Source organism: Zalophus californianus, chromosome 6 (genome assembly GCF_009762305.2).
Source record: "Zalophus californianus isolate mZalCal1 chromosome 6, mZalCal1.pri.v2, whole genome shotgun sequence".
NCBI classification, from domain to species: domain Eukaryota; kingdom Metazoa; phylum Chordata; class Mammalia; order Carnivora; family Otariidae; genus Zalophus; species Zalophus californianus.
Window position 1 is genome coordinate 22003103 of NC_045600.1, and position 288358 is coordinate 22291460.

Here is a 288358-nt window from a genome sequence, read left to right on the forward strand (position 1 = left end):
TGCCAGGCGTCTGTGGATAGGTCTGTTGCCAATCTAATGTTTCTACCACTGTAGGTTACAGACCTCTTGTCCCAGGCTGCTTTCAGGATTTTCTCTTTGTCTGTGAGACTCGTAAGGTTTACTATTAGATGTTGGGGTGTTGACCTATTTTTATTGATTTTGAGGGAGATTCTCTGTGCCTCCTGGATTTTGATGCTTGTTTCCTTCCCCAAATTAGGGAAGTTCTCTGCTATAATTTGTTCCAATATACGTTCTGCCCCTCTCTATCTTTCTTCTTCTTCTGGGATCCCAATTATTCTGATATTGTTTCATCTTATGATATCACTTATCTCTCAAATTCTGCCCTCATGATCCAGTAGTTGTTTATCTCTCTTTTTCTCAGCTTCTTTGTTCTCCATCATTTGGTCTTCTATATCAATAATTCTCTCTTCTGCCTCATTTATCCTAGCAGTTAGAGTGTCCAGTTTTTTTTTAATTTTTTATTGTTATGTTAATCACCATACATTACATCATTAGTTTTTGATGTCGTGTTCCGTGATTCATTTTTTGTGCATAACACCCAGTGCTCCATGCAGAATGTGCCCTCTTTAATACCCATCCCCAGGCTAACCCATCCTCCCACCCCCTTCCCCTCTAGAACCCTCAGTTTGTTTTTCAGAGTCCATCGTCTCTCATGGTTCGTCTCCCCCTCCAATTTCCCCCCCCTTTATTCTTCCCCCTCCTGGGAGTCTCCAGTTTTGATTGCACCTCATTTAATAGCCTTTTTGGCTATTGGTTAGATCTTAGCTATTTTATTTCTTCAGAAAGGGTTTCTCTAGTATCTTCTATGCCTTTTTCAAGCCCAGCTAGTATCTTTATAATCATCATTCTGAACTCTAGTTCTGACATCTTACTAATGTCCATATTGATTAAGTCCCTGGCAGTCGGTACTGCCTCTTGTTCTTTTCTTTGAGGTCAGTTTTTCCATCTTGTCATTTTGTCCAGAGGAGAATAGATGAATGAGAGAACAAAATGCTAACAGGGTAACAGTGACCCCAGAAAAACATACGCTAAACAAATCAGAAGAGATCTGAAACCAGGGGAAAGGAAAGGGAATGAAAGAAAAAAGAAGGAAAAAAAAAAAGAATATGATCAAATATGATCAGGCTGATGAACAGATCAGTGCCACACACTAGATTTTGGGTGTATTTTGGTCTGTTAGAAGAAACTGCCTCCCAAAATTTTAAAGAAAGAAAAACTTATATATGTACAAAAATAAGGGTAAATATGATGAAGGGATGGAATATGACTGTAAAGATGAAAAATAGAAAAGATTTTTTAAAAAGGGATTGATAAGATGTTGGTTGAAAAAGGGAAAAAGAAAAATTCAAAAACAAAAATAGGAAAAGAAAAAGAAAAAAAAGAAAATTAAAAAAATTAACTTTGAAAGACTAAAGAATTATGGGAAAAAAGCCATGAATTCTATGTGCTGTATTCCCTTACTGCTGGAGTTCTGCCGTTCTCATTGATCAGTAAAGTTGGTCTTGGCTGGCTGTTCTTGCTGATTTTCTGGGGGAGGGGCCTGTTGCCGTGGTTCTCAAATGTCTTTGCTGGAGGTGGAATTGCCCCACCTTTGCCGGGATGAGCTAAGTCATCTGCTTGGGTTTGCTCTCGTAGCTTTTGTTCCCTGCAAGCTTTCCATACAGCTTTGGAGGACGAGAGTGAAAATGGTGGCCTCCTAATCTCTGTCCTGGAGGAGCCGAGAACTCAGGGCCCCACTCCTCAGTGCACCCCCAGAGAAAAGCAGTCAGTCACTCCCGTGTCCCCGGTCTCTGGCCACACTCCATGCTCACCTGGCCTGTGACTGAACTTTTCTATCTTTGGCACATGACCCCGTTTGGAGTCTCCAATCCCAGCAGATTCTTGCAGTGCACTCCCATGCCACTCCTCCCAGGGGAGGAAGGGGAATCTACCCAGATCTGCCGCTTGTTGGGTCCCTGCTGAAAAAGCAGTGGCCCGACTGTTCCGTGGATCATGGTTTATGGCAACCCCGAGCTGGGAGCCCACTCCTTGGCTCTGTCTTTGCAGCCGGTTTCTCTGCTCTGGTACTTGGGAGCTCTGCCCCACTCAGGCACCCCCGGTCTTTCTGTGACCCTGAGGGTCCTGAGACCACACTGTCCCACGAGGGTTCCACCCCCTGCTTAGCCACTGGAGCGACGTCCCTCAGTGGAGCAGACTTCTAAAAGTTCTGATTTTGTGCTCTGCCTCTCTATCACTTGCGGGTAGCTGGCTGACGGAGGCCCCCTCCCCCACCATCTGTCTTCCCATATATCACCTCAGATTCACTTCTCTGCAGGTCCCACCTTCCAGAAAGTGGTCGTTTTTCTGTTCAGAGAGTTGCTTCTATTCTTTTCTTCAATCTCCTGTTGAGTTCGTAGGTGTTCAGAATGGTTTGATCCCTATCTGGCTGAATTCCTGGGACCAGATGAAATTTAGGTCTCCTACTCCCCCGCCATCTTGCTCCTCCAATATCACCTATTTTTATATTTGGTAGACTTTATTCTTCCTCAGTTTTCTAGTACAAAATTTCAAGTATGGATTTTTTTGAAAGTGACCTTCATTTATTTATTAAATCTGTAAAAACCTTAGGAGATCAAAGCCATGTCAGATATAGTTTTAATAAATCAATTTGCATATATGTTTTCCTACACACATACACTGCTGTGATCGTCTTAGCAAATGTGGCATCAATGGTGACCAGCCTCATGTGTTGGGTAGAAGACTTGCTTTATCAATACACAGACACATGCCTATATTTTAAGGCTTGCTTGCTTGCTTGCTTGCTTGCTTGCTTCCTTCCTTCCTTCCTTCCTTCCTTCCTTCCTTCCTTCCTTTAGCAGTTTTAGGCTCACAGCAAAACTGGGAAGAAAGTACGAAGACTTCCCATATATTCCCGCTCTCACACACACATAGATAGCCTCATGTCAACCTCCCTCCCTACCAGAGAAACATATCTAGGTTTAAAATACTCTCTTTTCACAGTGTCTATATTAAACCCTACTTGAGTACTCAAAGAATCCAATTTGTACTTAAATGTATCACAGCTGGCACACTTTAGAGTTCTTAAGACCAAAAACTCCATTCTTTTCTCACACTGGACATAGAAATATCTGGATCTGCCAAGCTCTATCTTTTAAAGTCAAGAAAGAAAGTTCCATCAGTTATTTTAATAATTTGCCTTGTGGTTGTTCTGTTCTAATTAGGGATTAATCCTGTCTAATAAACCTGATAAGCAGGTTAATTATTAATAAACGCTGAAAAATTAAACTCCTCATATACATTCACCTTGTCTGTATGATAGGTAATATCATTGTTATACAGAAACATGTGTGGCTCTGCTCTAGTTTCTGCTTTTAAAACAGAGGAGATTTTTAAATTTTTGTCAGTGTGACTACTCTAAACAAAATTATTTTACCTGGTTTTTGTCTCACCAAGAGCAGAGTATCTTTTTTCTATGCTTGCTATTCTTTATTGCAGAATTCTTTCTCTGTGGCTCTTTGCAGTGGTGTCACATAAACCCACAACACTCCTTAGATATTCACTTATCGGTCACAAAGGCAATGCATCTTACTTTCTATCAGACCATCCCTTTTCCCTTCACTCCTTTTCCATGCCTCCTTTAGCGACTTTGACCTTAAGGAGTCTTGCTCAAAGTCAAGGGTGATATCTCTAGCAACTTATACATTACTTTTTCAGGCCCTGAAGAATGTGCGAGGAAAGACTCCTTTTCATGACTGAAGATGATATACGCTATTATTATTTCCTCTCAGTTCAAACATCAGTTCTTCCTAAATCCTTTCTCCCTGCCAAGGTCAGTTACCTTCTCCCAATACCAGCTCCACCTCTGGAGCTTCCTTCTGTCTTTAGTAAAGTATCTACTATTAATAATTTTCAGACCTTATTATCATTAGAGTCAGCAAGGTTAACTTTCTGAAGCCCATCTTCCAAAAATATAGCTATCATGAATCCATCCTCAGAAATTCTGATTGACTCAGTTGATTTGAGATGGTACTTGAAAACCATTTCACAAACATGATTTTGAAGTGGCCACATTTTGACAAACACTGGTCCAATTAACTTTGTGATTTCAGTCCACTTTCTCTGTGGCAGTGCCACCTTTGTTACATTGGTATGACTTAATACTTCTTGTTGCTTCATCAACACTGTGAAGGGGGAGGGGGGAGTAGATGTGGGAAGGTAACCAAAAGACAAATACTTTCATTTTCTGACAAACATTTGGATGCTGAAGAAGTTTCCCATATTACCATCTTTCAGAAGATGAGTAATTTCCTCCTTTTTTACTAAAAAGACACACTGGTGATAAGATAAAGCTGATTAGCTCATTCTAGACACCTGTCCCCATTCCCCAACCTTTTAATATTCTATCCAGTGTGACTCTAGCATGATCAGGGAGGTTATGATCTGTAGACCCATGTGCGTGCTGTTTTGCTGCAAAAATACCTCAATCCTGACCTCAAAGAATGCTGCCTTTGATTGATGAGACTACTACTATTGGGGAATTATTACTCTGACATTTGTTAGCATCCTGAATTTAAGAATAACTTCTCTTTTGAATACTATGACATTTATTTAATAAAATACTATTTTTTGCATGTTCAAATGTCCACATTTAATCCAATGGCATAATTAAAATATAGCCATTACTTCTGTGTCATAGTAGAGAGTTCTAATAATTGTCTACTTAGATAATGTTGAATTTGCAGGGCAAAATGTTATAAACTTTGGAAAAGGATCAGTAACTGAGCTTATCTAGGGAATTCTTGAGTTTAGAATGGTAATCCCATCTGATTTTCTGCCTATGCTTGTACGTGTAGGTTGTATTTGAGAAGGAAGTTTTGAGCTCAGGAGTCAGCCTCGCAGCCAGACCAGGAAAGTTAAGCACCAGGAAAATGGACTCACCTCTGAAGTCCCAACCTCTAAAGTCCCATCCACACGGTGAGTGGATGGAGAGGTGGGGAGATGATATTTTAAAAACTATTCTAAACAGTTGAGGAAGAAGTCCAGACAAGCAGGGAACATGCTATTTATAGAACTTAACAATTCAGCTGCTGGTCAGTGTCAGAGTGGTCCAGCAAGGCATGATCTTGGCAACAGGTGTCAGGCACCAGTTGAATGATGAGGATTTAGTTAGCATGACTGCAGCCTTGAATAGGCTAGAAAAATTAAGGAAGGATGCAATATTTAAAAGTACTCCCTGTAGGATCTGAGAATCATATCTTTCTTTGGCCCCCTAATGATCTCTAGACAAATAGCAAAATAGCGTCTCCACTAACTCAATAAATTTTAGAACTTTTTCCCAAGCAAGGTAATGGTAAGATTCATAGATTCTACAAAAGTAATGTTAAACATTTTCTGCTATAAATATCATTTTGCACTCAAGAATGGAATGGGCATTAAATCAGTACAACTTTGAACTTATCCTAAATTTCTTTATACCATTAGCATTTATTATCAGTCATATATTTTCTGGGTGATTCTTTGAACTTTCATATTATCCCCTCCATCACAGTTTTGGAATACCAAGTCATGAAGAGACAAACTAGTTTGTTAGGATACAAGATGTAAGCCTGTATTAGGGTATAAGAGAAAAGCTCATGAACCAAATATAGGATATAAAGTCACAGTAAGGCTAACTAGAAGACCAAATTAGTGCTGAGTTATGGAAATAAGATTCCTTGTATTATATTTATTTTTTTGTTTACTCCTTCCTTCCTTCCTTCCTTCCTTCCTTCCTTCCTTCCTTCCTTCCTTCCTTCCTTCCCTCCTTCCTTCCTTCCCCCCTTCCTTCCTTCCCCCCTTCCTTCCTTCCCCCCTGCCTTCCTTCCCCCCTGCCTTCCTTCCCCCCTGCCTTCCTTCCCCCCTTCCTTCCTTCCCCCCTTCCTTCCTTCCTTCCTTCCCCTCTTTAAAGATAGGAGGAGCTCCGGGTGTGCCGTGCCTTTTTCATTCTTTATTTTGTTGCTGCTGTTCACTGCTATATCCATATAATGCAAACAAAGTCTAGCACCTGGTAGGTACCCATTAAATATTTGCTAAATGATTAATTGAAAGTGATCCAAACGCTAGTAAAGGAGAATTGTCTGGAAGTGGTGCATGGGATGATAGGAGAAAAGAGGAAGTTAAGGAAAGCAGCTCATAGAAATTTTCAACAATCCAGAATTCTCAGCTATAAAATACATGTGTTAGGACTAATCCATTTTGCAGGATTATGCTGAGGAATCACTTCTTCAAAAATAAGTACTTTGTGGGCACCTGGTTGGCTCAGTTGGTTAAGCGACTGCCTTCAGCTCAGGTCATGATCCTGGAGTCCCGGGGTCGAGTCCCACATCGGGCTTCCTGCTCAGCAGGGAGTCTGCTTCTCCCTCTGACCCTCTTCCTTCCCATGCTCTCTAGCTCTCATTCTCTCTCTCTCAAATAAACAAAATCTTTAAAAAAAAAAAAAAAACTTTGTAAATTCAAAATTCCTTTGTAAAGAGTGTAAGACTTGATATCCAAAAAGGTGATGGAGGGTATAATTTGGAAGTTTAGAGTATCACCCAAAAATATATAGATGATACTAAATGCTAAATATATAAAGACATTTAAGGGAAGTTCAAAGTTGTAATGGTTAAATGGCCATTCCATTCTTTTTTTTTTAAGGTTTTATTTATTTATTTGAGAGAGAGACAGACAGAGTGACAGAGAGCTGGAGCAGGGAGGGGAAGGAGAAGCAGGTTCCCCACTGAGCTGGGAGCCCAACTCCGGGCTCAAGCCCAAGACCCTGGGATCATGACCCGAGCTGAAGGCAGATGCCCAACCTCCTGAGCCACCCAGGCACCCCTGGCCATTCCATTCTTGAGTACAAGTGATATATACAGCAGAAAATGTTTACCCTTATTTTTACAGAACTGATAAATTTTACCATTTTACCTTGCTTAGATAAAGGGTCTAAAATTTATTGAGTCAGCAGAGACACTAATTTGCTATTTGTCTAGAGATCTTTCAGAGGCCAAAGAAAAGTCCAGTTTCTTTTTTCTTTTTATTCTTTGATTTGGAAATTATAATTCTGTTTTCCTCAAAATATTTATGAAATCACTATCATATTAAGGAGGTTTCTAATACAAACAGTTCCAGCACATTGAATCTTATAAATGAATGATGTCTACTGATAGATTTCATCCTTTGTATGTTACTAGAATTTTCTTAATTTTCAATTAATTAATTCAACTAATTACTAAATGAATTATGTCTATTGCTAGATTTCATCCTTTGTATGTTACTAGAATTTTATTAATTTTCAATTAAAGACACACACTTAAAACTTACTACAATGTATTTGAACCCATGCATAATTTTAATAATTAAAAAAAATAACAAACATCAAGAAAGGATATGACAGTTTCCCTTCTCACTTTCCCCTTGTCTCACAGTTATTTTGATTTAGTCTGTAGTCATGAGAGCTTCATGAAAAATTTACTGTATTGTGAGTAAAGCTGGAGCTTCACTTAGTGTCCTACAGTTCAACACTCTCTGGTTTATTGAAAGCTTGGTATGAACAGGATTCTACCTGAGAATACCTAGTTCCTACCACCATGCTATTCTTTGTTTATCAAAAAATATGATCATAAACCTGAGCTTTTATGGTTCATTCCTCAGAATTATAATCAGAGTCAGTTCTTCCCAAGCATCAGACTAGGAATCAGTCCTGGTCATGGCCAAGTGAAAAACAAAAGGACAAGGCAATGAGTTTTCATGAAGCTGTTTTTTCCCCAAATTAAAGAAATCTCCTTTATGTAAAGGTGGTATTTCTCCTATTATTTGGCATATACCATTCTTTCATTATAATTATAATGATAATCATTTTATAATTATAATAGATTTTTAAAAATTTTGTACTTGGCTACCTAAAATATCACTGCTTCTTTCACTAAACCTTAAATATATATATATAAAGTATAACAAACCTGTGTGTGTTCTATAATTCATAAGTCATGGTCAATTCTATTTTGTCTGACTATATCACTGCTCATCCACTTTTCTTTTTCTTTCTTTCTTTCCTTCTTTCTTTTTATTTAGCAAATCCATCTTACATTTTCATCCATAAATATTTCAGCATTTAATTGTAGAAAATAAGGATGAATTCCTTAAATGTATCTTGAAATTTTAGTGATTGTAAAACCCCAAATAGAATTGAAACAGGTTCCAGAGAAGGTATTTAATTCCCTCCAATACTGGTGAAAAAATGGATCTCAGAAAAGGGAAACACATTTACACTATTAATTGGTGGAACTAGTATTTCAACTTTGAAATTTTGATTCTAAGAGCAATGATTATTCATAATAATACATAAAGGAAAATATAGAGGACTCCTACTTCCTATCATATACAAAAATTAATTTGAAATGGAACAGAGACCTAAATGTAAACGCTCAAACTACAGAAGTCTTAGAAAACATAGATGTAAATCTTCATGACCTTGGAATAGCCAATAATTTCTTAGATATGACACCAAAAGTACCAAAATATAAATAAATGAAATGAACTTCATTAAAATTAAAAACTTTGGTGCATCAAAGGACATTATCAAGTAAGTGAAAAGGTGACCCACAGAATGGGAGAAAATATTTACAAATCATATATCTGATAAGGGTCTGGTATCCAGATATAATATATATAATTATAATATAATTATATATAATATATAAACAATGATTACAACTCAGCAATAAAAAGACAAATAACTTGATTAAAATGGGCAAAGAATTTGAACAGATATTTCTCTAAAGAAGATTTAGAAATGGCCAATAAACATGTAAAAAGTTATTAAACATTATTAGCCATCAAAGTAATGCAAATCAAAGCCACAGTGAGATACTACTTCATATCCATTAGGTGGTTATAATATAAAAGACAGATCATAAGCATTGGTTAGGATTGTAAAAAAAAAAAAAGGGATTTTCATGCATGTCTGGTGTGAATGTAAATGGTGTAGCCACTTTGAAAAACAGTGGCAAGTTCCTCATAATGTTAAATATAGAGTTATCATATAAAACATCAATTCCACTCTGAGGTATATACCCTAGACAAAAGAAAGCATATGTTCACAAAAAAACAAACAACTTGTACAGGAATATTCATAGCAGGACTATTCGTAGTAACCAAAAAATGGGAAGCCAAATGCTCATCAACTGATGAGTGGATGAACAAAATGCGAACTATTAGTACAGTGAGATATTATTCAACCATACAAAGGAATGAAGTACTGATTTATACTATACTACAACATGGGTGAATCTTGAAAAACATTACGCTAAGTGAAAGAAGATGGACACAAAAGGCCAAATATTATATGATTTCAATTATGAAATGTCCAGAATAGGCAAAGATATATATATATATATATATATATATATATATATATATATATATACACACACACACACACAAAATAGATTAGTGGTTACCAGGGGCTATGGGGAAAAGGGAATGGGAATGACTGCTAATGAGTATGGAGTTTCTTTTTGAGGTGATAAAGAATGTTCTGGAATTGGATAGTGGTAATAGTTGCACAGCTTTGTGAATGCACTAGAAACCAATGCACTGTACATGTTAAAATTGTCAATTTTATGGGATGTGAGTTGTTTCAAATAGATAGAGGTGAGCATGCTTCCATCCCCCAGAGTTATGGCTATCTTCATTTTAGTTATTTTCTTCCTTTGTTTACCTTTTTACTACCCTTTCCTAAAGGAAGATTCTGTAGTGGTAAACTGAAGTTTTAGATGAACAACATGTTAAAGAGCAGAATTATTTTTGCTTTTTAATTTTTAAAACAATCTTTTCAGTTTAGAGTAATTTTAGATTTACAGAAAAGTTGCAAAGATGATACAAAGAAGTCATATATATCCTTCACCCACTTTGCCCTAAGGTCAGCATCTTATACAACTGCAGGACCAAGACCAAAAACTAAGAAAGTAACATTATTACATTACTATTAAATGAACTCCAACTTTATTCAGATTTTACCAGTCTTTCCACTAATGTCCTTTTTCTGTACCAGGATCCTGTCCAGGACACCACTTTGCATTTAGTCGTCACATCTGTTTAGCCTCCTCTGATCTGTGACTGACTCATTCTTTTTCTTTCTTCCTTTTTTTTTTTGACCTGACAATATTGAAGAGAATTGTTCAGGTATTTTACAAAATGTTCCTCAGTTTAGGTTTGTCTGATGTTTTTTCTCAAGATTAGTTTGGGCTTATGGGTTTTGGAGAGAAATATTACAAATAGACCTCTCTCATTATATCAGATGAAGGAAGTTCATGGTATCAACATGACTTAGCACTGGAGATATTAAGCTTAATTACTTGCTTAAATAATGTTTACCAGGTTTCTCCACTGTAAGTTTATGATTTTTCCTTTTCATACTGTATTCTTGGGAAGTGAGTCATAAATCCAGCTCATATGCAGAGCAGGGTGTGGGGAGATTAAACCCTACCTTATAGAAGGGTGTCTTAGTCTGTTCAGGCAGCTATAACAGAATACCATAGACTGGGTGGCTTATAAACAACAGAAATTTATTTCTCACAGTTCTGTAGGTTGACAAGTCCAAGATCAAGATGCCAGCAGTTTAGGTGTCTAGTGAGAGCTCACTTCCTATTTCATAGACAGCTATTTTCATGTTGTATCCTCACATGGTGGAGAGCAGGGAGAGCTCTCTCAATATCTCTTTTCTCTTTTATAAGGACACTATCCCATTCATGAGGGTGACACCTGATAACCCACTCATGGCCCATCTCCTGATACCATCCCATTGGGAGCTAAGATTTCAACCTATGAGTTTTGGCAGGGACACAAATAAATATTCAGTCCATAACATGGGAAGTATCTACATAAATTACTTGTAACTTTTCTGTATGAAAGATTTGTCTCTTCTGTGTATTCAATCATTTATATCAATACGGACTCATGTATATTTATTTTATATTTGTGTTATAATCCAATTCTATGTTATTTATTTTGTTCAAATTGCCCCATCTTTGGCCATTGGAGCTCTTTCAGGTAGGTTCCTTTGTTTCTCTGACATGCTCCATCCTTTTTAAAAATAAAATGTTTTTTCATTGAGCACTTTCTAACTTTCTGACACTACAAAATGCTCCAGGCCCATCTTGTATACCCCCTTTGTATGCCAGACTTAGAACCAGTCCCATTTTTTTTTTTTTTTTGTTGGAGAATGGTATTAGAAACCAAGATCTAGGTGTTGGGTGTAAAAGCAGTAATGTTTGTATATTAGAAAAATGTCACCTTAAGGCAAAGCAAGGGATCATCTGTCCAGTGGAAGAAAGAAGAGTAAGAACTAAGAATGAAGGGAATGGGTTGGATGATAGCTAAGGTTTGAATGATGTGTTAAAGCTGGAGATAAATCATGATGCCCACCTGGTTACCCACGTGAAACGCTGTACATTAACACGAATGGCAACTCTACCCAGGCATTTTAAATTGATGACGAGTCTATGAGGTAAATATATAACAAGCTGCCTTTGAAATTGAGTGGAATATGCAATTCTAGAAGAAAAATTCCTAGCCGACCTCTAAGACCCAACTTCATTTGGATTCTCAAAACCAAGTACTGCTTGATATTGTTCTGTTTGCACTGTTTTCTCTTTTTTTATGAGGTAAACTCATATAGTCACTTAAAATATAAATGGTATAATAATGAAAATGATAACTGGAGAGTGCAGTTGTTTGGGATTCTGAAGCTTCTGTTTGTGTTTTTTTATTATGACTTTTTATTTTGTCCCAGGCAGAGAAAGACTGGATACCAGACAAGCAAATAGCTGTGGTGGAGAGATTGGAAGGAAAAAACAGTGTAAAAGTCATGGTAGAGCAGGCAGAGAAAGCTTTGAAATTCTGTTCTCTCTAAACCTGAAGTGTAGAGGCTGGTTATGTGGGAGATTGTAAAGGGAAATCTGCTTAATAGGAGAGCAACGAGGTGGACAATCTTTGCTGTACTTATACTAACATATGTGCACCTCACAAAATACATTTTGAAAATGCTGGCAGACACATTTTTTTTTTTTTTGTAATAGAAGCTGGAGAGTGCAGTTTTTTTTTTGTTTTTTGTTTTTTGTTTTTAGCGGCTGAAGATTCTGAATTGTACTATAGATTAGCTAGAAGTTACAATAAGAACTTCCTGAGTCAGCTAAATAGTGAAATGAAGTTTCCTGAAGTTGGTTTAGTACTGGTGGGTAGCATAATAACTCAGGAACCATTGATTCAATTCATTTAGGGGATAGAACAAATGTTTTGATTTCCCCTCCTTATTTGCCCAGGGTACCTGAGGGGGCTGCTATAATTAACAATACATTGTTGTACTTGTAGAGTCCTTTTTATCTCAGAACCCTATGATTCTGGAGGAAATAGATCTTACTAGTTTGCCTTAAACCAAAGGAAATGGGATCTCATTTGATCTATAAAACTGGATTTTCCTACTTACCTCTGTCTGGAGGCAGCATGGCTATATCACACTAGGCTAGGGCTGAGGATTTATCCTATCTCTACTATTGACTTGCTGCATGGCTGTCTGCTCATCATGCTTGCTATGGGCCACATTGTGCTCCCTCCACAAATTCATATGTTGATGTCCTAGCCCCTAGTGCTTCTGATTGCAACTGTATTTGGAGATGGGATCTTTAAACAAATAATTAAATTAAAATGATGTCATTAGGATAGGCCCTAATCCAATATGACGGCTGTCCTTATACAAAGAGGAAATTTGGACACAGACATGTACAGAGGGAAGATACTGGGAAAATACACAGGAAGATAGCTGTCTATAAGCAGAGAGGCCTGGGACAGATCTTTCTCTCACATCCTCCAAAGGAACCAACGCTGCTACACTTTAATATCAGATTGCGAGCCTCCAGAACTGTGAGAAAATAAATTCCTATCGTTTAAGCCAGTCTGTGATGCTTTGTTAAAGTATCCCTAACAAACCAATGTAGTGCTATATGGAAATATCACAGAAACCTTTTGGGGGAAAGAGAAAACTAGTATTTGTTGATAGTCACTATATAAACAAATAGGAATAAATTAAGATCTCCCTTAATCATCACACTTACCCTTTAGATGGGCATTAACTTCATTATATTGGTGAAGTAATGGGCCCTGGGAGAGAGATAGGGTAATTTGTGTAAAACCAAAGAGCTGCTGGTGGAATATATTTAAATTCATATCTCTTCTACTTCTAGTCCTTGCCCTTTTTACTCTGTGTCATTGAGAAATAAACTACAACAGGTAACCCAAGCCCAACCCTTGGTGTACTTCTACAATGATTTCAATAAAAGATATACTTGCTTACTTAGGAGTTAAGCCCAAGGAAGCTTTAAACTGGAAATAATCCAAACCTCTTGATGAAAGGAGCCCCCAGGATGACAAACAACCTTCTTAATAATCCATGAGTTATTTTGGTCTCCCACTAGATGGTGCTAGAGCCTATTTCTATGTCATGAGGCATTTGGTCTGGGGCTCTCACTCAATCCAGTACTACTTTTGGTGCTTCGGCCATAACCTATTTTGGTTTAACATTTCTTTCCTGTTGTAGTTCATGTTTCTCTACTTATAATTGATAAGGAGTCCTTAAAAGTGCCAAAGTGAAGAGTTGTCCACCATATTGGCATGGCAGGAAATACACACCACAATCGTGGTATGAGTAATACTATATCCAATGAGCATAAGACACTTTTTATTTATGGAAAGGTCTTCAATACACTAATCGTGGTTGAATGCATAGAAAACAAAAGACTTAAACTTCTTCTGTCTCTAGTGATTGATTCACTCTGGGGAGAGGCATACAGCTCCTCACTGCCCTAGTTTTTCTACTTATAAAATAGAAATAAAATATGGGACACTTACTTCAAAGGGCACTCAGGAGATGAATGAGGTAGTGTCTCAAAATACTCTGTGGTTGTTAGAGAAATAGAGTTGTATCCTCTTTGCAAATAGGGCAAAGAATGATGAAGCCTACAACTTGTCTTTGACCTATCAATGCTTATTTGAATCTTTTGACCCCACTCGGTCACAGATTATCCCCAAGTACTTTTGCTGCTCTTTTTCTCAGTAAGATAAAAGGGCATCCACATGATGGAAACTACCATTTGGGGAATGGATTAATAGGTGCCTTTCAGCTTCTCAATGGAGGAATTCATTCTGCCCTCCAGAAGTCATTTCATCTCTATTTTTCTCCAAGCTCAAATGCTTTGGTAAGGGTAACATTTGGGATAAGGTTTCTGGATGCTCTCTTCACTATTAGCCAGCAGGGAAGATTTCCACTATACTTTGTTTTTAACCTGTTTCCCAGATGTGTTAGATGCATTGGAAGGTACATTGGGAATGAAAGATGATGGCTATTTTTATGGCTAAATCAGATTTTATAGGCTTGAAACATGCTATAGACTGAATTGTATAGATTCATACATTGATGCCCTAACCACACCCCCCTCAGCTGTGTTTGAAGATAGGGCCTATAAGGAGATAATGAAGGTTAAATGAGGTAATGAGGTGGGGCCCTGATAGGATAGGATTAGTGTCCTTAAAGAAGAGTCGTCAAAGAGTTACTGCTCACTCTTCCTGCTCACCTCCAACCCATAATAAAATACACCAGACCAGGTGGCTTAAACAATAGACATTTATCTTCTCACAGTTCTGAAAGTTGTAAGTCAGGGTGCCAGCACACTTGGGTTTTAGTGAGAGCTTTCTTCCTGGCTTATAATCGGCCACCATCTTGTTATGCACTAGCATATTATGGCAGCCCAAGCTGACTAAGATGAAATACTTACCTCTTAGCTCTAAGAAAGAGGTTAGCACACTGTGGCTGTAAAGAGCCACATAGTAAATATTTTAGGCTTTGCAGGTCATAGAGTCTTTTGCAACCACTCAGCTCTGCCATTGTAGCACAGAAGCAGCTATAAGCAGTATGTAAAAAAGCAAATGAGGCTGTGGTGTCATAAAACTTTATTTATAAAAATAGACAATGGGCCAATTTGGTCACAGGCTGTAGTTTGCTGGCCCTTGTGCAAGAAAACACCAAACAAACAAAAACACAAACAACCAAAGCAGATATATTCAGTGTTTTTCCTCAAAGGCAGGTTTTCATTCTTACTAAACAAAGACAAAATGATAATTGTCTCTTCCACTTTTTAAAAGTTCCAATGTATGAATCTCCTTGGTAATAATAACAGAGTTACTTTTAGGCAAGAGGCACATGATGCTAATGCTTCTATGGCTAAACCATACAAATTCTGAATCTCCCAATTTTTTATTTCTCCTACTCCAGTGAAATTCATCTCTCTAATGTCTTATGTTTTCCTGTGTGAAACATTCAGATGGGAGATAATTTATGGCTACAAATATAAGTAGCCTCTCTTTGTGATACTTGCCATGCTTGTTGACGAGCCCTTTTGGGTCTTTATACATGCCAGTTCTGACAGTCACCTCCCTGCCACCCCCCCCCCCCCCACTTCCTCCCAGTGCTGTCCAGCACTTAGCTAGGTTTCACCTTTTCCTGTGCATGGGCTACAATTGTTTAAAAGTGCCTCACTGGCCTCCATGACTTTACCATGACTGCCAAAGTTTTCTACTTCATGGTTTAGCTGTAACCACAACCACCATTCTCAGGATGCTTATTTTGTCCCAGGCACTAGGGCAACTATTTTCCAAATATAATCTCATTTAATTATTCTAATATTCCTATAAGACAGGTATTATTATGTCCATTTGGTAGATGAGGACCATGAGGTACAGAGTAGTTAAGTAAAAAGCCCATAAGTGAATAATTGGCAAGTGAGCAGCAGAACTTGGTTTGGAACCCAAGAGTGTCCGAATCCAGAATGTGAATTTTTATTCACTATCCCCTGATAGCTCTCTATGCATACACTTTGAAAATGCTCTTTCTCTTTTCTTCTACCCTCGTAATACCAAAAAAATACAATCTCTATGTAATTAACAACCCTCCAAAAAAGCTGTGAGTACTGGAGATAGAATATATTATACATCATCTTAACAAAGACAATCTGAGTATTCTTTTGTGAATTCTACAATTTAATTTCTTGTAAAGGATGGATTTTTTAGATCCATGCATGCACCATTTTAGTGCATTGTTCTCCACTGAGTTAAATATGGGTTAGTCAACTCTGCGTCAATATGCTTTTGTCTATGTGTTTTATTAAGACTATCAAGTTATAGAAAATAGGGATGATATAGGGATGATTTAACTTTTCTTATCTGTAAGGGAACATACTACCATCTGGAAAAATGGAAAGACTGTGGACTTATGTGTTAGACAGAAGTTGTGTTAGCCTTTTATTTGCTTCACAAGTTATATAACCTCTTGAAACTTTAATATTTTTGTCTATTAAGTAAATTAATAATACCTCCCTACCAGGGTGATTGAGGTTAGAACTAACATTTGCAAAGCATATAGTCTGGTGCTTGGCACATAATAGTCTCTTAATAAATGTTAAACTGCCAATGGCATTGATCAGATGACAAGTATCCTCAGAAATGATGTAGGTTGATCAGCTGAATGATAGATTATTATTGTATTTCATGAGACATGAGTTAGGGCAATATGTATTTTTGAGATCGAATGTTGTGTGTTTAGGAAAAATGTGATTTTTCTCATTTGGAATAAAGATGACATTCTGGAAGTCCTTGATATGACAGTGAGCTCTTTCAGAACAGTTTGCTGTTAAAGGGAAAAAGTGAGACACATGGCTTAGATTTATCTTTGAAATACACAATTTAACTTTTAAATGAAGGGGGAAAATGCTTGGGGCAAAATGTGTTTTTGTTTTTTTTATAGACTAAACACCATGAACTTCTACCATTCTTTCCCATATGCACTTAGTATATACTTGGGTTAACAGATCAGGGCAGGATTGCATAAATGAACTGAGCCCTTATTTCATTGCATTTATTATTTAAGCCATCACGTTGGGTCAGCAGCTGTTGAGTGCCAGGAGTTGCTGACCTCCAGGCAGTCCTCTGAGACAAGATGAAGAAGATACATCCCTGACTTTCTTACCCAAACTGCTCTTTATGTATCAACCAACCAGCAGCAATTAAATTTAATTATTGCTCCTTATCTGCTTTGTGGATTATTAGAGGAAAAACAAAAATATGAGTCAGTTTCCTCTCTTCTCTCTCATTTCTACTGACTTTATCTGCCATTAATTAGTGTTTGTCTTAGAGTACTAAGACATTTTGACCTTATTTGAACTACACGATTAAGGAAGCAAATCTAGGGAAAAAAAAAAACCAATCCTAGACTTCATTGTTAAGACAGATATATATGATTTAGGGTCTGTCAGATATTTAGGGGACTCTTATACCTGTAGAGTACATAAATATTTCTCCATCTGGGTGTCAGGTGGTGGTGACTGGAGAACAGAGTTATGAGCTGACTGCCATACAATGAAGGGTTATGAGTGTTGGGAAAGAGAAAGTCAATCAGGCTATCTGGCCCCTGGGATAGGGTTGTCAGATTTAGCAAAAAACAAATAAGCAAAAATACGGGATACCCAGTTAACACTGAATATCAAATAAACACGAATAACTTTTTAGTGTATTCCAAATATTGAATGGTGCATATCTATACTAAATGAAAATATTGTTTATTAGAAATTCACATTTGTTATTGTTTATAATTCCAGTATAGTTAACATAGGAAATTCTCATTTAACTGAGCATTCTCAATTTTATTAAATTAATTAATTAATTCTTTTGTGGGGGGGCATCCTCAATTTTATCTAGCAGCCCTACCACAGGAGTTTGACAAAGGCAGATGAAGAGGCAGAGCCATGGGTCCAAGACAGGCAAATTGAGGGGCAAGCAGAAACACACACAATGAATTGGGACAAGGGGATCTTGAAAATGGGGAGAAACCTGTTTCAGGGTAGTGAAGCTGTTAGATCTCCTGGTTTTAACAGGAATTTTGGTTTTCTAGAGTGTGTCCTCAGATCTTACTGACATGCACAGCTAGGCAAGTAAACTAATCTCTGTAAGCTCTAGGATCCTTGTATCTAAAATGGAGAGGTGTTGAACTGGGTCCCTCATTCTTAAAATTGTTACTGGCTGAGTACCTAAAATTCATCAGAATCCTGCTTCTTGTGTCTTCCATCTTTCCCTCTCTTCTTCTTTCTCATTGGTACCCAAGCTTCTTTTAGTCTATCAAATTACCTAAATAAATAACTAAGTGTCTTTAATTTCATATCCTCTGTTCCTCCCACTGGTAACGTATCTCTTTCCTTCTTTTCAGCCAAACATCTTGAAAGAATAATCCCCACTGGTTGTATCTTTGTTCTCTTTGTCCTCTCTACTTCCCAGTATCCCATGATCTGGTTAAGATCACTAACAATTTTATGAAATCAAATGGATGCTTTTCAGGATTTTTCATCCATGACTTTTCTGTGGCATCTGGCATGGCTGGTGCACCCTTTCTCATCTACGCACTCTATATGCTCACTTCCTTTGGCTTTGAAACAGCCTACCAGTGTTTGCAGACTCTTCCTCCTCTGCATGTTCTTTATATGTGTACATTTAGGAGGATTTTCTCCTGGTTCTCTACTCAGTTTGCAAATTGTCCTTTCACTGGCTTATGGATTGTCATGGCTTCAACTGGCATCCTTATGTTCATGAACTACAATTGTAAATCTCCAGCCAGATTTCTCTTCTGAGCTCCATACTGGTATTTCCAACTATGGGATACCTGGAGTTGATATCCTTTGGCCACCTCACTTTCAGTATGGCCTAAGCATCTGTTGCTCCTATACCAGCAGAGTATAAAAAGAATGCCATTTATTTTTTTTCTGACAACAAAGAAGATGGTAAAGGAAGCAAGATTTAATTCCTGTTTTGTTTTTATTTTTTTAAGATTTATTTATCCATTTTAGAGAGAGAGCGCACAAGTGGGAGGGGCAGAGGGAGAGGGAAAGAGAATCTTTAAGCAGACTCTGTGCTAAGCATAGCACCCGATGCGGGACTCAATCCCATTACCATGAAATCATGACCTGAGCCAAAACCAAGAATTGGACGCTCAACCAACTGAGCCACCCAGGTCCCCTTAACTCCTGTTTAAACTCCTATTACTCAGATAAATGTTTTCTGAGTGCAGTCGCCTTTTGCAATTATAATGACTTTTTTTTTTTTAAAGATTTTATTTATTTATTTGACAGATAGAGACACAGTGAGAGAGGGAACACAAGCAGGGGGAGTGGGAGAGGGAGAAGCAGTCTTCCCACTGAGCGGGGAGCCCGATGTGGGACTCGATCCCAGGACCCTGGGATAATGACCTGAGCTGAAGGCAGACACTTAACGACTGAGCCACCCAGGCGCCCCTATAATGACTTGTTTTTGAATGGTAAATATGCTGATTATGGCTGAAGTTATGGAGTATCCTCTTTGTCTGGCCATGTGCCTTTACAAGAGGTATTCCCAAAGTCTCTACTTGTTTATTGATTGTCCCAGAGATGTATCCTGTTGATAATATTCTACATTCTTTTTTGATTATACAGAATTTTGTACATGCTTATTAATTTTATCATATACCAAGTCATTGCTGTGGTTACTATGTTATCAATGTTTAGCATAGTTTGGGCTCATGAGGCCGAGTATCCCAAGAGGCATTTGGTAATGGTACATTCTTCCCTCATACACTTTCTGCCAGCTAAACAAGGACATTTATTAGAGACCTCAGTTAAAGCTACATGCACTGGAATGATTAGGTACATTTTGGGCATACATCAATTTACCAAGGGTTATGCATCTCAAGAATTATTCTGAACACATTTTATAAAGAAAAGTACATTTTATAGTGATTTACATTATAATTTGTACTACAGCAAATTAAAATCATTCTTTAATGTAAAAAACTACAATAACATATTTATTTTGAAAGAACAGCTTCTGAAAAATTATCCACAAGATATCAGAAATAAGTGAAATGGCCTTGTTGGATCATCTTAATTTCACAAAATTTTAAGATAAGAAGTTACACTAGAAATAAACAACAAAATAATATCTTAATTTCCACAGTTTTGTTTGTATTGTTTTATTTTTGAAAGGAAAAGATTTTCTTAGGGCGGAATGAAGGTCATAAAAAGGGATTGTCTTAGTCTGCTCAGGCTATAGTAACAAAATATCATAGACTGGGTGGCTTAAACAAAAGACATTTATTTCTCACAGTTCTGAGGGCTGAAAGTCTGAGATCAGGATGTCAGCGTGGTTGAGTTCTGGTGAGAATCCTCTTCCAAGCTTGTAGGTATCTGCCTCCTGCTGTATACTCATATGGCAGAGAGGGCAAGAACAAGCTCTCCGGTCTCTTCTTATAAGGGCACCAATCCCATCATGAGAACCCTACCCTCAAGACCTCATCTAAAACTGATTACCTCTCCAGAGCTCCATCTCCTAATACCATCTACATTGGGGGTTAGGACGTCAACATATGAATTTTAGATGGACATAATTCAGGCTGTAAGGAAAATATTCTCTGTGTCTATAAATTGGTAGCAAATTTTTCTGTTTTGAGATAAAGAGTGTATAGCTGAATACATTTTAGAATAAACAAACTGAGAATCACGTCTTAATAGATTATTATTCTGTTTGTCGCAAGAAATCTATGGCACTGAATAAGTTGGTGCCAATAAGTTTTATTGTATTCTTTAGACTACTCTATACCTGGAAGAAAAAAAGTCTATAACCCCTGATAAAGGCTACCTTATCTAGTATTTTGAGTTGAACTTGTGTCATTTCTCTATATACACTTACCTGGACACAGAATAAAATTGAGAAAGGGTCAGGTAAAGAATTCAGTAGACTGAAATGAATCCAGTCTGGCTTTTCATTCTTTTAAAATCTTGCTGGTGTCGGTATTTTCTGTGGAGTTTAACCACTTCAATGGAGTTTAGAATTATGGCACTAAGGAAAAAGAACTAATTTTCATGAAGATAGGATTACTTTGATTTTTAGTGAAAACTTACATCCACACAGAGACAAGACATGTGCATGGATATTCATAGCAACATTATTCATCATAGCCCCAAACTGGAAATAATCCAAATGACCATCAGTTGGTGAATGGACAAACATACAGTAGGATACTAGAAGGAATATAGAAGGAGCGTATTACTGATATAAGCTAAAATGTAATTGAACCTTAAAAACATTTTGCTTAGTGAAAAAATCCCAATTCATAAGACTATGTATTCTATAATTTCATGTATATAAAAAACACCGAGACGAAACAAATTTGTCGAGACACAAAGCAGTTCAGTGGTTGTTGGGGGCTGGGATGGAATAAAGACTAACTGCAAACAAGGGCACAAGGGAACTTTTGGAGGTGATAGAAATGTTCTAAAACTCTATTGTGTTGGGGGCACAACTCTATAAATCTTCCAAAAAGCATTGAATTATATACCTACAATGGGTGAATTTATGCTATATCAATTACACTTCAATAAAGCTGTTGAAAAAAAACTAACTGCTCCTAAAGCTTCCTATTCTTCCTGTAAATCTGTTGAAAACTCGTATCTTTGGGAATTGTCTTTGCTCTGGTCCAGCCTACAGTTCTCTTCTTTTAGATTATACTGATCTTAACACCATGATCTTTTCACAAATCCTTTGGAGTCCATTCAGAAGCATTATTAGTCAATTGGACACTTAGTTTCCTTGGAAAGAGGTGAGGAGGGAGATGGGGCTACCCTGACCACAGAAATTATCTGTGACTTTCAGGCACAAGCTGCTTAGTATAGAGTGACAGGAATTGTAAACACATTAATTGGGAGGCACTGGATGAGGACCTCTGTCTTTTCTGGCACTGTCAGCCAAAGTGTTGTGGCCTTGGCAAATAAATCTAATAGCTGCACTTGATTCCCATTATGAGCCACAGGGGTGCAGTTCCTGACATCTCGAAATTCTTGAATAATGTCTGTCAGCGCTTTGCTATCAATGTACTGCACATTGAGCATGTTCTCGCTTGAGGAACACTCTGCTCATCTCTACATCAGAATCTTTGGAGAAAATGCAGAGCACTATTGAAAAGCAGATAATAAACAGTAATGGAGCAAGGACGGGGTTGTGTGAGTGCTGTTAGTCACACTAAATGCATCTGATATTCTCCCCGTAATCTCTCACCATTACTCTTTTGTGCAGAGAGCAAATGATGTTTATAAACTTGTCTGGATAGCCAGTCTTTCACGAGGTTTTCCACATGCTAATTCAGTTAATAGAATCAAATGCCTAAGTTTAGTTCACAAAGAGAACATAAAATCAAAATGTAATTCTTGCCGCTTGTTCTGAAGTCATGTAAAAGAAGGAAAATAATGTTTAATTTTCTACGATGACATAAAAGCCCTGTTAATTGGATCATTGTGAACGGTACATGTTGAGGCACTGAGTTATTCTTTGATTTGAGACCTAATAAAAACAGAAGGAACACTGTCACGCAGGAGATCCCATGAAAACATTGCTGTAAGGGGATGGAACTGTGCTCTTCGTAAATAAATGTCTTACATGATATTTCACGTGGGTACTGCTTTCATGGGGTGCGATTAGACTGTAGTACCTTGAAATCTGTAGAAGGCCAAGTCATTCCATAGTGTAAACCTTTAGACAAATAGAATCACAACATTAGGAGTTGTAAAAGTGAAAAATGAAGGCCCCAACTTAAGGAAATTTAATTTGATATCAGAGATAAAATACGTTCACTTTTTAAAACTAAATCATCAAAACAGGAGGGATAAAATAAAATAGTCCATGCTTTCTGAGAGAGTTGAATGTTGGTTGGAAGAGTTAGGGAACAAATTCAGGAGGAGGTAGACAGACTCTGTAGGTCTGTCTTAAATGGGGTAAAACCTGGCCAGCTAGGGAAGAAAATGAGGGTTCGGACTGGGGGAAACATTCCAGGATGTATTGACCATGGAGGTGCAAATGCTAAAGTATGCTTTGTGAACAGTGAGGAGAATGATCTGGCTGTAGCAGAAAATATATTTTGGGGAGTCGTGGGAGATAAAGTTGGAAAGGGTCTTAAACTTTGTGGATTGTCTTGAATACTAGAATGACAGGTTTAGATATTATTACCTAGGTAGTAGTGAACCAAGGATGGTTTTGAACAGAGATGGGACCTTATGCAGATAATATTCTAAAAATAATGTACCACCTTTATAGAGAAGGGATTAGAAGAGAAAGACCCTGAATTCTGAAAGGTTCATTAGAAAAATGAACTGTAAAACAGACATGGAATAAAAGTAGATAAGTGTGGAGTGGAAACTAAAAAATGTCCTCTCTTTGCTTTTCTTCCAATATTCAAGTTAACCCCACAATTACACACCTGGATTAATAGGAGAGTGACTGTAGCTTTCACAGAAAACATTAATCAAGATGGAGAGCTAGTGGAAAGGAAGATGATGAGTTTGAAGCAATGAATGTTGAATGCAGTGTGTTGAGCATATATGTAAGGAGGTCATTGGCAGGCAGCTCCAAAGGCACCTACAGTGACTGCTTTGTGTGCTGTTGAACTGTTTGCTGTATACCAGATGCCTGTGGCAAGACCTGTATAGAGTCAGTGTCCTATACATATTAGGTGAATGACTTGAAGAAGTAAATGTATAATGTGATTTGATTAAACGTCAAGAACACAGATTTGGAATTCCTCTGCACAGAGATCCTAGTTCACATTGTGAGAAATGATAAGGTTTTTGAGTGAGTGTCAGGAGGAAAAGAAGGAAGGGAGATGGGAAGGAGGGAAGGAGGGAGGAGGGAAGGAGGGAGGAAGGGAGGAAAGGAGGTAGAAGAGAGGGAGGGTAGGAGGGAAGATAGGGGAAGAAGAAAGAAAATGACCAAGAGCCAAGTCTTGGGACAGTCTTCTAGTGGGCAAGTGTAACAAGACTGGGACCCCACAAAAGGAATTGTACAGATCAGAAAGAGAGTAGCTTCAATGTATAAAGTTTCTGCAATTTCAAATCCGTGAGCAAAAACAGCACTTTAGTGGTAGTTTTAGAAGAAAAAACTATGCTTAATCCTACACTCATTTTTTTAAAAGTTGATTATGTGAGACTTGAATATGCTTGATTGCTATAAAAATTTCTCTGGTAAGCTATGTGGAAAACAAAGGCATAATAGTGTGCTTCAGTATCAAATGTGTTGTACCATTATTTTTCTTGTTTGCTGAAAGTGGAGAAAATGTGTGTCACACGTGTAATTTGATGAACATTGAACAGTAACAAGCAAAGCCTGTTTACTTGCTCTGGGGTGATATTTTACTCCACTTATGATTGTACAAAATTTAACTTTGGAAGCTGAATTAAGCATACTTTAAAAAATCTCCATCAAGTGAGTTGTGTCTAGTCCAATCCTAGAACACATTTCTTGTGAGTTTCCAGAAGGGATTTTTAGCCACAGCGTCAAGAAAATACCATCCATATTTTTCTTACAGTAGGAGTAGATGAGACTCAATTTTTTCCTCCTTAAAATAATTTTTAAGACATTGTCCTTGAAATCTTCACCCACTTGAGACAATAATTAGATTTTTTTAGCATTAATATGCAGTACCCATAACTATTGGTTTGGGCTATAAAGGCTTAAAATTTGTTATAATGAGAAAGGTTGGAATTTTTCTCTTGAAATTTCAGATTCAGTATACTCTATGCTTAAAGTATATCTGCCAAACAGCCAAGATCCACTGACAGTTATAATTTTTTCAAGTTTGACACAGTTGGTCTTTTCTCTGGTGTTCCAAAAATAGGTCACTTGGTCTTTCAGCTCATAAATTTGCCAAGCATATTTCCTTTTGAGACTCAAAGGACCTCAACATGGAACACAAGTATTTTTTGATCCACATACATATCTTCACAAAGCAAAGGAAAAAAACCTGGTGTTTCATATACTGTTATTCTCATATTGATTATCTTGACAGTGGGATGAGTTCTTCTCTAAGAGAACTTGGCAGCATTTGGAAGTACATTGCTTGGGGACAAAAGGCACAGGGCATCTAAACTGATGATTTTTCTTTCTCTCTAATTTTTTTGCTAGCAATCTAGATGAGCAAACCCAATATTTCTAGACTAGGAAAAGTATATACTATAATCCTTCTCCTCCTTAATTCTACTCCTTTGTTTAGAAAAATCTGATAGAATCAGGAAGATAATAGATCTTTGTGGTACTTGCTAGGGTTTGAAAAAAGAGCATTTTTATTCGATAGAATCTTTAAATGTTCAGAATAAACTAATACTTGAATAGACTCTCCCAGTGATAGAACCATGCCAAGTGAACCAAAGAAAACAAAAGGTAAGGATTGATTTTTTTTGCCAAACTTGAGTTATGGTATTTTCTGCTGAGTTATCTGTTTGAAGACTGACTACAGAAATTACACAAAGAAACACCATAATGTTTTTTAATAAGGAATATTACTTCTTCCATTAAAAAAAAACACACCATAGTGTTTGTTTCATAAGAGTTTTGGAAACATTCAGAATACAAGGTTTAATACAAGTCACCAAAGAAGTTAAGGTTTTTACATTTTGCAATTAAAGGGGCTATTTCACATAAAATTTTTACAGTCTTTGAGGATTCTTGGTTATAGGTTTTAGTAATTGCCAACTTCAAGTGTGGGCCAAATTAATAGTTCAGGATTTTTTTTTTTTAGGACTTGTATCATTTTTATTAAAAAATTTTTATTCCAGTGCTGTTCAAGAAGGTCATTTTGTACCATTGCTCTGTATATCTAGGTTTGGACTATACTGAGAAATCTGGACATCATCTTTTTACAATGTTTGTGACTCTTGGTATCAGTCTTATAATATTTTGGAGTTTTCTTTTTGCTAACTTTGACAGTTATGCTACTCTTCCCCCAAAGCAAAAACGCCTCATTCCCCATCACTTAAAGAACTTATAAAAACAGGAGATGGCTGAACAGAGCCTGGTATTACTTTTACAGAGGTCTAGAATCTGAGTTGTGTGAGTGAAGAGGCTTTCTTATTCACCACTCAATCCCTTCAGCTAGAAGAGTTGATGAATCATTGCTCAGAAAATACCTGTTGAGTAAATTTCTTAAATGAATATTTGTTTAATGTCATCAGTGATGTCAAGGGTGGGCAATGGATGGTGGGGCTATTTGAGATATATGTGAGCTCCAATAAGCAGTATTTTAGGTAATTTTCCATGTATAGCTACTCATTTAGACCCATTTAAAGGTTCCTGGAGCCAGATTCAAATGATCTTATTTTATTTATTTATTTATTTTTGTTTTTATTTTTTTTAAGATTTTACTCATTGATTTATTTTAGAGAGAGAGCCTGAGGGGTGTGTGGGGGAGGGGAAGAATAGAGGGGGAGGGAGAGGAAGAAAGGGAGAGAATTTCCAGCAGACTCCCTGCTGAGTGAGGAACCCGAGGCAGGATTCCATCTCAGGATCCTGAGATCATGACCTGAACCAAACCAGGAGTCAGACACATAACTGACTGAGCCGCCCAGGCACCTCTGATTTTATTTTTAAATCTGTATTCTAGCTTGCTTAGTCAGAATGAACCATAGCTCATGGAAAAGGAAGACGCATCATCATAAATAGCTTTCATGACACCCACCACCCCCTTTTTGATATTACAGTAGATTCAAATATTTTAATTTTTAAAACATAAAACGTTATATTTCAATAAGGAATAAGCTTATCAATAAAAAATACATCATACATGGGGCGCCTGGGTGGCTCAGTTGGTTAAGCGACTGCCTTCGGCTCAGGTCATGATCCTGGAGTCCCGGGATCGAGTCCCACATCGGGCTCCCTGCTCGGCAGGGAATCTGCTTCTCCCTCTGACCCTCTTCCCTCTCATGCTCTCTGTCTCTCATTCTCTCTCTCAAATAAATAAATAAAATCTTAAAAAAATACATCACACATGAATTATATTAAACATAAGTAATTATTAAATGTTGCATTAAGTACAGTACTTATTATGAATGTATTCTCATGCTGTTTCTTGTACACCCAATGTTAGGAGTATTTGTTTTGATATTAATTTTATGTATTTCATATTATGAAAGCTACCTGTATTTTTAAAAAATTTTCCAGGTTTGTAGTTCTATTATTAAATATATTTCTTTGAAGAAAAGATTTCCTGATTTATCTACCAGATTTACATCTGAACTTCTAAGGGGACATATTGTTCTCTGCCTTCTCTTCCCCAGAATGCTGTTAAATGTAAGCAAAGAGAGAAGAGAATTTGGACTTGGTGTTTACCAGTATGCCAAATGCAATTGAGGTCAAGCAGAATGACGAGTACAAGTGAAGTCTTTGTGATTTGGCAAGAAGGTGATTGTTAGATATCCATGGAAAGAACAGTTTTATAGCTAAATGAGGATGGAAACCGGGTTGGAAAGCAATGATAAGATACACTTGAACCCATAGACAGTATAAAATGTAAAAATCTGACAACACCAATTGCTGCAAGCCTGGGGGGAAGCCTCAGACAGTAACAGTGGGAGAACACAACATTGAAACAACTATTTTGGAGAGGCAATTGGTACTATCTACAGTATCTAGTGAAGATGAAAATGCACATGGCCTGAGGTCCAGATATTGTTCATCTGGCTAATTACTTTAGAAGAACTTTTACCCATGCCCACAAAAAGACATGTACTAAAATGTCAACATTATATTTGGTAGTGAACAATTGGAAGCAATGTAAATGTCCATCATAAGGGAAAGATAAATAACTTGTGTCTTATTCATATGATGAATATTACTCATCAGGTACAATGAATAAATTGAAGTTATGTATCAATATGGATAAATCTTAAGTATAGAAATAATATATAAAATATATTTAATGAACAAATTTCAGAACGGAACATAAAGTGTGATATCATGTACTGAAACACTCAAAGGAATCCTATCTATTTTTAAAACTACATATACAAGTAACAAAATGACATAGACCCATACCTATGTAGCAAAAGTATAAACTACTAAATGGGAAGGATTCATCGTGGTGATTACTTGGTGGGGGAGAGACCTGGTAGGAGTGTTAGCTGCAAAGAAAACTTCAGATGCACTTGAATTGTTTTATTTATTTTTATTTTTTTTAAGTCTGAATTAAATAAGATGAAACTCTAATTAGTTCATTTAGATTGTGGATGACTTCTTATTTTGCTCTTTATATTTTTGAAATATTTTACTAAAACATGAAACTGAAATTTGTTTTTCAATTTGGGGAGGCATGATTACATTTGAAGCTAGAGGGTGCAAGAAATAGGGAGACTTTTAAGACTCTGAAGAGATTGGAGATAAAATATGGGCCTCTTGAAAATGAAGCATATAGGGTCTAAGGCACAGAGAGGAGTCAACTCTGAGATCCATTCCACATTTTATGACACCCTCTGTCTCCCACATCTATGTCTTGCTGATCTTTTTGCATCTGGTGCCGAGCACAGGGCCTGATAGCTAATCAGTGTTTGCAGGAAGGAAGGTTGGGAAAAATGAAAGGAAAGAAGAAAAATTGGGGACTGTGAAAGGGAAGAAAAGAAAGAAGGCAGTCAATGACAGCAAAGAAGAGTTGAAGGAGAGAGTAAATCAGAGATGAACTAAAGAAAAGACAAAAGATGTGGCATTTGTTCTGTGTAGCCAAGAAGAAGGTATGTTTTCCTGTTGAGAGTGGAAGGGCTTAAAAAAACCTCAGATTTATTTACTTTTTCAAACACTTGCATCATGTTCTCTTGGTAGTGGAGCTAACTACATCCCTAAAACTTAAATTCAATTGTGAAGAAACAATGACACTTTGGGAAAAGTAATTGCCAGATCTACTGAATTGTAAGAGGTAACTTGCACTGGTGTGTGAAAGGGAAGCAGACATAAAGGGAATTTGGGGAAGCTTCAAATAAGTCACAGAGTTGGTAAAAAGGTGGTTGACTTATTGAGAAAATTGAGCTGGGTTAGAAAACTCTTTAGCAATCACCTTATTTTGCATTAATATGAAGAATAGGCAGCCATATGCATTGGACAACTTACATATATACAAATAGTGCTGCACCAATAATGACTAGTGTTGCCTTGAACTATGAATCACTCTGTGTGGATAATAGTAAAGCCACATTAAAACTCCCACTAGAGCTGCCCCCAAGATCTGCAATTGGAGTCAGCCTTAACTTGATTCTTTGGCTGTATCCATTTAATACTACTGTTGATGTCAGAGGACTAAGGGCAAGGCAGATGTTGACTATAGGCCATTTGTAATTGTGTTATTGCACATGATAAATCATGAAATAATTCTGAGATAATTGCTTAACCAAATAAATAACACCAAATAATTCTGAGATAATTTCTCTCTGCTGGAAAACAAATCTCAGGGTTTTATGACATTATACAGAATTTCAGTGTCAAAAAAAATTGCACTTGATAGGCAGTCAGATTAGTTGGGACTTTCAGATTTTCTGCATTATATTTTCTTCATGGACTAGAAGATCTAAAAACACCAAGTAAATAGAATTATGATATATTAGAAACGGTGAACATCTATTAATATTTCACAAAATTCAGTAGTGTGCATCTGGTACCCATTGTATATAACTTGAACCAATTTTTAGTATGTTTGTATCATGTGTTCAGTCCTAAAGTATAATCATGGGATGGATTCTGGAAACACATAAAATAGTATAAATATGGAGTGGGCAACTATGGCCCTCCTGGCAGTTCCAGTCTACCACCTGCTTTTGGATGGATGTGTACTAAGAATAGTTTTTACATTTTTAAGTGGCTGAAGGAGATCTAAATAAGAGTAGTATTTTATGACATAAGAAAATTGTAAGAAATACAAATTTTTGTCCATAAATAAAGTTTTATTGGAATGTAGCCACACTCATTCATTTATGTGTCCTCTATGGCTACTTTCACACTAACAGCCAGAGTCAAGAAGTTGTGACAAAGATCACATGGTCCACAAATTCTAAAATATTTACTCTATGGGCCTTTACAGAAGTAGTTTGCTGACCCCTGGTCTAAATATGTTATTTTGTAATTATGTAGTACTTTTCCTTCCTGAGATTGGCATAAACAACTCTTTGGGTCACTTGACAGTCTTGGGGTTTGGCTGGTCATCAACCATCACATAATCATCTTCCCAAGGCCACAAGACAGAGAATAGACAATTATATAACAGTCATCCATGTCGGAAATAATGGCAATAATCATGTAGAATTTCCTGAGCACAGCAAGAGGAGCTATTGAAAGCATACTTCCATTAGAGGTCTTTCAGCTCTTGCTGGAAAAAAGATCTTATTTAACCAACTTGTTGAGAATGCTTTACAAGTAATATTGGTAGTCATAGACAAAGAAAATAGAGTTGGTATTTCCTTAGAACCCTGAACAGAAGTTGCTAGATGAATATCTGCTTTCTTATTCCTTATTTGGATGCCAGCTTGTATAGCTGAACTTTGTCCTGTGTATTCAGCTCTCGTTTTTTAGTGTTTAATAGCTCAATTAAAAAAAGAATTCTTACACGAAACTAGCTGTCTGTGCACAGAGTTTACTCATTTTTTGGTGCTTGTTGTTTTAATTGCTTGGCCACTTTGGCTCTGTAAAGCTCTTTACTGTAAATTCTACACCCACTTGGTCTTTGTGTTTTTGTTTCAATGCGCTGAGGTTGGTCTGTGTCACTGGGCATTGAACATGGGGTGAAATGTCTCCGCATACTATAAAGGAGCCATAGAACCATTAAGGACACAGGAAAAAATTCTCCTTGGGATTTGACCATGTCAGAGTAATTTCTCTGCCTTCTGAGGAAAAGTCCAGAAATGATGTTTTCCTAATAAAACTTATTTTCAATTACTGAATTTTATTGGAAATGTCTAACATTGCTATTGGCTTACCCGTCTCTTTCAAACAGATGTGATTTTGTGTTTTCATAATTATTGGATTCAGAAATACCTACATGAGGTAAAGACTTTTTTTTTTTTTTTTTAATGTCATGGCTGTGGAGCTTTTGCTCCCTTTGATGGCATTGAAGCCTGTTTAGGCAGCCAGGCAACTCAGTGAAGCTCAAAAAGGCTGAAAGGCAGAATGGAAATGGCAATTTCTCTATTGCTTCTGGAGAACTTCAAGAGAAGTGTCTCTGACACATATTCGTTCAATTTTCAATACAGAATTTTATATTGCTCTGAAAACCATTTGTTTTGCAGTTTCCTTCTTTTCTTCCCCTATCCTTTCTCTCTTTCCTTCATCTTCTCTTCTTTCCTTATCTCTTCCTTTCCTCTACTCTTCCTCATGTGCAAAGAGCACAGTTTCCCTTCTATTTTTTTTTATTAGATTATCGTTTCCTAGATAATATGGGTCAGGATTTCAGTTTCGTTGTCCAAAGTGGTGTGAGTCAGATGCACTGTTACCACTTATGCAAACAGGCGAACAGTTAAAGAAATATAAGCCTGTTTTAACTCTAAGTGGAAATATTTAAGGCAAACTTCATGTATCTTATCTCTTTCTACCTCTATGTCTTCCCTCGCTTCTTTTCTTTGATGGTGCTCCATTATACTCAGTTTTTACTTGGTTTCTTTCTCTACTCCACTCTCTCTTCTCTTTCCTCCTGGTTTCTCTCTTCCTTTTCTCGATATAATGTAGTAATGTATTTGTTTTCTGTTGCTGTGTAACATATTACTTCAAAGTCAGTGGCTTAAAACAACACCCATCTGTAGCTCACAGTTCTATAGCTCAGTGTCCAGGTGAACTTGATTGAGTTCTCTGTTTAGAGTCTCAAAAATTTGGTTAATCTGCAGCCCTCAGACAAGAGTCTGCTTCTAAGCTCATTCAAGTTGGCAGAATTTAGTGCCCTGTGCTTGTAGGACTGAGGCCCCTACTTTCTCACTGGCTGTTGGCCAATACCTCTCCCAGCTATTAAGGCCACTCTTGGGTCCTTGTCCCCAAAGCCCATCTTTGCAATGGACAACCTCACTTGTAAGAACCCTTCTCATACTTTGAATCTGACTTTCTTTCCCACTACCAGTTGGAGAAAACTGCTTTTAGAGGGCTCATGTGACTAGGGTAGGTCCACAAGGATAATCTCCTTGTGATTACGTCAGCTGACTGGTAATCTTAATTACAACCACAAAATCCTTTTTGCCACGTGAGTTAGCAATCACAAGGCTAGTACTAGGAGGTGCAGGTTGAGGGGGTCATTTTAGAATTTTGCTTACCACAAATAACATTTATTTCCTTCTTCTTGGGACAGATTGAGATGTTGGTAGTGATGAAAGTTGACCCTGCCTTTTATATATGAAGAATCTCACTGATATCCTCAATAAGGTTAGTTGAATCAAATGTTATCAGATATGTGAGACTGGAATAGGGCTTTATGACTTCTGCTAAAGTGTTTTCTTTGCTATACCTTGGTGCTTTTCTTTCTTTCTTTTTTTTAAGATTTTATTTATTTATTTGACAGAGAAAGCACAAGCACAAGCAGGCAGAACAGCAGGCAGAGGGAAAGGGAGAAGCTCAGCAGAGAGCCCGACGTGGGGCGGGATCCCAGGACCGTGAGATCATGACCTGAGCTGAAGGCGGATGCTTAACTGACTGAGCCAACCAGGCACCCCCTTGCTGCTTTTCTTATAAAAGTTGTAGAATGCAGAATTCCACTTTTTTTTTCAACTTTGAAACCCCACACTGATCAAAAACAAGTAGTTATTAAGGGCTGGAAGGTGGAGGAGTCTTTGAGAATAACTTTTATTTATTCCTTTATTAAGAGTTGGTATGAGCTGAATTGTGTTCCCCCATTCAGAACGTGACTCCCACATTCCACTCAGAATGTGACCTTATTTGGAAAGAGTGTCATTGCAGATGTAATTGTTAAAATGGGGTCATTCAGAAGTGGGATAGGCTCCTAATCCAACATGACTGGTTGTCTTATATATAAGAAGGGGAAATTACAACACAAACATACACAGGAAGAATGCCACATGAAGAGGAAAGCGGAGGTTAGGATGATGCTTCCACAAGCCAAGGAATGACAAGGGTTGCCAGCAAACCTCTAGGAACTAGGGGAGAGGCATGAAACAGATTCTCCCTCACAGAACTCAAGGGAACCAGCTTTGCTAACACCTTGATTTTGGACTTCTACCTCCAGAACTGTGGGACAATAAATTTCTGTTATTTAAGCTACGCAGTTCATGATAACCTGGTTATGGCAGCCCTAAGAAACTAATAAAAGAGTTCTTTAAAGTGATCCAAATTTTAAACCTGTAGTCTATCATATACAAAAGTTACATTTTGAATAGGTGTCATCTGAGTTCTAACAGATGATTGCAAAGTAGTCCAGTAAAAAACACTTCAGAAATTAAAGATACCTGGCTCTGGTAAAAATATATCCTTTTTTTTTTCATTTTGAACTCTTATTAAATATTATGATATTGAATAAGAAAAACATAAAAATCTGTTAAGAGCTTGAAGTAAGCAACTAGGGTTCATCTTTGCACCCCAGCCCTGGCTGGGGTTTGTATTTGTAATTCAAAAGCAAATATCTTGAATGCATGGGACCTTCTTAGGAGAAGTCCTAAGTTCATCAAATCACTCATTCAGCAAATATTTATTCTGCATGCGTGACTTGCGAGGTACAGTACTGGGACATGGGGGTAGAGTGGTGAATGAGAGAGACCCAGAGCCGAGCCTCTTGAAGTTGACCGTTGAGTGAAGATTTGAAACAAACACACACTAGCAGATTTTTTAAATTACAAATTCTCTTAAACGCTAGGAAGAAAACAAAGTCTTCCATTCTTGCTCTCTTTGGTTAGAATAAATAATAAAAATTATTGCAACTCTAGCTGCAATAATAAAATATTATAGACTGGGTAGTTTAAACAATAATCTATTTGCTTATACCTTTAGAGGCTGGAAGTCTGAAATCAGGGTGCCAGCCTGGTCCAGTTCTGGCCTCCTTTTCACTGTGTGTTCACATGGCCTTTCCTTGGTGCCTGCATGCAAAGCTCTGGTGTCTCTTCCTCTTTTTATAAGGGTACCAGCTTTATCAGATTAGGGACTCACCCTTATGACCTCATTCAACTTTTATCACCTCCTCACAGGCCCTATCTTCAAGTACAGGTTGGGTTTTAGGGCTTGAAGCCCTAAACCCATATGAATTTTGGGGGGACACAAGACACAAACATTCATTGCATAAGTCCTTCAAATTATTCCCCCAGGGAGCAACTGGGATGATCCTGTTATAATGCAAGGCAGATCATATCACCCTTCACTCAAAAACTTCCAAGGGCTTCCCATTTCAGTCAGAGTAAAAGCCAAGGAACCTGCTATGATGTCCAAGGTCCTGCTCTATCTGACCCTACCATTACTTCTCTAGTGTCATCTCTTAAAACTGTCCTCCACCTTAGTCCCCTTCAGCCGCTCCAGCTCCTTGCCTTCCTCAAACATTCCAGGCACTTTCCTGCCTCAGGGCCTTTGCACTTAATACTCCCTTTGCCTGGAATACTTTCTCCTTGAGTAGTCACAAGGAAACTTGCCTCTCCCCACTGGCTCTCTTCTCACATGTTACCCTCTCAGTAAAACATTCCCTAGCTTTAGTATCTAAATATTTTTTGATACTCATTCACTTACTTATTTTGCTCACTGTATGCTTTTCTGACTAAAATATTATCTTCATGAATGCATGCACTTTTTGGTGTGCTTTGTTCACTGTTGTATCCACAGCACTTAAAACAGTTATTGGCACATACTAAGTACACAAATAAATTTGGTAGGTGAATGAAAAAATGAACAGGGTGTTGTGATAGGGAAGAGTGGGTGAGATCTATCTAGGTTAATAAAGAAAGGTCTGTCTCAGGAGGGACAATAAAGTGCAAACCCGAAAAATAAGATGCCATCATGAGAAGAGTCAGAGGGAGGGCAGTCCTCTGGGAGAGGGGAACAGGTGGGGAGGGGTGTGCTACATGAAGAGGGAAAAGTATATGCTGTGGGTTGGGGAAGGGTTTGGCATGGTTTGGGGAGTTAGAGGAGGTGAGTATTGATGAGATAATGAAGGAGATGAGGGGAAAGGGTTTAAGATGAGGTTGCAGAGGTAGGCAGCAGCCAGCTTATAAAGCACCTTGTCCACCCTACAAAGGAATTTGGACCTTTATCTCTGTGCAAAGGGAAGCCACTGAAAGTTTTAGGTAGGTCCAGGGTAGGACTTGATACGGTATTTGTAAAAACAACCCTAGTCTATGTGAAGAGAAAGGGTTGAGGTGGGCAAGAATGGTGGTAGGGAAGTATTACAGTTGTCAAGGTAAGATATGATGGTAACTTGGATTTAATGTTATCCTACCCTAGCTTTATTTACCCAATGCCAAGTACCTAGCTGGCTCCTGTTATGGGCATACAGCTGGAAGAAGGGCAGCAGACTGTGGACATTCCTCTTGATTAGTTACCACTCCTTGGGTGCAGGATATTCGAAGCTTAATGACAAACATTAAGAGTTCTACAGTGTTTATCTTAATTGGAAATACTCTTCTCAATTTATTTGGTAACCTCAATGGGTTACGATTACTAAGGGTGAGGATTACTTTTGAATTGGCACTCCTTTCATGGCATGGATTCTATCTGTGCTGCATGATTTTCTGGAATATTGATTATGTGAGTAGAGCACAACCAATCAGATGCCCATTTTCTCCATCTGCCAAGTGGGAATGCTCCTTGTTTTCAAGGGCTATCTCCCTTTTGAGATAGAGACAACAGAGAAGATGAATAAGTCAGCAGGGACAGCTCTAGAGATGCAAGGTGATATGCAAAATTAAAAGTATTCTAAGGACTATTTAAGAACTTTTCCACTGAGACTCTCAAAGGAGTTTACCAGTTCTCCGTTACTGGCCATGACTATTCTGGCTGAGGAGAAAGGTAGCTTGCAATGGTAAAGATCCCAGGGGTAACAAAGTTGAGCTCCCCAAAGTCCTTGGCCTGTTTTCCAAATTTTAATAAATATGCAATCCAATCTGCCTGTTCTAGGACAGAACTAACATTTTATTTGGATGCAATACAGCATACAATTGCAATGGTTTTGACATATTCAGTTAGACAAGAGTTACCAAATTCAGCTATTGTACAGAAAATTAACAATGGATGCTATTGCTGAATCTTAGTATCTAGATGCAATAAATCCAAGAGCAACAAGTCAAAGTGGGGAGCTCTATTAATCAGCACATGCACAGATATAAAAATATGTGTGAGTAAAGTTTCTGAGGGCAGTAACTTGGTGTATGACAGCATTGCCAAGACCTACTGGTATACAGGCGCACAGGTCTGGGCCCAGAACACAAACTGAATGGGAGATTCTGTATTCCCCATGTTGGTTACTGTCTTTAATAATTGTTGTCCTTTCTTTTGGTGATTGCCATGCTCAAGTTTATTTTTTGGCAAGATTATCATGAGTGAGTAATTGCTAATGATTTGTAAGTTGCACTAGGAGGTTTTAAGGAGCTCTGGCTATGCCTCATAATTGCCCAGCTGCTATTTGTAGGTCTGCTCCATTGACAGAAAATTTAGAAAGTGAGTTGAAGAGGGCTTCAGTAGCATCCCAGTAGAAACAGGGATTATTGCTAAGTTCTCATGATGGGCCACGTTTCCTTTGAGAATTACATGTTTGAGAACATGGTCAATTTTCGCCTCACTTCCTCAGCTTGGCATGTTGGCCCTTGGCATAGTTGTGATCTAAGCAGAATTTGCCCATAAGACACTGTGCCTCTGTCAGCAGATCTCATACCATGTGTAAAGAGCTTCCCCGGGTATACAGGTGTATTTCCACCAATGTGGAAAATTTCTGTAGCTACAATGTAATTTACAAACACTGGTCTGATGGTGCCCGCATTAGGCAGCTGGAGCTAGTGTGTCTTATGGGGCATATGACATAGTGGTTAAAAACTCTGGAGTCTACCTGTCTGGCTTCAAATATACACTGCAGCTCTTGCTACCTCTGTGACCTTTGCCAAGTTATTTCATTCCATGGGCCTCAGTTTCCTCATCTGTAAAATAAAGTTGATTCTGGTAACTTCCACATAGGTAGTACTTAACATCATGAAGTTGTGAGAATTGAATTCATTGATTCGTGTAAAGTACTTAGAAGTGTGCTGAGTGCATAGTAAGCGCTCCATACTGTTACTTTTTATGATGTAGCATGAGGCATAACATGACTGGAATGAGGTCAGTGGCCCCATAAACATCATGTCAACAGGAAAGAAAGAGTACATGTTTCCTAGAACGTGTGGTGACTTTGCTCTACAAGAATTTAAAAGAGCACATACATACTTTACTTAAATAGCTACCCAGGGCTGAAAGATTACCAGCGCATGGTATGGACATTGTGAAACATTGGTATTCTAAATTATTGCTATTTTAGTGCTACTTGGGGACTTTTATTCTATTCAGGTGTCCCACCAAATGTGATGAGTTTTTGAAAATGTGCTGAGAAAAAAGATTGAGGTTAATCGCTTCATGCCCACTTTAGGCACTCCCTACCCAGACCCTTTAACTGTCTCACTATGACAAAGCTCTCACATACTCCTGCTGCTCCCTTGTTAATTCTTAATTTGGGGTTGACCCATTGATTGAGTCATTCATTCATTCAACAAACTTTTTGACTGTATAGTAATAATTACGGTTTTTATTAAGTGCAAACTCCATGCCAAGCATTGTGAAAAGCACTTAAAAGTATATCCTACTTTGTCCTCAAAAGAATATTGGGAGGAAGGAATTACTATACCCATTTTATAGATTAGGCTTAATGAAGTACGATGTCTTATCCAAAGTCATATAACTTGTAATTGGCAAAATCTGAACTCAAAGCCAGGACTGTAAAATCAAAGCACTGTGTTAAACTGCCTCCATGTTACCAGGCCCGATGCCAGGTACTAGTGAAACAAAAATAAATGAGCCAGAGACCCCAATTTTAAGGAGATCAGTTTAGTGATAAATTCTTATCAAAATTTGTCTGTGTCATGTTCCATTAGGTTAGGGCTCTAATCTCAGAGAACTGGTAAATAATTGAGTATATGGCTATAATGTGTTAGAATCCTATATCCCAGATATTTTACAGAGTGCTTCTAGAGATGTCATCTTATCGTAAAAGACTGACATCAGTAAGCATCTCAAGGGAAAAGCGCGAGGTTTATGGTGGGGTAGTCTGAGTCATTACATCGAATCACGAGGGCTGTCATCTATGTGGCAAATATGCATGTGGCCCCTTTATTTGTGCAAAGGAGGATTCATCACCTTCATCCCTTATCTCTTTCCCCAAGCAAAGCTTTCCTGCCTTTGTTTCTTCACTACCTAAGTTCACCTTTGAAAGAAGGGAAGACAAAAGTCTCAATATTTCACAAAATTGGACAATTTGCTTTTGGAGTCAAATCTGGCAATGTGACCAGGAAATCTTTTGGAAAAAAAAAAAGTTCTTGGTATTTCCTGCTTCTTTGCAGATAATGAATTCAGAAAGGATGACCTCCCCCCACCAAGCTTAAAAAAATGTTTACCTATCCTTCTGTTTTCCAATCCAAACTGGTATGATAACATTCAGGAGGTCAACATTTGAAAATGGGTTTTGAAAAAGAAAACCACCCACACTCAAAAAACTATTTTCCTTCCTAGTAAATGTAATTTTAAATTTCAAAGACAGGATTTAGGTCAGTGGTTTGGGTCATTTTTTATTTTACCCAAACTGGGCCACCCTTCCCTTATTGTGCAATCCAGAGGAATCAGAAAGATGTCAGGTAATAAAAATCCAGCAAGGAAAAAAAAAGTTGGAATACATTCTGCCCAAAGTTGCATGCCCTTAAGTTTTGCTGACTTCAGCAGGATTTGTACATAAGTAACGAAGGGCAGAAACTGGTCCACTGATTTTATTATCATTGAAGAGGAGATTTTTCTGACTGTAAAATGAAAAAAATATATAATTTATGATTCAGACCCAGGCTGACAGGTTGAACAAGAGATGGAAACTTACCTGCTTGTGGCTTTAAATATAAACATATGCAAGTCAGGGGAGACCAGGAGCACCCACACGTGACCAAGAAGCATTCAGGTCCGATATGACCTTTCCATTCCTGGAGCATCCAAGGCATATGGATGTGCTTTCAGACAGGGTCTGCAAGTGAAGTTTATTATGACATGGAGGCAAGATGAGGTGTGCTGGGCTGACTGGACGAGTGACCTTTCCAAGCTGTCAATCTTTGTTATCCTCATATATCATTTCATTGCAAGGCGGGAGCCAAGAGGATGGCTTTTTACCTCAAACATAAAGCTTTAGCTTGCTAGTGCTGCTGCTAAACCTGGACTTATTACCTTTGATGGATGGAAAAATACGGATAAGGTGCAAAAATGATGTTCCTTTGAAAACCCTTTACCATTTCCCTTCTTTATTACCCCAACCTGCCATACTCCTATTTGAACGTGTCCACTTCTTACCTCCCACATTTGCTTGACCTTCTGATTTCATGTGAATGTGCTACTTTCCCATACTAAATGCTCCAGTGCTGTGGTCCTTTGGTTGACTGGGGACTACCTCTCACATGACTCAAGTGATTCCAGTCAAGTGATCTATGTATTTTTGCTGTTTGCGATGCTATTAATGTATAGACTCTCTAACAAGTCCAGCTTTAATAAGTACATTTTTAAAAATCATGCCTGCTTTCTCTTTATGTAACACTTTCTTTTTAGAAGCTCATATGTTTATTCAACAAACATAACCCAGTACTTGGTACATAGTAGACATTTAATTAATGTTTGCTGAATAGATGAATGGCTTCCTATTCATAGAAGATGTTGTATTTGAACTGGATTTTGAAGGATAGGTAGAATTAAATAAGGGAACGGGGTTGGGGGGAGGATAAAGGCGGAGGTAGGGAAGTAAAAGACATGTATGTGGTGTGGGCTTAATGCCTGGTACTAGATCAGTAATCAACAAATATATGTTGGGACGCCTGGATGGCTCAGTCAGTTAAGCGGCTGCCTTCGGCTCAGGTCATGATCTCCAGGTCCTGGGATCGAGTCCCACATTGGGATCCTTGCTTAGCGGGGAGCCTGCTTCTCCCTCTGCCTGCCGCTACCCCCTGCTTGTACTCTCACTCTCTCTCTCATAAATAAAGAAATAAAATCTTAAAAAAAAACCCACAAATATATGTTGAATGAATGAATGAATGAAAGAAAGTTGATGTTAGGCACCAAACAAATAGAAGGGTATGTAAGTTTTACCCCCTTCTAGGAGCTTAGAGTCTAAGCTGTAAATGACTAATGATAAGTCATGTATTCATTCTATAAATATTTACTGAGTACCTGCTGTATTAGAGTTCCCCAGAAAAGAGAATCGGTAGAACCTATCTCTCTCTTTCTCTTGGAAGATGATAGATAGATAGATAGATAGATAGATAGATAGATAGATAGATGATAGATGATAGATAGATGATAGAGACAGAGATGGATATAAATATCTATATCCATAGATAGATTTATTTTAAGGAATTGACTCACAAGATTGTGAGCTCTGGAAAGTCTAAAATTGGTGAAGTGGGATAGCAGGCTGGCGATCCAGAAAAGAGTGGATACTACAGCTGGAATGCCAGTCTGAAGGTAGAATTCTTTCTTCTTAGGGGGAGGTCAGGTTTTTTTTCTCTTATGGCCTTCAGCTGATTGAATGAGGCCTACCCACATTATGAAGCCTCATCTACTTTACTCAAAAATCTACTGACTTAAATATTAATCTCATCTAAAAATGCCTTCATAGTGACATCTGGTCTAGTATTTGACCAAATATCTGGTTACCATGGTTTAGCCAAGTTGAGACATAAAATTGGCCATCACATCTACTAAGTAGTGAGCATTGTTCTTGGTACTAAGCATACGGCAGTGAATGAGATAAAGATCCCTGTGATTATGGAGTTTACAACACACGGATATGTAAATGTTCCATTATAACACATGGTAAATATTACGGAGAAAATAAAGTGAAAAAGAGAGAAGGGCAGCAACAATTTTAAAGAATGGTGTGCGTAGGCCTCATGGAGAAGATCCCATTTCTATCAAGACTTGAAGAAGTAAGGAAGTGGCCATACAGATACCTGGGAGAGTAGTCCAGGAGTGAATAGCAATTGTAAACCTTCAGCAGGAGAGCGCCTAGTGTGTTTGAGGATCAGCTTTTGATCAGTGCTTTATTATACATAAAATATAAGCACAGATGTAACATAGGCAGAGCTTGCTGTTGAATTATTTTGGAATGAGAGATTATTTCCAACGAGCCTTCTTGGAATAGACCCTAGTATCTAGTACTTAGTAGATATTAGTGTTTTCTGGATAAATGAATGACACCTCATCATAGATGATGCTGTATTTGTGCTGGGTATGGAAGGCTAGCTGGACTTAAATGGTGAACACAGAGGAAAGAACAAGATGAGCTGTAAGAAAGTACAAGGTATTTTTGAGTCATGGGTACTAGTCCAGAATGGCTAAGTCATAAACGGTTTGGTGGACTGAGCATGGGGGGTATGAGGAAGACCAGCTCAAAGAGAAGGTTGAAGCCAGACCATGAAAGACCTTGCAGCTAGGCCACAGAACTTGGGTGTCATTTCATAATCTAAACATCAGATTTTTTAAAGGAGGGGAAAAGTGAAGTTTTGCTGTGATTTAGGAAAGTATTTGCTGAAGGATATTCTTTTAAACACTGATTCTTAGATTATTGGTAGGTATTATATGAAGAAAAACCAACAACTTAATTTCCAAACAAATTTGGGACACGTTAGGTTAAGCAAAGTTAAACAGGTTTTTTTTCTTTTTACTGCAATACTTCAAATAATCTTAATATGCTAAGAGGTGTTGTAAGGCTCAAAGAGACAGATGTAATAAGCTATGTTTTCCTAGTATTTTTGGTCACAGAAATACTTTGTGATAGTGTATCTAAAAGGATTAACAGATCATTGTGCACACTTCATTTGAAATCCTGTTTTAGGAAGATAACACTTGTTGAGAGACTGGATTGAAGGAGTAAATGAAAGAAGATTGGAAAGCTGATAGAATAGCCACGGGGGAGGTAATAAGAACATGAACTAGGGCTAAGTGGCATTGTGAAATAGAGACTTCTCAGAGGTAGCATCGCAGATCTGTCAACAGATGAGTGTATTTGATAGAGGGGTTGGGGGGTTAAAAAAGAAAAAAGTAGAAAAATTGAATGTCTTAGAGCGTGAGAAGCTGGTAATATCCTCTGAGGCAAAACCCCAAAAACAGACTTAGGCTTAAGGGGAAAAAGGATAAATTTGAGAGATTTAGGAACCTGATTTTGTAATTCTTAAATACTGGGATATTTTCTAGATATCTTTCTGTTATTGCCATAGTTTAATTTCATTGTGGTCAGAAATTATATTTTGTATGATTTAAATTTTTTTAAAAGATTTTTTATTTATTCCTTTGAGAGAGGAGAGACAGAGATAGAGAGCAAGAGCACAAGCAGGGGGGAGAGGCAGAGGGAGTGGGAGAAGCAGACTCCCTGCTGAGTGGGGAGCCTGATGCTGGGCTCGATCCCAGGACCCTGGGATTATGACCTGAGCTGAAGGCAGATGCTTAACCAACTGAGCCACCCAGGTACCCCGTATGATTTCCAACTTTTAAAAAATTTGTTGAGATTCATTTTAAGGCCCAGAGTGTAGTCTATCATGGTGAATGTTCCACACCACTAGAAAATAAAATATGTCATTCTGTTGTTGAATGGAAGAGCCTATAAATATCAGTTTGATGAAGTTAGTTGATAGTGTTGTTCAAGTCTTCCACATCCTCACTGATTTTCTGTTGTTTTATGAATTACTAAGAGATCTCGTAAATATCCAACAACAGTTGTGGATTTGACTTTTTCTTTTAGTTCCCTTAGTTTTGTGTCATGTATTTTGAAGCTCTGCTTTTGGGTGCAATCACATTTACAGTTGTTATTTCATTATGAAATGTCCCTATATATGCCTGGTAATATTCTTTGTGCTGTGGTCTTTCTGATATGACAACTACTACTCTAACTTTCTTCTGATTTGTGTCTGCATGGTATATCTTTTCTCAACCTTTTACTATTTATCTGTGTATGTCTTTATAGATAAAGTGGATTCTTAAAATAGAGTTGTATCTTGCTTTTTAAAAAATTCAATCTAACAATCTTTGGCTTTCAATTGGGGTATTAGACCATTTGTACTAATGTAACTACTGACATGCTTAGACTTAACATATTGTTGCTTCTCTTCTACTTGCTTCATCTCTTCTTAGTTCCCCTTTTCTTCTTTTTCCCCCTTTTTTGATTCAATTTTCTCTCCATTATAGGCTTATTAACTATACCTCTTTTAAATTTTTTTCAAGATTGCTCTAAGTTTGAAATATATATCTTTCACTTAAAATAGTTGACAGTGAAATTATATTACACTATTTCACAGATGGTATAAGAAATTATAAAAAAGCAAATAATGTATTATTTGTCTCAGGGGTATAGGTCTGTGTTTCATCAGTCTTACACAATATGCAGCGCTCACCACAACACATATCCTCCCCATCACCCAACCACCCCATCCCTCCCACCTGCCTCCACTCCAGCATCCCTCAGTTTGTCTCCTGAGATTAAGAGTCTCTTATGTTTTGTCTCCCTCTCTGGTTTCATCTTGTTTCATTTTTCCCCTCCCTTCCTCTATGATCCTCTGTCTTGTTTCTCAAATTCCTCATATCAGTGAGATCATATGATACTTGTCTTTCTCTGATTGACTTATTTCACTTACCTTCTAGTTCCATCCACATCATTGCAAATGGCAAGATTTCATTTTTTGATGGCTGCATAATATTCCATTGTGTGTGTGTGTGTGTGTGTGTGTGTGTGTGTGTGTGTGTGTGTGTGTGTGTATATATATACACATATATATATATATATATATGTATATATACCACCTCTTCTTTATCCATTCATCTGTTGATGGACATCTAGGCTCTTTCAATAGTTTGGCTATTGTGGACATTGCTGCTATAAACATTGGGGTGCAGGTGCCCCTTTGGATCACTATGTTTGTATCTTTGGGGTAAATACCCAGTAGTACAATTGCTGGGTCATACGGTAACTCTATTTTCAACTTTTTGAGGAACCTCCATACTGTTTTCCAGAGTGGCTGCACCAGCTTGCATTGTGGGAGGGTTCCCCTTTCTCCACATCTTCGCCAACATCTGTCGTTTCCTGACTTGTTAATTTTAGCCATTCTGATTGGTGTGAGGTGGTATCTCATTGTGGTTTTGATTTATCTTTCCCTGATGCCGAGTGATGTTGAACATTTTTTCATGTGTCTGTTGGCCCTTTGGATGTCTTCTTTGGAAAAATGTCTGTTCATGTCTTCTGCCCATTTCTTGATTAGATTATTTTTTGGGTGTTGAGTTTGATAAGTTCTTTATAGATTTTGGATACTAGCCTTTTATCTGATATGTCATTTGCAAATATCTTCTCCCATTCTGTCCGTTGTCTTTTGGTTTTGTTGACTGTTTCCTTTGCTGTGCAGAAGCTTTTTATCTTGATGAAGTCACAATAGTTCATTTTTGCCCTTGCTTCTCTTGCCTTTGGTGATATATCTAGGAAGAAGTTGCTGTGGCTGAGGTCGAAGAGGTTGCTGCCTGTGTTCTCCTCTAGGATTTTGATGGATTCCTGTCTCACATTTAGGTCTTTCATCCAATTTGAGTCTCTTTTTTTGTGTATGGTGAAAGGAAATGGTCCAGTTTCATTCTTCTGCATGTGGCTGTCCAATTTTTCCAATACCATTTGTTGCAGAGACTGTCTTTTTTCCATTGGATATTCTTTCCTGCTTTGTCAAAGATTAGTTGACCATAGAGTTGAGGGTCCATTTCTGAGTTTTCCATACTGTTCCACTGATCTATGTGTCTGTTTTTTATGCCAGTACCATACTTTCCTGATGATTACAGCTTTGTAATATAGCTTGAAGCCCGGAATTGTGATGCCACCAGCTTTGCTTTCTTTTTCAACATTCCTCTGGCTATTTGGGGTTTTTTCTGGTTCCATACAAATTTTAGGATTATTTGATCCATTTCTTTGAAAAAAGTTGATGGTATTTTGATAGGGATTGCATTAAATGTGTAGATTGCTCTAGGTAGCATTGACATCTTTACAATATTTGTTCTTCTAATCCACGAGCATGGAAATGTTTTTCCATTTCTTTGTGTTTTCCTCAATTTCTTTCATGAGTATTCTATAATTTTCTGAGTACAGATTCCTTGCCTCTTTGGTTAGATTTATTCTTAGGTATCTTATGGTTTTGGGTGCAATTATAAATGGGATCGACTCCTTAATTTCTCTTTCTTCTGTCTTGTTGTTGGTGTATAGAAATGCAACTGCTTTCTGTGCAGTGATTTTATATCCTGCCACTTTACTGAATTCTGGTATGAGATCTAACAGTTTTGGGGTAAAGTCTTTTGGGTTTTCCACATAAAGTATCATATCATCTGCAAAGAGTGAGAGTTTTACTTCTCCTGTGCCGATTCAGATGCCTTTTATTTCTTTTTGTTGTCTGATTGCTGAGGTTAGGACTTCTAGTACTATGTTGAATAGCTGTGGTGATAGTGGACATCCCTGCCGTGTTCCTGACCTTAGGGAAAAATCTCTCAGTTTTTCCCCCTTGAGAACGATACTCGCTGTGGGTTTTTCATAGATGGCTTTTGTGATATTGAGGTATGTACCCTCTATCTCTACACTGTGAAGAGTTTTAATCAAGAAAGGATGCTGTACTTTGTTAAATGCTTTTTCCTGCATCTGTTGAGAGGATCGTATGGTTCTTGTTCTTTCTTTTATTAATGTATTGTATCACATTGATTGATTTGCACATGTTGAATCAACCTTGCAGCCCAGGAATAAATCCCACTTGGTCATGGTGAATAATCCTTTTAATGTACTGTTGGATCCTATTGGCTAGTATTTTGGTGAGAATTTTGCCATCCATGTTCATCAGGGATATTGGTCTGTAATTCTCCTTTTCGATGGGGTCTTTGTCTGGTTTTGGGATCGAGGTAATGCTGGCCTCATAAAATGAGTTTGGAAGATTTTCTTCCATTTCTATTTTTTGGAACAGTTTCAGAAGAATAGGTATTAATTCTTCTTTAAATGTTTGGTAGAATTCCCCTGGGAAGCCATCTGGCCCTGGGCTCCTGTTTGTTGGGAGATTTTTGATTATTGTTTCCATTTCCTTGCTGGTTATGGGTCTGTTCAGGTTTTCAATTTCTTCCTGGTTCAGTTTTGGTAGTTTATACATCTCTAGGAATGCATCATTTCTTTCAGGTTGTCTAATTTGCTGGTATATAGTTGCTCATAATATGTTCTTATAATTGTTTATATTTCTTTGGTGTTGGTTGTGATCTCTCCTCTTTCATTCCCGATTTTATTGATTTGGGTCCTTTCTCTTTTCTTTTTGGTAACCCTGGCCAGGGGTTTATCAATCTTATTAATTCTTTCAAAGAACCAGCTCCTAGTTTCGTTGATCTGTTCTACTGTTATTTCTATTTCATTGATTTCTGCTCTGATCATTATTATTTCTCTTCTCCTGCTGGGTTTAGGCTTTATTTGCTGTTCTTTCTCCAGCTCCTTTAGGTATGGGGTTACGTTGTATATTTGAGACCTTTCTTGTTTCTTGAGAAAGGCTTATAATGCTATATACTTTCCTCTTAGGACCACCTTTGCTGCATCCCAAAGATTTTGAACAGTTGTGTTTTCATTTTCATTTGTTTCCATGAATATTTTAAATCCTTCTTTAATTTCCTGGTTGACCCATTCATTCTTTAGTAGGATGCTCTTTAGTCTCCAGGTATTTGAATTCTTTCAAACTTTCTTCTTGTGATTGAGTTTGAGTTTCAAACATTGTGGTCTGAAAATATGCAGAGAATGATCCCAATCTTTTGGCATCAGTTGAGACCTGATTTGTGACCCAGGATGTGATCTATTCTAGAGAATGTTCCATGGGCACTGGAGAAGAATGTGTATTCTGTTGCTTTGGGATGGAATGTTCTGAATATATCTGTGAAGTCAGTCTGGTCCAGTGTGTTATTTAAAGTCTTTATTTCCTTGTTGATCTTTTTCTTAGATGATCTGTCCATTTCAGTGAGGGGGGTGTTAAAGTCCCCTACTATTATTGTATTATTGTTGATGTGTTTCTTTGATTTTGTTATTAATTGGCTTATATAATTGGCTGCTCCCATTTTAGTGTCATAAATATTTACAATTGTTAGATTTTCTTGTTGGGAATAGACTCTTTAAGTATGATATAGTGTCCTTCCTCATCTCTTATTACAGTCTTTGGTTTAAAATGTAATTTGTCCGATATAAGGATTGCCACCCCAGCTTTCTTTTGATGTTCATTAGCATGATAAATGGTTTTCCACCCCCTCACTTTAAATTTGGAGGTGTCTTTGGGTCTAAAATGAGTCTCTTGCAGACAGCATATTTATGGGTCTTGCTTTTTTATCCAATCTGATACCCTGTGTCTTTTGATTGGGGCATTTAGCCCACTTACATTCAGGGTAACTATTGAAAGATATGAATTTAGTGCCATTGTATTGCCTGTAAGGTCATTGTTACTGTATATTGTCTCTGTTCCTTTCTGGTCTCTGTTACTTTTGGGCTCTCTCTTTGCTTAGAGGACCCCTTTCAATATTTCTTATAGGGCTTGTTTGGTGATTGCAAATTCTTTTAGTTTCTGTTTATCCTGGCAACTTTTTATCACTCCTTCTATTTTCAATGACAACCTAGCTGGATAAATTATTCTTGGCTCCATATATTTCTCGCTTAGTACCTTGAATATATCATGCCAGTTCTTTCTGGCCTGCCAGGTCTCTGTGGATAGGTTTGTTAGAACACTGTATCCTTCTTATAGAACATCCTTTAAAAAAGCCATTTCTCTGCTTTTAATTTTTCTATGTAAGATCCATATTTCTAAATGGTATCATACTTCTTTTTGATGGAAGATTTTTCTTTAAAATTTTTTGAGTACACATCTAACAATTATTTCAGCTTTAAGTTTATGAAAAAGATTTTCTTTCATTATTGAAAGAAATTTTTGTTAAATATACAATTCTGGGTCAGCAGTTTTGTTATTTGTTTTGTTACTGTTTTGTTCCTTTCATTCTTTAAATATGTGAGTCTATTATCTTTGGGCTTGTGTTATCTCTGACAAAATATCTGGTGTAGTCCATGTCTTTGTTTCTCTCTATGTATATTCCTTTTTTCTATCTTGAGGATTTTCTCTTTATCTTTGCTTTTCATCAGTTTGACCATGATGTGTCTGTGTGTTTTTTCATGTTTATCCAGTGTGGGATCCTCTGAGCTTATCAAACCTGTGATGCATTGTCTTTCATTTGTTTGTTAAAATTGTTAGCCACTCTCTCTAAATGTTTTGATGTTCTATTCTCTTTCTCTTCTTGGAGTTTAGTAATTTCATGTTAAAACATTGCTGTTGTCTAACATTTTTTGAATGCTTTGTTTTAATCTTCTACTCTTTTTTTTTTCTTTATGTTGAGGTATTTATGAGAGTGATGGTGTTCTTCACATATGATGACATGTTTGTCACCTTAGTCTTTGTGCCACATGCCCATTTGACAAAGGGCCATAATAAGGAGGGAAACTGCTTATCACAACTGAAAACCAGGTCTAAATACCATAAAGAATCCTATTAAAGAATTATTATTATTATTTTTTTTAGGATCTGGTAAAGGAGAGATTGATTGAGGTGGCAAATATTAAAGGGATTTTCCCAGGCAGGCTTTTCTTTGCTTGTGGGGACTCAGGCTGGTTGGTCCTTCCTTCAGAGTGATATAGACTTGGGACAATTTAATTGTGGGGTTATCAGCAGATACTGGAAGTAGCACACAAAAATCAATCTCAGTAAAATCTCTGAGATGTGTACCTTGAGCTACTGCTATGGTTCTCATAGCTTGTGCTTGATTAAAACAGCCTACTGAATGAAGTAGAGACCCTTCTGAAGTACTTTATTGGGACAGTTATCTCAGTTAAGGAAGCAAGATCACATGCCTAGTTAACTTACAGCTGCTGTAGCAAATATGGAAGACAAACTTGCAAACACATTGATGAATCTGTTATGACTATCTTCAACTATCTTTGGAGAAATTATCATAAAACTCATGAAAAATTTAAATAATAATTATAAGAGAAAATATAAGAAATATGAAGAGTAGTCCCAGGCTATCCAATGTAGGAATATGAGAAAAAAGGAAGATAAATAATAAAAGAAATATGAAGAGGAGAAAATTTCCCACAAGTGAACACTTGCAAGCAATTATCAAATTCAGGCAAAATAAAATAAAAAGAAAAAGAAACTGCACCTACACTTAACCTCAACATATTTTAAATTTGAAGAAAAAAGGGAAAAATTCCTACAAATATTAGGCAGAAGATATAAGTCATTTATGAATTCTATCCCTTTCATAATATTAAATGCTATGAGACAACATTTAGATTTTGAGGGAAAAATATGACTTAAGAATTTTATACTCATTCAACCTATTTTTCACATGCATGGCATCAAAAGGAAATTTTCAGAAATTTAATTTTGTTTTTTAAAGGTAAATTCTTTTAAATCTCTGAAGAAAAGATATATCTATGCTCTGAAACAAAGCTTAGTATAAGATGGACATCTTCTCAATTTGTTTTACTAAGGTAGGCTCAACTGAAAAAGAAAATATGTGTATATTGTTTTCTTAGTAGATGCAAAAAATTATTTGGTAAAATGTTGCATCTCTTGGTCTTAAAAATAAGAGTCTTAGTAACCTATGACAGAAAACTTGCTTAAAATACTAAAATTATCAGTCTGAAATAAATACAAAATGTGATATTTAAAGGTGAAAGACTAGAATAATGTCAAAATCAGGAATAAAGTAAATATATCAGTTATTACTAATTTATTTAGCATTGCTTTTTAAATAGATGGAATAAGATAAAAATAAATGAGTTATAAATATTAGAAAGGAGGAGACATTATTATTTGCAAATCATATAGAAAGATAAATTTGTAACTAATTTCTAAATTTCTAAACTAGCAAGAGAATTGTTGGGGTTAATGTAGAGCATGAAATCAGCCATAATACCTGGCTTGCTAAAATGTAACATGGAGGTCGCTGAGGGCAGGGAAGGTTTTGGAGAAGGGCGTAGGCCTTTGGAATGCCGAGGCCTGAGTGACCACTGTGCCGTAGGAATGCCGCTAGGAGTTGCCTTCCCTGAAGCTTTCTTAGCCCAAACAGCTGCCCTGTGATCTAAGAGAGGTATGCATTGTCCCTTAGGCTATGTTTAGCAGAACTCATGGAACACACAGATTAGCATATTGTATCTTTCCTGTAATCAGATCCTCCTAGCTCCAATAAGACCCCTTGTCACACATCACGGGCTTGAGAAAGAGTGATAAGGATTTGTGATTATCCTGAAGGACCAATAAAGGGGGTAGCAAAGAAGAGCAAAGGGTCTTCTTCTCTGAGTGTTGACCCCCTTGCCTTCTCCTCTCTTTCACAGCAAAGTTTGGAGTATTCTTTCATCTGTTGGTACAGGGATTGCTGGCCCCGGCGTGGTGCCCCTGGCGTGATCATCTTGCAACAGACACTGAATGAACCACCTGAAAACAAGAAGTCTGGGTGCAGTAAGTTGGCATCTGCCCATGGCCGAGTTTGGGGAAGTTTCAGGCGTGAGTATTTTTATGAAATTAAAAGGTCTCTAAGAACTCCAAATACGGGGAAAAACCTCTCTCTCTGAACAGAGACAATATGTTAAGGTTTTAGAGCAATTTTTATTTTTTAATTTATTTTTAATTTTTATTATTTTTAAAAGATTTTATTTATTTCTGAGAGAGAGAGAGAGAGAGAGAGAGAGAGCGAGCCTGAGGGGGGGCAGGTCAGAGGGAGAAGCAGACTCTCCCCTGAGCAGGGAGCCTGACGTGGGACTCTATCCTGGGACTCCAGGATCATGACCTGAGCTGAAGGCAGTCACCCAACTGACTGAGCCCCCCAGGCACCCCGAGTATTAACTATTTTTGATTAGTCACACAAGTTGGTAATATTAGCAATGGTGCTGAAATCACACTGGCAAGGCTGTTCAACAGGATTAACAGGGAAGAGGACTCATATTTATTGAGTACCTACTTTGTACTAGAAGCCGGATATTCAAACGTGTATATGCACACACACACATACACTGTGAGGTAGGTAATTCTGTTTTCATCTTTTAAAAACTTTATATTATAAAACAAATCACAGGTGTGGAAAATCATACAAATTAAATCTGTAGCTTAGTGATTATTTGGTGGGTAAACATCCTGGTAACCACCACCCAGGTCAAGAAATATAACTTTGCTAGTGACTCCAGGAGCCCCTCTATGTACCCCATCTCAAGCATAGCCCCTCCCCACCAAAAGTAATTCCTAGCCTGACTTTTATAGTAATTATTTCCTTGCTTAATCATTTGAATGTGCATCCCTAGCCATTATAGTTCCATTTTGCCCATAAAAAAAAAAAAAACTTAATATGCGTTTTAAACCATAGACTGCCCCCCCCATATTGCTTTCTTTTCCTTGTAGTTTATCTGTTATGCTGTTTGACCCATAGAGTTTCTCAAAGTCTGATTTTGTCTACTGCATCCTCCCAGGCCAATTCAACATGGCCTTTGCTAATTCTGCATATTAGCAGCTGAGCCAGCCAGTTTCTATCCCTCTGGCATGATTATAGGTAGTTCTGTGTTTTTTTTTTTTTTTTTAAAGATTTTATTTATTTGACAGAGAGAGACACAGCGAGAGAGGGAACACAAGCAGGGGGAGTGGGAGAGGGAGAAGCAGACTTCCCGCGGAGCAGGGAGCCCGATGCGGGGCTCAATCCCAAGACCCTGGGATCACAACCGGAGCCAAAGGTAGACACTTAACGACTGAGCCACCCAGGCGCCCCGATTCTGTGTTCTTTTATCAAGAAGAACATACATGGCTAGAGTTTGCTTTTTGATATTAGCTGCTATTGTGTACAATGGCTACATATACTAATTCACGGCAGGTTGCAAAATGGCAATATTGTGTCATTTTGTTTTCTGTATCAATTGTAATAATTTTATAAGAAGATGTTTTTCTTAATCTATTATTTGGTCACTCAGTGGTACAGTTCATATAGGAAAGGTGGAACAAATACTTCATTCTTCTGTTTTATTTACATAGTTTTAAGAATATAATTTGTTTCTATACCATCTTCAGAAGGTGATCAGTTAGTGTTTTTGCTGAATATCATTATGAACTTACCGAAATGTATTTGATGCATTTCAATCGAATGCAATTATAATCTTTGTTGCAGCTGAAATTGTACCAACATTAGGTTGGTTTCTAAGTCTAGTTAGATAGCCTCAATGACTTCCTTGTTACCTGGTAAGACAAGATATTCCAGGCTCATCTTGTATATTTCCTGCCACACCTCTAGAATCATCAATTTCTCCAAGAGGTCCCTCTATTTTCTTAAATAGAAAAGGGCATTTCAAGACTATTAACTGAGTGTTATATATGCTGACTGCTACTAGATTGGTCATTGTTTCTAGCCCTTTTTAGTGAATAGAATTAGGTATTTTATATAAATATAGACATAGATTTTATTATATGTTTATGAATATAGATTATAGAGTTTATATATACCTGGCATATAACTTTGGTTTCCAAGGACAGGAGATGAAAAATTGAAAAGATTCTACAATAACTGATTTGCCACTTTATACATGCCAGGGTCTCAGAATAACAATGGTAAAACTGACGCAACCAACTAGAGTACCAAAAATGGATACAAAAATGTTTGCATCCACTGTGCCCTTTCCCCACCACTTGGACTGTACTATAACTACATTGTTAGAGCATATAGTCACTACAAACTTGTTTCTCTTTTAACTATTTTATAGTGTTACTTCTCCAAGTAAATATATACTGAGTGCTTACCACCAGTTCTCATGGCAATGTCTCTTCAGGCATGTTGTTGGGCTGGAGCTCGTTGTCAGTAGACAACTCAGCAAGGGCTCATGAAAAAAACACTGAGTGTTTGCAAGGCAATAATGGGTCTTTATAGAAGGTCAGTTTTGCTGGATATAAATTCTTGGTTTGTACTTTCTTTGAGTATCTTCCCTATATTATAACATTTCCTTCTGGCTTAAAGCATTGCTGTTGAAGAGCCTGATGAGAATCTCATTTTATTTTTTTGCCTATATGCCTAGGATGCCTAAAGAATTTTTTCTTTCTCTTTAAATACCAGTAATTTTACAAAAGTGTGCCTTGGTATTAGTTGTTCTGGGTCGATGATGTATTCCTTGCCTTTTTTTTGTTTGTTTGTCATATTTTTCCTTAAAGCAATTTTTAAAGGCTAACAGGGCTACTATAAATGAGAAACAGCTCCTTAAGGGGAGCAGGGCCTCTGTAATGGAGGACCAACTTCAGGGTTTGTTAGAGGTTGTTATTGAACAGAACCCATGGTTCCCTGACTGAGGAACTTTAGATTTAGAAGTATGGGAGAGAATTGGAAAGAACTTGAAATGTTGCCTTAAACAAGGTAAAAAGGTTTCTCTTGCTTCCCTTACTATGTAGGGTCTGGTCAGGTCTGCCCTGGCCCCTTTACATACTGAGGACACCTCAAACATCTTTAAGGAAAAAGGGCAACCTACGACTCCTTTGGCTCCCCAAAGTAGCCCTTTAACTTCTCAAGTTAGACCCAACAAAGAGGAAGAGCTCCCTCCTACGCCCAACTAGGAAATTCCATCACCTTCCCCCTTTTGTCCCCCCACTTAGTCGATCCTTACTGGGGGCTACATCTGCAAAGTGATACTTACAGGGGACCGTTTCCTAGGGAAGTTGGCTGTAAGGACTACATGTGTTGGAATGTTGCTTAGACCCATGATGGATTTCTATCTTTACTGTTTTCCATCAATGTCCTCTACTAACTACTTAAGCAAAAAAATTGGGTAATTTCCCCCTTGTAAAGCTTTTCTAGTGTTCTCCATGGGTTAAAAACAGTGGGTTTTTCAAGGCTCAAGGCAAGGTAAAATAAGGCGTGACCTTCACGGTGCGACCTTCAAGCACAGCATCACGGGATTTTGGTCCATACACAAGCACCCATCATAGCCTAGAATGCGATGGGGAAGTGGGGTGGTGGGGAAGGCAGGCCTCTCTCCTACAGTGGCCTGTATCAGTGGCAGTGGTCATAACGATTTAGTTTGGGGGATGCCTCGGGTCGCTTTGGTACCAGGAACCTCTGACATATCCCCCGCATGGGACGCCACCTGGGAGTCAGGGGATTTTCTAGGTAATGGACCTCTTTTCTTCAGTCCCCAAGGACTCTCCCTTGAGGTACTTTTTAACCCAGTGGAAACAATTTAGATTGCAAAATTTAGGAAAGGATTGGTCTCCTGTAACACTGCATGGCCTCAATGGGCTCTATCAGTTAGATCTTCAGAGCTAAAGGTAAATGGACCTAGGGTACCCATTGCTCATACCTAGACCTTCATTGCTCTACACCAGGACCCCAGTCTAAGAGCCTTGCAGAATGGGTTTGCCCGAACATGTTTGGCTAGTAAACTCCCTCCTGACATATTGGATGAGAATTATCTGAATAGTGGTATAAGATTGAAATTCTCTCTGTTCAAAAGACAAAGTTTTCTTGAATTATTGGTCTGCTCTTGATAAGAAAATGTAAACAAAGGTTTTTTTTTGTCTGCCCAGAAAACGAGTTTTCATGTTATGTCATTATCAGGTCTTTGATTACTTAGTTAAAACTTCTCAATATTAAAGGAGCTAAGTTTTGCTAACAACTATATAACCTTACATATTTGCCTTTGGAATCTCTTATTGTCACCTTGGTTAAATAAAAAGTGAGTTTTGTAATGATCTGTAATCCTATTTAGGTATGTGCTTTAAAACTTTCTAAGGTTTTAACAAACTTCCCCAAGATTTAAATCATGAACAAAATTTTGTTGACTAATTAGGCTCGTTTGGTATGTTACCCTCTGGTATAAGGTCATCAACACTCGATATTCTGGCTATTGGAAGTGATTCACATGTCACAGAAATAACTGAATTTCCTTGTCAATTGCATCATAAAGAATTCTCAGATCATTAACAATGTCCATTTCTGAGTTTTTGTCATTTATAATTGTTCTTATTCTCTTACAAAATGAGGTTCATCTTCAGTGAAATTCATATAAAGGTCTTAGGACAAATACAGGTTTTGATATCTTTAAAAACCTAAAGATTGAAATGGGTAAAAACTTGCAGAACTAACTAAAGCTGAATTCAAATTAAACAAGAATTAGTAACATGGGACTAAATGAACTAAAAGATTATTACAGTTTTGTGACTCTTATTTAAAACATTGCTGACTCTCTAATGTTTGCTCTTCCAGATGAAGGAAACTTTCTCGTAAGATATCAATGACTTACAGAAATGTGATAAAATATTCATTTGTAAACAAAGCATTTATGTAAAACAGTGCTTGGGACCCCTCAGTATTCGATCTGGTAAACTGAATATGATGATTTATGTGAACAGCAAGCTCCTCAGTCACTTAGCAGGAGTTCCCATAGTCATTCATGTGCTTCAGGGGAGAGGTCCATGTGTAGATGTAGGACAACAACTTCTTATGGACCCTCGAGTCTTTGAACAATTCTCTTTTTGTGCAAAATGAGCTTGGGAACGGATCCCTGATCAGGGCACTCCTCAAGGCTCTTTTGCCTCTATTAACCGTTTATCGAATTCATCAATAAATTACAGCAAGCTATTCGGAGACAAATCAGTCATAATCAGGCTGTTATTGAGAGAGCACTTTCTACCCTTAAACGCATGATACAAAACAAAAAGGGGGAGATATGGATCTTATAGCACAATTACAGAAAGCATTGCTTACTATAAATCTTTTTAATTTAAATTCTAATTTTGAAACTCTGGCTAAAGAAAAACATTTTAAACCTCACTCCCCGCCAAACACACGAGCCCAAGTACTCTGGAAGGACCCAAACATGGGCATTTGGCAGGGACCAGTAGAACCTATAAAATGGGGGCAAAGTTATACTTGGGTCTCCACGAAGGACTGACAAGTGTGGATCCCGCTAGAAACGTTAAACATGACCATGGCCTGGCACGGCCAGAATCCAGTCCCTCAGATGAGTCACCTGAATCTAGAAGAAAAACAGCCACTCATCATGCGCCTCCCCAGTACCCACAAGGCCAAATTCATGACCTGGGGAGACCTGAAGAAGACGTCCCGGAAAGCCGAGGAGATTCTAGAGGATTCAAGTGCTTCTGGGTCTGCTCATTGCTGGCAGTCATGGCTATCTCAATTATTACTGTCACTTGCCTCTCTTTCTCAGTCGGTTCAGACTGCTACCTTTGTTGATCAGCTGGCTATTAATACCACAAGGGAATTTCAACTTCAACAAACTATCGATCAAAAAATATTAGTACGTCTTTAACTAATGGAAGCTGCTATTGAATATCTTGGGGAAAAACAAGAAGACTTAGCCTATCGGCAAGGTCTCTTATGTGACTGGGCTCACAGATCCATCTCTGTTCCCCCCATGCCCTGGAACCAGACCATACATTATTGGGAAAAGATAAAGAAACAAATGTATGGGTCACTCCATGATATTTTAACTTTTGACGCTCGGCAGCTAAAGGACCAGATTGGCGCCTCATTGTTGGTGGTGGAAAATCATACACTTCCTACAGAAGCTTGGCAATCTCTTTCTAACAATCTGCAGTGGCTGAACCCGGCCACATGGTTCTCTTCCACAAAATGGGTATTCTTTGGAGTTGCTACTGTAATAATGCCGTTCTTCTTCTCATCACAGTCTGCAAAATTGGAATAAATGCCCAATCCACTGCCGGAGATGTGAAGCATATCCACACAGCGCAGCTGTCTCAAGAACTACTTGCTGCTGCTTTAAAGAAACAAGAAAGGGGAGATGTTGGAGCTAATGTAGAGCATGAAATCAGCCATAATACCTGGCTTGCTAAAATGTAACACGGAGGCCGCTGAGGGCAGGCAAGTTTTCTGAGAAGGGCGTAGGCCTTTGGAATGCCGAGGCCTGAGTGACCACTGTGCCGTAGGAATGCCGCTAGGAGTTGCCTTCCCTGAAGCTTTCTTAGCCCAAACAGCTGCCCTGTGATCTAAGAGAGGTATGCATTGTCCCTTAGGCTATGTTTAGCAGAACTCATGGAACACACAGATTAGCATATTGTATCTTTCCCGTAATCAGATCCTCCTAGCTCCAATAAGACGCCTTGTCACACATCACGAGCTTGAGAAAGAGTGATAAGGATTTGTGATTATCCTGAAGGACCAATAAAGGGGGTAGCAAAGAAGAGCAAAGGGTCTTCCTCTCTGAGTGTTGACCCCCTTGCCTTCTCCTCTCTTTCACGGCAAAGTTTAGAGTAACCTTTCATCCGTGGATTTTAAAATGTGAAAACACAATAGAAATAATTTCTTTAATAATCACAAAATTTGAAAATATCTAAGAATAAGATTATTACAAAGTATGTAAAATTGACAGAAAGAAAATTCATAAGCTTTACTAAGCAACTTAAAAGAAGACCAATCAAAAGCTACTCCACTTTTGAAGAATTTAATCAGATAGGTAATTGTTTATAATATTTACTTGAAATTGGCAAGACCCAGAGCTTTATATACAGCATGACTTCAAATATTTTTTAGTTCCATTAGGAAACAGATGGGAGAAAACCTACCAAATGTTAACAGTGGTTATCTCTGTATAAAAGAAGGTGGGCTGATTTATTGTTTGTGTGATTTTTTTTTTTTCTTCAACATGAATAAAATTTTTTAAAATTCAGAATAAACCAAAAATTATTTTTAAAAATGGTAATAACATCATAGCCTTATGGATATGAAAAATGTAGGAATTAAATCAGTTTGTCAAAGTGCAATCTGTAGTCATCTGAGCAGATTTCAGCTGGAGTATTTGTTTAAAAATTCTGACTCTTGGATCTCATGTTGCACCCACCTAATCAGGCTATCTTGTATGAGAGCCCAGGAACTTGTATTTTAAACAAGCATTCCAGGTGGTTCTTTTGCACACTAGAATTTGAGAACAACCAGGTTAGAGGGCTTGCTCAACTTGTGCACAAAGAAAGCATTTTGGAGAGCAGAGAATGGAATGAAGTTGTAGGCCCTCTGTGGTTCTGTTCTTGCTGGCCAGGAATGGGTTTAGATGCAAAGCTAGAAGTCACCTAGAGGGTGAAGTGAGTCTCAGTAGTTACTAAGTCATTTGTCTTCATTCTTGCAGAGCAAAATTCTCTACCAGGTACTCATGAGCTGGGGAGAAGTTCTTACTGTCCTGTTAACTCTCATTGTTGTGTAAACTCGGTAAATTCCAGCTTCTGGGATGGAAGCAAGCCTGTCACATTCATCACTGTATCCCCAGCACCTAGCACAGTGCCTGGAAATATAGAGGCACAATCTGTATTTGCTTAAGGAATGAGTAAATGATAAATTGACCGGCCAAGTAGGTGTGAAACTCTGGTGCTCAAAGGAAATCACCCAGGAGTCAGGCCTGTGTTTACCTCTCCTCCCCCATCTCTTATCCTTACAACCTGATGGCAAACCCAAGATATGAGAAATCAAAAGTTGCTAATTGTTAGGAAATTTTGAGGATCTTGTATCTTAGGGACCGATGAAAAATTGTTGAAACTTGAGGTTTCTAGTTCTATGGTTTTGGTTTCAGTACCCAAGAACACTCTTTTAGTTTATTTCTTGGAAAATAGAAGATTAATAAATTCTTTATGTCCTAATAGCGTACATGGTTCTGTATAAAGAAAAGTGAGTTCAGGTGTGTCTGGATGGCTCAGTTGGTTAAGTGTCTGACTTCAGCTCAGGTCCTGATCTCAGGGACCTGGGATAGAGCCCTAAGTCATGCTCCCTGCTCTGCGGGGCATCTCCTTGTCCCTCTGCCCCTCCCTTTCATTCTCTCTCTCTCTCAAACAAATAAAACAGAACCAGTATGATACAAGGGTATCTGTATGTATGTATATATATATATATATATATATATATATATATATATATATATATAATTTTGTAGAACTGGCTTGGCTCACAAGATTATGGAGACAAAGAAGTCCCACAATGTACCATCTACACACTGGAGACACAAGAAAGCCCATGGTCTAATTTATTCTGAGTCCTGAGAAAAGGGGAAGCTAAGGGTATAAATCCCAGTCTGAAGGTCAGAAAAAAATGAGATGAGTTGTCCCAATTTAGGCAGGCAGGAAGCAAAAGGGGAAAATTACCTCTTCCTCCACCTTTTGTTCTATCCAGGCCCTCAATGGTTTGGATGATGCCTATTTGGGAGGGTAATCTGCTTTACTGAGTCTACGATTCAAGTGTTAATCTCATCAGGAAACACCCTCACAGACAGACCCAGAAATAATGTTTATTCTGGGAACCCCATGGCTAGTCTATCTGACACCTAAAATTAACCATCACAAGGCATTTCTTTTGGTAGGAAAGATGCTAAAAATACCTATTGTAAAGGTGCAATCATATTCCTTGTGAAGCTGAGTTGCCTCTGAACTTGAATATATTTTGTATTTCCTATTGTTGCTGTTACAAATTACTAGTAATTTAGTCGCTTAAAACACACATTTATTACAGTTCTGCAGGTTGGAAGTGTGACACAGGTGTGATTGGGCTAAAATGTCAAGGTGTTGACATGACTGTATTTCTTTTTGAAGGCGCTAGGGGGGCAGTCTGTTTTCTCGCCTAGTCCAGCTTCTAGAGAGTGTTCCATGTTCCTTAGCTTGTGGTCCCTTCCTCTATCTTCAAAGCTGCTACTGACTCGGGTCCTTGGGCCCTGCAAGTAGTGTAGTCAAACGGGGCCAAGTGAGAATTTCCAGGCAAGTTTTTTTATTGGGGCTTATGCTCGATTCACAAGGGAGGTGGCACAAAGGAAAGGGCCCTTCCTACCGACTCTCAGAACAAAGACCGGGAACTGTATCTAAAGGGGCTAAGGCATGAAAGGAGTGACATCTAAGCATGGAGGGGCAGGGAGAGATACAGGAAGTTGGGCCCATAAACACAGTGGGTAAAACATGTACATGTCTCATTAGCATATTAAATCTTCACTCCTGGACATAATTTTTAGTATTAAAATGAGAGAAAAAGTGGATGAAAGGTCAGCACTGGGGCCCACCTTGATGCAGACTGGTTAGGTCCAATCTTCACCCATCTTTGTCTTTGTCGTTGAGTCCCTCCTTTGGTAAGCATTCGGCTTCTGCATTCCTGCAAGCTACGCCACTCAGTAGGCGTAGCGCATAGGGTTTCAGCTGTCAAGGAATGCTGGATTTCATGATCAGGGTGAGGGGACCCAAGTCCAGTCCCTCCTCTGTCTCAAAGCTAGCAACACTGCATGTCTCTGGCCATTCGTCTGTACTCTTATCTCTCTTTCTGATTCTAAACCCAGTTGAGAAAGGTTTTCCTATTTTAAATACCCATGTGATTAATTGTGCCAACCTGAATAATCTAGGATAATTTCATCATCTGAAGATCCTTAACCTTAATCATATCTGCAAAGTCCTTTTTGCCGTATAATTTACATATTCACTGGTTCCTGGGATGAGGATGTGGACATATTTTGGGAGCCATTATTCCACCTACCACAGACTCCATAGGACACCTACATTTTAGGAATGTTTTGGGATATGGGTGAGTGAAGAAATGCTGCTTTTTCCATAACAGAGTACCTTTGTCCTACAACTAAATCAGACAGATGTTCATACTGCAAATGCCAGAAGTTGCAAAGAATTTACTGCTTAGAGAGAAAAAGGACTGAAGGCTTTATTTATAAACATGATGCTTCATTTGGCCTGAAAATGTTGAACTGAGATTCTGTTCTTGCTGTGAGGATTTGACAGAGAAATAACTGTTTTAATGTAAACCAGTGTGCTCTTTACTTCAGTTACCGAATCTGCCACCTCATTCTCTACTAAGATTATGGCATTTGAGTTGATGTTATTTGAAGTTTATGGGCTTTTGGACAGTGGGGGGGTTGGAATCTTGAGATTTTGGCGTTAGACTTTATCTATCATTGGAAATAAATTACTTCTGACTGTAGCAAGGCAAGAAAAGAACTCTGACTGTAATATTATTGATATATATTAATGATGACCCTAAGATAAACCAGATATACAAGACTCTGAACAAGATTGCTAGAATTTAATTAAGACACGGTAAGGGGTTCAGTTGGTATATTTACACACTGTCAATTATTTGCAAAAGAACATTAATAATCTAAGAAGAGCATGACCTATATTTGTCTGAGTATGTAAATAATAAAGTCCTTTTGCCAAAAGTTAAAACTGTTTATAGCCTGTGGAGAATTTCATAGTAACTATTTTTATCCTGTCATTTCTGTGTATCTTATGTAAACATCACTCGAAGAGGATTATCTGCAAGCAGGAATTAGTTAGCATTAAAAATAAGATGTACTCATCAAGCTTTCAACAGAGATACCATTTTCCAAATTGACATGCTGTCAGGAGACTTCATGACTGCAAAGATATAATGAGAAAAAGGGTTTCAGGCCTTAGTGATCCAAGTAAGTGTTCTTGCTTTCTACACAAATCTCTCTTGACAAGTGGAATGAATTCCCATGTATACTCCAAGGATGGATGTATGTGTGTGTGTGTTGTGTGTCTCTTTCTGCAAGTGAACAGCCTGTTTAACTATAAATCATGGAGAATATTCTTTTATATTCCTGAATATTTAGGCAGTGGAACCAGCTGTCGGTGTGGTTTACCCACCCATGATACTAGTCAAGTCAATATCTGGGACCACAAAAAGCAAGAATTAAAGGGTCCTAGATGTGTTTGCTGCCTACCGACATCCTATGGTTTTCTGAATCTCTGCCTGCTAAGTTTGGGAGTGAAAGGCCATGTAGTGTGGTGGTTAAGAGTGAGGCCCCAGATCAAGAAGCCTAGTTTCAAATCCTGACTGCCACTTTCCAGTTGTGTGATGTTGAGAAAGTCATGTAACTGTAAAGTTTCTCAATTTCCTCATCTATAAACATAGAGATAAAAATGGTACCTATTTCATAGGACTATGGAGAGAAGTAAATCATTTGACATACGTAGAATGCTGAGAACAATACCTGACACAAACTGAACACTGTTACCAAATTACTATTCTTGTTTGAAGTCATTTTTCCAGCAAAACATTTTTATGAAGAGTTGTGCAAACAGCTTTTCAGTAAACTGAATTCTTTGTAGAAATACTTTTCAGAGAACTGGATATTTGAAAGAAGGCATAGGAAATGCCTTGAATAGTGAAAACACTTCACCCTTAGGATACTTACAGCTCCCATTCTTTCAGAGTGGGAGGCCACACCTATAATTCCACAATATTTGATCAGTGGGCTATGTAATCAAGGAATAAGCCTCTCTCCCACTTCTTTTATTTACATAAGTGATACAAGGCTGGGCCAAGGATGAGGCACTAGACTTAGGCACCAACCCCTCCCGCATTAATAATATGTTAATATAATATTTTTAAAAATTAAAAATAATGCAAAAAGTCCATGATGAACACAATATCAAAATTTTAAATAAAAACAGGATCAGCCCTTCTGATTTTCCCTTTTTCCTCAACCTCAATATGGCCTGTCATGGCACTGAATAATGTACTTCCAGTGTAAAAATCCAAAGTATTCAGGAACAAATGTAACATCTATGGTTAGGATTAATGACTATGTGCTAGGTCCTATGCCAGGTGCTTTAAATGAAGTGATTGAATTAATATAAGGACTGCCATTTGCATATCATTAAACTGCAATTGACTTGTGCCAAACCAAATCCTTTATATCAGTATCATACATTTTACTTCTACATATAAATCCATACTACATTATTATTAATTTTGTTATAAACAGTGAATTATCTCTCAAAGAAAGAAATTTAACAAATGCAAAAAATGTTTTTTGTATTTACTCACATATTTCTGGCGCTCTTCATGTTTCTGTGGATACGAATTTCTATCTGGTATCATTTTCTCTCTGAAAAATTTCTAGTGATCAATTCTTAAAGTTGAAATGTTGAAAGTCTTTAATGTTGAAAAAGTTTTAAATTCACCTTCAGTTTTTATTTTAAGATTTTATTTATTCCACAGAGAGAGACACAGCAAGAGAGGGGACACAAGCAGGGGCAGAGGGAGAGGGAGAACTGGACTCCCCGCTGAGCAAGGAGCCCAAGGTGGGACTCGATCCCAGGACCCTGGGATCATGACCGGAGCTGAAGGTAGACGCTTAACGACTAAGCCACCCAGGCGCCCAAATTCATCTTCAGTTTTGATATATATTTTTCCTGGGCATAGAATTCATGGTTGAAAGTGTTTTGGTTTCAGTACTTTTAAAGCTGTCACTACATGGTCGTCTTGCTTACATAGTTTCTCAGAGGAAGTCTGCTGTCATTATTACCTTCAGTTTTCTATATGTAATGCATTTTTCATTGAATGTTTTTAAGGTTTTCTCTTTATTACTGGTCTCAGCAATTTAAATATGTGCACTCACTGGTTTTCTTCGTGTTTATTTTGCTTGGGGTGTGGTGAGCTTATAGGATCTGTGAGTTTATAGTTTTTATTAAATTCAGAAAATTTTTGCCATTATATTTTTCAAGTATTTCCCCTCTCCATTTGCATGTTAGATCATTTGATATTGTTCCACATTTATGATCTGTTCATATTTTAGTCTTTTTTTCCTCTTTGTTTTATTTTGGATATTTTCTATTGCTCTGTCTCCAAGTTTACTGATCTTTTCTTCTGCAATGTCTAATCTATTTTCAGTCACATTCAGTGCATTTGTTCATGTCAGATTTGGTTCTTTTTGCATATTCCATTTCTCTTTATCATGTTCCTGTTTTTTCCCCTCTGCCTTCTTGGACCTGTTTATAGTAGCTGTTTAATATCTTTGTCTACTAATTTTGTCATATTTTTATCTCTGGACCTATTTCTATTGATAGATTTTTCTCCTAAAAATGGGTCATAGTGTCCCCCTTATTTGCATGCCTGGTAATTTTTGATGGGATGCCAAACTACATGTACTTGAATGATGACTTTTGTTTGGCTTTGTTCTAGTTTGCAGTTAAAGTTCTTGGAATCAGTCTCATCCTTTTAAGCCTTGCTTTTAAGTTTCATTAGGACAGACCCTATCATTAGGATAGGACAGCCTGTAGTCTAAGACTAATTTAGCCCTACTTCTAAGGTAATGCCATACTGAAGACTCAATTCCCCATGTATAAGGAGATCTTTCTAATCAGTGTGGTTGGAATAGAACTATTCTCAGCCCTGTGTGAGTTTCAGGAATTGTTTATCTCGTCTTCCTTAACCCTTGGATAGTTTCCTTTCACATGCATGCACATCAGTATTCAGCCAAAAACTCGAGGGCACCCTGTCTTCAGATTTCTGGGGGCTGCTCTCTGTGTTACTCCTTCTCTGGTACTCTGCCCCACTAATTCTAGCTCTTTTAGCCTTCTTGAACGCCAATCTCTTGTCTCCTCAATTCAGAAAGACCTCTGGTTCTTTTTGGGATCCCCTTTTCCGTACTGCAGCCTGGAAACTCTGTAGGCAGTAGGTGGGGTCAATCAGGGAGATCATTTTGTTTTATTTTTCTCAGGGACCACTGGCCTATGTTGCCCGTTGTATATTTGAATATCATTTTTTCACATCCCTCCATCCCCTGCTAGTTTTTCTGTTTAAGGTAAGGGGATAAATCTAGTCTATGTGATCTCCTCATGACTGGAATTAGAAGTCCCCTTAAGGGTAGCACTATTAAATATTAAGGACATTTTATGTATTATGTAATCATCACAATCTTTACCTTCTCACTGATTAGAGTCAGACTAAATAATACTGAGAAATGGTATAGCATAGAGGTTAAGAACATCACTCAACAGCTAGCACCATGATTTCAAATATTGGCATTTTCAGTAATTAGCCATTTGAAACTGTATTTGTTTCAACATCAGTAAAATAATATCACCTAATTCATACAGCTATCATATAGACTATATTTAATACATGCCAGGTGCTTATAACAGTGCCTGGGAAATACTAATTTCTCAGTAACTGTTATTATTTCCAAAGTCACGTGGCCTGTGGTAGAGCTCCTAAAATGGGGTCTCCATTGCTTTTCAGTTCATGTGCTTTCCTCTATTTCATTCTGCTTCTGAAGAGTTAAGCTTATGAATGTGCTCTTACCAAGAGAGCTGATGGAATCTGGTAAGCAAGTCTTAATAGACTTTCATTAACATCTCTGCATTGAATATATTATTTTAGGTTCCCAACTACTCAAATAGTAGAACTAGCTGTTTATAATGTAAAGTTACCCCAAGTGATAATAAGTCAATTTAGGGCCAGTGACTCAGGTCTGGAAATATAAAAATTGAAGCTAAAGGGCCCTAGCTGCCCCTGATACCTATAGGAGGCCAGTTCTTTGGTAACTTGGCAAGCAAATGGTGCAAACATCTTTGATACATCATTTTTTTTCTCCTCTTCCACATCAGGCCCCTCTTTTGCCTTATACTCACACTGTACTAATGCAACTGATGGCCCCTACAAATATTTTGGATGGTGCCCTTGCCTACATTGCTATGCCCATGAGGCTAGGTTGTTTCTGTAATTTCCTTTCAGGTTCAAAAATGTATGAAGGACTATTCGAATGAAAGATTAATCTGTTTCATCACCACAGTGGTGTGTTTCTGCTTAGCTGTCTTGAGAACGTAGTGAAAAAGACATTGGATCTTTTCTCTTTATTCAAAGAAGAGAGAGGGAGAGAAAGCAAGGGGATAGACGATGGGGGGGGGAGGGAAAGAGAGAAAGTGCAAACGAATCCTGAAATAAAATAAAATTATTGAATAGAAACTTTCATTATATCTAAATGTTTATGGGAGATAGAAAATATTCAGTGTATCTCAAAGTGATTTTACCTTAAACTTATTTGGTAAGACTAAACGTACTTAGTAAACTCAGTGTTGGAAACTCCTGTAAAAGCTTCCAGTGTCCTAAAGAAAGTAAATAATTAGAGGATTGATGAGCTGCCATCCTTCCTTTTTCACCAGCTGATCTGCATTGTTAAGCTATTAAAATGGTATCTGTTCATACCAACAAGGCCTCCTTTTCTCAGAATTCATCTCAATTGATGTGGCTTTCCTATCAAAAGGAAAATTCTTTTAAGGCCAATCTTTTTTTTGTTTGTTTTAATAATCTGGGGTCACTTCAGGCCTTTAAGGTTTTAGTGGGTTTAGTTTTTTTTTTTAATTTCTACATTTCTTTTGTGTCTCCGTCATTTCCCTTTATGATTACATCTGAATGGAATTTCTTCACTTTAATTATAAGTCACTAGTGTTCTTCACAACTTGCTCCCCAAGTGATGAGGAGCAGCTGGTGCTTCCATGAGGTAGGGAAGCACCGAGATGGCCTCTCTCCCCTGTGCTGAGAAGTCCTGTTAGGAATGTACCATGTTTAAATATAAGTTCCTCTGTTTGTTTATCTGCAATTGCATGACTGACCTTCTCTAAGTGGAACCTGATGAAAGAGAAGGGAAACTCTCATCACCATCCATTCTTTTGTTTTCTTGGCCCACTGAGTACATTTTCCCAAGTTTCTGGCATTTCATTTTAAAATTTATTTGGAACAATTTTTTCTGTTGCATATTTAAAAACAAATGCATTATAAGCTCATTTGGGTTTTGCAAGCAAAGCTTTGCAAAAATGGTTAACTGTATAAGAATATTTTGTGTTCTTATAACGATTTTCCTTTTGGAATGGTAGAAATGATGGTTTTTAAAGCAATCAAAACTGTAATTTTGAGTGAAAAGTGTACTCCATAAGGATCAGTGGACAATGAAGGGTCTTCTACTGGAACATGGTACATTATTAGCCATTTAGCCTTGGTTGTTTTAATTCCCTCATGACCCACTCGGAAGTGAAGTAATTCATTTTCCATACACCAATTGATAACTCGTGCAGATGGAGGTAGCCAAATTGAAGCAAAATGTCAAATTATGTAATGTTACCCCCATCACTCCTCAGAACATGACATGCTACATACAGTTATTGCCCCATTCTCAAGGGTGTACTTCTCTGTGCATTTGAAGTAGATGTCATTAAGTTATAAATGTCATTATATAGACCCATGAAGGATAGGTTAAAACTTGGAGTACATTCTAGAGGAAGGGTTTACTGTGTTTCCATAGTCTTTCTTATAGGGCTTATCTTGATTTTATAGATGGGTATAAACACAGAGGAAGTTAGAGCAAATAGATGCAGAAAATAAAATATTTTGTAACTGTTTCAATCTGATAAAGTTGCAATGTTGAATGTCTATTTCCCCACTGATGTTTTGCATTAATTTAGGATAGTGGTAGGAGAAGCCTTACATTGCCCAAATGCCCAATTTTATGTAGTGTTTATAACAGCAGTGTACAACCTTGTTTGGGTGTTGGAATACCTGTGGAATCTAAAAAAAAGTACAAACGTCTAAGCCCTGCCCAAGGCCTACTAAAAACAAATTAGGTGGAGGTCAGACCTGGGGATTTGATTTCTTTCAAAAGCTCCACAAGTGATTCTGATTGAGAACAGTGCGCTCAAAACTTTTTTTCAGTTTTTATTTTGGGCAGCTTTACCTTTGTATCCATACACCATAGAATTATCAGAATAGTTCAAATAATAATCCATTTAAAAGATCCTGGACTATCCAGATAGAATTTTAGAAATAGAAATTTCTTAAAAATCTGGTTTGAGAATGACATGCCATTCAGTGAGAACATCTTTTCTTTCTCTTTCTTCAATCTTTTACTCTAAAAAAAAAAAAAGTCACTGCCACCTGTCTTTATTGAGGGTCTGCTCTGTCAAGCACCATGCTGGCTCTTTTCTTGCAAAATCTCATTTAATCTTTACATTTGTCCTACAGTAAATATAACTGTGTCCACTATAGAGATGAGCCAGTTTGGGCAAAGACACATAGCAAAAACCAGAATTTAAATTAATGCCTATCTGATTTCATAACTTGTTCTTTTGGGGGCACCTGGGTGGCTCAGTCAGTTAAGCATCTGACTCTTGGTTCCGGCTCAGGTCATGATCTCAGGGTCCTGAGATAAAGTCCCTTGTCGGGCTCCGTGCTCAGCATGGAGTCTGCTTGGGATGCTTTCCCCCTCCCTCTCTCTCCCCCTCTACTCCTGCCCCACAAACTCACACATGTTCTCTCTCCTCTCTCTTTCTCAAATAAATAAATCTTTATTTAAAAAAAAAAAACTTGTTCTTTTTTATGCCACCCACCCTCTCTCCTTTTTTTTTCCTTTCAGCACCTGTGTCCTTTAATTCTTGTTTTCTTTAACATCCCATACCATCATATCTGGAAAATGAGGGAGAAGGGTGCATACATCCCACAAAAGTTCTTGGTATTCATGTAAACTTTTCCACTTGGAGAAGTTCCTGCAGTCCCTGATTTGACAAACCTTAGTCTGGTATCCTTTGACTAATGGAAATATTTATATTTTTGACTGCTTCATTTTAAAGAATGTCCTGGGATTTGCTCAAGAGAATATAAAAACCTGCTGTCCCTGTTTCCATTTCCAGACCCAGACATGACCCCAGTACATTAAAGCATCTGCTTTTGATTTCACATCTTTCTATCTTAAGGGCCATCTTTCTGAACTAGGGTTTAAAGTAGCTCAACAAGCAGTAAGTGTGAGATGAAGGTAATAAGGGAAGTGGTTCCGGTTAAAAAGTGGCAGAAATTACAGAACTATCTATGTAACCTGAGCTTTGGTGTAGTCATCTATATTCATGGCCTCCCATTTACACTTGCCATGGGCTCTGGTGCATCTAGCTGCTCATCCACCTGTGTTTCTCAAGTACAGCAGAAGAATTGCAACGTGACTTATCCCTTTCTCCTGTAATCTACTTATGTTTCTCTCTAGGTGGGGGAAGGGGAAAAAGCACTATGGCTAAAAACTACTATGTGAAATAAGAAAAGAACTAAAAAAATGATATGAGTTATGGAGAAAAGCTTTGACCCTTTCTGAAATGGAGCTGAAATGGACATTTACTTAAGTCAGATTCTGCATGATATTTTATAGTATTTGTTAGAAATTATAGATGAAACTAGTTCTAGATTCAGGGAACACAGAGATAAACAACTTGATCAACTTCAGAACTGAAGAAGTTGACCAATCTGGCAAGGATTGAATACTCCTGCCTATCAGTGGAATATTATTCAGCCATAAGGAATGAAATCTTGCCATTTGCAACAACAGGGATGGAGCTAGAGAGTATTTTCCTAAGTGAAATAAGTCAGAGAAAGGCAAATACCATATGATTTCACATAGGTGGAATTTAAGAAACAAAACAGAGGAGCGAAGGGGAAAAAATAGGCAAACCAAGAAACAGCCCCTTAACTATAGAGAACAAACTGATGGTTACCAGAGGGGAAGTGAGTGGGGGGATGGGTTGTTTAGATGATGGAGATTAAGGAGTGCACTTGTGATGAGCACTGGGTGATTAAAATAAAAATTTAAAATAATAAAATGAGGTTTATGACATCTAACTCACAGACTGTTACAAGGATTAATTGAAATGCTATATGTGAAAAGTACTTTGTATATTATAAACTGTGAATAGTTAAGGAAATAGGAGAATCCCAACATCACAGATTTGGGGCGTGGATTCAATTAAAGCTTTGGTAGAGAGTCATGAAAGGGATATTAGTAGGTGTAAAGCTCCACAGACTAAGTATGTTTTGACCTAAAAGCTATTGCTGTTGTTGAAGACAAAAACTTTGGTTGAAGGTAGATAATTGATTTAGAGCAAGGACCGTGTCTCGTTAATACTTATAGTTCTGATTCTAGCAGGGTCTGCCCTGGAGTAGATGTCTAATGCATGTTAAAAGGGATAGGTGAATGGATGAACAGATGGGTGTGTGGCTTCATAGCTCTGGTTCATTTTTAGGTTCAGAAATGGAAAAGCAGTTTTTAGCTCAGCCTAATACCATTTTAAAAGAAAACCAGTATCATGACTTACTAAATATTTTGGTAAGACTGTAGTGTTTTACCTCATTTTCTAGAAAGACAGGTGATGGCATGAAATACTGCTGAGAAAACAGTGGTTATCCTGTGTGATTGGAAACCACATTTTCTGAATTAATATGGTTGTCAGCCAATGAGATCAAGCTGACTGTTAACTGATTGTTAAAGCAAAAAAGAGGTATAAAAACAATGCCATCAACCTGTTTTCTCACATGCCACAGAGTGCTGCCTGCTGGCAATGGGAACCAATATACTTATTGGGCATTGGGGTGGAAAGGAGGGAGTGATCTTTGTTGGGGAGCCAGCTTTATACAGAATTAGGGGCAATTATGAATGAGACATTACAGTAAGTTCCAAGACTTATTTGAACCTATCAGAACTTCAAAAGCACCAATGTGGTATATCTCATGATTTGTGTGCTCATTTTGATAAGCTTGACTTTTGTGCCCTTGCATTTTGCCCATTAATATTTTGCACAAATAATTGTGTGTATTTATAGATAGGCAGCCAGGCTCTTGGTGAATCCAACGAAGTTGCTTTTTTGTTGCGCAAACTTGTTTTGATCGTTTGAAATACCCCATAAGGAAGCAAGATTAAAAAAAAATTGACCCCTGGGGGCTAACAAGATAGACATGAAGCTTTATGAAAACAATCCAGTTCCTGTTATTGTTCTCATGAGGAAACTTTCTTGGGATATGTGAATGCATCAAGTTTAAGCCTGCTCAAAAGAAATAGGAGCAGATGTAGACAAAGAGGCACAGTTATCAGGCCCATGTATGTCCATGGGGCAACACACGTCAAAGAAGGATGTTTCCTGATGACTGGACAGCCAGTCTCCAGTAATAAAATCATAATTATAGTGCCTAATGTGTAAAGGAGAGAGAGAGACCTGGGATTATGGGCAGTAAAGGGTGACTGCAGGCAAATAGATATTACTTGCAGCCCACATTAGTGTGTCTGGGTTCAATAGGTAAAGATCCATTCCCTTCCTTTTACCATCTTGAAGACCTTAAAGAATCCTTAGGGTACTAGGAGCAAATAGGTGATCCAGTGGTATTATTAGGTGAAATATTGGTATAGAGAACTCTTCCACTATTTATTTTTCAAGAAATATTTATTGAGCAGACACTATGTGCAGAGTGTTATTGTAGGTGCTTGGGTAACAGTAATGAACACAACAAAACCCCTGCCCGTATAGAGCTTACATTCTCATGGAGAGGACCAATGGTGACCAATCAACCACATGAACACATATATTATAATGCCAGATAGGGGTAAGTATGGTGAAAAAATATGAAGTAGCCTAAAAAGATAGAGTTGACCTATCACAGATTGGGATAGCTATGTTAGAGGAAGTGCTCAAGGAAGCCTTCTCTGAGTTGAGACTGCAGGAGAGAGCTGAATAAAATGAGGGAACAAGTCATATGATGGTCTAGATGTGTATTATAAGAGGGTGGAGCAGCAAGTGTGGAAGCCTGGAGGTGATTAAGCTTAGATTTTTAGAGAAGCAGAAAGGAAGTGAGTGTGCTTTAATTTGGAAGGTTCACAGGGAAAAGAATGAAACTGGAGAAACAGGCAGGCAGCAAGAGATTCAGGGAGCCCTGTGTAGGTCATGGTTAGAATTTAGGTATCATTCTTTTGCTGTGCAAAAGCTTTTTATCTTGAGGAAGTCCCAATAGTTCATTTTTGCCCTTGGTTCCCTTGCCTTTGGTGATGTTTCTAGGAAGAAGTTGCTGCGGCTGAGGTCAAAGAGGTTGCTGCCTGTGTTCTCCTTTAGGATTTTGATGGACTCCTGTCTCACATTTAGGTCTTTCAACCATTTTGAGTCTATTTTTGTGTGTGGTGTAAGGAAATGGTCCAGTTTTTCTTCTGCATGTGGCTGTCCAATTTTCCCAACACCATTTGTTGAAGAGACTGTCTTTTATCCATTGAACATTCTTTCCTGCTAATACCCAGTAGTGCGATTGCTGGATCGAATGGTAGCTCTATTTTCAACTTTTTGAGGAAACTCCATACTGTTTCCCAGAGTGGTTGCACCAGCTTGCATTCCCACCAACAGTGTAGGAGGGTTCCCCTTTCTCCACATCCCCGCCAACATCTGTCATTTCCTGACTTGTTAATTTTAGCCATTCTGACTGGTGTGAGGTGGTATCTCATTGAGGTTTTGATTTGGATTTCCCTGATGCCGAGGGATGTTGAGCACTTTTTCATGTGTCTGTTGGCCATTTGGATGTCGTCGTCGTCTTTTTTTTTTTAATGATTTTATTTATTTATTTGACAGAGAGAGACACAGCGAGAGGAAACACAAGCAGGGGCAGTGGGAGAGGGAGAAGCAGGCTTCCCGTGGAGAACGAAGCCCGATGCGGGGCTCGATCCCAGGACCCTGGGACCATGACCTGAGCCGAAGGCAGACGCTTAACGACTGAGCCACCCAGGCGCCCCTGGATGTCTTCTTTGGAAAAAATGTCTGTTCATGTCTCCTGCCCATTTCTTGATTGGATTATTTGTTCTTTGGGTGTTGAGTTTGATAAGTTCTTTATAGGTTTTGGATACTAGCCCTTTATCTGATATGTCATTTGCAAATATCTTCTCCCATTCTGTCGGTTGTCTTTTGGTTTTGTTGACTGTTTCTTTTGCTGTGCAACCACCCTGGAAAACAGTATGGAGGTTCCTCAAAAAGTTGAAAATAGAGCTACCATACAATCCAGCAACTGCACTACTGGGTATTTACCCCAAAGATACAAATGTAGTGATCCGAAGGGGTATGTGCACCCTGATGTTTATAGTAGCAATGTCCACAATAGCCCAACTGTGGAAAGAGCCAAGATGTCCATCGATAGATGAATGGATAAAGAAGAAGTGGTATATATATACAATGGAATATTATGCAGCCATCAAAAGGAATGAGCTCTTCCCATTTGCAATGACGTGGATGGAACTGGAGGGTGTTATGCTGAGTGAAATAAGTCAATCAGAGAAAGACATGTATCATATGACCTCACTGATATGAGGAATTCTTAATCTCAGGAGACAAACTGAGGGTTGCTGGAGTGGGGGTGGGAGGAATGGGGTGGCTGGGTGATAGACATTGGGGAGGGTAGGTGCTATGGTGAGCGCTGTGAATTGTGCAAGACTGTTGAATCACAGATCTGTACCTCTGAAACAAATAATGCAATATATGTTAAGAAAAAAAAAAAAGAAGAAGATAGCAGGAGGGGAAGAATGAAGGGGGGGAAATCGGAGGGGGAGACGAACCGTGAGAGACGGTGGACTCTGAAAAACAAACTGAGGGTTTTAGAGGGGAGGGGGTGGGGGGATGGGTTAGCCTGGTGATGGGTATTAAAGAGGGCACGTTCTGCGTGGAGCACTGGGTGTTATACACAAACAATGAATCATGGAACACGACATCAAAAACTAATGATGTAATGTATGGTGATTAACATAACAATAAAAAATTTAAAGAAAAAGGAAAAAAAGAATTTAGGTATCCTTCTAAATGTGCTGAGAAACTATCAAAGGGGTTTGAGCAAGTGAGCAATATGATCTCATTTGTATTTTAAATTTGTCTTTCTGCTGCCATGTAGAGAATAAACTTCTTGGGGCATTCATGGTGTGGAAGCAGGACCAATTATCCCTTCTCATGATCTCTAGCCTACAAAGAATATGAACTCCTCAAGGGCAGAGAGTACATCTTTACATATTGTTCCCAGTGCTTTGCCTTATCCTGGCATTACACAGGTACTTGATAACTACTGTAAAATGCCTGGAAGGGTAGGTGAGGGAAATTTCTTAGACTGGGGCAGAAATAGCCTCTCACAACTTAGGACACTTCTTATAGATGGTTGGTCCTCATGAAGGGTGAATTGGGTTCCTTATGTTTTGTAGAGTTTTCTAAGTGATTTCCTGGGATCATGGGAACATAATTATAATAATGACCATATAGAACTTGCAGTGAGATATGGGGGAGCTGTGAAAGTGTCGCATGAAATGGGGACAAGCAGTTTGAGTCATATGGAAGTTTGGCTTGAGACCGAAGAACAAGAACAAGAACATGGGGCAGCTGGTCAATTTGTTGTCATGACTTGAAAGGCACTTTGCAAATTTAAACTATGGAAGCATTAAATTTTTTCTTCCTCCTTGTCAGTATAAAATGTATTTGATAAGGTCAGAGAGTGTTGGATAAGAAATAGGTCTTTCTTCTTTGCTGGGCTTCTCTGGAGACTTGTCTTGACCTGTGTCCATAAAATCACCCTTTCCTAGCTAAATAAAAGAAACAAATCTGTGCAAGCCTCCTCATAATTTTGAGTTGTGGGTGTCAGACAAGTCTGTGAGCTCTCGCCCTTATTATAAACACCATCTCCAGAAGAGGCAAATGTTCTTAATTTTTACAGTCGTGATCCAGTCATGCTTTGAGATCATCTGAGAAGTGCTGTAGAAGCACAAAGCATTATTACTATCATTAAGGCAGTAATGACTATGATTATAATGCAGTTAGGGGAGGTGAGGAGGAATGGTAGTTAAGGGTGAGTAAGCTTTACCCCCCATATATCTAAGTAAGATTTGCTGTATTAAAAACGTGTGTGTGTGTGTGTATGTGTGTGTGTGTGTATGTGTGTGTGTGTGTGTGGTGGGCATAGAAAGGCAGATGATATTGAGATAGCATTACTGGAGGATATTTATTGAAATCCATTTTAGTGAAATTGGGTTCAGAAAACATTCCATTCCATTCTACTTAAAACCTAGAGGACAGCTTTGCTTTGTTTCAGTAATAATGTGTTGGTGTAAAATGTGATTTCCTTGCATATCACTTGGGAAGTGATGGTGATCTCAGAAGCTCTGGATGTAGTAGGAGGTTGTGATATAAAGTATGTACTTCAGATATTACTCTAACTGCTCTGGGGAACAAAGGGAAGATGCAGCAGAAAGTCTGTACTTTGGCATCTTTGTCATTTACTGTTTTTATCCCCCCACTTTTTTCCTTGATCTCCATTTTTGGGAATCTGTGATTCTAAAGAACTAACATTTACTCATTCAATAAACATTTATGAAGTATCTATTAACTGCCATGCCTGGTGTTAGCTTGTGGGATTAATGGGATGAATATGATTTGTTCCTTGCCTTAAAGGTTTTACAGTTTAGTGAGAGAGTCAGACAAGAATATCAATGGGTTTAATGTGTTAAACATAAGCTCTTCCATTGCCTGAGCACCGTGATCAAATCTGCATCTTGGATATCTCCCTTTGGGGTCAGTGTGTAGGATGGATTTAAGTGAGGTGAAATGGCAGTAGGGAGAGCTTGATCAAGGTCATTTCAGAAATATAGGTGAGAGATAATTGCCTAACTGTTAGGTTCTTGAAAGGTTTTTCAACTCTGAAACCCAAAAATTTGGCATTATTTATTATGAGACCAAGTGAAGGGAAGGACTGGTTTGTAGGATTCAGAAGTTCATGTGGTTAGAATACTTAGTTCCTCAATGTTGCCCTGGTCATGAGTGGAAGTGGACAGTGATTGTTTTGCAATAGCGGGAAATGCCTGGATGTTTCCTCTGCATTGGAAAGGTTCTGTGCAATTGAGGAATTGACTTAGAAATGTTTTGTGAGAAGTTCTCATAGAGGGCTAGAGTTGCATGTGATATTTTGGACATGGTCCTAAAGTTTGCCTAAAAGAGCATGCACAATGATAATGACCAAAATTATTACTTCTTTTCTATCAGAGTGGATTGCCAATGGAAATTTCAGAGGCCCTCTTTCAGAATCTGAGAATTATTCTAGTGCAGAGAAAGAAAAGGAATGTGAGCACTGAGACTACATCTGCCTTGCCTCAGGTAGATACAGTGGGTTTTGGGGGAAGATCCCTGGTCATTTATTTCAGGCATAGGGTTCAACAAGTAAACAAACTCATAGGGCTGTATAAGTTGTACTCTGTAAATTCTTCCCTATCCTGAGAGAGCCATAAAACCCATGTCTTTTAAGATTATAAAGAAGCTAATTATTTTATATTTGTAATTTGAGAAGACTGAGTTTGCCTTTGTATCACTGGGAAAACTATAATCACTCTGAATTAATGATGCAGAGTATGTTTACAGGGGTCATGTTTTACCCACTTAGAGATGAAACAGCTTTTGGGGGACTTCTGGCACTTTGTTTGTATGCAACTATTTGCTGTTAATTACAAAAGAGGCTTAATTGAAGTCAGTCTAACTTCACACCAGACCTGAGTACTGGAGAATGGTGACCAGGTATTTTCTATTCCCTCTGCAAGAGTGGTAAAACGAATGACTTTAAATTTAACTAGGAAAGATAAAGTCAGCAAGCCTTATTCTTAGTTCAAGTAATATAACAAACAACAGTAGAAGACTGAGATCAAATCAAGAAAAAAATTTTAATGGCCACTGCAGGGTGGCCTAAAAAAGCCAGCCTCAGTGTTGCCGATCCCTTCCTAAGAGTTTTGAAACATGAGTCTTTTAGGGATGCTTTCAGGAATGGTGAAGGGACTGGATAAGCTCTTTAAGTTCTGTATTAACAATATTATGTCTAATTGGAAATCACCTTTGAAGCATTTGCAGAAGTGTGGACTATTTTTGAATTTAAAGGTGATACTTACTTATTGCCTCTAACTAAGAAAAGGCTTTCCAACTTTATTGTCAGAAAGTATCTTTACCAGAGCAGAGATAACATGGGTTGCATATGGACACACTCCATGATATGAAATCACTCCCTCCTATAGTTAAGTAAGCAATTTTCTTTTTATATCTTCAGAATAAGCAGAAGTGGTCCCCCATGAAAACATGTAAGTGTAATTTGCTTGATATTTATTAAGACCTTCTCATTATGATAGGTGTCATGCTAAATGTTTTCATGTGCATGATCTCATTGCATCATATTTTATTAAATGAAGAAATAGATATAAGGACTGGTGATTTTTTTTTTTTTTTTTCAGAGACATAGAGCTAAAATGTGGCAGAGAACAAAGTTCCTGAGTTTGAGGTTCGAGATTCTTTCTTGTGCATCTGTGGTCATCTGGTCTCACTGATGTACTGTTGATAACTCCCTGGCTGTCAGGCTGAGCCCCAGGCAACAGCTCTATCCCACCTACCACCTCCCTCCATCCCCTCTAAGTTATCCCCCAAACTAACCTCTGGCCTACTCACTGAAAGTTTCCACGTCTGACTTTAATTCCTCAGCTGTTATCTCCCTCCATACCCAGTGTTGAGACCAGAACTTCTGGATCCACTTTTACCTTCATAAATTTTGGTTTCAGAGGTCTTCTTAATTCTACACTGCAACAATGTAAAGAAGCATGCTATAGCAAATCTGGTAGTTCTAACTCCCAGATGTATCTCAAATCTGTCAAATTTCCTCCATTACCACATTTTCCATCCTAACTCAAGCCACCATCTTGAAAGAGACAAAAGTTTAGACCGCGGTAAAAGTATTCTCATACTTTATTATTCAGAGTGTGGTCCGTGGACCAGTAGCATCTGCATCACTTGGGAGCTTGTTAGAAACGCAGAACCTCATGTCCCACCCTGGACTTGGAGAATCAGAATCTGCATTTTAACCAGATCACCAGATATTCCTGTGTACTTTAAAGTTAGAGAAACAGTGCTCTAACAGATCTCCCCACACTCTCTGCACCTCCTCCATTACATTCTTCCCCTGTATCCAGTGTGATCTTTAAAAAACGTAAATATGTTTATACCATTTTGCTACTTGAAGATCCTTAATGGCTTCCCATCTCATTTATTATAAAGCCCCAACTCTTCACAATAACCTACGAAGTCCTGCAAGATCTGATTCTTACTGACTACCGGGCACACTGATTTTCCTTTCCTTTCAGTTCTTAAAACACACCAACCTTGGTTTTACCTGTAGGACGTGCCTCATTGTTTCTGTTACTCTGAACACTCTCCTTCTGCTCTTGACATAATCTTAATTTTCTTAAGCTTTCATTTCACCTTAAACATCACCTCTTGGAGGAACTGTACCTGGCCACTCTAAGGAGGTTCCTCCAGTTTTTCTCTGTTATAACCATACTGGTTTCTCTAGAGCATATATCTCAATTTGTCATTATCTATTTATTTCTCTAACAATTGTCCATTTCCTCTCTTGGACCACGTAAGGGTAAAACCCATGACTACTTCCCTAGTCCTTAACACAGTGAATAGAGAAGGTACTCTATAAATATTTGTTCAACAAATGAATAAATCATACTGTTGTTTTGTTTCTTGTTGAATTTTTTCAAGAATATATAATCAAAGAGAAATTGTAGGTGTTTACAATTCTTTCAGTTGTTGCTAGTTTTTTTTTTTTTTTTTTTTTTTTTTGGTCATTTTACCCAAATTATGCTGTCAGCTATACAGATTCTGGAAGGTTTTCCTAATACCAACTTTGAACATTATCAGCATAGTGATTTTTGTCTCCAAGCAATTTGCAAATGTGAGCTAGTTCTCATTTACCTACTATATCCAACAAATATTGTCCTTATATCAAATATCCAGCCATCTCCTTAATGGAAACCAGAAAATGTTGTCTACAAGTACAATTGCTTTGGTCCAGAGTTGATGAGGAAATATATTGAACAAATATTCTTTTTTCTTTTCTTTCTTCAGAGAGTGCTGTAAAGGATGTAGGGGTAATGGGTTCAAGAGCTGTTGTCTTAAAATATTGGGCTGCAACTGATGGTTAACCCAGGGTCAGAAAAAGAAAACTCCCTTGTGATGTATCATTGCACAATTGAATAAAGTACATGTGTAATAGAGACTTATATCTTTCCCTGAAACATCTGGCATTACTCATCATGAGAAGCAGGTGCCTAGGTTGGACGGACCACATGTCCGTTCCAGGATGACACATTTCTGTTGTTTCTGGGTTGCATTTGAATTTTTTTTGGCTCTTGTCAATGCAAGAACATTAATGATCAAAATGATAGTGCAGAGAAGGATTGCCTAAGAATGAGGGTAAACAAGGTAGCTCCTGCTTCTAGCATGATGAGGTTCTAGGTTGCAGAAAATTAGTAAGCCATTCTGTGATTGACAGCCCATGACAGTCCAGATGTAATGCTTGTATACTTGCTGTGACATGTTGAGTTACAGCTTCCACGGATGGGACTTGTCTCCAAAACGAGTGTTTGCCTGCTAGCTAGCCAAAGTCTTTGTTAGGTGTTAGCCAACCAGGGGTCAGGGTGTCATAAAAGTTTACTGAGTTGAACCCTTTTCCCTCACATAAACTATTGTGTCTCATAGGATGAAGGCTTGTGAAAGTACTGGGACAAAGTTTACAAATGTACAGTACTCTAGCCAGGGTACATCTTGTCAAACTTACTAAGAGAACATGGTGAAGTCACCTGTCCTGTTGTGCTGTTCTCCCTTGTTCTACTCTAGCGTGGTATTAAATCATCGATTGTTTGTTTTCCAGGATGAAAACCATCTGGTTATTCAGGTCCATGCACACTGCTTGTATTGTGATCTTTCTGAATCCCATGCAGAGTTTGGCAGGAAATTAAAATTTGAGGTTCTAATAATGGCAGTGTTTCTCAAGGTGTGGTATACTGATTATCTGTTTCAGAATTACCTGGCAAGCTTCGGGAAAGTTTAGATTTCTGGGACGGGCCCTACTGATCTACTGAATCAAGGTCTCTGACATACAGATGAAAAGTCTATGTAGTCAACAAATGTTCCAGACCATCCTTATGAATTCTAAAGTTAGAGAATTACTAGCTTCTGTTGAAATTAAGTGTGCTATTTTAAAATTATCTTCTAATAGGCTTTCAGTAGAATTTGGGGTTCAAATAATTGACTTTAAAAATAAGAGTGTCATGGATCAGTAATAACCCTGCAACGCATTCTTGGCTTGTCAGATTTGACACTAATTAAAATTATCCTAAAGTTAGCCCTTAGAAATGTAAGTGTCTGAGTCCTGCTCAATAGTGACTCTTTATAGATCAGAGACTTATTTTCAGGGATGGTTTACCTGGTTTGGAATGCATGCCTGTGTGTGTGTATGTGTGTTAGTGTATTTGTGCATGTGTGCATATGCGTATAAGAAGAAAGGGGAGTTAATTGGGGGCCTGTTGTGTCTGAGGACTTTAGATCACCCCTTCTTATCCCAGGTCAAATACTTATGGAATACTAAGAGGAACTCATCTTTTTTTCTTTAGTGAAATGATTTTATGAGATTTTCTTTTGCCTTTTTCTTTTTCTTTTTTTTTTAAAGATTTATTTATTTGAAAGAGAGAGCGCACACAAGAGGGAGAGAGTGAGCATGAGCGGGGAGAGGGGCAGAGGGAGAGGGAGGAGCAGACTCCCTGCCAAGTAGGGAGCTCGATGTGGGGCTCAATCCCAGGACCCTGGTATCATGACCTGAGCTGAAGGCAGATGCCCAACAAACGGAGCCACCCAGGCGCCTCTATTTTGTCTTTTTCTTTTGCAAGTGAATAGATATCGACTATATAAGCTATTCTCATGACTCTTGTTTGTTTTAATCTATAGTGCAAAGATGCAAAAAAAAATCATTAAAAACCAGTCAGGGTGTTTTTAGTCTTCACTGCTAGACATAATTTCTTAGAAATGTTTATTGAACGGTGATATACAAACAGAAAACACAAACTGAGCATCACATTTAGTCAGCATTGAGATCAAGCAAGAGAACCTCACTGATACCCCAGAAATCCCATTTGTCCCTAATTTCAGACACTAAAACTTTCCAAGAAAAACCATTTTCCCGATGGCTAGAAGTAATTTTATTTCTCAAAAATATTTAATCATTTTACTTATTTTTTTCTGTAAATATTAATCTTGCTGCACATATTTGAATCTTTAGCATCTTGCTGATATATATTAATCCAATCTGAACTTTCCTAACTATGTGCTTTTTAAAAAAACTCTTTTGTTTTGCTAATTTATAATTCTAGAATTTTTCTTTCATTAAGTGACAGTCTCTACATTGAACTGGAATCATTTGTTTGCTCCATGTTTTGTTTCTAACCTGGAATGTACAAATTAAAATTTCAGGGTGGTATTAGGTGTGTAGTTAATATCAATTATGGAACACTTCAGGCAATTGCTTGAACTACATTAGTTTAAAACAAGTAAGTGGTTGATTTTTCTTTCCGTTTTATCTACTGGGAAAACTTGATCAACAAGCAAACCATTTGGTTGGATATAATAGATTCAGTGCAATAATTCATTGGAACTAGGAATAATTCATTAAGAATTGATATTTGGTGTATTAGGGAACTACAAATAAAAAAGCATATAGCGCTCCTAGGGACTGCACATGATTTCCCTTTTTAGTCATAAATCAGACTGGTATTTTCAGCAATAGGCAAGCCTATTGTCTGTAGGATTAAAAAGAAAGGTATTATGGGAATGTGCAAAGAGTACTGTACTTGGGGTCTGAAACCTTGTTGCGTGACCAAAGGCAAATCATATGTTCTCAGTAAGAGCCAGTTTCTAAATCTATGGAATGAGGATGATAATGTTTTCTTTGAAAAATTGGGGTAAGAAGTAAATAAGATTAATGTTTCTAACCATCTAAGAAAATGCCTGGACATAGTCTTTGCTCAATCAATGTGGCTTTCCTCTCTTTCCGCATGTTCAAATGGGAGGCCTGTTCTGTTAGAAATAAGAATGCACTATACTATATCCTTTTCCATACTTTTTCTATTTATTTATTATTCTTATTCTAAAACAAATGCATGCTAATTAGATAAAAATTTGGAGATAGAGTTATGTCGAAGAACTCCCTTAAATCCCACCCTCTCAGAGACAGCCACAGTAAATATTGGTTTCAAACATCTCACTTACCACTGTATTTTCTTAGTACCCCTCCGAATGCTCTGTACATAGTAGGTCTATCAGTGTGTCAAGAATTGAACTTTTCCCAAAAAGATATGAAAGTGGTCGTAAATCCTTTATGACTATTCATTATTGGCTTAGCATGAAACCCAGCAGACCTTCTTGTCAACCTGCTATTTTTCTCAATCCTCAAGGACAGATACTTGTCCTGTTAACTTCTCAAATAGCTCTAGGGACCGAGATTACAGTATCTCTTTTTATAAGAGGGTAGGTCTACAGGGCAGATGTTAATAAAATAAATCATTTAAAAATTATTTTATTAGACTTTCATTGAATTTTAAAATTAAAGCTGGGTTTTTCTTTTCTTTTTAAAGGAGTAGAGCAAAGGGAAGAACTGAATCAGGAATCCCAGGAGCTGAGTCGTAGCCCCTGCTCCTTCATTCATTCGTTTCCCTGCCTTGGGATCTAGGTAAGCAGAGCAACTTCTGTTACCTTGTAAAAGCAAAGGAAATAATGTCTGCCCTGCTTTTCCTTTTATGCCGTGATTGTGGAAATCAATCGTGATAATGTATGTGGTGATGTGTTTCATGTAACAAAGTGCTATAAACCTTCGTGTTGACATGGTATTAATAGGAAAAATAGTGTGCATAACATTAACATAAATATTTCTTTTGGGCTATATGTGCAAACAATAGAATTTACTTTATTTTGATTTTACTTCACAAAGTGGTTATACCTAGGTCCTTAATCATTGTGGATGCGTGTATAGAGGCTGGGAGCAATACCTAGAAGTACAAAATTACCCAACTACCAGGAACTTCTGTGGATTATCATGTCACCTCTGTACTAAGTTCCAGTCTCGAAATTCAGAACACAGAACTAGAAAAAGAGACAATAATACATTTTCCAGCCCTCATCTTACTCAGGGATAGAATTCTATTTATATTACCATTTTTGCTCTTTATAATTGATACAACATGATGATAGTAACTGTTATCCAAAGCATTAAATGGGCTACTTAGCATTTGGGAAAAAATAGCATTAACCATTAAATATTATAATCTTGCATCCCTTAGACATGTTTTACATTTCTGTGTCTTTGTGCAGAAAGAATCTACATTTTGAGGTTAGAACAAGCTGGTTTTGAACCATTGCTCCACGTGACTTGGGGGTAAGTTGTCATCCCTTCTGAATCTCCACTTCATTAGAATTCAATGAAATGGTGTATATAGTGTCCCCAGGACAGTGCATGGCACATTTTCAGCATTCTGTAAGTGTTAGTTCCCTTTTCCTTCTCATCACGACACCAAAATGTTTACTTATTTTAACAGATATGAATGTTTGATAATTTAGAATAACATGAAAAATCTACTCCACTTATTTTTCCTACGCATAGTGTAAAAATCCATGCTTTTATCTGCATGGATTAAGAATCAAAGAATTATATTTTCAAACAAGATGTTTTATTGGGAATTTGTTTGCCTTGCCTAATGTAAACATAAGCTACAATTGGATTAATGACTTAAATGTACAACTAAAGTCACACAGGGAATAGGAGAAAGTATAGGAGGATATTTTAATCATATCAGATTGGAAAAGGTTTCCCTTTACGTGAAAGCAACTCAGGGATCATAAGAGAAAAATATGTCATATTTCATTACACTAAAATTTAAGACTTCTGGCAAAAAAAAAAAAAACACCCATAAAACAAAGGGTAAACTGTGGAAATTTATCTAAAATTCAGAAGCAAAGGCTCATATCCTTAATATCCTCAAGGGCCTTTGTAAAGAGCTCCTACAAATCAATAAAAAAAGATAAACAACTTAGTACAGTAAGCAAAGGTCATGAAAGGGCATATGTTTAGGTAACTGCTTCTTTCCACCTAAAGAGTTACCTTGGTAGTCTTGAGTTCAAGTCCTGAAAACTCATTAAACCATTAATATATTAAACCTTTTTATAAATGAATGGGAAGACAGTGGTCCTATATTTTGGCACTGTGATCAGCTCTGTTTGGAATGAATGAGTTTTCTTGACTGAAACCTCTAAGCTTCCTGAAAAAAATGCTGTTTAAATTTTAGGTTTTTAAAGGGGTTATCTTTCTAAACATGTCTCTTTACTTTGTCTTCTTTGTCAGAGCATTAAAGAACTATACTTTCTTATATACTATACGAACTTAACACTTTCTTGATGACTTTATTCATCATCACGAGCATTGATTATCCTGTGCTATAATGTAGTGCAATGAGCTTAGGAAGAGCTCTTTACCCCTGTGCTCATTAGGTTAAGATTGCCGTGCGGTTTGAATTCTTAGGGAGATATCAACACTAGCAATAAAAGGCAATCCTATAAATTACAGTTACCTTTGAAAATTCCCTAGGGAGTTTCCCTGTGGAGATCGATATATAATCAGTCTCTCAAGAATTCCAGAATAGTCCATTTTTCTTTGGCATTGGAAAGGTTTGCTTTTACTCAGAGGCTCAGATAAGGTGGTTGGTTCACAATGTGGTATCAGGTTCTATGAAAAAATATCTGCATTTAAACTCTAGAGCGCTCGCTTTGTGTTTATACTTTACATCAATGTGCTGATTACATTTTCATACCTATTCTGTGAAATACCCAGTTTACAGGTGAGTCAATGGAGGCTTTGAAATATGAAATCCCTCACCAACTAATATATGGGAGAGACTGTGATTTTGAATTAGATTAATAGAATTGTGTGTAAAGTAAAAGTAAAAAGGCTCTAAGTGAGAGTCCAATAAACTTTTCACTGAATGAAATATGGAAGTTTTAGGTATGAGCTTTGGAAGTAAATGCATACTAGCTGTTCAGAGAGATGACCATCTTCTGCTCATCATTAGCATTCTGCCTAGGTGAGGCATACTCATACTCATACTAAAGTATGAGGTGCCATAGTTTATCAAGACATGTTTTTGATCATGTACGTGCTTGCCACTCTGTATTATATAAAACATATTGTGATTGAGCAATGGATTTCATCTTCTCCTGGGTATCTCGCATTTCACACCTCTATACTGTCATTGTCCTCATGAGTCTTTCATTGTGCCTCAGAGTTGGGTAATAGAGTTGAGCATATCAGGGATGGAAGCTTTCCTGGAAGGGATGTCTATAATCAGCTGATGAACTGAATACAATTGGCTATGCATGATGTAACTCCTACCATATACACCCCACAGGAAAACCCTGAGTAAGGGAAAACAAACCCATCATGGCATGTTTACTTTCTATTCGTGATTGCACAGTCTTGGTTTCCAGTACTCTGGAATCAAAAATGGTGATGTGAATAGCAAGAGTTAAGGTGAGGCTTTGAGAAACAGGAAATTATGTATAAACCTCCCTTGTAATGATTGTGATCAAATTACCTAATGATCTTCTATTCTTTCTAAGAAGACATTAGCTAAAGAATTATTTTCCAAACCTTATTTCAAGGAGTTAACTCGAATTCTTGCCCAAATGTTTGAGATTTTATGACATTGAAACGTTTTCCTATTCTCTTTTCATTGTTCTCAGCAAGAATTCCTTGCAATACTCTTGGGATACGTCTCTGGTGTCTTTTTTTTTTTTTTTAAGATTTTATTTATTTATTTGACAGAAAGGGACAGTGAGAGAGGGAACACAAGCAGGGGGAATGGGAGAGGGAGAACCAGGCTTCCCACTGAGCAGGGAGCCGGATGATGCGGGGTTCGATCCTAGGACCCTGGGATCATGACCTGACCCGAAGGCAGACGCTTAATGCCTGAGCCACGTGTTCACCCCTCTGGTGTCTTTTTAAGTCATGATTCCCCTCCACTCTCCTCCCCTCCCCCCACATAGTGGCTCCACAGGAAGAGCCAGCTTGAATGCATTTGTTAAATTATACATTTTATCTATCTATAGTTTATTCTTTTATTAAGCCCTTGTTGCTACAGAACTTCCTGTTTCTAATGTTTGAGCTGCCATGAATTACTCCTTTTTTTTTTCAACTTCTGAGTTTGAGATTACTCTAATTTCTTTGTTTTATAAATTCATATGGATTGGTAGCTCCACATTTAGATCTTCCCCCTCTCCCCCACCTTCCCTTTTGCCTGAGAGAATGTTGCTGAGAGTGGTCACACTTTGGAAATGGTGGCTAATACCATTCACAGGCTGGTGACTTAGAGTTTTTGCATAACCCCTTCAGGCCTTACTGTCTTGTCTACAAAATGCAGATGATAATAATAAAATACCTTGTGTAATCAATGTGAGGATTAAACAAATGATGCATATAATGTTCTTGGCAAATTGTCATGTGTGAGAGAAATGTTAACTATTGTTATGATTGTCATCATCTCATTTCTTGGACGTTCTTTTGTATTTGTAACTTGATCTACACTTTGCAGTTCATATTCACTTGGTAATACATGTAATATATGTTAAGTTGTCTTGATTTCAGTTTTCCTACCCATTCAGATTGCTCCTTACCTACCTAGCTACCACCCTATTTTTCTCCTTTCAGTAGACATTTTGTGAAGGAATGTTCTATATTTTCAGCTCTGGGTTCAAAATTTTAGAAGCTGTCAGCTCTGAAAACATTGTGGTACCCCCACCCCAGCACCCATCCATTCATAAATCTAAGTAAAGTTGTATTTTTTGAAATAACACAAAATCCTATAATAATAATAACCTCTAGTTTACAGATGAAAAATATGAGCTTTAAATGATGAAATTAAAAGCGATTTTACATGTTATGGTTATGAATTTCTGAGTCAATTCACTATACTTGAACTTTTTACTTTTTCAGAGGGGTAACTGTTGAGCTATTAGTCTCTGCATTAAGTAAGTCAGCCTTGTTAAGCCAGTTGCCATTTCTTTGGCACACACAGTCACACACATATACACACTGTCAGCAAGAATTCTTGTCCCCTCAAAGGTCCTTCTAGCAGGACTAAGAATCAGACCAATTAATAGGAGAAAATAAAATTTAATAGCATACGCATGGGGAATCCACAAAGACATGGAAATTCCAAAGATAGTCAGGCAAAATGAGGTATATATGTCATCCTGAATTAAGGAGAAGAGGTAGGGGTCTGGGAATTCAGAAGAATGCAATTCACAGGGCAAAAAGAAGAGCTAATGTTCAGTAATTAGATGTTACCTTGCCATGCAAATGGGTCACTTACATAAAAATTAACTTTGCTAATTACCCTTATTCTGAAGAAGATGCCCAATTTAGATTCTTCTTTGTAGTTAAGGGAGGGGCAAAAGCTTTTCTTGAACCCGCAGGGTCTACATTGCCTTCAGCTCAAAATAATGTTCATGCCAAAGTGACCCATCTTGGCCTTGGCCCCTACAACACATACTACTCTGTGTGTATGTGTGTGTTTATATGGTTATATAGTTAACTATCCTATATAGCTAATATACATAGTTACATAGAGTCATGATAGCATTCAAAGTGCATAGGTCTGGAGGGAGATTATAAGACAGCTGTTATACCTGTCATTTGCTAATAGGTTTTTGTGTAGGTTTCTTAACATCTATGAGTCTCCTTCCCTGGTCTGTGAAAATGGGATCATAACAATATTTGCTTCTCAATGTTACTGTGAAGATTGGAGAAGATTATGTAGGTGACACCATTTGAGAAGTTATTTAGCACTACATAACTTAAGTGAATTAAATTTAAAAAATGGCATACTTTCTTTGTCCCATTAAATCATTAAGACGTGAGTACTAAGTAATTGTTACCTACCTGTCTGTGCTGTCCTGGCTGCTTGCCGAGCAAACTGTCTCTGTATCACTAATGTGTGAACACCAAGATGAAAGTCTTGTTTCATACAAGGGAAAGGCCAAGGGGAAGATGTGAACATTGATATCTACTTCCTAGACTTCTTGGGAGGTTTAAATTGCTTATTTTTAAAGTGTTTGCCAGACTGCCAAGTGCACAGGAAATGCTAAATAAATGTGGTGTTGCTGATTTTTATTGGTGAACATCTTTGGAAGCAGGGCCCATTCTGATTTTTGGCCAAAGTCAGACTCGAGGTTCAGGATTTGAAATAAGCGAGGGTGAGAGTGAGGTTGAGGTGAGGACATCTAGAATGAGCACGGAGACAGGCAGAGTTTATGTAGAGAATAGCATCAGTCCGCATAATGTTCATGAACAGTGATTCTGGATAAATTTTTATGGACACTGATTCTGGAGAGCCAAGTTTATTTCAGAAAATGCTGTAATTTCTCATTGCCTTTATGGAGGATGAGTGATGTAAATCAGAAGGCCTTTATTTTTCTGCATGTCAAGGGGATTGAGTGCAATTTGGAGGTAGTCCCTGAGGCAGAGCTGAAATTTTCAGCATTCGGAAGGGAGATGTGCTTGAAGATTCTGAGAATTTGGGGTGGAAAGAGAGGAATAAGCAAGGTTGGCTAGCATGTGGAGAAAGAGATGAGGCAACAACAACAACAAAAAAGTCTTGGTAGTGATTTGGAAAAGAAAAGAAACATCTAATGGAAGCCTTTAAAGGCTTTGGAGAGATGTGCTATTTAAATCTCCTCCTCCATCTTCCCTACAAAATCTTTAGTAAAATCGGCACTGCTCCTGAGTACTTTGGTGTAGATGGATTCTTTAGAGGAAGAACTAACTGTGAGATAACAGGGGTACCCCCAACACAGAGATAGCACAGAGCTCGTGCATTTGAGAACATCTGGGCTACACTCTGCTTTGCTCTGTCTCTTTTACCCTGGCATTTATTGTTCTTGGAGGCTTCTATTATGTGGAACAAGCTTCTTTTTTGTAGCTTTTTAAACATCCAGATTTGAAGTCACCTTCAAGTTAGGCTCTGTTCCCTGGAACCCCCAATTCTACTTTAAATTGCCTGAGAACATGCGTACTATTTTGTTGTGAGGGTTTAGATGTATATAGTTCAAGGGATTAGGAGGCAAGAGCATGGTGATGGTGGTATTGAGAATAGCATTAGTTGCTGCTGGCTATAGAGAAAAGCATAATGCAATGGTATAATGAAAAAAGGTCCATGTAATTTTTGAATTAGATCCACTTGAAGTTAAATCAAGTTTCTGTCATTGTTTGCAATGGGACCTCAATCAACTTAATATAACTTCTCTAAAATTTAGGTGTTCTCATCCATAAACCCTTTCTTCACAGAGTTGCAAGTTTGTTACCCACAAAAACATGTAATAGTAGTAGAATGGCAACAGGCTGAAGGAGTCTAGTAGAAATCATCATTGCCTATTAAACCAAAAGATAATTTTTTTCTTGGTTTTAATATTCCTCTTTGCTAAATATTTTGTAGAACACAATTAGTACTATGATATACCAAAAGAAAGATGCACTTTGATAAATGTTTTCTCTTTCATAAGAAAGCAATTGTTATAGTCAACCAAGTCTTCAGGTATTCTTTTATTTTAATTGTAAGTAATCTGATAAGTTTCTAAACATTCAGATTTATAGTAATAGTTAATATTGACTGCCTATGTATAAAACTCAATTAAAAAATTATCATTATTAAACTACCGAGAGGATAAACAACTTGATTTTTTTAGGCACAATCTTTTCGATACTGGTAAATTAAACATTTCCAAAACCAATTATATATATCACCAAATAAAAATGGGGTTATGCTACATTTGCAAATGTATTCTTATCTTAAAATTTGTATTATTCAATTAGCACATAAACTTAAAGTATATTAAAGGGGAGGACTACTGAACCATTTATTGCATCTGGAGCTAGGAAATGCCAACCAATTTGAAAAGGAAATAATCACAATCTCTTTGCCAATATTTTCTGTCTTAATAGAATTAAGGATTATGGCTAACATTTTTCCTTTAGCTGTTGCTGGGCAAAAATTTACCTCCTATAAAGCTTGCTTATGTAACGTGCATAGTGATACTTAAGAAATACAATGGATAATAATGGCTGTTTTGTAGAAATACCTTTATTAAAGAAAATGGTAGTTCCAGTATTTAAACATTTATGGAATAACTAAGGGGGTTTAGAGGGGAGGTTATTTTTAATTAACTGAATTAATTAAAATTAAGAATTAATTCTTAATCATGATACTTGTAGAGCATTGGGAATATTGTTCAACTTTGTTTCTATTAAAGGGATAATCAAAAGCTAAGCATAACTAGTAATCTCTTGAGCAACCAATATGCAATATTTAATAAAAAAAAAGAGACATTAGAAGGATTATACAATAAAGAATTTTTTCCAAGTAAATTTTAAAATCACTTTAATAGGGACTAGTTGATAATTAATAGAATCCATTACTAAGAGTGGATGGCCTGATCTAGTACTTTAACAAGCATACTTATTCATCTTCAAAGCCAGGGGAAAATGCTTTTGAAACTAGGTCAAAGGGAGAAGTGGTTTTTCTTGGACTATTATATATATGATCTAATATTGCTTGACTTCTATACTGTAGGGTAACAGACAGCAACAACAATATCATGTGATTTGTTTACATTTCAAAGAAACACATGAAAGACTTTATTTTATTCTGCAGGGTTGAGAACTTTTGTGATTCCTCTACAGTTGATTTTAGGGCTTTATAAAGATCTTAACAATAGATTTTGTGATTTTTTTTCAGGTCTTATCTGTGCAATCTAATTTCATAATCTTCATCTCCATTTCTATTTCCACTTTATCCCATCTCTATCTGTATCTCTCTCTATATAATTCAGTCTATAAAATTACAACACTATAGTAAGATACATCTTAAAATCTGGGTGATATAGCTATGTCTTCCCATGTTTTAATAAATATCAGTTTAGGTTATTTCAGTTTAATGTGCCTCAACTAATAAAACTACTTTCATGTTTATGCTTGATGTTAGCAGATGCACTTGGCATTTATGGATCATGGCTGATGCTGAATAGCTGCAGATGAACTGTTTCTTTCTCAGTCTTGACACTTCTTATTAAAGTCTAAGAAAATTCTGATTATTTTAGGAGATAAGATGAAAGTCATTAACATTATCTTACCTGGGGGAAGAGAGCTCTTTGAGAATCTTCTAGGAGAAAATCTTGAAAAATACTGGCCAGCTAGTCTCCATTTACTCTGAAAAATAGTTTTAAAGCAAGAAGATTTTTGTTAATGTCTAAGGAAGAAATTCCTAAGAATAAGGATTTCAAACAGTGACATGACTTACCAAACATAAGCCTGGCATTTTTCCCCCCTCTCTTCCATAGGGGAAAAAAGCAATCCACAGGAGCCACTGTGGACATAATGGTTAGAGGCAGAGGACTTCCCTGGAATCTAATGAATCAATCAGATACTTTTTTTTTCCCTCAGTAAATATTTTTTTTTTGATTGGGAAAGTTCAGAATGGACTAAATTGTAAATTAGTTTTAATGTGTGTATGTTAGTCTTTTCATGATAAGCAACTTCTAGTGAAATAGACCAGTTGAAATGACAACCTATGCTAGCTTTAGACAAAATTAGGAAGTTGATAGAGTTATTCTTGGTATTTTCTTTCTTTTACTTCTTCTTTCATAAATCCTATCTCTTTCTGGTAGGCAGCATGGTGTAGTAAGAAAGTATTGGACCTGAAAATGAAATCCAGTTTCCCATATAGCAGTTGTTCATCTGGTCCCAGTTGCTGAACGTGAGTCTCTACTTCCTCATTTCCAAGAGGAGCATTATCAGTCCTGCTTTATGGAGCTAATATGAGCATAACATGACACTTCACAGAGTACTTGAAACAGAAGAAATGTTTTCTTTCTTTCCCTCTTAAGATCTCTCCTGTCACAAAAGAAAGCAGTATATCTAAACCATCCTAAGATGTTATTGTCTTAATAAGTTACTCTCTGGGCGCCTGGGTGGCTCAGTTGGTTAAGCGACTGCCTTCGGCTCAGGTCATGATCCTGGAGTCCCGGGATCGAGTCCTACATCGGGCTCCCTGCTTGGCGGGGAGTCTGCTTCTCCCTCTGACCCTCCCCCCTCTCATGCTCTCTCTCTCTCTCATTCTCTCTCTCAAATAAATAAATAAATAAAATCTTTAAAAAAAAATAAGTTACTCTCTTCCAGGAATATTTGAGTTTAGAAATAGCCTGTGTAGAATTTTAAATAACATATCACAAGTGAGGAAGGGACACTCTCAGTTCCCTCAGATAATGCTACAGAAGTGATCACATACATCATTTACATATAATTTTGGCCAATATACAAATTATCAGCTAGTTGGCCAAGGATGTTTGGCTTCATGACTTTGATGTGATGACCATTTATATGACATTTTAAAATGATGACATACTATGAAATATTATTCAGTCCTTAAAAAGTTACACAATTCTAACACATGCAACAAGATGGATGAATCTTGAAAGCATTAAGCTAAGTGAAGTAAGTCAAACACAAAAGGACAAATTTGGAATGATTACAATTATATGAGATACCTAGAATAGTCAAATTCATAGGGATAGAATAGTAGTTTTTGGGGTTGAGGGAAATGGAAAGTTACAGTTTAATGGAGAGAATTTGTTTGGGATGGTGAAAAAGTTCTGGAGATAGGTAGTGGTGATGATTGCATAACAATGTGAATGTACTGAATGCCACTGAACTGTACACTTAAAAATGGTTAAATTCAGTTAATTTTGCATTATGTATATATGCCACAATAACAAAGGTAAACTTCTTAATACAAATAATGATACAATGTAAATGTTGAAAAGTACACAGATTCAAAAACAGTGTCACAAACTGGGAAAAAAATATTTGAAAAGGACTGTTACCACAATATACAAAGAACTCTTATTTTTTTTTAAAGAGTTTATTCATTTATTTGAGAGAGAGAGAGAGCTTGAGCAGGGCAGAGGGGAGGGATGGGCAGAAGGAGAGCAAGAAACAGACTCCCTGCTGAGCAGGGAGCCCAATCCCAGATCCCAGGACCCTGAGATCATGACCTGAGCCAAAGGAAGACACTTTACCAACTGAGTCACCCAGGCGCCTCTAAAAAGAACTCTTAAAACTCAAGAATAAGAGAATGAACAATTCAATTAAAAAAATGGGCCAAAGACTTTGAAAGACATCTCACCAAAGAAGAAATACAGATGACAAATAGCATATGAAAAGATGCTCCACAACATATGTCATTAGGGGCATGCAAATTAAAACAAAAATGAGATATCACTACATCCCTATTAGAATGGTCAAAATCCAGAACTCTGACACCAAATGTTAGCAAGGATGTGGATCAACAAGAGCTCTCTTTCATTGCTGGTGTGTATGCAAAGTGGTACAGCCACTATGAAAGACAATTTGACCATTTCTTATAAAGATAAACCTACTCTTGCCGTATGATCCAGCAACCATGTTTTTTGGTATTTACTCAAAGGAGCTGAAAACTTATATCCACACAAAAACCAGGACACGGATGCATAGAGTACCTATATTCTTAATTGCCAAAACTTAGAAGAAACCAGGATGTCCTTCAGTAGGTGAATGGATAAATTGTATTAAACCTAGACCAAAGAATAGTGTTCACTGCTGAAAAGAAATGAGCTGTTGCGCCACGAAAAGGCAGAGACCTCTTAACCAAAAGTGAACCCTAATGTAAAGTATGGACTTGGGATAACAACGATATGTCAATGTAGGCTCATCAGTTATAACAAATTTATCACTCTGGTGAGGGATATTAATAGGGGAGGCTCTGCAGGGGGATATGTGGGGTCAGGGATTGTATGGTAAATCTCTGTACCTTCCCCTCAATTTTGCTGTGAAACTAAAACTGCTCTAAAAAAAGGTCTATTTTAAAAAATGTACACAGAGCATAATTATATAGTTTGGTGGATTTTAATAAACTTGAACTTAATTTTTGTAACAACACTCAAATCAAGAAATAGAACAATACTGGCATACCAGGAACCCCCATGTAGCTCTTTCTAACCACCTGCCATGACTAACCACTAACTCAACTTCTAACAATATAGATTAGATTCTCCTCTCTTTTTTTTTTTTTTTACTGGATACAAATGGAATAATACAGTATATACTCTTGTATCTGGCTTCTTTCACTAACCTGTGTTGTTTGTAAGAGACCATCGATATAGTTGCCTGTAGTTGTAGATTGTTTATTTTCATTGTCACATAGTATTTCATTGTGAAAATATCCTGTAATTTATTGATTCACTCCACTATTGATGTATTTTTGAGAAGTATCTTGTTTTGGGCAATTATGAAGTGTGCTTATATGAATATTGTACTGTATTTTTTTTTTTTTGTGAACATACAGTACATTTCTGTTGAGTATTATACCTGGGAGTAGAATCGCTAAGCCATAAGGTATGTAGATATTGTTAAGCAATTTTCCAAAGCGGTTGTATCCATTTACACACCATGAGCAGTGCATGTGAATTCTGATTTGCTCTTCATCCTTACTTGCCTCACCAATTTTGTTTTTTTCTATCTTTTTATTTTAGCTCTTCTGGAGGATAGCCATATAAATTCATATCATTTTTAAAATGACTTCTTAATTGCCTCTATTATACATACCTAGATGTCTCTGCTTTTGGTTAAGTTGATGCTCTGGTTAAAAAAAACAACAAACTCCTTTTATTCTTTTACCTTACATCTAAATACTTATTTCACATCATTTATTCATAAATAAAACAGTGCACTTTTGGTCTGGGTTCTACTTTTGTTTTCTTGGCAAACACTTCAAAAGGCAACTGGTAGCATCAAGATTCCAGTGTCCTGGTATGAATAAATTAAAACAGTTGTCTCTGCAGAGTTAAAAATCTGGCTTAATGCTTTTGAAATATTTTGACAAGTGTTTTACTGTTGTAAGTAGTTTGGGCAGCCTGTTTTTATGGAGAACAGAAATCAAAATAGTCTGAGATTTCAAATGGATATAATTATTGATATTGACTAATAAAAGTTAATTATTTAGGAGTATCCAGGATATGTAGAAAAATTGGGCCTTTTACCTAACGGCTAAATAGGAATGACATTAAATCTTACTAACTCAGATTAATTGAGACATAGTCATAGAAATATTAAATTTGAGTCACATGTATATTTAGTTGAAGTACATTGATATAAGACATTAATTTCAGGTATGCAACATAGTGATTCAACAATTATAAACATTATGAAATGCTCACCATGATAATGGTAGTCATAATCTGTTACCATCCAAAGATATTATGGTATTATTGAGTGTATTCCCTATGCTGTACTTTTCATCTCTATGACTTACTTGTTTTATAATTGGAAGTTTGTACTACTTAATCCCCCAATTGGTAACTAAAGTGTTTGTCAGAGGCCATTGAGGAATTTGCTAAATTCCTAAAAAGTGAACGGATGAGAATTCATAATATATTACTTAAGGATTGATAAAAAATTAGGTACTCAAAATTTTTCTAGTCAGTTAAACATAAACTTTGCAGTACCATATATGTTTGCTATTTCATTAATATACCATTTTTCTTTTAGCCTTTTCCTGATCTATCACAAATTCAAACTGAGTAGATTATGAATTAACTAATAAAGTGTTTTTGTAATACTCTGATCTTCAGGGATTCCCAAGATTAAGATTACATCCAAACAAAGCAATTATTTGTATATCAGATTATTTATATAGATTGATAACATTTGCACACAGTTTCTACAAATCAATGAACCAGCATTATACATTGCTATAACTGCAAAAAAGTATTATACTATTAATAATATATTTCTAGATACTCAAACATGTTACAAAATCCATTCAGGTCTGTCAGTCTTGTGTCTGTCCTCAGCTGTCACTTAAGGGATAAGCAATTTAAAGGCTGAAGATGCATTTTCATGTTTATACTAGAATTCAGCCCCAGATCCACACCACTCTAGGATGGCTGAATCTCTCTGATTTTGAAAGAAGAGCCATCATAGCTCTTCTTATTTAGTTATCCTTGAGGGGCATATAAGGATGCCCTTGAGGTATTAAATTAGATGGGTTCATCCCTATGCTAGGGTTATTGGGGGTTTGCCAAAGGAATATAATACTTAGTTGGTACTTCAAAAGGCTTGTGTGCCAGTTGAAAAATTACACTTTATAGTTTTTAAATAAGCAAGTAGAGTTCCAACGTTCCCTGCCATTCCATTCACCACAAAACTGCCAGAAGTGATCTTCAGTTGCTCTTTTTATTGGTTAGTAAGGTCATTCTTTACTGTGATTTTTTTTTGAAACTCCTTCCTATCCTTAACACAATTCTAGGAGATCTGCTCTTTATTCTTTATTTCACTCTCTGTATGTAATTTTCTGATTTCCATATATTATCCATTGGCTTATGTTATACTTGGAGAATGCCATTTCTCTTCCTAGAAGATATGGTATGCTAGAATATAATCTTCACAGGGACAGGGAATTTTGTCTATTTTTTTTTTTTTCACGACTATATCCCCAGTGTCTAGAATAATGTTGGGCACATGGTGGGTTCCCATAACGTTTGCTGAGTGAATGAGTGATAAATGGCAATTTAAGCTTCAGGTAAATTGTAGCAATTAAAAAAAAATGGAATCGACGTAATAATTTAAATCCAGTTTTCAGATACCATTGGTAAAGGAATACATTTATCTTACTTAAAACTTCCAGATGATCCCAGAAGGCAAACCTCATGAACTCCTCTCTTCTTTGTTTACAGTAAGTTGCCTCGTCCTCAAGCTGAAAGCCTACATTTCAAATCTCCTTTATTGCCAAAGTCTTTGCAGGAACAAACTGTCTCTACTCCTTTGCTGATGGGTCAGCCTTCTTACTTCCTCCTCCCATTTCAGTCTGGCTCCTCTCCTACCATTTTCCTGGAGTTCTCTCACTAATGTCACCAAAGATCTTCCAATTTTGAGATTGGATTGTCTCTTCTAGTCTCTCTCTCATTTGACCCTTTTGGAGGATTGGACCTCTTAGCCTGTCTCCTTTTCTTTGGCTTTTATTCTTCCCTTTCCCCTGGCTCTCTTTCTAAATTATTGCTTATTTTTGAGCTCCCTTTTGGACTTCTCTTTGTTTTGTTGCAAGGAGAATTCGTCTTCCTCAGCCCCATTTCTCTTATTATACATCTTTCCTACCATGACCCCATTCATTCCCTTGACTACAATCCTGATCTCCATGCTGCTGATTTTCTAGTCTATATCACCACCCCTAAATCTCACACCCTTATGCCCCAAAGCTTTCTAAATTTCTCTGGCTGTATGTCTCTTATATTGACATATTCAAATCTAACCTATTCAAAATTTAAGTCAGCGCCAGTTCTTAAAATTGGTACCATCTCCTGTCTGCCTGTTGCTGGTTATAGCATTACCATCTTCTCAGATACTCAAGCAAGGTAAGTAATATTTATTCTTGACTTCTCCTTTCTCCTCCATATCTAGCCAACAGCTGAATCTTATAAAGTCTAAAATAAAATTAATCTTTATTATTCACAGTAGTTATGTTTTATAAAGTCACTTTGAACAATGAATTAGTGAATATGAACTATTGCTCCTAAAGGAAACACAAGACTAGTTTCCTGTGAGCCTCTGGTAACAACATTTTTGTCAACTAAATAATGGATAACCTTATTTATGAGTTTTTGTTTAAAGACACCTTAATTATGATATATTGTTGACTTGTTAACATTGAACACACAGCCAGCAAACAGCATTGTAATTCATGCCTGAATGAAGTTATCTAACACAGGTATTTTCTCCATAAGGCATATTACAATCATCTTGCACTTAAGATCTCTAGACAGCACTGTGCTTGGGGGCCATTTTAAGCCACGAAATAACCAACAAAAAGTACACATTTGTGAAAAACAGGGCACTACATAGATTCTGAAAAGGACATGTGTTTTCAGTATGAAAACTGAAACAGGAAAGCAGAGCATCACCTTCTTTGATCTCAGCTGAGAATATGCACTTTGGGCGACTCAATATTTTCCCCAACCTGTGCAAGTCCACAAATGACTATGAAAGGGACACACGTATTGAGTTAAGGGTTACAGAAAATTTTTAGTAAGTAGGAGTATTTGCAAATATAGACTTTGCGGGTACTTAGGATCCACTTGTACATTTGAATCCCCCTCCTTCATTGTTTACTTCAGGTGCTCATCATTTTTTTCTTGGGTTATATTTGCCTAATTATTATCATTGACTGAGGTCTCTCTTTAATTCTTCCTCCTACTGTTTTTTAGAGCTCATGATTAATCTTGTCACATTTCAGTGTAAAAACTTTCAGTGTTAACCCCAGTAGGGAAGGGTTATATTTAAATGTATCAGCATAGCATATAGATTAGCCCCGGCCTACTTTTCTAGTTCCATCTTTCATACCTGCACATGATACTTTCTTTTTGGACTATTCAGTGTTCAACAAAAACTATATTGCTGTTTTATACCTCTAAGCCTTTTGATATTCTTCACACTCTCAATAATAACCTCATCCTTCTTCATTGCTGGATAAAGATAGGTCTCAAGTGTCATCTCCTCTGAGTAGCCACCTGAATCTTTGTCAGGCAGGTAATTGTCCTCTTACCTTGCTTCCAAAGAGTATTGTAATATACCTAGACTCCGTTATTTACTTAGACCTCCCCAAACCCTGTTGCCCTCCTTAAATGTAGGAGCCATATTTTATTCATATAATTCTTCTTTTTCTACTCCTATCCAATTAGTTATTACCTTTTATGAATTCAGCTTCTAAAATATTTGAGAGTACCAGGCTTAGCACCTGACCTTTGTTAGCTTAACTAGACATGCTTGTTGAGTACATGGATGAATGGATACATAAACAATTGAGTTTTAGTCAGTTTATGAGAGATTTTTGATTGTTCATGTACTTTTATTAACAGTTCATAAGAGATCATGAAATAATCATCCTCAACTATCTATGTATCTGGGTACTAAAATTAAACTAGAGTATATAAGCATTTACTGGCATTTATTCCTATCTTTTTTCATGGTTACATCATGTTTTCTGTGGCATGGAAACAAGATGACAGCCATTTTGAAATTCACTCTGAGCTGGTGCCATTTATATTCAGTTGGTGTGGGTCAAATACCAATTTTTTTTTGCTAACAGGATTGTTTAGGGAAACAATGAGAGAAGAAATGTGCTAAGATTTGAAGAATATTGAGTCATACACATTATTTTTTAGTTAATTTCTCTGAGGGAAAATCATAAAACAGAAAGTGATAATATAAGAACAGTTCAGTGAAATCATTTGTAAATGATGGCATGAAAAATTTGACTTTATTTTTCCTTGGTAAGTAATAATATTTGGAATCATGGATGTCGTTCACTGTGATCCATCTTTACATTCTAGAAAAGTCATATGCTGATGAATTTAATACCTTTTGCCCTCATTTTTATATGAACATCATTGGGTTACTTGCATGTTTGCAAGAAAAATTGAACTTCTGAAATACTCCATTCAGGAATAGAAATTGGGTGTTTTATTATATTTTCCTCTAATGTATAAAAAACTACAAAGGATGCATTTTTATCTATGGGAATCTTATTTTTTATATCTAAAATGTTTTTTACTATTGCTTGGAAGCTATAATAAAGATTTTATCTCTCCCTGTGTTCACAAATGCTTGTGTGTATAAATCTGCAGAAAGATAAACACTTCGCAAGACTTATATATGTATGTCTATTAATTTCTTTTTTGTTCTGGGATTGGGATTCACAATCAAGTACTGAGAAGAAGTGGAACCATGTAGTATAATGGAAAGAGCATTTGCTCTTGACCTTGGCTCTAGTCTTACCTCTGTCTTTACCAGTAAAATTATGTTGTCTGGAGCAAGTCACTTAGTACCTGTGAACCTTATTTTTCTTACCTGTATAAATGATTCAGTTGAACAACGTAGTTTCTAAGATCACTTTATTTTTAAAATTCTTTGATGAAAAATGAAAATTTGGTTACTAGAGGGATGTTGATAGGAAGATTTATTTCAAGCGTAGAGTAGGAATTTAACACATTGAGTGTATATTCATTACATGAGGGAATACTGTGTGATGGGTAATTTTAATGTGTCAGTTTGACTGGGCCAAAGAGTGCCCAGACATTTGGTCAAATATTATTCTGAGTGTGTCTGTGAGGGTGTTTCTGGATGAGATTAACATTTGCATTGGTAGACTGCTGTCCCTAATGTGGACATACCTAATCCAATCAGTTGAAGACTTGACTAGAACAAAAAGGCTGAGTAAGAGGGAACGCCTCCTGGCTGACTGCTTGAGCTGGACGTGCGTCTTTTCTGACCCGAAACATCAGCTCTTCTTGGGTTTCCAGCCTGCCAACATTTGGACTGGGGCTTATACCATTGGATCTTCTAATTCTCAAGCTTTTGGAGGCTGGAGTAATGCATTGGCTCTCTAGGGCCTCTAGCTTGCCAACTGCAAAGCTCAGGGCTTCTTAGTCTCCATAATTGCATGACGTAATTCCCTATAATATCTCTTAGTCCATCCATCCATTCACCCATCCATCCATCCTGTTTGTTTCTTTGGAGAATTCTAATACATCTTACCTTCCTTCTCCACCTGTATCCAATTACACATCATGGCATACATGGCCAAGCCCAAAGTCAATAGATAAGGAAGAGTGCTCTGCCTTCTAGGCACATGGCATGAGTGAGAGGCAGATAAATATTCATGAACAAATAGAACAATCTACTACAAGATGTAATACATGGCACAGAGTATAAATATATTGTTTGGTAATTGTACGATAACAGCAATAATAATTACAATGGCTAAATTATACAGAAACAGAGGTAATGGAGTAATTTTATTCTTGCAGGGGAATGTAGGATATCATTACAAAGGGATATTGCGCCATTTGCTCAGGGAAGAAAGAGAGGAAGGGCACTCTAGATGGAAAGAACATAATGGGCAAAGACACAATGATATAGAAAGGGACTAGGCCTTAGCCAGAGGCTAAGTAGATGGGCAGTTTATGACCATTTCTGGAAGTAATGTCTAATGTCTCACCAATTATAACTTATGATAACTTCAGCTGCAAGTAACAAGATATTTAATTAAAAGTAGTTTAAAGAACAAATGAAAACATGCATTGTATCATTACACAAGAAATTTTAAGGCAGTGAATTTTAGGATTCATTCAGTATTAGAAGCATGTGTGCACTGACATAGAGCTTTACTTTTCCATCCTGCCACCCTTGGTGTGATGGTTTTGTTTTTAGGTCACTCCTCTTGTTTCATTGGCTAGAATTAGTTCAGATGTCTACTCCTAAATAATTACTGGTAAAATGAAATGAAATTGGTATGACTAATTTGGAACAATAATGTCTGAGGAGGTTCTTATATTCTCTGGACACATTTCTTTTCCTAGAAGAATAAAAGGAGGGTTTTCATAGCAAAAAAAGAGGGTAACACCAGTGGTGTCTACTACACACAGATACAAGGTTTATGTTTTCTATTCAAGACTAAACATTTGGGATGGGTGACCATCTCAGTGAAGATTGTCTTGATTTTAATCATTTATATAAATTGCATCTTTGGGTAACTTCTGGCACTAAATTATAGTTGAGAATTGAGAAAAATGGACATTCAAATATGGGGGCAATAGATTTTATTTTATTTTTTTTTAGTAGACTATCTGGATGTGTTGCTAACAATAGAGATATAATATTGGGTCCTGGGTTATGGTATGGCCTCTACTTTTACCTTCAAAACCTCTGTGAGGTTCGGCAAGTCTATGATCTGGTTTATAATATAAAAAACTAAAACAAACTTCGCTGGGAAAATGTTATGTTACCTGTTTCCATTTTCTAATAATCACATAGAATAAATATCTTACCCTATTATTTTTTCTTTTCTTTATTGATGTACTCTGGCAAACTTCACCAATATTGACAACTGTCTTAATCAGTTGAGTCTGCTATCACAAAAATACCATAGACTGGGTGGCTTAAACAACAGACGTTTCTCACAGTGCTAGAGGTTGAGAAGTCTAAGATCAAGACACCACCAATCAATTCAATGTCTGGCAAGGACCCACTTCCTGGTTCATAGATGTTGTTCCTGGCTGTTTTCTCGCTCTGCACTCCTTTTGTACTCATAGGACACCAATCCCATCATGAAAGCTCCACCCCCATGACCTTATCTACACCTAATTATTTCCTAAAGGCCTCACTTCCCAATATGATCACATTGGGGATTAGGCTTCAACATATAAATGGGGGAAGGGGCAAAAACATTCAGTTTATAGCAACAATTTAATAATTTCCTTTTAAAAATCCCTTCTTTTATATAAACCTAAAGGACAAGCATCCTAGGGCTCCCTGCTCAGTGGGGAGCCTGCTTCTCCCTCTGCTTCTCTCTCTCTCTCTCTCTCTCTCTGTCTCTCATGAATAAATAAATAAAATCTTTAAAAAATAAAAAAAAGACAAGCATCCTCCTTTGAAATGCACTCATCTTTGTGCCATTACAGAGGCCAGTTTGAACATTTGGTCAATTGTAGCTTTCTTCAATGGGATGCTGATTCTTCCCAAGTGTAACTTTGCAGTGAACATTAAATGCCGACAAGATGACATGCGTCAACACATACACTCACTCTCAGTATTAGAATTTTAAACATATTAAAGTTTAATTTATTCACAATGAAAAAAATAAAATTTCTGGAACAAAAGGTGGAAATTCATCTATTTTCCTCTCTTGATCCATATTCTCATATTCAGACAGCATGGTTCTGTGACTCATTGGGCTAATCCCTTGTTTATGACATATTTTAATGCCCACACATTTTTAGTTATCATGACTTTCTTTTGTTCATATGTTTGAGTCAATTATGTTAGCTATTCATCAGTGTATTAGACAAGTCTCTACCACTTTATTCTTCAGTGTCTCTCATTATAAACTTTTTGGCCCTCCACCCCTCCTGCCTGATAGAATTTAAATCACAAAATGGAGCAGAAAGGAAGAACTCAGGATGCACAGGCTTTATGGGAAAGATTAATCATTAGAGAAGTTGTGGAAAATATATGAAAATAACGAGGAAAAAGAGACCAAAATGGCTGTTTAGTGGGCAGATTCCTTGAGGAAAAGGCCTTCGTAACCACAGAGATGTAACGGAGAAAGAGTCTAGATAACACAATTGGCATTTGCTGCATTTTTTTGTTTGAATTGGTAAATTTAATTTTAAAAACAATGAATAAAACTTTCTCTTAAATATTTAGGTCAGGATTTATGGCCTCTCTCTTGATATTGCCTGCTGAAAGAAAGCCAATTAACAAACGAATGGGCACAAAAGTTTTTAGATTCATTTCAACAACTTACCAGCATATTCCCATGGTATCAAAAAAATACCACGAATGGAACATGTTTAAAAGAGATGGAGGATTCTCTAGGAGTGAAAACCTGCTAAGAATTAAGCATTATGCTAGGCAGCTTCCATTCATCATGGCCTGCCGTCTTCCCAACAGTCCTGAGAAGTTTGCCTACGCATTTTACATAGGAATGAATTTAACCTCACAGAGTTCCATAACCCACACTTTTTGAATGGAGAACTAGGACTTGAACCCACTTCTCTCTCACTTCAAAGCCTTTCCGAGTCATTCTACACCATGTATTTAGAAGACTAGATGAGATTTCTTGTTTTTAAGTTTAGAGTATTAAAATGAGTGCCTAAATGAATGTATCAAAGTTTTATACTAACTAATTTAAGAAAACCTATGCTTGTTACTTTTACTTACAACTTTTTGTTTTTGCCATCTTGGTTGGTTCTGCTGGAAGCAGAAATTGTTATGTAGCTTTAACTTCAGGGTTTGTAGTTTGTTTTTTAATCAATGTAGATTATACTCTTAGTGGAAAGGCAAATTGGTACACTTTCATGGCACAAGTTACCATATATATATCACATGTCTTAAAAATGATTCTATTCCTTCTGAAAGACAAACTGAGGGTTCTAGAGGGCAGGGGGTGGGGGGATGGGTCAGCCTGGTGATGGGTATTAAGGAGGGCACGTTCTGCATGGAGCACTGGGTGTTACGCGCAAACAATGAATCATGGAACACTACATCAAACACTAATGATGTAATGCATGGTGATTAACATAATAATAAAAAAATTTAAAGGAAAAATGATTATATTCTTCAACCTAATAATTCTTCTTCCATGTACTTAGTATAAAGAAATAATCTGATATATTCCCAAAATTATGTCAAGGATGCTTATTGCAGTATTACTATAATTGCAAGCAATTGAAATGACCAACAAGGATAGGGGCGCCTGGGTGGCTCAGTCGTTAAGCGTCTGCCTTGGGCTCAGGTCATGATCCCAGGGTCCTGGGATCGAGCCCCGCATCAGGCTCCCTGCTCAGTGGGGAAGCCTGCCTCTCCCTCTCCCACTCCCCCTGCTTGTGTTCCCTTTCTTGCTGTGTCTCTCTCTGTCAAATAAAATCTTAAAAAAAAAAAATGACCAACAAGGATGTATTGATTGAATAATTTAGAGTATAACCATAAAAGGAGATTCTATGTAGTTATTAAAAATGATAATTTAGAAGAGTAATAATTTAGGTAAGAGTTAATTAAGTGAAAGTCTTATAAAACAATATATAAAGATAATTCCAATTTTAAGTTTATATAAATATATCCACGAAAAATATAAGCATGTGTGTCAAAAGGTTAGCAGTTATCTAGGTAGACATATTATAGAAGACTTAAAATTTTTCCTTAATTTTGTCTATAGTTCCAAAGTTTATAATATAACTTATATAAGTTTCCCAAAGTTTATAAATTCCCGTTCCTTTGTAGTCTAAATAAGTAATATAAAATGTTAAGATTGCAGATTTTTAAAGAAATGTTTTCTCATTTAAAATCAACAAATGAGGGGTGCCTGGGTGGCTCAGTTGTTAAGCGTCTGCCTTCGGCTCAGGTCATGATCCCAGGGTCCTGGGATCAAGCCCCACATCGGGCTCCCTGCTCGGCGGGAAGCCTGATTCTCCCTCTCCCTCTCCCCCTACTTGTGTTCCCTCTCTCACTGTCTCTCTCCCTGTCAAATAAATAAATAAATAAATAAAATCTTTAAAAAAAATAAAAATAAATAAAATCAACAAATGAGGGGTGCCTGGGTGGCTCAGTCAGTTAAGTGTCTGCCTTCAGCTCAGGTCATGATCCCAGGGTCCTGGGATTGAGCCCCACAGTGGGCTCCATGCTCTGTAGGGAGTCTGCTTCTCTTTCAGGCTCTCCCTCTGTAGCTCCCCCTGCTTGTGCTCTCTCTCTCTCTCAAGTAAATAAATAAAAATCTTAAAAAAAAAAAAAAGTAAAATCAACAAATGAGTTACACAAGGAATTGAATCCTTGGGCATTTTTCAGCTTATCTTTTCCAACCTGTTTTTAGTTTGGACTAGATATTGTAATACGTATATTCTCATGATTTTTTTTTTGACTCAATCGTTCTGCCATAATTTGTATCAGATTTCCAAATAAACCATGAAAGGAACTCATTCATTCCTTAGACATGTTTGAAGGAAGCTTCCTGACATAAAGGCACCAGGAAAAATGAGCCAAGGGTATCTTTCTCTAAGAAAACCCCAAGTGTGATTTTTAAAAAGCTTTAAAAAAAAAAATTGTAGGTACTACTCTGTTCGTGGTTGATGCTGTTTGAGGCAGTCCACAAGCACTGTGCTTCTTGACTATACATCAGACTACTCACTCCCCACCCCCAACCCTACCCTGTATGTTATTATTTTTGGAATTGTAAAGCATCTTCTAACTGATGGGTACATTTCATGTAATAGTTTTGTCATTGTAATTTCATTTTAATTTTCATTTTTGAATAGTTTTGTAAATGTAATTTCATTTCAGCCCTTCTAAAATACTTTTTTATTAGAAAATATTTTAAAAATGCAAAAATATGCACCTACTACCTACTCTACTCATACACCATCAACTAGAAATATATATACAAAATCCCAAGATAGGTGCAATTCTGGCTGCAGTGTCAACATTCCAAATAGGAAGTTGCATTTCTAGAGTTTGAGATATTTAAATAACCATTTAAATAACCAATGGATGCAAAGCCTTTGCATTTCTTCGGTAGAGTAGTAGGATCAGGAAAGCCCTTCCCCACCTCAGTTCTGCATTCTCTCTTGCAGGGATTGGGTATGGAGGCCACTTAGAATATTATTCATGTAATTTGTCTAGAATCTAGTTACAATCTTCTTGATGAATTGTCCCCTTAGTGAAGTATTCAGTCTGATATGGTCTCTAAGGTTTGTTTCTGATACTTATTGGTGGCTGTTGGTTTCATAAGCACCAGAAACAGTTTCAGAAGGTTGCTGGGTAGCTTTCAGATCCTGCCAGCCACTGTGTTTTCAGAAGTGGTGCTGTGAGGGTACACTTTCCACTAGACTCCAGATGGAACAGAGCCCCATTTTACCCGGGCTTTCCTACTTCTCATGTAGGGACAGAAGCACCAAAGTGGTCATGAAGCATCTGGCAATCACAAGCGTAACATATTACAGTAGGGAGGTGAAAGAACATGTCTCTTTGTTTTGGATTCTCCACCTTAAAAGCCCAGTTGATTTATAAACAATGGTTACAAATGAATATATGCATCTTTTTTTTTAAGAAACACCTTATGATGAATGCCTTCATAACCATTGGTAATGATATAACCCAACCAACATGAGTTCATTCACTCCTTGATGAGTCACGGATACACCAGGTGGAGTGGTCACACAAAGTAAACATTGTTTGCAGCAAATATAAGGAGATCACGGGGAAGAACTTCCAAAGCCATGACTCCCCAAGCAAGAGTGAATGGGTTCTTTTTATTTAGGGTTAGGATGAATTTTTAGATAGAGAAGCCTTGTCATCTATGTAGAGATGGGCATAAGGCCATGCATGCGCCTTAAGGAAACATGCCTTTACATACATTATATGTTAGGTAAATGAGGCTTGTGCCCCTCCTTGGGTGGAGATTTTAGTATTAAAATGAGGTAAAGATAGTTGTCTGTCATTCTAGAGGTCACTCTAATGGCCCATCTGTGCAGACACGAGTCAAGGGGTTACATTCTAACTGGTTTGGGTGGTCTGGACTGGCTGGAGGTCTTGTCAGGGCAGACACTATCACTTGAGGGGTGGTTTCAGTTTCCATTGGCCTGAGCTAAGAGATAAGCTGGAAAAAAGAGCTTCAGGAAAAATGGGGGACAAAAGTCAGTGAATACTAGTAGGTGGGCAGCAAAGGTCAGGTCTTGGGGTCTAGCTGGTGACAATAACAAATGTCACTTAAGCAGCACTTTTTCTGTGCTAGGTGCTACAGCAAGTGCTTTACATATGTGAGTTCATTTAATCCTCACAACCCTATGAATTAAGTACTATTATTATTATTATCACCATCCCCATTTTATAGATGAGAAAATGGGCTCAGAGTGCTTAGCCCAGGGTTATACAGCTAATAAGTGGTGAAGCCAGATTTGGAGCTTAGGCAATCAGTCTCCATCACCCTATGCCGCCTTTGGTTAGCTAGCTGTATTTCTAGTAAACTGGGATAATGACGGGCCTGATGTTAATAGTAGCAGCACCATCCCAAACACCTTGTTGAACCACGGATGTCATTCTAGGGGATGATCCTGAGTTGAAAGGCACGTAAATTTGCCTCTACTGAAGGCTGATGCCCCCTTTTTTTTTTTTTTAATTTTTTATTGTTATGTTAATCACCATATATTACATCATTAGTTTTTGATGTAGTGTTCCATGATTCATTGTTTGTGCATAACACCCAGTGCTCCATGCAGCATGTGCCCTCTTTAATACCCATCACCAGGCTAACCCATCCCCCCACCCCCCTCCCCTCTAGAAACCTCAGTTTGTTTTTCAGAGTCATCGTCTCTCATGGTTCGTCTCCCCCTCCGACTTACTCTCCTTCATTCTTCCCCTCTTGCTATCTTCTTCTTTTTCTTTTTTCTTAACATATGTTGCATTATTTGTTTCAGAAGTACAGATCTGTGATTCAACAGCCTTGCACAATTCACAGCGCTCACCATAGCGCATACCCTCCCCAATGTCTATCACCCAGCCAACCCACCCCTCCCACCCCCCACCACTCCAGCAACACTCAGTTTGTTCCTGAGATTAAGAATTCCTCATATCAGTGAGGTCATATGATACATGTCTTTCTCTGATTGACTTATTTCACTTAGCATAATACCCTCCAGTTCCATCCACGTCGTTGCAAATGGCAAGATTTCATTTTTTGATGGCTGCATAATATTCCATTGTGTATATATACCACTTCTTCTTTATCCATTCGTCTGTCGATGGACATCTTGGCTCTTTCCACAGTTTGGCTATTGTGGACATTGCTGCTATAAACATTGGGGTGCACGTACCCCTTCGATCCCTACATTTGTATCTTTGTGGTAAATACCCAGTAGTGCAATTGCTGGATCGTATGGTATCTCTATTTTCAACTGTTTGAGGAACCTCCATACTGTTTTCCAGAGGGGTTGCACGAGCTTGCATTCCCACCAACAGTGTAGGAGGGTTCCCCTTTCTCCACATCCCCGCCAACATCTGTCGTTTCCTGACTTGCTAATTTTAGCCATTCTGACTGGTGTGAGGTGGTATCTCATGGAGGTTTTGATTTGGATTTCCCTGATGCCGAGCGATGTTGAGCACTTTTTCATGTGTCTGTTGGCCATTTGGATGTCTTCTTTGGAAAAATGTCTGTTCATGTCTTCTGCCCATTTCTTGATTGGATTATTTGTTCTTTGGGTGTTGAGTTTGATAAGTTCTTTATAGATTTTGGATACTAGCCCTTTATCTGATATGTCATTTGCAAATATCTTCTCCCATTCTGTTGGTTGTCTTTTGGTTTTGTTGACTGTTTCTTTTGCTGTGCAAAAGCTTTTTATCTTATAGTTCATTTTTGCCCTTGCTTCCCTTGCCTTTGGCGATGTTTCTAGGAAGAAGTTGCTGTGGCTGAGGTCCAAGAGGTTGCTACCTGTGTTCTCCTTTAGCATTTTGATGGACTCCTGTCTCACGTTTAGGTCTTTCAACCATTTGGACTCTGTTTTTGTGTGTGGTGTAAAGAAATGGTCCAGTTTCATTCTTCTGCATGTGGCTGTCCACTTTTCCCAACACCATTTGTTGAAGAGACTGTCTTTTTGCCATTGGACATTCTTTCCTGCTTTGTCAAAGGTAAGTTGACCATAGAGTTGAGGGTCCATTTCTGGGCTCTCGATTCTGTTCCATGGATCTATGTGTCTGTTTTTGTGCCAGTACCATACTGTCTTGATGATGACAGCTTTGTAATAGAGCTGGAAGTCCGGAATTGTGATGCCGCCAGCTTTGCTTTTCTTTTTCAATATTCCTCTGGCTATTCGGGGTCTCTTCTGGTTCCATACAAATTTTAGGATTCTTTGTTCCATTTCTTTGAAAAAAGTGGATGGTATTTTGATGGGGATTGCATTGAATGTGTAGATTGCTCTAGGTAGCATTGACATCTTCACAATGTTGGTTCTCCCAATCCATGAGCATGGAACGTTTTTCCATTTCTTTGTGTCTTCTTCAATTTCTTTCATGAGTATTTTATAGTTTTCTGAGTACAGATCCTTTGCCTCTTTGGTTAAATTTATTCCTAGGTATCTTATGGTTTTGGGTGCAATTGTAAATGGGATCGACTCCTTGATTTGTCTCTCTTCTGTCTTGTTGTTGGTGTATAGGAATGCCACTGATTTCTGTGCATTGATTTTATATCCTGCTACTTTACTGAATTCCTGTATGAGTTCTAGCAGTTTTGGGGTGGAGTCTTTTGGGTTTTCCACATACAGTATCATATCATCTGCAAAGAGTGAGAATTTGACTTCCTCTTTGCCGATTTGGATGCCTTTGATTTCTTTTTGTTGTCTGATTGCTGTGGCTAGGACTTCTAATACTATGTTGAATAGCAGTGGTGAGAGTGGACATCCCTGCCGCGTTCCTGACCTTAGGGGAAAAGCTCTAAGGCACCCATCACTTGAAGGATAGCCCTAGGGCTTCCTATGGCAAAGGGAAAGTTTCTGTAATTCAAACTATCAGCTAAATCTTTGCATTTGAATAAGAAACATCAGAATCTGAATTGAGACCACCCACACCAAACAAGGGGAAGCCAGATGTTTCAGATTAGGTTTGGACTGAGATTACAAACTTCCTGCAAATGGTAGGCACCAGACCCAGCATTTAATCTTTGGCTCTACCATTTATTAAATGGATGACTTTATTTATTTAGCTCTCCTGATTTGTTTTAAATGTTAGCCTTATATAACTGTGCTGTTTAAAATCCTTCAATCTCTTCTAATTGCTTGGTGAGTAAAATCTAAACTTTTTTTAAAGATTTTATTTTATTTATCATCTATTATCTATCTATCTATCTATCTATCTATCTATCTATCTATCTATCTATCTATCTATCATCTATCTATTTGACAGAGAGAGAGAGAGAGCACAGCACGCTGAGCAACAGGCAGAGGGAGAGGGAGAAGCAGACTCCCTGCTGAGCAGGGAGCCTGGTGGGGCTCCATTTTAGGACCCTGGGATCATGACCTGAGCTGAAGGCAGATGGTTAATCACTTAACCGCTTAACCAGCTGAGCCACCCAGGTGCCCCTAAAATCTAAACTCTTGAACACAGCCCACAGGGACATGCAAAATCTTGTCCTTGCCTACTTTTCCAGTCTCAAGGAGCACCACTTTCCAGTTTGCTTCAACTTCTCCAAACTCACTGGCCCTTCATTAGTTCCTTACACTTCTAACAGACTCTTTCCTTTGCCTCACACATCACTGTTCCTCCTTTCACCTGGGTACTCATTGTTGAAGTCTTAACTAAAGTGTCCCTATCTTAGAAAAGAGGCCTGCTTTCCTGAATTATCGTCCCAATCCTTCTACTTTATGGCCCTTGCTCCAACTTTTTATTATACATTATTTCCCTAATTATATTTTTAATATTTGTCTCTCCCACAATTGTTAGCCCTTGGAAGGGGCAACCTAGAGGCTCTGTTTGGTTCACCATTGCTTATTAGCACCTAGCACAGTGCCTAGCAAATAATAGGTGCTTATTTGATAAATATTTATTAAGTCGTGAATGAGCCTCAGTATGTTCATATATAAAAGGAACTTTTTAGGGTTGTCATGAAGATTAAATGATATTTATTCACAAACACTCACACATCCACAGCTTAGCACAGTTCTAATATATGAGTAAATCCTGAATAAATATTAGTACTCTCCCTTCTTTACCCTTTGATGTTAGTGACCTCAGTTTGGGCTCTTTTTAGCTTCTCTTAGGCCATGGTTAAGGGTGATGAATGATGGCTGGTGGAAATGCTTGGTGTGGGGTATGTGGGAATCCCAGGAAGAGAGAGCAGCCTGAATAAAAGCAGAGGGCGGAATAGTGAATGCAAAATTTGAAGAAAAGGGATAATTTTGATTGAGTAAAAATCAGGGGCTATGTGAGAGAGTTATGGTAGGAAAGTAAATAGACTTGATTCAGATTTGGAGAGTGTTATTAAGGAGTTCAGAAGGGAGGTTGACTAATTGATACAGATTTTGGAGTTATTTGCAAGGTTGCTTGAGAGGGTAGGAAATACTAGTGGGATACTTCACTTGTAACAAGAAGGAAAACATGGAATATGACTGCCAGTACAGGTAGGTTTATAGAATCGGCAATCATTTCTTTTTCCTTGCTGACTTTTCTTCTGCTTACCAGTTAAGTGCTGATACTTCCTGGACTCTGGTTTGGTATTATTTTCTCCTTATTCTGTTCTTTCTCTCTGACTCCCTCATCTATTTTCCCATTGTAATCATATAATTGGACTCTCTTATGCTTATAAGTATCAAGTTATATTCCAATCCGAAGCACAAAGTCCAGACCCATCTAGCCAATACTCTCCAGATTCCTCTGAGATATCTCAATCTCATTGTTTCTAAAACCCACCTCACTGTTTCTCCCACCAACATAGACTTCTTCTTATATTGCCTGTCTGTAAGATAAGGCACCAGCAGTATCCTTTCAGAATCCTGGGAGTGATCTTGGTTTCCTTTCTCTCTCTCTCTCCTTTTTATATGGAATTAGGGTCAAATCCTATAGATTTTACCTCTTTGATCCTTCATGCCTGTCCATCTCCCCTTTTCCACCTTCATTGATGCTTAATTAGGTCATGCCTGAATCAGTTCTCACCCAGCCAACAGTTCCAGTAAGTCTCCACTTCTCTAGCTGAGTATTTTCTTCCATTGCTTTCCCTGCTTTCAACAATCTTTCTAAAATGCAAATTGGTGTTACTTCCTGTCTTAAAAATCCTCAGTTTCTCTTCATCCATGGGATAAAGTCTAAGAAGTTTAATCTCTTTATTATCACCTATGAGATTTGTCCTTTCCTAGCAGAGGTCATTCCAGACTCCTCTGCAAGCAGAATCTGCCACTTTCTCCTTTTATGCACTTCACTGTTTTCAGTCCAAAATCAGTGCCTAACACAGTGCTAAATATATAGCAAGTTTTTTAATTAATGTTTGCTGAAATAAAATGGCATGAAGACTGGAAACAGACTTGGAAATGGCTTTTACATGGGGAGTGGAAGGAGAAAGCAGAGCCAGGAAAAGAGTGAGAACGGGTGAAACAAAGAAAGAATAGCCACTGGAATTAGAGAAGAATAACCAGAGTGTTGAGTAATAAAATCCATTTACCTTTGGTTTCTAAAGGAGGAGGAAGATGTATGAAAGTATCAAATATGGCAGAAGGATCAAAGAGAAAGAGTGAGCAAAGATATCATAATTGGGTAATTAGGAAGTCATCAGTGAGGTTTGGGAGAAGAGTTTTAAGGGATTAGTGGGTGGGAGGTAGAAGCCCCATGGTAAACACTGAGAAATGTGTGGCAAGGAGGTTGGGAAGAAGTGCCCCTGAGAATTTTAATCAAGAAAGGAAGAGTGGTATCATGGAGTTCATGTTAGAAGCAGAAATTCTCCCCCAAAATATGTATTAAACTACCCCTTCCACTTAATTTGAGAAAGTTAAAAAATGTGATGGAGTTACGTTTTATGCCTTCCTCTGCACACCAACTGCTTTTGAATCTTGAAAAGATTATTAGGATAAATGTTGAATGTGTAAGGATTTGGATTTGACTTGGGAAAAATGATACATAAGCATATATATGCACAAGTGTTGGAGAGAGAGAGAGAGAGAGAGCTTTGTATATAAGTTACTTAGTTTTTCAATTTGTCAAGTATTTGTACAGATTTTAAAGAGTAATGCATATTATCATTTAATATAGTCATATAAAGAGAAAAGAAAATCCCATGTAATTCCTCTTCCCAGAGAAAACTATTAGCATATCCATATTGTGTGTGTGTGTGTGTGTGTGTGTGTGTGTATACACCTATTGCATGACTTAATTTTAGCATCCTAACTCAAAATTTTAAAGATTAGTTAGGAGGGTATGGGGTTTGTTTATTGTAGATTTCGTTTGCTATGGCTGCTGGTTGGAACTGCTTATAACTATTTTTTTCCAGTGGAAGCTCCCAGTATACTTTTACATTTAATGATTGTGCTGTTTGAATGCAGTCTAACAACAATGAGGAATTTATGAGAGGTTTGTGAGTAGCAAACTAAGGCCAGTATTTCCGAGCTTAATGACCCAAAGAGATATGGTCAATCGATAATATGTTATAAAAATTCTACAGAATAAATAATTCAGTCTTTTCTCTTCTACCAAAATAAACTCACCATCTCAGCAGTTCTTGTTGGGCCTTTGATTCCCTGAATGCTACCCTCCATGACGTCATAGCTCCTTCGTAACCAGTCCAATGACTTTTGGAGCCCTTCGGTCATCCAGTGATTATAACCAGGAGTGTCCTAAAACCTTGAGGGAGAGGCTATCTTCTGGTTTTCTGAGCTAGCACAGGAAGTGGAACCACTGGGACAAAAGCTCTTGCCATTTCTTGCCATTTTTCTAGCTGACTGCTAATGGGATTTAGGATTTGGCTCTCTATTGAGACTTTTGGGGAAACTTAAACTCTGACCTAAAGAGTTCCATTAGGTTTGAAGAAGAAAGAAAGCAATGTTGTTACATCGTGCTGGTCCCTTATGGAAACTATGGTTTCAAGGCTCTACTTTTCAGTGTTTGAAGCCTGCCTTGTCACGTCATCTGCACAGATGAAACTGGCCTGACTTCTCATGCCAGCCACACTCTGATATTGTTCTCTTCCCTTTTACAATGTTCTTTACATGTCATGCCAGAAAAATAATAATTCTGTGAACCTTTTTACCCCGATAAGTGCTCACACAATGAATTTAATTAAAATCCCCTTTATCTATTATGCTGAAAACAAGGAATTAACAATATCCATTAAAATGACTATTACATTCACATCAAATGGATTTCAACACCCGACTAAAATGATATGGAGGAAACCATAATCATATGGGGCCCAATATGGTGTATAATTTTTAAACCTTTCAAAACCCTAAATTGTTTTAATCTTCAAAATGTGATTATCATAAATGTCAGTCAAACTTTCTCAAGGCCTCTTTCTGTTGAACAAAAAGAAACAAATGAGACTGTGAAGTCTTTAAGCTTTACAAACTCATGATTAACTCTTCCATTACCAGTGGACTCTCAGGCTCCAAAGAAACAAGACATTTTTAAGGGTGTCACAGGGCCTTGCAGAAAATATAATCAGGGGATTATAGTCAGTGGGTTATAGCATTCCTTGAATTAATGTTGTTTGGCTGATAATGCCAATAACTTTTTAACAATAGCTATAGATTCTGCTTTTTGCCACAAATTTGTAAAAATGACTATGTAATAATCACTATATGATAATGTTCAACTTTATATAATAGGTGAAGTTGTTCATCTTCTTGGCACCTTCAATGGATAGCATTCCAGAGGCCTATCAGGTTGAGACATGTAGTAAATATAGTGATTGTCTTTCTTATGGCATGGAAGGGTATATTTATCAAAACCAAATTCTATTGCTCAGGTAAAATTTGTACAAGGAAAGGAAGAAGACATATTATTTCTTGAGAAGAGAGAGCCTAGTTTTACTTGAGGGGGTGTATTAAAAGATGATGTCAACAGAAGAGACACAAACCTACTTTAGTTCATTCTTTACCACCATTTCCAATAATATACTTTATCCAAATTATACATTCTAAGGTACTACCAGGAAAGAGTTTTTTAGGTTACATTATCTGCTGGGCTCATAGGCGTCTCCTTCTAAAGAGACAAGTTGCCAACTCTTTGCATGTGCCATCTCCCTTCTGACACCAATCATTACGCAGTCCAAATCCCAAATTTCAATTAGAAACCAAACAAGTAACTCACAAACACCACTTCAATTACACACAGGTTATAAAATTATCTGAAAATTGTTAAACTGTTAGAATTTACCTCATACACTAGAAAAGTCATCTTGTTAAAACCCTCCTCACATCACTTCCACTCCATCACATCAACCCAGGGCTCAATCTTTATTCTTTTTCCCTGATTATTTTATTGCCTTATCTGGTACTTGTTCCTTCTTTATTGTTGGTAAGGTCTGAAAGCCTGTCCTATTGAGCCTGCTGCTACTCCATTATTTGCTTTGATATTGCCCTAATAACCACAGCTGTGTAAGCATCTATCAGTCTTTTATTGTGGTATAATTTCTATATATGAAAGCAATTTGCCCTCAGTGTCTGCTGATGGTTTCCATTGTTTGTATTGACACATTGCTCAACCCTCAACCCTTGGCTCTTGTCTACCCCTTCATTCTCTCCCTCCCACTGGAGCAATTTTAGCCTTTATCCTAAAATGCTACTTTAAAATTAATGAAACTAAAGTGGCCTTAGCCCTTCAGTGACCAAAAGGGCAAGATAAAGAAAAGAGACTGGCTTACCAAATTTTGAAAACATCTCAGTTTGATGGCTCCTTTCTGAGACATCATTATCATCTGTGTGTGGATTGCCATGCTGAGAATATTATTACCCTTAAGAGTGCCAAGGATGGAAACTCGAAACTGGAAGCTGTCTTTGGACTCTGTTACAGAGACAGCAAGTGGTCCCAGTGATGTCACTGTAGACAGGAATTGTTCCAAGCTAAAGGTCTTTAGAGCAGAGACAGATTCTGACCTTGGACATGGCTATGAATGTTGAATATGCCATTGATGTCCCTGTTGGTGGTTTTTACCAGTGCTACCTTTACAGCGTTACTTTGATGCCATACTTGGAAAAGACTTTGAATGAGGTCCAGAAGCACAGGAGGCAGAATGGGGATAAATATCTTTGCATCTCTTTAAGTTTGTTAAACATCTGCATTTCACGGATGAGTAAACTAAGGTTCAGAGAGGTTAAGTAAGCAATCCAAGTTTTTCTCACCCAGTTAGGTGACCGAGTTAAGATTCAAACTCCAAGCCTCTCCTCTTTTCATCATATCTCTGAAGTGGAGGTTGGGGTAGCTCAGCCTCTCTGGGCTGACACCAAACCAGGGTTTTGTGATAGTGGAGGGGTAGAAGTAACTCCCATGGGCACACTAATATTCAGGCTCACATAGGGCAATGCATGTGTGACGTGAATGCTGACAAACTGTTGTTGTAGACTAATCAGCTGGGTAGAGCATCCAGAGGTGGCTAATTTAGAGCAATTTTTCAGCAGTTGTCCTAAGTCACCCATACCATCTGAAAATGGTACCTAAAGCCTCAGATCAGACCAAACCAAGGGCTGTATCTGTTTGATATGTGTGTATTTATGCATATGTGTCTGTGTATGTGTGTGTTGTTAGTATTATAGTTAATCACAGGATTAGCCTGATCCTAATTTACTTTGTAATAAACTTAAAACATAACTTCACAATATTAAGTGCCAAATCCTATTCTCTCTGCCTTCAAAACTGATCTGAAATCTGACTACTTCCCACCACCTCCACTGTGGTCACCTTAGATAAAATGACCATCATCACTTGCTCAGATTACTCTAAGAACTTCCTTATAATTCTCTGTGTGCACCTACATTCTGATTCTACCTAGCAGCCAGTGTGCTCCATCTAAGATCTATATCAGACTACATCATGTCCCTTATCAAAGCCTTCAAAGGGTGTCCCTTCACAGTTGGATTATATGCATCCCATGTAAAGTCCCTAAGAGGGATGGTCTGAGCTCTTTGTATCTATCTCATTATAACCACCTTTATATCCATCTCTTACCACTCTGCCCTCACTCTCTTTGCTCTAGCCATACTGGCTCCTTGTTCTCCACACATATCAAACATGCTTAAATATTAGAATCCTTGCACTTGCTGCTCCCCTAACTGGAATGCTCTTCTCTCCACGGATAGCTCTCATTCACTCACATTATTTAGGTCAGAAAGGATTTCCCTGAGCTCCCCACCCCCATGACACCCTACCCCACTTTCTATCCCTGGCTCTGAATGCTTTTTCTTCATAGCACTTAACACTAATTGACATTGTATTGTAGATTTACTTGTTTGTTTGTTTGTTTGCTTTGGTTTGCTTGGTAGTATGTCTCCCCCACTATAATACAACTTATGAGAAGAGGGACAATTTTTGGTTTTTTCATCACTCTACCTTCTGCATCTAAAGTGCCAGACACATAACAGTTTCTCAATAAATATCTTTAATGGACTAATGAATGAATGCAATCTGTTAACCACTTTAAAAGATTCACTTTTGTATTCCTGCCAAGTGAGTGGAAAAAGTAGTTTACCAGAGCTTCATTATGCACTTATTAACAAATATTTATTAAACTAGGTGCTGGGACTGCAGGTACAAATAAGGCAGTCTGTATTTAAGGAACTCTCGCTGGAGGGCGAGACACACAGAGGAGTGTTATGACAGAAAGAAGCAAATGTGACTGTGGAAGTTGGGGGAAGTTTCCTAACCTGGTCAAAGGAAAAGAAAGACAATTAGGGTTTCTAGAGATTTCTGGAAGAAGAGATAGTTCAGCTGAGTGCTAAAGGATCCTTAGGACTTAACTAAAAGAGAATGTTGGATAGGTCAACCTAGGCAGCAGGAGGAACCACACATGAAAATGCAGAGAGAGAGAGAGAGAGAGAGAGAGAGAGAGAGAGAGAGAGAGAGACTTTAGGAGAACTCCAGTTAGTCTCATTCATGATCCATTCATTCTTGCATGGGAAAGGGATGAGAGTAGCAAGAGATGGTGCTTTAAGATAAACAGGGACAGCTAGCAGATTTCTCAGTGAAATAGAAGAAAGTCTCTTTTCCAAAAAGCTTTAAAGAACTTTATATTTACTGAAATTTTTGGAAATTCTTCATGGTTCTATATGAAGTTCAGAGGTGAAAACTTGGCCAATATAGATTCTTCTAGTTCTGTTGTAGGGAGACATTTTTGAAGCACTTTTTTTACTCTAGATATCCAATACCTTTTGATATTTTAAATAAAGAAATATGTCTTTTATTATTAATCTGAGATTACATATATATAGCCAAGTTTTCAATGGCTCCGAAACTTTAGCTGAGTCCCAGAAATTTTGGCTGAGAGCACTAAGACAAGCCTCTCCTGATATCAAAAATGGCTTGGGAATCTCTAAAACCAGAGTTCCATGTACTTTGTATTAATATAAAAGTCTCATTCTGAAGCCTTCTTTAGCAGACAGCATTCTACTCCATGAATGCACCTTGTAGGGAGGGCCGAGTGGGCCTTGTGGGGATTTGGTTTTGTGATATCAGAGCTTCTAAGTATTTTACAGTTGATACGCAGACAACTAAATGATTCCCCTGGGACCTCCCTATTCTACCAGTGGAGGAGGTCAACATAAATAATCTATGGACAAATGCCGGCTCTTTTGGGTGGATTTATTAGAATCCTGTTGAAACTTACACACTTCCAGAGTTGAACTCAAGCCTGCTGAACTGGCCTAAAGCATTAGTGTTGACCCTTCCAAAAAGATCATATTATGTAGCAAAATCTCAGACATTTTTATTATATCCAGTTGGAAAAACAAAAAACAAAACCAAACTCACTGAAAAAAAATTCACTGGGTTGAGTACAGTTTTTTAAACTTCTGGGGAGAAAGCTCCTAGAGCCTTTCCAGCTGCTTATTCCCTCAGAGTTCATTGTGACCAAATTCACAAAGCTGTGTTCTGGCATTAGTGATAATTACATAAGCAGATGTACCACTTAAAGCTTTGATCTTAATGGTTGTGAATTAAACAGGGTTGAGCCTTGTTGCTACTTCAAGGGGAGGTCTACAGGGAATTTTAAAGGTCTGCAGCAGTAAACGTTACTTTTTGATATAGTGGTACTCAAGAGCAACCTGGAGTATAGTGGTTGTCCAAGAAAGCGCTCTGGGTTGTCCAGAAGTTTATTCATGCAGCCATTATCCTTCACATCAATTTTTTAAAAGATGGCAATAACAAATTACAGGATTTTTAATTTAAAAATTTTGGCAAAAAAAAAAATGATACCTGGTGTTTAAAAACAGAAATGTTTAAGAAACATAGAGCCTAATCCAAACATTCAACTATCATTTCCATGCAAGTAGCCCCTTTCATTGTCAGCAAAAAAAGAAAACAAAAAAACTTGCAGGTCTGGATCTGCATCTGTTCTTAGTCCTCTGTTTTCAGTTGTCTACGAGAAATACCAGACTCACTGCATGGAGAGAGAAAACATTATTTTCTCTCTTCCTCTAGGCCAACTACTGTTTTCCAACTCAGGTTTCTAACCTAAGAAATAATGAAGCTGTCAGGGTACAACAGACATAAATGAGGTAGTACCTTTGACTCTACAATTTTCTTCACCTCTAAAATCCATGAAGTCATTTTGATGTGTCATTTTCTCCATAAGGTGGCTCTGGAGTCTACCTTTTCCTCTTCATTCCCACTGCCTTGATTCAATTTCTCATTACATTATATGGGATTTGGAGGGCAAGGACCCTCCTAAACCAAATCATTTCCTTCTCTCATTCCTGAATATTGCTAAAATTATAGGCTTCCTTAACTCCTACTTTGTCGTGACATCTTGTCATAAAATTCAAAGTCGGTGCCAGCTTTAGTAGTCCCCCTTTGTTCCTCTATAGCTGTGCCTGCCATTCCCCATTGCTCATTGGCACATACCATTCATTCTCTTCTGAGTCTCTTCTGCCCTCCGTACCATATCATGCTTATTCTGTTGGGACCCTTAGCAAGAGTACTGGACTGGGTGTCAGGAAGTGTGGGTCTTAGCTCTACTTCTGTGAATTATTTGTGAGAACTTGGGCCTGTCATCCAACTCTTCTGGACTTCAAGTCGAATACTAACCCAAAGAAGTTGCCATTATCAATATCAATATCAGTATCATCCAAAGTAAACATGAAGGCAAAAGAATTACTTATGATTTTGAGAAATATAAAAAATGATGAAAGGATAAGTTTAGGAAAAACATTCTCAAGTTTTATGTACACAATTACCTCAAAAATTTGATTTAAAAACTGACAAAATTGCAGGGAGAAATGTACACAAAATCATCGGCATTGGTACTATATCCCTGTCTTTGATAGCAACAAGCCAACAAAAATAATTTTATATCTATGTGTATAGAAGATTTGAACAGCAAAATCAGCAAAATTGATCTAATTCACTTATCTGGAATATTGCATCCAACAATTAGATAACAATCATTCTTTTAAAGCACATATAAAACATTTACAAAAACTGATCATGTGCTATATCATAAAGTTAACCACAACAAATTTCAAAGGATTGATAGCATAAATACCACATTATCTAACTGCAATGCCATTAAGACAGAAGTCATTAATTCCCTAAAAATATGAAAAAAATGATTGAAATTTAAAATATGTTACTAAATACACTCATGGGTCAAAGAACAAATCAAAGATTTGGAATATAATTATAATTTAATATTAATGAGGGGCACCTGGGTGGCTCAGTTGGTTAAGCGACTGCCTTCGGCTCTGGGCATGATTCCAGGGTCCTGGGGTCGAGCCCCACATCGGGCTCCTTTCTCATTGGGGAGCCTGCTTCTCCCTCTCCCTCTGCCTGCTATTCCACCTGCTTGTGCTCTCTCTCTCTGTCAAATAAATAAATAAAATCTTTAAAAAAATTTAATAATAATGAAATTCCTACTGCCAAAATCTTGTTAGGTATTTGAAGTGGTATTAGTAAGCAATTATTAGCCTTAAAGAAAGGCTCACGATTAATAAGTCAAGTACCTTAAGCATTGAACTTAATAAAGTTAGAAGAGCAAGATAATCCTAAAAAAGTGGAAGGAAGAAAATAATAAGAACAGAAAGTAATAAAATAGAAAATGAGGAAACAATGAAAATCCACAAAACTAGAAGTCAGTTCTTTGAAAAATACTAATAAATGAAACACTGACAAGATTAGTCAAGAAAAATTTGATGAAATTACAAATAAGCAATATTAGAAATGAAAAAGGGGAGAGATGTTATGCAAATTAAGAGGATATTATAAATAACCTATGCCAAAATATCTGAAAATCTAGGTGAAGTCAATAAATTATAGAAAAATACAGTTTTTGAAACTGACCCAAGAAGAAATATATGACTAATTATATAATCATTAAGAAAGTTGAGTTGGAGTTTAAAAACATTTCCATAAAGAAAGCACCATGCTCAGATGACTTTGTGGGCAAGTTATACTAAATTGTCAATGATAAAATAATTCTAAACTTATATAAACTCTTGAAGAAGACAAAAAAGATTATTCCCCAGTGTATTTAATAAGGCTAATATTACCTTGATACTGAATATCAGGCAAGACTATTAATAAGAGGTCAATTTTATTATTAAGCATGGACACAATAATAATAGCAAATAAAATCAAGTGACATATATAAAAGAGATAACCATGACTAAGGTAGGTTTATCTGAATGATAGTCTAAGATCAATTAAATAAATTATCACATTAACAGAGATGGGAAATCAAATGTCAAAATACTAAATAGGTTAAAAAAAAGCATTTGGTGGAACTGAATATCCATTTTATTTTTTATTTTTTTATTTTCTTATTTTGTTAAGATTTTATTTATTTATTTGACAGAGAGAGCACAAGTAGGCAGAGTGGCAGGCAGATGGAGAGGGAGAAGCAGGCTCTCCGCTGAGCAGGGAGCCGGACGTGGGGCTCAATCCCAAGACCCCAGGATCATGATCTGAGCCGAAGGCAGCCTCTTAACCGACTAAACCACCCAGGCGCCCTTGAATATCCATTTTAAATAAAACTCCTTGCAAACTGGTAATAAAAGGAACTTGATCTAATGTAAGGATCTGCAAAAATCCTATGGTAAGCATCATATTTAACCATGAAATGTTGAAAGCATTTCTTTTTATATCAAAATGAAGTAAAAAATTATTCAGATGGAAAATTCTAAAGATTCTATAGGAATTTTATTATAATTAATATGAATTTAGCAACATCATTATATTCAAAAGTCATATACTAAAATTTATTGTTGGGTATGCTAACATAACTGCATAACAGAGTCTGTGAGGAATTAAAGTGGGTAATGTCCATAAAGCACTTATCACCTGAAACTCCAATGGTAGAATTGTTATTGATGTTAAAAAAAAGTCAGTTGCATCCCTGTACATCAGCAACTAGGTAATGTCATTTGAAATTACTGTCTTAGCCTAGGTTTCTTTAGGAGTCTGAAACAAAGGTTTTTGTGCAATCAGGGAAGTAGAAAATGTGATACTGTTTAGCAGTTGTGAAAGATGGGGGAATAAATAAAAAAGAAAAGAAAGTGAAGATAAGTCTGTGTTAGTGATCTGGCCACAAGAACTTCTGAAGATCTTATGCAACACATCTCAGAAACATCCTCCTGTGGTGTGAAAGGGGGAAGCATTTATCCATATGCTCCTGTCCACCAGAGCTCCAGGATGGGCCCAGGAGTGCTAACTCCCTTCCACTTCCAGATTGCCTACAGATGAGTGCCATGAGTGTGTCAGAGAAGCTCAGGGCAGGCGTTAGCCCATGTGAAATATGAACAAAGGCACTGTACTGTGTATAAGGTTGCATGTAATTAAGTGGCCAAATTTGGAGATTATATTGTCATGAGGGTTGGGAATAAGAGATCATGAAATGATGTACAAGAGGTGTTTGATACAAATGTTCTATGAAACACAACGAAAGGTATGAAAGTAAATAAATCTAACAAAAGGTGTTTGAAATTTCTGTGATACAATTTTTGTGTTATTAAAAAACAGTAAAACCAACCAACCAACCTAAATAATGATCTTGGATAGGAAGAGTCAGTGGTCTGAATTGGCAGATCTCTCCAAGTTGATTTATAGGTTAAAAAGAATTCTCTACAAAACCTCAGTAAGATTTCTTGTATTGTTTTGTTTTTATGGTATTGGATAAGCTGGTTTTAAAATAAATACTGTAGAGCATATGTCCAAGAAACTAAGGCCCCATGCTCCTGAAGAGGAAAGCCAGTGTGTGTGTGTGTACGTACATCTTCTCCTGCCACATACTTGATATATATGCAGGGAAAGACTCACTGACAAACGTAACAGAAAAGGGAGTTCTTAGACTCATGCATGCATAAAAGTAATTATCAAATGGTGACCTTTTATATCAGTGATTATGTGAAATGATATGATAAATGATAAAATATGAAAATGATAAAATAAATTGAATCCCTACCATATTCCATAATCAACTATCAATTCTAGATTGAATAAAGATGAATAAAGACTTAAATGCCAAAGCGAAAACTAGAGAACACTTCAAGATTCAATAGCGAAGAATATATTATTATTTTTTTAAAAAGTTAGATAAAGGTAAACCATAAAGGAAAAGACTGATAAATGGTACTAAATTAACATTTAAAGGTGTTAAATTAATATTTAAAATTCCATAACCAATACCAAACAGCAAGACACATTCCAGGAGAAGATTAAACAGTCAAAAAAGGATTAGCAGCTAAACATCAGAAAGGAAGATAAGAACTCAGTCGAGAAATAGGAAACCGACCAACAAACAAGCAAACAAAAAACCGTAAAGAGGTTTCCACAGAATATGAAACACAAATGGTTCATAAACACATGAGAGCCACTCAAACCTCATTTGCATTAAGGGAATAACAGATTAAAATCACAATTAGATACATTTCACACACCAGTTGGGCCACTTTAAAAGTCTGAAAATACCAAGGGATGGTGATAACTTGAAGCAATGGAAACTCTCATCGGATGCTGCCAAACAGTCAGCTGGTACAACTGCTTCAGAATTGTCTGGGGTTACCAAGTGAAGTTGAACTTGTGTGTTTCTTCCGTGCTCTGGAACCCAAAGAAACTCCTTACCATGCACCAGGAAACGTATACAAAACAAGCATGTTCTTAGTAGGGTCATGTCTAAGAGCAACTGGGAACAGCTGAGATGCACATATTAATATTAAACATTAATATTAATATTAAATATTTAACATCTTTAAATGTTAATTTAGTACCATTGTGAGATATTCATACAAATGGAGTGCTATTCATTAGCAAAAACAAACCAACCATCACTATGCATCACCATCAGCATGGATGCAAAACTATAAGTTCAGGGGGAAAAACATGAGGCAAAGTAATATATTGGCATGATTAATTCCTACAAAGTTTAATACTAGCAATCTATTATTTAGGGAGACCTACACAGAGGTAGTAAAACTCTAAGAAAAACAAAGATATGATAAATATGAATTCAAGATATTTCTGTCCCACAGGGGCTTCTAAAATACTGCTGATATTTTTTTTCCTTAATCTTAGTGCTAAATACATGGGTTTTTAAATATTATTATTGTTTAAACTATTGAAATTTGTTTAATGTACCACTTTATGAAATGTTTCAACATAATAAAAAAAAGTTTCAGTGACAGATCAATCTCATGAATAACCCATTCTGGTTTGGGACATGTTTACCTTATAATCTCTTTCTTTATGTTAAGCTGAAGCATTCAGCACTTATTCTTCATTTGGTCTATAAAGTTTCATAGAGAATCAAATCCTACTTACACATGACAGCTTTTTAAGTACTCCAAGACAGTTGCCTTGTCCCCTTTTAGGCTTCTTTTTTTTCCCAAAAATCAACCTTCCTTAAATCAGGTTTCCAGATACCTCACCGTTTTGGCTACCATCCCCTGGACATGCAGCCAGAACCGAGTGCAACATTCCAGTTTGTTCTGGCCAGCAAAATGTCTGATGGGACTATTAACTTTCTTGTTTGGGACACTACACTTATTGATATAGCCTAAAACTGACCTAGGTTTTTGTAGCCTTGTACACCTCATGAATTTATCTTGGGTTCTGTGTCATTTCAAACCTGAAGTCTTTTCAGTTAAGGTCTATGTAATAAAATTTTCTTTCTCATCCTATACTTGAGAGGTTGATTTTTTAAAAACTGTATTTGGGACTTCACATTTATTCCTACTGTTTTATCTTGGAAATTTGGTTACATTGTTTTAGCCTACTGAGATCTTTTCAGTCCTGATTCTGACATCTGTGTGTTTACTTTTCTTCCTAGATTTGCATTATCAGCAAATTTGGTAAACAATTATTTCATTAATCAAGCATTTATTTAAAAACTACCATGTATAAGGTAATGTGCTAGGTAATGCAACATTCACCCCAGTAGTAAATAAAAACATTAAAATGGAGATACTCCAGAGTAAAGACTTCTCTCTGAATTGATAATCCACTCATAATCAAAAACTTTTGATATTTGATAAAAATTGGCACACAGATTTACAATCTACATTTCCCTTTGAAAATTTCCCCCATTCTCACAGTGAACTGTCACATCTTTGTTGGCAAGACCTAAATCTATACCTTCAGCCTTCACTGATTTTTTATATGTGATTGACTCCTCTATTTTGCTACTTCACCATCCATAAAACTAAGCTATATGCAGGATTTTCTTTTTGCCAAAACCTGCCCTTTTCCCTCTATTATTATCTGTATTGATTAATGACTTTAACATCCTCTCAGTGCTGACAAACTTGAAGTAGTTTTTAATTTAAAAAATCATATTGATTTTTTTCTTAGTATAGAAGAATATTGGATCCTGTTATTTTTAAAAAGAAGAAAATTAGTAGTATAATGGTACAAATAAAAATTAAAATAAATATTCATAACCTCCATCTAGAAATGAGCATTTTATATTGCTATTTATCCTTCTGGCCATTGTTCCATGCATTAGAGAAGCACAATCATTATTCATTTACCTGAATAAGCAAAAATTTTAATATATTGTGAATGTATGTAACTAAAAGAATAATAAGGAAGTATCTATGTGATTATCACCCCTGTCAAGAAATAGGTATGGCAAATACGCAGATAACCCTCATATGCTCTTTCTGTGACTACTTTCCCCCTCTACAAATGTTTGTCATGACTTAGAATATTATAGTTTGTTTTGCTTGGTTTTTAAACATTTATTTAAATGAAGTAATATGTATTCTTTTTGTGTCTGGCAAATTATTTCCCATATTATGTTGGTGAACTCTATCTGCATTGTATGTGGGACAGTAGTTTATTCATTTTCAGTATTGTGTAGTATTCTATTGAATGTGCCACAAAATATTTATCCACTCTAGCATTAATTAACCTCTGGGTGGTTTCCAGTGTGAGGATATCATGAATAGTGCTGCTATGAACATTCTTTTGTATGCACACATGTATTTCTCTTTGAAATATGTCTAAAAATGGAATTGCTAATAGGACATATATATATATATTCAACATTAGCATAGGATGTATGTTTCCAGAGTGGTTCTACTTATTAGAATCCACCAGCTCTCTATGCGAATTTTAGATGTTCCATATTCTCATCAACACTTAGGAATACCAGTTTTATTTTAGCCATTCCAACTGGTGTGTTGATATCTTCTTGCAGTTTTGGTTTACGTTTTCCTAAAGTGTCATAATATTGAGCACATTTTCATCGGATACCTTCTTTTGTGTACTCTCTATAAATATCTTCTCCTAATTAGTGCCTTACCTTTTTGCTCTCTTAAAATATCCTTTGACAAGTGGAAGTTTTTAATTTTAATGTCTTTTCCTTTAGCATTAGTGCTCTGTGTGTCCTGATTAAGACATTTTGGCTTACCTCATATTACTGAGGATATTCTTCCATAGTTTCTTCCGGAGGCTTCACTGTTTTATCTTTCACATTTAGATCACACTATACCTTTAGTTGATTTTTGGGCATAATATGAGAAATATTTTCATTTATGATATGCCTATCTAGATGAGCTAAAATAATTTTTTAGAATGACCATTCTTTCTTCACTGCTTTAGAGTACCACCTTTGTCATGAGCCTATTGTATGTATATGTAAGGATATTAATGGACTGTTTGTTCTGTTCTGCTGGTCTAGGCATCTATTCTGTTGGCAATACCATGCTCCCTTAATTACTGAAACTTTATTTTTTATTTTTTTTAAGATCTTATTTATTGTCAGAGAGAGAGAGAGAGAGAGAGAGAGCACTGCAGGCAGAGGGAGAAGCATCCTCCCTACTGAGCAAGGAGCCCGATGTGGGACTCGATCCCAGGACCCTGGGATCATGACCTGAGCCGAAGGCAGACGCTTAACCAACTGAGCCACCCAGGCATCCCAATTACTGAAACTTTAAAATAAGTCTCAACATCTGTTAAAGTCCTTTAATTCTTGTCCTTCAAGATTGGCAAACTTTTGCCCTTTGTAAATTTACTTCATTTTAGAATTTGGTTGTCACTGTATACCAAAGAGCAACAACAAAAACCCACTTCCTGAATTATGACTGCAAGAAATTTGGATGGAAAGGTCAATTTGGAGAGAATAGATATGTTTATTGTATCTTCATTATATTGTAATATATTTTATTCCTCTGATTATTTAATGACCGCCCATTGGCTAAATATGGTCCTTTGCCTCTTTTTGAAAATGAAGTTTTCCTGGAGCACAGCCATACCCATTTATTGTCTGCATTACAGCAGAGTTCGATGGTTGTAGCAGAGACTATCTAGCCTGCAAAGGTGAAAATATTTAATATCTGACCCTTTACAAAAAATACTTGCCTCTCATTTGAATATTGCTTATTTCTTTCCATAATGTTTTGTGTTTTTCTGTGTGGGACTCCTAAGATATTTCCTTAGATTAGTTTCTAAACATGTAATACATTTGGATGTTGTTATAGATGATATAATTTAAATTTTCATTTTATGTTCATTGATGTTTAAAAATACTATTGATTTTTATATACTGACTTTGCATCCAATCTGTAGATTCTTTTCATTTTTTTGTGTATAAAATCTTATCAGTTTTTATTTCTTTTTTGCTATTTCTCATATATGTTTATTAAATTGGTAATAATGGGAATCCTTGTTTTATTACTGATAGTAGAGGGAGAATTTTAACATACCACTATTATGTAGGGCATTTGCTGTTTGCTATTTTGTTGAAATAATTTTCATCAGATTAAAGAAGTTTCTCTACTCCTGGTGTGCTTCTATTATGAATTGTTGAGTTTTATTAACTATTTTCTCTGAATACATTGAGATATTCAGTATGCTTTTACTTCTTTCTCTGTTAATGTGGGAAGTTATGTTAAGTTTTCAAATGATAAACCTCATATTACTGAAGTAAACCCAACTGATTGTGATGAATTATTCTTTTGGTATTTGTTTACAAATAAATTAAATTAGAGTTAAATCTTGCAAATTTTGTTGTTTTGTTTTTGCAATTATAATCCTGAGAGAGATTTGGCTATAATTTACCTTATAAGGTTTGATATCAAGGTTATGCTGCCTCAAAAAATGAGCTGGAGAGTGTTTCTTTTTTTTCGTTCTCTTGAAGAGCTTATTTAAGATTGGTATTAGTGCTTCCTCAAATATTTCGTATAATTTATCAACAAAGTCATGCAGGCATGGAGTTTTCTGAATGGAAAAAATTTTAATTGAATTATATTATAGTTCTAGGAACGTCTATATTCCTTTAAGATATATAAAATAGTGGCAAACATTGCTTTTTTCTGTGACAACTAGAAAAACCTGGATGAATTGAAAAATTATATATACCTATTACTTATATCTCTATCTCTGTATCTATGCCTACAAAAGTCATCAGAAAATAGTGAATGTATAGAGGTCTAGAGGAATTAATTTCCAAGAAGAGACCTACGTGGACAAAGTTTGGCAGCCATGTTCCTCTGGGGGCTTTTACCAAGTCTAGTCATAAGTTGAGGTTTCCACACAGACAGGCAGAAATTGATGAGGGGAAGAGAAATCAGAGGAGCTTTTAATTGAGGGATGGCATAGCCACTTGGAAACTGGATAAGTCCTAAATGCATTAGCTATTTTCTCCCACCATATTTCTCCACAAGACTCTTGTCTAGGGTTCTGCAGGAGGGAGATGGGAGACTGGGCTGAAACACTCGATAAAAACTATTTCTAGTCCCAATACTTAGAAGCCAAAGTTCTGTGAGGTGGAAATGTTTATAATAAACACAGAACTGCTCACGCCTTTGTAATTTAGTCTAACTAAAGTGGCAACCCGAAACATTTACCCAGCTTAATTCCTAATTAGTTCAAAAGGGCCAGTTACCCTCCCTGTCTGTCTGACAAAGAAAAATCATGTCTTCTGAGGGAAAATAATATTGACTCCAGTCTCTATTGTCCTTTTTGGCATATGTCAAAATAATTATGCAGCGTATGAAGAAGGGAGAAAATGTGATCCATAATCAAAGAGAAATACATATCCCAGACCCCAGATGATCTAGATGTTGGAATTAGTAGACAAGGACTTTGAAATGACTATTACAATTTGTTATGGAAAAATAGAAAAAAATGGATAAATTTGATAGAAAGATGGTGAATTTTGACAGATAAATACAATTTAAAAAAATTTTCCAAGCAGATACTATGGATCTGAAAACAAAAACAATATCTGCAATTAAGATTTCATGGGAATGGCTTAGTATTAGATTGTACATGTTAGATAAAATTAGTGAACTCAAAAGCAAGTCAATAGGAATTGAAATGAATGAATACGAAGAGTTTAAAAGACTTGCAGGGACAGTCAAACATATAAGTAGAGTCTCAAAAAAGAAGAAAAGCCAAAGAATGATACTTAAGCAATATTTGAAGATATAATGGGCAAGAATCTTCCAAAACAGATGAAAGATAGCACTACAGAGATCTAAGAAGTTCAGCATGCTCCAGTCAAGATAGTATGAGAAAAACTATGAACTTAATCAACTATGGCATTTTCATCATTTTTGGAATGTTCTCTGCTCTTTGTTTCTCTTCTTCTTCTAGTAGTCCTGAAGGTGCAGTAGACCTTCTTAATGTATGTCCTTAGACTCTTATTTTCTTAGTGTTTTTTTTTGTATTTTTCATGCTTTTAAAAATATATGTTTTATTCCGAACCCTTTCCTTCCACCTAATTGTCTTTGAATTCACTAATTCTCTCTTCACTTGCAGCTTAGCTCTTCTTGTTTATCCATTGAGTTATTAATTTTGATTATTGTATTTTTGCTTTCTGAGATTGTGATTTGATTCACTTCTTTTACAATTGCTAGTTTTTTTAAAAAAATACTTCCAATCTTGAATTCTATTTCTTCACACATATTCATCAAATGTTTAAATGTCTATTATTGATACTTGATTCAGCATTTATTTTTGGTAACTCCATTATCTAGATACTTGATTGCTTTGTTTCTTTTACTATCATTCCAGGCCCCCATCACAGTTTTTGTTTTGTGCATATGTGTATATTTATTTTTGACTGAGTGTAAGGCATTGTAAATAAATAATTTGTAAACTGGATAATATTACTTTTCCTCAGCAAGGCTTTACATTTGTTTGATAAGTGGCTAAGGGCACAGACAATCTGGGACAACTTTAGTCTAATTTCAGGGTTTGAGATTATTACCTAGTTCTTTGTGAGGTTTGGTATGTTTGTGATTTATTGTTACTCATGGTGCAGCTTTTTGAGGTCTTTTTTTTTTTTAAGATTTATTTATTTGAGAGAAAGAATGAGAGAGAGAGAGAGCACATGAGAGGGGGGAGGATCAGAGGGAGAAGCAGACTCCCTGCCAAGCAGGGAGCCTGATGCGGGACTCGATCCAGGATCATGACTTGAGCCGAAGGCAGTCGCTTAACCAACTGAGCCACCCAGGCGCCCGAGGTCTTAATATAAAGCATTGGGGTCTTGGATTTTAATTTTTGTCCCTCTATCCTAAAAGTTTTTCAAAATCTCTTCTTAGGTTCTTAGTCTCTCAGTGGCTTTTCTAGAATCTACAAACACTCTTACAATTAAAGTGGCCTCAAATGTCAGACACACCTCTCTGGGACCTTTTCTCTTAAATCTTTGACCTCTAATTTTCTACTGTCTCCTTAGGTCTCATAGCTTCAGGAAATCTAAAAAAAATTTTGTCTAACTTTTCTATTTGTTTTCAATGGGAGCTTTTGCTTGAATGACCCATTTTGGCAGTATTGCCAAATACAATTTTAAGATAACTATTGTGTTCGTTAAGTTTGGATGCTTATAACAGCAAACACCAGTGGCTTGAATACCAGAAAGGTTTATATCTCTCTTACATTAAAGAAGACCAGAAATAATCCATCTAGTGCTTGTTTGGCATTTCTGTGGCATTTCAGGGACCCGGGATATTTTTATATTTCTGTTCTACTAGACTTAGAATGTGGTTTCCATCCTCAAGTTTGTCACAGAGTCTGAGATGGCTGCCAGGACTCTAGCCACCATGTCATTAGAAGCATAAATGGAAGAATGGGGAAAAAAAACCCCACCAGTTATCTGATCTTTAGAGGAATATTCTCAGAAGTTCCACCTAACATACTTTGCTTTTATCTCATTGGCTAGGATATAGTGTCATGATCACCTGGCTGTAAAGGGGGTTGGTAATGTAGAATTTTATCTGGTAAGTAGTCTCAAATAGAATGGGGTTATGATATTAAGAAATAAGAATAGAGTAGAATGGATATTAGGCAAGTAACTGGTAGTCCCTGATATGGCTCCATAATATTCCTTAATGTGGTGGACTATAATTTATTTATTGTTGCACATTCATGTTTTCCCCACCTTTTCCATTATTATAGGCATGGTGTGATGAACCTCATTCTGTAAAATTTTTCATACATATACGTTCTTATGACCTATTTTAAAATATCTTCGCATTATTCTTTGTCTTTTAACTTGGTCAATAATAGTTTGTATGTAGAGTAGTATTTCCTTATCTACAGATTTTCCTTTGTGATTTTTTTCTGTTATATCCTTTAATTATCCATCCTCCAGAAGAGAGGAGTTAAATATTTACCTATCTTTGCTAGTAATTTTTTCATGATTTTATGCATTTTTATATGGGAACATATTTCACACATGTGAATTTGATTACACACATTATTTTTTAAATGACCCCTCAGAGGGCAAGGTCCAGATTGTAGTCTTATTTTTATCTCTAACACTAAGTACAGTACTTGGACCGACAGGTACATCATACCTGTAGTTTAATGAATGTGCACAGAATGAAGTTGTCTTCATGTACTTATTTCTTCAACTACGCCATCTCTATGTCTTTGCTTTACCCTGTTCCTGGCATCCTGTGTGTTTAAATCTTCATGCCATCTTCTTTTTACAATTAATATAGTCATTCTAGTGTTAGAAATTTCCCTAATGAAAGCTACATGACTAAGTTTTTTGCCAGTCACTTTGTAGTACAGAGTTGTGAAGTATGTGGGGGAAAATAAGGGAGGGATAGGAATGTGTGGACAGAGAGTACAGCCTTCACAGTTCTCCTCAAGGCAGGTTTATGGTTTGCTAATGAAGCTAAGCCTGATGCCCTTCACTTGCCATGTGTTTATATAGTCGTATATTTTTGCAAAGTTTACGTAAGTGAGGTGTTTTAACCACAATTGGTTAAATCAACTGTCTTTACATCCTGACTTTTATTCTTTCATACTTTTGTGTTCAGTGGTGTTGGAGAGCAGCAAATATTTTTAGTAGAAATGCATTTAGTTCAGGTTTAATGGGATGTATTTATGTTATTTGCAGTCACTTGTGCATAGTTAAGCTCTTGCTAGCTGTCCTGGTACGGAATTGTTTCTAGGAATATTTCCCTCTATAACAAATCACCTGATACTGTGACAGCAAAGTAGAGGAACAAAGGACTAATGATGTGATTGTGGAGGAAAAATAAGGTTGGAAATATATATAAAATCAGAAGCTTACTGCTGGATTATCCAAACGTACATGAAAGAACATTTGACATCCCTCCTAAAACTTTATATTGACTTTAATGAGTTATAAAGTTGAAAGAAAATCTTCTAAATGATCAATAAGAAGAAATTTTATTCCTGTTTGCAATTTTATATAAGACTATTATCTTTTTATTTGATAATATTATTTATTGTATTATGAAGAGATAATCAAAGAATGTACAGTCACAGAAATTTAAGAAATGTATCCTGTAGTTAATTAATAAAAAAATACTCTGCTATTTTTCTGGATTTTGTGATGTTTGTGGTATTTCTCAGCCTTTAAAAGTTTGTAATTTGTCATGATATCTTTTCAACATTCTGAATAAGTATTTACTTTTGTACCTAATTTTTGTATTTATAACTACATGTTCTTTTTCTTAAAGAGGGCCCTCTCAAACTATAGAAACTTCTGGCCTCATAAAACCTGCATTTATTCCTGTGTTCTCTTTTATGCTACCTTATTCACTACAAAGAACTGGTAAAGTACTCTCCAATTTGCAAGCCGAAGTCCTTGGATCTTCAAAGTCAACAAAACTCAAATCGCATGAAACTTCTATTTTCGGTAACAGTACTGCTCCTCTCTCTTTGGGGGTAGGTAGGATGAGGAAGAGGGAGACCAGAATTTTGGCAGGTGAAACTGCTTACCTGATCCTGATAATGACAAAGATTGCCAGCCTGTCAGGCTGGGACAGTCTCATCAATCTGTGTTTGAACTATTAGCACTGTCAGCTTCCTCCTAAAAGATGACAATTCAAGGGTAGCTTTCCTCACCTGCTGAAACTCCTTCAGTCAAAAGAGCAAAACACTTAATCAGAAGGAGGGGCAGGAATGCATATCTCTGGCAACAGAACTGGCCCCATCTACTTTCAGTCTACAGAGCTTCTTATACTAATTTTTGCATGACTGTGAAAGTGATCCTCAGCAGAAGTCCTCGACTTGCTGGTACAAGAGCTAGGGCAGGGCTTGCGTCCTCTGCCTTGGAAGGGAGTGGTTGTGATGCCAGGAATAGGAGGGTTACAACAACTTTGCCCAAATACTCTCACAAATGATGTCTGATTAAAATAACAACAATAAACACTTGCCCATATTTGTTTATACATGCATTATCTTTGCAGGATGAGCAGAAATGAATGGCTGGCTGAGGGTATTAAAAATGAAAACCAGCTATTAAGCTTTGCCCTCACTTGGTAATAGGAGGAAGACTGTAATGGACTGTCTTTTGGGGTTGTGAGGATTATTTAGATCTGAAAGCAGAGTTGTAATTTTTTGACCCTAATGCAAATAAAGTAGATGTCTAGAGAGTGTCATGTAACCCCTGGTATTATTAAAAAATAGTGTATTTACACGATTTGAAGAGAAATCACAGTGCAAGTTGAAACTTCTGGGAGTTCTGGTAGCTCAGATGGTGTTATTTCTATAAACTTTCACAAAAATCCATTCTGTCGATGGATTTAAAACATTTTGGTGCTTATAGATTTATTCTATTATTTTGAAAATAAAGAGCTGGGGGCACCTAGGTGGCTCAGTAGGTTGTCAACTCTTGATTTCGGCTCAGGTCATGATCTCCGGGTTGTGGGATCGAGCCTTGTATTGAGCTCCGAGCTCAGAGGGGAGTCTGCTTGAGCCTTTCTCTCCTTCTCCCTCTGCCCCTCCCCCTGTGCTCACTTGCTCACTCACTCTCTCTTAGATAAATAAGTAAATCTTTAAAAAAATATAAAGAGCTGAAAATCTGCTTCACAAGTTTCTGTTTCTTTTAAAGGTCATGATAGCTTATCTCTATCAGGAACCCTATCACCCATGTGCCTTAGTTTTATTTTTATCTGCTGTAGAAAGAACAAAGATCCCATTTTGGGGTGAAACAAGGGAAAAGCATCTCAATTGACCCTCTCCTAAGTCCTTTTCTCTTTACCTCCACTTCTAAATCACAGAGAGAATTAAAAATGTGCCTGCTGGCCACTTACATTAATGAAACTGCTAATGTCTGATGCAGGAACATCACCTCCATATGCTCTAGATACATATATGAATAGATGCACATCTGCCCTGAATGTCAGTGTAATCCATGTAAATCAAGGATTGGCTTTAAAATCCTCATTCCCAGAAACCTGAGTTAAGAAGTATTGAAGAGATATGGAACATGAACAAGCTGTCCTTTGGCCTCAAGATCAGACACAGAGTTGTCTGATTAAAAATAAACTCTCAATTGTTTTTTTAAAGAAATTTATCCTTACTGTTAAAGGGGTTCCTTATTGGCCTGCTTTACAGTTCTATGATTTCCTTTAAAGTAAGACCACTGTAAAAGAGTCATATTAGTTCCATTCTTTGTTTCTTATCTCATTTCAGCCACTTGGTTATATTCATTAGCATTTATGCTTGCTCTAAAACAGTTGTTTTCAACTAAGGGTAATTTTGTTCTCTGGAACATTTGACAATATCTGGAGACATTTTTGACTGGGGGATCAGGTAAGGTGTTGCAACTAGCATCTAGTAGGTAAAGATTAGGGATGCTGCTAAATATCCTACCATGCACAGGAAAACCAACAAAATGAAGAATTATCTGGCCCAAATTGTCAATAATGCTGAGTTTGAGAAACCCTGGTCTAAAACAGTGAACATAAAGTAGAAAAAGAGAAGTCTTTTTGATGATGATGTGTTGAAAAGTTTTTTAGGCAACCTGAAAATGCATCCCTTCTACCATGAGCTTCCAAGCCTCTTGTGCCATTGTTAATTATGGCTACCACAACTGGTTCAGGTAAAACAGATTCTGATTGCTGAACCCTATGTTCATTTTCACTGAGAAAGAGAAAATGGGTTGGGGTGGACATCTTCACCTCTGCTTGCTCTTCTGTGATGGAGTAATCTAATTGTTGTTTTAGAGGAATCAGGTAGGTATAAAATCTGCCATAGCTTAGGGCAAGTAAATGTATCTGTAATTTTTATAATTTCCATAAGTAAACTAGAGGTCTGATGTCCCTTGAATTTGTTGTTATGCAAAAATTCTTATCTATCACTATTAAGTAAATATTGGTTGTTTCAATTAGTAATACTACCTTATAGATTAAACTCATTATGGAAATAACAGATGACATTATTTAACAATTTTTTTACAGTCCATATGGATGACTAAAAGTAACTTTGTGGAATTGATAGGAATGTTTATGGAATAAATAATCACTGTTAATGTTGGAGGGGTTTTGACTGAATAAATCTAAGTGTTTTTGAGTTAAAGATCCATTATTGATTTGGAAAATCATACAACCATACTCATCCCATTGGCATATGTCTCTCCATTATGCTTAGACCTTGAAGAAAATCTAGTTTATTTGAATTCTGGAACCACTTCTGAATTTCACAACTACAGTGGGATATCAGAGGAAAACTAGAAAGATAATTGTAACACCAGAAATTTGGTCCTGTAATAAAGAGACTAAATAAATGAGCATTATTCATCCTATGTATATAACAGTGATATGAAGTTACTTAGAGTATGGAAGATTTCATAAAGGACAGAAATAAACTAGTATCTTTTCCTTTAGAAAGCAGAGCAAAAGAAAGTGAATGATTCACAAATTAGAAGGGATTATTTCCTGAGAGTGGGATGGTCAAATGTTGTTAACATGTTACTGAAGGAAGAATTGTCTCTTTTTTAGAGTTTTTAAAAACCAGAACACTTAATTTATGTTCAGTAGTTTAGATATTCTTTTAATTGTAGCCTGTGTCAGTTTCCAATGGCTGCCGTAACAGATTAGCACAAACTGGTTGGGTCTAGTCAATGGAAATTATTCTCTCACAGTTCCAGAGTCCAAAAGTCTGGTATCAGTATCTTTGGGCCACAAATCAAGGTATTTGTCAGGTCAAAGGTGGTAGGGAAGAATTCTTACTTTGCCTCCTTCAGCCTAAATTCCTTGGTTTGTGACCACAACACTCCAGTCTTCAAGACCAGCATCTTCAAATCTCTTTTTGCTGTCTTCTCATTGACTTTCGTGTGTGTGTATGTGTGTGTGTGTGTGTGTGTGTGTGCACACTTGTGTGTGAAATTTCCCTCTGCCTTCCTTTTACAAGAATCTGTGAGATGGCATTTAGGGTCCATCTGAATAATCCAGGATAATTTCCCCATCTAAAAGTCCTTGACATAATCACACCTGCAAAGACCCTTTTTCCAAATAAAGTAATACTTAATGGGTTTCAGGGATTAGGATTTAAGTTCTTTTTTCAGGAGGAGGGTCTTTTTTTTAGCCAGCCACACAAATTGAGGGATAAACTGGTTGCCTGCTTCGTGGGTACCTTCTAGCATTAGGATTTTGTGATCCAAAGATTGTGACCTTTGGAAATTTGCTTCATCCGTCCCTGAGCCTTGGTTTTCTCACTTATGAAATGAGCCTAATAATGGTATTTAGGCCAATAAGATTGTTACAAAGATTAAATGACTCAATACAATTAAAATATTTAGAAAAGTTACTGTTATATAAGAAGTTCTCAGTAAGTGTCAGCTATCAGTACTTGTTGGTGCTGTTTATGTTGATAAAAAAGGATTATGTGAGAAGATAACTGGGTACTTGCTCGGTGGCCTATGATATAATCCATATTTCTTTACTGTTACTTTATTTTGCTTTGACAAATTTAATGAAGGTGAGTCACAGAAGTGGTGACTTAGTGTCTACAGTATGTGTTTAATCTGTTTTGTGGAGTTCATTTAAATTTCTACAATAGGGACAGACTAAGTTAACCCCTATATTGAGAGGGCAACTCAGAAACCAAGTCTTATAGAGGTTCCCATTAAGAGCAATAGCTTTAGGAATAGCAGGGATGTAGTATTCTCTCAGAGAATAAATTATTCTATACTCTGAAAATGTTTGAGTCACGTTTTCAACTTTTTATGGACGTAAGTAAAATCTCAGATTTTTAGATTGTAAAAGAAATCCTTTCCTGCTAAATTTGAGTACCATCCTTAATAACTTGGCTTGTTTAATATCATTCTCCCATTCAAGTTAGCCTTTCTACCTGTAACACTTTAGATTGTCCTTTCCGCTCCCCCCATCATTATTGCAGTATAAGAACATCTAATTTGTTAGTAATAAAACAACATATTGTCTACAAAGCCTTTTCTAGCTAAAGGTATTACTGGGCTTTCTAGTGACATTCTATGTTCTCACACACATTAGGTTTCATCATTTTGAAGAAGGAACCACTGGGCGTATTGCATTAACTGGTAGGGGACATAATTTCTTCCAGGGGCTACATTAGGCCACTGACAGAGACAATGACAGGCCAGACTAAAAAATAATATTAATTTGTTTTCCATTATTAATATGATTTTAAAAAAATAAGATTTCAAATAATGTCAAGGGTGCACCAATGGGAATACTTCCATTTTTCTCTGTGCATTTCACCAAGAAATAACCATATATAAGTTCAAGTGCAGTTGCAATCTGTAGACCTTTTGACATTTGAAATACTATTAGGTTAAACAATATGAAATTGCTGTTTTAGTAGGTCAAAAAAGGTTGAACGTGGTGGTTTCATATAGTACAAAGTAAACAGACAGTACCCCTGTGAAGGAGCTCAATTTTCCAGAGCTATTAAATGAAAGTGGCTAGATGAAACATTCAAGTATATAAGGAAATTTTTGCATTTTCAAGTTACTGATATTTCTCCCAGTAAATATAAACTGGGTCCTGTTTCACATCCTTTACTTTAATGTCAATGATTATGGGAACATGCATTATTAAAGGAAGGGAAGTGAATGAAAGAAATTCATAGTAGGGAAAGCTAGGTAAACAGAAAACAATGAAAACTAAAGATTGTTACAAACTTTGTAATCATTTCTGTTTGACAATGTTTATCTCTTTAAATGTTTATCTTCTTACCCATTTTTATTTCATTTTTATGTGTCTCATAAAGTTGGATATCACTCAATGTTTAGCTCTTTGGTATCTGAACATGGAAAGCAGATTGCCCTGGCATTTTTATATACTGTAGGAAAAGAAAGTCATTTTCATTTATTGAGATTTATTATTTGAATATGTTTTCCAATATAGCAAAGCACACCTACAAAATTTAATGTACGTGCATATGCAAGTACACTATTCCAGCATAGCATCAGGTAAAATTTTATACTTTCTGTTGGAGAAGATGCAGGCACTCAAATAGATGCACACACTTCTGCCCTCCCACCCTCTGCACTTTCCCTTAGTGATCAGTGATATGGGGAAAGGTATTATATTTTCCATAAAACCCTCCAAACATTCATTCATCACTTTCTAGGCTGGGAGTTGTTCTGGAATGGTAAGTAGTTGGGAAGATGGAAAAATCTCTAATGGAAGAGATTATTACCTTTGGGGAATGTTTGATGACTCAGTGAAGGAGAATGACTTTAAGGAACAGGCACACAGTCCTATTATTATGGGTTTCACTAAGAAGTTAAGTTTTACATTCATATGATTTTTGTTTTTTATGGCAAATATCATGATTTTCTTGTATTAATGAAGCTTCCCTGTGAGAAATTTCACATTAAGAAACACATCAGCTTGTCATTGATCACTTCCATGAGTTCCTATTAGCTTTTGTTCTCCCATAATCGTCCAATTCTTATGACCTAGTTGGCAATTTCATGCTGTACCTTGTAGCACATTGCATTTGGGGATGGATGTAAATGAGTAAACTGAGACCACCTCATAATTTAAAAAGCAATCTCACTCTGAGTCAACATGTGTACTGCCTACCATTAAAAATGGGGGAAAAAAAGAAATGACTGGTTCAATAATTTATGAAAAATGTTACAGTTTTATTGTTTATGCATTTTTTTTTTTTTTTACAACACCCATCACTGTAGCACCAGGGTACTCAGACGAAAATTGGATTCAAGCTCAAAAACGATGGGGGAAGAATGTCTGTTTTCCATTTCTTTCTTAGCGGCTTGACATAAATGTCACAGTGAGTAAAAAGGTAGATATAAGAAAATAAATCAATTAGCTAGCTAATTTATATGATACTTTCTGTAGGCAAAGAGACATAACAGATATTTTGGGAAAATCAAAAAAACCTGAACTGAAGTTCCCTCAAAATTACATGGAAAGCAGGGAAGTACGTGAGGGTGATAGAGATCAAACAAGATTGATCCTGTGTTTATATCTGTTGAAGCTGTTGATGGATACACGGGATTCCTTATTCTTATCACTCTACTTTTGCATATGTTTGAATTTTTCCATAATAAGTTTTTCTAAAATCCCAGGATTTAACTATTTCCCAGCAGGAGTTAATACTCCAAATATGGAAATAAGAATGTTCATTTTTGCATGTATACTGCAGGCTCTATATTTCATAAATATTTACTATTTCCATAAAATCTTGATAACCACATCTTTCTTGCAGGAGCTTAACAAAATTTTCCAACTAGTAAACATATTCAATGTTTCTGACCCGGCATCCTATACACTATCAGGGTGATTTGTCATGAGAAGACAAAAGTAATAAAAATCACAAAGAACCAAGAGGGATACCCTAAGCTATAGACTAAAGAGAACTAGAAGAATGAAAATTTGGATTCTGAGTAACTCAACTTATTTTTCCTCTGTAGCAGCATAAAGGTTCCAAAGGCTACCATATTCGATCATCATTAATTTGGAATCTCAGTACGCTTTATGAGCTTGCCTTTGTGACGTACCTAGAGAACCTAAAAATGAATGGCTTGAAATCATACAAGTGTGGTAATGGAAGACTTAGAGTTGACCTCATTACTCTTATCCCCATCACTGATTATTCTTTAACTGGATGTGAACAGCATTATCAAGAAGAACTTCCTACCTTCCATGATATGCCCATAACATTCAGATATTAAGATTGAACTTGTACATACTAACTTTCAATTATACAAGGAGAGAAAAGATATATTTAGGTCCCTGTTCCTGGCTGTTAATCGTAGAATTTGTCAGAACAAAGTTTTAATCAAACTTTTTTTCATTTTGTGTAAACATAACAACTTTATCAAGAAAAGATTATCTATACCTAAATAACTTAGTCCCAAGGTAAAAAAAAAATACTATGTATGTATAACTCTAATAAAGATTATTTTATCAATAGTCTCTATTAGAGTAATACATAAACATTGTTTTGAACTTGTTCTTTATTATCAAATACCACATTTCTGAATTTGATTTTGCAGTACTATATCTAGTGTGGCTTCATTAACACTTTCTTGACTCTTATCCCACATAGAATTGGCTAATTCTTCTTTTATACCATACTCTACGCGGCAACTTTATTTATTATAGCACCTATACCATGAGTTCCCTTCTTTAGTTTGTCCCCCCCTACTGGACTCCAAATTTGTTTGAGACCAGTAATCCTTTTCATTGCCCAGCAAAATGACAAGCTCTTTGTAGGTTTTAATAAATGTTTGTTGTAAGTAGATTGGCAAATTAAATACATGTCTTCTGGTGGCTGATCTTTTGAGTGAATTTGAGCTTATTTTATTATGTAAGCAGATGATTTTGGCTTTTTCCTATCTCTTTTCTCACATGTCCCATATTCTTTCACTGGGGCTACACACAGAAGAGGAAAATATATTTTACCCACTGACTTCCAATTTCTCATCCTTTCATTGAACTAATCTCTATATTCTTTGTGTTTCTCTGCTTTCCCAGTATTTAATATATTAACTAATAGATCCAGTATCTATTACGATCAGGGAATCAAATGTTATTGAATGTGCACTGCCCCCCCAAACCCTTATTATATTCATTCATCTAAATCCATCCTTGTCTTCTATTTTTCTGCCTATTCCCTTTTCTCCCCCACCCCCATTGCCTCTTAATCCCTTCTATAAGAGTCATTTTGTTTAAAAAAACAAACAAACAACAAATAGCTTTGATAGCTCTTTTAAGACCCATAGTTCTGAGGTCCCATGGTAGGAGAGAAATATTTCTATGTCGGATGAGTAAACATTCTCTTAAATAAGATACAAAGTAGTTGGCAGGCACTGGATTTTGTTGAGGCTTCAGTTTGACAAACACATTGTCCATTAAAATGTCAGTGGTTTTCCTCCTTTGCTATTGAGCGTTTTTCTACCCCATTCTGGTCCAAAAAAGCTTAGGAGAGCAATTGTTTTCTAGGATCAGGGATATTTATGTAGATTTTCTTTCTAGTCTCCCTGGAATCATGGAAGATGCAGGAGTGGTTACATGGTGAATAATTTATAGAGTTAAGGAACATGCCTCTCCAAAGGGCTCTCAAACAGGTTCAGTTCGGGGTTGAGTCTGGTTAAAGATTCGGATTCATTATTATTATTTTTTAGGCACAGTTTGTGCATCCCTAATAACCACCATTACAGGTAATCTTTCCTGTTTCCACTAAGTAAACAAAGATTCCTTAAGGTCATTTAGAACAGGTTGGTAATTCATACTAAAATCAGATCTGGCCTGCTAGGGTTATTTTTTTCCAGAAGTTTTTACTAGAGGGAATCTGCTGATACAAAGAGGTCCAAATAAACTTACCAGCCAGGATTGCTTTTTATTTTGAATATTTTTAGAATGAGACTAAGTTTCTTAAAAACATGAATATATTAGCCACCAACAAGAGATAAGTATGGGAAGACAGCTTTAGCTCCATTTTGTAGGTAGAAGATCAATCCAGAGGTTTGTTTCTGATCCCATGGGCTTATATGGCCCCAGAAATAGATTCTGTCTCTGATTTAGAATAAGATATCTCTTGATAAGAGGTGAATGCCAATTTGCTGAGTGAGCTGGTATTATTTAACATTTATCAAGAAGAAATTGAGATACTAGGGCTAAGGAGTTCAGTGTCTTATATATGTGTATCATTTAGTTCATTACTGATACAAAAATCATGAAGGGTATTGGTTTTATTTTGGGAAAGCAGATTTTGAATGTTTAAATCATGATAGAAAATTCTCCTGAGAAAATAAAATAAGAGTACTCAGGAATTTGTACACATCTATTTTTAAAATAATCATTTAGCTAAGTGGTTGTGTCTTTATAAAAGACTATAAGGGTCCGTCTAATAAATAAGGCTGGATTTTAAAAATAGATTTGAATTTCATGCCTTATATTTTGTATGTAGAAAACAAACAAATGCTTTCCTGTCTACTACCTTTTAGAAAAGCATAAGGTTTTACTTAATTGTACAAAAAAATGTGTCTTCAAAATTGAAATGGAAACAGAGCAATAATTTATGATTATGGTATTCTGCCATTAGCCCTGTTGGATGGTTTTATGTATATGTTACATATTAACTTATTCTAAACTATTACTTTAAGAGCACCATGGGCTTAAAAAGGTTTTGAGAGGTTATCTTATTAGCCTCCCTCCCTCCCTTGGAAATAAGCCCACTGATAACATTTTCATAACCTCCCTTGGTAACATATCCCTTTGTATAGTCATCCTCATTGCAGGTATTTTATCCCCACATCAAATGTGGATTTTTTTTATGCTACAGTAATTCTATTAGTTTCACCATCTCCACTGAGATTAGAATACCTAGCTTATTTTCTCTATGCATTAGTGTCTACCAATTCTTGAGGAGTGGCATCCTTTGCTCTCAGTAGGAACAAGCTACTATTGCCTCTGGAATTGAATGAACCAGCATGAATCTTAATATATTTTGTCATGCTCTGTTCATGTACTCAGTATATGAGTGAGGCAATGTATAAGTGATTTTTTAAAAGGCAACTGTAAAACCATTTATAAAAAATGGCCTATTTTATTTTAAAACTTAATGTCAGCTGGTGGTTTCCTATGAGCTATAGAGTGGAACAAAGTAGAAGAAAAGCTGTTCCAAAGATGATGGCTTTTTGACCGTTTTCCTTTGTTTCTTTTGGTCTGCTGCACTGGGTCTAAGTTTTAGGGAGAATGAAGACATTGAGTCAAATTTTAGGAAAAGAAGATGAGTTCAATGTATTCATTTTGAGAGCTCCTTGTCCTGAAGGAATTCATCTTGGGTAATTTTACAGAATGTTCTTTTCTATTCTCCTGCCTTCCCCACCACCAACCTTAGGTGCCTCTAGAGGTTAATAAACTATTCTTGAAACTAACACTCAGAGAGCCTTGTAGCACCAGAGAGGTTTGGGCGGCTGGGGGGTGGGGATTGGCCATCAATTTAGATCTAGACCAGGTCAATAGTAAATGAAGGCTGTTGAAGCAGCTGATCTGTGGCCTCTGTGAAATGAGGTGGTGGCTTCCATCCAGTTTTTGGACAGCTGTCTTCCTCACAGAAAGCATTGCCACAATTGGCATTAATTGGCTCTCTTGCTCACAGCCTCCTGCAGACAGTTCATTGAAACTTCTCTTTTCTCCCTTCCTTTCTCCTCTCCACCCTCATCTTTCTTCTCTTCATTTCTGTTTCCCCTTCCTGTTGTCTCTTCCCTTTTCCTTTCCTTCTCTGTCTTACCAGTAGGTAGCCTGGAAACAAAAGAGTAGCAGCAGTTCCTGAGGGGAAAATGCATTAACACCTCAGCCTATGTTTTCTGCCAGGGCTTGCAAAGGGACCTAAGACCAGCTGTTGGGGTAGAATGCTCATACCTCCCACAGTGTCTGCCTTCTCTGCCCCAGCCCTAAGCTGCCTTGCTCAAGGTGTGTCAGAGTTTATTCTGGGGTTGTCTATTTTATCCACTGAGTTTCTTTCATCACAAGGCAGGGAACACGGCTGCGTTTGTAAAATGGATGGGCCAACAGGGAATTCTGAATGATTCAGTAGTGGTAGTACAAACCCTTCATTATAACTCCCTCTTGGGCACAACCAGGAGTTAGTAGAGATGGAAAGTCATGCAGTTTTTGATTCCCTTCTCTGATAAGGACTGCACTATTTGGGGAGTGATGTATATGGCAGTCATATTCCCAAACCCCAAACCAACACACCTGTCCTGACCAGACATTTTTTGATTTATAATCTATTTATTTGACAAATTTTTAATAAAAGAAGAATTAAACTCCATTTTTAAACTATATTTAACAAATTGTTTGAATTACAAGGAATAAAATTCTGTGAAACAAGACTTCTTAAAAATCCACAGCATGAATTATTAACTCCACAGCATTCTTTGGATGCACTTTGGCTCCTTCATAAAACAATAACGAGATATCAGTGATAGCTTCCACCCCTGAAATGTCCACGTCTGCTCTCAAGTTATCCACCTTCATGTCTCAATTTGAGTCAAAAAGTAGACCAAAGGAAGACTTACCTCTCATACTATTTCTCCAACCAGAAGGAAGCAACGATGGACATGATGCTCTCTTACTATAGAAAGAGAACACAATTAAACAATTTTACAGCATTTCTGAACTTCCTAAAAAACGCAAAGCATTTTGCCCCAAGATGCCTTTGTTTAGAATTTGAAACCTGTGTATAACATTGTATGGGGAAATTCAACCAACATGCCACACATTGGTTTGCAATTAGCTGATTACAATGTTGATTGCTAAGAACGCTTATACGGCCATGAAGATATCCAAACCTTTGAAATGACCATATGAAATCTAAACCAGGAGCTTGAATTGGGGCAATATTAAACAGATGTGAAATCCCAGATATCTTTTGCAAATTAGAAGGTAAAATAATTTAGCACAACTGCTTTTGGCAAGGGTTTTGATTTTCAGAGTATGACCAGGACCCACAAAATAGTTACATAAGAAAAAAAGTGAGATTCAGCTTTAGGGAAAATATCCTAGCATGAGCTCTGACTCTATAGACTTTGTGATCCACTTTGTCTCATCTATATGATGGACAAATCATTCTCTGTCACCGTATGTGTTATTTTTTTTACTTCATGGGTATAAAATTACTTGAAAACCAAAATGCTGAATACTGTTAATAATTATAGCAAGCAAACTGTGTGTAAAAAAATAGCTTTGGAGAAATGTAATTTCTAGAATGGAAAGATTGTCTAACAGGTAAAAGAATGGCTCTCAGTTTTGTGATTCATTTATTCATTTAAAAAAGTGATGGAAGAAATCTGAGAAATGATATGAAGAGGTTGGCTATGTGTCTATTTGTTCTTCTATTTTAAAAAAAAAAACCTCAAACACATCTGACTTCCAAAGAAAGAAGAGAAAGAAAGAAAGAAGGAAAGAAAGAAAGAGAAAGGAAAATAAAAAGACCAAAAAAAAAAAAAAGCCATTCTGATTTATAACCATTTGTAGTTTGGATGTGCCTTGAACTTTGCACTTAAAAAGAAAACATTTTTCTGATTTTCTACCAATCCCTCTCCTTAGCTTGCCATTTCTAACCATATCTTTCTCCTTGAAAGCAAAAGACAAGTGAGGAAGAATTGGTTTATAGCTGCTAAAGTCTCTGCCTTAAATGAGCACTGCTTTCATTCAAACAGGTCAAAATGAATGTCTGAGAAGGGGCGAGATTTTAAGGCTTGAACAATGAGTGGAAACATCATTTCCTGACTCCAGGCCTTCTGTCATTGTGGAGCGGGACTTCATCTGGCACTTTAGCTTTCCCTTCTACACTAGTTAAAATGCCATGTTGTCACTTCCCTCTCTTTTTGTCTTTTTTTCTTCAATAGGGACATTGAGAAGATTGAGAGAATGAATAGAGTAAATGGAGATCATGTATATGAATAAAATTCTTTAGCCAACAATGTATACTAGTCACAGGAAAAATATTCTTCTTTATGGTTTATATTCATTTCTCTAAGCTCTGAAATCTCTCAAAATTTAGTCCATGGAATATAAATCCAAGGTTCATAATGGGCTAAACTGATGAGAAAGATGAAAGAATCAGGTTTTTAAGATAATAGGGAATGGCCAGGGTTGTGTCAATGGGAAGGGCCACATCCAAGACCAGCCAGGTGTACAATTCTGGGGCACCGTAGTCATATCATATTGTATGTGAATGGTGCCCCCTAGTGTGGAGCAATGCATGCCCTGCCCATTGGTCCATTCAGTACATCCTCCTTGAATTTACTCCGTGCCAGGCATGGTTCTAACTGGTGGAAGATAGCAATAGAGAAAGCAGATAGGAATCCCCGGTCTCATGAAAACTAAAAGCATTCTGACTGTATTATTATTTTTTTAAAGGCAAAAAGCAATGGGCCAACCAAATAAAATGCATATATATATATATATGCAGAATTTGGCCCATTGGCCTACCAATTAATGACCCCTGCTCTAGGCTTTTAAATTATTTCTGTAATCTTGCAGGTTTAGCCACAGGGACAAAACACAGAAATGTACTGACCACAGGTTTGCATCTCCTGCTTAGCTCATGCTTAATGAGAGCACTGTGTACATAGAAAAGTTGGCTAATTAATTTTCAATTTAAATTCTGTAACCCCACCCCAGTGTCTGTACTTACTACTCCTTCTTCCAAGAAAACATAATTCCTAGAGGTGATCGGTTAGGTAAGTGAGGAAGGAAAACTAGAATGAGGTGGGGGTCATGGCATTCTGCCAAAGCATTGTCTGCCTAGACATCGGTCCTGGAAACTAATGGCAGAGGCGAGCCATTGAGCAATGTTCAGTGTGGCTCTTGAACCAATTCAAAGTCTGCTCCTAAACACCTACAAATTTAATTAAATTTTTTTTTCAAGGCAAAAGGAAGATTCCCTAAAGCTTCAGGTCTCTTAAGGGTTATGTTAACAGAAGCAGGGGAAGTACAGAATTTAAAGAGCTCACTTATAAAGAAATTTATTTCTCAGTATTATGGCATCTTAATGCCACTTGATAGAAAGTTTTAATTTAATCTGCATGTAGGCAAAATGGAACTAAAAGAAGGTCTGGTCACCTAGCTGCTTTCATGGTTGTCTGGAAGATTTTCTTTTTCTTTTTCTTTTTCTTTTCTTTTTTGCATTGGAAATTTCAGTAACACTGAAAAGAAAACTTGTATTAATTTTCTGCAAAAAGCTTTAGAGAAATGCTCTGATGGTACTCAAAGAGTTTAAAAGTTTTCCACCTCACAACTCACTTTGCATTTTCTTAAATAAGATCATGACTCAAAAATATTTAAAGAACCTAGGTCACAAATCTGACGAGAAACTGTCACAGTATAAAGGTATAAAGACCAGATGTAAGCATCCACATCTTCTAAAAAATAGAACAGACCATCCCTGAGTACTCTTTCTCTTTTCTACCTGCCTTCCAGAATGCTTTCTTTCCAAAAACCCCTCATAAATGAACAATAACAATAATCATCATCAGAGGAGAGAGAGTTTCCTATCAATTTACACGTTAAATTAAATTACTTTTCCCAAAGTCTAGAAGCATTTCCTGAAAACCGTCAAAAGTATTAATTTTTTTTCTCTCTCCCTCTCTTTAAATCACAAAGCAAAATTCCACTGTCCCTCTACCCCCCCTCCTTCTAAAAAAAAAAAAAAAGTTGTCGAGTTTTGCTTTTCTATTCACTGCAGTTCTGGCCAAAGTAAAGCCCTCTTTCTCAGTGACGTCAAGATCTTTACCAAGATTAGGCTTTCATTTCTCTATTGCAGCAATTAGCCAGGGAATGTATAAAAGGCTTCAGGGAGACTCACTGGGCTGCAGAGAGAGAGGCACTTTGCACCACAGACAGATAGCACGAAGGAAAAGCCAGAGGGAGTGAGGAAAAGAGGAGTCAGTCGCTCCTGGGGAAGGGAGAGAGGGAGACAGCTTGGGAGAAGGAGAACAGAAAGTGTGTGTAAAACGGAGTAAAGAAGGGGAAAAACTACCCTTAAAGCACATTTTTTAAAACTCTGGCAATTCAAGAAAGAAACAGGCTACGTTTCTGAACATAGAGACAATGAAAAGCTAAAGAAAATTTTGCAATCTCTGCCACAGTCTCATAGGTGCTTGGAAATGAAAGTAGAACTGCCTGTCTTTAACCGACTCTGAGAGGGGTAACTGGATTAGGAACGGGTACGCCAGTTTGTGTGTGTGGTTTTTTTTTTTTTTTTTAACATCTTAAATCCTGAAAAAAAAAAAAAAAAGCAGCAGCTCCGAATTGAATGAATTGATGGGCACACTCCAACTGCTGGGCTGGAGAGACTGGACTTGGTCTTACCATTTCTGCTTCTTTGAAAGAGGAGACAACTTGGGCTTCCTTTTAATTTAGTTTTTCTCCTTCTCCCCCCACCCCCGGCCTTCCCCTTTATCTCCCCCACCCCCTCTATCACCACCCCCCTTTTAAATAAGAGGGTGAAAGGGAACCAGAGCGCACAAGGGAACTGACTGGGAGGCAGAGAAGATGGGCATCCTCAGCGTAGACTTGCTGATCACACTGCAAATTCTGCCAGTTTTTTTCTCCAACTGCCTCTTCCTGGCACTCTATGACTCGGTCATTCTCCTCAAGCACGTGGTGCTGCTGCTGAGCCGCTCCAAGTCCACTCGCGGGGAGTGGAGGCGCATGCTGACCTCAGAGGGAATGCGCTGCATCTGGAAAAGCTTCCTCCTCGATGCCTACAAGCAGGTGAGCTGCTCCGGACAGGGGCTTCTCCCGTGGTCAGCAGGGGTAGGGGTTGGCAAGTTAGGGACAGCAGGCCGTGGGGAGCACTGGGCTGGGGTCATGGAGCTCTCTTTGGGGGCCTGGTGGTTATGCTCAAGGGAGCTCCTTCCTGCACCTTCCACACCTGTCACACAGGTTAGATTTGGGGCTGACAGGTATTAAGCCATAATGACTCGGCGTGACTTAGTAAGGAGGCTTCCTAATAAGGGTCATTCGTGTCTTGCTGCAATTTTGGAGTAGAGGGTGTTTGTGCCGGTTAAATAACTTGGGGAAAAGTCAGAAAATGTCGGGGGAGGGGAGACTGCTGCGTTTAACCTGCTCTTGTCACAAACTGGGATTTTGAGGGTTTGCTTGATGAGAGGTGGAGGTGCATTAGGAAAGACAGTTCAATGGTGGGTACTGAAAAGCAAGGGGAAAAAAAGACAATGCTACTCAGAACCCTCAGAGTTGGCAAGATGTAACAAAATGGTCACAGCCAGTGTGATTTGGCATAATGGCCCCCCTCGTTTCTGGTAGAGGTAAGAGTTAATGAAGGCAGCCCTGTGTGCAGCATCCTCCTCTACATGGACATTTTTGTAATTGAAGGATAGTTGACATACAATGAACAGGTGTACGACATGGGGTTTTGACAATTATATACAATTATATACATTAAGAAATGTTCACCATGATATGTGTGGTTATCATCTGTCACCATACAAAGTTATTACAAAATTATTGACTATATTCCCTATGCTACACTTTTCATCCCCATGACTTCTTTGATTTGAACCCTTTTGAAGTGGTTATCAGGCACCGAGTCCCGGGTTACTGGATACCAATTTGCAAAAAAGAAGGAGCTGAGAACTAGCTGTCAGAAATCAGACTTTGTAGGGGAAATCACATTTGCTTTCTCAAAAGTGAAACAAGTTGTCCTAGAAAGAGCAGATAAGTCCATTATGGTTCGTTATAGTCTCAAACCTGTTATAACACGTGTCTTGAGCACTGGAGCAGTGACCTTACTTAGCTGCAGAACTCATGTCCCAGGGCTGCTTCTCAAGACCAGACTTGATGATCTTTGTTTCTAAGACTTACTGTCATCCCAGCCTTTTGGTAGGACACCCCCAACTCAAATCTCAAGGGGCAAAGGGGAACGGGTCCTTTGTCCATTGTCCTCTCTGCCCATGCCCACATGAGTCCTAAAGATCTCTGGGCTTAATTAAGAAGAATGGACTCATTTGGCAAAAGTTGTGGTCCAAGTAGACAATCTTGGTTTTCCCTAACTGTATTGGGGGACCTTGTCTGAGATGCCAGGGAAGGGAGTTTGAGAGACATATGGAAGCCAGAGAAGTGGTACATTATAGACAAGTGGCACCTCAGAAACAGGATTAAAACTCAGAATCAGAGAAGGGGGAAGGAATGAATCCCCCATCAATAAACTCTAGAAAAATAAATCTGTGCACCAGGAGAGGAACAGAAGTAACTTCTAGTCACAAAGAATCCAGAGTAAGCTTGTTCCACTGAAAATTAAACAAGTGTTCAAGAAGGAAATATTCATCATGAATTAGGGGCATTTTACTATATTGCATGTCTTTGTTATCAAAAGTTACCTGCAGAACATCTGCATATGTTGTCCTTAAGGCCAGAGAATAGTAAGAGCTCTTGTTAGTAAAAGTTCCTTTATAATAATAGGAAACAATGCTTAAGCTTCTAACCATATAATTTCCTTTGTGTTATGTATGTTGGGCAAAGGGGAGTTGAGGGAGAGAGATATCGAGATGACCATTTCATTCCCACAAATGTATCATTGAGTGTGAAAATTTTATGTTTTGATTTGGGAGTAAAGACTTCGGAAGAGGGTGGAGAATGCACACTCATGTATGTCAGGCACATTATTAGCAAGTTCCCTCATCCACATCTGGATTTTGTAGGTATTAGGAAGATAACATGCCAATGCCAGTGGCTTGAACTCAGCATATTAAACTCTTACTTCTTTGAAAGATAATTGACTTTTTGCCTATAAAAGGAAAGTCACCAGTTGGGAGAATTTTATTTATATGCATATATCCTTGTATAAATATCTCACATAAAATATGGGGGCTCTGCTGTTACCCACGAAAGGAGTGTTTCTCCTCTTAAGCAGCTTATTGGAATAAAAAGGCAAAAAAACCCACAAATGCCTCTTCAATAAACTTTATTATTTATTTTTTTCACTAATATATAGTGTGTTGCAATATTTTATGTTTTGTAGTCCAAGAAATTGACAAGGACAAGTGATTTTTTTTCTTTTTTCTTTTTTTGCATATGGTTTATGATTCTTCTCCTATATTGTGTCTGTTGATTTGATTAGTGACCAAGTTCACAACTGATGTTATTATGTTTGCTTTTTATGATTTATATAATAGATACCATGAGAAGAAGCAACTCAAGGACCCATATATCCAGAGACAAGACTGGACTGGGTGTCTAATGAATAGAAACGTTGTGAACACAGCTTGCCTTGATTTTAGGTCTCCTTCTGTCTCCCAAGTATGGCAAGGTGGTGGTGGCTGTGGTGGCATTTAAGGGTCACGGTGAATCTCTGAAACAGGTTGAATCACTTCCCCGACTGCTGTTGTCATCTGCGACACTGTCTTTGGGTGTAGCCAATCTGGGGCCACACTGGATGAGGTTCTGTGTGAGACAGCACCACTGTATTTCACAATCCTGACTTGCGTTACTTTGAGGCTGCCACCTGCAGAAGCAGGGTTTTCCCGGCTAAGGGGTTTGCGCACCTGTAATACATTAGGCACGTCCTTTCTAATTCCCTTTGTTGAAGGTCAGATATTTGGGAAGATATTGCTGGCAAAGTGCTATCCCTGTATTTGGCTCCAACAGGAGGCCACAAGGAAATCAACAGAACAAAATAAAACAACTCTTCTTCGTTAAAATATTGACTGGGAGTTAAAATTAACTTCAGAGGGAAACCTTTAAAGATAACTTGCGCTCGGTTAGAGGGAGTTCCGTGCAAGGTATTGATGAAAAAGAATGTCTACGGAAACTTGTGACAGAGGTGAACACCAGATGTGTGTTCTTTAAGTTTTCCTAATCTGTGTCATCGCGTCTAACACTGCATCCTTGTGCTGGTGTTCCAAGACTCAAAAATGCAACCAATAAGCAAACTACCCTGTCTGGGAGCCTGGCTCCTACCTAAATGAAGTGTAAAAGTAAACACACAGTATAGATGCTGACAAGCAGTTTAGCTTCTGCGTGGTAAATACTGCAGTAGCACAGAAAACATATTCATTTGAACATATAATTTTGGTTTTGAAAGGGTTTCTAACATCCTTCTCCTCTTCATTCACCTCAAACCTTTTGACACTAGTTTCTACAATGGAAAATAGCCCTTTTAAGAGAGAAATTGTCCCAAAAGAACACAAAGGAGGCCACAGCCAGAGCTTGTCCATCACTTGGATAAACCACTAGGAAGTGCTAGAGCGCAGGTACAAATCAAGGTTTTCAAGGTACAAATCAAAAAGAGAATGACCAAAAGGAAAGAGTAGGTAGCTCATTCTTCAACTCTGGTTTATTTGGCCAATTTGAATGTAAATGGGTAAATTGCTGCTTAATAATTGTTTGGCCATGTTTGTAAGGCCCGCTGATGTAGTCTGGTCATTATGTCAAAGAATTTGAAAATTCTTGATGGTTAATAAAGCCATTCCAGGGCTTTGGGTAGCAAGAAGGATGTGTAAATATTGTTCTACCACATACCCACCACCATTTTTATCATTTGCTTTACTTCCTACCATGAGATGAGGTGATATTTTGTCCAGAAGCCTTTCTTGGGCTGTGGAAAAGGGGGAAAAAAAACAAGGTTAGTAGTATATGCTCTATTTCCAGCTTCTGCCTGATGAATGGTTCTTTTTTTCCCTTGCCCTGCATTTCACAGTCCACATGCTAAAGAAGTATTATCCTTTTCCCCATGCACTGAACACTGTCAGTAAAAGGAATACCATCATCAAGGGAGTCAATTTATATGCCGTATATTTACACTCTTGTTCATATTTATAAATATGGCTATCACAACATTTGTGCTCTGCCCAGAGATGCCCTGTATTGTAAAAATGCAACCCTTTATTCACCTCCCTTGTTGGTGTTGTGTTGATGTTGATTACACAAACATAAGAAAGGACAACTGTAAGAGCGCAGATGAGAGCGATAAAGTCAGTGATGACGATATTACATTTTACGTATGTCCTTTCTGATCCTTGCAAAAATAAAGGGACCCTTTGGGAACATCGGAACTTCAAGACCAATTAGTGGAAATGATGCTTCTTGTGTTTGGGCATTAAATACTGGGCAGGGTTCTCTTTAGAGCAGCTAATGCTGGCAGGGAAAGAGGTACCGACCTAATTACTCTTCCGCAAGAGTAAAAAATGCCTTTTGAATGCCTCTTTGGCAAATATGTCTCATTAAGGACAAAAACCAAACACAAACCCTCTAAGAAGGAGAAATTAAGATGATAGGTAACTTGTGGCCAGGAGACTTTCTGTGCCACTGTGGGAAATTAAACAAAGTTTGGGAGTACCAGGGGATAACTTGTTTTTGTTGAGCTTCTTTCCTGCAGCCTAAATGTTATTATGGGATGAACTTTATTTTCTTCATCATCCTGGCTCTTTGTCAAGGAATGCTTTGCTCCTGGGGAAAGCAAAGAATCTTCCATCATTGAAGACAATGGTGATTCTCCCATTCTGTCTCAGCAGGGAGTATAACTGAGCAAACCAAGAAACTCTTCATTTGAAATTCTGGTCATAATAGGAATTTAATTGTCACAGAGATCAAATGAGAAATGACATTGTTCTCAAATGGCAATTGAGAAAAGACAATAATGTCCTTTTAAAAGATTTATTTTTTAGGTTAAAGGGAACTTTCATTTTTTAAATTTCTGAAGTTTATTTTTTCTTTATCATTGCTAAATTGTCATCAGCAGGTTTTAGCAAAATGGACAAACTTTTACAATTAGTTGATGAGGTTTACAAAAGCAGACTACTGGTCTACTCACGTTGGGACTCACAGATAATGGGTGTTTTTTTTTCTTATAGGTTTATTATTATCATTGGTCTTACACGTTTTCTCTAACCTAGTCACCCTCATGAACAGGATGTCCCCTTATGACCTTCCAATCTGCAATAGGGTCCCATGGCTGCTCAGCAAAATAAAGAGGATTGGCTTCTATCATTTCATACACAGACCAGCCGAGATAATCAAGAACATATTTGGTGTTGATTATGACAGAACTCTACAATAGGGCTCCAGGATTCACATTTCCAAATTATCTGACTCAGTAGCATATCCATCACCCAAACACAGTTATGTTCTTTGCAAGTCAAGATTATTATTAAGTGTAAAATTCTTCATTGGCCCCTACTCCTAGGATTATAACCGCTATTATTCACTCAGTAATTCATTCAACAAAATCCCCAGCTTAACAAAATGCCAACCCTGCTGCTGGCACTACACACACACACACACACACACACACACACACACACAAGCATGTATTTGGTAACTCTTCTAATTTTTAATTTTAGAGTAAATGTATTATACTTGTTTGAAATTTTCTGACGTGGACTAGTCTGTATTTTGAAAAGAATTATGTGGCTGAGCTATGTGTCACTAAGAAGAAGGAGGAGGTGCTTTAACTTTCCAAGAAAATTAACTACAGGTAATAAGAGAGTCACCTGTGACTGAAGCATCAGATTAGATTGTTCAGTTGAATAATCAAGAATAATGCAAGGATCAGCAGCTCTGCCTGGGTGAGAGTCAGGGGCATCAGAGGTCTTTAAAATGACTCCAACAAGCAGATGGTTGTTTTCACCTACCAAGAACCTATAAGTCTACAGTCCAGAGATGATTTTTCTCCTGTGTATGGGTTGCTCACTTAACAAGAAGTCACTATGACAGTTCATGGATTTAGACTGGTCTGAATGCATTCAGATCTTTATATCACAGTGTATTGAGGAACACAACATAATATCATTGAAAGCAGCCCTCCTATAATTATTACCTGTATTTTAAGTGGGAAAAATCTAACAAGAAGGTAATGGTAATGCTACCCACCACCTAGATCTACAAAGAAGTACAAGAAGTACCCATAGATTAAAAAGTTTATAATACCTTTAAAATGTGTATCTTTAAATTGTAAGTATATTTTAATACCTCAGAGATGAATGAGGTATTATTTTACCTCATATAAAATAACCCAACTGAAAGTGGCTTATTAGATTTCTCCATCTAGTGTAACTTGCAAATTAACCAAGAAAATTAACATAAATAAAGTAACTTTCTCCCTGATAGTAACTGAAAACAAACATACTTATTTAAATCATACCAACAGCTTCCTTTTCTAAGAAACAAGGTTGTTATTCTAAGATTTTTTAGGAAAACTAATTGTATCATTTCAAATCTGCATTGCTAGGATTTTTCAGAAGGGAGAAAGAACTTCTTTACTTCTTTCTCTACAGTTAAAATGAGTTATGTATTCACATTAGATAGAAGCTTCTGAATAAAAGCCCTTGAGTATTTTACATCAGTTTGGATTGTTGAGTTTTTAACAATTTACTTCTAAGTGACTTCAATTACTAGCAGTGTTATGTGTGGCTGTATTTATATGAAGGGAATAAGTCGATCCAGTTGGAAGTGTTTTGTAATATTAAGTATAGTGTATAAAAATCAATTGGGCTGTCGTAAGTTGTCCCTAATGTTATTGGCTTTGATTAAACCATTCTAGGGGAAGATCTGATTGTGTTAATTCAAACTGAGGTAATTGGTTCTTTTATGTTGCCAGCTTTTTATTATCAATTTACAGATCCAAAGGCCAGCAAACTTTCCTTTAGTCTGTGTTCAGCTATTTAAACCACTTGCAAAGGGGAATGTGGAACAATTTTCTTGCATACCTTCTTCTATACCTGCCTGAATATTTTTTAGTTCAGAGGAGCTCCTTAATAGAATGTATGATAGACTAGTAAATGGTTTGTGATTTCCTAGATAAAAACAAGAAAACAAACCAAACCAAAAACACATGAAAAATGAGGAATTAAAAGAATTCTGGAATAATTGTATGTTTTTGTTATTTCATTTGTTTTATGGAAATGGTGAGGTTCCAGTTGTAGGAACCTGAAAGTAAGTAGCAGCTTGAGAAACCTCCAGGAAGGACATCATATAGAGAAGAGCTCAAATCACTTCTAAGGATAATCTTTTTTTTAAAAATAGAATTTCCCAGAAAGATGATATGCTGTTTCACATGTTTGGGTGACATTTAATGTTGGAACCTATACCCACACAATGATTTGTAGTGTACAAGAGCTCGTTTTCTTATGTTATCACCCTATAACTGTCCAAGGAAGGCACTATTATCACCATTCTACAGATGGAAAACCTGAGGCACTGAAGAGGTGAAGTGGAAGTAGCCCTTCCAGTAAATGGCAGAGCCCAGGTTTTCTAGTTCTGGACAGAAATACACTTCATTGGGATCATTGTCCATTGGTTGAGATTAAATGAATTAGCATCATGGAAGAACATAAAGGTCTTTCCCAAGTATTTTGGAATTCATTAGTGGGAATTCAGAAGGAGGTACCTAACTCCCACAACTCTGATAATTTCTCTTAAACTAGACCATTCACTTTTAACTTTTAAAATGAAGCCAATTAATCATTTGTTATACAATGTGTGTTAACCATTGACAGCAAAGTAAGGGTAGTAAAGAATACCAGCCTCAACGTAATGATGAAGAGAGTTAACTGAGATGCCTTCGATGCTGAAAACAATTAGCCTCAGTGACTCTACAGAATGAAAAAGACTTCTACTCTTTTTAGGGCCTTTTTTTTACATTACCTGCCATGATGCCTCTTTACTTAAATCAATATAGGTTTATTACATCCTATGAAGGAATACCACATTTGATTAGAGCCAGTTGTTTCTGTATAGAGTGAAATGGAGTAACAACGCATTTCATATGGTATTCTCTCCCCCTTTTTTTTTCACCACCAGGTGAAATTGGGTGAAGATGCCCCCAATTCCAGTGTGGTACATGTCTCCAATTCTGAAGGAGGTGACAACAGTAGAAATGGTGCCCAGGTGAAGATGGTTGATGGAGCCGAATGCCACCTTCTTGACTTTGCCAGCCCTGAGCGCCCACTGGTGGTCAACTTTGGCTCAGCCACTTGACCTCCTTTTACTAGCCAGCTGCCAGCCTTCAGCAAACTGGTGGAAGAGTTCTCATCAGTGGCTGACTTCCTGTTGGTCTACATTGATGAGGCTCATCCTTCAGATGGTTGGGCAGTGCCTGGTGATTCTTCTTTGTCTTTTGAAGTGAAGAAGCACAGGAACCAGGAAGACCGATGTGCAGCAGCCCACCAGCTTCTGGAGCGTTTCTCCTTGCCGCCCCAGTGCCGAGTTGTGGCTGACCGCATGGACAATAATGCCAATGTAGCTTATGGGGTAGCCTTTGAACGTGTGTGTATTGTGCAGAGACAGAAAATTGCTTATCTGGGAGGAAAGGGCCCCTTCTGCTACAACCTTCAAGAAGTCCGGCGTTGGCTGGAGAAGAATTTCAGCAAAAGATGAAATCTAGATTAGCTGGTTAAAGGTATGATTGTAAAAGAGTTGTTTTTTTTTTTTTTTTTAAATTATGTTAAGGAAAGGAAACTAAGAACTGAATCCACTATTTCAACTGAGTCCCATTGTCTTGCTGAAAGACAGGAATTTACATGTCAGAAGAACATAAACCTCTAACATCTCCATATTCCTTTTACCACTCAAATGGCATTTGGCTAAATAGTACCCCAGCACATCTCTTCCTAGTGAAAAGCCCTGAGTGAAAAGATCCCAAGATGGAGAGGAAGAAACCCTGTTTCAACATGTGTTCATTCTGCCTTGGGAAAGAAGTAATGCAGCTGCTGCATGCTTTGGGACTTGAAGAAAAGACTTACCTGAATAACTACTATGTTGGGGAACTATTGTCCTTATTAGTATAAGGGGTATTGCCTACACTTTATTCAGCATGGATAGAGCCCATCTGGAAAGTTCCCCAATATTTACTTATAACGAGTCCTTGAGCCCAGACCTTGTGGTTAAGACTTGTGTTTAACAGTGTTCGAGTAGTTTCTGCTGTTCTAGTTTCTAGCCTTGTGGTGCTCTATGCCAGTCTAAACATCCCAGAACTCACAGGTATATTTGCAGATATCAAGAATGATCCCTACCTGGAGGATGAGGATGATTATCTGAAATCTTAGGGTTCCTTTCTAGGCAAGTGGGGAAAGCCCTAGAAGAAAATCAAATTGACAAGCTAGGGACAGGAGGCAGAAAGATGAGGAGGCTTCACAGAGTTTCCCCTTGAAGCAATAGAGAGTGGGACTAACTTGTTAGTCACAGAAACATGGAAACATAAAACATATATGGGCCAGAAAAAGAAACAGCTCAACTGAAATTAGCATTGAGAATATACATATGAAATCAATGTATTTATCATATACCCCTCAATTGAGGGAGAAAGGGGGATAGAAAGGGGAAAAAAAGAACCCCACACTTCATTATTTGTAATTATGAGGATTCTTTGGCAGAAATAATTACTTTTTTAAACAGGTCTGTGGTATGTATATTTTCAGTGGGTGAATTATACCCCATGATACTGATTAAATGTAAAACCAGTAGGTCCAGTGATGCTGGTCTGTCCCTCTGCATTCCTACAATTATGATGTGGCCCCACTCATTCTTGGTCTTAGTCTCCATAACAGTGGCTGAGCTGGAGAGTACATTCTTCATAATATAGTCTTTATAATATATATAAATATATTCTCAGCTGCTGTGGGAGGTAGGTGCCCTGGCCATTCAGCTATAGCACTGTTCTCCTCCCAAAGTAGGTGAACTATAATGAATAAGAGGTGCAAATAAGCAAGATTTCTTCAGTTACAAAATAGAGGAATAGAAAGTTAGTTTGAGACAATTCTCATTAATAATTTTGGAGGCTTTGATATAAGGCAACCCTCAGTGGCATGGAATTTGGTGAAATGGAATTCCCATTTACATTTAAATTTGGACTGGGTCTTCCTTTGTTCCAGTTAGCTGAGGTCTAGTAATCTAAGGCCTCTTTCATCATTATAATGCTATATATATATATATATATATATATATATATATATATATATACACACACACACATACATACACACACACACACACACATTTCTCTTTAATGATACTATAGTTTTACCTAGAATATAATATCTAAATATCATAATCCCCAAAGAATAGACCAATTAATTTTGTGTTATAAATTTTTTATTGTAAATTTGAGGATGCTGTCAGATCACAGTACATGGTTGTATTGATATGTACAATCAAAGGTTCTTATGACCATTCCATTAATGATTGAATCATAAAATAAAAGTCATAGAAAAAAAATCTCAAGTTGAAAATATCTTCTGGAACTAGTTGCCTGAAATAAGAAAAAGGTGGAAACTGAGTGTGTAAGAACAAAAAATATATTAAAAAAACAAAACAGAACTGGAACAATGTATCAGTCATATCACTAGTTTACTGTTTAGATATTAATGTACTATTTTAACTGATTTTTTTTTACAGCAACATTTAAGCTTTCCAGTGTCTTAAATTTTATAAAATACACCTGCAAAGAAACAAAGCAAATTTTGAAAATGTGGCATCATCTAACAAATTTCTGGAAATTCCCACGGAAAACAGATTATTTCAGAGTTCCCAGTCATTAAACCCTATACTCCAGACTACTCAGTGGGCCCCATTGAATTTTATCTTTAAAAAGGTGTCAAGATTATGTGGTACCCTAGAAAAGTAAAATGAAAACTTGGTTGCAGCACACTCGCCCTGTTGTCCTTAAACTTCCCCTTTGTTCTACATGTACAATAATGGAACAGGATGTTAGAGAAGCTGGTGGGGGGATGAGATTTGGCTAAGGCAGTGCTAGTTGTCTGGGAAAAAGGATGATGGAAAAAGCACCCAGTCGTGATATATGTTTAAGGAAAAGAGAAGGTCGTGTGTGTGCAATTCCTCTCCATGAGGATATTCCAATGGAAAAATGAAGCAGTGGAAGTAAATATACAAAGGCATAGGCTGAATATCAGGGAAAAAGATATGTTCAATAGAACATAGAAGACTTTCTGGAAGAAAGGCAGTTAGGGGCCAATGAAGAAAGTGAATTGACAAAGCTCAGGAATCCTACAGTATGTAGAATGGCTTGGTGTTACCAGAGTTATGATAAGCCTGTAATTATGTAACCTATTTATCTCAGCATGATTTTTTATGATTTCCTATGATGTATCTTTTATGAATATAACAAGAACTCATTATTTGAAGTAGAAGAGAATCAATGCTTAGCTGGTATGCTCAGATAAATTATTAGATCGTCAATACCCACCCCACCTATCTTGTCTTTGTAAAGTATGTTCATTTGAACAATTGTTCAAACATACTTTGTAAAGTATGTTCCTTTGAACAATTGAGACTTAAACATCCCCTCCCCCACAGGCTGTGTTTACATGGAGCTATCAGTTTAGCCTTTTAAACTGAATTAGCTTGTCTATTATTGAAATAGTTTCCAAGAGATTTTAGATATTATCATAGCATCTGGATTTACTCAAACATTTAGTGTTTGAAAGATGTATGTCTTGGAACTATTCAAACTTACTTTATTTTATTGCTTAGAGAAAATTTTAGTGGAATCAACAATGACTTTCTTGAATGGGCATGAATGAAATGCCCACACAATAATGTAGAAATGTTTGATATAGATATTAAAATGTAACTGACCTCCTTAGAGGCAGACTAGTAACTGTTCTTTGTATAGCTAAAGTGACAGTCGTTTAACTTATATGACTTTTTATATTCATGTTTTGGATCTCTGGTACTATGTCTTCACCTTGTTTATAGAATGTACCCTTGATTTTTGGTAATATCAAGTTCTAAATGACCTATTGATTTAAATTCTGCCATTAAGCAGAAAATGCCTATTCTATGACCAAGGAAAGAAGAGAAGCCTGCTGTCTTTTATTTTGCCTGAAGTGTATTTCACTATTTGGGCTCTTGAATAAAAAATATGAAATATGGTGAGGTCATGTGTGGGTACTGCCTTGCTGCATAAAATACCAGAGGGCATGTTAAAGACAAAACTATGCCTTTGGGAGAATTCCCAGCTGGATACAAGGTGCTCTTAGCATGCCCTATTGGTTATATCCACAGCAAAAGGAATGCACTGATGTACAGGACTTTCCATTCCGTAAAGCTGACTGATGGTTTGGAAAATTAGCTTAATTAGAATCATATGGCCATTGCAAAGGGGAAAATGTAGACACCAATTTCTGTCCCATTGAAGAGTTAATGGAAACCTCTCCAGCACGTAGAGCTTTCAGAACATGTCCAATGTCATGTCTCTCAGCAGTGGAGATGAACAGTAAGAATTCCAATTCCAGGAACTTAAAATGATATTGCCAAAAATCAGAGCAAAATGTTTTTAGTTATAGCCCAACTTTCTCCCTACTTTCTCCTTTATCTTAAAAATAGAATCCAAACTTAGGTTTCATATGTACATCCAGAATGGGGCACAAGTATGGATCTCTGCTTGGTGATCAGCATTTTCTTGGTAGTATCTTGAGGTCCTCCATGAAAGAAGGAAGTAGGGCCTGGGAGAGTCAGGAAGTTGCTAACTGAGAAGAGCTAGGCCCTGGGAATTTGGTCAACTGATTTGGGAGAATTTGGAAAGAAACTTCTCGCCAATGGAAGAGGGCTGCTAGGTGTCAATGAATGACTTTAGGGTGAGGTGAATATTGGGCCACTTCCTAGTGCCTTATGTTGTGGATAGCAGCAGAAGCAAGGTCTCAGACTTAAGAGACCCAGCTCTGTTTTAAGGCGAGTCTGAACCAATAGAAAGCAAACAGGTACAGATGTCCAAACAAGACTGCTCATGCAAGTCAGGGCTTGCTGCCCATCTGAGGCAGTAGCACCAGAGCTCCACGGAGTTTATTTAGTATTTGCTGAGGAGATCTCAAGGACCCAGGAAATGTTAAATGAAGTCACTGTTTGGGCTCAAAACTCCCCCCTCTCCCCCCAAAGCAATCAGGTAAACACATAAATGAAAGAAACCCACAGAAGGGGGTGGGGAATAAATAGAAATTCTCTCAAGACTTCTCCAGACTACGTCACTGGCCCATGTACTTTTTATGTGTATTAGGATGAGAGACTATGAAGACATAAGTATCCAGGACTTTGTAACCAAAGCAATTAAAAGATATTGGGTAGGGAATGTTGGCCAGTTTTACTTAGTTTTGCATCACATTATCGCCAGACTCTATCACTAGCCCAAGTAATCGGGCGCCCAGAGAGGGAGACTGGGATGTGCAGAGGTGACTAGTGTGCGAATGATAACTACTGATGAAAGAGTCACCGACTCAGTTAGTGGTTGGATGTAGTCACATTAGTTTTCCTCTGCCTGTCTTTGTCTCCCTGGCAAGGAGACTATTTGGGGCATGATGCTATGGGTACTGGGTAAATGTGGTGAGAATGCACGTGTGTATTTCTCTGCTGCTCAGTTGCAGAAACAGAAATGCTTTGGAGATTATCAGTAGAAAGAGTGCTATTATATTGGTGCTGAGTGGTATGTGTGCTTTTAAAATTTGTTCTTGTATTTTAATAAACTTTGAATAAAAGAATAAAGTTACTCTTTGGTTCTGTTTGTTTATTTTGAAATTACTCTTTAGACCTTGCCCCTGGCTGGAACATATTCATGGTTGACAAGGGAAAGAGAATCCATCATTCTAATATTTATTCCTTGGTATTTGTGGGTAAAGACGCCAGTGATGCCAGGTTATTTTAATCTCATGCTGTGTGCCAGAGTCTTCAAGGAAATCAAGACAAGTTAGAAGAAAATCTTCAGATACTTTCCATTTTCGTGAACAAGTCACACACAGAATTCATGGAAAAGGCCCTATTGAGACTGCAGAGCAAAATTTTACTTTGTTGTATTTATGCCCCAGGTTTTTTAAGTGCAATAAATAAACTTTCCAGGAGTTGTTTAAAACTATATATATACCTATATAAATATATGTATCTGTATGTATGTAGATATATATACATACAGATATCTGTTATATAAAATATGCTTGGCAGTGTATTAATGTGGAATGAAAAAAATTTTAAACATGTTTATATCAAGTAGTTTGCATTGTGAGAAGGTATAAAGGATATGAATGGTTTATGTAGGCAATGGCCTGTTAATGATAAGAGATATATTTGCAATGGGTTAAATATGTGCATTTTGTTCCTGAAAACAGGTGACTTAACTGATGTACTAATATATCTTGAGACTATGAACTTGCTCATGATTTCCTGCATATTATAATTTCATTAATACTTGTAGTGTCTTATATAATATGCCAGAATTTTAATGGAAATTTGAGGAATCATGACTCTGACAACTATTGATTGGGATTCTGTTCTTTGCAGGGTAAAACCTATGCAGGGCGCAATGGGAGGTGTTAAAGCCGTGAAACGAAATTCACTCCCCCCAGGAGCCTGTCATCAATTTGTCAAAGCTCTGCAAGTGACAAATTCAAATTAGTCGACAAAAAAAAAAAAAAAATAAAAAGTAGAATTTATTGGCCAAAATAACCAAACCCTAGAAATGATTGGAATGAAACTTACCTCAGGGACAGTTGGATGGATCCAGGGACGTTAGAAACCTTCAGTGCTTGCTAAGTCCTTTGTCTCTGCTCTTTCTGGGTGTCAGCTTTTTCTCTCAGATCAGCTTCTCATGTTGGGTGATCTGATTGGGGGAAGTTCCTTACTTACATTCTTTTTTTTTCTTTTATTGAGATATAATTGACATATAACATCATATTAGTTTCAGGTATACAACATAACAATTTGTATATATTGTGAAATGATTACCACAATAAGTCTAGTTAACACTTGTCACTGTATGCAGTTTGAAAGAACTTCAACCTAAAATGGAACTGGAAGATATAAAATGGGAAAATTCAGAAAAAAATCTTAAGGAATGAGAGATGATTTCCCGTAAAGGCGTGATTTACAGAAAACTGATAATATTGGAATTTTCTTAAATGATAGGGAGTTGTTCAGGGATTGCCTCAAATCAACGTTGGGAAGTTTTGATTATGGTTTCCAGACACATGAACAGGAAATGACCCAGATCAGGTTGGTCTTGCAAGATGAGTTGAATTGAGCTTTGTTTGTATGACTGGACTGGTTTTGTCTGCTTATGGGATTTTCAAAATTGATCTTCATTTGTTTTTTAACAGACCGAACTGAGCTCTCTCCTCTTTATACTCCTGCCCATAATCACAGCTACCCTACCCCAAACCTTCAGTGGACTTGCCTGTAACTTGCTACAGTTCGCTTGTCCCAAATTGCAATTCCTCTGCTGTTCCTGAATAAATACATCTTTTGGACAATTTTGAGCTTGACTGAGTTTATCACGTTGTTTAGTTGCAAAAAAATTGCAACTAAAATTTTTTTTAGTTGCAAAAATTTTTTTTCTTATTATGAGGACTTTATGACTTACTATCTTAGCAACTTTCCAATATGTAATACAGTATTAATGATAGTTACTGTGCTGTACATTACTTACATTGTAACTAAAAGATGCTTCAGATAGAGTTTGACCCTATCGCCAGAGAAGGACTTGAACTGGACCAGTTTGTGTTACATGCCTACTCTGTTGCCATGGTAGCAGGTCTGCTACCAAAAAAAGGAGAGCAAGAAGTGCTGGGAGTGTCCAAAGGTAACAGAAGTTAACACAGTGGCCATTTCTTTAACTTCCCTAATAATGAGGGTTAAATAAGTGATTGGATATGTACAATCAATAAGAACAAGTTCAGAAGAAGGAAGGAAAGAACGCTGGGTAGAGCTCTCAGAGGAGGCTTTGTGGAGTATAAAAGGAGTTGACCTCAGAGAATGGGTAAGATTTAGAAAGAGAGGAAGATGGACTGTCTTTCATTTAGTAAGTCAATCTGTATTTATAAGTGTCCATTAGATGTGACTAAGAAGGCCAAATCCGTCAAAAAATAAGACATTAAAATGGCCATCATCCTTGGAAGAGAGAATTCAATCCACTTCAGTGAAAGTTGAGAAAACTGATAGAAGCTGTGTTATTTCTTAGTATTTCTCCCTCTTTCAGGTGAGCAGACATTTAAATATCTAAAATGCAATCACCAATGAATGTTTTAAACATCTACTAAGTCATAAATAAAGGACTAGTCATCAAAACACCACATTTGGTGGGTATATATACAAATGGTATGAAATATGGTTTCCCATACTGTAAGTGTTTACAGTCTTGTTGGTAAATGAAGAATCTAAACATGCAATCTAATGTGCCAGATACAACCTCCAAATGTACTGAGCCTTAAACCCTTGACGTATTGCCATTTCACTCCATCAAGAAGGACCTTCAGAAGAAATTGGAGGGGAAAAATAAAAGAGAAAAGGACACAAAAAATAAAGGAATCTTTTAGCCGGGATTGAGCTCTTAAAGACATTCCAGGAAAATTTGTAATAAAATTCCTTAGTATAATGCCTTTTATTGGGGCATTTTGCAAAGATATTCACAATCTTTTTCCAGTTTTCACATGGGTGAGGATTCACTGTGGCTTAGTCATCTTAGTCAACCGCTGTGGGTTAGATTTGTATAAAGATACAAAAAAGTATACATAAGAGTAAGAGGCATAGAATAAGTAAGAGGCATAGAATAAACCCCCAACATATGCCAGTACAAAAACTGGCAACCTTTAATCAAGAGGGGCAAGGTCCTTTGTTGCAAAGTTAATGCAATGTCCTGGGTGAGCTTTCACACCTAGCCACTGGGAATTAAAGGGATCTACGTACAGGAGCCAAGACCGGCTGGAGCCTTGCTACAGTTCGGCTCCTCATGGGACACATGCTGATACTTGTAGCTTAAATGTCCAGGCGGGAATAGTTCTGGGTCTTGCAGCTACCTACGTCTATAGAGCAGTGATAAAGATTCCAGGTGTCTCTGGATAAACTGTGGCTATTGTAACTGGTCCAAACCGGGGAGATTGGACGGGAGAGAATGCTAGAGATCCGGGAACCCATCCACTCCCACTTCCGCTTCAGAGAAGGGAGTTTAAATTTTCTTTCCTCCCTGGCTTTGCCACCCCCTTTATATTTTTCCCTCTCCCCTGGAAAAAGATAAGGACTTTAGCCTGACTGCAGTGAGTGTGGAGATGGGCTAGGATGGAGTGGATTATATAATTGATAGAGTCCATGCAATTCAGGCAAAAATCTTGACTTATATGTTTTAGACAACACATAGGAGGCAATTTAAGCAATTTATTAGCATGTGCACAGACCACAGGCCTAGGTATCCTCATAGGCCACTCCCATGGGACAGATGGTTAAGTGGCACTTGCACTTAATGCTGCAGGATAGATTCATCAGGGACCTTACTTCAGGTACCACATTTTCATCGCCTTTTGTGTTTCTATTCATCTACACCTTGGTTATGTTTTTTACCTTAATTGTTTAAGGTTTAGGTGCTTTACCAACTCTAAAGGGGGAAGTACTGCCTTGTAAACGCATGACTAGGGAAGTTTCTTTAAAGTGAAAAAAAACACCCTAAAGGGAATTTTAGGAATTCTCACCCCCTGTTGGTGCTAGGTGCAACTAATCCCTCATTTCCTACAGTCATCATGAGGGAGACAAACCTCCCCTGCTTTTGTAATAGGGACAATCTCTTTCATCAAACCCAACCGTCTGTCAACTCACTCCACTACTGACTCTACCCATGTGGGTGTGTTCCCCATTATACTTTGAGGATGTGTAACTATATATATATATATATATATATATATATATATATATATATAGGCTCTTCATATGTTGTAATGACTGAAATCCCCTGAATTCATTCCTTACCACTATTTCTTATGGAAAAATTTCTTTTGGCATTTTGTGCAGTAGTTTGTGCAGACTTTTTACAAGTCCCTCCTTCGGGTATATCAAGGAATGCCTACTTCTACTTTGCAGAGTTCAAAGTTCTGGCCTGCATCCACTCCCCTCGCTCTGGCGCTCAGGGCTTCTATGCAGAGATTGGTGAAGGGCATATCTATATCTAAATATTTTAGTTATATCTTTAGAAGATTTGTCATTTTCTATTACAGGTAAACACTTATACACACATCTATAAACATATCAATAATAGTAACCTATATGTTTTATTTAATAGCAAACAAAACAAAACAAAAAAATCCAGTTACTTTCTAAACCTAGAGAAAAAAGAATCCCCTTATACACTGAAAGAGAAAGGTTGAACCCCAATTGAAATGTCAGTCACCATTCTAGTGACCAGATGGAGAGGACCAACCATATTGCTAATGGGTGTGCCATGATTGTGGAAAAGACATCAAGAAATTATCCAGGGTAGGGGCTATTTCTGTTTCTTGATGATTCAGGTACATCTAGTTACACCTGTCACCCAGAAACACCAAACGTGTTTGTATGCTGGTTTTGTGTGGAGCTGGAAGATCTCCAAATAACGTGCAAGTGGCAATAATCCTTTGAGTGCTGTGTTGCTGCACTGGTTTCTTAGTCACTCTTTGGAAACAATCCTCTAAAGTCACCAGTGACCTCCTTCTAATCTAGACAAGTCCAGAGGTAATTTTTTTCAGTCCTCACTTTCTGTATTTCACAGCATTTGGCACTTGGAACTTTTATAGCTTCTCTCTCTATTACCGTTCCTTATTCTCATTTAGTCCATTAAAAGTGGATGTTCCCCATGATTATAATTACTTAAAATAATAATTACTTAAGACAGAAAGCTTATTTTTCTCTCTCATGGAAAATTTCTGAGGTGGGCAATCTGCAGCAGGTATGGAAGCTCTGTTCCATAAAGTCCGTGGGGATCTAGGCTCCTTCCCGCTTCTGCTCCACCCCCATGAGAACGTATAGTCCTTATATACCCCTCCCTCAGGCCGGAGAGTAGATACAGAAAGAGAAGTAAAGGCAAAGCAGGTGTCTACCAGCTTTTAAAAAGGAGATTCTTAGAAACTGCTTTATGGACATTTCCACTTACATCCCTTGGCTGGAACTTCTGCCATAAGACAATCCGACCTGCGAAGACGGTTAGAAAATATAGTCTTCATTCTTGACAGCTATGTGCCCATCTGAAAATTCTAGATTGTAGAAGGGGAAAACATACTTGTAAAGACATTCTACTATATTTTCTTCTAGCAGTTTTGCCTTTCACAAGTATGTGTTTTATCTACCTGGAGCTAATTTTGTTTATGGCATTAGGTAGGAAATATAATTTGACTTTACTTTCCTATCAGGTAATTAATGATTGTAGCATATTTTATTCCTTTGGTCCCGATGATCTATGATGCCAGTTCTGGCAAGTTTCTATGCATGCATAAGTCTGTCCCTATGCTCTCTGTTCTGGATTTGCCTTGTCTATTTGTCTTTCTGTATGCTACATCTTTATTATTAGGTTGATCCATGAGCAGTTACCAATATTTGGTTTTGACCTATAAAAATGTCAGTTTCATATGAATTAAAACTAACCCTAAAGTTTCATAATAAGCTTTGTTATTACAGGTTCCTCTCCTTATTTTCCCCATACATACTTTTCTTTCTAAGGAGCATCTTCGTTATTTTTGGCACTTTATTCTTTCATATACATTTTAGAATCAGTTTTCCAAGTTCCAAGAAAGAACATTTTTAGCACTTTAGTTGGAATTTTGTTGAATTTATAGATGCTTTTTATGGGATAATTGGTATCTACATGGTATCACATTTTTCTGTCTATGAACATGATATATCTTTCCATTTATTTAGATACTCTTTAATGTTTTGCAATGAAGATTTGTATTTTCTCAATAAATTTCTCACACATATTCTGACATGTTGGTGCAATAATCTAGTTCTTTTTCAAATTACTATCATTTAATACACAGACATTATTCATTTATATTTACTTACATATTTGCCAATTTATTTTATTAGTCCTTCTTGAATATCAGGCCTACCTCACGAGATGTTTCTTTCTCCCTAAAGTACATTTTTTAGATATTTTAGTGAGGGTGTGCTGGTGGTAAGTGTTTCCTGCCTTTTGTTTTTTAATTTTTTCTATGGATATCCTTTTTCACTCTTGCTTTTGAATTAAAGTTTAGGCAGGAATATAATTATAGATAACCTTTTGGACATGTTATTCTATTGGTGTTTCCCATATTGCTGTTGAGAATTTGCTGACAGTCTGTTATCCATTTGTTTTTGTTTTTTTTCTCTCTCTGGCTGCATTTTTAGAATTTCCTCTTGTCATTGGTATTTTAAAACTTCACTATCATGTACTGAAATGAGTATATCCTTTTATTTACTCTTATTGGTATTGTTGTGCTTCCAGAATTGAAGATACATGACTTTCAGGGAATCTGAAAAATTCAAAGCCATTAATGCTTTGAATGTCAATTCTCCTCCATTTCTTTATGTTTTTCTTTTGTTAACTCCAAATAGATGTATGTGTATCTTTATTCCGTTCTCCAAATCTCTTAATTTTTTTTTTTATTCCAAAGGCACTGCATTGCTTTTGGTTTTCTCAGATCTCTTTTGTGAGTGCTCTGAACCTCTCAGCTGTGTCTAATCTGTTGTTTAAGCAATCTGCTGAGGTTTGAAGTTCAAAATTTATATTATTTTTTTTTAAAGATTTTATTTATTTATTTGACAGAGAGAGACACAGTGAGAGAGGGAACACAAGCAGGAGGAGTGGGAGAGGGAGAAGCGAAGCAGGCTTCCCGCAGAGCAGGGAGCCCGATGTGGGGCTCGATCCCAAGACCCTGGGATCATGACCTGAGCCGAAGGCAGACGCTTAACGACTGAGCCACCCAGGCGCCCCTCAAAATTTATATTATTAATTTGTGAAAATTCTTTTGAGTTCTTTTTCAAATGTTCCTGGTTATTTCTTGAAAGTGTCAGGTTCTGTGTTCTTATTTTTAATTCTCTCTTATCCCCCAAAACTTTTAAAGTGTATTTTAAGATCATCTGTATCTGATTATTCTAACATCTGAAGACCTTGGGCTGTTTTGCTCTATCTCTTGTTAGTGCCTTGTTTACTTGTGTTTTTGATCATTTTATATTATATTCTTCTTCTTGGCTGATATTAATTTATGGAGATTCTGAGGAATCTAGGTTAAGGGAATTGTTCATCTAAACAAGATCCGTTTTTCTTTCTGCCAGGTGTCCTGGGCCGCTAATAACCTGGAAGCCCTGAAAAATTAATTTTGCTTGCAGTTTATTAGAATGTAAAGATACCAAGTGTTCAAGTCCCTAACCTTTGAGAGGGCAGGGTTGTCATTATGAATTTCCAGGGGAGAGTCATTTTTCCTTTCCACCAAGACCTAAGGCAAACTAGTTCCTCTGTTGCTCTCCTTTCCAGTGGATGAATTTTTTTCTGGCTTACATTTGTATTGAGGGACTATCTCTTCAAGTAACCCAACTTTCTGTAGGAGTCCCAGATTTGACTTATTACTGTGATCCAGACTGAGGTCTTCCTCACCCTTCCAGGTCTTGACTGTTAAAACCTGAGCATCTAGATTCCCGCTGTCCGGAGATGTCCCCTGAGCAGTCTGTGACTTCAGCACCTGCTTACGCTCAGTTTCATGCTCTTTTAGGTTCCTTCTTCTTTTTTTAACTTGTGAATTTCTCTTACTTTTTTGTTATTCATCTATGTATTTTAAAGTCTGTTTTATTTTATCCAGGATTTCTCAGGGTTTATAGTTTCTGGAATATATAGCTGATCCTATTGCTGAAAGCAGAACTTGCTGCTATTCATTCCTATGGAATGTTGTCCATTCTAGTGATTATTAGCATCAATTTCATGCTAACGGACAGTGAATCCCAAATCTAGATCTTCAGACCTACACTGTCATCTGCTTTCTATTTCCCATAAGCATTTGTTGTTTCTGTTTTTAAAGGTTAATTTATTTATTTTAGAGATGGTGGGAGGGGCAATGGGAGAGGGAGAGAGAGAGAATCTTAAGCAGACTCCACACCCCAGCCCAGAGGGGACTCAGGGTTCCATCTCATGACCCTAAGATCATGACCTGAGCCAAAATGGAGAGTTGGATGCTTAACTGACTGAGCTACCCAGGTGCCCCTCCATTAAGTATTTGTTAATATGAACTAGCAACTTGCATATTTCATCAGCTGTTAAAGCTCAAGATGTCCAAAGTGGAATTTATCTTCTTCCAGGAATTGATTCTCCTATCCAATGTTGCTATTTTATTCTTTAACAAATCAACCTCATTCCTAGTTTTAGCCTATAAGCCTTGAAAATACAAGAAACACTTTTATATTCTTTATGCAATCTGTCACTGTCTCCTCTCTTTGTCCCAATATCTGTATTGTAAATATCATTCTTTTTTTTAAATATTTACTTATTTATTTGAGAGAGAGAGAGTGTGCCTGTATATGTGCATATGCACATGCAGTGGGGAGGGGCAGAGGGAGAAGAGAATCTTAAGCAGACTCCATGCTGAATGCAGAGCTGCAGGTGGAGCTCCATCTCAGGACCCTGAGATCACCACCTTGAGATAACTACCTGAGCCCAAACCAAAAGTCGGCTGCTTAACTGACTGTGCCACCATGTGCCCCTACAAATTATCATTCTTAAATCCTACCCGGAATATAAGATCCTAATCACCTCACTTAAGAATAATTTGATATAATTTCAATGTATCTAGTATGTATTGATCATCTTTGTGAAAGGTAATATGCAAGCTGCTACAGTTGCTATAAAAGACATGTTATTTGGCTCTTTCCTCAAGATTCTTGGTTTCAGATGGCTAATAAAAAAGAGTTTATTTACTAAACTCAAATATATTATTTTTCAATTAAGTATTGACTAAACATAATTGATTGCCTAAATGTCTGTATCAGGTAACACATGTTTAGGTGGGGACAAGAAATAAGAGACTCCAATGTTCATTGGAGCTAGGGAATGACCCTGAAGACACTGAAGACAATGTGAAGAAAGGCAAAGTTGAGAGAGATGTTTTACTGATGACATATGACATCATTTCAGTGCCTGCACCTAATCAAATATCAGCTAGCTAAATAAGTCAATAAATTCCCATCTTCCTTTTCTTTATTGATATTAAGCTTCTTCTTGCTAAATTTTTTTTCACCTTTTAAAAACAAATCTTTTTTTTTTTTTTTTTTTTGCCATCCTTCATTTCCCTTTAAGGGTCTAGTTGGGGCTAAATTTCTATAATAAAAAGAATCCTGGTTATCCACCCTCAGTGAGGTTTTGATTTTGCAGTTCCCCAAGATTCCCTATTTTTTCTTGATTATAGTTACTACCTTTTCTTCAAAACTCATTACCCACTTGAAGTGTGCCCTGGATCCTCTAACTCATTGTTTTCTTCCCACTGTTGGATACCTATTGCATTTATTTTCAATTTTTTTGAAAAAAAATAAAACAACATGTAGCTAAGCATTAATTATTTTCTATCTCCCTTAATCTCTTTAATGAATGTTTAATATAGGAAAGTAAATATTTTAGTCATCTTTTATTTTCCTAGTGATAAACATAATCCCTGATTCATAGTTAGTGTTCGATACACTAATTTTTAATTAGACTTTATCTTGTGGAGAGAGGACAGTTCCATGAGAAATGAAAAAAAAATGTTTATTCATTTTACATCTACCACCAACCATAGTCAGATCTCTGACTCAACAAACACCTTTAGAAGATAATTACCCTGTGACTTGGTGGGTGGTTGGGAACCCTTTATTCCAATATAAATATTCTTGCATCATGGGATGCCTTAAAATTCACCTTCAAAGAATCAAGTTATTCATTCAAAATGTGGATTATTATGTTAATATTTTTACCTAGTTCCAGAGCATTTGTCCTATCACTTGATTCATTAATTTACTGCCTTTGTTTGAGATTCCGATTCTAATCTGGCACTAATCATGGATTATATGTGTTATATCGCTATACTCTGTGATCTATAAAGACGTTTAGATCTAGAGAAACACGTATTTAGATAATTCACTGTTGGAGATTCTGTTACAGATGGTACTGCTAATATGACTATAAAGGCAGAGATGTTATTTGTATTGTTCATTCTTTTTATTCTCAGTGAGTGTCCAATACAATTCCTTGAACCTGCTTGATACTTGATACTTGATAAATAGTTGTTAAATAAGTGAACTAAGTATTGCATAATCATAATAAGACTTATACGGGTCCAACACTTTTGTTTATACAATCTGAATCTTGTACACTATCCTATTTTCAGAACTATGTTGATAAATGGTCACTCAAATAATTTGGCATCCCTATCTCAAAAGATTTATTTGTCATTCAGTAAGTCAATGTGCTAGCTAATGCAACTAGAGAAGTGGGCGGCACCAAGGGAACATGAGAACAACAGATAGGGGTTTTAAAATGCATCTCACTTTTTAAGTATTAAATAATGCAATTTAATGAGATGTCCTTATTGCATTATGAAGTTTGTCAATAAACAGATCAGTGGCCTGAGTGGTTAGAATATCTAGATTTTTATTGTAGCATATTGTTAGCCAATTATGTGACCTTGGGTGGTATCACCATCCTGGTTCAGTTTCCTTATTTAAAATGAAAAGCTCTCTTAATTTTATGAAGTTTCCTTCCAGCTCTAACTTCTTATATTTTATATTTATTCCACATGTGTTAAATATTGTAAATTCACTGGTCCACAGTTGGAGGCACCAGCCATCCTGCTGCTACCCAACTGAGTATGTGGTTTTCATGCAGGAATGCAAGCCTGGTGTGATCAGATCTTCATATTTTTAAAAAAGAAACCAGAAATCTGGATTTTTAGGTAAAATTTCAAACTTTTAAATATTAGCCACAAAGTCAAGTAGCTTTAAAACACTGTTAAATCCAAACAAAATACAACAGTGGGTTGGGTTTGGCCCATGGCTGCCAGTTTATCCTTTAAAGGATTTTTTTCTGCTCTTACCATTTTCAATTACTACTTTTCTGGTCAGTGAACAACAGCTGCTGTATATTATTTTTCTCCTGCTTCCACAGAGATAAATCTAGCCCAGTAGAGTGGGATCATAATAGGTGTAGGTTTAGTGTTCCAGGATGACACTGAAATTAAGACATGAGGAAAAACTATACTCTATAAATCTTACTTCAGATTTCCAAGGTATGTATGGCTGGTTACTTTATATAGATCCTAATCAGAGAATTGCCATATTATTTGAGAGAATAAAAGAGAGATCTACAAAGGGCTTCAGAAGTTCAATAGGCAGCAATTCAGTAGAAACCTTGATGTCTATTTCTCATTTTTGATCAAAGAGAGAGGACACAAAGTAGGCTCAGTGAGGGAGGAATGTTGTTACATATCTAACCAAATTATATTCCTTCTGCAAGTTTTATGCCTGGTGAAGTCATCTAAACTTAATTAAAATTTAATTGAATCAGAATGGTGTGGCAGAAAAATCACATGGCCACCAGAGTCAGACTTGGGTGTGAATCTAATTTCAGTCACTAACTGTATAACCTGAATGTTATTAATCCTATATGTGCCTCAGATACCTCTTCTACAAGAAGGGACAATAATACTTACCTCTGACGCTCATTGTGGGGAAGAGAAATAACACATTACTGATATGGAGTGCATAATAAATAATATCTGAACTTAAACTAAATTTAACATACTTCTTTATGGAGCCTCTTTTGTGTGATAATTTCTGTTTGTGTCCTACAGAGGGAATAACATGAGCACAGCATTATTCCTACTCTCAAAGATTAGGTGCTTGTAATTGGGAATAATGTATAACCACAGATAGCTATCATTCATGGTAGACTCTAATGTATATTAACAAATAGCACAAGAACACATAGAAGAGAGAGTTCTATATTATCTCTTTTATGAACACTTTTATTGTGTTCCTCATTGAAATGTTCTTGAGTCTTAGTTATTTTAGTAGGAAGAGATGAATTGAGAAGAGATAGCAAGAAAGAGCTTCCAGGAGAAGGTAAGAGCATAAGAAAACACATGTTTTCCAGAAATCATAGGAGATACAGTGCACACATTGATGGAAAATATAATGGGAAGAGAAAAGAAAAAATATTGGAAAGAAAGGTTTTGGAAAGATGGTGGCATTAGCAGAGATATTCAATCCCCTCATTACCAGATTCCAATAGAAATGGCCAAGGTCATGCAAAAATCTGTGAAAACTAGAAACTATGAGATTCATCTTCTAAAAATGTCAAAAAATTTCAGCTACATAAAGTCCAAAAATGACAGATTAAATAAAGCATAGAAGAATGACCTAAAGCTTCCCCTCCTATAAAGAGCAAGTGTTCTCTGCTTGAAAAGTAGAGATTAGCAGAGACTGGTAGAGCATGTTGATGGGCTGCTAATTCAGAAGAATGACAGGCTTGTGGTAAGAAGTCACAAGAAGCAAAAACCAGAAGATCAAGTTTTATCCTGGAGAAATGGAGGAAGTTCTACCTCCTTGGGCTTCTTCTATTCTAGCAAAGGCAGATACAATTGAATTTTTTTCTTTATCTATGAAGGCATGTAAATAGGGAATATCATCAAATACATCAAAATGATATTGTATTCAAAAAGATAAGACCGCCTTTCCATAAGTGGATGAAGAAAAATTTAGCAATGTTCTCATTCCTGTTACTAACATGATTCAAGAAGTTGTCACAGCTATAAAAATTGAGCAAGCTGTTGTGAAAAGGAAATATTTTGAACTCATGAAAGATGGCATGGGAATTTTAAAAAATGCTTAACTAAAAGGAGGCAGTGAAAAAGTTGATTGAATACTTTGAGAACTGAATAATGATGTTTGAAACTTTGAAAATTTCTCCAAGAGCCTGCAGGATAAAAAATGGAATTCTTAAGAGAGAGAACAAAAGAAAATTGAACACAGATTTAGGGGAAAAAATCTACATATGATAGAATGGAAATCAGTAAGGAATAGAAAAAAAAAAAAGAACAGAAAGAATAAGTAAAGAAATAAAAGAAGAAATTGTGCCAAACTAAAGAAAAACCCAAGTTTTTAGGGTGCCTGGGTGGCTCAGTCAGTTAAGTGTCTGCCTTTGGCTGAGGTAATGATCTCAGGGTCTTGGGATCAAACCCCACATCGGGCTCACTGCTCAGTGGGGAGTCTGCTTCTCCCTCTCCCTTTGCCCTTCTCCCCTGCTTGTGCGCTCTCCCTCTCTCTGTCTCTCTCAAATAAATAAATAAAATCTTAAAAAAAGTTTTTCACTAAGACAATTCACCAGTTATCAGGCAAATTTAATGGAAATATACCAACACCTAGAAATAACTTGCTGAAATTCTTCAAAATCAAAGATAAAGAAATAAACATAAAAACATAGAAGCTAATTACAACAAGTTGGGTAAAAAAAGAACTAAGATGAGGCTGGACTCATACTTTTCCCAAATACAAAAGACAATAAGAATGAATGACAAAAAGATTTTGGATTCTGAAACATTGCTACACAAGAATTCTATACTCACAATATGTTTGGCAAATGGATTGTGTTTGGGTAAAGGAGAGATATTTCCTATCTTCAGGGGCTCAGGGAGTCATTAGTGTACCTTTCCTGAAAAAAAAGAAATTAGTTGAATACACATCTGTGGAAGACAATTGAAATTAACAGTTAAAACAAAATAATAAACTCAAGGATAAGTAAGTTATAGTTAAAAAAATTAATTTTGAGCAATAAAGCCATTTGAATATCAATAATTATTTCTTGGGTGATGAAATATTTTGAACATCAAAAATAATCTTTAAAGTAATGCGTGACAAACAAAGAATAACCTCATAATAATTCAATCTAAAGATTCAAATTAAACCAACAATAACTGGAAACTGATTAAGAATGATAAAGTAATATGTCTTATATACATGGAAAATGTATATTTTTGATTCTTGATATTAGCAACTAGGGAAACTAGATTCTAATGTATTTTAAAAGTAGAATTTAATATTTTTATCACTGCCAGAAAGAAAACATGATGTAAACCTCAAAATCACTAGAGAAAACGAAAAAAAAGATAACCCCAAGTAAATGTCATGATATAATAATTAAATAAAATAAGCAGTAACTATATATGCCAAATGCCAATAATTGTTAGTTTTATGTTACCTAAGTATGGAATAAATTTACCTGTTTACTTATTTATGCTTATCTAAATTTTATACACTTTTACATAAGCACAGATTCATTACATAATTACAACAGATCACTTATATTTGAGTCAGTGTAGCAAATGGTATTAAAACTATTAAAAATTATTTTCAAGCATGAAAAAATGTTACCAATATACTAGCAATGAAAAAAAAAGGGGGATGTTTCCACTTTAATAAAGAAGGACATATGTAGATAGACCAAAATATCTTTGAATGGTAAAATTAAGATTTATATCATTTTCATATTTTTTGCACAAATTTTTACAATTACCTGGAGTTATTTTTATAATAATAAAAAAAAAAACTAAAAAACTAAATCAAATGCTATCTAGAGCTTGGCTGGGACTGGGTTGTGGAGCTCCAGGTTAAGGAGTTTGGATGCATTCTTGGTCAATGGGAAGCCACTGAAGCTTTTTAAGAAGGGAAGTGATGTGAACAGATTTGTATCCTGAGATTAAGACAGAATTATTGTTATTGTTTAGGTTGGATTCAAGTGGAAAATTGACTGGAATTTATTGTAATGGTCTAGACAGGAAGTAATAAGGGCCAGGACTACATCCCTGCAGCAAGGATAGGAAAGAGGAGAGGCATTTGATGTAACAGAGAGGAACCGTCAAGGGGACTTGGTGACAGCGTTCAATGTTAGAGAGCAGGGGAGAGAGAGAAACCTAAGAGATATGAAGTCAAAGTTATTGGGAGAACAATAATGCTCTTAGTAGGGCTAAGACAGTGAAGGGAAGCAAGAAGAGGAAAAGCTTTAAGAAAAAGGATGACAAATTTGATTTCATTTATGTTAAATTTCTGGTGTTGAAGAGACATCACATCTTTGGGGTATTACGGAATAATGGCTGAAATCCATCCAGGAAATACTCTCTGGGAGCTATAATGGTCTCACTGAATGATCCTTTTCCTTTCTTGACAGCACATGGGTTAGAAATCCAGAGACTCCCAGCCCCATATGGCCAATGACCTATGCGAGTGCCTGCATCTTTCCCTGACTTGAATTTAGAAGCATAACACTAACCCCAATGCCAAACACCCCACCTGGGTTAGAGTCCCATGAAAAGTCTGTGGAACCCACACCTCCTTCATTTCTATACTGCTTTGGAACCTGAGATACTAAAGCCTGTTCTCAGTGCTTGCTCAGTCTTCTACCCTAATCTGTCTTCCCAAGAGTGAGTCATGCTGGGGCTCAGTTTCTCTTGATCCATAGGGTAGCCAAAGGGTGATTGTTTTGGAAATATAGATTGAGGTGGGTGTATATACTCCATGTGGCTAAGGCTCTTTGTGGTGAAAGATGGAGGCAGGTGTGAGAAAAGGTGAGTGGACCACAGTATCGGGTAGGGCCGTTTGTACTTTTGTCATGAATCATGCTATCTACTTGGCAGAAGGCAAGCAGAAGCAATGCATAGGACAATTAAAGGACACTTAAAATCTAAGAGTAGATTAATATTTTGGTTACTCGTTCTAAGTACTGAGTACAGCTGAGTACACCAATAGGTAGGGGGAAAATCAGGTACAGATTTTTTATAAGGTGTTTTTCCTAAACCACAATTAGAGGCCCACTTGAAGAGTTTCCTTTCTCTTTGTGACTCAGAGAAGACTGAAATCACCATTTCCTACTGAGGGGAAACACAAGAAAAGGAGGAGATGTATCATACTTTTGTCAACCCTGGTTTTCTGCTTTCTTGGACTGGTTCCTAAATAAAGAAAACCATTTTCCTCATGTTCTTTTCAGTCATGTTCCTCTCCTTCCACATCCTCAGCACCATTCATAAGCCCCAAACTGCTCTTAAAGACTAGATTTGGCAACTTATGTGACTTGTAGCCCTGCTTCCAACCTCTTTTTAAAAGCTCAGCCTCGACACCAAGCCCTGTGCCCTCTGCTATCATATGACTCTGTATTTAATGGCCATAACTGATTGGATCAAAGAGGAGGCATCTAGGCCAATGTTCCTGGGTGTTAGAAAGCAGTGATAGTGGATTTCCTAAGATGCCATATTGGACCAGATGCAACCAAAGGGGTCAATCAAGATAAGATACAAAGAAAGGTCAAGATACAGATGTCCCTGCTGCCCAAGAGAAACAAAAAAGTTGCCCCACTCCTGGACTTCCCAGTTCCAGTTCTTGTCCTTGTGTGGCTCTGCTCTTCTTTTTCTTTTCTCAGCTGCCTGTTAAATATCTTGTGCCTCCTTATAGTGCAGATCTTTTGTATAAGCTAGCTAAGTATCCATTCCTTGTCACAGATAATCACAAAGACACTTATGTCAACTACACTAACTTGGGAGAACTTAATCACTTATCCTTAAGATTCAATAGTTGACTCTACTGGATTTGTTTATGTTGACCTCTCATCTCTCATATAAGGATGCTGGGGCACCAGAGGTTAAAACCTTGCCAGGGTCATTCACACAACTAAGCAGATTTGGGTGAGGAATTTTGGCTTTTTTTCTTTCTTTGGCTGTCCTTATACTAAGCTCTGTTCTACAGCTCAGTCCTACTTCATAACTACCGATGATTGAAATGTGATCAGCAACATATAAAAAGTATCTGTAAGCCCCTTGGTGCAATGTGAAAACCCAGTTTTTCCTGGATATCTCATTTTTCCTCTCTTTTTCTTCACAGTCAGTCCTCTTTCTTAGCTTATTCTAAATGCTATGCTGAATTAAGAGGCCAGTGAGCAAAGTTGCTGTATGCATCTCTTTCATTCTTCTGACTTTGCTAGAAACTACTGCCTGGGCAGGCAAGATGATACACTTAACTTCATACACTCCCCAGTCATGTGGTGAAAATATTAAAACACTGGACAGTTGAACAGTATTCAGAGCCCTCCCACTGAACACAGGTCTCAAAGCTTTGTCATTCCTGACTGGACAGAGTCACAGGTGATGAGAGGCATAAAACCATCTTCTTTATCCAATACCTACTCCTCTGTTGCTCTGATTCCTAAGATCCCTGGGCTGGGCTGCCTGGATTGCCCAGAAGGAATTCTTTGCATATTAGCTCTGGATTATATTCAGTCCACTGTGGACCCTGCATTTAGCAGAGAATATGGTTAGCAGGCTCTCTCCAACCTACTTCCCAGATAATTTTGACTCACATGCCAAGATATTGCATTATATTTAAACTGTCATTCATAACAAATATGTAGGTAAAGGGTAAAAGGAAGTTATATCTTCAAATTTTATAAATTTTATAAAATGCTGTCACACACCTAACCTTACTCGCCCTCACAAAGGCCTATGAAATAGATACTATTATTTCCTTTGTTTTACAGATGAGCACACAGCCTCAGAAAAGTTAATGATATTGATAAATGGCAGTGCTAAAACTTATCTCCAAGTCAAGTATTTTTTGTCTACATCCACTACCACTTATTCCTTCACTCAACAAATATTTCTTGAGTGCCTAGGTGGCACTGTGCTCAGAACTAGACACACTTCTCCCTCCATCTTGGGAGATCAGAGAAGACTTTTCTGTAGGAGTGGTATCCAAGCTCAGAAAGGAAGAAGTGGTAGATGTTCTTCAGGCAAAGTGGGAGGGCTGGGAGCCTTCCAGGCAGACCAAATTTTTTATCTCTAAACTATCCCAGTGGACCTGAGACATAGAAATTAGGCAAGGAGTGAGGAACTAAATTTCCACAGTTATGCAACCTCATATTTAAAACATGAAGACATGCATCAATTAGATTTTCTTTTTCCTTTGAGAGTCAAATTAAGTGTCTTGTCACTACCTTCTCAAGACCAAAGAGAGTTTAACACTTCAAAATGGCCTTTGGTTTGTTTTTACTGACTTAATGATAATTGTTTGTCAATCAAATTTCTTGTCACTACCTCAACAGTAATTGAAGATTGAGTTTTGACTGTGTACAATTCACAAGGACTCTGAGGCTGCTTCCTTTTTTGAGGCAACACTTTACAAAGACTGGGACCTACCTTTTCAAAAGCCAGATAATAGAGGTTGGTTACATAGTAACATTTAGGAAAATGGATACTGTTCCTTGGTATTCCATGGCATGTTTATGCAGAAACAGCCCCCCTCCCCCAGTTAAGCAAAGTCATGACTCCTTTTACAACACATAGGACACCTCTATACATGACAAGGACTAACAAAGCAACAGAGAAGACCAAAGTGACAGCCTGGTTGGGATGTGTTAGAAGGCTGACTTATCATTAAGTCTTGGAGCATAGTTTCATCATCTTCCTAATAAATCCCATATTTCACTGGCTTTGAGGAGAGTCAACACCCAAACGCTGTAATAAACAATACATTTGGAAGCAAGAGAGTATTTTCAGGGGTGAGGTAAGGAGATAGTTTACAACAGAACCTTGAGGATAACACTAGAAAGAAAGAGAGCAGGAAACAGTGCAGGAACAGGGGACACATCTGGCTTAGGTGGGATTATGTGTTACATGTATAAAGAGATAAATCCAGGACACCTACATAGGCAATCAAGGGACATGGCTAAAACTCTGTGTTCAGTTATCATAAATATAGTCATTTCTAGGTGAATTCATCAGAAGTAGCTGGGATGGCAAATAATTAGAAGTAGCTGGGATGGCACTTCATCAGAGGAAAACTCACTTCAAGGTCTATAATTACGGGCTATTTGAAGAACAAGGGGTATGGGCAGATCCCTGCTTCTGATTGAATGGCTCAGAAGGCTTGATTTCAGGATGAATAAATAAATTTAAAAATGAGTAAGTCTCAGAAAACACATTTAATATGACTATTATGGTATTATTATTATTATTATTAAAATCCTTCCTTTGAAGGAGTTCAGAGACATATAAATTAAGGTATATCATGGTATGATTTAGAGTGCTCTGGTAAAGATTTGCATGGAGTGTTGAGACAGCACAGAAGGGACTAACTCTCTCTGCCTGGGAGAATTAGGGAAAGCTTCCTGGTGGAAGAGATATTTGACCTGGATCATGATAGATGAATGAGTTTCCAGAATAAAGAAGGAAACACATTCCAGGACAAGGGATTTACCTGTTCCCCCACATATCTGTCTCCATTAACTCTTTTAAAATCAAGCATATTATTTGAGAAAGCTCACTTTTGTCATTGTCAAGGGTAAATTTACCATATTAGACATAAAAGCCCTGAGGATAGAAAACAGTGTGGTCACAAAAAATATAATGTGAGCCACAAATGCAAGCCGCAAATGTAATCTTAAAATTTATAGTAACCACATTTTAAAAATGAGTAAAGAGAAGCAGTTTAATTTTAATAATATATTTTATTTAACCTAATATATCCAAAATATTTTCATTTCAACATGTAATCAATATAAAAACATTTCGGTGGTATTTTATATTCTTTTTTTGCATGAAGTCTTGAAATCTGTTTATATTTTACATTTCATAGCATATTTCAACGCAAACGAACTACAGTTCAAAAACTCAATAGACACAGGTGGCTAATGGCTACCATTTGGACCGCTTAGAAAACCAGCTTGTAAATTTTGCAGGACGGGGTTCCTCCAGGGAGGGCAAACCTAGAATGGGTCCCGGGGGAAGCCCGGGGAGTGCAGAGACTGAGGGTGCTTTAGCAAGAGCCCAGATGACTCGCTCTACTTATTTCCTGACTTTATCCAAAGACGGCCAGCAAGGTCAGTGCTGGTGTCTGCTGCTCCACCCATAGAAAGTAAGCCAAGTCAAATTTTCCTGGGAAAATTCTCATTTTGCCTTCCCTTTTTAATTTTATTTAAAAAGGCCACAGGCTATTCTTCTCAGTACCTAGTAATGTCTTTTCCAGCTCACTTAGGAAACAGGGCCCTAAAATTTCCCTCATATATTAGCCCCAGTGGATCCTGTCTCTGTTCCACAGAAAACTTGCCCACAAACGAGCTCACAGACCTTCTCATTATGGCCAGAGGCAAGTAGTACTGTCTGGGGCACCAAGAGCAGAGGTCAGAGGTGAGCTCAACTTCCCCGAAATAATGCACTGCTATTTCCACCCATAGAGGCCAGACAGAGATGGTGCCCAAAACTGATTCAGCTCTGGCCAAGCCATAAGAGAGAACAGGGCCTTGACGATCCTTGATCCCATTGTCTAGGACTGCAAGGGATCCCATTGTCTAGGACTGCCAAAGAAAGTCATTGTAGACTTTCTTTCTTATGACTTAGCCTCTGCCCCTGACTGATCCCCTGGCTTGCACCTAGACTTCTGGCCCTCATACAGTACCATACTTAAAATGAAACAGTAGATAGGATGTCGCTGCACTTGACCTGGTGGTTTCCTCTAAGAAAAGTTTCCAGTTACACATTTACTCCTACAAGGTCAGGGGAAGCCATTCAGGATTTGGCCATAGCTGCTGGGTCCATAATTGAGACAATAGAGGCCAAGTGAAATTAATCAGTAGAAGAGGTGTCATTTGGTATGAGTCCTGTGCTAGTCCTTAGTGCTTGTGAGAGTTGCCTGTGTTGTGTATGAATGCCAAAGGTCTATTTGGAGGAAATAAGCCATTTCCATTCATCCATTTTGGCAGTAGATAACTCAGGATCCCCGTGAAACCTGCTGGGAGTGGTTAAAAGGCTTATATTCTGGGAAGATGCCATATATCTTTTGATAGAAAGCCAAGGCAAATGAGAATGAAGTACTAAGTAGTTTTTGTTTGGATTCTATCATCATCACATCAATTTACTATTATTATTACTACTACTACTATCATTACCTTCTCCAGGTTTGTGCCTTTCTTGAGTTTTATATACTTTAATTACTTAATTATATTTACATTCTCTCTACTAAAAGGCTTTTAGGCAGCCTAGTCCACCAGAAGACAATATATGTACATGTGTGTGTACCTAGTTCAGCCTTTATTTGAGTATAAGTAAATAGATAAGACAAGTCATTACTAAAATCATTATAGTCTGGGTCATTACCCACAATACCATCTGCTGGTATTTTATCAAGCCTCCTTCTATTAAAGAGACATTAAATTACTTCTTGTAGGAAGCTTATAAATCAGCCCATATGACAGATAAGTAGGATACCAAGTAACTTTGTTTTAATTGTCTCTGCTACCATCCAGTGTCACTCAGTCTATTTATTTACTGATAGTACTTTAATTAAAGATACTCTAAATCTGATCTTGTCAATGGCGGGGGGTAGGACTGTAATACTGAAGTGAGAGGCTGAATTCCATATGGTTTTATTTATAGAGTGCAATCGATAGCATGATTTTAAATACGTACTTCCCTGTGGTGGAAAATGATTCGTTTGTTAATAATTTGAGGAAGTAAACAGAAGTGGATAGAATTTTGCATCTATATTTGCTTATGATTTTTAATCATAGACTCTCACTTGAAACCCATCTAAACACATTTTTGTCCCAGGGTAAGACACCTATATTGTTTTTGTTATGTATCGATGTATATTATATACATGGAGCTTAATTCTCTTTGCTGTCCAAGCCCTCCCCCATGTGTCATTTGCTATCAGTCCTGCTCTAGTCCTCATTATCTGTGGGAGTTGCCTGAGTTGTGTGTGGATACTTTGGGAATAGTTAGGGCTGTCCAGTCAAGGGCAAATCTAAGGGCTTTGTTCTGTATTGCTGGAATTAGAAAAGTGTTCTGATCCCAGACAACAAAAGATGCTGAGACCATAGGGGTTGGCTCAGTCAAAAACAGTAAGAATAAAGCCAAGGACCAAATTTCAAGTGAGAATGAAAATAAACACTAACTCTAGAGGGGTCAAAGTTAGAGACCAAAGTTGAAAGTGTAGAGTCAAGAATTTGGAACTTGGTGAGTGACATCAAACCACCCAACTAGTAACTGCAGGATTTGGACAATAAGCCCTTGTTTACCATGACTCCAGAGTTCTTCATATTACACCATACTTCCTCCTCTTCTATTAATAACTACATGTTAGACTTTGGTCAAGACACTGAACCTCCTATTTCATAGGTGAAAATGCAACCTCACATGATGGTTATACTTGTGAAGAAGTTCTGAAGACATAATGCAGATGTCAATCATTATCATCAGGTAATTAGTCACTGCCAAGGGATACTCAGAACTTTATCTGAAAAAAACAGGAAAAGAGAAAAGCTGTGTCTTTACATGGTCTACATAGCCATCTGAATAGAAAAAAATCTAGGATATTAGCGGGCTTTTTCATTTTCATATTGCTGAATTTTGATGGAATGTTTTTCATGGAATCAAATTGTTAATTGATTGAATTGACTGGTTGTTAATTAAATCAAAGCAGCTGAACCAACTTTGTATAGACACACCAGAAACATTCCTTTCTGATGATACTGTTTCCTCCAGAGCTTTAGGGCCTGCAGTAGGGAAAATCTTGTGAAAATCAAGTTTGCTTTCGCTCTCCATGAGTGAGCAATTGATTTGTCATGAAGTTCACCAAGGAGACTGAAATGGTTCTACCCACTGGGCAACTTCTGAGATTCACTTATCTTCTGTGGTTCCACTAAAGAGCACACATAAAACTCCTTTGGTGAGTATATTGTTCAATATTTAATACGAAGTTGACATAGTTCTTCTGGTAGGTGGAGGCCAAATTTTCCTTTCCATGAAGGATTAGTATAACTTCTTGGATGTCTTCATGGCTATTGAGAATTGTGTAAATGATCATGTTTCTATTTCTGCTTTAATTTCCAGGAAGCTCTGAGACAAAATTTCAGCTGACATAATCAATTATGTTAAATATACATATGCTCATATGCTTATACATTTGTGTTCAATCTCTCCCTTTCTTTAATGCCTCTTTTTATTTGTATTTTTTCCTGATTTTAGTTTACAGAAATAGGTTCCCAACTGTCTCATCCCACATAGCCCGATTCAGGCCCAGAATGGCTTCCAAGATCCTACCATATTGTATTTTTTTACAACATGAATTTCTTAAAAGCCTCATCAAGCCCTCTGTGGTATACCAACATTTAAACAAATAAACACTTAGTACACATTAAAGTAGTGTTAAACTATATAAATAATACCCTAGATCATCTATACAAAAAAATAGAATAGTCAGTCATATAGTATTTCATTTTGCCTGCTAGGTTTTAGAAACATCAAAATAAAAATAATTTCCCCCTCTTTTCTCTTTGTTGACAGAGTCCTCATTGTCTTTCATGACCTAGCTCAAGTTCTGCTTTCTTCATGAAGTCTTCTTGGCTATTCTAAGCAAATGACTCTCTTTTTGGAATTTCCATAGCACTTTAAGTTCACAGTGCACAGTTTAACATTTAGTTATGTTACTTTGTATTTTTCATTCATTGTTTCTGCTCCAGCCATACTGAGCCTGTGTACTATTCCCTGAATCTACCTGGTATTTTCTCAACTGTTACTTTGTTCTTGCTGCTTCCATTTGTCTGGGATGGCCTCTCCTGCCCTCTTCTTATCAGATTCTACCTTTTTACCAGGGTCCAGGTCAAGTAACTTTGCCCCATGAAGGCTGCACAGCCCAGGTCAGCCAGGGACATCTCCAACTTCATAGTGCCTACCATTTACCTTATGGGAATTATTTTAATAGGTATTTTTGGGTATCTTCCATTTGGTCTTTATAACCCAATATTGTAATTATTTACATTTCAAGTTTAACTTGGGGAACGATGGGAAATATAATGTTGTTACTGAGATAAGATTCACATCTATTCCTACACCCTATGACAGAGGTTCTCCAAATTAGTTGTGCATCAGAATTACCTGTGGCATTAAATAAATACAGATATACAGGCTCTAACCTAGATTAATGATTGATGATATCTGGGTTTTGGGCTGGATATCCATGTTATTTTGATGCATGGCCAAATCTAAGAACCTTTGGTTATGAAGAATAACTCAGAAGAGTTTATAAAACCTCTGAATGCTTAAGTTTAGACCTTTTTAGAAAGTGATAAGGAAATCAGTCTCTCTCTAAGACAGGACTGCATGTCAGTGGCTAGAGAAAAAGTTTAATTCTTAACAAAAGGACAATGCCTTAATATTTTGCTGGATATTATGACCTTTTTTTGGTGTATGTTTACTACTTCTTTCATCTCTTACTTTATGTACTGGGTCTTTATTCTTATTTTCTTACAACAAAAATGAACAATGAAATCTATACTGCAATTACCCGAATGTTTACCTGAGAGATTTAGGACTTGTCCTTGTGAAAACTTTATTACTATCTCTATGCCTAAGACCTGTATTAGTCCGTACCTATGGTTGCAAGTGACAAAATACCAAACCAAATAAGTTTAAGCAAAGATAGGCATCTTTTAGATGGGAGAGTTTACTGTTTACCATCAAGACAGGTTGGCTGATTACCAAACCATTGCTTTTCTCCTGTGGGCATTCAGTTGCACTCATCTCCCATCCTCCCTGCAGTTAGGCATGCACATGTAGCTGGTTCTGCCTGTGAAATGTGGGCAGAGGTGATAGGTACCACTTACAGACCTGACCCATGCATCCCTCCCTTGTGCAATTCTCCATTTGCTTTTCTCATTTGGTCCCTGTGTAGAGAAGTGGCACACAAAATAGAAGACACCTGAGTCCCAGTCACTGCTCAGAGAAAAGCCACCGAATGGAAATGCACAATATGGACTGTGTGAATGAGATAAAAAAATGTATTGTGTTAAGCCACTCAAATTTTAGAATGGTATTAACTATCAAATATACTGGGAAATCTCACATAATAGAAGGAAAAAAACCCTATCAAATCGTGAGGACTGTTACATAATTGACTCCTTCAGAAGCAACTAGAACCAACATTTAAGTGTCTACAAAGCTGTTTATTTGTTTCTAGAGAGCTATAAAGCCATCTTCTCCCATTTGGTAGGGAGAGTGAGAGATTAAACTATGTACATAAGTTTTAGTCATAGGAGAGGGATTTATCAGGATTTAGAAGCAAGCAGGAAAGAACACAGAACAGGGGCACTCTAGAGGCATTGGTAAGACTCATGGGGATCATAGTGAGGATTGGTGTATTATCTGTTGGTCCCCAAATTAAGGAAGCTTCCCTTGAGGGTAAACGAAAATAACTATTAATATTTTGATAGGGCTTAGGACTCTGAGTCCACTAACAAATGAAAACTGTTGCATTGACTTTTAGATATCCAGACCAAAGAGATGTGTATTTTACTCTTATAAATTATTAATTTTTTACTTATTTGTGCCTTGGCTGCCATAGAGAAAATTAAGTGCCATATGAACTTTCTAAAATGCTTGTTTTGGGGGTGCCTGGGTGGCTCAGTCGTTAAGTGTCTGCCTTCGGCTCAGGTCATGATCCCGGGGTCCTGGGATCGAGCCCCACATCAGGCGCCCTGCTCTGCAGGAAGCCTGCTTCTCCCTCTCCCACTCCTCCTGCTTGTTCCTTCTCTTGCTGTGTCTCTGTCAAAGAGATAAACAAAATCTTTAAAAAAAAATGAAATGCTTGTTTTGACTCCTCAATCTTATTTCAGTAAGTGCCTAATATGTTTTCTCACTGATGGCTGATGGACTTGCCACTTCCTCCTCCCCTCACCCCTAAGTTTTATTGGAATGTATGAATTCAAATTAGAAATATCATTAAGTTACTGAGAGAAGGCACACCACTGTTTTGGAGGAAGCCTTAATTAGGAATGCCTCTCTTTTTTGGACTAGCTCCTACTTTGCTTCTTTTGATTGTATTGAGATGGGAATTTTAAAATACTGATAATCGTATGCTGATCAAAGAGGTTTAAATATCCCTTGTTCTCTATTAAATACTTTACAATGTCAAGGAATACTGGAATATTACCTGGGCTGCTTTTAGCTCTTTTTTGAAAGTGGGATCCTTCCATGGTCCAAACATTCCTCTTACCTGGAATCCAAGATGGAATATAAGCAATAGCAAATAAACTTAATTATATCACAAATGAACCACATAACCACAATAAAGAGAGTGGGAAGGAAAATTACTAAGTAATCTTGGAAAATAATATTTCAACTGGATACTGTAAGGCAAAAGATAGAACTGCACACAAATTTGGGCTCTAGTTAGTAAATTTGTTGTTCTCAGAGATATGGAGTAACAATTCTGCAACTTATTTATTTGTATTCTAGGATTGAATAAATAAGTGAATATAATGATATGGTAATGAAAGCTAGGTTTCTCATTGTCAGAGAAAAAAATAAATAAAAGGGAAAGGCTAAAGAGAACCTTATACCAGTGGATTGGAATCAGGTGTCAGTATAAACTCATGGTTCTTAATATACATGGAAATAGATACAGGTGTACATGTGTGTATGAGTCAGAATACATCCATATTTTCTGGCCATGGCACTGAGAAAGCCTAGAAGTAATGACACCCTAGTAGCAAAAAGAACACTATGCCCCAGACCTTGTTTTTTAAATACCACTCACCAATTAAAGGATCCAGAATTCTCAAAGAAATGCCTGATTAAAGTCTGGAATCAGGAAAGTACATGATAGGAGTTGGAATATTTTTAGATGCCAGAAAGTAAGGAAGTGCTCAAAAACTAATGGAAGCATCTTGAGGAGTCAACTTGACCTTGAATTCCAAATGACACATCTGAGACAATGTGTGTAATAAAATAGATAATGATGGCAACAGCTTAAAATATGTAGAATAAAATAAATGTCCACAGGTGCATATAGACCTAAATAATTCCTTTAAGTTAAATTCCAGTTAATAAATAAGGAAAGTGTGGTAGAAATAAATGTCTGAGAAACTTTCAAACCAAGAGGGGCCTCAGGAGACATAACTAAATGTAGTGTGGCAACCTGGATGGGATTCTGGAATAGAAAAGGACAGGGGGTAAAACTAAGGAAGTCTGAATAAACTATGGACTTTAGTTAATAATAAAGGAGCAGTGTTGGCTCATTAATTATAACAAGCATATATATATATATATATATTTTAAGATTTTATTTATTTATTTGACAAAGAGAGACACAGTGAGAGAGGGAACACAAGCCGGGGGCTTGGGAGAGGGAGAAGCAGGCTTCCCGCAGAGCAGGGAGCGTGATGCGGGGCTCGATCTCAGGACCCTGGGATCATGACCTGAGCTGAAGGCAGACGCTTAACGACTGAGCCACCCAGGCACCCCAACAAGCATATATTTTTAAAAGATTTATTTATTTGAGAGAGAAAGGCTGCAAACGAGTGGGGGGGGTGCAGAGGAAGAGAGAGAATCTCCTGCAGACTCCCCCACTGAGCACGGAGCTGGATGTGGGGCTCGATCTCACAGCCCCGAGATCATGACCTGAGCTGAAATCACAAATCAGACACAACCAACTCACAGAGTCACTCAGGTGCCCCTAACAAGTATATTAACGTAAGATGTTAGTAATAGGGGAAACTAGGTATGGGGGAAATGTATCCTAAAACTGTTTAAAAATAATCTATTAGAATTTTTAAAAAAATCACCACTTGGTCACTACCATAGTAATGATTGTGGCAGTCAAGTATCATTAATAGATCTTAAAATTAGTGGGCACAAATGTGAAGAGAAATAGGATGTTTGTGTGGTTTCAAAGTATCTCAGCATAAAATGCTTATTAATCACAAAGGGAAAATAAGTGATTTTATAGTGGAGAAACCTGCTAAGCACCACCTCATCCAAATGATCAAAGGTAACACCAGTAAAGAAACTTATTGACATCCTGTGCCTCCTAATATGATGCAGCATTTCTATAGGCAGTGCTTCTCAAGTTTTACTATTTATAGAAATCACTGAGGGATCTTGTTAAATGTGAAGATTCTGATTGAGGAGGGATGGGATGTGAGATTCTGAATTTCTAGTAGGATCCTGGTGATCTGATGCTGCTAAGTAGACCACTTTGTGAATCATGGCCTGTAGGTGAAAAACCTGTAACTTTTTCAGCAAAGGGGCAGTTGGGTGGCAGGAGAGTGTTCTTTGTAACCCCCTCCAGACTTTCCTTAACTTACTTGAGATGCAAAGGGATGTACTTCTTTGCCCAGTGTTTTTTTGGCTTCATAAACACCCAAAGCTAAAATAAGTATTATTTCTAAGCAAAAGGCTTTAAGTGAGGAATTTGCATGTGATAAGAGTTTTCCTTTCCCAGAGCAGATATGTAGCCCATCTGTTTTGGAAGAGGCCAGAGAGGTGGTAGGCATACTTTATTTAAAAGCAATAGCTGATAGTCTTGGCCTGTTAATATCATCTGGTATCCATGAGTAGGAAACTTTGTTACACCGTGTGTGGGAAGAGCACATTAAAGCACCATTTAGGTAATGATCCTGAAGGTTCACAACTATTTCAAAAGTCCAAGGAGTGCATTAATATCAAGACTGAAGAGAAACTTCCCAGCAATATGGAGCAGTGCATAATAGAAAACACGGTATCACTGCTCACTCATTTGTTGGTGTTTTGATGGAATTTTGTATCCTTGTAGAATTCTGCATCTTATGGCTGTTCAGGCTTCTCAGTCACCAGCTAGGTTGCTGCTGGCCTGGCCAACATGCCTAACCTTCCCATTTCAGAGATAGCACCTGCCTAATGATGTAGAACTAAAGGGCCCTCTTCAGCAGAACGATTTGAAAGAGCATTTGAGCCAGTTTGCTCTTGGCCTTATTTTCTGGACTGAAAAAGATCCTGAATTCTAGGAAACCGTGAATGGCTTTGCTTCGTGGTATAATTGCATTTTATGTTTTGGGGTTATATGGAAATTTGTGAGAGGTGAGCTAACCTCATCTAAGAAAATGAAATTGGGATGGGAGAGTGTCCAGGTGTCAACCACTGAAGAGGCTCCCTCTCAGCCAGCTGTTGGCACCAAGTTGAAGGTGACGGGGGATAATTTAGTTTATTTATTTATTTTTTGTCCCAGGATATTTCTTTTTCTGGCTCCATATTATCGGTCTCCACTTCTAATCCTTTTGCTCTCAGCGGGCTTTCCTTCTGTGTTCTGTCATGTTTGAATCAATGATGATTTGGAAAACCTGCCTGACTTTCATTTCAGCCCTGTCCCTTCCCCTATAATGTTGCCTCTCCAATTACCCTTTCCAAAAAAAGTAAATACGATTTCTGATAAAGCATTTCTTGAAAAACTGGGGAAGCTATAATGCACCAAAGTAAGGAATAAACCAAAAATATAAATATCTGGAACCCAAGAAACATGGAAACAAATACAGGAGAGGACCAAAAGGAACAGCCAACATGCTAATAAAGGGACATAACAGGACTTCAAGGATAACAGTCTGGAATGGAACAAGAGGGTTGGAACATGAGAACCTGAGGAGCAATTAAGTTGAACAATCGTGGCGAGTTTGCAGGGAGGTGAAATATGTACGGGGCACAAGAAGGCATGTAAAAAGATCAGTGCTCATCTTCCACATCATAATATGGGGGAAGGTTAAGAAAGAGCACAGCACACATGCTGTTTAAATGTGGAGAAGCAAACTGTAGGGAGGAATAGCTAAAGGAGGGGCAAGTGTTTGCCTCTGAGGACAAGACTGGGAAAGGAGCACAAAGAGATGGTTGATTTTATTGAAAGACTTGGAAAACTGCCTGACATTGTTTTTATTTTCAGATAAGTAGATGGAGTGACTTACTTCAAGGGATAAATAACCCTGATAATGGTTATAAGAGTCAGGTGACTAAATTAATTCAATTCAAAAACTTATTAAGCATGCGTTATGTGACAGATGCTATGGAGACAAAGACAAATAATATTTCTGCCCTCAAGGACCTCATAATCTAGGCCAGATAAGACATGCACACAAATACAGTGATGCAGAATGTGATAAGAAATATTGCAAATAATGCTCTGGGGAGTATGGAGGAAGAGGCAATGGCGTAAAAACAGTTGGATTTGAGAAGGATGCAAGGAGAGTTGCATGTGAATGGCATTGCCCAATACCCTGTGTGAACTGGTTTGTTTTCTAGTTCTTGTTCCTCTTTTGTTTGAATAGAATGTAAATGATAAGGAACGTCTTTCTTAACTTTAAAATATTCTCTCAGTTAGGAGAGATTTGGACCTCTGGAGATAGGAAAAAGGAAAAGCATTACAGATGAAGAAGGAACTATAATATAATTATAGAAATAAGGTGACAAAGGGTGTGTGAGGAGAACGGCAAGTATTATATGTGAGTATAGAGTGCATGGAAAGATTTGGCCTGTGGTCAGAGCAGAGAGTGTTCAGAAAAAATAAATCCATTTACCCAAAATAAATGAACAAGATCCCGAAATTAACTGGTTCATAGAGTGTTCTCCATAAGAGTTGTGGTTGTCCCTGTATTCCCAGTGCCCAGTCAAAGAGGCCAGTCCCTGAAGGATCATACTAATGACACTGCAACTAGTAACAATAATGCTGATGACTCCCATTTATTGAGTATTTAACATGTGTTGCATTAAAGTAAGCACTGCATTGAATCATCCTGGCTTCCTAGGTGGTAGGTATTGTGAGTAAATTCATTTTACAGATAAGTAAAACTAAGGCTTAGAGAAGGTAAGTGGCCTGCAGATTTTGAGACAAGTACTTTTCTTATCTTTCTTTTACATTATGTAGGCATTTAGATCATCCATTTATACAATTGTATAACATTTTTAAAGGATGATGGTGTTGTGATACTGCTTATTTTATTCTACAAAAAGTTCAATTGTTGCATTTCATTTAAAGTTGACCACAAATGTGGTGCCTGGGTGGCTCAGTCGGTTAAGTTGTGCACTCCATTAAGCATCCAGCTCTTGATTTCAGCTCAGATCGTGATCTCAGGGTTGTGAGATTGACCCTGTGTCAGGCTCTGAACTTGGCATGGAGCCCACTTAATATTTTCTCTCTCACTCTTTTTCTCTCTCCTTCTGCCCTTCCCCCCCACCCTGCATGCTCTTTCTTTCCCTCCCTTTCTAAAAAAGATGGCGGGGCCCTGAGTGGTTTTGTCGGTTAAAGTTCTGACTGTTGGCTTCAGCTCAGGTTGTGATCTCAGGGTCCTGGGATTGAGCCTGCCCTGGGCTTTGTGCTCACTGGGTAGTCTGCTCAGAATTCTGTCTCTCCCTCTCCCTCTGCCCTTCCCTGTCCCATGTGATCTCTCTCTCTCTAAAATAAATGAATAAATCTTAAAAAAAATAAACTTGGCCACAAAGGTGTATAAACATGATCCAAATTTTGGTTTAAAATAGTATATATATCTGGAAGAAAATATATCAGAGTTTATCAAATCTAGGACAGAATTGGTCATATGATGCACCATTATTTCATATACCAATAAGAAAAAATAATATTCTGCTGATTAAATTATGACGTGCCACCAACTGTAAGACATAACCTGATTTTGGAGATGTTAAAATGTGAGAAATATGTCCATCTTATAATAAATGAAATATACTGTTTATAAGATAGTGGAATTATACATGGTTTAAATTCTCCTTCTTATAATACACATATATGTTTCTAAGTGTTCAGCAATTGATATATATTACTTTGATTCTGAAAAAGTTGATTTTTTTAAGTGTTGGAAATATTCAGGACATCCCCACAACTAGGAATAAAGATACAGAATATAGATAGTAGACATCAGTAACTTATACTACTATTTTTGAATTAAATTTGGCAACAGCTTTATGATTGACATGTATATGATTGACATAAATTCCCTGAAATAGACTGTATTGTCACACAGTTTTAAAAGGGAAGAGGAATGTCCTGTAAAACATGGTGGAATAAAGGCATATTTATTTCAATTCCTACCTCTTTCCATGCCAGAATCCTGAAGAACACAATTTAAATTTGGAAATGTAAAATCTTACCTGAATTAAAACTTGGTTAAAATCCCCAAACACAGTCTATGAATTGCAACCATCCATCAAATATAATGGGACTTGAATTCAATGGAGGAAAGACATGGAAAGCCAATATATACCTCTTGAGCTTAAGCAGACTATAGATTCCTCTCAAAGTAAGTAAGGATCCTAATGGGTCGATCTGATGATTTGTTTTACTTGGAAAAATAAGGGGTGAAGGTGTGGATGGTCATGAGGAAAGTGAAGAATATGATGGTTGGGCATGTACTGTTGACCAAAGCTAAACACTAAATCACTAAATAAAGACATTTGTGTAGGATGCTTCACTGAAAGTAACACACACTGCAGTCATGTAGATCTGCTGCAGGAAGATATCCCCAGAAGAGAAGACAGAGCAGATTTGGTGAAAAGGAGCTCAGAGATGACAAACCAGGTGACGCAGGTCAGACACCTGCCCATTCCCATATTGTTCTTTAGAAAAAAGGAAGCCAGGTTAGAACTGCTGGTTCAAAGATGAATGATAAGCCAAAGAGATCCAAAGTAGGACTTTGGCACAGATGTTACAAAAACAAAAAATACATAATTTATATTAAAGAGCAGATGAAAGTACATTTTAGAAAAACATGAGCTTTCTATGAAATCAGAGATAATTTCAGCCAAACACTTCTTTATATCTTCAGAGAATTAGAAAGAAAAGAGATATTTTAAAAGAAATAATGAGATTTAATAGACAAAATTCTTTTAATCATTTTTATCTGGTTAAATGTTTTATTTAATTTTTAATTAATTAATTTTGCTAATTAATTTTAAATTAAAAATCGATAAGACAGGGCACCTGGGTGGCTCAGTTGGTTAAGCGACTGCGTTCGGCTCGGGTCATGATCCTGGAGTCCCAGGATCAAGTCCCGCGTCGGGCTCCCTGCTCGGCGCGAAGTCTGTTTCTCCCTCTGACCCTCCCCCCTCTCATGTGCTCTCTCTCTCTCATTCTCTCTCTCAAGTAAATAAATAAAAAAAAATCTAAAAAAAAATCGGCAAGACAATATTAGGAGACACAAGGGACACTGGAAAAAATCAGGAAAGAGGTTAAGAAAAAATAACACTATTGTATAAATAAAGACTACATAGAAGAGGTGGCAAAAAATAGAAGGCTTATTACTCAAAACATTTCAGACCTCAAAAGTATCATGTCAGTGACATGGTATTCAGGTTTGAGGATGTCACCAAGGAAAAAATAGCTGTCAGATATGGAAGATAAAGGAGATCAAACAATCATATAATTAGTGTGCCTGAGGTATAGAACATGCTGAAATGGAAATATATTCAAAGATGAAATAGAAGAAAAATCTCCACAAATAAAGGGAGACAAGAGTTTTCCGGAAGAGCAGTTTATCTTTAAGTGTGATCTGGTGTCAGAATTTCCTTATTGCCATCACAGAGTTCTGAAACTATACATATATGATGAAAAAAGTCCTAAGCCAAGATGTTGGTTTTGTATAAATGCCACACAACGATATTTTCAAGCAAGCAAGGATTCATGAACTGTAGTTCTTGTTGGATTAAAAAAAAATATTGAAAACAAAAATGAGAGACCTTCTTGATGATAAAAGTGCTTCTTGAGAAATGAATTGAATAAAAAATTCAGAAAAAGAAAAGCAATGTCTTATAAGAATTGTTAAGAAACAGAATCAATGTAAATACAGGCCTCAGATTGAACAACATTGGGATTACAATGACAAACTAAATGTAAATATTAAAAACCTTGACAAGATAAAATTAAAATATGATGCATAAATATCTGACAGTGTAGGAAAGGAGTGGGAGAAGGAAATGTAGATGGGGAAGTATTGTCATATTTCATAAGTGGAAATATTACAAAGCATAAATACTGCCTGAAGTTGAAAAAAAATCCAGAAATAGAGCTTTAGTATTCAACATTAAATTATAAGTATAATCATGAAGAAATAAGGAAGAATAAAAGCAAAAGCAAAATAGATAAAGCACCATATGACAATAAATAGAAAACAAAGAAATTTACAAAATACGTATGACACATAAATAGTTTTAAGACCCAATTTACCTATCATGGCTATTGTTAACTTAGCTTTTAAAAGAAAAAAGAATTTTTAGATTGGATTTAAAAGAAACTACAACAAAAACAAACAAATAATCCATATTGTCAATTAATTGGAGGATAGTTAGACATATTTCAGCCTAGCCATACCACAGAATACAGAGATTAAAAGGAAGACTGAGATATTTATCTATCGTTTATCTATCATCTATCTATCTATCATCTATACATCCATCCATCTATCCATCTATACATGTAGACATAGATATAGATCTACAAATATATACACTAATATATATATATATATATATATATATATATATAAAATACTCCATTATCTGAAAAGAGTAAGTTGCAGACAATTTATAATAGCATGGAATTTTTTTGATTTAAAGAGCTTATATGTGAATATGAAATTCTGGAGGGATGTCAAGACACTTTATATTAGTTATATCTTAGATAATGAAATCCACTATATCTTTCTGACTGAATTTTAATCATGAGCATATATTACTTTAAAAATTAACTTTAAAAAATAAAAATAGGGGCGCCTGGGTGGCTCAGTCGTTAAGCGTCTGCTTTCGGCTCGGGTCGTGATCCTGGGGTCCTGGGATCGAGCCCCACATTGGGCTCCCTGCTCAGAGGGAAGACTGCTTCTCCCTCTCCTACTCCCCTGCTTGTGTCCCTGCTCTCGCTGTCTCTGTCTCTGTCAAATGAATGAATGAAATCTTTAAAAAAAAAAAAAAAATAAATAAATAAAAATAGCCTTTCCCTTTTAAAAATGTTGCCAGCCTATTTTGCTGAGTCTCCCATTTCACTATAAGACATAATTCTACCATTAGATAATTAATTATAAAACAATGACTAAAAATACTATATCATAAGTTCATTTTCTAGTTAAGCTAGCTAAATTTATGGAATTTTGGAGTGAACATAGCATATGTTCATTATTTTTATATATTTTTCTACCAAAAAGTATAGTCACAATTTAAAGTCAAATGATGAGAGGATATGGAATATGTTTTGTAATTTTTGTTTTGCTTTTTGAATGAACACAATTCTCCAAAAAATAACAAAAAAATGTTTCATACCTTATACAGAAAAGAATTCTCAAAGTATATAGGAAATGCAAAAGACCAAAGAAAAGAGCACTATGAATGGGCAATATTAAGGGGATTATAAGTGATTTTTTTCCTTTAAACAATATATATTAAAAATTCTACTATATTCTACTCTACTTTTCTGCTATAGGAGGCACTGAGAAGCCACCACAGATTTAAAACCAGAAAAACACATAAAGATGAGTTGATTGTGAAGCCAATGAAATTTCACTTTCAGGGCCTAAAGAGGCTCTCCTGGAGTATTGTATATACTTCAGACCCCACAAACCTTGACTATGCCCCTTCTGACCATATCTGTGCTCCATAGGATATCCTGCTTATAATGGATTCAGAGAATGGTGATACTTTATTGAGGAAATTACTTGTTATCTTTCTCTGCTTTTCTCCCTAAACAGTTTGTCTTCACCTTAGTGAACAGGAAAATCAAGAGCAAAGAGTAATATCCCAGGTCAATAATGATCACAGATGTAACTTTCTGGGGCTAAAATTCTCTTCCTTGCCTTTTAACAGTAGCCAGAAGACAGAGGAGTGGCATGGGTAACACCTGGGCCACTGTCTTCTCCTTTCAGACCCTGTTCTTTTTTTTTTTTTTTTTTAAAGATTTTATTTATTCATAAGAGACAGAGAGAGAGAGAGAGAGAGAGAGGCAGAGGGAGAATCAGGCTCCCTGCTGAGCGGGGAGCCCGATGTGGGACTCAATCCCAGGACCCTGGGATCATGACCTGAGCCGAGGGCAGACGCTTAACCATCTGAGCCACCCAGACACCCCTTTCAGACCTTGTTCTAGCTGGAATTCCACAATTTCCTTAAATATTCTGGACTCTTTACCTCTTCGGGTCCTTTGTGCCAGCTATTTCTTCAGTTTATGTTTAAAATTACATTTTATGTTTAAAACCTTTATCTTTACTCTGCGTGGGGCCTGCTCTTTCTTATCTTTGGCATTGGCTTCAATGCCACTATAGTTCCTCAGAAAGACATCTCTTAATCTGACCATTTGCATCATGATTTATAACCCCAAAATCTCAATAGCTTTAAACAACAAAGCTCAAATACCATATGATTTCACTCATATGTGGAATCTAAAAAAACAAACAAATAAACGAACAAAAAGCAGAACAGACCCACAAATACAGAGGACAAACTGATGGTTGCCAGAAGTAAGGGAAGAAGGGGGATAGGTAAAATGAGTGAAGGAGAGAGGGAGATACAGACTTCCAATTATGGAATGAATAAAGCCCAGGAATGAAACGTATAGCATAGGGAGCATAGAGAATATTAATGATATTATAATAGTATTGTATAGTGACAGACAAACTTGTAAGCATAACATGTAGAGATGTTAAATCACTATATTGTACACCTGAAATTAATGTAACATTGTGTTATATTTTTTTTAAAAAGTTTTTTTATTTTATTTAAAAATTAAATTTTTAATTTTTTTAAAAAGTCATGTTAAATTTTTTTAATTAAATTAATTTTTTTTAGAAAGTCATATTCTACATGTATAGTTCATACATTCTAAGTTAAACTTCTGGTGCAATTTTTGGATCTCCTTCTCTGATAATAAATACGAAACTATGCTAAAAAAAAAAGAAAGAAAATGAACTCATTCTACTGAATTAAAATGTTACAAAACAAAACAAAACAAAAACAACAAAGGTCAATTTCTCATTCACACTTCATACCCAAAGCAGGTCAGCAGGACAGTTCTTATCATAGTCATTCACGGTCTGTGATGGGTGCTTCGTGCTCGCAGAATGACATATTTTACTGCATGTCTCTACAATATTCGTGGTAGAACAGAACGGAGAAGGTAGAGAATGATGTGACACACCAGCTCTTGAATACATCCATGTGGAAATCACACTCATGTCCTCTGCTCTTTGCCCAACACAAAGCGCATGGCCAGACCTTATAGTAACAGACTATAATGTGCAATTGACTCTCATATTTGGAAGAAGAGAAGATCCAGAAACATTGGTGGGCAGCACCCATGTCTGCCACTCACCTTATGTAGAATCAGTCCCTTCTCTCTTCTCTAGGTCAGTGTTGGGTTTAAGGAAACCCAATGAAGAGCAATCTTCTTTACCAGCTGAACTTGGAACAACTTAAGAGATAAGACAAATAATTCAAAGATAATTCTGGAGATAGAAATGTTAGCTTTTTTTTTAGGTTTATTTATTATTTATTTATTTATTTATACCACATTAATCACCATGGATAATGATTTTATTAAATCCCATCCTTATAAGCAAGGCTCACAGTTTTGTTTTCTTTTTAATTGAAGTATAACTGACATACATTATATTATTTTCAGATGTATGATATAATGATTTGGTATTTCTATATATTGTAACATGATCACCACAATAAGTCTAATTAATGTTTGTCAGTAATTACAAAATTTTTTGTTGTTGTTCACATAAAATGTATTATTTGTTTCAGGGGTACAGGTCTGTGATTCATCATTCTTACATAACACATAGTGCTCACCATAACATATACCCTCCCCAATGTCCATCACCCAGCCACCCCATCCCTCCCACCCCCCTCCACTCCAGCAACCCTCAGTTTGTTTCCTGAGATTAAGAATTCCTCATATCAGTGAGATCATATGATACATGTCTTTCTCTGATTGACTTATTTTGCTTAGCATAATACCCTCTAGTTCCAACCATGTCGTTGTAAATGGCAAGATTTCATTTTTTGATGGCTGCATAATATTCCATTTTATATATATACCACAACTACTTTATTCATAGAAATGTTAGCTTTATTACCGAATGGGAGGAAATGGCTTAGATGTGTGGCAACAGAGAGCTTCTTAATATCTAATGCTACATTTGGACTGGCATCTTTTGGGAGGGGCTCTCAGAGGGAAGCTGGTGCCTCAGAAGAAGGAAGAATGGAATGGTTGAGATATGCATGCTGAGGACCTACTCCAAGGCTTACCAATCAGATAAGTCACTCCACCTCCCCAGGGGAGGAAAGAATTAGGTAGTAGAAGGAATTTTACTCTAATATTGCTCTTACTATATGAGAATGCAAGTTACATAAGGGCAGGCGCATTTCTGCCTATTCTAAGTTGTGTCTTCAGTTTTTAGCATAGTATAGGGCACACAGAAGACTATTCAATGCCTATTAATTGAGTGAATAAATGAATTAATTAATCAATTAATGGGATACTGGCTACTGCCTGAGTCAGATTTGCTGGGCATCGCAAAGAAATTGAAAAATAACATAAAAGATATTGTGCCTGTAATTGATTACTCGTGTAAGGGAATTAATAATATTAAAATAATATTTAATAACATAAATAATAAAAAAACTATTATACTATTTATCATAGTAATGATTTCCATTCTATTATGTAAATCAGTATTGACATAGTGTTCATATTATTATATATTACAAGTATACAATTATAGAATACATTATTTACTGTAATATTTATACTACTTATATTACACCATTTTTCTGATATTATATTAATAAAAATTCATTATTGTTATGGTATTATTTAATATGAAGACTATATGCTGACCTGAAAAAGCTTAAGTTCATCTGTGGATCTCTGAGTTGAAATTAGAATCTTCCCAAAATAAACTTGGGCTGCATTAACTTTTTTTTTCTGATGAGTTAGCTAAGTGCACATGTCCCTGTCCTTTGTCTTTATTCCATTCTAACAGCATTTGCCTTAAGCAAAAGTTCAGAAACAAGTAGAAAGTATGTTTAAAGGGAAAACAGATGGTAAGTTAAAAAAAAAAAAGGAGGAGACAAGAAAATGATACAGAGACAACCAACTTCGTGGAAAACCCAGAAATGAGATCCATATAAAAATACTTAGCATATTTATGAGTGATGAAGAAAATAGGAAAGAAGAAACAATAAGATTTAAGCTTAGAATAATTCAAACAGCACAGTAACAGCTAACACACACATGTAGTGTAAAAGCGCACCAATTAGAGACAAAAGAGAACCTTGAAGACTCAAAGCCTGTCTAGGTTCAACCTCCAAACTCAATTATTAAACATAGAAAGGGATGGCATGTGAACAGTATAACTTCACTTGGTAGCCAGGGCTTTTCCTGAGACTACCAGGGCATTGAAACCATACTAGGGCTAATTCAATTTACTCAATAACCTAATTAATATCAATTAAATATAGGCCAGTTAGTTCCATTAATGAGTGTAAGCTCCTAATGAAGTCAGGGTCATGAGCTCAATATGGGCCAGGGTCCTGAGCTCTAATTTTACCTATTTTACCTATTAAAGAATATGTGGTGTATTCTTAACCCCAGTTATGCTGGTCATAAGTTTATTTGGTTATAAACAGAATGGAGTGGAGATGGCAGGGGTGGGGGAGCCAGGAAGTCAGAATTTACTCAAAAAGAAGACTATCCATGATTTATGTAATCCATTACTATACTAGAAAAATAATTCAAATACCTGAGTTGTGAAGATAAGTCAGTAGCATCATCTTTATTACAAAGGGCAAGTTATTATTATTGGCTAAACATAAGTAGGTTACTCAATCTTATACTCCCTATAAAATCAAACACCAGTGTTTACCAATATGGAAGTAACTGGATGCTTTCCTACTCTTGGGTGATTTTCATACAAATTTTACCAAGAGATGTTTCGGTACTGTCCAAGTAAACACTGCAAGGCTTGGAAGTGCCTTGAAACATGATTAATGCATTTGGAAATTGATGATGTGGAAATGGTTATGGGAAGGGGATGCTCTTTCTAAAACTTTGATGGGTGGTCCAGATTTAAATATAAAGCACTATGAATTTCAAACAGGTAATAGATTAAGGATATACAGTAAGTATTTAAAAAGCTGTAGGAAAACATTAGAAACATTTGAACATTAGAAAATTTGAGTGAAAATGAGAACATACTTGGCCAATGTTGAGTTCAGGAGAGACTCAGTTAATGTATCATTAAATGTGTTTGAAGGAAGTTACAGACCAATAATATGCCTGTTATACATATAAATGTATATGTAGCTACTTAAATGTGTGTGTATGTACTTAGATCTAATTGAGTATCAACGGATAAGAGCCAAGTAAATATCGGTACTTAAAGAATAGTATATATTATATTTTCATTTATTCTTTTGTTAAAAGAATGGCTGCTGAGGCTAATAATTCCCTGTTTAAAGGCCACTCTAATGACCTCTGAGGTTCTGCCCACCTCAGCAATTTTTATAGACTTACAAGAATTGAGTACTTACCAGATACAAGGTCCTTGACATTTATTTTAAATTATTTAATTCCTTACAATAACTCTATGAACTCTGAACTATTGTCTCTCTATTAGAAATGAAAAAATTGAAGCTGGAAGAGAATAAGTAATGTGCTTAAAGCCTCATGATTAATGGAAAGACTAAATTTTGTCTGATTCCAAAACTCATCTTTTAATTCTGTACTGCCTCCTTTTACATCTTTTATCAGAATTGATAGCATATAAAGATATATCCATGGGTTTAGGTTTAAAAAAATTCAAAAACATTTGTGAAATTTAAGACAAAGTAAAAATCATAAACAAAACAATTTTTGTAGGCGATAAGACAAATGAGCTTAAACAAATAAGCAGTCAGTGACAATAAAGGGCTAAATAGAAATAAAAGTGTGATTTTTACTACTTAAGTTAATATCATTAAGGCTAATAGCCGACTTTCTGTCTTAGCCAAAATATGAACTCAGTATGATGAATTATGCATTACTTGAGGTACATCTGATTGTGAAATCCTCTAAAGAATTTACTTGAATCCTGTTTTTCCAGTTAGAGCTTTTACTTGCTTCAGGGAGAATTTGGTAGTGAGGGGAGGTTCACAGAAAAAGAGTAGATAAGAAAGAGATTTCTCCAGCCCACTGTACTAGGGAATATTTGGAAATATAGGGACATACTATCATAGAAATAAAAAGCAACAAGAATAATAACAGCTGGCATTTCTTAAATGCCGCATTACTGTTTGAAGGGCTTTGTGTGTATTAACTTGCTTAATCTTCACAAAACAAAGGCAAGAATAAACCTGATAAGAAACCCTGGCATTATGGCGCTTTTTTCTGGTAAGGATGAACTCTTCTTAATGAAAAAAGTTTAGTATATCAATCATATACATGAGCTGTCAATCATTTATTTGTAGAATCATTATACAGTTACTTTAAATACCAAACTTTTCGGGTTTGGCTCAGTCGTTAAGCATCTGCCTTCGGCTCAGGTCATGATCCTGGGACCCTGGGATCGAGGCCCACATCGGGCTCCCTGCTCGCTGGGAAGCCTGCTTCTCCCTCTCCCACTCTCCCTGCCTGTGTTCCCTGTCTTGCTGTGTCTCTGTCAAATAAATAAATAAAATTTTTTAAAAAATGTTAAAAAATAAATAAATACCAAACTTTTCTAATACATTTTAGCTGTGATTGGATTTATAAAACATTGATTTAGATCATTTTCAAATTAAAAAATATACACCATGTGTTTCTTACATTTATATGTCTGTCGACCCCAATAAACTTAAAGATGCCTAGCTGAACCTAAGAGAAATGAGATTAACCAGTAAGAGGATTTCTCTTTTATTTTTGTTTTTAGAGATGTTATTAAAGTCATTTACTAGGTCTACATTAAATGAGTGACCTTGAGTTCTCCTACAATACTCATTTCACTTCCTTAGTCCCACTTTATTTTCCTATGGCCATGGACTATGTTAGCACAAAAGTTGCAAAGGATAATACATAATGTACTTCTGGTTGCCTGGTCAAGGTCAGAATTATAGAATGCTTAAATTGGAAGGAATACCCTATCTATCATGTAGTAGTCTACCTTTCTTTGATTTCTTTATAGATGATGAAGGGAAAAAAATTAGAGAGTGGTAAAGCGGCATGACTTTTGTTGAACAACATTTTTTTTTTAAGATTTTATTATTTATTTTGACAGAGAGAGAGACAGCGAGAGAGGGAACACAAGCAGGGGGAGTGGGAGAGGGAGAAGCAGGCTTCCCGCCGAGCAGGGAGCCCGATGCGGGCCTCGATCCCAGGACCCTGGGATCATGACCTGAGCCAAAGGCAGACGCTTAACGACTGAGCCACCCAGGCGCCCCATGTTGAACAACATTTTTTACTAATTCATTTTTTCTGCACCTTTTGAATTGTCCACATATTTTAGTACCGTTTAGTCTTGGCTATTATCTCAGATTATGCAGGTAAGTAGGTAAAGGTAAAGAGTATTTTGGTAAACTGGATTCTTGGCTTTATGTAAGTATAATTTATAATTTGATATCTCTTCAGCCTATCTCTTATTAATAATGAACTTATTCTTTCAGAAAGAATAATTTGACCATCATAGTTCATAATCTGAATATCAGAGTCTCTTAGCTGGCATATAGCTTCACATGTGTTCTTGACCTTTGTCCTTTTGCCCAATAACTCACTGAGTACAAAGTAGTGAATATATTGCAGATCACACCCTATAAGATTTCATGGCTCAATTATACTCATGTTGCTTATGACACTCTTTAATAATTCTCAAGAGTGGCACTGGGTCATCTCACTAAGACCGCAGAGAGGGAAGTGTGTGCCTGACTGACAATTTCTTGCCAGGGGACAACCAGGGTAGTTAGTTTTGATAAATACTTAAACTTTACCCACCCTATGGGAAATATAATGCCAGGTCATGTGGGAAATACAAAGGGGCAAAGGATGTAGCCTTTAAGGAGTTTCTGTGGTACTAAGGAGTTTCTGTGGTACTATGAGTCAGGGTGAGGTGTTAGTCTGGGTAAATCAGAAGAGAAATCTAGCAGCAAGTTGAGGTATATGGATAGGGAGAGTGCTGATCTGAGGTGAGGGACCAAGAACTAGTTCCAAGAGAACAGTGCCAATTCTTGTTTTTACTTTGTGCCAGGCACTATTCAAAGTGCTGCACTTATGTCAATATAATAATATATATTAATATTTATATCATATATAATAATTTATATTAATCTATTTTATAGTAATCCAATGAGGCAGATGTTGCTATTATTCTCATTTTGCAGATGAGGAAAGCTAGACAGAGATGTTAATATGCTTACCTAAGACCTGTTACCTGTAACATGAAGCAAACAGATTTCAAATCCTGGCCATATGTTTCCAGAAGCCAAATGCTAAATCACTAAACCACAGTTGTATAAAGACTATGACTTGAATAGCTGATTAATCCATGATAAACACGATTAATTAACTGGTCCATAGATACAAATGTCTTAAAGGAACCTCAGGAGGCCATCTTGCTTCCTTAAATGCCAGTATGGATTGCAAATACATTGCCATTTTATTTAGTTTTATAAATGCTTTTAAGAGCTCATTCACTTCATTGCAGGAAAATTTGGGAAACCATGGATTTTAAAGTAGGGAATCATTATCCTGTTTTATTAATATTTTAAAGGTATTTAAGAACTATTTTTTATATTTTGTTTTAATACATTTTTATATTTTATGAGACCAGTGCTCTAACTCCTGAGCTATGGAGCCACATTTATATATATATATATATATTTTTTTTATTATTATGTTATGTTAATCACAATACATTACATCATTAGTTCTTGATGTAGTGTTCCATGATTCATTGTTTGTGCATAACACCCAGGGCTCCATGCAGAATGTGCCCTCTTTAATAACCATCACCAGGCTAACCCATCCTCCCACCCCCTCCCCTCTAGAACCCTGACTTTGTTTTTCAGAGTCCATCATCTCTCATGGTTCATCTCACCCTCCAATTTCTCCCCCTTCATTCTTCCCCTTCTGCTGTCTTCTGCTTCTTTTTTTTTTTTTTTTTAACATATAATGTATTATTTGTTTCAGAGGTATAGGTCTGTGATTCAACAGTCTTAACAATTCACAGTGCTCACCATAGCGCATACCCTCCCCAATGTCTATCACCCAGCCACCGCATCCCTCCCACCCCCACCACTCCAGCAACCCTCAGTTTGTTTCCTGAGATTAAGAATTCCTCATATCAGTGAGGTCATATGATACATGTCTTTCACTGATTGACTTATTTTGCTCAGCATAACACCCTCCAGTTCTATCCACGTCATTGCATTTTAAAAAAAATCTTTTTTGATTTTATTTATTTGAGAGAGAGAGACAGAGACAGTGAGAGAGAGAGCACAAGTGGGGAGGAGAGGGAGAAGCAGGCTCCCCACAGAGCAGGGAGCCTGATGTGGGACTCGATCCCAGGACCCTGGGATCATGACCTAAGCCGAAGGCAGATGCTTAACCGACTGAGCCACCCAGGTGCCCACATCGTTGCATTTTTATATTTTAGTAAAATATATTTTACACAATATAACTAAGATATATTTAATTATATATTTTTAAAATATATTTTTTGAGAAGTCTATTACAAAGAGAATCAGAATGACTTTGCTCATTCTCATGCTCTAGCCAAGGAGTTTACCTAATCAGAACACCACGCTTTTACTTAGACTTTATGGAAAAGCTAAACTTTCTTGTATCTTTGGAAAAGGGTAAATATACACAGTATTCTTGGAGGAAAACAGCATACTGGTCGAAGGGTAGAATGTAAGGTAGGAAGTCATATGTAGCAATATCAGTTTTGTGGCTGCTACTCATTGAGACAATGGTGAGATTACCATCTAATGTATACATTATTCTCTTTCCTAATAGCTTCATGCTTATGATGATTAGAAGAGACATAAACTAATCTTTTAACTAGATAACCAATCTTCCAGCACCTTATTTTATATCTTCTCCAAGAAATTAGAAAGGAACCACTGTAATGAAATCTATTCATTTCTTCCAACGATCTTAGTCACCTTAGTTAGATGTTAGGCCCCAGTGGTATCAAAGACTACTGATTGTTGAGATATTGCTCTTCTTTGTCTAGGGTACTTATTTGGGAGAATCACCAAGATAAACAATTACTGTCCAATTCAATCAGAAGTCATTAACTTCTTAAACATGATTGCCTGGTTTATATTCCAAAACGATGAGTCAGTGAAAAGTTTCAAGGACATTTGGGAGAGTCTCAGTGGAGTTTCAAATGTTTTTGTCTTCTAAATCTATCAGAATTCTGTCTACAAATGTGTATCATTTCCTACTTTCAGAGAGATGATCTTATGGAGATCATGGGTAGTTATTCCAGCACAATATGCAAGACACATTACTCTCTTGATCATATAAAAATATCCAAGCCATATAATTTTAGGTATACTTTAATGACAATGCAACACTCAGGGCAAAATCCAAAGTAGGGATTGCTTAATAGTTACTAATAAATATTTCCCAATGTCTTTGGTCTTTACTGTTAAAATTATTATCTTAATCTCATATAGGCATGGCAACACAACGTCTTCTCTCATCAGGAAACTCCAAATGGAGTAATAAGCCATTGGATTTAAGTCATTCGATAAATTTTCATGACCATGCTGCCAAAGCACTGACACCATCATCAGATTTAGTCACTAGAATCTTTCTAAACAGGCTGATTGTGAGTTCATGTTGTCCTTTGACAAACAATTTTGCACACTGACATCATTCTGAATGCCAGGAGAAGTTAAGTTTTGGAAGCTGAGTCTACTTCAGGCTATAGGATTGACCATTTGGACTGAATTGGACAATCACTGAAATAATTGATCAACCCATTAAAATTAAAAGTAAATAAATACACTAAACCATAGTTTTAATTCATGAATATGGTTCAGAGTAGGTTGAGAAATAATTTGGCACAGTGAGGCCAAGTAGTATAGGAGAAACCATGTTGGATGCAACAAAGAGGAGCCTGGTTCTAACAAGCCATGCGAATATGCAAGTCACTTCACTGTTCTGAGTCCTAGTTTCCTTATCTATTAACTATTTGAAGTTGTTACTGGATGATTTGTTTAATTAGAAAAGTTCATTGGCAAAACTTATTGGGATGACTAAAAGTTACTTATCTGGAGCTGTTTTAAACTGTTTTGAACATTAGCTATGGTGGTCAAGCAGATCTCCTAGTTCTTCCCTCAAGTTCCTCCTGCTCTACCTTCTCCCCACACAAACTATAAATAAGAGCTACATAGAAAGCTATTTGAAAGAAAAAAAAACACATTTCGATGATTATTATAGATTGCACTGTATCATATAGTGAAGAGTTTTCAATAAATGTTAATTGAATGGAACTATTTTTTATCCAGATTTGAGGATCAAAGGGCAAATTATCTTTGGAAGTCTTAGAATGATCTAGTAATTCAGCTCCAAAACAAATCTTTTTGGATCTTATTAAGGGGATTGATTGCTTAATTCACTCAGTTTTCCCACTTAAACAGCCTCTTCCTTACTACTGTGCACAAAGAATCCTTTTGTCCCTCCAAGACTATCTGGTATCTCCCTCACTAGAAGAGTTAGCAACTAGGAGAGTTGTCAAGTTCTGTTTCAGTTCAAAAGCTCATCTCTGTCTAGGGTACTTATATGGGAGCATTACCTTTTCTTTACCACATTTTATCAGAATGTTTAATCTCATTTAGTGTTAGAAAGTAACCTAGGTCTTTGTTAGGACTCTGAAATGAAACCTTGTTAAGGACTTTTATTTCTCTTTGCAGGAGCTCATAGAACTGTTGTGGTAATTTAATGGGGTTATATATGTCAATCTCCCAGTGCCATGCTTGACACAGGTGGATGTTAAGTAAATGTTACTTTTCTCTCTTTTTTAATTAACCATCAGGAAATACAACTAAGTTCCACTGAAAAATATGTTCTTTGTCAGAAGTTATCATTCCTGAGTTTTTGGTTTATTATCTCATGATGTACTGGGGAAGCATTTCCGGTTTCCTGAAGGGATAAATCTGTAACTTTGAATTTCTGAGGTTAATTAGTGTCTTTGACCCCTTTTGATTAATATTAAGAATGTTCAATACAAAATTTTAGCTAGATTCCAACCTGAAATTCTTTAGGACTGCATTCTTCTTCCTTCATCAACCTGAGGGTTGACATTCAAGAGGCTATTTGTCACTTCCTAGTGTCACCACTGATCCATGATGTTAGCCAGCTGTGAGACAGCTGCCACATTCCACCCCAGAAATGACTGCAGCAAAGGACCCCGGTAAGAGGGCCTTTCAGCTACCTATTGAGTCAGGAACAGAATCCCAATTTGTTGGGTTTGTGTTATTACCCAGGCTTGGCCTACATGCACAAACCAGCTTGGGAATGAAACAGAGATTGAATTTAGTTTATTCCTTTTAAGTGACTGACTGAAACCTTTTTATTAGTTTTCCTTTCCCAATATGACCAGTTTTATTTCCTCTTCAAATTATTGTGTCTAAATAGACAGGGCCTTGGGATGAGATCACCAAGTCAACATTCCATTATGAATCTTTTTTGACTGCAAGGAATAGAAGAGAGAGAGGGGAGGGGAGGGAGGATGAGGTAGGGAATGAAGTGTGAAAACATCCCAGACAAGAGCAAACGATGGATGGTGCCAATGTCAGGACACATTTCCACTTGCAGGTGTCTGGAACAAAGCACTCTCATCATTCAATTGGAGAAATTTAGTAAGGTTCACCTGACTTGTACAAAATGGGTTGTCTTGTGTTCGTTCCTACGGTCAGTCTGCCTCTGGGCTTCTTAAAAGGCCTTTCCAGAGACATGAACTAAAAGGCAATTTTTGCAGTTTTCCTTAGAGGAATATCCATACTGGACTCTTCTCTTACTGGTATTAATTTATTGAGGATGGATGGAAATTTCCCTCTTTTTCTTTGTTTGTTTTTCTTTTGAGCCAGTCCTCAACTTAAACTTAATGCTATTATGCAGAGGGAAGGAAAATTTTACTTGAAGAATAACCAAACAAGGTTCAGTTCAAGCCTGTAGTTAAAAGTAACTACTCATTTTTTCTTTCTCATTCTGGTTTTCTTTATGTTTTTACAAATATGCCACTATATAGGGACCTATCCTGATTACAGAGTGACTCCATATTCCAATTAAATGACAGGATGACATGTAATAATCATTCAATTTAATAAGCTTTTGCTTCACTTAATAGGGCCAGTACATTTTCTTTTAGGGTATGTAAACCCTGTGAAGAAGTTGTGTTAGCCAATAGGCACAATTAAGGAAAGTGTTACAGCCAATGGACACATGCATTGAACAGTATCACAAGCATTTTGAATTAATGATACAACCCAGAGCTCAGATTCAAAATACCAGCTGTTGAAAGAGAATTTAAGACCAAATGTTTTATACATTTGTGTCATAGAAAACAACCATCTGCCATACTTTTTTTTCCCCTGCAAGCAGAGTCTCTCCAAGTTAAATAAGGCAATGCCTGAGAAGTGTTCCATGGATTCTACAACCATGTCTTCTTAGCATCAAAAATCCCACTAGTTGTAAAAAAAAAAAATGTTATAGTTCCACCTAATTGATTCTCTAACAACCAGTTAAATGACAAAGAAGCTTAAATTCCCTCAAAGGTTTGGTTTCTCAAAAACACTACATCCAATATCTTACCAAAATTTGAAGTAGCCCTCTGTGGGATTAAGATGTGCCAGAAACAGTTTCCCTATTCCTAGGAGGGATCTAGTGTTCCATCAGAGGAGGCTTGTGAAGTATCTGGATTAGTAAGGCATTTTCCAAAGGCTGCTCAAAGGCATCTTCTCATTGACCAAGAGCTTTGGATCAGGCTTCAAGATGAACAGAGCAATTACCAATTTTTTCAACCTAAATGCTACATTGGTATAATACATTGGGGGATGGAAGCTACACAAACTACTCTTCCCTTCATATTTCTTCTCCAATGCATAGATTAGAACAATAGAGAAATCCTCCTCTCTCAAAAGGTTAATTTGTTTTCTTGGTATAAACCTAACTTTATAATGGAATTAACTCTTAACATAAGTGAAGGAGAGCCACATATATCCACAAAGATGTGTGTCATGAACAATTAAAGGATGTTGTGGAAGGAGATAGTTGATAACATTTATGTAATATGCTAGCAATGCCATACATTATTTAGGAATGCAAACATATGTAGTAAAAGTATTAAACACACACATGAAAATGATAAAATAAATTCAGGTATGTAGTTAGCTCTACCAGTGAGAGAAGGGAATATGATAAAAGACTTAGGAGACATCACTTTTATTTGTGATGTTTTATTTCTTATGCCAGGTGATGACTTAATGGGTTCTATAATTTTTATACTTTTTTGTACATTTGAAACATCTCAGCATTAAAAAAGAACCTCCCAAGTGAGTGGTTAAGAGCTTGGGACTTTGGAATCGCACAGACTTATGTTTAAGTCTCAGTTCTCCTACATAATAGCTGTTTGTTTTTGTTTTGTTGTTGTTGTTTATTTGTTTGAGAAAGTTACTCAACCAAAGATCAATTTCTTCATTCTTGAAGTGGGAATAAAATAGTACCTATCTTATAAGATTGTTTTCTGGATTAAATGAATTAATTCATTTACAGTGTTTAGCATACTGCCTGACATGCTGTACTGAAGACATAGTATGTATATGCTCATACACAAAGTACAGGTCATTTTGTGTACTTGTGTATAGTATAATTATGCCTTTTAAAACTTACTAGCCATAACATCATAGGTAAGTCACTTAAACCTTCTGAGAAACTAATTCCTCATCTTGTAAAATGCAAAAAATTAGATTACCTAACTTCTCTTTGTCACAGGATCTCTAGGAGTATGAAATGCAATAGTGTGTAAAAACACTTTTCCAATATTTAAAGTCATCATAAAAATTAGTGTTTTAGAAAAATTAAAACATTATTTTTAATTTGCCACAATTCACTCTTTCAACAATTGAGAATATTGAAAATCTGTTATGCTAGATACTTTGTTAAATTCTGTGAAAATAGTAATATATTTTTAAAAATATATATTTCCTACCCTCACACCCTCTTGTACAGGCTGGTGAAAGATACCAATAATAATCAGTTATCTTAGTCAGCTTGGGCTACTATAACAAAATACCGTAGACTTGGGGGTTAAAACAACAGACATTTATTTCTCACAGTTCAGGAGTCTGGGAATTCCATGGTCATTGGCAGATTCAGTTCCTGGTGAAAGCCCTTCTCCCGGCTTGCAAATCATTGTTTTCTTGCTGTGTTTTCACGTGGTGTAAAGAAAGAGAGATCTGGTCTCTTCCCCTGTTATGTAAGAGCTCTAATAGTATCATGGAGGCCCGACTCTCATGACCTCATCTTAAGCTAATTACTTCCCAAAGGCTCCCACCTCCAAATATCATCACACTGGGGCCTAAGCATTCAATATATGAATTCTGTGGAGACACAAACATTCAGTGGATGAAACCAAGGAAAATGGAGAGAGAGAAAAGCAAACGTGTCAAGGCTATGCAATAGGAAGGGGTAAGGTGAATAATGAGGCCATGAAGAAGGCTCCATGCTACTGTAAGGAGGTAGGGAGTGGATGTTGTGGTGATATGTTGAAGATGTACAAGAGGAGAGACAATAAAGGACTTTGTAGACCATGTTAAGAATTTTGGTCAAAGTCACTGAAGGATTTTAAGCAGGAGCATATGTGGCCAATCCGTTTTACAAGGTCATTCTCAAGGTCATGTAGTGATCATATTAGAAATAAGAAAGAAGGGAATTTAAGAATAGCTTTTGGTAGTCCAAGAAGAGATTCTAGTAGTTTGGAACAGGGTGGAGGTGAGGCGATTTTGGAGAAAGATCTATATACTGAGGATTGAACAATATGGGATTGATTGGATTTGGGTTGGGTGGAGGTGAGATAGGAAGAAAAGTTGCCTGCCTCATTGACTGATGTTATAAGATCTCGGACTTTAAACAAAAGACTGAATTTTAAGCCTTTGGATGGTCTTTTAAAATGTAACACCTTATTGAAAGGAATTAATCCATTCATTCAAGATATGTTTATTGAACTTCTACTAATGGCAAATACTGGTCATATGATGGCAAATAATATAGACAGATTTAATCTCTGACAGTGCTTGCAGAGTAATAAGGGAGAACATAACTGAACAAATAAATAGATAAAATCATCACAAATTATGTCTGAATCATTTTCCTGTGGCTGCCATAACAAATTACCACAAAGTTGGTGGCTTAAACAACAGACATTTATTCTCACGCTTCTGAAGGTCAATTAGTTTCCCTGGGCTGAAATGAAGGTGTCAGCAGGCTGGCAATCTCTAGGGGAGAATCCATTCTTTGCTTCTTGCAGCTTCTAAAGCTGCTGACATTCACTGATGTGGTTTGTGGCCACATCACTCTGATTTTTGCCTCCATGCTCACACTGTCTCTTCCTCTTCTGTGGCAAAATCTTCTTCAGCCTCCCTCTCATAAGGATATTTGTGATGGCATCTAAGGTTCACCTGAAGAACCCAGGATAATCTCCCCATCTCAAGATCTTTAATTTAATCTCATTTACAAAGTCCCTTTTTGCCACATAAAGTAACATTCATAGGTTCCAGTGGTTAGAACATGGGCATCTTGGTGGGGGAGGGGTTTTTTTTTCAGCCTACCACATACCCAATGAAGGAAGTAAACAGGGGACTATGATGAAGAATATTGATGAGTATTTATTTTATGGCTAGAAAGTAAGGATGAGGAAAACTAGAATGAGGTACAATGAAGAGATAAATTGAGATCTGATCATTTAGAGCCTTGCAGGTGTCCAGATTTTATTCTAAATGCATTGGGAATTCATCCAAGGATTGAATTAGAAAGGTAATGTGATTTGATTTACATGTTTAGGAAGATAATTTTAGCTGCTGTAAAGAAAATTGGTAGAAGATGGATGACAAAGGAAACAGGGCGACATGCCAAGAGGCAAAAGAGAATGATGGTTGGAACAGGGTGGTTCAGTGAAGATAGAGCATCATGAACAGAGCTGAGATTCATGTTCAAGATAAAATAATCAGGATTGAGATGGATTAGATGTGGAGGGTGAGAGGGACAAAGAGGAAAAAGGGATGGCACTTGGATTTCTAGCTTTAGCAATTAAATACCTGATGATGTTATTTTCTAACATGAGGAAGTGAGATGCAAAAGGAAATAAGAGCTGTGCCTTGGGAACGTTAATCCTCAGATGACCATGAGGCTATGAAGCTGTAAGCAGTTGGGTGAAGAGGTCTGGAGCTTAGAGAAGAGGTGTGGGCCAAAAATATAAAAGAGGGAGTGTTTAGCACAGAGATAATAATTAAAGCAATCAGAATGGATGAAATCACTCAGAAGCTGCTGTATGAAGAAAAATGAAGAGAGTCCAAGGCAAAACCCCAGGGAATACCAGTACTTAAGTTTAGGTAATGGAGGAAAAACAAGCAAAAGAGAGTTAGAATGAATGGCCAGTAACAGAGAGGGAGAAATACCCAGAAGAGGATATTGTTACAGAAGCCAAGAAAGGAAATGTTTCATCAATGAAAGAAGACAGAATATGTCCCTGTATTTGGCAATGTGGAGGTCACCGCTGATTTTCACAAGAGTGGTTTCAGTGGAGTAATGGGGCTGAAGCCAGGTTGCACTGATGAGCTACTGGGGAAAGCTGAAGGGTGAGTGTAAATGAGGGAATAGTGATAGCACACAATTTTCTGGAGTTTTCTTTTGTGAAGGAGAGCAGAAGGTCGAGATATAACTGGACAGAGATTTTAATTTTTAAAGGAGATCCTATTAAGGTATGTTTGTGTATTTTTGAGGAGGGGTAATGCAACAGAAAGGAATAAATTTGATACAGTGAAAAAAATTTAAATTGGTCCCATAATGACTCCGTGTACTTGAGAAAATTTCCAGCAGGCCCATCAGCTTTTCTCCTCTCTGATTTCACCTTTGTGCTAACCCTCTCCTGGGAAAGAAAGAAAGCTCTTTTAGCAACCAAACTGTCCATGTCTGTCTGAGAGACTCTATCACACTTGGCTTTCTTAGCAGAGTCACTTTCCCTTATTACTTTGTTCTTTCTATTTGAAAAGTCCTGGACTTTCTTTTATGAATTAAGATAAATTTTCTTAAAATCAGTTTTGGTTTCATTCCCATGTCTTGCCAGCAATTATTTAGGTGAGGTGGGATGGAGAGGGTAGTATGAGTCATTGGGTGTTCTTAAATACTTGTAGAATGGGACTAGTCCAAGACACACACCCCATCCCCATTACCCTTTTCCTCTCCTGCACAGGTAAATCCCAACATTATAACACTTCAGGCTTCATTCAATCTAGAATTGGATTATTTTCCCCAGGTAAGTGTAAAAGCAGAGGCAGCGGCTTGGCTGGAGAAGCTTCAAAGCACTGAAAAGACCAGCCCCCAGCCCTCTTCAGTCTTGTGCCTCATGATGGAGGTGTCAGCATTTGAATATCAGCCCAGTCACTTATTGCTTGCAGACACCTTGATCACCAGCTTCCTTGTTTTCTTAGAAAAGGTGAAATTAAAAAGGTGCCTAAAGTATGCGATGTAGCTTTCATTAGTAGGAGATATTGAAGAAGACCTGGATGTTGTGGCTATACTCCTTGAAAAAATGGGATTCATAATTTCAGTCAGGTGTAGTGCTGCTGAGAAGTGAGAATCTGTTAAAGACAGAAGGTGAGCAGAGAAGGGAGGTCTCTTTATTCAGCCCACTCCTTCCTAAGATTTGAATTTGGATAGCCCTGTAATTTGTAGGTACCAATCCCTATGCCCCTAGTTTACCCTGAAAGTTCCTCTTTGCCAGGGAATCTGGTGGTCATCCCATGAGAAGAAGGACATATTTTCTAAGGGTTCAGGAAAAGTAAAGTTCAAAGTAATATCTTACCAAAATTCTATGCCTTGTTCCCAAAAATCTCACCTGGAAAAAACATGAAAGTTAAAATGTAGTAGGTCAAAAGTCAGTCATTGCAGCCACAGGGCAAAAATCAGGCTTGATAATGATGTACATGAAACTGTGACATGGCAGTGCCCCAGAGGAGCCTGATTAAGAATTGCAGTTAAGAGCCAGCTATCCCATTGGGACAAATTCTGACCTGTGTGCACACTGAGGCAGTTTGAAAACACTTCTAATCTCGGGTGAGTTTAGCAACTCAGCCATCCCTAGTGATAAAAAATAACACCAAGGAGAGTACTAATGCCAAACTTAACTACCTTCCTCCCGAAACTGGCCACAAGAGAATCACTTATATTTTAGATATTTGTATTTCAAAGTATAATTTTGGCTCAGGAAAACTAATTCATGATCATAGGGACAGGTTTTTATTTTGTTTTGTTTTTTATAAGCTGCTCTTGCAATGCTTGAATCCCTTTTCTCAATAGTCTGCACTGAGACTAGCCTAGAATATTCTGTGTTCTCCTAAGATATGCTTTTATTTGGTTCTTCTTTTAACTTCAGGGGTGACAAGAGAGGGTGAATAATGTTAAGAACCATAATAAGGATGGGAGACTAAGGTGTAGAGAAGGGAGTGGCTTTCCCCGGTTGAAGAGTGGTCTGAAATGCAGTGCTTGCAGTCTGATTCTGAAGTAAGGAGTACAAAGGCTGATTTTAAGTAGAGATATAATATGACTTTCCAACAATTAGTTGGTGAAGCTAAAAGCCCATAGCCATTCCACAACACTTTAGAGGAGATTTTGGATCCACAAGATAATACCAATCTTTACATGTAGCTATAAAGCTACCTCTCATATATTTAAAACCCGTAAATCAGGTTGCATATTCCCCAAGCTCTCTAGTACACCCTTCCTTATGTTGCTTTTCAGTGCTTGGTTAGCGTCTCCTTGGGAAGAAGACCAGATGAGTGGAGCAAGGGAAGTGACATGACCGAGAGAGGACATCCCAATCAGGAACATTGCCCCTAAATGCTCTACTTCAATGGTTTGTTTGTTTGTTGTTGGCTTCTCTTTCATTCCCAGAGAGAGCTCTTCAGAACCTCATCAGATTCAAGTTTCGACTGTGGTTTCACATAGAGAGTGACCTGTCAAAAGCCAGTGGAGTAAATGCAAGTGAAATGGAGCAGATGTTGGAAACTGCCAGAAGAGAGGCTGTACTTTATTACATGACCAGATTCTGACAAGGAAAAGTTAGAAGGCCAGGAATCGGAGCTGCCATGGTGACTTGGCAGCTAGATCTCAGGCCATGAGGCAGGACAGCAGCGTTCAGGGCGGACTGCATTTTACTGGAGCTCCAGGTCAATTGAGTCATACTGAAATCTGAGATGAAAAAGACAAAACCAGGTCAGCTGCTCATTTGTCAGCGGCCAGAGAAAGGCTACAGTACTATCTGAGATTTCCTTTCTAGCGTTACTCAAGGCCAGATGGCATCTAGAGGGCCCCCAAAGAGTTTCGGTAATCCTCAGAGAGGATAGACCTAGTCCACCAGATTGAAGGTATTACTTGACATTCAGGAGCCAGTTTCCTGGGTCAATTGTACTTCCTCACTTCTATGTCCTTAAATCATGGCCAATGCCTTGCTCTTCCTCCTAGGTGTTTGCACCTTTTAAATATTTACTCTTCTTTATTTTCAAACACTCTCATGACCTGGGTCAAGCCAATAATGAGTGAACAAATGTTCTCTGAAATATATGTTGCTGTGTTAGATACTGGGCAGGAAACACAGAAATTAGGTGGCAGAAGCTCTCTCCACAGAAGCCTTTTCAATGTGTTCTGGTTGGTATAGTCACTATGTTGCCCCTAACCATTACAATATAAGGTAGTTGAGAATAAGTACCAAAAAGGAGGATAGGGTGGTAGTAATTATAGGAGCTCAGCTTACTGGACTGATCAGAGTAAATCACTGTTGACTTATTGAGATGCAATAGGGCTTTCTTTTAACCATTGAACTACCATTTTCCAAGTGAGTGTACAAATGCAGAATGACTTTCATTCTTCTCCCTTCTTATGATATCATAAGAACTGGATGAAGAAAATCATCTGTTAAATGATTGTTTGACTAACACGAATCCTAAGAAGTAGCTCGTTTTGGGGGAGTGGGAGTTGTGGAGAGAGTGGGCTGAAGGACTGAGTCAACTCAACTCACCAAACCTAAGGGGTCTTTGGCATATAAATTATGTTTTGCCTTATAACTATTATTGAAACCATCTTATTTGTTAGGTTTTAAGGTATTTGTTTCCTGGAGATGTTTCTTGTCCACATTAATATATCACATTGCCTCTAGGACCTTGTGGGGAACAATCTGCAAATATTGGAAAAAAGGTTTCTGGCCTCTGGGCATACTGTTCCCCTTCCTAAAAACTCCTTCTGGCACTACTGCTCACTTACTCCTGAAATTTTTGTTGAATAACTCGTACTCATCTTTCAGTCTCAGGTTAGACATCACCTCTTCCTCTGGAAGCCTCACCTGATCCTCTCTCCTAATGTTTTGGCTGGGTGTTCCTCTACTGGGCTCCCACAACATCTCCTGATCTTCCTTGTCAAGATGCTTACATCACTGAATTGCCTGTCTTCCCCTCCTGATGCATCGTAAACTTGAGGACAGGTCTTGAGTTCACATGCCCAACACAATGCCTGATCCAGAGTGGAAACTCAATAAATATTCACTGTTTTAATGAATAAAGCCTGAAAGACTGAACGAAAAAAGGTAGGTGTCATGAATTCAACTGTTTTGGCTATGCTTCGAGCTCCTTTCCCATCCCCCAAATTTGCCCTCTTCTTTTGGCAATGGGGTTTCTCTCCTTTGCATCCATGTGGGAGGTTTCATTTGAGTGATTTGCAAGGAAGAGGTGATCATCAGGGTGTTTATTGGACCATCTTCTCCCACTGCTCTGGCTGTTACTTCACAGAAGTGGAAGAATGGGCAGGTTACAACTCACCACAGTCTTCCCACTGTGACTCTCTTTCATTTCAAGCCAATTGACAAATGCATATTGACTTTTCTCAGTGCATGTTCACTGCTGCACTTGGTTAAAAAAAATCTTTACAACCACATTCTGATTGGATTTCTTCTGTTTCCCCAATGCACACGTGAGGGAGTTGAGTTATATAACGTGTGGGAGGTCAGGCCAGGCTGACACAGATTGTTTTTGAACTAGAAGCCTCTGGGTTTACAGGCTGTGGCAGGCTCCTGTTTCCCAGGTTGCCTTAAAGGTCTCAGTTCATTATCTCCTGTCAATAAGGAATGAATGGGGTATCGTGTCTTCAAAGTTTGGGTTCCCATTGCTTTCTTGGAAAATAAACACCAGCTCTTTATAACTTCTGATTTATTAACCAAGCCAGCTTATTGAGTGACTTAGAAAAATTTTAGAACTAACTGCTGCATTAACAGTGGTCATAACAGGAGAAAGTGGAATTATTCACAGTGTCAACCCTGATTTCCTTTCATTTTTTTCTCTACCACCATCTCTATGCCCATCTCCCAATAGGCTCGGCTGTCTCTCAGGGGCTCTCAGGATATTAGACTGCTCTTCTCCCTGAAATATCTTGAATTTAATCTTCCCTTCTGCTAGGCTTTACACTTCAACAGACTAGGCACCTTGCCTCTCAGAACTCCTCATTCATTGTCTCTCCAAGATTTCTGAAATTCCTCTAACCAGGACAAAGCCTTCCTTTAGAAATTAGCAGTGAGTTTTATAATGAAAATACACAGGGACAGGAAGCCAACTGATTCAATTGGATATATATCTAATTTATCCCTGAGGGTAGGTTTTCATAGTAAACAAGGAATCTAGAAGTAGGTATTGGTTATTCTCTCCAGCAGAGAAGAAAGGAATAAAGCTGGAGGCTGGAGGCACCCAGAGAAGTTTTTATCCTCAAGGTTTGCCTGCAGAGAGCTTTCACAAAATAGTGTTCACCCTTGAATTCCCTCTGTCTTCAAAACATTGCTGTGAAGATGGAGGTAATGGGAATAATTATATTCCTTTTGCAGGGACATGTGGGTGTTATGGGAGCTACTATACTAGTGGCCAATCAGCAGTCATACCTACTGATAGTCGAAGTCTTCCCACTTAGGGATTATACAACAGAGGATGCAAAAAGCAGAAACCACACATGCTCTTTATTTTTGACTCATAGTAAGTGTTTTAGGCAGTATTCTTTAGCTGGCTGAAGAGGCCTTCTCCAGGGCAATGGGCTTCTATTCGTCTTTGTCTCCCAGAACCCAGAACTGTGCCTTCTGTTTATTATGTACTAGTAAATATTTGCTAATTTCATGTTTATATTTATTTTCTTCCAAATTCTTTGTATTTAATTTAAATAGGGCCTCTAAAATTTTCATATTGGATTTGTAAAATGTATGGTATTTCTTGAAATCTTTGCAAATTATTTTGCCTCTTTATTTGGAACAGGTCTGTTTTTGTGAGGAATTCTCTTCTCCTCAAGAAAATCAGTTATATAATATATATGAAAGAATCCGAATACCTCCAGAGATAAATGCCATCTTTAAGTTATTATCACCTTATTATTTGATAAAGAATAACAGAGTATTTTGCTTCACTAAATTTAGTATGACTACATGTCTTAGTTCATGGAAGATGATCCCATCTATGCCTGTTATTCTAAGGTAAATATTAATAGATCTCCCTTTCACTCTCAGAAGTGTCCAGTTTGGACAACTTTCCAGAGTTTAGCTCAGCTACTCCATAGTATTGCTGACGTGGCATCCATTTTGTTTGGCCAGGCAGCCTCCAGTCTGCCACCTGTCCCTAATGCAAGTGGATGCCCTCGGTCCCAAGCCTACATGAGTTCCTGATAGGACTTCCCTGACAGATCTTGTGATCAACAGTTTCCCCTGCCTCCGAGCACCTCTATGCCTTTTCCATCCTCTTTTCCAAGACCACCTTGGAGCTGACCAAAACCCTGCTCTTTTGGACTAAATTGACAAGTCTGGTTCCAGTCTGGGAACCTCAAAGCACACCACCCACAGACCCTATTAAATGCATGTGCTCCAGGTCCTGTCTCTCTGTCTGTCTGCACTTTGCCTTCACTTCCCTCTGTGGTTCCTCGTGACATCCTAGGTATTTCCTCCAGGACCCATGACTGATAAACTTCTCTATTTCAGTTTCTCTTGAGGTCTGTCATTGAACCATGACTCATCACCTGACACCCTGTGCTTCACTTAACAAATGTTAGTTCAACAAAGTCATAACAACAATAAATTATACAGTCACTATAAATCTCATAGAGCCAGAAGACTTAGATGGTAGACCCAGCCTGCCCATCTGTGACCTCAGATTAGCTATTTGCCAACTGATCTGTGATCTCAGAATGGTGAGTCCTACCATTTTAGCTGAAGCAACCTCCCCTTCATTTACCTGAGCACTGGTTATTTCATTTCATCGTCCTTCCCTTCATTGCTTGCCATCATATCATCACTTTATCTTCTTCACAGCACTAATTAGTACACAAAATATGATTATTTGCATGTGTGTTTACCATTTTCTTCTTCACTCTTTGTAAGGAGTAATTTACACTCCTTAAGTGTAAATCATTAAGCAAGGATTTTGTCTTATTCACACTTGTAATCCTAGCACCTAGTACATACTATATATGTACAACAAAAATTTGTGGGTTGACTAAAATCAAGGCCTTTTTTTAATGCTAACGAAGAAAGATAATAATAGGAGAAAAGTTTGGTATTCACTTTTATTAGAGTGGTCTTGTACTTCTTCATTGTGATCTATCTTGAGTTAGAACAAATCAAGTGGTTAATATTGAACCCTGTTGCAGAAGAGTTTTCAGATGCAAAGAATAAAACTAGAATAGAAATTATACCCTGTCTTCTACAGAAAATGCCAATCTTCTCTTCTCCCATGTGGAGATGGGCACTCTTTCTTCTTGACATTTCCCCCTCATGAGAAGTTCTTGGTATCAAGCAGACAACTTTTCTCTGAGGGATGTCTTTGAAACATGTGGTAATATCATCAAATGAGTTGCAGCTTACCTTCCCATCTGATCTGTTAATTAATGAGTTTTGATTTCTTAAAGAGTTTGACCATTGTCACCAGCAACTGGTAGAAGAAATTAATTTTGAGTTTCATTTTATTGGTGAGAATAGTTAAGGGGACAGGACAGATTCTTCTTAGAAAAGTAGGTTTTGAAGCATTGACCAATGAGATGGTTAATTTTATTTGTCAACTTGACTGGGCTAAGGGATGTCCAGATAGCTGGTAAAACATTATTTCTGGGGTGTGTCTGTGAGTGTTTCTGGGTGTGTCTGAGTGTGTCTGTGTCTGGGTGTGTTTCCTTCTTTTTTTAAAAAATATTTTATTTATTTATTTAACAGAGAAAGACACAGCGAGAGAGGGAACACAAACAGGGGGAGTGGGAGAGGGAGAAGCAGGCTTCCCACAGAGCAGGGAGCCCGATGCTGGGCTCAATCCCAGGACCCTGGGATCATGACCTGAGCCAAAGGCAGATGCTTAACAACTTAGCCACCCAGGCACCCCTGTCTGGGTGTGTTTCTGAAAGAGATGAGCATTTGAATCAGTAGACTGAGTAAGCAGATCATCCTCACCAATGCAGGTGGGTTTAATCTAATCCACTGACAGTCTAAATAGAACAAAAAGGCAGGGGAAAGTGAATTTATTCTCTCTGCTTGAGCCTGGATTTTCATCCTTCCTTAAATGTTGTTCTCCTGGTTCCTGGGCTTTCAGACTTATTATTATTAAAGATTATTAAAGATTTTATTTATTTATTTGAGAGAGAGAGAGACAGAGATAGCAAGAGAGCACAAGCAGGGAAGAGAGGGAGAAGTAGGCAAGCAGGGAGCCTGATGTGGGGCTCTATCCCAGGACCCTGGGATCATGACCTGAGCCAAAGTCAGACATTTAACCGACTGAGCCACCCAGGTGCCCTTCAGGCCTTCAGCTTTTGACTGGAACTATCTATACCACTGGCTTTCATGGGCCTCCACCAAGCAGATGGCAGCGTGTAGGACTTCTCAGACTCTATAACTGTGTAAGCCAACCCCTCATAATAAATCTCTTTGCGTATATATATATATATATATATATATATATATATATATATATATCTTATCGGTTCTGTTTCTCTGGAGAATCCTGACAACCAACACTGGACTTGTGACAAAGAGATAGAAGATATTTTCTTTGATAAGGTTTAGCATAACTGAGTCCCTGTGGTGGAGGTTGTTATTAGAATTTTTTAAATCACAGGTTAAAGTTTATGCTATCTTATGAAGGAATCTATATTCTATTTGGTTAGTTCACTCTAAAATATTAAAAGAACCACTAGTTGTATATGATTCAAATGTCGTGTGGAGAAACTGGATGAAAGCTAAGAAAATAGTCTAGGTTTTAAAATACCACATAGTTATTGTTGTTCTCATTATTTTCTGTAATTCCTAAGTCCAGACCTTTCCAGAACTTAACCAGAGAGGAAAGTCATATTACTATTTACACCCACATTGCAATGACACCAAGTAAGAACTCAAGTAAGAAATTAGTATCCTTCATGGTGTCTTCTAGTTATTTCTCAGAGTGCCCAAGGGAGTGCTTTCCTTGTATCGGCAAGGCACTCTTTCAGCAGCAGCAAGGTTTTGGTGGCTGCTATGCTTTTTCTTTCCTGATCTAGTAATTACTACTTACCTATGGTCTCTAAGAAGGAGCTTGAAGAAGACTCATCTTCTTTGTCAGAAATTCAGTGTTCAAGTCTGTAGTAGATTTGATATATTAGTGTTCCTCCTCACAATTGAATCTCATTTTCCAGTATTCAAGTTCTTGCTTTATCCCCTTTCATATTAACTCTGTGGGTTGACTGTGTGACTTGTTTTTGTCAAAAGAGTATCAGAAAACATGATTCAGAGTGTTAATAACCACTTGTACCAATGTTGAATGTTCCATGTCTTGTTCTATTGGAATATTCCCTTTGGCAACCCAGTTGTCATGAAAGAAATTTTACTACCTTGAGTGTTCACCATGTTGTGAGGAAGCCCAAGCTAGCCACATACAGAGCCACTTGAAAGTAAACTGAGAAAATTGAGCAATAGCTGGAACCAAGCTTCCTAAGACATGGCCCATGTTCAGCCATCTCTCATATTTGAGCCTTCCAGCTGAGAGCTCCAGACATGAGTGAGCAGAAGTTAGCTATCCCCACTGTGTCTGATAGAATTCCTGACTCAGGGAATCATGAGCAAATAAAATGATTCCTTTGTTAAGCCACTAAGTTTTAGGGGGTGGTGTGTCAGGTAAGAGTAGATAATTAAAACAAAACCACTATTCTCAGAGTTCTAAAATGATGCTGGGCTTTTGTAGAAGTAGATGAAATTGCTTATTTCTGAAGGATGCCCAAGCAGATCTTCTTTCCAGGTCAGATTCTCATTGACCTTAATTTGGTCATATGTTCATCAGTGAACCAATCACTGAGGCCAAAGTGTTTTTCTAGGCTAGGCAATGTTCACCCCTGGAACATCCCCTGAACCACTGAGATGGGGGGTATTACTACAAAAAAGGAAATGGACTTTAAGCAGGCAGAAAAGATGCGTGTCCTCTGTAGAAAACAACAACAAAACAATGACAACAACAACAACAAAAACCCCAAGATGCCAAGTTTTGGTTCATTGTCCAAAATTCCTATGAAAGGCTATCCTAAAGAAAATTCATCTTTCCACTGTAACTTCATGATTCTTTGATCAAAGAGGAGTAGTCAATACAGGCACTGGAATCTCATGTAATACTATTCAGTGGTGTTAACCACTAAGAGTTCTACTGTATTCACTGCTGCTTTTGGATTCCCAGGTGACTTCTGCAGCCAAAAGGGCCTCCTTCCATCTTTGGCCAGGGTCCAGACTCCCTGTCCCTGAGACATTGATTTAGCCAAGATGTTTTATGTGTCCCCCACAGATACTTTGAATGAGTAAGTTGCACTTTCTCGAACTGGGATTTGAATGGAATTTTGCTCTATATGGAGTGCAACAGTTGTGCAGTGAGAAAGACAGAGTCCTGGGGTTTGTACTATCCCAATGTTCTCTTGGTCTCCCCTCCTGATTCCAAGCTGGTTTCATTCAAGATGTTATCTCTTTTCTTTTAGACCTAACTTGGGATGGGGCATGGAATACCCAGTTGGCAGTCTTCTCTGTCCTAGAATGCAGGCCACTTGGCTGCCACACAACAAATAATGCCTTGGCTGGTTGAGCTGAGAGGAAAAATCCCCAGCCTTTGTAATCTTCCTTTCCCAAGGTCCAGGATTCTTGTCTATGACCTGAAATTATTTAAAAAAAAAAACATTAATTTTCCTACATTAATTATGTAAATCCATATGTGGTGGCTAGAAAGAATGAGAATGTATTGTGGACATCTTTTGGTTTTGCTTGTCAAGAATCCATATCTTTTACTTCTGATAACAACACTTAAAATTTACTTTTGAAAATTACTTGTTTCTCACTCTTAGACTATGTGATATAAGATGGATCCATGCTCCATTCTAAGAATGAGCACCTCAACCAGACCCTACTTTATTGAGTGTATTTTATTTTCTTGCCGTACCTAGTTAGTTCAGAGTTGGACATATGATCTAATTTGTACTAATGACTTCTGTCACAACTCGTTGAAGAAAAAATGTGCTCTTTCTGCTGATCATGGAACTAGGAATATGCAACCCTTAGGTTAATGTAGGGGACTACCCCTTGGAGAAGACCTGACAAAGGTCCATGCCAACACCAGGGAGAGAAGAATTAAGAAATGGAGGGAGAAAGACCTATTCTGATGACAACTTTTGGGTTCCCAGATCTAGATGTGTCTGAAGCTAGTTTTTAGTTACAAAGCCCTACAATTTCTTTGATTTTTTCCCCCAATTTTAAGCCCGAAGATGCATCTCTTTGAGGTTCAAGCAGGAATCTCTTAAATTCTTCATATGAACTGGCTATTGTGGCCCACATACTAGAGAATTCAAGATGAAGGTAATAAATAAGAGGGTCACAGAGGATTTTGATTTGTTTTGGCATCTAACATGCCAATAAACACCCTCATTTTAGCAGAAGAGCTTCTTAATTGGCCCCTGCACCTCTGGTATTCTTTAATCAATTCTTCATGCTACAGTCAGACTGAGCATTTCAATATGCAAATCTAATTAGGTCACTAGCTCTTAGGTGACTCCTCAAAGCTTGCAGGACAAGTCTAAACACCTTAGCATGTTTACAAGGCCCTTTTGTTCTAATGTCTGTTTATCTCACCAGCTGCTGCAGTTCCAGGTCTCTCTCACCTGCCATCTGCCCCGCCTTGCTTCCCTTTGCCCAGACATTTTCTCTTTGATTTATGTCTTAATGCCACTACTTCTCCTAACCCCTTCACAGCTAAGTTTATATGCTCTCTGGTCTATGTTCCCATATCAAAAACTGAGATAATGGAAGATGCCATTATAGCATAGTATGTTGTTCCACTACCTACACTCTACATCCTATTTGGACTGGGACCATGACCACTGTATTTGCAGAACATTGGTGGTGCTTAGTGCACATTGCCGAATAAATGACTAAATGAATGTTTAAATATATCTATATATCAGCCTGGAGATAATTTTCCAAATGTTCTAGATGACTTGTATTACTAGTTCTTCATGCGAATGCTTTTCTTTTTGAAGGCCAGAGTAGAAGACGTTAGTTCAAAAACTCATATTCTACTTTCATAAATTTCTGTAGAGGAGATGACTGCTGCTTTCCTCCCCAGGAGGTGGGAAATGGATTGGCATGAACATCCAGGCTCACCTTCCATATGTTTGTGACTATCCCTTAAGGATGAGGAGTCATGAATCTGATGGGTGAAAACATTATTTCCAGGGGGCCTTATTTCTCAAGGGAGGGTACTACTCATGCATAGAAGTGCCTTTTTGTCTTGATCTCTTGGAGTGGAAAGTGCTCAGACTCATAAGCACCCCTGTCTTCTGGTTTTCTCCTTTTCTTCCAAAATCCAGGCATTAAGCCCACTCAAGTGGAAGTAGGGCCTGCCATTCTCTAGCTTCTGGCATGTGGCTGGGTAGATAAGTCAATTGTGCCAACTATTTTTAATACAGGGTGCAGTGGACTGAAAAGTGGCAAAAAAAAAATGTATGTCCAAGTCCCAACCTCTAGAACATGTAAATGTGGCCCTATTTGGGAAAAGGGCTCTTTGCAGTTGTTACTAGCTTAAGGATTTTGAGATGGAATCATCCTAGATTTAGGATGGGTCTTAAATCCAATCACAGGGCCCTTATATGAGGCAGAGCATGAGATGTGAGACAGAAACACAGATCGGAGGCCATGTAAATATGGAAACAGAGATTGGAGTTGTGCTTCCAGAAGTCATGGAACACCTGCTGCCACCAAAAGCCAAAAGAGGCAAGGGCAGATTCTCACCTAGAAACTTCCAAGGAAGCGTGTCCCTTTCAACACCTTTATTTTGGACTCTGGTTTTCAGAATGGTGAGAGAATATATTTGTAAATTTTTTTAAATCCCCAATTCCATAGTAATTTGTTACAGCCTTCTTAGGAAACTATAAACAAGGCAAAAATTAAAAACGAAACTAAAACTCTGTCCTGTTTCAGCTGAACAGTCATGAAAGAGCCTTGACTTGGCCCATTATGAAGCTGATACTCAGATCCTTATTTAGCTATTTGTCTTTATGTACATCTCCTACTACCCAAGACTCTGAAACCAGAAACATGAGTGAATTGGGGTCTCAATGTCCACTCTAAATTTCTGGGGGGAGATGCTGGACAAGGGCTATAGAATTCTGGATCCTTCATGGATTCCAGTCATATCTGGCACATTTAAACAACATGGAAATGTTAGCTCCAGAAGAGATGGTGACTCTGCTTACTGAGGTGCTATTTTTTGAGATCTGTCAGTAACACAGGCTCTATTTCTTCCATGAGCATATTTCAGATTATTTTAGCCCCAATAATGTTGACCCCCTTGAAAAATTCTATGGCATTAATCAGCTACATATCTTATTTAATATTTTTAAGTTGTCATATATGACTCCATTAATGTCCATGGCCCTGTTTCCAAACTATATTTTGAGTCCACTGAGGGAAAAAAACTAGTTAATCTTTTTATCTTGAGTTCCTAGCTCAATGCAAAAGTAATGTTAAGCATGTGTGTAAATTAATGTGTTAGCAATTGTGCATTTTATCTGTGTTGACAGTAGATAGTCCAATGCCTAATACTAAGGAGGTGCTCAGTAAATGATAATAGGAAAGAAAGTTTGATTCCTAGCCTTTGAAATGTACTGTCATAGCATTATTTTTTCCTGCCCAATGAGATCTTGCTTCTTGCTAATGGACTTTGTCAACCTTGGTCACAACAGTCAGCATTTAATTAAGGCAGGAACAATTGGGATCTTTCCCTTGGATTGACACAAGGACATTGGGAAAAAGAAAAGATTTCTCTTTCTGTGCTAAGTTTAAGCTGACAGGTGCTACATTCAGTGCCACATGGGAGAAAGCTTTTCTGTAGTAAGAAATAATTCAACCAACATATAAAGAGAAACAAAGGGAGGCAGAGATGAGATGAATAAAAAGAAGAAAGAAATGACAGTATTGTGATCCCAGGTTCCACTTCTAGAACTGAAAGCCCTTGTTCCTGGAGCACTTTCCCTGATTCTTGAAGTACTTTGGTTTACTTGCTGGTGATATGCACCAATAAATTTCATTAAGTATGAATTTAATCTAGTTTTACTTGGCTTTCTGTCACTTGTAACTAAAAGAGCCTTAAAACTATTTGGGAGCCTCGGAAATAAGAATACTTTGTAGTTTCCTATAACTCTTTCCAGGATCCATGAGAATGGTCTATAACCATATGTGATGAACACACCTACACATACAGATACAATCTATTTACTAAAAGAGATTTGAAGTTTAATATGTGTCCTGTCTCAATTCTGATGCAGAACAGTTTAAGACTGAATCTGAAGAAACCAACATTAAATTTAAAAATGGAAAATTTAAAAATTAAAAATCTACATCATGAGAATTGTTTTTCTGATTATTTTCTTTTTTAAATTTTTTTAAAGATTTTATTTATTTATCAGACAGAGACAGACAGAGGCAGGCAGAGGGAGAAGCAAGCTCCCTGCTGAGCAAGGAGCCCGACGTAGGACTTGATCCCAAGACGCTGGTATCATGACCTGAGCCAAAGGCAGACGCTTAACCGACTGAGCCACCCAGGCGTCCCCTGATTATTTTCTAAAAAGATTACTCAAAAGTTCAATGACACTGTAAAAATAAATCAAAACATTATTTATTGTGTAGCCATTATCTATGTGTGTCATGGCATCACTTTAAGATGATGTAACACAGGATGTTGGAAATAAAAAAAAATAGTAAAGTTGATGAATTAGTATGGATTCAGATATCCCCCAAAGTTCAGGTTCTACATTGATAAAGTCTACTGCTTATTATTTATGGAAACTTAGATATGACCAAAAATTTTTCCTTCTGTCTAGGCTCCTTTATTTTTCACCCTGTTACTAAAAGCAGAGAGTGATTAATGAAGCAAGCATAGTAGGGTATTTTGTTCAAAGGGCTATATAATGGACATATATAATTTTTGCCCAGATTTCCTTCCTTTGGGATACTGGCTTTATAGCACTATGTAGAGATTCATGGAGAGCAACTGGTGATTAATCTTGAGCTTACTGGGCTACTCCACCAAATGGTGTTAAATGATACAATTACCAGATATAGAAAGGTTCACTTACTACATATTCTTGCAGTTATTGTATATATATTTCAAATTTTCATTGAAAGTGCTTAAGTTGCTACGTTTCAACAAATCCATCTCAGTGCCTATCATGTTACAGCCAGCTCTATTCCAGGATGTGCGGCTATCATGGTGAATATGACAATCAAGCCACTTGCCCCCATGTAGTATATACTGCAATGAGGGAGATAGGCAATAAATGGAAAGAAAAAAAAAAAAACAAGCTTCAGGAGTGTGTCTCTTAATTTTTTATAATTTTTAAAAAATTTTAATTCCAGTACAGTTAACATAGTGTTACATTAGTTTCAGGTGTACAATACAGTGATTCAATAATTCTATACATTAGTCAGCGCTCATCATGATAAATGTACTCTTAATTACCTTCACCTATTTCACCCACATTCCCACCCACCTCCCCTCTGGTAACCACTGGTTTGTTCTCTGTGGTTAAGAGACTGTTTTTCGGGGGTGCCTGGGTGGCTCAGTTGGTTAAGCGACTGCCTCTGGCTCAGGTCATGATCCTGGAGTCCCGGGATCGAGTCCCGCATCGGGCTCCCCGCTCAGCGGGGAGTCTGCCTCTCCCTCTGACCTTCTTCCCTCTCATGCTCTCTCTCTACCATTCTCTCTCTCAAATAAATAAATAAAAATCTTTATAAAAAAAAGAGACTGTTTTTCGGGTTGTCTCTTTTTTTTTTCTTTGTTTGTTTTGTTTCTTAAATTCCACATATGAATGAAATCATATGGTATTTGTCTTTCTCTGACTGACTTCTTTCACTTAGCATTATACTCTCTAGATCGATCTATGTTATTGCAAATGGCAAGATTCCATTCTTTTTTTATGGATGAGTAATATTCCTCTGTGTGTGTATGTGTGTGCACACACACGTGCATGTGTGTACCACATCTTTATCCATTCAGCTATTGATGGACACTTGGGCTGCTTCCATAATTTGGCTATTGTAAAGAATGTCACAATAAACATAGGGGTGCATATTATCTTTTTGAATTAGTGTTTTCATTTTCATTGGGTAAACACGCAGTAGTGGAATTATTGGATCATATGGTATTTCTATTTTTAATTTTTCAGGAACCTCCATACTGTTTTCCACAGTGGCTGCACCAGTTTACATTCTCACCAGAGTACACAGGGTTTCTTTATCTTCACATCCTTGTGAACACTTGTGTTTTACTTGGATTTTTTATTTTAGTCATTCTGACAAGTGTGAGATGATATCTCATTGTGGTTTTGATTTGCAGGAGTTTACCTCTTTAAATAAAATTGTTAGAAAAGACCTCTCTGAAGAGGTCACATATGAGTTAAGAATCAAATAATAAGAGTGAGCTAATCAGGTCCATGGTGATGGCAGAGGGGGAAGCAAGTATCTAAAGCAAAGGGAAGAGCCTGTGGAATGATCCTAAGGCAGGAATGAACCTGGCATGTAGAGTCTGGATTATCCTAGGTACAAGGGAAACCACAGGGAATTTTAAGTAGATAAATGACATATCTGATTTATCATGCAGATGAATGGCCAAAGCCATTCTGAACCCAATGACCTGATTCATGCTTTCAACAGAAGCAGTTTTTTCCTGTTTATTTTTTGCCATTAAAAATCTGAAATAAATGAACCATCCTTTGCAGAATTATCTTGAACAACTGACTTTATTGGTTCAAAAGCCCTCTGCAAATAAAATCTAGGACCATTGTCACTTCCCTTTATAGACAAACAATCAGTGTGGTGAATTGTGCCTGAAAACAATCAATCTAAAATGTTCTTCTTTGTTCCTCCAAGCTTCTATAAGCCCTGACAGACTGGACACACATTGATGAGGCTGGGATGGAGTCCTGTGAATAGAGTAGCCAGCTGTGAGTTGAGTGGTGGGGGAAGCGCCAGCTTGCTCTTGGCCTCTTCAGTCTGGAAAGCCAAATCACTCAGGGGCCAAGCAATTGTGCTCCATGCATGGTTTGCTACTAATTGTGCGACAGAAGTGGACTGGAGCACCTGGTGCCTGTTTACAATGCATGCTAGAGAATACAAGATAATAAACATTCCTCATAACATTGGTGATGGCACATTTGGGATGAGCACAAGTTCTTTAACCTCTGTGGATTTTACCAGCCAGATGTTCTCATTTTAAACTCTCATGATTTCATCAGGACTGATCCTATGTGAAACGTACCTTATCTGCCAGCTTAGACAAGAGCCCTGGGTACTTCATTTCTCCTCCTTAGTTTCCCCTAGATTTTACTCACTTCACAGAGAGAGAGGCAAATATGGAGAAAAAAATACTGTTGAGTTAAAATTAAGTGAAAAGTGTTTGGTGTTTCGGTTTCTGAAGTTCCCTCCAATAACACCACTCTTGTCCCTGAGGTTTTGAATAATTAGAAATAATTAAACAAAGGAGTGGCAAATGGAGGACAACATATCACCTTATAAAATCAATCCGTGTTCATAATGGAGCCAAGTATGAAAGCTCAGATCCCTAGAATATGGCAGACTTTGTTTCTGAGTCTCTTACAACACTGGACATGGGCAAGATCCTGCCCTGCAAGAACAGCAAAAGGCATATCTGATGGGGAGTGGGGGGTAGCAGCATACTCCTCAGAAGAAGACAAGTATGGGGCTGGGTCATGCTGGCCAGGTTTATTATTCAGAGAAGTCCACACTTCTGTGTCCAGTGAGCCAAGCAGTAGAGGCCAAGTGTTACACTAACTTGGATCCTTCCACAGAAAGGAATCATCAGGAGTTAGGAAGAAGGATTACTTCCTAACATTTGGTATTAGCTGTTTGACTGGTTATAACTTTCAAATAGCTAAACCAATGAATAGGAAGGGCATTGTAGATTAAAAGAGATGAATAACAAAAGGAAAGCAGAAAATAGAGATGTTTATGAAAAAAACAGCACACAGAATATGGGTGTGAGAGCAGTTAAATGGAAGGATTGGGGAATTATTGAAGTTTCTGTAAAACAGCATCTGACAGAAAGTAATCTATTTCTCTTGGGCAATGTATTGAGCATTAGATATAACATCCAGTTATTGCCCTAGTAATTTACTAGAATCTGAATGCATTAAGAGGAATAAAATGAAGAAAGCTAGGGATTTTGTTTGTTGCTCTAACTTTGCTTCTGACTTTTGGCATATGTTTATTTGAGGAAGATATTTTTCCTTCTTGGCTAGTCATAGATGATAGTCACTGAATAGATGGGGAGCCTCATTAGAATTCTAATTCCTAAGTGAATCTTTTGTTATGGAAAGACTGGCAGTGTCCATATTAATCTTCATGTCTGAATCTGTGGTGACTTTACCATCTCTGTCTTTCATAGTTCTTTTTGGACCTATGGAAAGGATTCTGAATGTTTTCCTCTTACTTTTTCTGCCATTTTCAGATTTCTTCTGAATAAACAGAGCTAGAATTATACTAACTTACTGCTTACTTGATGTTGATGAGGTTTTCTGGTGCTCAGCATCCATTCCTTCCGTTTTCCCATGGAATTCTTTCTCTTAAATGGAAACAATCCAGTAATTCCTGGTACCTGCCACATATGGTCTCTTCCCACTATAGATACTTCTAGCTGTTTTTGGCATATAACATACGCTTAGTGAAAGAGAATATGGCAGAAGTATTCCCTTGTGTCTAGAAAGGCTGGGCACACATTGACTCTTAGTGATAAAGGAAGATGGTAGTATGTAGAGGCCAGATTCATTTTAACATAGGAATGGGGCAGTAGTTACAGTGGAAGGAGAGGCAATAGTGCAGGGGGCAAGAGAAGGGACGTTTAGACCAACTTTTGTTGCCCATGAGACTGTTGCATTTCCTCTTTTCTAGGTTCAAATATTTAGTTCTTTTACTTTCTACTGTTTCCAAACCTGATCTCCCAGCACACATCTGCTTGTTGGTGAATGCTTGCTGCCATTTACCCTCAAAGTCTTTCACATAAATCTACCCTTACTTGAAATACCCAGACAGAGGGTCAAGTTTTGCTTGCAGGTAAGAACTCCCACTGACCCTCCTTGATCACCCTCAGGAGGTGATTCAAAAGTAAAATCTCCCTAATTAAAAAAAAAGAATTTTTCATATATGAGTCTGTTAATATATTTAATATTTGTTGAGTCCCTGCTATTTTCTAGACCTGGAGCATGAAGATGAAAAGTAAAAGATAGTCTATACTCTCTTGGAGCTTAGCGTGAAGTTGGGGAGAAAGTTATTAAAAAAATCTGTGAATAAATGTAAAATTACAACTATAATAAATGATATAAAGAAAAAAAACATGATGCTATAAGAAATTACATTAGAAGGAATTGATTTAATAAGGGGGATCAGAGAAAACTCCCTTAGTGGAGGTAGGAGGTAGAATAAGTAGAATAAGCATTAACTAGATAAAGTAGAGGAATAGGTGAGGAAGAGGAAGATTCCTCTTAGAGAACAGAATCCTAGAAATACCCTATGGCCTTTGAGCTAAGGCATGAAAAGCACATATTAAAATGTAAATTTTAAACCTGGGTGCAGGAAACATATTGGACCATTATTTCCATTATTAACTCCGTGCTCATTAGTTAACCAGATTGGCTCTATTTGCCAAGAATGGAGCTCTAGCCAGATCTATTTGGAAGTGTATTAGAGAATGGGAGACCAATGAGGGTGCTACCTACATAAGCAATCAAAGATGGAGCACCACTGTTAATAGATTAAGGTTTTCTTTTGGCATCAGAGCCAGACGAAGCATTAGACTCCCTGGAAAAAAAGAAGGGCATTGAGAAGACTGAGATGGTGTTGCCAGAACAATAATGAGTGGTGCTGAAAATACTGTTGCATAATTTTGCCGAGGATTGATCTAACTGGAAAAAAAAATCACAAGGAAATCTCAGAGCAAAAAGCATTCTCAAAGCTATTTCTTTTCAACAATATTAAACATCCCAAATGTCCAGTGCAGCAAAATAATTTGTGCAACTTCTGGATTGTGTGAGGTAATAGCCAAAGAATACAGAAGAGAACATAGCCCAGCCAGAAATGAAGCATGGACCAAACTTCAGCTGGCAATAGTTGGAACGATTGTAATAATTTATCGCATTTTTATATAATATCATTCAGCTCATAAAGCACTGTGACAACATTGTTTTATTTAATCCCCATATATCTCTCTGATGGTAAAATTAAAAACCACAATATCCCCCTCTACTACATAGAAGAGGAAATTGAGGCTCAAGAAGGTTAAATGACTTGTCCATACTCCTAGAATTAGTAACTGGCAGAATAAGACAAGAACTCAGGTCATCTGACTCACAGTCCAGGGCTTATTCCAAAACTCATTCCACGGGTCCAATCCAACTTACCTTTCCCCAGGGTGCTTCATGCTTGAGAATTCAGCAAAAGAGATTTTATCAGACTAGCTGGTATATATGAACCAGTGTCGTCTAACCCCTACTAATAAGGAATTTGAGATGTTCAGCCCAAGCATGGAAAAACTGATTCCGCTTACCAATGAAAGAGGAAAAAAGAAAGTTACAAGTGTTTAAGTTAAAAAGAAAGTTAGTTTACTAATTCTCTATCACTCTATAGAAGGGTGTGCCAAATATTGCAAATTAGTTTAATTAAAAAAAGTGATGAAGGGAGACATCAAAATGGTGAGCTTCCTTGATATCCACAACATTAACAATCACCAAGTTGTGGAACAGTTGGAAGATGCCAAAATAAAATAAAAACTTGTACTTTATATGAAGAAACACCTTAACAAATACCTTCTTTCTATAACCAACAATGTACATTAAAATAAAGAAGTCTTTAGAATTGTTGTTCTCCGGTGGACACATTGTGATTGACATTGAAGGCAACTGAACACACAAAAAAAACTTAAAACAGTGAGGAAAGAGAGATCAGAGCATTATGGATTTATTCAAGGAAGTACTTGCATCTATTTTCAAACTGGGTCAAGGAAATTGATGTCTTTCTACTGCCCTTGTTTTCCATTGTTAAAGTATGATGAGTTCAATAGTCACTTCTATGTAGTGGAAATGAAGCCACACTTTCAGAAGAGATTCACAAATTTTGATGAGCTTGAATTGAACATTAAGTTTTTGCAGCTGTCATTGATGGGCAAACCTCTAGATGTACATCAATCATTTAGTATGATGTAGTATCTGTGTAGATAAGTTTTAAACAGAGGAAATGGTTGAAGAGAAAGCAAACCACACCTTAATAAGCCACAATGTTCTGGAATTTTATGGGACCAAATATGAAGCCCAAGACTCTTGAAATTTCTGGTTCAAATAGAAATGTTTCTCCATTTGAAACAACCCCCAGAATTCTTGAGAACAATTCAACTTATTAAATACTAATATTGATACTAATAAAAGTTTATCGATAGTTACAACTAGGCTATAAATATATCATTCATCTGGATAAAACTGATAAAATCTGTTTTGAACTCTTTTGAATTAAGACTGAAGATATATAATTCATTAAAAAGAACTATGGGACTCCACAAATATGCATTTCTAATCATGTAATTCACAACAGTCCCCTCAAATAAGGATACCCTCAAGCTATCTCTCGTTGTTGGCAGTTTGTAAAATGAATGGGGAGATGTCATTTTAGCCATCTTTTTTTCTTTTTTAAGAATTAGAAATGGGCTGCCTGGGTGACTCAGTCATTAAGCATCTGCCTTCGGCTCTGATCATGATCCCAGGGTCCTGGGATCGAGCCCCGCATCAGGTTCCCTGCTCCGCGGGAAGGCTGCTTCTCCCTCTCCCACTTCCCCTGCTTGTGTTCCTTCTCTTTCTGTTTCTCTCTGGCAAATAAATAAAATCTTAAAAAAAATTAGAAATGAAGAAGAGCCATGATCCATATGCCATCATTTTTGACTATTAATTAGCTCAGCAAATACTTATTGGGCACCTACCTTCTCTATGCCAACTACTGCTAAAGGCACCAAGGATAGATTCCACTAAGAGGGAAAGAACAATTCATTTGGATATCTAGGGGGAAGAGCATGCTAATCAAAGGGAATAGCAAGTACAAAGGCTCTGCAGTGGGAGCATGCCAGCACATTACAAGAACTGTGAAAATATCAGCATGGTTGGAGGGAAATATATGGGATGGCGGGTGATGGAAGAAGCCAGTAGGAGATGAAGATGCATGGTACCCAATAGGGTAAAAGAAGGAGAGGTCTTGTAGGGCTTTAGGTCACTTTATGGAATTTGACTTTTACTCTCAGTGAGATTAGATCTTTAGTAAAATATTTATAACAAAATGCAGATATGTTTTTGTAATTTCAGAACTTGGACCCTGATACAAAACATTCTAAACTCTAAGACAGTTTTCTGAATATATTTTACTGGGGACATTTAGCTTTATACAAAAATGTCCTATTGGAATTTGTTTTTGCTTTACAAAATTCAGTTTTTAAATGTTTTAAATCCTCCAGGAAGAGAAAATTTCCACACAAAAGTTTGCTAAGGTAAATTGCTCTGTGAAGGAGTTGCCCTTTAACTCATTGGTTTTATAAGTTTGGATTTTCCACATCAAGTTTTCCTAAAGTTAGTTGCATGTATAACTCTTATTCAGGTCTTAAGATGTGTTCAAAGAAAGTTCAAAGGTAATTTACACATATATGTTGATAAATTTTCTTGTTAATTTACACTTATCAAAATGTTCTAAGCATAAGATTAAGTAATGAAAATCATAGTATCTCCAAATTCCATGCCCCCATTTTTTTGTCCTTTTTAGGTCCTGGAAAGAGGAGTTAGACTCAATGATTTCAAAGACTCTTCCAATTTTCCAACTTCTGGAGGTTATATTAGAAAATCATAGGCATTAAGTCGTAAGCATATAGAGCCATAGAGTAGAAAGGGAACATCTTTATAGCTGAGGAACTAAGGACTAGAAAGTTTTAATAACTTGCTCAAATTAATTACTAGCTTGATCAGGATGAGCACCCACATGCCTCATCATGCAGTTCCCTGTATTTCCAACGAAATCTCTGCTTTTCCTTGATTTTCCCAGTGCATATTTCACGTGGATATGTAACTAAATAGCCTGCTCTGACGTGACCAGACTCTTCCTTAGAAATGGTTCTCTCTTCTTGGCCCATTCCCCCTGTTCTTACTTCAGTGCCACTTTCATTCTAGTCCTTTCTCTTCAGTGTCCACCACAATTCTGATCCATTCTAGATAACTTTGGCTTCCATCCCAGCACCCTAGAAGGCCTTTCCTACATTCTTCTCAGTTCTATACATATTGCTTTTGATAAAGTCTGATCTCTTTTCCATGTACATAAGAAAGGGGGCATCTCCCTCAATTAGACTTCCCTGCAATTTCATCTCAGTGATTTTACAAGGCCCTAGGTATCCTTGTGTTCTGCCCTCCAGCTGTCTCTTCTTAGAAGGTGGGAAAGGTGGACTTCATGAGTGGAGTCTAATGGGGGTAATAGAAGACCAAAAGCTCAGAGTTAATACTGGCACTAATTTTTTTTTCCTGCCTTCAAGTTCTGGCTTCATACAGCAGACAGAAGGTGAATCTGGTCTGATTCCAGCCATTGGAAGCCAGCAGATTTGCTAGACGTGTGTAGTCATTTTAATGCTATTACAATTGGCAGGAAGGACTTTGCTATTACAAGCATTTTGAATATTACATCTAATGTTTTATATATTGCCACTTGCTAACATGTGGAATAAATCCTAGGTGACCAGAGAGATTCTTGGAACTAGAAAGTTCCATTAATTTAAGATAAGTATCACCTAAAATGACTGTCTATAAAGCTTTCCCAATTGCACAGTATCTTGGAAAACGTCTTTTGAAACTCAGCTCCTTTCTTGCCTCTCCTCCCCCTTTATTCTGTTTTTGTCTTTGCTTTTTGTTTGTTTGTTTGTTTGTTTTGAAAATGAAAGTTAAGTATTTTAAAATGCTTGAGAGTTTTCTTACAAGTTTAGGGACTGAACTTCAATGGATAATAGACCAGAATGCCTGTCACCCAACAAGGTAGACCTTTTTGTGACAAGACAATCATTTACTACATATTCTAAGTTGGGGTCAATGGACATTTGGGACTAAGTGTTATTCTTTGAATAACTTTTTGAAGAGCTGGACCATGAATTCAGGTCAAAGGTGAAATGACCCTGGCACACATCTCTACAGTTTTGTAAGAAATAAACCCTGCTTAGGCCCTCCTTAAAACCATGGAACTTTGCAGTTAAAAAGGAGCTTATCTCATTGACAGGTCAAGTACAAGGTCAGTGTATCCTTCAAAGACATCTGTCATAAAGGTATTCACTTCATCCAGCTGTGACTCCTCTCATTTCAGTTTAGTTTCCCCCACAGCTAGACGTTTACCACATCTAACAAGTTAAACTTTGCAGTGTCTCTTCTCTCTGCCCCTTTTTTTCCATCTTGTTGCCACTGATCTAGGTCAGACTTTCATTTCCTTTAGCCAGACAATTAAAATAGATTTTTAAATGTCTCCCTTTTTATCTCTCCCCTGTTTCTAATCCATTTTACTAATTAATAACAAATTGATCTTTCAAAACCCAAATCTATTCTTTTACTCTCCTGCTCAATAATTTTCAATGGCTCCTAATTGCCTAGGCTTTTATAAAAATTTCTTATGCAGACATTTGGGGAGGAAGTGAAGCATCATGGAAATTCCATGAGCACTGACATCAGAGGGACTTGGGTTCAAATCCCAGCTCCGCTTATTTCTAGTTGGATGATTTGGGGAAAGTTATTTCATATCTCTAAAACCCAGCTTATCTATGACACAAAGGTGATAACAATTACTTCTTAGGACTCTTGGGAAGATTGAATGAGGTACTGGACACTAGGTAATGAGTATGCAAAAAAACAGTAGCTCTCTGTATGGTGAGCTTCCTACAGTAAGCCTCTGAACTTATTCCCCATTACTTTTCTTTTTTTATTTTTATTTATTTATTCATTTAAATATTTATTTATTTGAAAGAGAGAGAGAGTGCAAGCATGTGTGTGGGGAGGGGCAGAGGGAGAGAATCTTCAAGCAGACTCCCTGCTGAGCACAGAGCCTGACTTGGTGTGTGATCCCACAATGCATAAGATCATGACCTAAGCCAAAACCGAGAGTTGGAGGCTTAACTGACTGAGCCACCTAGGTGCCCCTCCCCATTACTTTTCCATCAGGGTCCTACGTTCCAGCAAAACCTAGTCTATGATATATGTGTCTTTAATTACTATATGTGGTGGCAGCTTTCTTAAAAGTAGGGATGATGTCTTTGTAGTGTTCACCGTGCTTTGTACATATTAGGTACTCAATAAGTATCTATTGAATTTGGGATTCTCAAGTTGATTTCACCATCAGAAAGAGCCATTTCTGGTAAAATTTTAAATTGCCTTTCTGAGTCTAATTGATCTCACCAAGTCTGGACAGAATAAGCCTATTTTCTCTGCGTGAGATCTTCCATGATTAAGCAAGTTGTCAAAGTTCTAGATGGATATGGAGTTCTTCATCCACTTCTGGGTACTTTGCCCCAGACTTTTACAGCTTAAAGTGAACATGGAGATGAGATCACTTTGATGTCATTTGCAGTGTTGCTTTAATGGTCAGCAAAATATTAAGTAGTGGAAGAGTTTCCTTTACGTCAGTTTGAGAGTTGAGCAAAGGAAACAGTTTCTTAAGCAAGTCAGTTGGCCTCTTCCACAAATGGCAGGTGAGCACTGATGGGGAGGAAAATGAGCATGTGCAAGGAGTGAAGTCACTGGCAGAGGTGTTTGTAAAATTTTCTTTGATCAAATGTTTGGTACACATTTTAAAGAGAAACACAACCTGCATGCAACAAGGAGCCAATAGAAGACATATTCAGAACTCCCTGTAATAGTCCCTGGCATTCACATGGCCCCTTGAGGTTAGTATGACAGTTTCACATACATTAGCACATTTTATCCTTCATAGAACCCTGGAAGTTCTATGGGCAGGCATTATATACCCTGTCTGCCACCCCTATCCTCTCCTCCACTCCCCACTCACTGCCTTGTTTGCTTGATTTTTAAACTTTGGAGGAATTTAAGGATTCCCTCAAGATCTCACAGCAAGTGTCAGAGAAGCCTCAGACTCTGCATTTCTGGTCACATATATATTATGTGTGGTGGAAGATAAAGGGAACTTGAATTTTGACCACAGTGTCACTCTGGTTCCAGATATCCAGTGACTGAGCCATAGAGAAGAGGTTGGAATAGACTCTAGGGGCTTTCTGCAGATGGCAATCTAATATCTTTTATTTTGTTTGTTTAAACAATGAGGTTTAAGGTAATAAAAATAGCTATAGCCATTTATTGAGTACACACCATATATCTGTTAATATATATATGTATATATATATATTTAAAGAATACACACACACATACACTATTCTCTTACTCTAAGAATTAGTGAAGAGCTAAATGGTACGGTTGTAGACTGAATTCAAACTCACATCAATCTGAAGCCAAAGCCCATGCTTTTGCCACTATATTCCCGTCTTCAGCTTCCCAAGTTCAGCCCACACTGGCCCAGACTAGTTTTATGAAAGCAAGTCACAAAGCTCACCCACCCTAATGACTAGGCATATCCGTTTGATTCAGATGTTTGGTGAAGGGTTCTAAAGCAGTTTCCAACTGGAGGTCGCCAAAATGAAAATCTTTATTGCAAGGTTAGGCTGCTTCTTTCAGGTCGATGACAAAATCGGAGGACATCAGTGATATTCTCAACACAGTTTCTTTGGAAGTGCAGAGAATAGAACACATATTGAAGACACTGGGAAGGACAAGGTCTAAGAGATAGAATGGCTAAGAATAAGAACTTTAGGGGCGCCTGGGTGGTTCAATTGGTTTAGTGTCTGCCTTTGGCTCAGGTCATGATCCTGGGGTCCTGGGATCAAGCCCCATGTCAGGCTTCCTGCTCAGCAGAGAGTCTGCTTCTCCCTCTCCCCCTCCCTTTCTGCTCATGCTCTCTCTCTTTCACTTGCTTGTGCTCGCGCTCTCTCTCTCTCAAATAAATAAATAAAATTAAAAAAAAAAAAAGAACTTTGAAGTAGGAAATGGCAGGTTTGACTCTTTACCTATGACTAGAATTTCAGTATTTTATCTGAAAATGGGACAAGAGAGTCGCTCCCACTCACCTCCCAGGGATACAGGGATTATCCTGAAAGCCAATTTATGCAAACATGCTTTCTAAACTGTAAGATTCCATATTAAAATAGGGAGTTTTTGACCTTGTGAGCCTCTGTTGTTGATGTGGTGGTATATCTCATAGTGTGAAATTGAGAATATGTGTGAGAATTCATTTCTACGTTCAGTGAAACCTAATGTTATTTTGGTTGTTTGCTTAAGCTTCCTCTTCATCTCTAGGAACATAAAATAAAATGTCCTCTGAAAACATTGTAAGGGTATGTTCTGTTCCTCAGCCCTCACAATTGCCTATGAGAGCCTGATTTATGCCCTCAACACCCAGAAGTCACTCATTCTCAACCAGACGACACTCCCTGACACTACTTTTAAGTGGAGTAAAAAAAAAAAAAAAATCAAAGAAAAGATGATGGGTCATAGGTAAAGTTCTGCCATGTACATCTCAGGTCTATTATTTCTGTAAACCATGCTGTGCTTTCCACTTGTTTAACACCTTCATAGAGTGCCTACAATGTGTCTGGCACTGTTCTAAGAAGTTTATCAATATTAAATCATTTATCTCTCATCTCCACCTTGTGGTAGTAATATGATCCTTGTTTTAACAAATAAAGAAATTAATGATCCCTGTTTTGCAAATAAAAAAATCGAGGCAACAGAGGTTAATATTTGAGCTAATGAGTGGGCTGTGGGGGGAGGGCAGATTCCAATTCATATACCAGGGCTTACCGATAAACTTTTATTGAATTGATTTGAAATGGATAACACTATCAGGAGCTCCTTACTTCCTGTATCAACTTGAGATATGCCTGTCTGGGGGTCTGATCCTGCATTATAAAACCCATTTTATCTCATTGCCCACTTACTGTTTGGTTTCCTGACATGTTCCTTCCTTCCTGATGATTCTAGTCTTTTTGTCTTCTGATGACTATTCCATACCTAGTCCCACATCCTTGCTTCTTAATAGATTTTTTTCCCTCTAGCTTGGAATGCTCTTTCTAACTCCCCTTTTTCTAGTTAAAAATTTTTCAGCTTAAATTCCATTTCAAGTTTCATCCATGAAAATTTTACTCATAACTCCAGACCTTGCTGATTTCAGTCTGTTTTAAATTTTGTTAGCCCTTCTCTGTACCTATGCGATGGGATAACACATTTTTCATCCTTATATGTTGATGCTGCCTCCTGACCTAGGTTGCAATACTCTTGACTTAGACTATGACATGCACTGCACTCTTTTTTTAACTTCTTGCCTTTCCTAGTAAAGTGCTAAGGATATTCTGAATGTTCAACAAGTAACTAACTGAACTTTATAATTATCTGATGTTCCTGGCAGAAGCATTTGCTAACCTCATTCATTAAACTCATCATCTCAATTTGGTTTGTTGTTTGTTTGATGGCAAAGGATTTCATCTCTGTGGCCACTTCAATGGATTGGTCATGGCTGCCTAGAGGGCTATGTCTTCAAAGTGTTATGGCTTACACATCTCTAATCAATGGCAGAGTTCTTTCTTGCTGTCTGGGTGTGGTATGAGAATGTGGGGGCAAGCCAATCCTGAATTTGCTGACCCTAGTGTGGTAATAGGGAGAGAAAATAATCTGTGTAAGAGGAAGGGGACTAGATTTCAGCATAAGGACACTTTAATATACACTGTGGACATGTCTGAAAAGCAGAACAAAGATTAAGCAACTGAAGTTGTTGATGATCAATTATTTATTGAGATGATACCAGGAAAAAAAGTTTCATTGTTCATTCGTTTATTTGCTTCTAGATTATATGTGTGTCATGAAATCTGTTTCTTATACAATGTCTGTAAGGAATTACTTCTTATGATTCAGTAACAACTCTAAAATACATATTTTGGTACCCAGTACTTTCCTTTCTAGAAATTTGCCCTCATATCGTTCTAAAGCCATACTCAACACACATATTATATGAACAAAAATTGCAAACATGCAATTAACTTTTATGTGGCCTTAAGTTTGAGACTTACAAAAAACAAAGAAATCCAGTTGCCAGAGAAAACAAAACACATGAAGACAATTCCCCAATTGTGTGTTGAAGCAAATGCCACCCAAATTATGCGTCACTAAGATTTATTCCTTAAAAGGTCATTTGTCCACAATTTAGAGCAGAATCCGCACTATCGTGCAATGATGGGAATATTTCATTTGAGGAAATTGTGGATGGGTTAATAACTGGAAAACTATTTTATTATAAAAATCTGGTGTTTTTTATCAGCCAAAATTTTTTTCTTTTTGACATTGCTTGCGTGTTTGCCTTTGCTGATTTAAGTTTAAAACTCAGTAGAAACAAAACAAAACAAAACGAGGCTTGGGAATGTCTAATAAACATTTCTCCTTTTCTTCTGGCTTCCTAATTTTCACTCTGTGTTCACACACACACACACACACACACACACACACACACACACACACATTATGCAGCCAGAGCTGAAGAAACTTATCAGCCTAATTATTTCCTGGGTGTTGGGTAACTCCCTATTCATGAAGGGTAGAGTCTTTGTTCACACATCCATATAGCTCTCTTCTCAAACCATGAAATAAGGAGAAAATCACTGCACTTTTCTGGCTCAAAATCTGTGTTGGAAATCTGGATTAACAGATGGGGATATGTTTCTAAGATAGTTGCAACTCAAGGAGGCTGCAGAAGGTTGCAAGATGCAGCAAGTGCAACCCCTCTTGTCAAAACCATATAGAAGGATGTTTCTATTGACGTCTCAGATAAGGGCACAACTCACCTGCCTTGTTCACGGCTATATTCCTAGGGCCTAGAACAGTGTCTTGAACATGCTAAGTTCCCCAAAATATCTGTAAAATGAGTCAGTAAGTAAATAAATATATACACCCATCATAAACATGGAGATTTTGTTTGAGCGCCCAAATCACGACCCATTTATTAGTTAAGGCTCACCTAAATTCAAGAGTTTCTGTTTTTACAGTCCTTAAATATTAAAACTTTGGAAATAAGATATACTTAATTCAGAGGGGTTAAGGAAGTCAAAGAAGTCGTGTACTGGATTTAAAAAAAAAACATAGCGTTTGATGAAAACTCTTATGTAACAAATTATAATTAGAATAATAGAAGTGTGATTTTAATTGAATCACAGATCCTTCTTCACTCAGGAACAGGTTTTCATTATTGATCTGGCTACTTTTGTTCCATGCTGACACTCTCTGTATCTTTAGTCTTTTTTCTGTTGGGTTCATATCTCTAAATATTGGTTTAGATAACACTAATTCATGTTCAGTTTCATATACACAACTTCTGGCCTTAATCATGGTTACTACTCTGTTGCCTTCTATTGGTTTCTGTCTCTGCACACATACACATGCCAGGCATTGCATGAATTTTCTAATAGTAAAAACCTACAGTATTTTCATATATTTCCTGCTGCCCTTTCGGGGCATTGGGCTAATCTATATTTTCCTAGCTCCTGAAACAGGCTCACCTAAGCTCTCTAGTATTGCTTCTCAAGGCTGCTTTCTCTCTGGCATTCTGCCCTTCATGGCGGGACTGAAGAGCCCAGTCCTCTCAAACAGTGGTTCTCAGTGTACTGCTGTTATTTATGAGCTATTAGCAACTGTACTTGCTAATGGTTAAAGTACCAAGAATTGAAAATAATCCCCCTTAAAAAATACTAATGAGAGAAGTCTAAAACGGAATGTGGAATTAGGTACAGAGAGGAGAATTGCATTTCTTATCAAAGAAGAAATAGAGTTTGTAGTTCACCAATTCAATCCTTAAGGGAATTATTTCAAAATAGTGAAGAGAAATCAGAATTTTAAAATTATCCAAGTTAAACTGGAAACAATGGTACATGTGACGTTTTAGAGGTTCTGGGAAGAAGAAAATGCACATAATCTTTCAGTGCTTTTCTCTTCTCTTTTGACTTCAACAGTTACTAGCCTTTACTGTTTAAAAAAATTATGCTTTTCAGAAGTGATGAAGATAATATTCTTGATAATTTAATAAATATAAATAAATTCTTAAATTTTTTTCCAAGTTTATTTTTTGCATAACTGAATTTTGTCATATAAAGGTGATTTTTTCTATATAATTGACTACCTCCTTAAAGAGTGTAAAATAATTTAAAAACTGCATCATATTTTACATTCATTGAACATAATCATTGAGAATAAGCTTATGTGTAATAATGTAGTTTGATTTATGTCTCTGAAGACTGGTTTCAATGAAAATATTAAATTAGAGTAGATTCAAGGATAGCCATATCAGAATTATTCTCACTCATCTTCTGGAATATTCTTCTGAGTGACAGAGGAAACGTGCATCCCATGAATATACTCGTAGTATATTATTTTAGCGTGTGTCATGTAAAAAAACAAGCCAAAGAAAAACCTGCTGAGGACTTCTAGTGAAAGGACTCTGGATACTTGGTTGCAAAACTCCAGGGCACCTCCCTGGTCCTCATCCCAGCCAGGCTGTTTTCACCCTTGGCCTCCAGCAATCCCTCCTGCCTCTGTCTAGTCTCTCCTCTCAGCTATCCACCAATGGCTTTCTCTTGTTCTCTTGCTTTGTAAAGGAAGGGAGAGCTTCTCTGCAGACCACTCCAGGAAGACCATAGGTACCACGCACCTCTGTGATGCTACCAGTATTGCTTACCAGAGAGTCTTCCATCTCCTGGAGCTGGGATGGATCACAAATGATCTCCTCCAGAGGCCACAGTACCAATTCAATATATAGTTGCAGAATTAAATTAAAGTCAAAATCACTGGCAAATTTGTAGTTTACTTTACAACTGTAGCTAGCCCAGAAGAAAACAAAAGACTTTTTAGCACTTTCAAATCCCATCATTCCTTTCCTGTGCCACCAATCATGGCTAGCCAGGCCTCCTAAAGAGTCATGCGAGAACTTTGTGGGAGGAATGATTATCCCTTGCCAGCAGTGCTAAGTCATTTAAGATTTTCTCCAGGTCTTTATGCACAGCCTTGTCTCCACAGTGTGTCGGAGATGTGTCGGAGAATAGTGGTCTCAGATTAAGTTTTTAACTTCACAATTAAAGAGAAATAAAACCTCTGAAATACAGCAATAAAATGCAGAGTGAAGCACGTGACTTCCCCGTGCAATAAGCGAGCCCCTACACCTCCCCTTTCTCTCTGAGAGACTTGGGACAAACCCTGCCCAACCTTCCTGGCTTTTGTATTATATATTCTGTATGTATTTTCCAGACTCAGTTTGAAGTATGCTAATTTCCCATGTTTCTTTGTCAGTGCCCCCAAGTCAATTCCCATGTGTGGATTTTGTGTTTAGAAGAAAATCCTTCAAGAGCATGGGCTTTCAATGTCCTCTTTTATTTCTCACGGTACTTCATCTACTGCATACTGAGTAGATGGTCAGAAATGCCTTGTCAACCAGCTTACTTATAGGCAGGCCCCTGCTGTGCACGGGGTGGGTACTTGGTAAATATTATCGACTGCCTGCCTGACTTTTGGGGCTAGTTATTCTTTTACATCTCACGTTAAGCCTCCCCCACATCCTGTGAAACTAGAACCTTGATGCAAGAATGCACATCTTCAGGCATTCCACCATCTAACAAAGAAACAACTGAAATGGGAACGTCTTGCAAACGTGAACTTATCATGTTGTTTACTTGATAGTTGAAGGTGGGAACCACAGATTGTTTGATGTGTAATAGTAACACAGTGTCAGGTATGCAGTAGGGTTTCAATAAATATCTGATATTTTGCTGGATTTAAAGTTTTACTGTCACTTCTTGCTCTCTCTCTCTCTCTCTATATATATATATATATAGATAGATAGATAGATAGATAGATAGATAGATAGATGATAGATATAGATATATTGCATGTAAGTGTAAATACCCAGTAAAGCACCTCTTCTCTGTTGTTGCCTTCTTGAGAGTTAGGACTGAGAACAGATGATTCAAATGTGAGAAGCTTAACCTCAATCAAAACTTTTAAAAATTGCTTTGTATATAATGGTGATTGGGCTAGGTTAGCAATATTGCAAGTAACATTTTCTCTTGTTTTCTACTTCTCTACTACTTTTGAAATAAAAATAATTACACAATTTACATGACATCACCTAAAAGTTTAGCTGTGTCTTCAATAGATGGATTCATAATGTCATTATTGTGTTACATAGTGTGTGTCTGTTTAGTAGAGACCCAACAGTTTCAATCTAGTTAATACATACAGTTAAACACCTGTATTAAAGTATGCTTTTAAAACACTTTAAAAAAATCCTCTGTATATAACTTCCTGTTTAAAAACAGCATTATTTTCTGATGTGTGTGCTGTGTTACAGTAGTTGGGTTGCTTTTATAGAACGCTCTCTCCCATCCTCATAGACTGGAATCTCTGAGACTTTGGGACACTCTGCGGACTTGGCTGGGAGAAAGTTCTTGCCTATTCAGTTTTTGCCACTGCCTTTGGCACCTACAAGCCTCCTTCCTCTTCCCCTCCTGGGTTTCTGTATAATAAGTGTGTCTGGGTTTCTGTTGCACGGAACGTCCCAGAGCAAGAGACTCTGGGGCAGTCAAACAAAGGCAGGATTTCATTCACCTGGCACGCTGACCCCTTGGATCCTGGCTGGAAACTGGGCACCGGGGCCCCAGGGCTGAGAGCAGTGCCTTACATAAGTCCCAGGGCAAGCAGCTGCTGCCCGCCCCATCTGCAACAAGAGAGCTGCTCTCTCACACTAGCCCATGGATTTCTCATTGTTGGCCAACGTATTTCTCCATAATTCAAAAAATCCACTGTCTTCTGCAGATAGTATCCTCATTGTCCCTATACTCATATCTTGGCTCAAATGGGAGAGGAAAAGGTCCATGTTAATAGATTAATTAACTATTGGCAAAACTCCCTTAATACCCTTCTCACACTTCTTCTCTTCTGTGCAGCTGTGGTGTGGTTAAAATAGCAACAGGACAGGTTTCGGATGAGTGTCCTAGATCCCATATCCTGTGTTGTGTAAACATTCTCAGGTGACCCCTGAGATACCAGAGTGAGAGCTATGTCAGCCCAGCCAGGATTCACTACTGAGCCTCAATCCTTGAACCTGAAGGGAAAAAATTAATGAGATTTTAAACAATTGTTTCAATTACTGGTCATATGGATTGTATGACCAAATCCCCCCACCAGCCCCCTGAGTAGTTGTCTACATAAGATACATCTCCCAAGGCCTCTGGAAGGCTGGTGCCTGTCTCCACTCTTCTATGTTCCCAGGCATAAGCAAAGTGGAGGCAAAAGGACTCTTCTTGACACCTGTAGATGGAACATTCACACCAGTCAGACCCTCCCAGTACTTCTTCACATGCTGAAGTCTGGCTCTTTTCTTCTTGGAAACTATGAGGAAAAAAACTATGAAACTATGAAAAAAAAATGTGTATATAAAATGTTTTAAATTCACAGCAAAAGGGTTTCTATTCATCAGCTGCTTGCTGTTTTTTATTTTGGCTGTTGTTCGTAGGCCACTGCAGTTTGTATATGTAATTTCAACACCCTGAATCCCACTTTTCAGGTGGATAACTTAGTCATGGGGTTTTCCCTCCTGCTATGGACTGAAATTTTTAGCCTGACTAACACTGACACCTGCTCCATCAGGCAGGTCAATTGGTTCAGAATTATTCTCCCTGCCACTAGGCAGCTGAGTGAACTTGACATTTACCTTTAGGTTTAGTTTGGCTTGAACCTTACATTTTATGTTCTTGATTTGGGAATGGGCATTGAAGTCAAGAGTGAATGAATGAAATACATGGTGACTTATTTCCTAAGAAGTTTGCTCTTCCTTAGTGGGGAATTAAAGTCGAGGGTGGGGGGAACCCACATAATTCCAAATTGGAAATCCAAAGAGGTCAAATCAGTTTGCCATGCTGGGGGAGGTTAGAGCAGGTCTCTGTTGGTGATGTCCACTCATAGTTTACATGTCTTTGATCTATTAACAAACCAGTGGGAAAGGTATTTGTGCTATGTTTAGAAAGCTTCTTCATTGCTTATTTCCCTTATTTCCACAAACACAAAGTTCCTTTTAAAGGAGAACGGCTCAGTGATTATCTGTTGGGGTGTATATATACAGGAGGAGGAGAATAAAATCTCAAGTAAGAAGAGGGCATATTCTTGTGCTTAGAGTACATACAGACTTTGAATAGTAAAATCTATTCCTCTGTCTCTGGATAAGGAACAGGGTGGACCTTTTCAGGCCACTGGATGAGGTGCAGTCTAAAAATAAAAAGACTTTGAAGGGGAATACTGCAATTGGGCCAAGAATCATGAGCTCAAGGATTGGCTTTTGCAGTCACCAAATACTCCCTTGGGACTCTAATGTTATCCATCTTGAGAGTAGTGGTGACCCACTGTTTGCACAGTTTCAGCCCTGGTCATATTTTTGACTGTCTTCATTGTGGCCTTTGGAGTGCGTAGCTGTTCTCTCCACATTTTTGCTTTCTGTCTCTGTTACAGCAGTGGGTGTCAGCTAATTTAAAAAAAAAAAAAAAGTTACCACTTTGGGAAGTGGAGAGTGTGGGCAAAAAGTCACTTCCTAAGGTAAACAGAGAAATATGGGAGGGGAAGAACTATGGAATTTGGTTGAAGAAAAAGAAAGAAAATAAGTTTATTCTAGTCCCCTGGGAGCTAAATTTGACAGACTCCTGACTTAAGGAAACCCAAGCCTCTCAATACTCAATATTATGTACATAAAATAGGCCTTCCTGAAAACTTCGTGTAGGACAATTTGGCTATTTTTGATTTAATATTTTCCATATTTCCCTGTCCAAGTGGATTCCTCATAAAGGAAAGGATTTTGAAAATGGAAAGAACTCTTTCTCTCCACTGTCTATGTCAAGGCTGTAGATTGATGACTTTAGACCCTGGAGATGACAGATAGCACTGAAGTAAGTGAATACCTTTATAAAAGTCCAAAAATAACCAGAGAAATACACAAAAAAGCTTGTTTAATCTGCGGCTTCCCCAGATAGCTTATAGGTAATGCGATCAATCTTATGCTAAGGGGAATTGTTGGGATTCTTACATCCTAGGAGGTTTGGGCAAATAGATCTGTGACCTGAACAAGAGCAGAATCACAGGATGATGACAAAAATGGTCAGAGGAGGTCATGTGCATCAGGAGCTGTCAACCACCTCTCTTTCTTCTGCTCTTTGCTCCCAAAAATTGGATTAAAAAAAAAACAAACTTGGCCACAATTCATGGGATGTGTGGAACTTTATCTTGGCTGCGACCCCAAGAAAGGTGTTCATAAGTAAATCATTAATCCAGTCCAGGCACAAATAACACACACTGTCACGTTCTGACTCTTAATGTCCCTTGACCACTCGGAGAGTCTTCATGTACCTCAGTGCCTGCTACAATGGCAAAGATAATTAATGACTTGATTGAGTACAGTTTGTCAATTTCTTAAGTGCTTTCTTATCCACCACCTTATTTCGAGCCTCATAACAACCTTTTAAAATAGACAGTGAATATTTTGTTAGTCTCATTTTTTAAGGAGAGGATATTGAAGTATCTGGAAGTGAACTGACTTGCCAAAATATTGCAGATGGGGAATAGCAGAGTCAGGCCCAGACTCCAGGTTTCTTGGGATCCCTAGTCCAATGACTTCCTATCACTTCTTAGGAACAACAGTGTTTAAGTCAGGGGAGAAGTATCCAAATCCTCTAGAGATCTGTATTACCCAGGCTTCTCCAGGTTCCACATAACAGAAAACTCAGCTCAACTTCTCTTAAGGGAAAAGAGGAAATTCATTTGTTCACATAACTGAGGAGTCTGGGAGGACTGTTTGATATAGCTGGGTCCAAATCCTCAGATATCTTGTCTGAAATACATTATGTCAAATCATAATATTCTGGTTTGAGAAAGGAACTCTGGGCATTCTTTTCTTCTATGTGTGTTTAATTCTTAGGCAAGCTCTCCCTCTGTAGTATAAAGATAGACGATATTAGCTCTCAGCCTTATAATCTTCCAGTTAAGCAGTATCAGGGAAAGCAAGTCCTCTTTTTTTCAATGGTTATAGCCCAAATCCTAAGATTGATTTTCACTGGTCTGGTTTGGGACATGTGCCAGGAAATGTGACATCTGCTAGAGTAGTCTTGGTCCATGGGCCTTCCACCAAGGAAGAGATGGAGCAGCTCTAACAACATAAATCCAGAATCGAGGAATAGTGGTTTCTCAAAGGAAAGTTGGGTGCTGTCTTCAGAAGGGGGAATAGATGCGTGGCAGGGAAACAAAAAACAAAAACAAAAAACAGCAAATGTCCTCCTAGAGGAGCTATTTCCAACCCACATATCTGGCCCAACCTTCTTACTGAGAAAGGCTCAAGGAGAAGGTGGGGATGTCTATGCTTGAACAAGCACCACAGTGGTCTCTCCACTTCCTCTTCTTTCTCCAAGCCACCAATACACACCCTCATTCCATGCTATTCCTCAGTCGACTCACTTGCCTAGAATATTCTTTTCTTCTTATCCCCGTATTTTACTTACTCATCCTTTAAAATTTAATTCAGATGACACCTCAGATAGAATGCTGTTATGGACTGAATATATGTGCCCCCACAAAATTTGTATGTTGAAGCCCTAAGTCCCACAGTGGTGATAAGTAGGTTTAAATGGGGTCATGAGGGTAGGGCTCCCATGATGGGATTAGTGTCCTTATAAGAAGAGGAACAGACCAGAGTTTGTGCTCTCTTGCTTTTTCACACTTTCTCTCTTTCTCTCCCTGTCATATAAGGACACACCAGAAGGTGGCTGCCTGCGTGCTGGAAAAAGGCCTCTCAGTAGAACCCTTCCATGCTGGTACCTCAATTTTGGACTTCTTGCTTCTAGAACTGTGAGAAAATAAATGTCTGCTGTATAAGCCACCTAGTCTATGGTACTTTGTTATGGCAGTCTGAGCTGAATAAGGCATGTACTGTGGCTAAACCTTGCATTCCACACTTACCTCTTCTAGCTTCTTACTATCCTTAGTGGATAGAAAATCTTAACCAGAATTTTATTTTACTCAAACTACCAATGCCTGATCACTAGTGTGGATACTGCTCCAGACAAGTGAACAAATGTCATCCATTAAAGAGAACAGTGATTTAAGCAGTTTCTGTTCAGCATTCCTGAAGGTTGTCCAGGACTTAATGAAAATTCTGATTCCTAGGTTTTAGGTGTAACACTGTATTTCAATTTTGCTATAAGATCAACATTATAAACTTGTCAAAAAACTTCAGGAACTCCTACACTGTTTCAATATTTCAAGTATCCAGGTGAAACAAAGAAGGGAAAAAAACAGATAAACTCAGAAACTTCCATTGTTGTTTTCTTAAGTTACTGCTGAGTATTTATCACATTCAAGATAAAATATGTGCATTCCATGAGGCACCCATTCCAAAAACAAAGCAATTGCTTGAAGCCTTCCTGGGGCTACTCAATTTCTGCCATGCTGTACTTCCACAAAGGCCACCTCTGCTAAGCCTCTTCATCACCTAATAGAAAAAGACATTTGGTGGCATTGACTCATGACTTTAAAGTATTTGGGCATTCTCAGGAATGAAAAGCAGTTATTGAATTCTGAGTCTGTTCTAGCACTTTACAATGAACATAAACCATTATTTCTTACCACTAACTCATCTCATAGAACATTTGAGATGTGTGTTGGTACAAAATGCCACATGACACCAAGGTCCCATTGACTTAGTTCTCAATGACAATGCAATCTACTGTTGAAGAACAATACGTTAGCACAAACTTAGACCCCATATTTACCCACATTTCTATGTTTCCAAGACAGGGTTCACTTTAAGATCCTTATTAATAAAAATAAAAATTATCTACCCCTCCTCCCAAAACTTTCAATTTTATTAATCATATGCTTTCCAACTGATGACTAATTACAATGAACAGAGATCTGACATTAAGTATGAAGCATTGAAATGGGTTGTCATCTCCTGCCCTCCACATTATTTCTTTATGGTGAGATAGTTACTGTGATGAGCTACAGATTTGTATAGCATCCTTCCTTGAGTGAAGCATTTGTTCAAATTAATTTCGGGTATTATTTCTTATTGAAATATTCTGAAATTATTTCTAATTGAAATAATTCTATAGATGTGTGTGAGAAAGGCCAGGCTCTGTGTGATGAGGACCTGCTTTCTATTAGAAGAAGTCAAAACACAACACACACACACACACACACACACCGTTGTTAGGAACTGTATTAATTTTGCAGAATCATGTCAGAGGAAAAACTTCTTAGTTATACTAGACTCCTTCCCAAAATGGCTCGATGTACTCAAAAGTTCACCTCAGAGTTTGCCGCCATGAGTCATAGGCCTTTGCATGTGATAGGAAACATGCTGGCTGCCACTTATTACTGTTCCTGACCTCAAATAAGGATAAAGAATTTATGGACGAGCTTCTTGGGAGCTCCTTTCTACCTGCTAGTTGGGATGCTGCCTGATTCATGAATTGTTGAATAAAGCCAATTAGATCTTCAAATTAAAAAAAAAAAAAGAATTTATGGACAAGCTTCTTATCTGTCACCTCTGTTTCATTAGCTATCATATCATCATCAAATAAATGATCACTTCAAAAGAATGGGACAGCAAACCAAGGATGACTCAAAGCAGGTTGTGGGAAGAAATAGACCAAACCACTAGCCAAATTTCTCATTAAACTCGTCATTCAATAGCATTCAAATGACATTTATTCAACAATTAAGGGTCTGACATATTTACTTATAAACACTGTAAAGGATGCAGAAAGAAGAATGAGGATGAGAGATTTGTAATTAAGAGAGTTTAGTCCAGGTTCAGAAATTAAATTACGTAGGTGCAAAATTAATCTCAGCTGTTCTGTTGCAACCCTGTGCTTCTCTCAGGGGTGCCTGGGCCATCTTTCCGATTCTTGGCCAGACCTGAATAAAAGGTACTGTTATAAACTGAATGTTTGTGTCCCCCTTTCCCCCAATTCATATGTTGAAATCAATCCCCATTGTGATGGTGTTTGGAGGTGGAAACTTTTGGAAGTGATTGAGTGGTAAGGGTGGGACTAGCCAGAGCTGAGATTAGTAGCCTTCTAAAAGAGAAACCAGAGAGATCTCTCACCCCTTATGCATGTGAAGTTGTAGTGAAAAGACAGCCATTTATAAACTAAGAAACAGGAAGTGGATTCTCACCAGAAGCCAAACCTGTTGGCACCTAGATTGTGCCACTTACCAGCCTCCAGAACTGTGAGAAAGAAATATTTATTGTTTACAAGCCACCCAGTCTATGGCATTCTGTTGTAGCAGCCCAGACAGACTATATACTAGGCTAACTGGTGATTAATAGTTTTGTGTTAGTATAAGAGATAGGCCAGGGGCAACCTGTTCATAAAAAGTGTCCAGTCTGACAGTTTGTAGCTGGATTCTATTATATTCTTTTGGTTTTTGCTTTTCAGTCTGGTCATGCAGCCTGTTTGGGCTATGTGACCATGGAGATATGAAAGACAGCTCCTTGGATGCAACTGTGACTCACCTAATACTGACAATAGCCTTGTGATATAGGCAGGACTGTCTTCATTTTATCAGCAATCAGCCTGTGGTAATACAGCATAGTCAGGATTTGAACCCGGGTCTTCTCTAAAATGCCCAACCTCTATACTTTCACACTCTTTCCTGCCAAATTAGCTTGCCTCAGTTGTCTTTTTCAATTTAGCTGAGGACTAAAGGTAAAATAAGAATTTTCCCTAGTTTGACCTAAAAATTAATGCAACTCCAATTAAAATAATAAGATTCCTTTTTAGAAATTAATCAGCTAATTTATAATATTTGTATGAAAGTCAGCTAAGAGTAGAAAAACAATCTCCAAGTAGAACACAGTTGAAAGAATTACACTACCAGATATTTTCCAACCAAGAACATGGTATTTCCTTTTATTTATTTAAGTCTTCTTTTAATAGGGTTTTTGTTTTAGGAGTTTTTTGTTTGTTTGTTTTAGTTTTTTTTTTTAAGATTTTTTTTTTTCCTAAAGATTATTTATTTATTCATGAGAGACAGAGAGAGAGAGAGAGAGAGGCAGAGGGAGAAGCAGGCTTCCCGCTGAGCGGGGAGCCCGATGCGGGACTCGATCCCAGGACCCCGGGATCATGACCTGAGCCGAAGGCAGATGCTTAACCATCTGAGCCACCCAGGCGCCCTGTTTGTTTTAGTTTTAATGTAGAACCCTTAAGTAAAAGATGCTAGATTTCTTACTGCTATCTCCTCAGTGTGGCATACAAACAATAGATTGGTAAGAAGAGGAAGACGGTTCTTTTTTCTGCCTTCTCATGTTCTTATCCAACAAGATAAAGGGGCTCCATTTTGAAGAGGAGAGAGAGAGGGTTTGCAGAGATGATGAAATCATGGAGGGGCCTTGTGTTCAATGCCCTTTCTGAATTTGCCTATAAGATTGATATCCAAGATTTGGGCAGATTTGCAACCTTGTCTGGAAGTTTTTGAATGCAGCAGCTCCACTGATGAATCCAGGCCATGGTGGCATGAGTATCCACTTGGGAGATCTCTTTCTCAATTTCCATAGTCCCCAAGTGACTTTGAGAATATTTTATGTCTTCTGAGGCTACGAGTAAAACCTGTATATTAGGTGGGAGGGAAAGCTAATATGTCACTCAGAAGATCACAGTGCAGAGTTGGAACCTGTGTCATCTGCATGGAGTGGATGAAGATATGACTGCATCTTTGTTGGAATTTAAATGCCAAAAAGCTGCAGAGGAAAAATTCCAGATGGACCAGTTGCCACCTGCCCAACAAGCACTGGGTATCACCTAAGCTGGGAAACAGGATGGGGACTTTAACTACAGATGCCAGCATGACCACAGAGGCCGAAAAGTGTGTTGCTTACTGTACGGTAGCATGAAGGGAATTGTGGAGTCAGCCAGAGGTTTAGAGCCAGGACCAAGGGTACAGGAAAACAGAGAACACTTTGAAGGGACTGAGGAGGCAGAAAATCCCAAATTATCTTCAGTTTTAAATGGAGAATGACTAAGTAATTACTGGACTGGAATAGAGAAAAACACAGAGGTGATTGAGTTTGCTTTGAAATTTCAAGGCTTAGTACAAAATACAAATGGTCACTCAAGACCTAAGTTCAATTCAATTATAAGAAGGAAGAAAACCTAGAGTTTTTCACACTTGAGTTTTGTGGGCCATTGAGACAATAGTGTGCCCATCTGAGATAGAGCAGTCAGTGGGGTCAGCTTTTAAACAGTTTTGACTCACAGAAAGTAGTTTGGACTTTGATGTGACCTAGAGAATAAATATTGTCAAGCAGAGGAGTAACAGGATCAGCTCTATTTTATAAATATTCTCTAGTAGGAATATGCATTATGAATTGAAGGAGAATGAATGATGTTTATAACACATCATGTAGGAAGCTTTTTAGAAATCTAAGCAAGAGATGATGAAGACTTAAATCAGAGACTTGAAAGTGAGGCTGGAACAGTAGGGTAGAAGATGTTTTTCAGTTTAGGGGCGACTGGGTGGCTCAGTCGTTAAGCGGCTGCCTTCGGCTCAGGTCGTGGTCCCAGGGTCCTGGGATCGAGCCCCGCGTCAGGCTCCCTGCTTTGGGGGAAGCCTGCTTCTCCCTCCCCCACTCCCCCTGCTTGCGTTCCCTCTCTCGCTGTGTCTCTCTCTGTCAAATAAATAAATAAAATCTTCAAAAAAATGTTTTTCAGTTTAGACTCATGCATGGTCAGAAGATGAGAAGCAAGAAGAGGGTCAGGTTTAGGGGCAGAAACATTGCATTCAATTTTGTACATGGATTTGAGAGGCCTTTGTAATACTGAAGTGAAGATTTGTAGTGGCAAGTTAAACGTGTAAGTCAGGAGCTTAGGGTAGTTTGAAGGCTAGAGATGAAGGTATGGTGGCTGATTAATTTTGGGGTGCAAAGAACTTCCTTAAGGACAGTTTCGGGAGAAATAACCTAGAAAGTCTAGTCTTCTCTGTTCTCCTGCATTGTGTGAGCAAGTAGTAACTTGTAAGGCCCTCTGATATTCCTTGCCACCAATATACCACCCAGATGCCTAAAGTCTGACTGCTAGAAATGTAGTCCTTTGTTTCAAAATGGTCTTTCACGTGGTCCATTTTTTAAATGCAAATAATTGTATAAGTGATACACCATTGAATTCTCTCATGTCTTGGTAAAAATAATTTTAGAAGGAAAATAGGAAAATACTAAAAAAGAAAGTGAGACAAAAGCGGATGGCTACAATTCTCTTTTTCATATTTTGGTAAAGTTTGCTCTGTGAATAAATCTTGGCACTACACCTCAGAGTCAAAGATCACTTCACGGAAATCCGCAATGTCTGGGATTTCAGTCACGATTTCAAACTTGTGTATTTTTATCTTCTGATGTGGGTCTTTTTCAGTGTAACCTCAGCCATGTCCCTGGCCCCATTTTTTCTGAAACACCCTCTTGAAGGCACGTCCTTAGTAGATAGTATATATACTACAACTTTGGTATATAGTCACATCTTTGGAGGCTCATTGTGGTCTCTTCTAGAAAGCTACAGAGCATTTGAATATGAAACCAAGTACAGTAATGGCCTTGCTCAATTGACCTGAGAATGGAGCTTTGGTGAGACAAAATAGCTATCAACTCTAGATTATTCCAGAAGTTTGTCACTGAGACACAGAAAAATTGAATAATTTCCCTAGAGACCCAACAAACTCTCAGAATCCCAGCTCATCCCATTTATCACAGCTATGAGAACTTGAGTGTCTCTGTGCCACAGTTTCTAAATATGTGAAATGAGGATAATAGAGTTAATTTTATAAGGTTGTTTCAAGAATTCAGTAGCATAACACATTAGATTAGCAATGTGCTCAGCACTTTATATGCAAGCGCTCTAAGAATTCTGGGTGTATAATGCTCATGGTGAATAGTCCAAAATGATGAGTCTCTGACCTTCATTCTTGTGCCGAGTTCACTGAAACGCACTTCCTTCTGAATGTCTCTGGATAGAAGGATGGGACTCAAAAGAAGGCACATGTGAAAAAGAAGAGACAGTCACATGAACCTGAAATGTTTGGAAATAAGGGGGATGAGACATGCACTAACTGGATAATTATGCATCTTCATATCATTCCTTCTTTCTGCTCAGCCAGTTGCACATCTGACAGAACCCCACTATAAGTGGAAAAAGATGAATCATTGCACACTGTGTCAGAGGGGGGATAAATCCAGACAGTGGCTGAAATTTCATATTGAAAATTACTTACTCTCGTCTCACAGTGGGCTTTGTGATTTTCTTGGGCAGCATCTTTAGTAGAGCATATTATATGTGAAGCATATCATCTCATTCCCATCAGCGAAATAACATTCTCTGGTGGTGTTTTGGGAAGGATGTGTAGATGTTAACCAAAACCACAAAGAAAGGATGTTGTCACTTTCCCGTGGCATGTAAGAAAAATATGGATGTTTTGATGTGTCCAGTTACATGCAAACTCAGCATAGCTAAGGAAAAGATCAGATTTCAAAGTACTACTGCACTGAGTAAATGAGGTGTGACTACAAAGAAAGTAATAAATTATGTCTTCAAGTGAAGCAGGTCACATCTGGTGTGTGTATGTACATCTGCACACGAGTGTTTGTGTGCATCCTTTTCAAGCATTTTTGCCTACCATTTAATTTAATATTGAAATAGTTCAATGGATTATAAAAACAACTCCCACACATTAATACTATGTTTTTAAATATCTTCTTGCTTGATTTCAAGTTGTTCATAAATGAGCATCTAGAAAACAGAATATCTGATGATAATAAATATATACATTTACATGTTTTTAAAAAAATAGTGTTTACTATGGGCATTAGAAGCTAGAACTTTGTACTCTAATTTCTGGAACCTCACGCTATCACCATCTCTTTTGAGGAATGAATTACTGAAGCTGTCTCTTTTATGAACATTTCATATTCATAAAGGGATGGCTTTCTCCTGGCAGGCCTTTTCCCCACTCAGCTGAACTGGAAGTCATTTTTCTGAAGAGAGTCCTACTATTGGAACAAACTGAACAAGAACTCACATCACACATAAAAAGCTTTTGGAAGAGACCTGGGATTGGCTCTGGAGTGGACATAATTCAAATGCAAATGCATTTCATCAGTGGTTTGCCTTGGATGCCAAATTTTGGGGCAAAAGGAGAACTAAAACTACCGATCATTTGCTCTTTTCTACCAATCAACAGAATGCGAGCAACACAACTAATATTCTTTTTTCAAACCAATGTTATAGGGAGGTTTGCAGAAAGCATTGTAATGCCCAATCCATCATTATAGAAAAACATTACCAGTGATACCCCATTAGTGTTTTTAATTGATTCAAACTTATAAAATTAAGGATAAAAAATTCAAAATATTTATGTATGATAAAAATTAAAATATACAATAAAAAGGATAAAATAACCTGTATCTAAAAACAATACTATTAAAATTTTTTATGTATTTCCTTCTAGATTTTTTGTTATTGTTTTTATTTTTTATTGAGTACTGTTTACATTGTTGTGGTTTAGCAACAAGCTTTTTTTTTATATACTTAATATCAGAGATATCTCTTCTTAACAATAACTTTTAGTGTTCGTATAATATTCCATAATGTAGCTATGCTCAAATTTACTTACCTGTTTCTTCTAGGAAAATTAGACATTTAGGCACTTAAAAAATAGACCTTTGGGGGAGTTATTTCCTTATGATAGATTCCCTAGAAGTGTGATTAATAACTCAAAGGTTAGGAACATTCGTTAAGGCTTTTGATAAAGATTGTAAAGAGGCTTCACACCCCAAAATAGTGTACATAAGAGTCTGTTTCTACAAAATCTTACCATACCTCTTAGTTCTTTCTAATTTCCCTAAACCAACAGTTTTCACCTGGATGTGATTATTGCCCCTCCCCACAGGAAATGTTTGACAAATCTGGAGACATTTTGTTTTACACAACTAGGGAAGTGCTACTAGGGCTAAACATCCTACAGTGCACAGGACAGCTGTCCACAAACAAAAAACTATCTGGCCCAAAATGTCATGACTCCTTTCTTGTTGAAAATTAATTGTCTTGATTATTTCAATAGGAACAGGCTGGTTGAGAAGAAATGCTAAGAAAGATCTTCCAAGTGTAGGGAGTTGTATAAAAAAAAAAAAATACCAACATATCTTCAGATACTGTCAAATGTCGCTTAATGGATAAAGTAGCCACCAGCTGAGAACTACTGGTTTACATTGATCAAAATGCCTTGCTCTTAGTTGATACTTAATGAATAGTTATTGCTAAATGTATGAATTATTTCAATTATGACTTTATTGAGGTATTAGTTCTTTCCTTCTTCCTAAAAATAGTAGCTCACAAATTGAAATGCAATTTATCTACTTAGATGAAAACTGAACAATAAAAAAAAATCCAAATTGTTGAAACACACAAAAATTAGTATGTTTAATAAGTGATGAAACCATCCAGCATTCTTGGTAGACAAATAAGTAGGGTTTTTCCAGAAAGAGAAGCTGAAGTTCAGGAATATGGGCTGATTTGTCCAAGGTCACATAATAATTTCCATGCTGGAACTAAATAGAACCTTCTTCTCATGGAGGACACAGGTAGAGCCATCTTCACATTTATCATTTCACCAGTATCTTTTCCCCACAGCTGTATTCCCTGCTATAGAGAAGTCCCATTGAGAACAAGGACTGGATCTTACATCTACTTATATTTTGCACCGTGCCACGCACTGGGGAATATGTATAAAATGTTTAAATGAATAGCAGAACAAATGTGATTTAAATGAATAATGTTTCCATTTACTCAGGATCTAATTTCCTCTCGATGTCTAATCAGAATCCTTATCTTTCAGCTGCCATAGATCACAGCCATCATTAACCATGATGGAGATTAGCCAAAGCTGTAGATTTATGGTTCTGGGAGTCAACAAGTTACAAGTTTCTGTCTGCACTCCAGATGGTGTTTTGGATGGATGCTCCATGAAGTTGTTATTTAGAAGCCTGGCAGCATCCTTTGCAAAGTGGGGAGTCACAGTTGGCATTCCTCTTTTTAGCATTTTGTTGCCTAATAGATGGTCTCAAATTAATTATGTGCCAGGGTCTGGGCAGCAAAAATGGAGACCAGCCTTGCCCCAATAGGCTTTGGTGAGACTACTTGGCTGACTGTCTGTTTCCTTGATATTCAAGTCAACAAATACCTATTGAGGCTATACTCTGTGCAAGGCACTTGCCTAGGCCCAGTAAGAGATAGAGCCATGGTATAAGATGTATCACCAAGCATTAAAATGAGCTCAAAATTAGCATAAACCAAAGGCAGGATGTAATTAGAAGTATGAGTATGAGCTTGTGGGGACAGAAAGGAGAAAGATCAAGATCAGTTGAGGAATTAGGAAACACAAAGAAAGAATCGGCCTTTGATCTCCGCATTGAAGGATAGATGAGTTTTTGATAGGTAAAGAGAAATTCAGGAAGTAAGATGAGCAAATTCACAAAGATTAGGAAGTGTAGGATATGTCCAGTATATAATAATAATAATAATAATAAATAATGTGATAGTTAATGTGCATTAAGATCTTATAATTTTTAAATGTATTTTCTAAACTTCATATTCTTTTATGTGAAAAATGGAAATCGGAAGGGGAGATGAACCATGAGAGACGATGGACTCTGAGAAACAAACTGAGGGTTCTAGAGGGGAGGGGTTGGGAGGATGGGTTAGCCTGGTGATGGGTATTAAAGAGGGCACATTCTGCATGGAGCACTGGGTGTTATATGCAAACAATGAATCATGGAACACTACATCAAAAACTAATGATGTAATGTATGGTGATTAACATAACATAATAAAATAAAAAAATAAAAATCATTAAAAAAGAAAGAAAGAAATAATAGGAAAAAATGGAATAAGTTCCATTTATTCAATAGGCACAGTGCTTAGGGCCCATAATACTTTTAAGAACCCATGAAAATGTTTTAATTTCTTTTTCACAATCAGAAGGAAAAATAATACAATCTATCCTGGATTACGTTTGTCTTTACACTGATGCAGTCATAAAATAAAATTTTTTAATATTATTTTCATGGTGGAAGGGCCCACAACAGACATAATGTGTTACAGAACAGAATTATCCTTGATGCCTCTCATTTGTTTCAACCTCAAAAGTATTTCTAAATCTTTCCTTTTTCTCCATTTCCATTGTATGAGACAAAGACAAGCCACCAAAAGCTCTTGTAGGGGTTATAATATGAGCTCTTGACCAGGTCCTTGCTTTCCTTCTTACCTTCTAAAACCTACTTTCTACACAAAAGTTCCAGAGCTTCCTATTACACTAAAAATACAATTTCATCTTCTGATCTTAGCCAAAGGTCCCTGGTTATCAGTCATAACTCAATCTGTATTATCTTCACCATGACCACAGCCATGATGACCTAACTGTGCTGGCCTTTTCTCTACTCATGGGACACATTTGCCTCAGGGGCTGTTCACTTTAGATTCTCTCAACCTGTAATACTTTCACCTCCCCTAGTTTTACATGACTTTTTGTTTTCCAATATTTAGATCTCAGTTCCTACGTGACCTCTTCAGAGAGTTCTTCATGGCCACAAAATCAGATGCTTCTGTATGTTACCCCATTTTAATTTTTAAAATGGCATTTATCAATATGTGAAATTCAAATGTATATTTATTTGTGGATTTGTTTATTGTCTTTCTTCCTTGACCAGAAGGTGAACTTCATGAGAAGAACAATCATAGTATCCCCAGAGTTTAGAAAAGTACCAGGCAGATAGTAGACACTCAATTATGTAAATATCCAGGAGATAGAAATTCATTGTTTACTACATACATGGCATTGAGGTTCAGTGTGGAATAAAACAAATTTGGTTTATGCCCTCATGGAGCTTACAGTCTAGTGATTTAAATTTGTTGTCTAAATAAGTCCTCAAAAGACAAAACTTAGAAACTATTATATCCCATTTTCCCCAAGGCTGACACTGGGGCTAGAGAAATTAATTCTTGTGGTCAGCTGGGACTTGAACCCAGGTAGCTCATGTTCAGAATTTGTCTCCTGAATACAACATTAAATTCCTGTCAATAATAAGCATACTTGTCCCAAGTTTAGGTAATGGTTAGATAATGTAAAGCTAGAAATTTTGAAGTGCCTTGGATACCAAGCCTGGGAAAGTTGTTCTTAAGTGAGAAGACAATGAATAGTTGTTGAAGGTTTTAAACAGAAGTGGGCTTTAGAAAGGATGTCCTGAGAACAGTAGGGAAGATCAATAAAAGCAAGGGAGCCTGGGGATAGAAGAGTTAGAAGGCTATTGCTATGGCCTGTCAACACTCACCATATTTTAGGAACTTAATAGCAGTTCAAAATTGTATGTTGTTTGCACACATTTCCCTAATAACAGCTGCTGGATGAAGGAAGGTTCATTTTATGCATTTATTGAGGACAACTCTCAGGCAGAAAACTCTCCAATTCTATTCTAGAAACATCTATTTCAGATATTTTCAAATGAAAATTACCAGTAGCCTCTGTACCCAAAGATGATTATAGCTATTCTTTATAACAATTATCAGCTTGTGGCCACAGATAATGTTAACTGTATCCTTGCCGTCTTGAAAGAGCTTTGTATTCCCTGCTCCAGATTGACTACAACTGCCCAACATTTAGTCATTCATTTCTTAATTCATTAATCACACATTTATTGAGCACACTGTGTGTTCAGGAATGCCAAGCTCCCTGTGTAATGAGGGAGATAGTCTTAATCACTGATGAAGGAAATTCTCTTGAATCTATATTAACTATACCCAGAATAAGAAACTTCTCCCGTCTCCACTTATTACCACTCTGATCATCTCTTCTCACTTGGTTTCTTCTAGTAGGCTTATAATTAATCTCTCTGCTTTTACATTTCTCCCCTATTCTCAACATAGCAACCAATGACTCATAAAATGTAAGTAAGATCATGCCACCCCTCTGTTCAAAACCTGCATTGGCTCCCCACTATACTCAAAGATTTAGTCAGACCTTAAAGAGGCCTACCAGGTTCCATGTAATCGCGGATCTTTTCTCCTACTGCTCTTCGCCTTACACACCCATCTCATTCACTCTGCTTCAGCCACAGTGACCTCTTTAAATATCCCATACATGCTCTCATCTTAAGGCATTTGCACTGCTAATGTTTCCTAGCATCTACCAACTCCTAACATCTTACATAATTTACTTTTTATAATACATTGTCTGTCTCCCTCACCTTTGCATCCCTTCACAAGGTCAAGGTCTTACTCTGTTTTGTTCGCTGCTGATTTCTCATGCATCCAGAACAGTGTTGACACTTAGCAGATTGGATGAATAAATAAATATGCACATATTCGGTGCAACATGGTGACCTCAAGGAACAAAGTGTTCATGAGAATAGATCAAAGAGCAGACTCAACTGGAAAGAACTGTGGAGAGAATTCTGAGAAAAAAATACCCACCTTAAACCAAATATCCAATATTCTGGTTCACTGAGACACATCTGAAGATAAGAGTGATATTTAACATTATTGAATATTCCCACATCAGAGAGGAGAAGGCCCCTTAGACTAGATAAATTCCAAACACTCTTCACTACCTGCTACCCTTCTATGTGTGCACCAATTCCATTTATAGCTGACTCATCACAGTACTTTCATCTTAACAATGGAGGTTTATTTTCCATTGCGAATAAACAGGAATTTGGCTTACTGTGCTGATGATTATTTGTTCATCATCCTCAGTGTTTTTTAGTTATGACTTAGGTTAGAGGTGGCCTATCCGCATTATATAAAACCTTAAACTGTTATTAGTAGAACAAGTATTTGTTGACCTCTTTAAATGTAAACAATCTGGTAAAAGTAGTATTAATCTAGTAATTTCTTGGAATCAATATTTTATTAAGTCTTTTCAACCAAGAACTGAGAGAGAAGGTACTGGTGGAGTAAGGAAGGTGGGATGGAAGACAGGTAGAGTATGGGGTGCTATTTGAAAATGATTACCTTTCAAGGAATATCAAAATAAGGTGTATGTGTCTGTGTGTGTGTGTGTGTGTGTATGTTGGAGGGAGGGGGGTTGGGGAGTGTAGGGCTAGGTTAAAAGATGTCAGTGAGGCCAAACGAGAAGAGTTCCCAGAGGGGTGGGAAACTGTGGTGACACTGAAGACAATTCTTATCTACTACACAAATTAGTTTGAATCCAGCCTCGTCCTAGGCCTGGAGTGCAAGGAGCTTCTTAATGGAGTGGACAGAGCACTAGGTACTGAGACTTTGTCCTTAGCTTCACCCCTTTCTATTTCTGTCACCTTGGACTGTGGTTTCTTCATCTACATAACAGAGATAATAATGTCTATCTTCTCTCTAAATGTTAGGATCAAATGCACTAAGCAAAGGAAAAACTATGTAAAACATCTAGAAACTTAAGAAGGTGCTTCCCAGACGAGAGGAAGAAAGAACATCAGAACCACCTAAAGGGTTTTTTTTGCATGACACTAGCTCCCTCCCCAAACCCTCAGTTGTTTATTTCCCTGACACTTTGATTTTTTAAAATTATTATGATAGATTTCAATATATACAAAAGTAGAAGGAATACTGTAATAACTTGCCATTACCATAATCTAGCTTTATCGATTATCAGTCTATTGCTAACTTGTTTCATCTATATCTCCCTACCATCTACCCTTGCCAGTTATTAATTTTTATAGCTTTACTGAGGCAATATTTGCATAATATAAATGCATACATTTTAAGTGTATAATTCAATGAGTTTTTGTAAATATTTAAAATTATGCAGCCATCACCAGAATATAGTTTTAGAATACTTCTATCACCCAAACAAGTTCTCCCTTGTCTGAATGCAACCAATTCCTGCTGCCACTCCCAGCCCCTCTATCAGGTTAAAGAAGTTTCTTTCTATTACTAGTTTGTTGTGAGCCTTATCATGGTTGACAGTTGAATTTTGTCAAATGCATTTTTATACATCTATTGGGATGACCTTTTTTTCCCCTTCATTTTATTTGTTATCATTTACTACAATAACTGTTTTTTGGAAAGTTAAGCCAAGTTTGCAGTACTGAGATAAATCCCACTTGGTCATAGTGGATAATTCTTTTCAATATGTTGTTAATTTTTTAAAGGATTTTTGCATCTCTAAGAGGGATATTGGCTTCACAGAATGAGTTGGAAATTGTATTTTTCTCCTCTATTTTCAGAAAGAATTTGTAAATGTTTGCTATTATTTATTCTTTTTTTTTTTAGTATTATTTATTCTTAAAATATTTACTAGAAATCACCAGTGAAAGCCATCTGGACTTGGGCTTTTCTTTTTGGGAAGTTTTGTTTGTTTAAGTTCTTATTTAAATTCCAGTTAACATACAGTGTGATATTAGTTTCAGGTGTACGATTTAGTGATTCCATACTTACATACAACACCCAGTGACCCTCATAACAAGTGCACTCCTTAATCCCCATCACCTATTTAACCCATTCCCCCCACCTACTTCCCCTCTGGTAACCATCAGTTTGTTATCTATAGTTAAGGTTGCTTCTCTCTCCTTTTCCCTATGCTCCTTTGTTTGTCTTTAAGTGGCTTTGCCATTCCCAAGCAGTGTTGTCTCTCTCTCTGCCTCAGTAATTGGCAATACTCCAGATGGTAGCTGTTCTGAGATTTTTCATTAATTGCATTTCTTTGTTGTTGTTGTTACATGCCCACTTATCGTGTAATTCTTATTGAGTAAATTGTGTTTTTTGTATCTTTTTAGAAATGTTTCCTTTTCATCTAAGTTGAAAACTTGTCAGTATAAAGTTGTTCATAGTATTCCCTTTAATCTTCGTATCTGTAGGATTGGTAGTGATGTCTCCTCTGAAAGGCTTTCCTGATTTTGTTAATGTGTGTCTTCTCCTTTTTTTTTTTATATTAAAAGACCGTTTGTTGATTTTGTTAATTTTTTAAACAACCACCTTTGGTTTCATTTATTTTCTCTACAACTGTACTGTTTCTCTGTCTTGATTTCTGCTTTTATCCTTACTATTTCCTTCTTTCTTCTTGCTTTGGGTACAGTTTATTCTTCCTTTTCTAGTTTTCTAAGTTGCAATCTTAAGTTATTGGTTTAAGACCTTTATTCTTTTCAATAGAGGTGTTTAAAACTACAAATATCCTCTAAGCATTGCTTTAGCTTCATCCAATAAACAGTACATTGTGTTTTCACTTGTAATTGTTCAAAATCATTTTATTTTTCCTTAATATTTTTTCTTTGATCCATGTGTCATTTAGAAATATTTTGCTTAATTTCCATATATTTGGGGATTTCCAACATTTGGGTTATTTCTAATTTAATTTCTATTGTAATTGGATAACATACTTTGTGTGATTTTAATTTTTTTAAATTTTTAAGTTTTTTTAAAGATTTCATTTATTTGAGAGACAGAGAGAGAGAGAGAGAGAGCACATGAGTTGGGGAAGGGGCAGAGGGAGAGCATCTCAAGCAGATTCCCTGCTGAGTGGGGAGCCTGATGTTGGGCTCAATCTCATGACCCATGAGATCATGACCTGAGCTGAAACCAAGAGTTGGTCACTTAACTGACTGCATCACCCACGTGACCCTAATTCTTTAAAATTTATTGAGACATGTTGTATAACCGACCATATGATTTAGCTGAGAAATCTTAGAGAATGTTCCATGTATTCTTGAAAAGAATGTCTATTCTGCTGTTCTTTGGTGGAATTTTTTATAAATCTCACTTGTTAATCTGTTTGATACTGTTGGTCAAGTCTTCCCTGTCCTTGCTAATTTTCTATCTTATTGTTCTATCAGTTATGGAAAATGGACTATTTGTCCCCAAAAGTTTTTGTGGCATTGTCTATTTCTTCTTTCAGTTCTGTCAAGTGTTGTTACTTCATGTACAGGCATACCTCATTTAATTGTGCTTTGCTTTACTGTGCTTTGTAGATATTGCATTTTTTATAAATTGAAGATTTGTGACAACTTTGTGTTAAATCAATCATACCATTTTTCCACAGTATTTGCTTACTGCATGTTTCTGTTCACATTTTGGTAATTCTTGCAATATTTCAAATTTTATTATTATGATTATATTTGTATGATGATCTGTGATCAGTGATCTTTGATGTTACTATTGTAACTTTTATATGCACTGGGAAACCAAAAAATTCATTTGACTTACTCTATTGTGATATACTTTTACAGTGGTCTGAAATCAAACCCACGATATCTCCAAGGTATTTCTATATATTAGGGCTGTGTTTTTAGGTGTATTTATACTTACAATTGTTTATTTTCCTGATGATAGATCATTTCTATCATTATTAAATGTCTGTCATTGTAGGGACATTTTGTGTGAATTAAATCTTGTTATATAGCCACTCCAGCTCTCTTATAATTACTATTTCATGTTTTCTTTTTTTTTCTTTTTTACTTTCAAACTATTTGTGTCTTTGAACCTAAAGTATATGTCTTATAGACAGCGAATAGTTGTGGGTTTTTTGTTTTGTTTTGTTTTGTTTTTGTTTCCTTGTTTGTTTTGGTTAATCTGTTCTGATGACCTCTACCTTTTAGTTGGCAGGTTTAATCCACTAACATTTAATGTAATTATTGACCAAGTCATATTTACATCTGGTATTTTGCTACTTGTCTTTAATATGTCTTATGTCTTTTTTCCTCTTTCTTTGTTCCTTCTAATTTTTTGTTGTTGTTGTTAAACATTTTTTCCGTGTATATTATAGTTATTTCATTGGTTTTATCCCTAATTTTTTTAAATTCTTTTTTTGATGATATCTCTAGGGGTTACAATATGCATGTTAATTTATCAAAAGCTACATCAGATTAATATGAATGTAATTCTAGTAAAATCCAGATACAGCCCACTTCATCCCTGCTCCTTTCAGCTATTATTGTTATGTAAATGTTATAAAGCCAACAGTACAGTTACTGTGTTATAGTTATTGTTTATGAAATTTTAAGTCTGTTTTTAACACAGTTAATATATATATTCCTTTATGTAGTCTTTAATATTTATGCATATATTACCTTTTCCACTGCTTTGAGAGTCTTTGAGTGGATACTTCATGATACTATTTCCTTTTCTTCAGCCTGAAAATTTTATTTTAGAATTTCTTATAAGGCAAAGCACCTAACAAAAATTTTGCTCATTCTTTGTTTGCTTTAGAATGTCCACATAAAAAAGAATTCTTCTTTTTAAAGATTTTTACCATTTATTTGAGAGAGAGAGAGAGACAGAGAGAGACAGAGAGCACGAGTGGGGGAGGGGCAGAGGGAGAAGGAGAAGCAGACTCCCCACCGAGCCATGAGCCTGAGGCAGGGCTCGATCCCAGGACCCTGGGATCGTGACCTGAGCTGAAGGCAGATGTTTAACCAACTGAGCCACCCAGGTACCCCTAAATAGAATTCTTAGATAACAGCTACTTCTTCAGTACTTTCACTATGTCATTTCATTGTGTTCTCAACTCCATCATTTTTCTAGACTCAAGCTTTTCTTTTCTTTTTTTTTAAGATTTTATTTATTTGTTTGAGAGAGATGGAGAGAGCCAGAGAGCACAAGCAGGGGGAATCACAGAGGGAGAGGGAGAAGTAGGCTCCCCGCTGAGCAGGGAGCCAGATGTGGGGCTCTATCCCAGGTCCCTGGGATCATGCCCTGAGCCAAAACAGATGCTTAACTGACTGAGCCACCCAGGCCCCCCCACAACTGCAATATTTTTTATGAAAATTCAGTCATTTAATTGTATTTTTGTTCTCTGAATGTGGTGATTTGTTTTTCTTCTTGATGTCTTTAAGATGTTTCCTTGGCTTTCTTTACCAGGATGTGTTGAAGTATAAAACTGGGGGTTTTATATTCTATTTGGGATTTGTTGAGTCTTGTATCTTTAGATTGTTTTTCATTAGATTTGGAACACTTTCAACCATTTATTTAAATATTTTATGCCTTTTTCTATGACCCTTCTCTGTTTGGTACTTCCATTGCACACATATTGATATGCCTTGATATTGTCCCACAGAGCTCTTAGGCTCTGATAATTTTTCTTCAATCTGAATAAATTCTGTTAATATATCTTCAAGTTTATTGATTTTTCTGTTACCTTAAATTTGTTATTTAGTATTCTTACTGAATTTTCATTTTCTGTTGTTTTACTTTTCAACTCCCAAATTTCCATATTTTAAAGTTTCCATTTGTTGTAACAGTTCTACATTGTTGGCTTATTGTCATCATTCTTTCTTTTAATTCTTTAAACAGAATTTCATTAGTTCTTTGAACATAGTTATAAAGCAACTCCTTGGAAGTCTTTATTTAAGTCCAAAATGCGGGCCTCCTTAGAGACAGTTTCTTTTCATTTCTTTTTCCTGAAAATGAGATATACGTTTTGTTTCTTTTCATGTTTTATAATTTTTTTGGCAAAAATTGAACATTTAAAAAATTGAACATTTTAGGTAATATATTGTAGAAACTCTGGATTATAATTCCACCCAAATTGTTGCTGCTGTTGCTTGTTTGTTTAGTAACTTGCCTGGACTATACCTGCCGAATTTGTTTCTCCATGTTGTATGATTATTGGTATCTCTATTCAGTTTTTTTTTTTTAATTCTTGTTTTTCATTTTAAGCCTAATTTATTAGGGGTCGTGTCTCTATTTCTGCATATCTTAGTAGTCAGCCAGTGATCGGTAGGAGGTTGTGCTCAAACACCTCAAGACAATTCCACCCTGTGTCAATGGATATGTTTGAGTTAGTAAGTGCATTCAAAGTTCAGGCATTTTAAAATTTGCCCAGATTTTACTTTTCTCTGAGTTCTCTGATGTTTCCTGTACAGTTTTAGTAGTATGAAGATAAGCCAAAGATGTGTAGATAACTTAGGGTCTCTCTAGTCTCTCCTGTGCAAATGTGTGGAGAGGTTATCAAGACTCTATGGATGCTTTATTTCCAGTATCTCCCTGTAAAATTTCTGGCTAGTTTGCTGTTTATCCCAGCGAGGAATTCAGCTTCAGGCTTACTGAGCCTCTGGTCTTCCCAATTCATTTGCCACTGAAATTTATTTGCTTCCCAATTCACAACTGTTATAAACCCATTGGCTGTGGAATCTTTCTGTGTTCTGATCCAAATGAAGGCATTCCCCTCTAGCAACAAAGCTGTTTGTTTTATACATTGCTTCGCATTGGTGGAATCACTGTGCAGATTGAGCTGGGGTGAGGGATGGAAGTAGTTCCAGAGAGGAATGTCACAGATCCCCACTGTTATTATACAGAGTTCACTTTTTTCTTTTCTTTCTTTCTTTCCTTTTTTTTTTTTAAAGAATACGTACTTCTTAATTTGGTGTATTATTTTGGTCAGTTTCCATAACCCTGAAATTTTTTCCAGTTTTATAATTTTTTTGGTCGAGACAAAATTTACTGAGCACTTTATTCTCCTATACCAGAGTCCAGCCTCTATCTAGATTTTTATATGCCTCTCTTCCCTATTTTGAACATTGCTAGTATGGGCAATTCTTGCTGACTGAGATGTTCCCTATCCTTAAAATTTGTGTTCAAGTGAGCAAAATATGTGATCATATGTGTGGATATATACAGCCTTAGAAAAGACATTTTTAAGAGGGAAATTCCTTGCATGGATCTGGATAGCACAAGTATACACATATGAATGTACTTTCCTCTATACCCTCATTACCACCTAGGTTCCACTAATTTCTCTTTATTTTTTTAAAATTTATATGGAATGGTAAAGAAATTAAGTGAAGAGGTGAAAAAATATCTGCCTACTTGTCAATTAAAATATTTTTTTTCTGTCTAGTGTGATCAACTCTACTGGTTTGCACAGAAATAAAATTGCACTAAAATTTCTACCTCTTAGGAAATGCCTCAGTTCCAGACATATTGGGAGAGTTGGTCACCCAGAACCCAGAATATTCTTTTATAAGAGTACTAGCCACGTTGTATCATTGTTTTTTGCTTACTTTACAGTTGTCTCAGTTAGCTATTTTCTGGAGAGCAATTACATAACAAACAACCACAAAATAAAACCACACATACAAAATCAAGCCTTTATTTCTCACCTAAGTGTCTGATGGTTACCCTGGAGTTCAGTTAATTTAGTCTGGGCTCACCAGGCTTGGCTGCAGGTTCCAGATTACATTCAGATCCAGGGCCCATAGGTTACTTGCGTGTGTTCTTCTTATGGCATTGAAAAAAATATCAGAGCATTAGCTCAACTGTCCAATCAATTTCAAGCTTTTGCTTATATCATGTCTGCAACCATTCCACTGGCCAAAGTAAATAACCTGACCAGCACAACATTCATGTGATGGAGAAATATACCATGCTTCTATTCTGAGGATCAGCAAAGTTACATGACTGAGGGTATGGATACAGAAGTGGTCAAGTATTAGGAACAATAGCATAAACTTCTACCTTGTTTCCCCCAAACCAGCCTGAGCATAGAAAACATGCTCTATGTCTAGGTTATAGAACTGGTTCAGGCACTTAGTAGCCATGTGCCCTTAGGCAAGTTACTTTGCAGCTTTATATCTAAATTTTCTCATCTATAAAATAAAGATAATAATGGTATCTCTTTCACAGGATTGTTGAAAATATTAAATAAGATTATCCAGGTGAAGCACTTAGTGCTGTGCCTAGCATAAAGCCTCACACCTCCTGGCATACAATAGGAGGCAAGAAAATGTTTGTTGAATGAGTGAAGAGATATATGAAATGGAAAAGAATCTCAGAAATATGCAAATGAATATTTTAAATTGTTGGGATAATATATAATTTAGACTTGGGATTGGGAAGGCCAGCTGGAAGAGTGAACTAGGGCTTAGTTGTGGTGAAAGAAAACATATTGGATGATTGCCCCTGGGTAGAATTAAGGCACCTATCCAGCTAATCAGACTTTATAATAAATAATTTCATTCGACAAGGAAAAGTTCTAAATATTGGCCAGTATCTATTGCAGTAAGTACTCCTGGTGCTGCAGCTGCAGTGCAGTTCCATGTGAGCTTAGCTTCACCTCATGCCCACTTAGCTGACCTCAGTGTATGTCACGCACCTTTGTGTTTCTCTTTGAGGGCTTTTTACAACATCATGGGAACACATACCAGAAGTAAGGGGAGTTATTGCTCCTGGGACAATCCTCAATCAATGGGCATAAGAGTGCATGGATAAATGTTTCAGCCTCCCGTACTTAAGAAGATATTTCATAAGCTAATCAGGAAGTATCAGCAGAATTGATCCCAGGGTGTAGAAAACATCCCTATATCAGCTTTTACTCCTTCATTTTCTAACTCTTTCCACTCTGTGTTTCATAATTCCTGGGATTATTCCTAAGTAAACTTACTGTATACTCTCTCAGGTTCTACTTTCTGGGAAATCTAAACTAAGGCACACATATTTTTGACCTTTATTTTTTTAACTACAGTCTGCCCTCCCCAAATCTGCCCTGTGCTCCTACTTGGGACAAATATTCTTATTTAAGAGTTAGTTTATTCAGTCTATTTTACCTATCAAAATTTTGTTGAAGCTCAACTGGCAACATTTTGTGTTATGAAAACTGTAGGGTTTATTTTTGTTTTCAAAATGCAAATCCAATTATGATATGAAAATTATAGTGTTGAAATGATTTTTCAACTTATAAAGGCACCTTGGGAATGCTGATATTCTCTTCAAGGAAGTGTCTTCTCCCTGGTTAAGATTTAGCAATCTATATGATCACATTTATACCTTTCTGAAAACATTGTTCTGGAGCACAAGAAAAATACTTTGATGTTTTCTGGCAAATTGTTGACCCTGGGGAATACATAGCTATAGGAAGCACTAAATGAAATAATCTTTCTTTAAACAGAATCCTTTCTGCAAGCATATTTCAATACTCTTTCTGGTAAAAGTTCAAAATTCTGTCTTTAGTTTTCATTGTGGTCTTTGCATATGGATTAATCCATAGAAATTCTATAACTGGAAGCCAATCTATAATGAATTTTCTTAACAAATAAATAAGGTAACTGAAAAGGAAATAATTTCCTTGAGAAATTATCTTGAGAAGGGATGGTTTCCCAAAGCTCCTCAACTAATTGTAACTAGAATCCCAAACTGAATTCTTTAGCTGGTCTGTGTTCCATATTTTCCCAACTGACTTTTATGCCTTAAACATTCCCAGTTTAAGGGGAACTTGCACAAAAGATACACTCTCTTTACATAATCATACTTCAGGAACTCTCTGTTTTGTCTACTGTAAAGTTTTCTTTTTGTATTTTGCACTGAGTCTCTTGCTAACCTATTGGGTTTTCAGCTGCTTTGTTTCCTGAGTCCGCCCTCAGCTGGGATGTTGCCCTTGATGCCATCTAACCCCTCTCCTTCTGAAATTCTAGGTAGTCCCGGTGCCTTAGCACCTGAAGAAGAGGGACCTTACTCATAAATTCATACTTATTGATTATCAAAGGAAATAAACAAGTGAGAGGTCTCTTTTTCCATCTTTGATGTTTTGCTTCAGATTCTAACCTGAAAATCATCTATAGATACCAATCTTAACTTTCTCATCCTTTCTATATTCCTGCTCATAGACAAAGAGTCTCTGTTTGATCAGTTTAGAAGAATGAGGTAAACATGTCACCATGCTCCTTAATCTCCCTACCTTCTCACCTTGGAGTCTGTCTAACTGTAGAATGCCCAAGTTCTGCTTTGCTCTTTTATTATGAGAGAGGCCCATTTTTGTTCACTGCTGCCAGTGGCTTTGATTGAGAAAGTTTGGGTAATTCTTAGAAACTGCATCAGGTAGCCTTTCATTGATCTGCATTTGAACCATGTTCTCCAATAGCTTTATCCACAACAAAGGAGAGGTCTTGACTTCTATATCCTTGATTCATGCACTTATTGATAACTTGTTCCTAAAATCAGAAAGAAAAATCCCAACACAATCTCCTAAAATCCCAATGGTAAATAAGAAAGGGCTTTTTTAAAAAAACGTTAGGAACACAATAACTTCAACAAAGACAATAGTCATGGGAATGATTAATAAAAATAAGAATAACTTATTAATAAGAACAGTAAATGATTAATGCATATGAAAAATGACAATAAAAGTCAATGTTTAGTTGATCAAGATTTCCGAAAATTACAATATCCTGTGGGTTAAAGGTGTAATTGGGTAAATGTAGTTATTTAAGTGGAAGGAGATGAAAATAATCCAGAAACCTCAGTATCATATACTACTATTTTAGTACTTAATATTAAAAGATACCGTAGTATGTACTTTAAAGCACTCATTTACTAAAATGTTGAAAGAGCCTTTTTATTATTATCTTACCACATTTCTCAAAAGTAATCTTAGTTCTTTCAAAAATTCTTTGATTCTAGAATTAAAACAAATATCTTATTTCTACATATTTTAAAATAGCCCTTTAATTTCTGCAACTAATGTTGCAATATGAAATGGCAGAGCTCCTGGTCTCATGACTGTCTAACTACATGTATTGGTAGAATTGAAGGTGGTGGGGACTGATTTGAGTTTAATGTACAGATATTTTTGAACTAAGTCTATGATCTGAGTACATTTTAAAGTTTCCAAACATTTTGCATCTTCACTTATTTATTTTAATGCAGGTGTTATTTTTATTGATTTAATTTAATCAAATTTAGTTAGAGAATATGATTTATAATGTTTTTTCTTAGAATTTATCAAACCTCGCTATTGGTAATTTTTGTAAGTATTCCATGAGTACCTAAAAATAATGTACATTTTGTTTATAGATATAAAGTTCTATTAAAAATCTGTTAGATCAGTTTTGTTAATTTTATTATTCTAATTTGCTATATTTACTAATTTTTATTTGTTTCATATACTGGTTTCTGAGAGAAGTGGTATAATCCCCCTACTCAGTTGTGGGTTTGTCAATTTTTCTATATAATTATGTCATTTTTGCTTTATATATTTTGATTTCAAATTAGTGCATATAAATTTGTGATAATTAAACCTTCTTGGATTTTTCCTCCATCACTATTATTGATTTTTAATTTAAATTATAACTTTTTTGCTATTATCATAGCTATATCAGCTTTTTTTTGATTAGCACTTGCCTGATATAACTTTTAATATCCTTGTGATTTTAACTTGTCTGTGTGATTTTTTTTTAAGTAAAAACTGTTGGGCTATATTTTTTTTAAAGTTCATTTGGTTACTCTGTTTTCTGACCTGAAAATTACCACATCGTAATCACTAATATGTCTGCAGTGTCACTAATATGACTACTTTAACTCAAGCTTACTCTTTATTCATCTTTTTTTTAACCTTTACTTTTCTCTACCCTTAGTTTCTCTTGGAATAATAATTTACAAAAATTCTCTTAATTTTCCTCTGCATATTTTCTTCACATAGGAGTTATAATGTTTCTAATCTATTAATGGTTATCTTAGTTTTTCACACACATATTTATATGTTTCCTTTCTACTACATGGCAAGGAACTTTAAACTCTTTAAAATTATATGGAATATCCCTTTTTTATCTTGTTATTAATGTCTAGAGTGTTGTTGTTGTTTTGTTTTGTTTACTACTAAATACTGGAGTAAATTTTCAACTGTGGGATAATGTTTTACTCAATTCCAGAAAAATTTCTGGAAAAAGTTCTGATCTCTTCAAATATCACTTTTCAGTCATTTCTTTAGAGATTCTTGATCCAGCCTTCTTAGCTCTTTCTTTTACTTTTATATGTATATCTTTGACTCTTTATTATTAAATTCTCAGCTAATTCCTTTAAACTATATTCTAATTTACTCATTCTCAGAGACAGTGAAAATCAGCAATGTGTTGCAGACTGATGGTATTTTCATTCCCAAGTAAGTAAGAGCAAATAAGCCATTCATATACAAAGTCATACTATAGCTGTAATAATGGGTGACAATTATTTCCTCTGTTATTGTTCTTTTCTTACCAGTGATAGCCCAGTGCTGCTTAATTTCTCCCACCTTGTGAACAAATAAATTACTGATATACTCAAATACTGAATTGCTAGCTCACCCTCCTTCTTAACAGTATTCAACTCAGAAGTCTTCCCCACTTTCCTATCCCTCTTTGGAATAATCCAGGGAATGCCTACACATACTTCCATCCCTCTTTACTGAGATTCTTACAGGGTGCATTCTCCTTTGGTATAGCAAGCTAAATAAATCTAAATTTACCTATATGTGTGTTTCTGATTATTTGACTACAGGTATGTTACTGATTTGCTGATAGTCTTTGGCTGGTAGATTTCAAAGTGTCCAGTCTAGATTTTCATGGACAGGTTTTTATCTCCAAAATTTCTAATTCTTTTTTTTTTTTGTCTCTCATTACATTTTTTTGCCTTTGTTTCATATTTCTTACAAGTTTTTAATGTAAGTTATTTCTCCTTTTATTACTTTAAGCACCCTAAAACATGTAGCCTTTCTCAATCTATCCCAAAAATTATTTTTTGTGTGTGTGGGGAAGAGAATTTGTATTTTGATTACTGATTTTTTTGGCTTTCTTTTGTTTTCCACTTCCTTACACCCATCCATGTATACAGATTTGGCATTCTTTAATGGTCTCTACCTAGAACTCCAAAGACCTAAAGTCTGAAGGTGATGAAGTATCATTTCTGTAGTGTTCCTGCCAAGAGGGCATAACCCAAATCTAATTATGAGGAAACATCAGACAACCATAAATTGAGAGGTCTGAAAAATACCTGGTCTGTGTTCTTTAGGAATCTCGATGTCATTAAAGGCAATTTGAAAAAGAAAGATTAATTCAAGAGATGAAAATGACATGGAAACTAAATATAATGTTGATCCTAAAGCTTATTTCTTTTTTATTTGCTATAAAAGATAGTATTGAAACAATAATTAAAGTTTGAGTAAGTTCTGTAGATCATAAACAGGTGTCATATCAATATTATTTTCCTGATTTTTATCAGTGTACTGTGGTTGTGGAAATGCAAGAATTTAAAGGTAAAAAGACATAAATTCCACAACTTTCTCTCAAATGGTTAAAAAATAGTGATTACAGGACTGCTCAGCAGGGAGCCTGCTTTTCCCTCTCCCACTCCCCCCTGCTTGTGTTCCCTCCCTTGCTGTGTCTCTCTCTATCAAAAAAATAAAATCTTTTAAAAAAATAGTGATTATATTTACATACATACATATTTATTTATATGCATATATTTACAGATATATCTACACATAGATATATTTATATATATACATTTACATACAGATTATGTATACATATATGAATCAAATGTAGTAAAATGTTAACAATTCAGGCATATAAATGAGGTATATATAAGCATTCTTTCCACTTCTTTTATAATTTTCTGTATATTGAAACTATCTCAAAATAAAGTTACCTGCCTCCCTGCTAAAAAAGCCATTACACCAAGGCCGCCATTGCCTCCCTGCTCCCCCTTCACACACAACTATGCTTTCCCAGGTGAAGAGAGCCACCCTTCCCTGGCTTCAAACATCCCCTGACTCCTGTAGGTCCCTCTCAGTCAACAGGACTCTGTAGGAGCCAGATCTCTGACTGGCTCAGTCTGCTTTTGGCCACAAACCCCAGGAGTCTTGAGCTTTCCCTCACTTATGAGTTTGCTTTTCTCTTTATGTGTTTTAAATGTCACTGCTAAGAGTGTGTTGAAGCCTGAAATTATGGAACCATTTTGACCAAAAGTTTCATTAGGTGGCTTTAGCAAAAGCTACAATCACTGTTGGACCATTAGCAACAAATATTTTGCGTATAACTAAGAATATGCAGAATTCTGATCTTTTGAAGTCATTTCTGTTTTTGAAAATCCAGATTCAGTAAATTTATTGGTTAAGCAGTATAATCCATCACCTGGGATGTTACACTATCTATGATTACTGAAGTGACCATGGAACAACTAACAAAAACAAGAACAAGCTGAAAATATTTCATGTATACATGATGTTTGATTTTAAAATCTGATGTTAACCCATTTGAAACACATGCATCATTCACCCGACAAATATTTTGAGTGCTTACTATGTGTGAAGTGGTTCTTGGGCATGCAATAATAAATCATACTTACCATAGCTCCCAGGACCTTTAATTTTAATAGAAAGGTAAGCTATCAATAGGTAACCAAGATAGACATAAACAGAAATGCTCTTAAGAGTTCAAAGAAATGAGAGATGAATTCCAGCTCTGAAGGGTTAAAAAAGTCCTCTAAGAAGCAGGCTTTGGGGCCATGTCTTAAAAAATGGGATCTTTGTAGCTTACGGAACAGGTAGGAGTTTAGACCTGGGACAGGCAGTTTTAGTTAATGGTAGGGCAGCATTAGGAAGGAAATATTCTTATTTCAAACAGATGAGTTATAGTGATGTTTGACCATTTTACATGCTCATAATGGCTAGGTTTTTCCACCCACTCTTTCCCCTCATCATCTATTTTCTTCTAACTAGGTTGTGATTTTTAAAAATCTATTTAACTTTAGATTTTCCTTTGCTAGCCTCTTGCATAGCCACGGTTATTAGAGGGTTAGTCATCTGCTACAAGCAAATCCCAGTCACAGGAGGAAAAAGCAGCAATTTTTGGCGATCATTTTTAATATCAAGCAAGCCCTTTCTAATAAAAAAAGAAAGCCCTTTAAAAATGTTTATTGCCTCTCAAGGAGACAATGCAATAGTTTTGTGTTTATTTCAGCATCTCCTCCTCTGTAATTACACTTTGTATGCTCTGGCAATGTAGCATAATGGACACGTGCATTGGAATTCTGCCTATCTGGATACAAATCCTGAGTTTGTTGTATCTTGAGTCTCATGTTTCCCAATTTGCAAAAATGGAGTTATTTCTGTAAACCTTCAGGCTCGTGGAGACAATGAAACAGGTTAAAGGAATTAAGGTATTTTAACTAGTTTGCGTAGGACTTAACCCATAAGTGCCACTGTTGTTTCTCTCACTGCCTTTGTCACGCTCTTCCTTCAGTCTTGTATGCCCTCCTTCTCTTCCCAACCTCTTTCTCTGCTTATGAAAATCCAATTCATCATTCAAGACCAACTGTATCTTCTATGTGTCCTTCCTTAAATGCCCTGTGGTGATATTTGTTTAAACTTTATTTTGTGCTCCAGCAACATGTGGACTGAACTTCCATTCAGCACTTACAGTGAAGTCGCATCGCTCAGGGCATCGGTTAAAATATCCAACTCAAGGCCCTTGGTAATGATGCTATTGCATCATTTATATTAACAGGCAATGAATGCGATCAAACCTCAAAGAGTCCATGTCTGTCGGCGAATCCCCTGGAAAGAATGTGTGACTAGATCTCTAGAACTAAGAGATCTCTGTCATGTCTGAGATGTGTCCCACTTCTTCAAGTGGTTCAGCAAGTTGCTGGTGATACCAATATCAAGGATGATATTGAGAATTACTTTAGGCCATAAAGAAACACTAGGTAATAAATAGTTAAAAAAAGATCTTACATATGCAGAACTAGACTTTATGGGCACTTGGAAGTTCTGAGGGTAATTTTGACAGTATACAACTTCTGTCTTATGTGTTCCCTTTAGAATCAAATGTTGTAAGACATGTCTTCTTTGTATTTCCTTCCTTCATATTTCTTTACCTCTCTTTAAAACTACATTGTAACCTCTTGAGGATCAGAATTATACCTGGAATGTAACACATGTTTAATGAATATTTAACAAAATTAAAATTGAAAGAGGATATATTGAAATAAAGTGGTAGAAGAATAAGGCAGAAAGAAATCAGCAGGGAACCTGGCGGATGGTAAGCACTTTGAACAATCACAGCTAATCTTTTATTAAAGGCATTACTTACATTGTGCCCTTTAATCCAGTCCTATTTGATAAAAACAGCTGTGACTCCTAACTTACAGAGGAAGAAATTGAAGGTAAGAGAGAGCTTAGGTAACTTGCTTGAGATCATTCACTGGCAAGTGGCAGAGACAGGTTTCAAATGTAAATCTAGAACTGAATCCAGGGCCCACAGTCCTAAATCTTCAGCCATATTATGTTCCAAAAGTCCATTTCCATCTTTTTTCCCTTCTAATGTAAAAGACTAGAGGATTCTTCCTGCACAATGACAACAATAGTTATTTTCTAACCAACAATAATTCTTTTCTTTTACTGTTCACTAAAGTAAACCAAGTAAAGTAGACACGGAGCTACTGAAATTTGAAAGACAGACCATATGAGGCACGATTTTATCTTCATTTATGTTGGAAAAATCATACTCAAAATTATGCAAGAAATCACATCTAAAGGTGTGCTTAGGACCCTGCTTAGGTTGGTGTGCTGTCAGTCCTTCTAGGGAGGTTTAGGGAAGAATCAACCAAGAGCAGATTTTGTTTCCTCATGGATTTATGGGGATAACTCTTTTTTTACTGCAAAATTATCTCACTTTCAACATTTTATGATTCACATAAGTTAGCTTGATGGAGTAAAAGCATGGAGATTTCAAGAAGAAATGTTTTTGACAATGGCTTCTCAGGGCGAGTAAGAGTTTTCTCTGTTGCCACAACATATGAATAGACACATAGATGCTCTCTTGTGAAAGACACTGGTGAAGTGCTTTGCTCAAAGCAAGATAGAAGTTGAAAGAGAGGAAGAGAAGACCAACAGAACCTGGCTCCTTTGAAAATAACTTGTTGCACAGAGGTTTTTTTGCCCAGGAAAATGTTGGCTTTGGCTGCTCTCTAGTGGTGGGCAGTGAACACTGTCAGCAGTTCTTTCTATAGGGATTCCAAGTTGAAGGACAAGATGGAAAGATCCAAGTATTTGCTAGGACTCTTAGAGCTGCGTTGTGAAAGAAGGGTGTGCGGACTCACACGCGCGCGCGCACTCGCACACACACACACACACACACACACACACACACACACACACACGTGCAAACATCCAGTAGTCCTGGGGGAGAAGGTATGAGAGTAACTTTCTCTGAGTGGGAAATGAGAAAGGAAACAGGAGAATGGAGTCTTCTACTGAAGCTAAAGAAAGGTGAGGAGAAAGCAAGCTGTGTTCAGAGCCTTAGACTTCTGAAGGCTGTGCCCACCTTCCTCTTTGCATAACTATGGGAAGTAGCCATAAAAGGACTCAGCTTTCTCACTGATGTCCAATCTGAATTTAAATACTGGTTGTTTCCACAATTGGCATTGTGCTGACTCCAGAATTTCAGCTGGTGCTTAAGAGCTGGCTTCTTTCACAGCCCTCCAGAAAAGGTGAAGAGAATGGGAACGTAGGTCTTGCCACCTGCTCTACCCCCATCGAGGAAAAAATACGTGGACTCCTCTTATTCTTTGTTCTTCTTTGTATTACCCAGCAAAAGTGGGGAGAGGAGGCAAAGTAGTGGGCTTCTGGTGCCACTCACCCATTTTCCCCTATAGCCATTTTTTTAAAAGATTTTATTTATTTATTTGACAGAGAGAGACACAGCGAGAGAGGGAACACAAGCAGGGGGAGTGGGAGAGGGAAAGGCAGGCTTCCCACTGAGCAGGGAGCCTGATGCGGGGCTCGATCCCAGGGCCCTGGGATCATGACCTGAGCTGAAGGCAGACATTTAACTACTGAGCCACCCAGGCGGACCCCCCCCCCCCGCCATATCCAACTAAACTGATGCTTTGTTTCATAAGCTCTTAGAGAGAAGATAATTAAGTAAAACGGTTCGAGGATTGGTTTTGTTTACTTTACTTTGGTCCGTGGTTAACTTATAACTTGCATTTGGTCCTGCCCCTGCACTGATTTTCTATGAACATTTCTGTGATCACTTTATTCCCTTCAGATCTCAGTTACTACATCTGTAAAATGGTAGTGGTAGTAGAAGGAGGTTGGTTGATATTCTAGGCTCCTTTTCTCTCTGATATTCTCTGGATATTATGAATCATCAAAGATACCTGTTGAAGATAACCAAGAAAGTATCCTGGGTTATGTGGGAAACCATGTGAGTTGCAGCCAGCTGAGCAATGGTTCATAGAGAGAGGAATACTCAGTAGAGAAGGATACCAGGCAAGTGCATAGTGGTGACCTAAAAGCATGTCTTTTCAGAGGAGTAGCAATAAGATCATACATAGTCGTCAGCAGAGTAAAGATCCTACACAAAAACCCCCTTGGTTCTTCCATTTTCTAGATCTGTTTTTTTTGTGTTTGTGTCTCTATATGTGAAGCAAAGTGGAGAATTAAAGCAATTATTTGGATTATTCAAGCAGAAAGAAAGTCCACAACACCCACATAGGCTGCAATTGTCTAGACATTTCAGGCAGAAGTAGAGCTTGAGACCAAATTATCAGGATGGTTCTTCTGAAAAACAGCAATGCTAATTGCATGACACATTCAATGTAGTATCACAGACGAGAGACAAGAGAACAAAAGTCTTGCTTGACATGAATAAAAAGAGTGTGGTTTGAAAGTATTCCCCATCAGTTAAAAGTTGGTAGAAAAAAATAAAGGTAGTGACATGACTAGTGCTAAAATGGGTTGTGGAGTGCAAAAGAAGGCTTTTACAAATATGCCTGGGGAAATAGAGAGATGAGGGAAATTAGGGCTGCTAATCAGAGACAATGGGTATGAAATTGATGATGATTCTAAGATGGCCGAGAGAGCAAACTCTTTCTTTGAATCTAGTTTTAACAGGAAAAATGAAGCCAACAAATTTGGACTATTAGGATATAATGAAAACCTTGCCAAATAGCTATTGCCAACAATCAGGTGAGGGAATACAGAACTTGGAAAATTTGCACATTTATAAATCAGCTAGACAGGCACCTGAGATTATTAAGGGAATTGGCTGATACAAAGTACTTACTAAACAGCTCACACTTACTTTTAAAAAAGAAAAAAAAAACTATATATTAAAAAAAAAGAATACCACAGATTTCTCTTTCCGAAAGTTGTATTATTTCCTGAAAGAGCATTCCTATAAATCTGAAGTTCAAATAGTAAACATAGAATGAACTAAATATCATTTATTTGTATTTAAACCATAGCTCCCTTTATAACCAATCCAGTTAAGGGGTAAATACTTTAATAATAATTAGTGAAAACTAGAATAACAATAAAAATAAGGAAAACCAAATAATACAGAACATGAGTGACCTGGATGTATTATAATCAATCAACATTAGAATCCAGGAGGCCAGTGCCTTGTCAAATGAGGCTGGAAGAATTTCACAATGTGATGTAATGGAAAGAGCATTTTTTTTTTTATTAGCTGTGACCCTGACCAATTTACTTAACCTCTCTCTGTCATAGCATTGGTACCTTTTGACAGGCCATGAAATTCCCTATTTTCCTGAGGTTCAGATGAGCATATAATATGAGTACAATATCTAAAATTGGTCTGGCCCTTTGCAACTATTACTTCCCTTATCTTTCCATTAAAAATCAACTGCCTTGGCTTTTAGTAGATGAAATTTAGAGATTTTCTGTACAGTACTCCAGTTAATTGTAGAAAGGCACTTTAGAAATAATCTGGGCCAAATATCCTATTTTGTAGATGAAGAAATTGAGGCTAAGAGATACATCATGGCCTACTGAAAGTCATGTAGACAGTTCATTTCAGTTGGGGCCAGGACACGGGATCCAAACTCTCATTCTCAAACTTTCTTTCTCTTGTCATGATGCAGTGATCCATCACAATGACATTGCAGAGAAAGAAGAGATCTTCAGTTTGTTTCCTAGAGTGGTGGGAAATGGGAGGGATGGGGTGGCTGGGTGATAGACATTGGGGAGGGTATGTGCTATGATGAGCACTGTGAGCTGTGTAAGTCTGTTGAATCACAGACCTGTACCTCTGAAACAAACAATACATTACATGTTTAAAAAAAAAAAAGAACATAGTAGGAAGGGAAAAATGAAGGGGGAAATCGGAAGGGGAGACGAACCATGAGAGACTATGGACTCTGAAAAACAAGCTGAGGGTTCTAGAGGGGAGGGGGGTGGGGGGTTGTGTTAGCCTGGTGATGGGTATTAAGCATGGAGCACTGGGTGTTATGCGCAAACAATGAATCATGGAACACTACATCGAAAACAAATGATGTAATGTATGGCAATTAACATAACATAATTTAAAAAAAGAAGAGATCCTAGGGAGAAAGAACGTTTTAGAGAATAACTTCTTCACATATGAAGTACTCTGAAACATATAAGAGAGGTCAAAGGTGGAAAAGGTAATTTGGAGCCCTGGGAATCCCAGGAAATGATTCTTAGTTGTAACAGTATTGGTACACCAAAAATATCCATTTAGAATCACAAAACTTGAAGATGGAGAAGAACCTTAGAAATCATTTAACACTGCCATTACTTCCAGAAGGCCCTTACTAATATTCTGTGCAAAGGGTTCTCCAATTCCTGATTAATTATCCCACCTGTGATAAAAAGCTTATTACCTGTCAAGACACTCCATTCCATCTTTGGGCAACTCTGCTTACATAAAGCTCTTCTTTTTGACTAGCAATATCTTCCTGCTTAGCTAAATGCTTTAACTACTGACCTTTGGTTTTTATTTTAACCTCAGTGGTTACCTAACCAATCTAAACTTTTCTCGTATGACCGTTTCTCAAATCCTTGGAGACACTCATCCTATTGCCCTAATGTTACTTCCCCAGTTTAATTATTCTTAATTCCTCAGGTGATTTGATTTCAGTTATCCTCATTATTCTGGTTGTTTTCTTGGAGTTCAGAGCCCCAAATTGAAAATAAGCTTCCTAGTATAGTTTACTCCGTGTGCACACCCAGAACACCCACATTGGCCATCATTTGCCTTCTGCTTGAGCTGATATGACCCAAGATTCCATCAGTTTCCCAAAGAAGGCCTGCAGTAGAACATCGATCTTGTGAAGTGTGTAAGAATTGGGTTCTGTGTTCACGTGGGCCTGGGAAACACTGCACCGGCCTTCTGTTGGAGATTACCCATGTACAGAAGCATTTTATTTTATTTTATTATTTTATTTTTTTTAAAGATTTTATTCATTTATTTGACAGAGAGAGACAGTGAGAGC

The 288358-nt window shown here is 37.2% G+C and overlaps 1 protein-coding gene and 1 long non-coding RNA gene across 5 annotated transcripts; one reads left to right on the plus strand and one right to left on the minus strand.

Moving 5' to 3' along the window:
* Nucleotides 1-22467: 22467 nt before the first annotated feature.
* LOC113910441 lies at nt 22468-149349 on the minus strand. Of its 4 annotated transcripts, none has more exons than XR_003516042.1 (4): nt 149262-149349; nt 145295-145350; nt 90927-91002; nt 22468-22689 (listed from the first exon to the last, which is right to left on the minus strand). It is a non-coding gene; the product is annotated as an uncharacterized LOC113910441 (long non-coding RNA). The 4 variants fall into 4 exon arrangements; XR_003516044.1 differs by lacking the exon at nt 22468-22689 and adding an exon at nt 39066-39169; XR_003516043.1 differs by lacking the exon at nt 22468-22689 and adding an exon at nt 61534-61637.
* On the plus strand, nt 148621-163236 carry DIO2 (iodothyronine deiodinase 2). Its single transcript, XM_027572678.2, is given in 3 exon segments — nt 148621-149498; nt 157542-158112; nt 158115-163236. Coding segments are annotated over 3 exon segments (816 nt in total). The 5' UTR covers nt 148621-149276; the 3' UTR covers nt 158138-163236.
* The last annotated feature ends 125122 nt before the right edge of the window (nt 163237-288358 follow it).